Consider the following 243,975-nt stretch of genomic DNA (forward strand, 5'->3'; position numbering starts at 1 on the left):
AACCATTTTTAATTCGTGTTAATTTAAGAAGTAAATTGTTGCCAAAAAATATGAACTTGGTAAAGATAAATATGAAATAATGTTATGACACTTTGAGTACGTTTGAAAATAAGAAATTGGGAAGCTTTACATTCAATTTCGTATAATCCAATGCAATCCTAGAATGCAAAAGTCTATTCTCTTCTAATTTGTTTAATTATAGAGCATTTTAACCAACTTGGCCATTCGTCCTCTCAACAAGAGTCTGTTCTTTGAAATAGATTAGATAGAATTGAAGTTTTAAAAGGCCGAATGAACTATTTGATTTTTTGCAAACGTAAAGTGAAGTTATCAATCAAATAATCTACTTTTTAATAACAAAAAGTGAGGATATGCATTTTCCGGAAGAATTTCTAACTATCAACTATCAAACTAATTAAGCAAACTATCGACTTTTACAAAAAATGTATACATAATTTCTTCATCTAAAAATTGTTGGGCCCAAAAAAAATTTCGATTAAATGAACTTAACTTTTTTTTTTAAATCATTCACCAAAACTGTGTACACGTTTACTGTTTGTTTACACACAATTCAAGTACAAACTTAACATGAAAAGTGTGTTTTTGTTTTACATATTTTGACTATTTAGAAGAGACTTTTGATTCACTTTTTTGTTGAAAAGTTTTTTTTTGATTGATATTCCAGGGGCAGCAGATTTTTATGATGAACTTTTAATATGACCTGATAGTGTTAAAAATAATATTATTTCTTGTAATTTCTTAGGTGGAATAAGTGAAAACGCGCAATTTAGCTATGAAACATCTTCAATTTAAGAATTTTATCTTCAAAATGGCCAGAAAGGATATCCTGAGTGTTGAATCTGAAGCTGATATTCAAAATTATTATAAAGGTCTTTGTAAATCAAGGTCTTTTGGTTGAACAGCATTCAGTGAAATTGAAGTACCAAGCATTAATTTATCCCGGAAAAAAAACTTAGGTTATAGCAATGAAATTTGATAAAACAGACAAACAAGAACAAGTGTTAAATTAATTTTAAAGTCTTTTCACTGACGCATCTAAAAAGACCTATGTGTTTTCCCTTGCCACAATAAATGGGACAAATATATACTTCGATATTTCTGTTTGTCAACATAACTTACATTTTTTTTTTTAAATATTACTTTTTCCAAAGCATATGAAAGTTGAACTGTGGTGATATTCGTTAGGATTTGACCGGTGTTTCATTTTTGGAAATTAAAATTTTAAGTTAAAAATGACACATAATTTTTATTAATGTTTTGTTTATATGATAATTTCCAGAAAATAAAATGAACTCATGAAACCATCGTAGGCTGAAAAGATTATTTATTTTCAGATTATTCAGATTATCTTTTAAATTTAAAAAAAAAAATCTGCTTATCAATTTAATGTTATTAAATCTTAAAAATATAACGTAATTCTAAATGAAATCGCAGACCAACAATGTTCAGGAAATTTAGAAATCAGATCTGCTTGAATTAAAATCTTTAAAATAATGGATGAATATATCTAAACATATGTTTTCCTCTTTTCAAAATAATTCGTTTCTTTGATTCACCAAATCACCAGATTTAAAGCCATGACAAGTGCTGTTGGGAACACTTTGAGTTGAAATGTGTAAAGTCTATAACTTAAGTATCAGGCGAAACTTTTTGGAAATGATTTGGGGAAAATATGGATTTTAATTCAAACTGTTTCGAAGCATGAGGATGGTGAATAATAAGCTGTTTGAAAATGGTTAGTAAAAAATCTTTTCTAATGTGTTTAATTTCTACAGCTCTAAAAAATACACCATCCAAAGCTTATTGGGAGCTGAAAGCGCTGCGTTAGACAAAATATTCGGCAAATACTCCAAAAATTGTCCCGATATTAAAAACAATATAACAAAACGAAATAAATCTACTGAATGGTATACAGCAATTGAATATATATATATATATATATATATATATATATATATATATATATATATATATATATATATATATATATATATATATATATATATATATATATATGTTGTTGCCGCGAGAAAATACACCACCGTTCCGTCAGCGAAAATGGTTTATTTAGGCTACAAAACTGTAGATAATATTTAGTTTTTGGATTATGACACATTTTAGGTTTTGAAAGAAAAAATACTCACAATTATCAGTGGCGAGAATATAAATTCTTGGCGCACAACAATCAAACTCGAAACTTCAACGTGGTTGAATTTATGCTTTGGCAAACCTGGAGGCAAGAATATTCTATCAAATGGGTGATACATTTTTCATAAAGTTGTGACTTACAATTGCTTTAGCGATTACAATTCTGCAAATTTTAAGTAATTTCACAATGCGATATTGCCAACGAAATCTAACCTAGAATCGGAAAATATTTAGGCGAATTTCCCAACGAAACCGAGTTTTGTTACTTACGATTTTTTCCAGTTGCTGTAACTGTTGAAAACAAATCGTTTTTAAAGGCAATTCACCACTTCAAACTTAACTAAAAATTATAATTCTCGAGGAATATAAAACTCCGGCTGAACCACGTTGATTTTTAATAAAGCAGTTTTCTTCTCAACTCTTCTGACTATCTACTTCCTTCTTCTATATCTGACAATCTACTTTACATTTTCCTTTCTATCTTTTACTTCCTCTTCTTAATCATTTCACCTCCTACACGCTCAGCTTCTAAAACCAACCGATGGTTTAATCCGTGGCAACATCCTCCGCCCCGTAAAGATGCTCCGGATCTGCAGCTTTACCCGATTCTCTCACGTCCACGATTGCCAGCTTCGCCACCGGTCTTTTCAGGATTCCCATGTTTCCAGTTTGAACATATGCCTGACGCGTCCTTCCATCTTTCCCTGGAACTGTACGTACGACCTTGCCACGGATCCAACGGTTACGAATACCATCATCAGCTATGAACACAAGGTCACCGGGTACTATAGGCTTCACGTCATCGTACCATTTTGTCCTTCGATTGAGTGTTGGGAGATATTCTTTCACCCATCTTTGCCAGAATGTATCCAGCAACTTCTGACACTGATTCCAACCGCTGGTCAATGCTTCTCGTTCGCTGGTTGGACGCTTTTCGGATTGTTTGGCACCATGGGAATCAAGCAGCAAAAAATGGTTGGGTGTCAAAGATTCCTGGTCAGCTGTTTCCAAGGGGAGGTGTGTCAAAGGCCTGGAGTTGACTATGGATTCTGCTTCACAAAGAACAGTGACAAAGACTTCGTCGGTCGGAGAACGTGATTCATGTAGTGCATTCATTGCCACCTTCACCGTGCGCACCATCCTCTCCCACGCACCGCCCATGTGCGGAGAGGAGGGGGGATTGAAGAACCATTCGGTTTCCGCGTTCGTGAACGTCGAAGCTAACCCTTCATTCAGCATCTTAATTTCGTTCCGGAGCTCGCGACTCGCGCCGACAAAGTTCGTGCCATTGTCACTGAATACCTTCAGTGGGGGTCCACGGCGTGCGATGAATCGGCGTATAGCAAGTTTACAGGCCTCAGTTGACAAAGATGTGACCGCTTCTAGGTGCACCGCTCTCACCACCAGACAGGTGAATAAGGCCACCCACCTCTTGACGTTGGATCGCCCAATCTTGATCGAATACGGACCGAAGTAATCGATGCCTACTATGGAAAACGGCCTTCCTCCCGGTGTCACTCGTTCTTCCGGAAGAGGCGCCATTCGTGGTGCTTCCTGTTTCGCCTTGTACACCTTACACCAACAGCATCCTTTCGCCACCCGACGTACAACGGCTCTGAGTTCGGAAATGTAGAACTTTTGCCGCAACTCGTTCACAACGGTCTCACCGTAACTATGCGCATATTTCCTGTGGTACCAATCTACTAGCAACTCCGTTACACGATGACCTTTGGGCAAAATGATGGGGTACTTGGCGTCAAACGCGGCAAACGGCGAATACTCGGTTCTGCTCTGCATTCTAACTATTCCCGTTTCGTCTACAAACGGCGACAGCTTACGAAGAGGACTGGTTTTCCCTAGCTTGCAGCTTAAGTTTTTGGGATCCGACTTGAGTTTTTTCAATATGATGATTTCATCCGGGTACGCCTCACTTTGAGCAAGACGCCATAGAGCTCTTTCAGCGCACTGGAAGTCAATCTGACTCAGTTCGCCCACCGTAGTTGATTTTTCCACCTGGCCAGTTTTTCTAACGTGATTCCTCCAACTGAACATAAACGATACGGTCCGCAAAAGACGTTCCCACTTGGAAAACTTTCCTAGATCGTACAACTGGTCCTCCACTTCTCGATGCGCATGTACTGGTCGCAGTTCCTCGACGATCTCAACTGGCTTAACCACCTTCTGTGGCCATTCCGCTTCGGCAAGGTACAGAAACTCTGGCCCGATGAACCACCTACTATCCGATTTCAAACAGGGACCTTTTCCCCATTTTGTCGCCTCGTCCGCTACGTTTTCTTTGGTAGGGACCCAGCGCCACTCATCAACGTTGGTCAGTTCTTGGATTTCACCCACTCGAAACGCCACGTACGGCCGATACTTCATGGCATCCGACTTGATCCATGACAATACTGTGCTGGAATCGCTCCAAAAGAACTTTTGCTTGATTGGAATAGAGTGTCCTTGGGCAATTGATTTAGACAATCGGCTACCGATTACTGCTGCTTCCAGCTCCAAGCGGGGCATTGATAACGGCTTCAATGGAGCCACTCTAGCCTTGGAAGATACTAAAACACATCGAGGCTGTCCACAGTCAACTATCCGGAAGTATGCCACCGCAGAATACGCGTTCTCTCCTGCATCAACAAATACGTGCATCTGCAACGTTTGATAACTATCTTTCGCATAATTAGGAAAGTAGCAACGAGGGATTCTAACTACATCCATCTCTCGGAACACATCTAACCATCTCGTCCATAGTGATTCGATCTCCGGTGGGACTGGATCATCCCAGCCCACAGAGTTTCTCCACAACGCTTGGATCAACACCTTGGCCTGTATCAAAAAATGCGCAAGTAAGCCTAAAGGGTCAAACAGACTCATGACGAATTTCAATATCATTCTTTTCGAGAGAACTACTTTTCCGGCAATTAATTGTTGTAAGTCATCCCGTAGCAGAACTCTGTAGCCGAACTGATCGCTGTCTGGATACCAAGTCATACCAAGTACGCGTTCGCTTTGGTACACTGTGTTGTCGCTAAATTGCTTCGGTTCCGTAACACATTCTTGTCCAAGTTGGGAAAGAACTTGACTCGAATTCGATAGAAAATTCCTTAACTCCATACCTGCTGACGAGTGTATCATACGAACCGTTTGGGTAAGTTCAACGACTTCTTCCAGGGTGTCCCTGCTATCCGCGTAGTCGTCCACATAGTGGCCCTCGATTATGGCCTCGACTGCATCCGGATACTGCTCCTCCCATCGTTTAGCGTTAGAATTCTTCACGTGCTGCGCCGAGCAGGGTGAGCACGTAGCACCGAACGTGGCCACGTCCATCACGTACACTTCCGGTAGCGAATTCGGTTCCTCGGACCACAAAAATCTTTGCGCTTGCTGATCCTCCCGTCGAATTTTCACCTGGTGGTACATTTCTCGAATGTCCCCAGTAACACACACTTGTCTTTGCCGGAAACGGTACAAAACAGTCGGCAACGCAGTTAACATGTCCGGACCTTTCAGGAGCATATCATTCAAACAAACGTTTCCGGATTTCGCTGCCGCATCCCAGACGATGCGTAGTTTCCCAGGCTTCTTAGGGTTGGTGACCACACTAATCGGGAGGTACCATGTTCTGTAGGGGTCTGACTCATTTAGCTCCTGATCGCTAGCTTTATGAGCGTACCCTTTGGCCAAGTAGTCTTGTATCTGCTTATTCACCTTCAGACGTAGCTCGGGATCCTTACTCAATTTTCGCTGCAGACATTGATTCCGCCTTTCAGCCATACCACGGCTTGGAGGAAAGTTAAACTTTTCGTAGCGCCAAAGTAGGCCCGTTTCGTAATGCCCGTCTTCACGAAGACGAGTGGTTCTGTTCAAAATATCCACCGCCCGTCGATCGTTTCCTGATTGCGCGACTGGGGTCGCCGAGATGCCCAGGCGTTCAACAGCGAAAAATCCTTTCACGAGATCGTGCAAAATGGGCTCATTTTTATTCTCTGGACACTCAGCGATGTGCAAAGACGGAGAAACCTTCAGTTCTTGCGAGCACTTACTGGAACCACTAACGTTGCCACAAATCGTCCACCCTATTCTGGATTTCAACGCCACCGGCTCGTGTGCTTGACCTTCACGTCTGTTTACTGGTACTGCAGCCTTGAAATTGTCCAGTCCAATCAATATTTTCGGGATTGCGTCCTGGTAACTATCCACTGGTAGTTTTTCCAAATAAGGATACCGTCGAACCAAATAATCATAACAAAGCGATTGCACCGGCAGATCGAGTTTTTCAACCGTGCGTACGCCTTGAAGTGGTACACGTTTTTCACTGCGCAATCCAGAAATCTCCAGATTCACTTTTCTTGAGCTTTTTTCACTCCGAGTCACGTTCGCTGTCCAGATCATACAGAGCGGAAGATGAACACCATCAATACCTAACTGATCCGCCACGGATTGTTCCAAAAGCGTCGTCGACGAGCCATCGTCGAGGAAGGCGAATGTATGCAGTTTGATGGCTCCGTTGTACAAAATAACCGGCACAATTCGAAATAATGTGGATGATTTCATCTGCTGATGAAATGCAATCGTCGCTGAAGAGCTCTCCTTCGGTTGGCCTGGGTGTAGTAGGGTATGGTGTTCCAGATCGCAATCAGCGATCTCACACCTGCGCTTCGATTTGCAAATCCACTTCCCATGTGGAATCAGGCACTTGTGACACAACTTGTGCTCAGACACTAGCTTCCAACGATCGGGGACTGTTAACGCTTTATAGTCCAGGCAGTCTCGAATTCGATGCGTAGTACTACGGCAGACAAAACACGGTTTTGATTCGTTCTGCGGCCGAGGTTGTTCCTTTTTGGTGAAACGATCACTACGTACCTCCTGCGGTTGAACATGAGTGTGGATGAAGGCCGTGTCTCGATCTTTCTTTTCCGGTTTCGTTGGTCTATTCGATGGAGCTTCATACGTGAACGTAACATCGTTGGCAGCTGAGACAAGAACCGAGATGTAGTCGCAAAAAACTTCCAAATCCACTTTGTCCATTCTTCTCATGTGCAAAGACCAGTCAAGACGATAATTAGCTGGAAGCTTTTGCACAAGCTCGTGCATCAGGCTGGGGTTGGTTAGATGTGACCGTAGATTCGCAGACCTCATATGGCCCACCAGGTTCTGAACCGCTACACCAAAATTGATGAGTGTTTCCAGCCGATCGGGTTTAGGCGCGGGCGTGCTCCTGACTTTCTGCAGCAAGACTTGTACTAGTCGTTCCGGGTTTCCAAATAAATTCTCCAACATCGACATCACCAGTGGAACCGATGCAGGTTCGTATAAATTACTCCGAACCGCGTCGAGTGCGCTTCCCTTGAGCGACTTCTGCAACCGCAGCAGATTCTCCGAATCCGAAAAGCCACAAACACTGGTTGAATTCCTATAGCTGGAAATAAACTGCGACCAATCTTCGGGATTGCCATTGAAAACTGGTAACTCCTTATAACCCACTTGCCTGGCCGCTAGCTGACGTTGAAATCGATTCCAGTTCCCGTCATGTTCTCCTGCTGGTTGGTCGTTGTTCGTCGGATGCTCATATCTCGGTTGATATTCCATCGGTTGATTGTGAGCCATCGACGTGATCGGATGGGCAACAGGGAATGGCACGGCATTCAATGGCGGGGGCACTGGTTCCCATCGTTGATTGTAGCCGGCGGGAATGTTCGGTTGTTTGACTTTGGTCCCAATGGTTGGCAAACTCGATACTATCGGAGCTCCCGTACAATATGACACCATGGGAAAAGCCGGGTAATTGTTTCCCGTTACAACTGGTTGGTGGAGTGTGGATGTCATTTGTGGGACAAAGGAATTTGGTGGCAAAAACTGTGAATATGCAGGGAACTGCAAAGCTTCGGCACTAGCGGGGTTCACTTGCGTCGTTGGCAACATACCTGGCCTATTCTTCTTCACTGTTCCAGTGTAAACGGCGTTGTTCGTTGAAGTGACTGCTGGCAGCTGGGTCCCAGCTTGTGTACCAATACCTGCATGGATGCCAGATGGTGCTTGAGTTGTTTCTGCCACCGCCGTACCCATCTGCAGAACCGGGTTTTGGTATAACCACTGCTGTACCTTACTGTCGGTGCTCTTCAAGCTTCTCCTACTCCGAACACTCACATCACCGTCTTCAGCTGCAGCTTCTTGTGCCAGCAAGGCATATTTTTTGGCGACGTTGTTTAGCTGCACTTTTTCTTTCTCCTCCAGTATTTGCATTTGCACGATCTTCTCCTCGTCCAACTTTCTCATTCGAAGAGTGAGTCGTGAAGCTGATGACATTCCGGACTTGCTCGAACGAGATGACGTTCCCTTTTTAGCTGCAGCGCTACAATCCGCGCACGTCCATGGATGATCTTTAATGGACGAATCCACTCCGACGCACGAAAAATGTCCCCACCTGGAACACACGTCACAGGCCACCATGGTCTGCTCTTCGTCAGGTTTCGAGCACATCATGCAGTTATGATGCGTCTCATCGTTTCCATCAACGTTTGCGATTCGGTTGCAGGACATTTTGCTCCTCCCGAATCCGGAATGTTGATAATTTTTTGTAATTTGTTGTTGCCGCGAGAAAATACACCACCGTTCCGTCAGCGAAAATGGTTTATTTAGGCTACAAAACTGTAGATAATATTTAGTTTTTGGATTATGACACATTTTAGGTTTTGAAAGAAAAAATACTCACAATTATCAGTGGCGAGAATATAAATTCTTGGCGCACAACAATCAAACTCGAAACTTCAACGTGGTTGAATTTATGCTTTGGCAAACCTGGAGGCAAGAATATTCTATCAAATGGGTGATACATTTTTCATAAAGTTGTGACTTACAATTGCTTTAGCGATTACAATTCTGCAAATTTTAAGTAATTTCACAATGCGATATTGCCAACGAAATCTAACCTAGAATCGGAAAATATTTAGGCGAATTTCCCAACGAAACCGAGTTTTGTTACTTACGATTTTTTCCAGTTGCTGTAACTGTTGAAAACAAATCGTTTTTAAAGGCAATTCACCACTTCAAACTTAACTAAAAATTATAATTCTCGAGGAATATAAAACTCCGGCTGAACCACGTTGATTTTTAATAAAGCAGTTTTCTTCTCAACTCTTCTGACTATCTACTTCCTTCTTCTATATCTGACAATCTACTTTACATTTTCCTTTCTATCTTTTACTTCCTCTTCTTAATCATTTCACCTCCTACACGCTCAGCTTCTAAAACCAACCGATGGTTTAATCCGTGGCAACAATATATGTATGTATATATATATATATATATATATATATATATATATATATATATATATATATATATATATATATATATATATATATATATATATATATATATATATATATATATATATATATATATATATATATATATATATATATATATATATATATATATATATATATATATATATATATATATATATATATATATATATATATATATATATATATATATATATATATATATATATATATATATATATATATATATATATATATATATATATATATATATATATAAATGGAGGCGTTTTCTTTGTAACAACATCACTTATGAATGGTCGGTCAGAATGAAGTTAAATTTGGTATCCGAGGGTTTTTTGGGTCAGAGATGATTTGTATAATAGTTTCAAGAATCTCACTTTTTATGAAAGGGAAGTCCCAATACAAATTCAGCTTTTTTTTACGATTTCCATAAGAATCGATTCGCGAGCATTAGGACGTGTAGATGAAATCAAACATTTATTACGATTACATAAGAAGGTAAAACGAAGTTTACCGGGTTAGCTAGTTAAATAATAAATATCCTAATTTTTAATTTTTATTAATGATTAAACCGTAAATAGGGAAGATGGGGGCATAATGGCCACCTTAAGGAAAACGCTTATTTAACCATAGAGAACAGCTGTAATATGTGAATTACACCACTGTTTCATGTTCAGACACTTAAATAGTCTATTTCCTAATTGGGTGAAACTTGAAAAAGTAGATAAAAACGTTTAAAAATGCTTTTTAAAATTTTTTGCCGAAAGCTGAAAACCAGTCACTGTAGAGGCATAATAAGAAACCCCCCGAGGCAGTATGAGCACCATTAATGAAGGCATAATGAGCGTTTTCTGCCGGGGAATCTAGCAGCAAATTCGACTCGATGATGTCAACTAAGTAATAGAGCTACAGCTTGACTTGTATCGCCTCACGATTTGGCCTATTGGTAAGATGTCGGAGAGGTAATCAGTAGGCTCGAGTTCGATTCCTGGTCTAGCTGATTTTTTTTCATTAATCATTCATGATCATGATTGCACTAAATGGTGAGGCGTAGATTTATCAAACAAAGCAATAACAAAATAATCTTGGTCTGTTTGTAGAATTCAAATTATTAACACATGCTCATACATTATGATTCTGGTGTTTTGTTTGACGGATGATGCTTTGATGCTATTAGCCGTATAATGTAACAAAAATCAATCATGAATGGTATGTGCAACAAAAAAAAAATCCCCTCCACCAGGAATTGAACTCGAACCTACTGATTACCTCTCCGACACCTCACCAATAGGCCAAATCGACAGACGAAACAAGTCAAGCTGTAGCTCTATTATTCAGTTGACTTCATCGAGTTGAATTCGCTGCTAGATTCCCCGGCAGAAAACGCTCATTATGCCTTCATTACTAGTGCTCTGTTCGCCTCCAGTGAACAAATTTAAGAGAAAACGTGTTTTAAAATTGATTAAAGTGAAAAATCAAAAATTTTATGATGCTGAAAATTTAGAAACAATGTGTAGATCATGTTGCAGTGCGTACATTTCAGATCAAGATGATTCAAAGGTCATAAAAGCTTATTTGCTCAAAAATTATAATATTTTCGTCACTTTAGAACCTAGCTGGTTATTATTTCATATTTCTGTAAAGATGAAAAGGATATTTCTTTTTTGATGAAAAATTAATACTATAGGTAGTGCGAAACAAGTCCTTATGAAAATTTGTTTAAGATAATACGTACTTATGTAGAAAAAGGGAGTGCTTATTATGCCCTGGGAGCTCGTTATGCCCTCATCCTCCCGTAGAATGTTATCCAGACTAATTTAAAAAAAAAAATACATATATATATATATATATATATATATATATATATATATATATATATATATATATATATATATATATATATATATATATATATATATATATATATATATATATATATATATATATATATATATATATATATATATATATATATATATATATATATATATATATATATATATATATATATATATATATATATATATATGTATATATATATATATATATATATATATATATATATATATATATATATATATATATATATATATATATATATATATATATATATATATATAAATTTAGTGAGAATTTTTGGTCCCAGAATTTATTTAAATTAAAATTTTTGAAAGTGGACTTTTTTCAATGATCGCGTTTGCGGAACCTCTAAACATGATTTTTTAGTCAGCCCCATTCAAAAGTTTGTTCTCCACATTCTTATCTGCCATTTGGAGGGTGAGCTCCCAGATTCGCAGACAGTATGCAATTTTTGGTCACCCTAGTACCTATTCATATACTACAATCTACCGATGTACTCAAATGGTTTTCCATGTTAAATTTTGCCCATTCATTAGATAAATTCTCGGATTATACAAAAAATGTAAGGAAGCCTTTCTCTTCTCTTCCTATATTCCCAATCCTATCCTCCTGTTGCAAGAAAGGAGTAGTAGCAAATAGAAACATTTTAAGTATTGAAATACCATCCCATCAAGGCAAAATATAATATTGATCATTCCAAAGAAGAACGACTATTTTAAAAATTTATGTACGCTAGCTGAAGAAGCAGCAGAGCGCCAACATAAACTACTAAAAAAATATCGTACCCATCATGCTAGGAAAAGGTCACGAGTTGATAATCTACATGACGTCTTTATACGAGCTTTGAATTCATCTGATCCTTTTATAAGTTCAATAATTCTAGGGAGTAGAATGCGAAAGAATGTATCACTTGAATATCCAGATGTTGTAAAATCACTTTTAGTATTCGAAGATATCGACATCTCTGAAAATTTCAACACTGGAAGCAATGCACTAGATGAATTAATGGATGATGTTGAACAACTGGATGATGATTTTGATCTTGATGAAGATGTAGAAAATGAATAGAATTGGTGGGGGGGGGGGTCCGATCTGGGCTTGTGGGGGGGGGGGGGGGATTGGTCAGATAGAATTCGACATCCCGAACAACTTTGCCCAAGACAGTAACCCTCTAGGACTTCAATTGGCGGAGATATATTTTTGGCTACCAGTTTGCATGGAGATGCCCCATAGTGGATGCGGCGATATAAGGGTGATAATGGATTTATGGGAAAAATTTCATGATCATATTTTAAAAACCAGCCATACAAATTTTGTGGATTGACCCAATTTAGGGGTGCCTCAGAGTGCTCAAAATTATGATTTTCTACCCTAAAAAATCACTTTTGGGGGCCAAAATAAACCGGAAAATCGAAATTTTAATTATGATGTTAAATGACTCAAAATGCATAAAATGATGTGATCTGGTGTTGGTGGTTTAATTTTCGCAAGTCAGTTTTTGGACCAATTTACAAAATGTATATGTATGTTTTTAAAATTCGACATGACTCATTTGGTTGCCACCCTGGTGTATATCTTATGTTAAATTTGATAAATAAAATTCCGCCAAACCAAATATTCTCATACTTTCTCTGTACTTTAAGTGCTCGTCCAACTTTAATGTTTCCTACCGAAAACTACCGAATACAGCTGACAGACATCTGGAAATGAACAGTTTGGCCAACAGAAGCTGAGTAAAGGAATTTTCCTACGAACCGTGCCCTGCGCATCGCCGAAAGCGCAGGTCAAAACAAACAACGGAAACTGGAGCCGAGTTCGGGAAGCCTTTGCTAGCGTCCCCACCCGAAGTGATACAGCGAGCAACAAGTGGAAACCGGAAGTCCGTGCTAGCGGGCGGGTGATGCCGGAAAATATTCCGATGGGTGGTTAGTCGTTGGGAAATCTTTGGCTCAGTAGCATCGAAACTTCCGTCCGCGTCGGTTGAAAATTTCTTCGCTCTGATTTTCCGCCATCTGCAGTACGGCTGATTGACCGGTCTTGAAAGTTGATGAGTTTTGGCCTCTCTCGTGGGTGTGTGCGTATTTATTGGGTTTGTGGGGGTGGAGTTGCTTTAAGGATTTCCTTTTCCGGCTGCTTTGGCGGCAAGTACACTTGAATGGGAGTGTGATTTTTCTAGACCCAGCACGTGTTTCCGGTACGGTAGGCGAAGTATTGTTGATTCAGTTCGGATATCAATAATTTCCCTGCGGGGTTCTGGCCGAAATCAGACCTTGGAGCGAGAAGAAATAACACCAATCATCTTAGTCGGACCAGTTGAAGGATAACGAATGACATTTTTCTATGTCAGCTGGATACAGCCAGACGGTGCCCGTTTGAGAGTGTGAAATTCGTGTGCTTTTTTTTTATTTATTTTAGTGAGATTAAGTCCCAAAGGAATCAATTGTGTAAGGTAAGCAAAACTGATGATGAAAATATACAGACGTCATATTTCACCAATTTCCACCCTTTTTTATACGGTGTAAGGTAAAGTATAAATTTAAGAAGCTAAATACATAAATTTCTACACTGCTTCTGATTTATTTAACGACATAAAATTTATTGTAAACCTATTCCTATTAATACAAATCATTCTCTTAATTTTTAATTTAATAAAAGATGTAAGATTTCAATTCCTGAAATTAATTTAGTTTGAATTTGTTCCCTACTTTAATCAATCGTGTTTGTCACACGCTTTAAAAATGAATTGACAAAGTCGAACAAACACCAGTGATTCATTTTATGTAATAAGTGATTGTGAAGAAGAATTTAAAGCGAAACAAAATATTGGCAGGAAAAATTGACAAAACATTGCTGCCTCCCACTCATGGGAAACCAAGTTATTACAATGGTGCATTATTTTTTCCACATCCTGTTGCCATGTCATGAATACAGACGAAAGTACCCGTAAATATGTCATGAGCTGGCAGTCGTTTGATCTTAAATTAAATAAGCTATTAAGAATCCTCGTTTGTTGTTTATGAATGATGTGGTTGATATTTATATGAATGAAAACAAATTACGAGATTAAATTCATGAATCGATTCTTTCAAAAGATTTTTTTTCATGTTAATGTATGTACACTCGCACTAGTTTGCATAATAACTTTTTTCTAATCTAATTTTGTTTCGTGAAAAACTTTCTCAAGCAATATTCAGTGCAAATGATGTAAGCTTGAAAAGTTTAAGTTGGTTGCAGACTGGTAAAAAAAAATTTATGCGTGATTTATTATCTAAGCATCATGTATATGTAAATATTCGATTTTTATTCTGTTACCTATGAAAGATGGGACGTTACAAAAATTACTTTTTCAAACAAAATCATCAATTGTCAAATTCGATGAAATTCAATGTACTTGAGAACTGCAACTAAATACTCTGGAAAAGCTAAATTTTTATTTCTGATTCCACTTCGAAGTTGTCGACGGTCACCCCATTTTTTCTTAAATGGTCTTTACTTCAGTTTTTCTTAATGAAAGGCGAGGCGGGCCAAATTTAGAAATGAGGTTTGTCTGCGAACCAAAAAATATTTTTAATCATGTTTTTTTTCTTTTGATTTTTAATAAATATTTTTTTAGACTCTACTCCCCCTTTAAAAAAATGTCATGCATTTAAGTAGTTGGTATCGATTTATGGTTTTCTACATGCTTATAGTTTTCCAAGTGTTTATTAGTGATTTATGAAATGAAGGATACTTTTTTTTACTTATTTGTTTTATTTAACTCTGCGTGAAAAAATAATGACATTTTTCGTACTGGTTTTCGCAGCACTTCTTCCATTTGTAATGAGATTGGCAATAAGCTTACGTTAACGGAAAATGGCGTTGTATTGTAATGACATAAAAAATAAACTCGATAGATTCCAAAATCTTGAAAGGTACGATATTACTTTATCGTGATTATCAATTTGGTGATGTTTGGGTTTTTTGAGCTGTTTAATAAATTTATACGTTAAATAGTTCCCGCGTAGTTTTCAAGTCCAATGAAGCGACTTTTAACTGCCTCCAAAATAATGATTTATTATTTGATTCAAATTTCAAAGAGCAAAAATTTATAGAATCGTTTATAATATTGACATTTTTTTTTATAAGGAGTTTTCAAATATTATAACCTTGCTCTGTTATATAAGATTACATTTTTCTTCTTTCATGACATTGATCTAATAAAAACTTCGCGGGCCACAAATAATCTTTTGCGGGCCAAATGTGGCATGTTTTAGATGGTTGTAAAAATGTTTGGAATATAGTTTTTTAAAAAAATTGCATTTTCATGAATCGGACAGTTCGAAGCATTACACGGCTTTGGGTGTTAGTTCTAGGTTATAAAGCTTTGAGGTCAAACGTCAAACAAACAGATGTTAAAATTTCCCGCAAGATTTCTTTCAAGTAGAAAAGGGCTCTGGGTTGAAGTTTAATTGGACGTTATCGATACCTTAAGCATATCAACACTGAAATATGAACGAAAAAAAAATCAAAGATTGCCAGATTTTTTCCCGCTCGTACCGTTTATGCGAATTCGAGCTTTTTTTTTATCTAAAAACCTAGCAAGATCCAGACAGTTCATTTCAATATGTTCAAATCAAAATTTGGAAAAACCCAAGAATAATCCAATTGAAATTTAGAAGAAAACACATGAATCTTTTTTTTATCGATTCAATTTGGCGGATTTTGAATCTTAATTTTTGCTTTCAAAACATTGTCCATGTTTATTTTGATAAAACTTGAATAAGTTTTCTTTTCAAAACATGGATAAAAAGTTCGTCTAGGTTAGGGATACCATAAGTACTCTTTTTCAATCGAGAAAAGAGCGTACTATTCTTTTTGTGAAATTTTACGAATTGTACTCTTTTTTATTAGGGCCTTTTTTATCATAAACATTAAACTTGTTTATTTCAGTTTAGGAAGCATGATTTCCGCATCTTATACAAGAAATACGAAAGAAATACAACTTACGAGAACCTTCAATACCTTACCCTTATATCCCGTATTCGTGAAGGAATCTTTAAATCGTTATTTATGCGCCTTTGAGTATGCAATATACCCCCGATCAGCTATCAAAGAGCACAAAACCAATATGTATATCAAATGCTTCGTAGTGTATAAATCTCACATATTGTTTGTTAAAGGAAATGTACGCGCCGAAAATCTCTTTTTGAAATCAAGTATTTTATCGTGTTTGTGGGGTTTGTCAGCATAACATCAATACTACTTTTGCTTCGAACACACCAAATAGGAATATTTAGCTCCTGACTATTCCCTTTTCATTATTTGAATAATATTTGAGGAAAAAATTTATAATTGTCATGTACGTCATACCTAAGCTTGCTAGATTACTTTTTTCCTAAAAAAGCTGGCTCAATCCGGGCATAAGATTTTAAAAATTTCAATAAAAAAAACGGGCGATATCCGGGTAAAACTAAACAAAACCTAGACTTTTCTTATGAAAATTCAAGTGAAAATGAACATAAGAAAAAATATTTTTCATTGAGTAACATCAGCGGTGCTCAATGCAAATTTTACATTTTCGTGTATTTCGATGAACAAGTTCAAAAAATCGTACATTATTTAAAAATTTAGCTTTGGTTTGCATTTTGTTCAGATTTTGGATAAATCCGATCATTTTTCTTCGATATCTGGGAAACCACACCGGACCGGGCTTTTTCTTTTTTTTTCCATGAAATATCGGACAAGCCAAGATAAAACCAGGCAGTCTGGAATGCTTACTACTTCCAAGAAATTGGTAGTATTTGAATGACTTTAAATTACTTCTTTCGTTTTCTTTTGAAATTATTAATTTTTCCTTACTCTTTTGATTTTTTTTACAACTGTACATTTTTTGCATAGCGGGATATGGTAACCCTAGTCTAGGGGGCTTAGCGGTTAGCGTGCTAAAACAATAATCGCTATTCCAATGGTGGCATGGGTTCGATTCCCACTTCGATACTGGGTGATTAATGTTAATTTTAAGTTGTCCGTGTTTATTTAGTCTGTAAAGCCTCAATTGACTAAGACGGTGTATGTCATTTTTTTGTCTTTTTTCACTATAGAAGAGTTTTTTTTTGGCTTCGACAAATGAAGTAACAAATAAAGGTCTAAAATTTTGTTTAAAATATCCGGGCAAGTCTGGATAAAACCGGATAATCTGTCAAGCTACTTTTATTAGTTAAGACTAACTGAGCCCGTAGACTTCTGTTTTTCCATAAATTCAGTTAGAAGGTTCAAATTTGAGTTGGTAATTTACCTGCAATTATATTTTGTTAGACCATTCTTAAGCAGCGTTACATGAATAATTCCGGAGGATTTCCCAAAACAGTAGAGAGCAAGATTTGAAAACCTTGTCAATTTCGTCAAAGGTGGTCTTCCTAGATATTTTAACTTCATTTAATTCTGTAGAAAAGGTCCACCCTTGTCCACAGCGAGGGGGTAGGGGTTTGGGTGGTCCACGTGGACATATTTCCAAAAAAATTTCTAAAAGGGAATAAATGTTAAGATGTTTAATACCGTATTTGTTTATGCCGAATGTTGCACTAGTTTTGCACTGGTGCACTACTAGGTGCTGTCAAACTGTTTGTTTATTCAGACAGTGTTGCACTGCAGTTTTGACCTGGTGTTGCACTGCCATCGGGCGGTGTTGCCCCGAAAATTTTGTCAGTGTTGCGAGAGAGCGTGTGAGTGAGTGAGGTAGCAATACACTGGCGACGATTTGTGTTTGTTTTTATCGGGTACGGTGGAACACTGAACGAGGGGAGAAAACAAAAACGGTATAAATCAAAACCTTAAAATTGCAAAGCTTTCCAGTTTAAGTTTAAACAATTAGAAGCCACCTGAAAGCAAGTGATAAATATGATAGGTAATAAAAAAATTTAAAATTTTTAAATTATTTTATAACAGAAAATGGTTATTCGTTTTTATTCAAAATTAGCCACTTCAATAACAAAAAGGCAAAAGGTAGTGTGACAAATTGGATTAAAAAAAAAAAATCAATTTTAAAGCTGTGCACGTGGACATCCGAGGAGGGTGGCAGGGGTTTGCCAAATGTCCACGCTTGTCAAAGGAGGGGCAGGAGGAAGTCAAATCTCATTTTTCTGTCCACGTGGTATCTGAACGGCCCCAAAACAGAACACATTGTTGTCGTTTTTGCTTCTCAAATAATAATGTTCTTAAAATCGTCTCGTTGCAACCCACTATTGAAAAAATTGTAACAGCCTCTGCACCTCTTCGTTATCATAACAAATTTAGAAAATAACCACATAATACTTCGACCTGCATTGATTTCTTCGTTACCGTTAAAAACTTATTATTAGGTTGATAGAGTTGTGTCTAAATTCATTTCTCGAGTTTTGTGTGTAATTTATAGTGATTTCGTATGAAACCTCTTACATGCCTTCCCCTCCTAATAATGAAATATATCATCATTTTTATAATTTGATGAAAATATTTCGAAAACTGTTCAAATTTTTTCGAACTTAACGGTAGTTTTATAAGGGACCCCCATTGTTTTGAAAATGGGCTCAGTAAAATACTTGAAGCGACTGGAAAACATGAGAAGCATTAAGATGAAAGAAATTGAAGACAAATAAAATTTTCGCTTTTGTATATCTATCAAAAACTTTAAAAATACTACTTTTCGACACAATTCTACTATTATAGTTACAAACCATCCTTGGCCCAAAAAACCTTTGGGTACCAAATTTCAGGTTAGTTTTATCATCCGTTTCGAATTGATGGGTTATATTTTGATATATAGGGAATAAAATAAGTACGAAGTCGAGAGTCAGTCTTAATATCTTTCATAAGTTTGGAAAAAATGGTTAAAGGGCATAAAAACAAAAACCGAAATAGTAGGAGAGATAAGGGCATAATGGCCACCTTAAGGCAGACGCTTGTTTAATGTATGTGTTGTTTATCCACCATGGGTGCACGGATTCACCGCAGTTTCTGCCTAAGTATGGGCTCACATGCATTTTTAGATTATTAGGTTCGACAGATCTCCAATGCAACGCGTACACCATACCCGGACCCCATGGCTTTGTATGAACTGTTATGGAGTGAATGTATTGTGTTGGTGTAAGTTTATTTTGGAAGAACGAGTCAATCAGGTGGGCTAGTTTACTTACAGGTATTCCGGCATCCGTTTATATACCTGGCCAGCTGGCAACTGATTGAACATTCTTATTATATAGTCAGTTATATGAGAAAACACATCTTACCTGTCGGCCACTTACGGGATTCGAACCCAAAAGTTTTCTTGCCGATATCGGGGATCGAACCCAGTACGCCTGGCATACCAAAACCAGACTCGCGCCAGTCTATCCACTAGACCACATCGGCGCTCACCTTAAGGCAGACGCTTATTTAACTATAGAAAACAGCTATAATATGTGACTTAAATCGTTGTTTCGTGTTCAGACACTAAAAAAGTCTATTTCTTAACTGGACTATACTTGAAAAGGTAGATGAAAACGGTGTAAAATGCATTTTAATTTTTTTTTCCGAAAGCTGAAAATCAGTCACTGTAGTGGCATAATGAGAACCCCCACTGGGGCAGTATAAGCATCATAAATCGGGGCACTATCAGCGTTTTCTGCCGTGGAATGTAGCAACGAATTTCACTCGATGAAGTCAACTGAATAACAGAGCTACAGCTTAACTTGTTTCGACTGACGATTTGGCCTATTGGTTAGATGCCGGAGAGGTAATCAGTAGGCTCGAGTTCAATACCTGTTCGAGGTGATTTTTTTTTTCATTCACCATTCATGATCGATGCATTTTACAGTAAACGATGATGCGTAGATCCATCAAACAAAGCAATACTAAAATAATGTATGACTTTTTGTAGAACACAAGCAATTCACACACACTAATACATTATGTTTTTGGTGCTTTGCATCACCCGCTAAGATGCTACTAGTCATGCAATGCAACAATCAAAATAATCGATCATGAATGGTAAATGATAAAAAATTCTCCTCGAACAGGAATCGTTTTCGAGCCTACTGGTTACCTCACCGACATTTAACCAATAGGCCAAATCGACAGATGTAAACGAGGCAAGCTGTAGCTTTATCATTCAGTTGACTACATCGGGTTGAAATCGCTGCTAGATGCTACGGCAGAAAACGTTCATCGTGCCCCGAATAATAGTGCTCTGTTTACCCCGAGTCAACAAGTTAAAGTAAAAACGTGTTTTAAAATTGATTATAGTGAAAAACCAAAAATTTAATGATGGTGAAAATTGAGAAACAATATGTTCATCATGTTGCAGTGCGCACATTATAGATTAAGATCATTTAACGATCATAATTTCTTATTTTCCAGTGCTCAAAAATTATAATATTTTCGTCACTTGAGAACCGAGTTGGTTTTTCTAAAATATTTCTGTAAACATGATAAGGAGTTTTCTTTTTTGCTGAAAAATTGATAGGAATTCGGAACTAATCCTCATGAAAATTTATTTAAGAAAATACGTACTTGTGTAGAAAAGTGGAATGCTTACTATGCCCCGGGTGCTCTTTTTGCCCTAATCTCCCCTACCGTCAACTGGGGCAAAATGCAACACTTTTCAATTTCAATGGCTTCTGAAAAACATATGTTCACAGTTAATCATACCCCTCATGCATAAAAAGTTAGGTTGATGGGACATTAAATTGGCGTAAGCAGAAAAATTATTGGTTTCTTTAGTTATTTTTATTTTTTTTAAACATGTGATTTTCACCGTTCTCAGAAAATGAGGTAACTTGCAAAAAAACTTTTTTTTATGTAAAATATTATGGAAACGTATGAAAATTTTAAGTTTTGATAAATTTGCGATGCTTTAAAGACCATTATGCATGCTAACACCACTTGCAGCGTTTTTTTACTGTCAAAACAAGTTTTCACTTTTTTTCTGAAAATAAGGATGCTGAACACATTCAGGAGTAAAACAATGCTACAAAAAAAATCTACCAGCTGAAATCATAAAAATAAATGATTGGATGGGGTAAATTTCAATGGTGACAATCGCGAGATGCAAAACAATAATATTTCAGCATATGTAAACGAGATTTACAAGGTGTTTCTCTGATTTGCATTTTGTCGAATTTTACCTCAGACAGGTAACTGAATTATAAAAATATTTATTCAAACAAAAAAAAATGAGTGATGGTTTGAGAAATATTTTTACACCAACAGTGTTGGTATTAATTGAGGAAACCTATAAAAAGTTTGTAGGTTATATTATTAAACCAATCCGTCAAACTGGGTAAAGTTTTTTACGGCATCGAAAAATGTTTAAAATTGTATATTTTTTGCTCGATTCTTTAACCTCTATATGATAATCAAAATCTTTAAAAAACTAGCATAAGATGCGAGAAATTTTGTCATCATCATTTTGTAATGATTAAATGATAACTTTATCACATAACATTAAATTTAAAATTGAATCAGTGTGGTGTTATATAAATGTCGTATCTAACATCGCTGTTGCATGATGCCCCATTTGACGGTACTGATAATAAAGTTCTCTAACCCCTCTGTGGTTATGCAATTTTGTTTTAAAAAAATCTGGAACGATAAAGTTTTTCATAGAACTTCTACGAATTTTTCATCGAAAAAATTGGGGTTTAGAGAGTTAACTACTAGCACGATTTATTTGATTAACCAATCAATATAATAGAGAAATTTAGGTAGGTATTTGCCACAAATTGTTTCCTCTTACGTACTCATCGAGAATTTCTAGATTTATTTGGTCAGCTCGTTTTGGTTTACTCTGATGATGCTTCTGAATTTCCATGAAATTTATCTCAAATTGATATGTTGGCTGAACAAATTTTTGGAAATAGTAGGTTTGCGTGGGCGTAATATTGTTTAACAACACCCCATAATGGCGCCGTTCATGAAACGAAACCACTCAAATGTCACCGCTGAAGCCCAATTTAATCAAATATAAACCGAAAAATTAATATACGATTACTTCTCTTCTCGGCAGCCATTCAGCCAGCCATCGGCCAGGGCAGCTCGACAAATGCGGCGCGGTCGTCGATGCCTGGCGCCATCCTCCCAATCGCATATGCTAATGCGGGGGCGTCACTCGTCGGAATGCTTCAACTGACTCGACTGCCAGCAGCAACGATAAATATTCGGCGAAAACATAAGGTCGCCACGAAATAAACTTCCCGGGAAAGGCTTCCATCAGCCTGGAGAGGAACAAAGTGGTTCCGGGGCAAATATCGTAATCAGTTTGGCTAAACCACCACCGACATGACGACTTCAACAGTGAATAAGTAAACGAATCCGGAATCCGGAGAGTGGTATAAAATTACGATTCTTTTTTCTTCATCTCGTCGGTTGTGGATTGATCTCTGCGTTTCTGCGCTAACGCAGCGAAATTCGCAGCTGTCTTTGTTGTTCTCGAGTATGTTATGAGATATTTCAAAGATCAAACGGCTTTTCGAATATGTGAAAAAGTTCTTTAATCAACCCATATCTGGGAACGTACGTTATTAATGCTGGATATGTCTGAGTCTGTTCGTGTCTGTGTGTTGGTGTTGAACTTGAATAAAGTTCGGGAAAGCGAAGAACCAGCAGTAACCAAAATAAATCTCGAGTGAGGAAATTACTTGCCCTGAGGTATAAGCCCAACGAAAATGGATGGAAAGTGATCTTTTTTGCTTCTGGTTTTCTCCGGCGCGAAGTGTTAGGGGAGGAGCGGGCTATATGCGCCTATTAAGCAGAACACTGATTTAATCAAATATCACATCGAATATGTGTACAAAAACTATATACACGTGTGCAAGCATCTGTTTTCTATACAATGGAGTAATTTTAATTTTAACATTTTCATCTGTTTCCAAGAAAACGATTTTATTGTAAGTGTTGTCTAAAATGCCGAACCTCAAACCGTGCGGGCTAAATGCGCCTATTTATGTGTTGAACAAAATTTCTGTTTTTTGGGAAATATTTCTGTATAATTTCATTGAAACTGCTAGAAGGTAATAATTTATGTACGACAAAGCTGAAGTTTTATAAAAATCTATGTATATTATAATTTTAAAGAATAAAACGAAAGTTAGGGTTGCCATACTATGGAGGCAGTTCTTCCATGAGAAAAACTTTATCAAATCTGTTTTTAGATCTTCAATTCTCTCTTAAGATGTTATTCAGAGCTTAGATTTGAAGGTTCAGTGATAAAAATCATTTATTTATTCTATTTAACCTGTTATTTTAAGATGGAGGCATTTTACAAACATGATGGGGGCATACAAAAACACTCTATTATTCCACTATATAATCATTTTTAAACGTCCACAAAAGCTCAAATATGTTTAATTTCTTAAGTTCATTTGAGTAAGAAACTAAAACCATTCTAGTTTTTGTTTTAAACTTCTTCACGTATAATTTTTAAAAGTCGAAATATTACATCAAAATTTATCAAAACCTTGTATGATTTTTTAAATTTTTATGAGTTTGTATATTCATAAAATTCTTTCTTGCCTTATGTTCTAAGCGTTTCGCCCTCAAAATGCATTGGTCAGATAAGCTGTCTAGTCAGCCATTTCATCAAACAGCCGTAGGGTCATTTAACCCGATAGGCCCATTTAGGAAACCTTTCCCCTACAGTGAATTCAACCCAAGAAGATTAATGGACGCGGTGGTTCCATTCAACGGATGGTGTTGTGACTTTCCTGCACGTGGATGGAAAGAAGATGGAAAGATAAATTTCCTGCAGTGTTTGGTTCCAACTGTTGAATTTCCCTAATACGTTATTCTTGAAGTTTGAGAGAGTCCCGAATGAACTATCGTCGATCTAAGGCAGTGAAAAGATAGCACTGAAAACAAATAAACAGAAGAGGTGAGACTGCGTGGAAAACTTGGGAAATTTACTCAGGTGATTGAAGGAAATTGAAGAGAAAAGCGTTTCGTTAAATGGATTTGTTGTTCGCGCTTGATAGATATCATTGAAACCGCTTCAAACCTGCAGATGGAGAACGCGTTTACCGAATGTGTTTCAACAGGTTATTTTAAATATTCTAGCTGTGACCTACTTTTTTCAAGACAAGGATTGAATTCATTGCTGGTAGATTAACAAATTGATACCACTCTACTATAGTTATGAGTTTCTGGGATCTCAAAATGATATAAGGCGGCATCCATAAATAACGTTAAGCCAGAAACTGTGTTTCTTTGTTTTTCTATTCCATTTCTTATCATTATAAAACTTTCTAAAGAGTTTTGATGTTTTCAGGTTAACGGTTTATTATGAACTAACTTTTAAAGTACAACTTGTTCCTATTTATAGGCCAGACCCTGTTTACAGTAGTAACAAGTTACTATGGTTGTTATGATGAACATACTTGAAACATCTAATCAACTGTTTACTAAGAGCAAGTTCACTGGTGTTGGGAAAAAGTGGTAGAAATTTTGACATTTTGAAAATTTTACCATGCAATTTCATCTATTTCAGCCGTATGTGGTAGAAATATTGCTATTTTTGCATCACAGCATGCGAAAATACAACACGTGTCGTAAAAAAACTAGAAGGCCACAGATCTTGAAAATGTTTTTGCATGGCAAAATTTTCAAAATGTGCCGTAATGGTCGAAATTTCTACCACTTTTTTCAAACACCAGTGAACTTGCTCTAAAACTTTAACTTTAACACCCCGTCTCAGTTGATGCCTTCTGATCCAATCTTCGATCTTAATGTAATGTAACTTCAGCAGGAAGTGATTTATTGAGAAGATCAGCTTGTTGTTCTTGAGTGGATACGTAAATCAGTTGTACTCGTCCTTCAGCTACAGCGTCTCGAACAAAATGAAACTTTCCGTCTATATGCTTCACTCGTTTGGATTCCTCTTTTTGAGCCACAGCTATTGCGCCCTTATTGTCTTCGAAAATAGGAACAGTCCGCTCAACCATATAGATTCGCTTACACAGCTGCTCATGGCAACGTATTCTGCTTCTGTAGATGACATCGCAACCGTACCTTGCTTCTTGGACGACCATGCCACAGTGCAGTTGAAAACCTTTAGCAGGAATCTAGAGACACACTTTCGGTCCACTTCGTCACTGGTATAATCAGAGTCCACGTATCCGACCAATGCATGGGGGCATATGAGCTTCTCTTTTGTATACCAGTTTGAGATTCTTTGTGCCTTGTAGGTACCTTAAGACACGTTTGGCACACCTCCAGTGTTCAGGTCCTGCTACATCTTGGAACCGTGAAAGATACCCAACGATGAAACAAATATCAGGTCTCGTTCCCAACATGATGTACATCAAGCTTCCGATAAGCTCACGATAAGGATACTCGCACCTCTCCTCCGTTCTCGAAAGCTGTAGTTTCACTCCGGCTGGCGTCTTTGCAGTTTTGCAGTCGTCTATCCCAAAACGCGCAATCGTCTTGTCGATGAGATTCGTTTGGGAAAGCTCCATTGACCCCGTTGCTCGATTTCTTTCGATCTTTATTCCCAGAGAATGTCGGTCATTTCAAATTCCTCTGCAAACATTCGCTTAACGGCTTCTATCACATTGGAACTTCTAGCCGCAATCAACATGTCATCCACGTAAACGATAACGTAGACGATTTCTTCCCCTCTCGTTCGGACATAGAGACAGACTCAGAGATGCCATTCTCTACCGAGAAAGACGGAGTACGGAGAATAAACCACCCCCGTGCGATAGCTGCAAATCACCCGGGTGAGATTTTTTGTTTCTCTCCACACATTATTCGCACCCCGGTTTCGAAAGCCACACACACCAAATTTCAATAGCACCGGCGTGCGACAATTTGTCACCGTAGAGGTAAACTCAACAAGCCAAGCCAGCTGCCGTCGCTGTCGCTCTCCGTGGTGAAAACATTTTTTCACTGTAGTGTGTGTTCGCTCTGTCGTGTTGTTTTTCAGATTCTCTACAGAGGTTCGGTTAAAAATATCTGCGGTGCGTTTCAGAGAATCTCTACCGAGAATCGAAAACCGCCCAACAAACATTTTTGCTGATTAAAAACGCCAATTCTCTGATCGTATGCTGTTTTGAGGTGCTGATTGCTGTTTCAGCTTTCTTGCTGAAGAAAGAAATATTTCAGCGCTATTTCAGCGTATAAGGAAGTTTTATTTCAGCCAATAGAAAGTAGGGGAAAATTGGCTGAAGAATAACTCGTTCAGCCTTTGTCCAACCATTTTTGACACCTTCAAATTTGACAACCGTCAGCTGTACAAGGGTAGCTTCGAAAGCGTCTTTCAGCAATATCAAACTTTTTGTTATTCATGACGAATCAACATAATTATCTTGTGAATCGTCTAATGATTCGAAATTTCTCATTTTGCATGATAAAATGGTATTGCCGGAAAATTTACATTTTAATTCTCGTAGTCATTTCAATTTCTTCATATGAAATTGACTTTGGTTGAGAAATATTTTGGTCGCTTAAGAGCGACACTTTTCTGTTCCTTCGCAGAATGCATGGTTGGTTCTGCCTTCTGCAGCATGAGACCAACAAGTCGTAGGTTCAAAGTTCGAGACAAGTTCAAATGAAGAAAAAATAACACGGGAGGGGAAAATTAGCTGGCAAACATCGGGCATACATCGGTCAGCATTCTTTTTGTTTTTTTTTTTGTTGCTCCGTCAATTGACGTTTCATGTGGTTTCATGTCATCTTCGCTGATTAATTTCTCCAGATCTCGATGTTTAAGGGCTGAACAGCAGCTTCTCTCTGAATTTGGGTTGCCTTCTTTCAGCAAGATAGCTGATTTAAAATTAGAACTAAACAATGTTTCAGCGGTTGTTCAGCAAAAAATGTTTGTTGGGCGAGATCTTCGGTGATTCTCTGTAGAGAAATTGCCAGCCTGGAGACAGTAGTCGTAACGTGACCACACAAAACCTTGCTTCTGCATAAATGAGTTGAAACGACTGTTCCAACAACGTGGAGACTGCTTCAGGCCATAAAGGGAACGGGATAGTTCGCAGACTTCATGGGGCTTTGAGGGAACCCCTTCCGGTACCTCCATGTACACCTTTTCTGCAAGCACACCATTAAGGAACGCGGTTCGGACATTCATTTGGTGTATTTCGAAATTTCGCATGTTTGCCACAGCCAAAATCATCCGTATCGTAGTTAGCCTCGCCACCGGAGCAAATGTTTCTTCAAAGTCGATGTGCTTTCGCTGCATGTACCCTTTCGCCACCAATCTTGCTTTATAGCGAACCGGACTTCCATCCGCATCGGTCTTCAACGTAAACACCCATTTGCTCGGAACAGGAATCGAAGTAACCGGCCTTTTTACGATTTTCCAAGTCTGGTTACGCTCCAACGACCTCAGTTCGTCCCGAACCGCTTCAAGCCATTTGTCTTTATCCGGGTTTTTCTGGATGTCAGCATATGACGTGGGAAGAACCGGAGGGAGATTTTCTACAGCAGAAACGGTACCATATGATGTCCGATATGATGATCCGAATCGTGTCCACCTGGTTCACCTGTCGTTTCGTACAACGGTTCTTCGGGAGCCACGACAACCTCAGTCCTAGGAGCAAATTCTCTCGATTCAACCGATACTTCCCCCTCTTGCTCTAGTGACTGGGGAATTACTATCGGAATAGTCAGTTCTTGGAAATTTACCTCGTGCAGCTTATCTTTAAAGGGGAATGCCATCTCGTTGAACCTTACATCCCGTGCGACGAATGTCTTCCTGTTTCTATGATCCCATAGGCGGTATCCATTAGGAGCATACCCAAGCATAGTGCATCGGTGTCCAGTTGGGTCCAATTTGCCTCGCTTCTGCTTAGGAATCGATGAATACGTCGCACAGCCAAAAATTCGTAATTTCTCAACGTCAGGCTTTTCACCGTGCCACATTTCAGCAGGAACCTTCCCGTTCTGGTGGGGCTTCTATTGATTACGTAAAGCGCATTGAACATTGCCTCGCCCCACAAGTACTTCGATGCTCCAGATGTAGTCAGCATTGCTCGTATCTTTTCGATTATCGTTCGATTTAATCTTTCGGCTACCCCGTTATGCTGCGGTGTGTATCCAGCCGTGGGCTCCACCATAATACCACGCTGCTCGTAGTACTCCAGTTGTTGCTTACTGAAGTACTCCCATCCAAGATCGCACCTTAAGCTCGCAATTCGGACTCCAAACTTTGCCGTCGCCATCGATTCGGAAATCTTGAAATAATCAAAAACCTGATCTTTTCGTTTTATTAGATAAACCACAGCAAAATGAGTGTAGTCATCTATTAAAGAGACAAAATACTGGAACCCATCGTAAGTTGCTGGCGTGATCCTTCCACAGACATCCGTATGGATTCTCTCTAGTGGTCTTATCGTAGCTGGTCTGGAACCTTTGAATGGCATTCGGCTCAAATTACTTTCTACACATTCATCACAAAAGGTTTCGTCGCCTTTCAAATCGCTAATTCCGCTGACCATCGTCGACTGCTGCAGCTTCTTCACATTTCTGTAGCTCAAATGACCAAAATGTTTATACCACAGAACCAGTTTACCGTCACTTCCATCTCGAGTTGCCAATGCCGTTCCAGTTTTCACTTCCTTCATGTGGACGTAGAATAGATTCCCTTCCATAATAGCCTCGGCTATGACTCGGCCATCTTTCCGAATGACAGCCCGATCTGGTTGGAATTCGACTTTCACTCCGACTTGAAGCAACGCAGCCAAAGAAAGCTAGTTGAATTGCAAACTTGGCACATATAACACGTTGCACAGCTTCAATGGAACCTTCCGGGTTGATGTTTCGACTGTTCCTCTGATGACCCCTTCTTTCGTGACCACCATATGTCCCTGATTCTTTGCGCTTTCAATACCAAGTGGGATCTCAAAATCGACCAAGCTTGAGAAATCTTTGCAAGCCATGTGCCTGCTGGCACCGGAATCGAGGATCCAAATCAGTCCTTTTCCGTTTGATTTTCTTAGGATTTTTGGACTGACCGAAAACTCCACATCCAAAACACTTCCCAGCGAACTTCCTTTTCCTCTCCATTGACTTGTGGGCCTTCGTTGCCAGAACCGTATTTTCAATATTAGTTCCAGATCCTGGTTCACCGTCACGACCACTTCGCTTCTGTTCTTCCGCCAATATACGCGCCTTCACATTTTCGAGTTGGATCTCACCATCCGGAAGATTCTCCAACGCCGTTGTGACCACATCGTATGACGCCGGGAGCGAAATGAATAACTGGCTCACCTGGTCCAGTTCCGTCAGGGTGGCCCCAGCGTCCTTGAGCTGCCGAACCAATGCGTCGAAATTTCGGAAGTGGTCCTTAAGAGCGGTTCCTTCATCCATCCGTAGAAGAGCCAGGGATCGTCGAATGTAGGTTTGAGCGGCAAACTTTTTCTTCGAAAACGTATTGGCCAACGAGGTCCACATCGCTTTGGCGGTCGGCTTATCTCTGACGTATTCCAAGTAGCTATCGGCGATGAAAGCCACCAATAATGCCTTGGCCTTTTCGTCCATCTGTTTGAACGCCATTCTCTCAGCCGTCGCCACTGTCTCCACTGGAGGGTCCTCCTCGATGGCATCTCGTACGCCATTGGCCGGAAGCTGGGTCTCGACACGGAACTTCCACGTGTCGTACCCTTCTCCAGCAAATTGTACAATGCCCGCTTTCTTGGCGCTAGTAGCCATCTGAACCGTTCTTTTGCTTCAAGAATTTAACTATTCTTCATGAACTTACTTTTCCTTTCATCTGGACCAATAACCTAAAGAGTTTTGATGTCTTCAGGTTAACGGTTTATTATGAACTAACTTATAAAGTACAACTCGTTCCTATTTATAGGCCAGACCCTGTTTACAGTAGTAACAAGTTACTATGGTTGTTATGATGAACATACTAGAAACATCTAATCAACTGTTTACTAAGACTCTAACTTTAACACTTTCATAAACGCTTAAATTTGTTTTATTTGAGTTCATTTGTAAAAGAAACCAAAATCACCGAAGTGTTTGTTTCGAGCTTCTTTACGTATAATGATTGAAGGTCAAAATATGACATCTAAAGGTATCAAAACCTTGTATGAATTTTTAAATTTTTTGAGTTGGGAAATTAATAAAAAATCTAACCCGCTAGGCGCGTTTAGAACACTTTCTTCTACAAGCTTTCTTTTCTCATATAATGACTTCTTATATTTTTGAAGGTCTCGCGTACCGATGTTTGCCAAATATCTTCAAATATTTGTTTCTCGTGTTCAGTTTGCAGTTATTTAAATAATGAACAAATGCCTTCTATTTGTTGTCATTTGAAGAGAAAAAAAACTGTGCACAACTGTTATAAAAATAAAATTGTTGTTCCTGAATTTGTATAAAACGTCTTAATATTTTGAATAATTTCATTGATCACAGTCTTCTCCTAAGATGAAGTTCTTTCTGACAGGTGTGTTACATTGATTTTAATTGATTAAAATTTTGAAGGCTATCGCCAATTGGATTCTTCCAGTTTGCCTCCTGGCATTAGTGGTGCCTTCTTCATTTCAGGCAACGGATTATTGTGATCCTAAACTTTGTAAGAAGGATGCAACCCACGTAGCATGTAATGCCGATCCTGGGTTTGGAAACTTTCGCATATACTGGGGGCGTTTACGACGTCGATGAAATTATCAAAAATTTGACTAATGGTTGGTACAGCGAGTTTAAGCGGGCCAATCCACAATTCATTAAGGAATTTCCTAAGGACCCAAAGGGTTAGTTTCAGTATAGCCTTTGAAGACAGTGGCTCACTAAAACTATTTTTAATCACTTAATACATATTTTTTCCTTAGACCAACCTTTGGACACTTCACTCAAATTGTGGCTGATCGTTCGGACCGTGTGGGATGTGCTGTTGTTCAGTGGATCGATAAAAAGAAGACTAAGATCTACTTGGTGTCAGAGGTGCAAATGAACGTTCAGCGCAAACGTCGTCGAGAAAAAGTCGCAAGCTGATTATTTCTTGAAAAGGTTAAGATCAGCTACGACGCCTAACTTGTGGTTGGAAAAAATGAACGCATCGCAACGACGCTGTGGCACGATTGATTCAAATGACTGCATCTCTTAAGTTCATTCCGATGCTTTGCGAACAGTTCGCCTACTGATTTTAAGGCGACGTCAACCGAAGGATCCGTTCGTTTGAATTCATCGGGGATAAGTTCAAACAACCTTATCGAGATAGGGTCGTTTGAACGTTCAATTGAATGTTCACTTTTGAACGTTCAATTGAATGTTCGTCTGATGCGTTCGGCAGCCTAAGGCAAGACGCCGAGCCGTGTTTGGATGGGATGGATTATTGATATGGTGCATTGCTTGCGTGTGATGTTCGGTCGTCGCTCGACGATAGAGGGTGTCGGGTGTCTTGTAGCGCGCGGACGACTTGGTAAAGAGAATGAGGCGCAGCTACAGTTTCATTTAACGGTGCAATTTTACTGAATAAAATGCAAACCGCCCAACTACGGTTGGGCGCTTGTAAGGCTTGTAAGAGATTTTTTATTCTTTTTCATTCCATGTTAGGTTCAGAACTGAAGCAAACCGTCAAGACCCGCGAAATTTAATTCAAATTTTCAGATATCAGATTCAGATTTCAGATTTTAGATTTAGATTCCAGATTCAGATTTCAGATTCAGATTTCAGATTCAGATTTCAGATTCAGATTTCAGATTCAGATTTCAGATTCAGATTTCAGATTCAGATTTCAGATTCAGATTTCAGATTCAGATTTTCAGATTCAGATTCAGATTCAGATTTCAGATTCAGATTTCAGATTCAGATTTTAGATTCAGATTTCAGATTCAGATTTCAGATTTTAGATTTAGATTCAGATTCAGATTTCAGATTCAGATTTCAGATTCAGATTTCAGATTCAGATTTCAGATTCAGATTTCAGATTCAGATTTCAGATTCAGATTTCAGATTCAGATTTCAGATTCAGATTTCAGATTCAGATTTCAGATTCAGATTTCAGATTTTAGATTTAGATTCAGATTCAGATTTCAGATTCAGATTTCAGATTCAGATTTCAGATTCAGATTTCAGATTCAGATTTCAGATTCAGATTTCAGATTCAGATTTCAGATTCAGATTTCAGATTCAGATTTCAGATTCAGATTTCAGATTCAGATTTCAGATTCAGATTTCAGATTCAGATTTCAGATTCAGATTTCAGATTCAGATTTCAGATTCAGATTTCAGATTCAGATTCAGATTTCAGATTCAGATTTCAGATTTCAGATTTCAGATTCAGATTTCAGATGTCAGATTTCAGATTCAGATTTCAGATTCAGATTTCAGATTCAGATTTCAGATTCAGATTTCAGATTCAGATTTCAGATTCAGATTTCAGATTCAGATTTCAGATTCAGATTTCAGATTCAGATTTCAGATTCAGATTTCAGATTCAGATTTCAGATTCAGATTTCAGATTCAGATTTCAGATTCAGATTTCAGATTCAGATTTCAGATTCAGATTTCAGATTCAGATTTCAGATTCAGATTTCAGATTCAGATTTCAGATTCAGATTTCAGATTTCAGATTATTTCAGATTCAGATTTCAGATTTCAGATTGGAAATGGACTTCCCGCTCATTATGAGTTGATGTTTTACATATATGAGTTTATGTTTAACATATATGAGTTAATGAGTTGATGATTAAATATATTGAGTCCCAAATTCATGGCGTACACCATTTGATTAAGACCCGAAATCAGAAATTTGGAATTCATTTATTGGGGTTAGAATAGAAAAAATGAAAAATTTGGTAATATTTTGTTCACCAGAACTATCACTAAATGTAATGAAATGATTAACTGTTGGTGGTAGATTTTCTAACATGATTTACTTTTCAAATGCCCATTAATTTCCATATTTTTTTTCATCCCGATGGAATGAACACTTTAAATGGAAATGACGTTAGGGTTGGTGGCAAAGGGGTATAACTTATACCGTATAAGTAAATTACTTGGTAGCAAATGGGTCTGCACTTATACCCCTTTGGCTCCAAACAAAAAGTAATTTTCAGTAAGCAGGATTTTTTCAACAATATCAAAACATGAGAAAATAGCGAAATAAAATTGTGATTAAAACAGCATATGATGTTTGACAGTCGAAGATTTGTTCTAGATGGTTAACTCAATTTTTTCCATTTTGCACTTATACCCCTTTTGGCTCCAAGGGCCTCAAATATGAATCTAAAATCTTAACCCAAAATCTTAACCTTAATCCTAAAACTGAATGCTTAATATGAAACCTGAATCTGATATCTGAATCAGGATCTGAAATCTGAAATCTGAATCAAAATATGAATCTGAAATCTGAATCTGAAATCTGAATCTGAAATCTGAATCTGAAATCTGAATCTGAAATCTGAATCTGAAATCTGAATCTGAAATCTGAATCTGAAATCTGAATCTGAAATCTGAATCTGAAATCTGAATCTGAAATCTGAATCTGAAATCTGAATCTGAAATCTGAATCTGAAATCTGAATCTGAAATCTGAATCTGAAATCTGAATCTGAAATCTGAATCTGAAATCTGAATCTGAAATCTGAATCTGAAATCTGAATCTGAATCTGAAATCTGAATCTGAAATCTGAATCTGAAATCTGAATCTGAAATCTGAATCTGAAATCTGAATCTGAAATCTGAATCTGAAATCTGAATCTGAAATCTGAATCTGAAATGTGAATCTGAAATCTGAATCTGAAATCTGAATCTGAAATCTGAATCTGAAATCTGAATCTGAAATCTGAATCTGAAATCTGAATCTGAAATCTGAATCTGAAATCTGAATCTGAAATCTGAATCTGAAATCTGAATCTGAAATCTGAATCTGAAATCTGAATCTGAAATCTGAATCTGAAATCTGAATCTGAAATCTGAATCTGAAATCTGAATCTGAAATCTGAATCTGAAATCTGAATCTGAAATCTGAATCTGAAATCTGAATCTGAAATCTGAATCTGAAATCTGAATCTGAAATCTGAATCTGAAATCTGAATCTGAAATCTGAATCTGAAATCTGAATCTGAAATCTGAATCTGAAATCTGAATCTGAAATCTGAATCTGAAATCTGAATCTGGAATCTAAATCTAAAATCTGAAATCTGAATCTGAAATCTGAATCTAAAATCTGAATCTGAAATCTGAATCTGAAATCTGAATCTGAAATCTGAATCTGAAATCTGAATCTGAAATCTGAATCTGAAATCTGAATCTGAAATCTGAATCTGAAATCTGAATCTGAAATCTGAATCTGAAATCTGAATCTGAAATCTGAATCTGAAATCTGAATCTGAAATCTGAATCTGAAATCTGAATCTGAAATCTGAATCTGAAATCTGAATCTGGAATCTAAAACTAAAATCTGAAATCTGAATCTGAAATCTGAATCTAAAATCTGAATCTGAAATCTGAATCTGAAATCTGAATCTGAAATCTGAATCTGAAATCTGAATCTGAAATCTGAATCTGAAATCTGAATCTGAAATCTGAATCTGAAATCTGAATCTGAAATCTGAATCTGGAATCTAAATCTAAAATCTGAAATCTGAATCTGAAATCTGAATCTAAAATCTGAATCTGAAATCTGAATCTGAAATCTGAATCTGAAATCTGAATCTGAAATCTGAATCTGAAATCTGAATCTGAAATCTGAATCTGAAATCTGAATCTGAAATCTGAATCTGAAATCTGAATCTGAAATCTGAATCTGGAATCTAAATCTAAAATCTGAAATCTGAATCTGAAATCTGAATCTAAAATCTGAATCTGAAATCTGAATCTGAAATCTGAATCTGAAATCTGAATCTGAAATCTGAATCTGAAATCTGAATCTGAAATCTGAATCTGAAATCTGAATCTGAAATCTGAATCTGAAATCTGAATCTGAAATCTGAATCTGAAATCTGAATCTGAAATCTGAATCTGAAATCTGAATCTGGAATCTAAATCTAAAATCTGAAATCTGAATCTGATATCTGAAAATTTGAATTAAATTTCGCGGGTCTTGACGGTTTGCTTCAGTTCTGAACCTAACATGGAATGAAAAAGAATAAAAAATCTCTTACAAGCCTTACAAGCCCAACCGTAGTTGGGCGGTTTGCATTTTATTCAGTAAAATTGCACCGTTAAATGAAACTGTAGCTGCGCCTCATTCTCTTTACCAAGTCGTCCGCGCGCTACAAGACACCCGACACCCTCTATCGTCGAGCGACGACCGAACATCACACGCAAGCAATGCACCATATCAATAATCCATCCCATCCAAACACGGCTCGGCGTCTTGCCTTAGGCTGCCGAACGCATCAGACGAACATTCAATTGAACGTTCAAAAGTGAACATTCAATTGAACGTTCAAACGACCCTATCTCGATAAGGTTGTTTGAACTTATCCCCGATGAATTCAAACGAACGGATCCTTCGGTTGACGTCGCCTTAAAATCAGTAGGCGAACTTTTCGCAAAGCATCGGAATGAACTTAAGAGATGCAGTCATTTGAACCAATCGTGCCACAGCGTCGTTGCGATGCGTTCATTTGCAATCAAAAGTCGGCGTGCTATGTTCGCAAGCCGACGCTTCCGAAGATAAAGTTAGTTTGATCTGGTCGGGAAAAAGTCGAACGCTGCATGCAAAATGATGCGATGCTTTGCACCTCTGCTTGGTGTGCAACTACGCAAGAACCAACATTGTTACAAGGACCGTCTACACTTCAGGAAAGGTTGCCTCCTTATGTAAAACTGGTACCAACAAGGAATTTCCAGGCTTGTGTAGCTCCCAGGAATCGATGGATTATTCAAAGTTTGATGTAAAAGTTTAAGCTTAAACGGAAACAATTTAGACAAGAAAAAAACTTTATGAGGTCTAGAAAATATACCACGAGAAAAAAAAAGTTATAACACAAAGAAGTTGTTTTCAGTATAAAATTAGTACAAGATTTGGAAATCAGTCAAAATTAACATTTTTGCCACTCTTTTCTTCGAAATAACGCAACTTGTTCAATCCATAACTTTTTTTTCTTCCACGGTAGATTTTCTGGAAACCAAAGTAACTTTTTCTTGTCTCGTCAAGATCTTTCAAACCATACACCCACAAATAAGATTCTACTCCAGTAATGAACTTCCTAGAAGGTGAAATTATCGATAAAAAAAACTATGCCATACCGGCACTAACAATTTTTCTAATAACTGGCATTGTCCTCCTAGCGCAACCCCATTGCATATGTCTGAAGAAAAAAAAAACATATCCCATATCCCATAAAATGTTTTTCATGTTCCTCTTGAATGTAGTGGTCATACATCATGTTGCTTGGGAGCTAGAGTCTTTGTGCCAGTAGTGATTATCCAATTATGTATATCATTATGTATATCATTCAGTACAATTTTCAGCGCATTTTCGGCACAAAAATTAGCAAAATGGGCATTGGAAGATAATTTCAAGATTTAAATTAGAACATAGTAACATTAATTGAACTATCGAAAATATTTTTAATTTAAGTAAGTTCACAAGGACAATTATAAAACCCAATGTAATGTTTCGTGGATTTTTCTCAGTGTATAGGGATCAATCGAATCCAAATCGAAAATTCAAGAAAACTTTTAATAGAAAAGTTGAGAGTATATCATTTTTTTAATATGGCTTTATAAAGTTCGTTGTATATTCTAATTTTTAAACCCCTCCCCCCGTATGTCAAAATTCGTTACGCTGTATCGTACCTCCTATAAAAATTACGTTACGCCGAATAATCCCCCGACCATATTTTTCCAGTTCTTGATTTTAAATTTAGCAGTTAAAAAAAGATTTGAACATAATACTGAATCAAAACAATCGAAAGATTCCCTTTAATTCAACCAAAAACTTTAAATCCACAGATCTTGAAAATGCTTTTGCATGGTAATGTTTTCAAAATGAGCTAAAAGTGTCAAAATTTTAACCACTTTTTCCAAACACGACTGAACTTGCTCTTAAAGTGAATTTAAAGTGTGATACGGTCAAAATTTGGTCAAGGGAAAACGCGTGTAAATCGGTGAAATAGTTTATCTAAAAAATCAAATTAAATTACTATTTTAAGTTTAATTAGTATAAAATTCAGGAAAAATATTCAGTTAGACTTGGGCTTGTGATATAGCTCAGTTGGTAAGTCTGTTGCTTCCTGAGCGGATGTCCGTGAGTTCGAGCCCAAGAGTAAATATCGAACACAGTTGTATCGGATGAGTTTTTCAATAACTGTCCGCCAACTGGAACGTTGATAAAGTCGCGAATGCCACAAAGATGGTAAAACGACTATAATCGAAACAAAAAAAAATTCAGTTAGACTTCCGCTTTTCCACATCCGAATTGCCGGGCATTACGCTTAATCCCTGCCATCAGATTTCGTACAGCCACCTTGTCCACCTTCTTCGCCGCAGAAAGTCAGTTTGCCTTGAACTGCTGCTCGTCATTAGCAGTTTTTTTGGTCTTCTTTAGGTTCCGCTTGACAATAGCCCAGTATTTCTCAATTGGGCGGAGCTCTGGCGTGTTGGGAGGGTTCTTGTCCTTGGGAACCACCTGCACGTTGTTGGCGGCGTACCACTCCATGGCCTTTTTACCGTAATTGCAAGATGCCAAATCCGGCCAAAACAGTACGGAACAACCGTGTTTGTTCAGGAAAGGCAGCAGACGTTTCAAACACACTTTCACGTAAATTTCTTTGTTGACAGTCCCGGAAGCTATGAAAATGCTGCTTTCCAAGCCACAGGTTCAGATGGCTTGCCAAACCAGATATTTCTTCGCGAACTTTGACAGTTTCATGAGCTTGAAAATATCTGCTACCTTTCCCCTTCCTTTTGTCGTATAAAACTCCTGTCCCGGAAGCTGCTTGTAGTTGGCTTTGACGTAGGTTTCGTCGTCCATTACCACGCAGTCAAACTTCGTCAGCATCGTCGTATACAGCCTCTGGGATCGCGCTTTGGCTGTCGTATTTTGTTTATCATCGCAATTTGGAGTCACTTCCTTCTTGTAAGTCGATAGTCCGGCTCGTTTTTTTGGTCGATGCACGGTTGCAGACAATACACCCTGCTTATTTGCGGCATCTCGGAGAGAGAGGTTAGGGTTTCACCTGAAACTTCCGGCAACTCTCTTTGTCGTCTCAGCGGCTTCCGGTTTTCGATTTCCCCGCGAACCAGACTTCCTGGCTGTGTTAAGGTGGGTTAAGGTTTTTTAAATGCAAAATTGAAAGAAATACGTCAAGTTGATATTGACAAAATTTTTGAGCGTATCACTCTTTAATAGTTTTTTCTTCAAAATAAATTTGAACATTTCATCGGTTTGTGGCATACAAATCTATCCAAAAATGTACAAATATTTTTTTGGTAGAGATTTTGTCCGCACAGAAAACATATTTTTAAGGATTCAGTTCAGATAAGTGCCGATTTCAACTTTGAAAAAAAAAAAAACCACAAAAAACGTTTGGAAAGGGGAATTTATTTTATTTACATAGTATACCGTCTCAAGAAATAACCTGACGAACATAATTTCTATAATTCACTCGGTCCATGGCAACCGTTCTCCAATTTCTCGGACACCCCACGTTCGCCACATCACGCTCCACTTGGTCTAACCACCTCGCTCGTTGGAAAGGGGAAATAGATTCCAAATCGAATGAACATTTTGTTAAGATAAAGACAAAACTCAGGTTTATGTGGAGCTCGTCAATTTTGAGAAATAATATCGCAGTTGATTCCTGATTTAGATCTCCTTCAAGGTAATAAATAAATTTTGACCAGAAATATGTTATTTGAATTATTGAGAGCACATAAATAGTATCAACAGTCAAATAAAAATTAGAAAAAAAAATTTTCTAATATTTTAAACTGATGATCTTTTTTCATTGGTACACATTTCGGTGCAGATTTTTAACTTAATCTTTTTTTTTTTCAAATGAGTCTAAGGATTTGAATGTTGCAACGATGACAGCGAGGATGAAATTGTTTTATTTGTTGTACGTTGTGTAAATAGTGGAGTCCAAATAATATTTACCCTCCATTTAAACTTAGGTGTATGACTGAAACACTAGTGCGTGCATGGTTAAAACTATCTTTCTCTTACTCAGATGCGAGAGCTCTCACACTTGCTGTCCGAGTCACTTATAGCTCCTGTGAAATCGGATAACGCATGGAGAGAAAGAGGATTGCACTCGGAACCTGACTTAAAAACAGTGCTTTTTCCCGGCTCTTTGTTATTTTGGGGGATACGACTTACCATGCTGAGCGCTTCAAACAGATGAAAAATTTTGACTTTGAGGTGTCCGGCTTAACCGACCTAGCAACATTTTTTTCAAAACGTTTGTTGCTCAAACACATCGTCTAAAGTTCTATGGTTTTACTGCTGATAGACAATTAGAGGTCTAATAAACATTCGACCGATGAATCGCCGATGATGTAAATCAACATGACGTAAATCAACAAAGATTCTCAAAAGTATTGATACACAAGGCAAACATATAACCATCATCTTAGATTTGTGCCAATCGTTGTAGTATTAAAAGTATTCGTTTTACCCGCTGTATTCGTCTTATTCGACTTTCTTTATGCAAATTTGCCTTTTTTTTTTCTTTGGAGAATGCTTTTTGTGATATCCTACGTTTGATTTGGATTTCATCCTTAATTATTTTTTTTCGTTTCTTTCACCTTTTATGCATCTCTATTGATTCCACTATAAAGTTGAACTGAAATCATTCATTCATTTTATTGCCTGCAAAACTTCAGTCGAAAGCTCAATAAGTAGGTGAGAATTTGATCATTCAAGGATCTGATAGGTTATTCTAAGTTTATGAATTGAGAGTGAAAACTCTTGTGGATAACAACGAAAAAAAAAATAATGCGAATTCCAGCGAAATGACGAAAATCAAACCCAAAAGTCATAAGATCAAATTTGTGGCAATTCGTACGAAAACTTCGATGAATGTGCTGAATGGCCTAGCAAAAAGCACAAGCAAGCACACACTGCTCAAGGATTAAAATTTCTTTTTTTGTGAGAAGACAGCCTGAAAGCTTTTTAGTTAGTTTTAAAGAGAATGGTTGTTCAACGTGAGTGTAGAATGGTTTCCAACAAAGCAACGGGCACAAAAATGGAAACTTCAATAGAAACTTTCCTGAAGAAGTGGATAGGTCTGCATTTTGACATTCTTCTCTTCGGAAGCACGCGACATTTTATATAGAAACTTTTCACATTCCGTAGTTTAGTTGGTTCTCACTTGTTGAATATTTTTCAGTAACCTTTTTGATAAATGGTCAATGAAGGAAGGAAATTTTCAGCGTAAACACCAAGTTAAATTAATCGAATTTTTATTTATTTTAAAGGTTGTTATTTCAACAATCACATAACCGACGGACCAAATACGAGATCAAACGGTTCTACTCGGTGGTTTTCAAAAGTTGACGAGCGCTAAGTAATCGGAGATCAAACAGGAAGTGTTCAATGTCTTGAAAATGTTCAGTTTTGCTTTCCCCTTTCGGTGGTTTTTGGTTTTGAATTTCCTCCTCTGTTGAATGCCCCATGATTTTCATTGAAACGAAAATTGAATGAAACAAAGATTTAAATTTCGCCCCAGAAGAAGGTACTGATTTAGAAAAAAAAAACAGTTTCTATTAAGCATAAACATGAGCAATGTCTTCACTGGGAAGCAGGAACAGAAAAGTTTATAATGTTGTGGAAGGGAACCATTCATTAAACTTCTGCAAACCTTTAATCTTCTTTCAAACTGCGAATTTTCCGCTCAAGAGGAATGACAACGAAGAAGTGCTTCATAAAAGTTTTCAGATTTATAGCAGTTTTAAATTGAAAACTCGGGTCATCCGGCTTGGGGCTATTGCAGATTCTGTCAACCAATTGAGCGCACAAAAATCGGAAGCACTCTCTTGGGTTGTTCTTTTCTCCATAACAGACGGATAGGAGATGACGTAAATTTTGCAATGCAAAAGTTGTGAACTCGTTCTTACGGGACATTTTAGTCTTCGAGATAAAATCTGTATTATTTCATAAATGCCTAGTCTTACCCAATACATTTTTTTAAGTGAATACAAATTATTCTAAATCTCAGTTGATGGAATCAGATGATGGACTGGAAGTCTCTCTGAGAAATAGAATACAACACATATCGTAACTCGAACATACGAAATTTGTGGCATTTGATCCAGTAACCAAATAAGAAATTGGGATCAAGTTACTCCATTCTCACCTACCTATTCTTCCTTTTTGGCTCAGATAGCCCTAAATCTGAGCTATTACACTCCGATTAAACAACAAGAAACCATAACATTTCTATAGTTTTAAGAGAAACGTAATTTATTCGGGATAAGCTAGTTTTTTAAATAAAATTTCAAACCTTTATCTAATGTTTCTTTCGAATTTGAGACTACTGAATGATATTACCCACTCTTAACTCTGGAAAAATATAAATCAACTTTTAGAGAAATCTAGAACCTCTTCACCGCTCTCACAGATGGCGTAGATCTCATTACAGGTCAAAAACGTGTTGGTTATAGGTTTAACAAATATTTTTCGTCGATTGGATCAGATCTTGCAAAGGAAATACCCATTGAAACAGAATTTGATGTATCGTCTAATATTAATAGTCCAGAGCGTATTTTTTTGCAATCTACTGATGAACCGAAGTAATTTATGCCATTACTACCCTAAAAAATCTATAAAAAAAAGTATGAGCCAGTTAGTTTTCTTATGAGTGTGTTAAATTGTCACATATTTTGAAATCGTTTTTCAATTCAAAAATTAAATCTGGAACGTACACAGATTGCCATAAATTGCGTGGGTGACTTCTTTATTCAAATCGGGTAATCCTGGAAGATGTGAGTAATTATTGATTAATTTCAAGTTTCAGCGCTTTTAGCTAAGTCTTCGAAATTCTCTTAATTGCAACCTTGTTCTACATAGTATGCAATATGGACTCAGAGCAGGCTCAAACACTCTAATTTAAATCTCTGAACCCGTGAATTCCATAATCAAAGAAGTCGATTCCAAAAATATAGTTGGTGCTTCGTTCTTGAACCTAAAGAAAGCGTTTGATACGCTTAATCATTGCATTCTTCTGGAAAAAACAAGATAAATATGGGATAAGGGGCATAGCAAATGATATAATTCAGTTCAAAGTTATCTTTCGATAGGAAACAATTTATAGTTATGCAAGAATGATTGTGATTTTAAGAAACATTAGCATAGGCGTCGCACAAGGCAGCAATGTGAACCTCTGTTTTATCTTTTGTATATAGGGTGATTTGCTAATCGTTGCACAGCTAAGCACATGATTTTGGTTTTTGTGCTATATTTTTGTCATTTCAGCCGAATGCACTCAATTTTTTTGTCAATTGTACTCATACAAGATTGGTCAACAAAATCCAAAAGTTCAAGTGTTCGAAAAAAGTGACGTAAATATGTAAAAAAATATTTAAAACAGCTTGTCTGCGCCCAATAGTTGCACAGGCACATTTTATTTCGTGCCTAATGTTGCCGATTTTTTTTCCAATAGTTGCACATTTTAAAAACCTTCATAAGGCTCAGCCACCATGTGATCAAAGAGGCTGATATTTGTTACGGAAGCTTATTATGAGATCATCAAGTTCAAATGAAATTCAATTTGTGGACGGCCCCTTTTGAGGGGGGTCTTCCATATAAACCGTCTAATGCACAATTGGAAAATTCGGATCCAAAATCGAAAAAAAACACGAAGCCGCCGGTTTGAGAGTCTGGAATAGCATTTATCATACGCGAAATTTTCTCAGAAACTCAAATCTGCTGCTTAATTTAACTGGGACTATTTGAGTAAAGTGTTATTTGACCCTTTTTGCCCAGTATTGAGTTTTTTCTTTATATGTCCTACCAACATGCAATTTTTTGTCATTGAAATTCCACAGTAGGAACTGAAAGGTATTGAACTTTTTTTTTAAAGGACGCAGTTTGATTTGCCCTCCTTTACCCCTTTGAAGAAAAATGATTTTATAAAATAATTGCTTAAGAACTCACTAGGAAGTCGATCGATTTTTACATAATGGATATCAATTTAAAGCTCAAAATAGATTCAACCACGCTCAAAGTTTCAGGACTTTCGTCTGATACATTGAATATATCTTTTAAAAAAGGTAATTTATTTTGAATATCTTTTTCATGAACGAGGGATTATTTGTAATGAATGTAACCTCTGTAGCATATCATCAATCTTCAAGAAACACTCCTTTCGCATTGAAATCTTTCTCAACAATTTCTCGGCTGAAAAACTTTTTTGATCAGATCAAGTTTCACGAAGTTATGTCGAAGATTTCCTACAGTACAATATTTTGACAGTACTATTATCAAAATCGGGGGGTTTGCTGTTGACATGAAATACAGTTTTTTAAGATTTGTCATCTCGAAATTTAAGAAACAGGGATTTTTAGAACAATGTTTAGATTCTTTGCATAAACTGTTGAGTGGATGGTCGGGAGGAACGATTTCAAAAAAAATCTGATAAAAAAAGTAGTCCCTCAAAGTCAAAGCAGTTTAAGTTACTTTTACACTTTTCACACATTGCAAAGTGCCCGACTTTTAAATACATAGATATATTTTTCAACGAGTTTAATAATCTCAGAATTTCAATTTTAAAATTTGATGATAAAAAAAATATATTTATGGAAATGTGAAGTGTCTTTGAATAAAGGTTGAATTATGAAAAATCAACTTTGGTTGCATAAAATATGAAAATTCTGAGTGGAAAAAAGTTTATTAGAGCACAGAAATTAATAAAATTAATAGTCAAACGTAAATATCCACATATTTAACAAAAAATCATGTCATATTCATAGACAATCCAAGTTGTATGTAATCAATGAACATGTTCAATTTTATATGGAATTTGTAAGGAAGAAGGCATTTTTGCAAATGAAATCATCCAGAAAATTCAAATATGCTTGAAAAGTAGTTTGTCTTTGATAAGATATTGATTTTAACTATTTTTATGCTTCATTTTTCGCCAATGTGAGTGGAAGCAAAGTATTTCACGAAAAAAGTTATGACAATTTCAAAATAGAAAAAAATGGATTCCATTGAAAAGTATTTTAAAATTGCAGCTTTTAATAATTTCATGACATGTTTTTGCGAAGCTTTCATAAATCAACAAGCGCATTGGCTATGCAAAGCAGTTAATTGTGATTTGTTTGATTTTCATCCTACGGTTAAACAGTTTTCAAATTAGCAATCAAAAACACTGAAATTTAAATTTTCGCTTTGAATTTTTTGTATGACATCGAATATCATTTCTGGGATATAAGTTAGGATTGTTTTTTGTTCACATGAAATGTATTGCAAAAACCAAAAAATATTTCAAAAAACAAAAAAATAAGTTTTTCAAACATTTAATACATCTCTGGTGATTTTTGAATGAAAATTTTCATTTCCCGTACAAAATCAAAACGCGTTGCGCGAATTCAGGAATAATTAAGTGAGTACTGATTTTTTCAAAAATTTTGATTATATTTTTGGCAGTAAATTCAACCAAAAAATGTTTATAGTAGTATGAATATTTATAAGTTTTAAATTTCCATACAAAGTTTGTAGCGGACTTATGTACAACAATGGGGCAGAAGGAGATTGAGCCGACCAATTGTTGCCCGATCCGATATTTTCCCTGGTTATGTATAGATAGTAATTTTTTTCAAAATCATGATGTTAAAATTGTCCAACAAACGTTTCGTAAAGAAAACCGATACGAAAAATGTTTTATTCGAACGTTAAACCTTATTTACCGTAGAAGGAATCCTAAAGTTTTGTTTAACAATTAGCAGAAAAATTGCGCGAAAAAAACAAGAAAAATTGAAACTGTCGTTAGATGCATATTTTACAACAGAAAATCTTGTAAAATGCCTCAATTCATCAGTAAACATTCCAATTAACATGATTCAGTAGAGGTTTTGGGAAAAATAGAAAAACAGCTCAAATATTGACAATTTTAGACGTTCTGTGCAACAATGGGTAAGGGGACAACGATTGGCAAATCACCCTAAGTGACATATGTAAACTTTCACTATTTGGTACATCAATGCTTTTTGCTGACGGCACAGCACTTTTCTTTACTGGGAAATCTCGGAACATTAATATCGATAACCTAGAATAAGATTTAAAATAACAATCTGCATATTTCAACAATTTTACTATTTAAACTAACCAAAAGCAAAATATATGATATTTCGCTCTTCCAAAAAAGTTTACCACCACATGGAGACCTAAATATGAACCAGTTAGTTATAGAAGAAGTGAAAACCTTCAAATTCAAGGGTATTCATCTGGATAATACCCCAGCAAACATGAAATCGTATCAGAAATGATAACTCAAGTCGTTTACCATGGTGTTGCGAATCGCAATTCCAACGGCAAAATGTCGTTTGAAGTCAGTTTTAATCGGATATGAACGAAAGTCCACAATGTTTGTAAATTTTGAAATGATTTTGCTCCCGCGCGGGCTTCAAGTGAGAAAAACATCGTTTTGTTCTCTCTGTAACCAGCAGTCCCAAGTAACAATTTTAGCTTTATTATGGTCAGCAAAATATCGTTTGGACTATCGCATTAATCTTCATAAAAAGCTAAAGCGCATTCTATAACATCACCTGGACTCTAATAAAGCCAAAATCTATTTGGCCATACCCTAGAAACGTCATCAAGACATATAATTGTTGGTCATCAATGTTGGTCACCAAAGCTTTTAAAAAGCTATTATAAAACATGTTAGAAATTTTTGTTTTTTTCGGTTCTGTCAGTTCTCGGAGTTTTTTTTTTTATTTTTTCCAGCAACCATAATGGTTGATGAATGATGATTGCATTATTCAGATATGATCTGGTAAAATTAATAGCTAAAAAAAACCAATGTTTTAACCATATATTGAGCTTCTTTTCTACTGCCAGTCAAGATTTTAGGTAAAATGTATATGAAATAGTATCTTAAAATAAATGCGCCTCGTCAAATCTGATGGTCAATCATGATGGAATTGATGGAAAAAGGCCTGAATTTTTTTTTCCAATGCTTGCATTGTGAATCCATCAACATGGCGTCATTTTGTGCCCTTCGATTTTGCAACCAACATGGCGTGAGTCAATTCATAGTTTTATTATGGTTTAATGATGACCCCAAAAAAAGCTACGATTTGACGTTTCTCTCGCAAGCCAACCAATTACACGCTAAGGTTGAGTTCCTCATTTCTGAGTTGTTAATCATTAGTACAGTAAATGAGGACAGACTTTTTGAATGAAAAGGGATTGGTTTCGAATGACCCATGGAATAAATCATGAGTTTTAGTCGAATTTCGTTGTCTGACGCCATCTTGAAATCCAAGATGGCGGCTTCCGCTGAACTTTAAAATGGTGTAAATGACTTGAAATCGCATGAAACCCCAACAAAATGGGTATCGGGTGAAAGGGCTAAACGAGTAGAAGTTGAATTTCGCTATCAGACGCCATCTTGAAATCCAAGATGGCGGCATCCGCTCAACTTTTAATGCTTAATCCTGACAAAAAGTCGCATTAAACCACCACTATACGGGTATTGGGTGAAAAGGCTAAACTAGAAGTCGATTTTTTTTCCGACGCCATCTTGAAATCCAAGATGGCAGCTTCCACTGAATTTAAAATACTGTTAATCAATGAAAATCGCTTGAACACAACTTTTTTCACGTAATACTACATTAAAACTACTATTTTAAGACAATTTAGATCATTTTAAATCCCTTTTATTATTTTTTCATTATGTTTCTAATGCATTTAGCACTTTTCTTGTTTTGTTTATAGTTTTTGTTTTTTTTTGCCATTTATGTAATTCTATTATTCCTTTCATGCTATTATGTTTAAATAGTATTGGTCTTATTCTTGCAAAAACTATAAGGTTATGTTGTTTCTGTTAACCGTCTGATTTAGGCACATGTGCCAAATTCGATGTTGCCAAAATCGAATGTTGCCAAAAACGAACGGGGTCTGTATTGTGGTGGTTTTTGTGGGATTTTCAGTCACTTACAGATTTTCAGAGAAACGCGAAAACAGATATTTGACTTCTATCATTTAGCCTTAGCACCCAATACAATATATTTGGGAGTTTCATGCTATTTTCATTCATTTACAGTATTTTTAAGTTCAGCTGAAGCCACCATCTTGGATTTCAAGATAGCGTCAGAATGCAAAAATAAACTTTTTATAGCTTATCCCAATTGACAAACACCCATATTTTGGAGGTTTCATGCGATATTCAATGATTTAGAGCATTTTTAAAGTTAATAGAAAGCTGCCATCTTGGATTTCAAGATGGCGTAAGATAGCAATATTCGACTTCTACTCGTTAAGCCCTTCCACCCACTACCACCTGGGTTTCATGTCATTTTAAGTCATTTACTACATTTTAAAGTTTAGCGGAAGCCGCCATCTTGGATTTCAAGATGGCGTCAGATAGCGAAATTCAACTTCTACCGGTTGATTTCTTTCAACTTATACCCCTATAATATAGGTTTTATGCGATTTTCAGTCATTTACAGTATTTTCAAGTTGAGTGGTAGCCGCCATCTTGGATTTAAGATGGCGACGGGCAACGAAATTTGACTTCTACTCGTTTATTACTTTCACCTCATAACAATATTGTGAAGGTTTCACGATATTTTCAGTAATTAACAGCTTTGAAAATAAAAGCGGAAGCCGCCATCTTGAATTAATGATGGCGTCAAGCAACAATTTTTTTCCTACTATTTGGGCCCTTTCACTCAATACTCATATTGTAAAGATATTCATATCACTTTCGGTGATTTCAAGTTTTCAAAGATGTCTTTTTTTAATTTTAACTCAAAACCAACACGCATAACTTACCAAAAATGTGTAAAAATGGGAGTTCCAATTCAAATATGTGCTATCTAATCTGAGCGTGTCCTGTTTTGACATCTTGATCGAGAACTGTCACTAAGTTTTATGGCGGTTTAATAATCATGCACTGAGTGCTATTATAGAACATGCAAAAGAAAGCTTGGAGCAAACTTCTAGGTTTGTGTTTTATTATGGTTTAAAAAGAGCATTCATAACTCTTTCAAAATAACTAAAACAGCATGTTTAATAAAAGTTTTATTAGCGTTTTCAAAACCATCTGAAAACATATGGTCGAAAAAAAATTATAAGCATTCTGCATGACCATAATAAAACCGTCATAAAACGAGCTGCACAAAAAAATGCCATAATTAAACCATAATAAAACTTCCTAATGCTAGTTGGCATAATCTGTGTTACTTGGGATAGATCATAAATTCGACATCATTCCGATTTAAAATTTTGAATCCGATCATATATTTTTATTTTCGTCGAAGATTGATTTCAGAAGCTATTATCGCGCCAGCACTAAAGTTTACTTCGGAAGTTCGGACTTTCGTCAAAGTAAAATGAAGTATTAGATTGTCGGAATTCTGTGATCTGCTGTGAGTCGATGTTTTTTTCAATAATATTTGAAACAGCTCATATGTTTAGGTGAGTCGACGTTTATAAACGTATATTTTAAATACACAATATTTGGTCACTATTTTGACTGGAATCATAAAAATAAGCGTCTTTACGATTTTTCTTCACCTGAATTTATGCCTGAAGTATTAGCCTTTTTTGAGTATGAAAGAGTTGAAAAAGTTGTGGAAAATTAAAATTTCCAGAACAAAATGGGGGTTAATTAATCAATCTATCTTTTGAGTATCAATGTCAAAAAAACAGAACTGTTTCAAACAAAAAATTTAAATTAAAAAAATAAAAACAAAACATCTGCCAAAAAAATCTTTGCATTAACTTATGTAAAAAAATTAATAAATTGGTGAGTATTTTGAAAAATTTGTTTCAAATGTTTTTTTTTTACTTTCCACCAAATACGCAAACTAAAACTAAACATGGACTGATGGAACTGACATAATGGACACAAATATTACAAAATAAGTTCAAAAACTGACCCTTTTGATATCATTTTAAAACTTCTAATAAATGCTATGCATATTTAAAGATGGCTACAAAATTTGTGTTTTGCTTATCTTTTTCTAAACTTTCTATTATCGATTAGCGATTAGCGCTTTTTTAAAGATCGTTAACTTTTACGCAACATTTAGCGGTTTTAATTAGCGATCGCTTATTTTTAGCGAGTTAGCGATGCCGAACACTGGAATTGAGTAATATTGAGCAATGGAATAACTGGAAAATATTGAAGCTAGCAACGATTTGAAGGCTATGAGAGTAAAATCTTTTGTTCTGTTGCATTCTTCCGATAAGTACGAATAAAATGTCGGGTAACGCCCAATTGGTGCTTTTTTCGTCGCTTTTGAAAAATTTCAAATTTATTTTTGTATATTCCCTTCACTTTGGAAGGTAAATGCTGTTTTTTCAACTTTCATTTGATCATTCTACAGGGTCCGGCAATTGAACTGCTACATAACTTCAGGAGTGATTATTACGAAGAATACTAAACCGAGTTAGATGACACCTTGTCACCTTGTTAACATTATGTCTAAGATGTCAGAGTATATTTTTGTTAATTTTGTAATCAAGTGTTTTTTTATGTAAAAATAGTCCTCGAACCTTAACGTAGTGCTTTGATTGCCTAGTTCCGGGCTGTGAAACGGTAGAAAGACATATTTCGTGAGTTGTCCAATGAGTGCCTATGTTTTATTTTATTTTGGCTCTCACTTGGAAGATACCTGGAGATCAGAAGTACCCAAGTATAGTATGGTGGGGACCGTCAAGCTACTGTGGCGACACCTACCATGGTGAAGATCATCAAGATGCATCCCGAGAGAATTTCTTGGCGTAGTAACACTAAATTGCCGATAGATTTGAATACACCGGCTCGAAATCGCCATCGGATCTTGGGAGATGATCTTTAGGCCCAGCATTACAAGATCCTTCGGTTTTAAACCCTCTCGTTTGAACAGAAGCAAGAGTGGGTAGAAAGGGCGAAGGCGCAGCTTACGCGGTCCGCGCATGAAAAATTTGGAGAATATCGTGTTGGTTCGTGAAAAAACAGAACTACAGATTTTGGTTGCCAGAAAGATCACAATCCTATGCAAACGTATTAAAGGCCACAAGACGACAGAAATCTGTCTTATTAAAGGTCTGGTCGGAATCCCCGTACTTTCCTGGTGAAGATCAACCGGACACCCTGAAGAGGTGTAGATCAATAAATTTACGTATCGAAAATAGTTCTACGGCATGTTCTCGAACTGTAGACCCGTCCCAATTTTGGTTTTGATTGGATTGAAGTTTTTCAGCAGAACTTCGCATTGGCTTACGAAGAAAAGAGGTCCCAATTTTTGTGTGCGAATTTTTTTCGAGGGTTATTTTCGAGTACGGAGTGGTCGAGGAGTACCACAAAATCCACCTGCGGGCTTTTTAGAATATGTGCCTTGAGCTTCTGCAGCGGCAAGGATAAAAAATCGAAAGGCGCCAATGAATTTTGAAAATATGATCTGTTTTGATGTAAATCGTATTAAATTTAAAAGAAAAAGTTTTTGTTTTGATCAAATTATTTGTAAGTTCAAATGTCGGAACCTGTATAATTGTATATGGAACGTACATACATATATTAAAACAGCATAAGAATATAGCTACAAAAATGTTTGCTGGGACTCTTTCAAGGAATTGTCATACATAAAATCTTGAAAAACGAATTTCCCCTCTTTGCGGTGTTCTCTGGAGGTTACGACATTTTGTGCTTCAACATGTCTTATTGAAACTCTATTATGCTTACATCCACTCAGTTTTAAATTACCTTATTTATGTTTGGAGTCGAGCATCTCAATCACACCTACAAAAGTTTCAATCATTGTAAAGATGATGTTTAATGATCATTTACAATCTCCCTGTGCTATTAGACTGAGTCGATTTGGGGTTATTTTTGAATTTCTCAAACCCTGGGGTCTAAAAAGCTTCGTCTTGGTCGAAAAGTCATCCTTGATTTTTTGTAGAATTTCGAAGTTACGTTTACATGAGTAAATTTGAACTTTTAGGTTTGTATGGGAAAATAAGATATTTTGTACTGAAAAATCAACCTCTTGTTTTTTTCTTCTGTGGAGCAGAGCCAGCTGATAGTTTTTGTGCCAATTTATTCCTAAAAGGAAATTTTTCGCTGAACAACAACAAGAGCCAATAACTTTTTTTTTCCTAATAAGATACGAAGTTACGGTCTTTGACGAAGTTGACGGTCTTTGACAAAGACAGCGGAGAATTTCCTTTTAGGAATAAATTTGCACAAAAACTGTCAGCTGGTTCTGCTCCACAGAAGAAACACAAAAGATGTTGATTTTTCAGTACAAAATATCCTATTTTCCCATACAAACCTAAAAGTTCAAATTTACTCATATAAACATTACTTAAAAATTCTACAAAAATCAAGGATGACTTTTGGACCAAGACGAAGCTTTTAAGACCCCAGGAGGAAGGACTGGCAACATTGCCAAGTTCAAGTGGTTGTTTCGAGACGCGGTGTCGTAATTTTAGTTTTTTCTGGTGTAATCTATCGAATTAATGTTTTTTGGCTGGTTGTTCGGTAGCGCGGTGATTAGTTTTCGTCGTAACAGTAAAATTACAAAAAAAAATTAGTGCTTTAGTCTGTTTTTGAGTGATTTTGTGATGTTGGGTTGGAAGAAATTGTTGTTGCAATAATGGCGACGCTAAGAAGATCTGATTTGAAGATAGTGAGCTTGTGTTTTAAAAGCTTGCGTCATACGTGTGAAAAGCTCTGACGGTTTGTAACGGGAGTAACGGGCGTTACTTCAACGAAGTTGGTTATTATTATGCAATGCAATATTGCATGCAAAATGTGATTCCCCTGGTGGCAGGTTCTGAAATGATTTTTTGAAGAAGAAAATGTGTTTAGTGGTGGACACCGTGGATTGAAAAGCTAAGTATGTACATATTTAATTAATTTACTAACAAAGTTCATTCAAGATCATAAGTGTGTGTGTGTGTGCGTGTTTTTTTTTGCTCGTTGTTTTTCTTTAGTAAAAAAACAGAAACAAATAATAGTCTTTTGACGTTCATCGATGAATATGAAAAATCGTAAAAAATTTCTAAATCAAAGGATTTTGTAAATTCAGAAGAAGAAAAATCAATGTAATGTTAGTGTTCTTGCTCTTCTTCTCGTTTTAAACTTTAAACGCGTGATAAAATTCGGTGAGTTGCATCGTTACCAAGTGCATTGTACGTGTATGAAAGTGCCACGTTAGGACGCTTTGCTCTTCTCGTCTTAAGCGCACGGTTAAATTCGGTTTGTTACGCCGGTGCTAAGTACATTGTTAGTTAGGACATATAAAAACGCGATGTACTCGATAGTGTGCGACGCGACGATTTTTAACTTTGCTTTGATCACATCCCTTCCCAAAGGGAATCCAGATCTTATTTACCTTCCCCACTAACAAACCACCCTTCCTGTGACGACCGTGGAGATTTAGAGGTGTATTCGGTCTCTAGTAGCAACGGAAGTCGAACTAACAATCCTTCCCTTCCCCGATGAACCGTAAGGACGTGGCCGGCGCCGTTATTGACCATATAAGAAAAGGAACCTTCGAAACGTGCACACAGAAAATGGTAAGCTAATCCCAAGCCCCATTTATTTGGATCTATGTGCAATTTTGATGGTTCTTGTCAATCACGGAGTAGCAACTACTGAAATGTACGGTTTATCTAAGCTCAAGCTCAAGCTCAAGACGAAGCTTTTAAGACCCCAGGGTTTGAGAAATTCAAAAATGACCCAAAATCGACTCAGTCTACTATGTTATACACAACCAAACTTATTTACTCATCCGATTCTCATAACGTTTTACAATTAGTAGATCTTTGTGATTTCCAAACCATAATGTACTTCTTCGAGAATATTCACTCATCAAATATCATCCAAAACATCAATTTTCAACTGCTATAGTAACACACAATACCCGTCTATTGAATTATCTACAACCCTGTCGGTCGTTTACAATGATTAGGCAGAAACGAATTTCTTTCATCGGTAGAACCAAAAATAATAATTTACTCAATGATCTGAAAGCAATGAATTTTAGATATATATTCAAAATAAAACTGGTTCAACAATTTAACGGGAAAATTAGTCGTTAAATAAATCGAACAAAGCTCGTTTTATTATATAACAGTTTATAATTATGTAGCGTTAATTTTATGTAATCTTAATCCTCAAATGAAAAATATCTTTTTGATTCTAGAACAATCTTATTTGTTTGAATTGTTTGAATTTTGTTTTTCCCAAACATGAATCTTTCCCATTGACGTTCGTAGTGTAAGTTAGTTTGTATAGTATCTGTCGCATTTCCTCGCAATTAATTAAAAAATTTGAGTTCTCAAGTTGATTGTCTCAAATCTCAAGTTGATTGATTGGTTAACTGTCATTTTTTTGCTGAGTGACCCTGATAGCCCTAATAAAAATCTAAAAATGAGAAATTGTAGAGCTCGTTTCAGAAAAAGTCCGAAAATTTTATGTACCGTTCCTCAGATATCGCATCGGGAAAGTAAAGTTCGGGTCATATGGACCCTAACCGCAAAGGAAGGATATCCTTACTAAGCAAGGCGTGATAATTATTATTTTATTTTAACCATTTAATTTTTTTTTGTCAATTATAAGCTTATTTACTCAATAAAAAGTTTTTTTTGTGGATGTTCTAAATGTCCTTTTATTTTAATAAAAAATACATACATTCTCTTAGCCGATTTAGACATTTTCATATGTGATGAAAGAAATTAGAGAAACATGAACTATCAAAGAACGAAAGAACATAAGCCGTAAATATCGTGAAAATTTCGAAAAAGATACAACGGCTCACCGACAGGACTTGAACCTGCAATCTCCGCTTCGGTACAACGGCGCGTTAGCCAATTCCACCACGGTGAACGTGATGGAACCGGCGAACACGAGCAATCGAGCTCTGCCGATCAACTGCTGGACCTTCTATCGAAACACCATGTATATCCCGCATGTGATCTTTCCCTCTATTGATCTCTCTTGTTTCTCTAACCCCACCCATCGACTCGGGATTTTAGCCGAGCGAGCACATGGTCGATTACTTCGGGTTTGCCGCAACTTACGGTCAGATGAAGAAGCAATCAGTGCCGCTCAAGGTTCCGAGCAGACCAGTTACACAGGGAGGTGTTGCTCTGTTGAAATCAATACTGATGTTATGAAATCGCTTGGTACATCTTTGTACCTGAAAATGATCACATTTTCATATGTGATGAAAGAAATTAGAGAAACATGAACTATCAAAGAACGAAAGAACATAAACCGTAAATATCGTGAAAATTTCGAAAAAGATACAACGGCTCACCGAAAGGACTTGAACCTGCAATCTCCGCTTCGGTACAACGGCGCGTTAGCCAATTCCACCACGGTGAACGTGATGGAACCGGCGAACACGAGCAATCGAGCTCTGCCGATCAACTGCTGGACCTTCTATCGAAACACCATGTATATCCCGCATGTGATCTTTCCCTCTATTGATCTCTCTTGTTTCTCTAACCCCACCCATCGACTCGGGATTTTAGCCGAGCGAGCACATGGCACGTGGCCTCCCTGTGTAACTGGTCTGCTCGGAACCTTGAGCGGCACTGATTGCTTCTTCATCTGACCGTAAGTTGCGGCAAACCCGAAGCAATCGACCATGTGCTCGCTCGGCTAAAATCCCGAGTCGATGGGTGGGGTTAGAGAAACAAGAGAGATCAATAGAGGGAAAGATCACATGCGGGATATTGGGATTGGGCCTGCTAAAAAGAATAAAGCCTGCTCTTTACTCCTACACAGATTTCCATAAGAATGACAGCTAATCGGAGTGAAATTGGAGTGAAGGCTATTTCTCTCTCTGTTTAACACACGAGAATTCGTATACCGGGACTGCGAGCGCGCCCATCGCCCATACATGGTGTTTCGATAGAAGGTCCAGCAGTTGATCTGCAGAGCTCGATTGCTCGTGTTCGCCGGTTCCATCACGTTCACCGTGGTGGAATTGGCTAACGCGCCGTTGTACCGAAGCGGAGATTGCAGGTTCAAGTCCTGTCGGTGAGCCGTTGTATCTTTTTCGAAATTTTCACGATATTTACGGCTTATGTTCTTTCGTTCTTTGATAGTTCATGTTTCTCTAATTTCTTTCATCACATATGAAAATGTGATCATTTTCAGGTACAAAGATGTACCAAGCGATTTCATAACATCAGTATTGATAGCCGATTTAGGCTTTACAGACTGAAAAACTGACATGGACAACCTATCATTAACATTTAGCACCCAGTACCGAGATGGGAAGAGAACCCATGCCATCAGTGCACCAGCGATTACCGTCTTACCACGCTAACAATTCGACCACCTGGAAGCACAGCCGAAACATTGTATTTCCAGGGGCTTAAAAAAATCTGTGAAATCGAAGTGATACTTACTAAGTTTTTCATATATTGTAGCTGGATTTAAAAGAAATTCATCGGCTACCTTTTAAAAACTCTAAATACCTTATTTCCCTCGTAACATCATATCTAAAGTCACTTCCACCCAAGTAACAATTTTAGTTTTATACTTATCTGCAAGCCCGCTTGAAAACTTCGTTATAAAACATCGTCAAACTTTATAAACTGCATTAAAACATCTATAAAACACTTATCAGTGTAAAAAGGCCCACCTACAGGAGGTTCTGAAGAACACATTTGAAGTACCTAATAAAACCTCGCCAAGAGCATATTCAAGATGTCAATTTTTTTTTTGAGTGAACAATTGTTTGCGTGTATGTTTATTTTTCGATCAGTGGTTTTAAAATGGAATTGATTCAGAAAAAATATTCTTACCGAGTGACATATAAAAGAAAATGGTTACATCTGGCCAAGAATAAAAATGTACACAAGAACCAATCATACAATCAAACCAAAGAAAAAATCATGATCTTATATGTTTTTACTACTTTTACTTGCAGAAATTTTATGCGCTTCGAAAATTATCGGTTGATTTTTCGGGAAACTCGTATAAAATACGTGGGCCAGTCTAGTTTTGCAAAATAAAAGACCTTAATTCTGAAATTTATATTCATAATCATCCAAAATATATTTCAATTACTTTGTAGAAGCTCATGTTGTACATTTATGTTTATTTTAAACAATGTTTGTGCGCGTAGAATGTTAATTCTAATTTTTCATGAAAAATAATGCTTCATGCATATAAATTTCAAGCGATTTTTTTTTAAATTACAATAAAAAATGGCGTTTTATACCGAACACCTATAAGACTTTCAGAATTTATTTAAACACTTTCAGCTTGTCTCGAAACAATGAACGAGACAATTTTTCTTTTAAAAATTCAGATTCCATCAAATAATAAAAAAAAACTATATTTGATTCACTATTTATTGGCAATCAATTCATATGGCTCACTTATTGACACACAATGTAATTCGGATTACCTCGTAGAAATCAGTAGCAGATTCTCTTTGGGGGATTGTGTGTAGGTGGAAAATTTCGGTTTCCATCTTCACACCTATGCAGCAGCTCCCACACCTAATTCGATGTTTCCTCCGGGTATTTTGATCGACAAAGGAACCATCTTCCGGTACATAAACCATCTTCCGGTGCCCAACCACAGCTGTGACACCCCATAAGACGGCACCAGCGGTTTTCCGGTTGGTTTCACGGTTTTCGGGTTGGTTACACAGTTTTCCGGTGGGATGCACGTCTGCATATTTCCGAAAATGATCTACTGAAAGTTAAAAAAGTATATATATTAACTACAAGATACGGATTTTCAAGACATGAAAAATTTACCTTTTGATAGTAGAAATCGAACGAAAAATTCTATGCTGTTTTTATTTGTTTTTCTTTCTTCTTCTTATTCTTCTTCTTCAAATCAGCTATTTGACATTTGACGTTTTATGGCAATCTGACAGGGTTTTATAGCGAGGTTTTAAAATTGCTTTATAGCGGATTTCAAAACCGCTATATACACGGAAGATAAAATTTTCATTAAATCGGTTTTGATTTTTTAAACAGGTTTTATAATTGTCGTGTAGATACTGAAATACTGTTCACGGCTATTAATTCTTGAGCAATTTCGTTATAAAACTTCCAAATTTTCCTATAAAACCAAAAGGAGTTTAAAATGTTGCTTGGGCAGGACTTCGTACATCTTTCATGATCATTCCCTTCATTGCGCCGAAAATGGTACTTATCAGGCAGTTGTGTGCTTTGGATGATTTGTCCAAATTCACTGAAATAGCAAATGCATTGACGTCATTATTGGTGTCTCCAAGAGCAGTCATCAATTAATCATTAACACCCGATTCATACGTGAACTCATAAAGTGCTTCCAAATAGATATAGTAAATAGACCATTTCACCAGCCTCCATTAACATGCTCGATGACAGATGCAGATGAGGAGGACTGAATCCAAAATTAGTCGGATCGATTACCACTTATGAATAATATATTTAGAAGTGGAGTAAAATCCCTATGCCTGCCTTTGGTATCAGTCTCGATAGAGAGAAACTCACTAGGAGTATCAACAATTAACGAATTTAATTGATCGCTTTTTAGGTGAGGAATAGAAAGTGACATTTTATGATATAATTTTAGAATGGCTTTTTCTTGTAAAAATACCAATTTGATTTCAATGAAAAAAGTAATGTAAGCACAATTCAGCCTCTAGAATACTTTCTCATGAACCATTCCGTAGACTTAGTTTTTCTTACCTTTTCGGAAAATCTTTGGAGAGTTAAGCAATTTTCAAAGTATCTTTTCCTTCTTCCATTCGTCATGCAAAACTTCCGAAATATGCCCCTGCCCTTCTACGAGGTCGAACATATTTTTTCAAGCGTTACATGAACAGTAAACTACCATTATGTAACCGTCCATCGTGGTTCAGAACAAATCCATCGATCCAACATGAATATGCAGGATTTATGACCACCAAACGCTTCTGTTGGAAAACAAATCCAGACCAGGGTGGTAGATTCCATCGGAAAAGCTTTTGCTACACCAGAGCTGCAGAGCGTTAACGGACCACGTACTTCCAAGTCACTAGCGAGTCTGTCTGTCAAAAGCACAATAATCCACATCATCGACGTCATCATCGATTGGCCATTGAACACGATCCAACAATAAATGGCATCGTTTTCGCCCCGGAGGTAAATCGAAGATTCCAATGTTTTAATTTTTTTTTCTGTCGTCTGCAGCACGTTTTTCGTCTCGTCTCCTTGCTTTTCAAAGGCAGATACTTATTTGATCGATTTGTTCGACTAAATCGGGCAGGACCGTGATTTGGTTTATGGAATGTTTTCGCTGTTCTCTGAAGAATAAGAAAATCGGAATAGATTCTTAGCTTCCAGAGGGCAAACACGAAACTATTGCGACACCGAAAATGTCCTCATAATTTGCTCACCGAAAATTTTCTCATAATGCTTAGAATCAACCAAAAATTTGAGGGTAATTTCATACATATAGTAGTAAATACTTCAAAAATAAAAAAAAGTTAATCGATGGAGCTTTGAGTACAAAATTGAACGCATTTTCACTTGATGCCCTCCATCAAAGTCTTTACAGTGTCATCCGACATCAGTTTTTCAGTTTGTTTTTTTATTTTCTTAACATGTCCTTCTCGTCTTTGACTGTTTTCTTGCTCTTCCGAAGTTTCCGCTTCATTATTGCCCAGTACTGCTCCACCGGGAGCAGCTCCGGAGGATTTGGTGGATTCATGTCCTTTGGAACAAAATGGACCGAATAGGCCTCATACCACTCTGGGACACTTTTAGAATGCTGGCATGATGCCAAATCTGGCCAAAATAGCGGAGCTTCGTCGTGCTGCTGAAAAGCGGCAAAAGGTGCTTCTCGAGGCACTCAGATTTGTAGATCTCGACATTTACAGAGCCCTTTGTCACAAAAGGTTCAGTCTGCAAAAGTACTTGGATGGATGGAAGGATTGTTGCTATGGTTAAACGAGATAGTCCGTCACCTAAGATACGCCACAGGAAGGAAATGCTGAGCTACACACGTCGTCGCTGGAAGACGCCTCTAAAAAGTGCTAAGGTACTTTATACTTTTTTTCTCCTGAAGATTCCGACATTTGGTCTAATAGATGACATGTACATCTATGTATACTCATACTTACACATTCGTTCCGTAACTCAATTAACTGGAAAATCTAGAAGTCTTTTGAAATGATTAGTATAAATCGTATTAAGTTGATTGTCGTTCCAAAAATGTTTGATTCAAGTAACTTCTTATTAAGTTTTGATTTCTTAGCTTTGCTTCTGCCCAATGGATAATTTTTCTCATCATAATGCCTCGACGGAAATTGCTAATGCTGTGATTAACAGTGTTCTATGCGACGAAATGCTTAATATCTGCCACATAAACGTTCAAAGTCTTTGCGCTCGTCAATTCACTAAATTTATCGAATTCAAAAATGTATTCATCAAAAGCAAGTTAGACATAATTTTTATGACTGAGACGTGGCTTAGTGAAATAGTGAGTGATGCAGTAATAACAATCGAAGGCTACAATTTAATTAGAAATGATCGAAGCAGGCATGGTGGTGGTGTTTGCATTTACATAAAAAACAACATCAAATGTAGAATCCTAGTGAAATCAGACAACAGCGAAAATCACTGTACTGAGTTTATCCTTACAGAACTACTTATGAATGGAAACAAACTCTTATTCGGACTTTATTACAACCCTCCTGAAAACGATTGCTCTGAATTACTTTTAAATCATGCTCAACAATTTGCTTTAAATTGTAACAATTCTTTTTTCATCGGTGGTTTTAATGTCGATCTCTTCAAGCATTCTAGGAGAATACAAAAGTTTAAGGATTTTTTGAGCAGCTCTAATTTTAGCTGTTTTAATAACGAGCCAACGTTTTTCCACAACACCGGAAGTTCCTTACTGGATCTGTTATTATCTGATTCAGTTCATGTTATACCCCAATTTAGTCAAATATCTCTACCAGGAATATCTCATCATGATTTGATTTTTTCATCACTGAATTTTGTCAAAGTTGTTCAACCGGAAGGCTTTTGGTTTCGTGACTACAAGAACTTTGACACAAATGCACTTATAGTTTTTCTCACCGAAGTAGATTGGACCCGTTTTCAAAGTATTGAAGATTCTGATATTCTTGTTGGTATTTTCAATTCATTACTGTTAGAAATTCACGAGACCTTTTTCCCCCTAAAATATAGATAGAAGCTATCGCAAGAATGAATGGTTTAACCATGAAATAAATCATGCAATAATCAACAGGAACTTGGCCTACAATTCATGGAAGCGTTCGAAATCTGTCGTAGATAAAAATCATTATAAAACCCTGAGAAATAAAGTTAATTTGTTGATCGCTAAAGCAAAAACTGAGCGTGACAAAAAACGTATCAATCTTGATTTACCTGCTAAACTATTTTGGAATAATTTGAAAAAGTTCGTTCTGAGCAAATCAGAAGGTAATTTGGCTGTGTCTAATTTTTCTGCTGAAGAAATAAATAATTATTTTACTTCGAACTTTACTAGTTGCTCAGTTGAACAGCTTCATTGTCCTCATAGATTGCATGGATTTAATTTTAAATATTTAGAGGAATATGAAATTATTAATGCTCTCAGTTCGATAAAATCTAATGCTGTGGGAGTTGATGAAGTTCCAATAAAATTACTAAAAATTATTCTACCATACATTTTACCCACACTCAGACATATTTTCAACACTATAATCAAAACTTCAAAATATCCCTATCCATGGAAGAAAACCAAAGTTATTCCAATTCCAAAAAAAAAAAACAAAATCTCTTGAATTGTCAAACTTGAGACCTATTAGCACAGAGAACAGAGTTCGGGCTGGAGCTCAAGACGTGTGTGAGATTACCAACCTAAGATTCAAACCAATTCGTAAGTGGACTAACATCCATGAGATGTCGCTACCAGTACACTTATTTATTTCCTTTTTTCGACACGCTTATAAATTAATAGTCATATTATGTGTATAGCGCCAAACCGAATAGCGACAGTAGGACTAGCGACGCTTTTTTACTAGCGAGATTTCTGTCATTCGTAAGTTTGTTTTTTCTTTTTTCAGTCCAGTAGGCGATTTCGATGTAGTACTCGAACATTGTTTATGTTAATAACTGTACATTTCCTTAGGCCATCAATCGCATGCTTCAAGTCTCCTAGGAAACTTGCTATGCGTCGTTATTATTTTCAACGTCGCGACGTATGCGACGTGTCGCTAGTAGGCAAAGCTGCTATGATTATCAGCGCTCATATTTTGGATTTTTTCTGCATGCATAATAGCTTATCTTAAAGGAGGCCAGTGCAATATATGACAGTAACACATGTTTTATGTAAAAAAATTTAAAAACATCACGATTTAAAAAAAATGCAAATCATATTCCAATCACACTTAAATCGCTGTCATATGCCTTCTTGTATCAATATTGGCGCTGAATTGAAAGTTGAATTCCAAGTTTTGGAGTATGGACTGGGATTTTACTATGGGTAACATCAACCGGGATATCGACCCATAATTTACAATTATAACATTTATGTTCACAATTTCTGTTTTAGAAAGTTTAGGAGTGTTTAGAAGTTTAGGTTTCCAGTCCATACTCCAAAACTTGGAATTCAACTTTCAATTCAGCGCCAATATTGATACAACAAGGCATATGACAGCGATTTAAGTGTGATTGGAATATGATTTGAATTCTTTTAAATCATGATGTTTTTAAATTTATTACACAAAAAGATGTGTTACTGTCATATATTGCACTGGCCCCCTTGAAGATAAGCGATGAGTATTCATTTCTAAGCGTGTCGAAAAAATGAAAAAAAATTGTTGTACTAGTAGCGACATCTTATGGATGTTAGTCCACTTACGAATTGGTTTGAAACTTAGGTTGGTATTCTCACACACGTTTTCAACACATTTTTGTTCGGGGCTCGCTATCTGTTATCTGTGCTATTAGTATACTGAGTGCAACTTCAAAAGTATTTGAAAAGTTACTTAAGAACCAAATTACAGAATATTTAAACCAACACAATATATTACACGAATTCCAATCTGGATTTCGTTCTTCACATAGCACTGAAACTGCTCTTATGAAGGTGCATAACGATATTGCATATACGTTGGATAAAAAGGGAATCGCAATACTTTTAATGATTGATTTTGCAAAAGCTTTTGATCGTGTTTCCCATTCTAAACTTATTAATAAGCTGATTTCTAAATATAAATTTTCTAGATCAGCTGTTGAAATGGTACAGTCTTATCTGCAAGGTCGATCACAATCGGTTTTTTTCAATGAATGCTTTTCTAATTTCGCTTCCATTGAATCAGGGGTTCCTCAAGGATCAATTTTAGGACCTTTATTTTTCTCGCTTTTTATTAATGATTTACCTTCTGTTTTGGGACACTGTTCTGTTCATCTTTTTGCAGATGATGTCCAAATATATCATTGTGCAAAAAGAACTTCTGATTTAAATGTTTTTTATGCTCAAATTAATCAAAATCTAGCTAAACTGATTGAATGGTCCAATGAAAACCTCTTACCAATCAATCCTGCAAAAACTAAAGCCTTGTATTTCGGAAGACAGCTTACCTCTTCGGTTTACCCTCCACTTATACTAAATGATTCTACTGTTCAGTTTGTTGATTACGCTGAAAACCTTGGATTTTTGACAAAGATCTTTCCTGGAACAGACATGTTAACGCTCAATGCTGTAAAATTTATGGTGCGATGAAAAGATTAAACCTTATAACAAGTCATTTAGATGTAGCCACAAAACTGAAACTTTTCAAGACATATGTCTATCCCCTGTTTATCTACAATGATTTTATTTATTCTAATGCTCTAGAAAGATCTGTAAATAGATTGCGCATAGCCCTTAACTCCTGCGTACGCTATGTCTTCAACTTATCACGTTTCTCTCAAGTTTCTCACCTTCAAAAGCTGCTCATTGGCTGTTCATTCGATAACTTTTACAAGTATAGATCCTGCATGATAATGCACCGAATTATCAACTCTGGAAAGCCACAGTATTTGAAAAGTTTGTTCGTACCTCTTCGAAATTCGCGCACTGGAAATATAATAATCCCGCCACATAGTTCTTCCTATTACAGTAGATCTTTTTTCGTCCGAGGTATTGTAAATTGGAATAATCTTCCCACCTCTTTAAAACTAATTCAAAAGAAATCAGATTTTAAAAGGAGTTTGCTAGAAAATAATATTGAGTAAGAACGACATCAATTAAGTTTAGAATTTGGAAAATGGAACGAATAGTTATTAAGTTAATAAATAGAAACAACACACATCCAACATATTGTAACAACTTATAAGGTTAAAATCTTACGTTACATGAATAAAGAATGAAATAAAAATAATAATAAAAAGCAGATGGCCTGCCAAACGAGATATTAGGAGGTGAACTTCGACATTTTCTTCTTCTTAAAATTTGTCGTTCACATCGATCTTGCTCTTGCCGCTGAAAACTCCAACCCCGGAATTTGCTTAAAATCGGCTTTTAAATACGTTTTGTCGTCCATCACACAGCAGCCATATATTGACAGCATCTTCTGGTAGAGCTTCCGTGCCCGAGTTTTAGCCGTCAATTGTTGCCACTCATCGTGGTTTGGGAAGTTCTGTACCTTGTTTGTATAAAGCCCAGCTCTCTTCTTTGCATACTGGACGTAGCTCTGTGAACATGCCGATCTTTTTAACCTCCTGGAACCGCTTCTCTGGAGATGGTTGAATGGTGAATGTTCAACATTTTTCCCAATTGCCAACTGAATTTGACAGTATGTAAACAATGCACATCATTGAGAAAGTGTGCAAAATTTGGTTCATTTTTACCTAATAAAGGTGAAAATGTTATGCCCTGTTGAATGTTTCGTGTTCGCCCTTTAATATTAAAAATTGGCCGTTTTTCAAGCAAATTCGAAATTAAGTCAAACTGTTCAAAGTATGTCTCATTTTTTCTTCCAGATTCATCTATTTACCGTTGAAGAACCATTTTTTTTAACTTATCTGAAACATTTCTCAAAATGATTAAAAAAATACAAATCAATAGGTATCTATGCAAAAGCTAAATCTTCTCTGAATTTTTTCTAGAGCTTCTTATAGGTTTATAAGAAGAAGTGTTTGTTTGTAGGCCTTCTAGAAAAAGGATATGTTTTCGGAACTCAAAATTCAAAAATTGAGTTTTGCTTATTTTGGGCTTAATACATAAGCTATAAAAGTTAAATAAATTCATTAAAGACATGAACTTAAGATAAACTTACAGATTATTTTTATCTTGTTGATCATGTTATTTCAGTAAACAAAGTACACCATTTAGCGGCATAAAATTAGAGCTGATCATTATGAGGATGCAAAGTCAATAAGAAATATACAAAAAGTTTCAGTGTTGAAGGTTTTTTTTCCTGAAAAGTTTTACTTTCTATTATCGCAAGCCACAGTCCTGCAGCTAATAAAACATAAACAAATTGGACAAGACAATCGTCAAGCAAATATTAATAAAATATATGTCAAAAGTGCAAGAAAGTCACATTTTGTTTGCAATCTTTGGATCTAAAAGTCCTTCGCAACACAGCAACAATTTGAAAGTTTCTCATCATGACGTTCGGTTTCGAAGATAACGTATGCATTAAAAAAATTGTCTGTTTTCGAATGATGATACCATACAAACTTAGACAGATAATTAAGTAGGGCCACCAAATCCAAATTAACAAGGTAACGTGCAAAGTTCATGAGTTTACCCAAAACTGAAATTCCATAATTAATTTTGTTATTTTAAAACAATTTCAGATGAGGAAATAAAAAAGAGAGTTGTGTATGATCGAATAGTTCCCAATTCCTGGCTCACGATCGTTTCGGAAAAATTCCTTATATAGGATTTTTTATTGGAAAAAATTGACAACATATTTTTCATAACTCTTCATTTGGTATAAGAAAAATTTGCAGATAGGAAAAACGTATTTTAAATTCATAATAATTAAAAACATCAAAATATAGGTGGCCCAAGATACCCCACAAAATGTGGCCACGATTCCCCAAAATTTATGATTTGCAAATCGGTTGCGTTTGTGTGACTTATTGATGTTTCATCAAAAATTCCGTTGCTACGTGAAAGAACATGACAAAACTAAAATCACAAGCATCCTTTTATAAAGTACTTTAAGTCTCCCATGGATGCAATTTGCGGGTGCTTATTTAATTATGTACATTTTTTTTAAATAGGATTGGTACATAAAAGAAGCATATGATACGTACATAAGTCAAAAACGTATAGAAAAACATGCTTTCGCAAAGCGACGGCAATGACATTTGGATTGGTTTTATCTCAACATACAGCTGAGATATTTAGAGTGGCCCACGTTTCCCCATGGCCCACGTTACCCCACTCTCCCGTACTGTAAATCTACCATGGAAGATAAAATTATAAGTTTATTTGCAAAAAAAATGCGACCCTGCGAATTTGGTTTTACAGAATTTGTTTATTTGTTATAGTTTCTTTCACAGCAACACTTAATAAAAGTCCTCTTTTATGCATACGTTATGTCTGTGGGTGTGTTTTAAATTGAATTGTTTTGAAACGTCGCCCTGTCAAAGCACAAATAACATACCAAAATGGTACCAGATGTTTTCTGAAGCTATTTATGCGCTGCCTTACCTCAAACCATGCTGAAAAGTTTATTCCAATATCAACAAACAAAAGACAGCAAACGCTCTCTCTCTGCTGTAAGCATCCTTCAAAGCTGAACGACGAGTTTCTTCGAAATTCGGAAACGGATCCCAAATTTCAGCCTAGTTCCATTGCGTTGACAACCCGGAGGATGAAGGAAACACGTCGAGTTCGACGTAAACGAGATGAAGTTTCATATTTCCGATCCAATTTTGCCCTCGTTGATGTCATCGTCCTTTTTTTGGTCCTTGCCTTATTTTCCGATTGGAGCGCTAATATAAGGGGGGATGGGCATTGAAAAAGACCCGAAATAAACGGGTGCAACCCCTTGGCCGACTGAGGGTGAATCAATTCAAGCAGAAGAAAATTTTATGATAATCCATCAAGCAGATGATTTTTTTTACTTTCAGTTCTGGCTTAGATTCGTTGTTCGACTCGTAGAGAGTTTCATACAGGCGGATTATCATATAATATATCACCTTCAGTAAATGGAGGAGGGGAAACGTTGGATCATTTTTCAGGATTTTCGAAAATGATATCCGTCTTGTGAATAAGCGTGTTATCACGAGCACACATGGTTCTATTCAAGCCACGAGTAATCGTTGATTGATTGTTGAATATCGTTTTTGTTGTGGCGCTAGAGCCAATCGGAGATTCTGGGTGATACCTGTGAAGAAAATTTGAAAGAAAAACATTTTTGTGTGCAACTTTATATTACATATTCATTTTATGAAGAAATTTCTTATCGTAAGTTATGTTTGTTAATAAGTTTATCGGCCAAATCGGTGAAAAGTGATGTCCTTTTAAGTAAGAACATTTAAAGGTTCACACTGCAAGTTTCCGCTTGTGGAACAAACGACGCTTGGCCATATTAGTAAATGTGTGGTGGTAGATTCAACTTTATCCAATGGTGAGAAAATTCTTTTTAAAATTAAAACTTCGGCTTAAAAGTCAAACACAGTGGTAGTCAATCATCAGACTATCGACCAAAATGATTCGCAACCAAATCACGGTTTGATCGAACGCGATGATAATAAACCATATCATCCTAAGAAACATTAAGTTTAGTTGAATTAAGCTAATACTTAGAACACAAGAAGTTAAAAAAGATATCTGGTAGAATACCTAGCTTAACTCTTTCAAACATTCGGCCGGGCAAAAAAAAAATCTAAAAGCAAAGTACAGAAAGTTGCAGTTAAAACGTCTAGAGCCCAAGAGTATATCATGGAACTGTGTTCAAATTCTTACAAAACTAAGCTTTCCAGATTTTTTCGGACCTGTCCAATTTTCCCGGCTTTTTAACTAAAATCATGGCAAAATCCTGATATTGGATTTTAAAATTTCCAACTCAAAAGTTGGTCAAAATCTAGGTATTTCTTATAAAAAGCCATGAAAATAGGAGAAAGAAAAACACGTGGTAAATAATTTTATAATGAGGCACATAAGCTGCGCTGAAATTTAATTTTAAAATTCCTATGAATTTTTGCAAGTTTATCTCGATGAATACAACTTAAAAATCAACATATTTTTACGGTCAAAGCACAAATCATGTTAACTTAATTTCAGATATTTTATTTGGATTTCGAGAATATAACGAATATTCGGAGTCCGGGTCGTACAGGACTTTTCCCATTATTTTTCTTTGATAATGCTTACACTAAACACTCGTGGGAAGGTATACCCAAGCAACCAAAAGTCCCATAAAACAGGTACAAAAACGCTTACTCAGCCCCATCAATGATATGGAGTACGTTCTTTTCAGCTCCAAATTTAAGTTTTTATTGATACTATCAAGTTCCAAAACATGTCTTAATGATCTTCTATTCAGCTTCCAGCGGCCTCTTAATTAAGCTTCCAAAAATTTTAAATTGAGCAAAAAATCGCTCTCTATTTCAACTGATCCCTTGGCTTCGGTTATAATCACCTTCTCTTGATTATTCACTGTGCTCTGTACCGGTGCCGACATGATGCCACGCGCCGGATTCCAAACTCGACAAATTGTTCAATTGCTTCTGTCCTACATTTCTTACATATTTCGCATCAGAATGGTCACTCAATTACTAAATTATTTATTGAAAAAAAACTTTCCTGGCTTGGAGATCGAACCCCAACCTTTGTGATGAGAATCAAACACACTACCACAAGACCACGCCTAGTTGTTGATCTAACTGAAACTAAAACTCGGAGTTGTGATTTGATTTTGAAAGCACATCAATGCTCTTTTTGTGACTTACCAAATCCCGTTTTGGGCACTTTTGTGCCCTTTATGTGACTTACCAAATCCTGTTTTGAGCACTTCTGTCCCCTTTATGTGACTTAAGTCCCGTATAACGTACGTATAGATCACTTTTGCAACTTTCAAGTTCGTTAATGAGTACATATAGTTCCTCATGGGTATTGGGAAAATCAAGTCACAAACAATGTACATATAAATCACTTTTGCAACTTTCAAGTTCATTAATGAGTACCTAAAGTTCACTAAAGGGAATTGGGCAGTTGATTCTCTTTGTCCGCCAATATGTAACTTACAATTCCTTCATTCAAGAAAATATGTCACTTTTGGTTGCTTGGGTACTTACTTATTGGTGGTTCGAACTGTTTGAAGATGTCCCTAGCCAATTTTAACAGCCTAAACCCTTTAATTTTATTAAAATCTTTAGAAAATGAAGAAAATAGGAAAACCTTTAAATATTTTGAAGTTTGAAAATACATTTATCAGTGTAAAAAACGTGAAAAAATATTTGCATTTTAAATCATTGAAATTTCAGAAAAAAAAACTTAAAAGAACTTTCTGAACAAAAAAATACATTAAAAAAATCTTTATCATGAAGAATTAAACATAATTTACAATGTTGCAAAAATCTATAATTGACTACGATAATAAATTTCACCTGTATTTAATAATTAAAAATATATTTGGGTCACTTAAAACGAGGTCCTCCAAACTAAAGGTGTATATTCAAGTGTATTAAAGAATTAAAGAAAACATCCTTTTATGTTAAATTAATATTACTTACACTTTTTAATACATTTTCCCGAAAATTTGTATTTGTTGCATGGTCCGTTTATGTTGCATTGTCGGATTATGTTGCACGATCCGATTATACCACATGGTCCGATTATGTTGCATGATTGGATTATGTTGCATGGTCGGATTATATCACACGGTCCGATTATGTTGGATGGTTTGATTATTTTTTTTTTTCTTATTATAGAGACTTTCAGCCTTGGGCTGGTTCGAAAAGGTTTGATTATGTCACATGGCCGATTTATATTGCATGATCAGATTATGTCATATGGTCGATTATGTCGCATGGTCGAATTATGTTGCATGGTCCGATTATGTCTCATGGTCGATTATGTTGCATGATCGATATTGTTGCATGGTCGGATTATGTCACATGGTTGATAATGTTGCATGATCGGATTATGTCACACGGTCGATTATCTTGAATGGTCGGATTATGATGCATGATCCGATTATATCACATGGTCGATAATGTTGCAAGATGGAATTGTCACATGGTCAACTATGTAACGTGGTCCGATTATGTCACATGGTCGATAATGTTGCATGATCGGATTATGTCGCATGGTCGGATTTTGTCACATTGTCCGATTTGATCACACGGTCGATTATGTTGCATGGTCGGATTATGTTGCATGTTCGGATTATGTTGCCCGATCCGATTATGTCACATGGTAAGATTATTCCACATGGTCGATTATGTTGTATGAACTGATTATGTCACATGGTCGATTATGTTGCATGATCGGATTATGTTACATAGTCGTTCATGTTGCATGGTCTGCTTATGATTATATTGCATGGTCTTATTATGTCACATGATCGGATTAAGTTGCATGGTCGGATTATGTCACATGATCGATTTGTATTGCATGGTCGGATTATGTCACATGGTCGAATTTGTTGCGTGATTGGATTATGTCACATGGTTCTATTATGTTGCATGGTCGGATTTTGTCACATGGGCTGATTTTTTTGCATGATCGGATCATGTCACATGATCCGACTATGTTATATGGTCAGATTATGTCACATGGTCGATAATGTTACATGATCTGATTATGTCACATCTTCGATTTAGTTGCATTATCGGATTTTGTCACATGGTCGATTATGTTTCATATTCAGATTGTGTCACATGGTCGATTATGTTGTATGGTCGGATAATGTCAGATGGTCGATTTTATTGCATGGTTGAATTATGTCACATGGTCGGATTATGTTACATGGTCTGATTGTGTTGCATGGTCTGATTTTGTCACATGGACTGATCATAATGCTTGCTCAGTTTATTTCTCGTGATAAGTTTATGTCACATGGTCAAATTCTGTTATATGGTTGAAATTTGTCAGTCATAAATTGCCATTTTGACACTGTCATATGTTGATCATTACGAAAATACACCATAAGTTCTATTATTCTATACATTGACCAAAAAAATTGCGTAATTCTACGTTTAGCGGTCGAAACTAAATTACTACCTCCTCCACTTTTTCCTCAGATTTAAGCTTTTTTTGCCTTGAGAGCATAGGAGATGAAAGCTTAAATCTGAGGAAAAAAGCTTGAATCTGAAGAAAAAAAAAGCTTTAAAACGAGATTCACCAACACTTATTTGAAAGATGTTGGACGATACATAGACAAATACTGTATCGTTGTCGGGGCCTGGGGTAAACAAGTTAGGGTTCAACCTTTAGTTTGAACACTTTTCACGCACACTCGTGCATCAGTGCCGTAAACAATCAGGTCCCGGCAACGATATAGGATTTGTCTATGTATCGTGTAACCAACATCTTTTAAATAAGTGCTGGTGAATCTCGTTTATAATAAGGTTGCCAGAATTTTTTCCACTCCCATCCGGGCCTAGCAATTCCGGGCATTTTTTCAAAAAAACCTAGCAAAATCCGGGCATGGATTTCAATTTTTCAAATCCAAAAACCGGGCAAAAACCGGGCAAAATTTAGGTGTTATTATACATAAAAGCAAAGAAAAAATGCAAAAAGAATGAAATTAATATTTTATTCATGTAATTGCAGGCTTCCAAAAACTTTTTGGAACACTTAAATATTTTAAAGGTTTATAAAAGTAAATCAGTGAAATTATTTTAAACAACCGTTGAAAATTTCCATACCGTCACTCGATTTTGCTGAAACTTACTCAAAAACTTTGATTTTTTTGGTTTCTTTGTGAAAATTGTGAAACAATCCGGGCAATATCCGGACTTTTTTCACGATATCCGGGCAACCGGGCCGGACCGGACTTTCTCGAAATTTTGCATCAAATATCCGGGCAAACCCGGATAAAACCGGGCAATCTGGCAAGCTTAGTTTATAAGCCTTTTTTCCTCAGATTCAAGCTTTTTTTGCCTTGAGAGTATAGAAGATGAAAGCTTGAACCTGAGGAAAAAAGCTTAAATCTGACAAAAAAGCTTGAATCTGAGAGATGTGCTTCACACGGATTGTATATCGTTGCTGGGACCTGTAAACAATATAAACCCAATCATGGTGTGAGTGAAGTGCACTTCGATATTCAATGTGTGAGTGCGATGATGTGCTTTTACTCAAAGCTTGAATGCAAAGCTGCAATGCTTGAGAAGAAAGCTGCAAATTGGATTGCATTTGAACAAGAAGTTCTCAAAATAAGCTTCTGTGTCAAATGTCAGCTCCATAGATCACTTAGGCACAGTGTTTAGAAAGGCATATAAGATTTGAAACCATTAAAAACAAATCGAACATTAGGCACGACATCAAACTAACCTGTGCGAATATTGAGCAGCCACTCACAAACTGTTTTTAATGATTTTGGAAATTTTGATGATATTTTTTACCGATCACTTGAATTTTAGGATCGTGTAAACCAATCCTTTCTGAGTACAATGAAAAAATTGAGCGAATTCGGTTGAATAGACTAAAATTATCCATAAAAACCAACATTATGTGCTAAGCTGTGTAACGATTGGCAAATCACCCAACGTCATTTCCTTTCTGGTATTTTTACATTATACAATTCCCAATATAAGCTCTTCATAACTATTCAGATCGCAATTGCTTAACCGCAATTGCTATAACCCCAATTATTTTACAATATTTTACTATACATTATGTTTTAGCGAAGCCGCTAGATTGCCAGAATAAACCCAATCGATTAGTGAAAACTAAATTTCTTCCGATACATGATGTCTTCGCGAGCCATGGCTTGATGAAGATTGCTTATCAGTCAAAGTAGAAGGAACAAGTTTTGAAAAGTTTTTTCGATGGAATGAGAAAATAGAGTACTGAAGTGGCTATTAGTAGGGTTAGCTATTTCAAGCAAGTTGTTTTCAAACATTACTGATGGAATAACAAGCGAGCATTTCAATTGCCACGTGTAAAGTGGCTTAGTGTAACGATGAAACTTTGTCGAAAATGTTTGAATAGCTGCTGGTTTCACGATTAGGGTGGGTGTATTTTCGTAACCAAAGTCGCTTAAAACAAAACAATATTTTCATAATTTTCATTCTTACATCCGTTAAAATGCGTTTTGAAAATGTTTTCGTCTATATGTAACATAGAAGAAGTAAAACAATATATTTTTAATACCAAATTTCAAATTTGATACTGCCCAATGTGCCAAGTGAATGGCAACTACACTAAATAGTTTCGTATAGTAGGTTTAGGTATCAAAGGGGAATGCTCACATTAACATAATTTGCCTATTTATCACCATGCGCCTGGGTTCGTTTTGGCTGCCCTGCCACTCCAGACCGCGGATATCGATTGGGTTAACCTGCTTTATGAGAAGTCGTTAAATTTAGTCGCACTTATGAAGTCGCGCCACAACCTAGCGGCCCGAAAATATGGGGAAATTGGGGGAAAAGTCGAAAACCCTGTGCTGTGCGTCATTTGTGTGCATGGTTTAGAGATACATTCAAGTGTGCCCTATAGTTTGTAACGCTTTCTGATCTGTTTTTTTTACTTTGTGCCAGAAAAATAACGGTAGAATTAGATTTTACTGGTTCCGAAAACCTAAAAAATGTTTGACCAAGAAAAAGACATATTCTATATTAAACACAAGTATCTTATTATTTTTTCTTTTACAAATTCCACCTTTAACCTTCCAAAACCGTTCGCTAAATATCCGTTTCGGGGAAATTTGAGTTGTGGTTTGATTTCGCTCTCCTGGCTGTAAATGTTAACCGATTTTGATGATATTATATTCATTTTGTAGGTAATTTATTCTTATTACTCAAAATTTCAAAATAAGGTTGAAATGTATTACCAGGTTATCAGAAACTGGGTAAGAAAGTAAAAAGTCCGCAAAATTCATTTTATTTTTGAAATACTCATAACTTTTGACAGCTTTTCTGCATTTAAGTGTTTCATTGATGTTTGAAATCGTCTAGATTCCATCTATCCGACAATATATAGATATGTTGGGGTGCAATGAAAGTTTTTACCGCTATCTCAGATCTTCCGGCACAAAAAAATCTTACCTAAAAAAACGACATTCAATTTTGGCTTTGCTTAGCTGTATTTCATTTCCCAATGAACCGATTTACAAATCTCAAATTTTAGTTTTTTGTCGTTAATTTGATCATTATTTTCATAGAACATACTTGGTCTGTCAAAATTCCCAGTTCTTCAGTATATTGGAATGATGATAAAGATGTTTGAAATGTGCGCTTTGGGTCATATTGACCCGAACAGCTTTGGATGGTTAAGTTAGATCCTCAAACATATTTCAATCAAGCTGGAGACAACACCCATTTCAACAATTTTATCGAAGCGTAGAATTTGGTTCTCCGGAAAAAAAGATGAGTAAGATAACGAGATGATGAATGTATCTGTGACCGTTTTCAATTTAAAATACATTGATATTTATGTAAAACCGTAGGATATTTAGTCTTCTCGGAAGTAAGTAACTCAACAAAAATAAACATAAAAAACAGGAGACACCTTCAACGTTTCTATACCTGCTCACCCATCTAACCCTTGTCAGTTCGGTTGAAATGGGAAAGTTACGCTGGAAGTTTTTGTCAAGATCAAAGCTGCGTATTTTGCCGATTGGTAGAATCATGCCTTGTTGGTTGCACATCATCATGAGAGAAGCTCTTCTACAGTTGAAGAAAAGTCTATTGAGGAAATCGGGCAACACATTCCGACATGATGTTTTACATCTTTGTACCGGAGATGACGTAAACAATATGTGTCTGATAAAAACCTATAGGACCATCTGGGGACAGACGACATTTGAAAGGATTTTCCTCGAAGTGGAAGGTAGAAATCGTCACATTCACATGATTTGATCGAATGGATTCAAATTTTTCTTGCATTTCAGTCACTCAGTCGTAGCATATTTTTATGGACTAAAATAGACACTATTGACAAAATCCTTTCAAGAAATCTTTTTATTTTTCCAAAGATTGTCATTGAAACTCTTTTAGAGCTTTACTCTCTCAAGGATAACAAAGATGGATCTGTCTCGGGTGAATCCATAAATTACGTTACTCTCTTATGGGACGAGGAAGTAAGCTTGAGCGTTACGAATTGTGCCATAGGAAAGGAAAGAGAGCTTTGTTAATCGTTACGAAACGGTTTTTTTCTTCGTTTACACAAAATTTTAACGCAGCTATTTCGATGTTATTCAGTTTTTGCAGAGGAATGATAAGCAAATCAAAGTCTGCTGAAAATTGTAAGCTTGAACATGATTATTGCGGGTGTGCGCTCTTTTCCTTATAACGATTTAAAGAGAGATATATATATATATTAAAAAGCCATGAAATAACCGTTGGAAAATCTAATTTTAGGTACATTTACCCAATACTTTCATTCTTAACATTAGTTTTGATTTCAACAGAGCAACACCTCCTTGTGTAACTGGTCTGCTCGGAACCTTGAGCAGCACTGATCCGCGATGCCAGGTAAATGTTTGACGTTTTGTAGTTAGGAAAAATGTAAACAAAAAGGTGTAAATTTTTGCTGAATTAAAAACTCATTTTACTACTGCTTTTAACTTCAGAGATCACTTAAGAAGTAAGTAGAATCAACTTTTAGGTCTTCTTCTTGTGATTTAAATATTTTTTGAAAAAAATATTAATAGCTACTATCGATAAATTGAGTTTCAAAAACTGGTGTTTTCTTGCGATTGAAAACACCTTTAAGTATTTTAAAAGTTTTTGGATGAAAAGGTGATATTTTCACAAAAACTTTCGTTAAAAAAATGTTGGAGATATCTGTAAGCTTAATTAACGAAATTTCGGTTTTGGAAAGCATTCTAACAAGGAAAAGCCCTGGTAAAAACTGGAATTTTATCCCGTTTTCTGTTAACCAAAGAAAATAAAATTGATGTATTTTTTTCTGGAATCATCGGAGTGTTTGAGTTGTTTATAGTACTGGAAGAAGATTTAAAATGATTTAGATTTTTTAAAGATTTATTTAAGGGTTGTATTTCATTTACGAAAAATGCACTTCTGAAGTGTCTGCTCTTATGTGAGAGTTGTGTCTTTCAAGTACCTTTTCATGACAAAATTTTGCCCAATAATTATCAAAAAATAACATTACGAGCTAATTTCCTTTAAATTATATGTCTGTTTCATGAAGCTTCCCCAATTCTCTAAATTCTTCTATAGAGGACTTTGTGGCGCTACTGATTGGTTAATATCTCCCATTGCTTCTTCATCTGCTGACCGTAAGTTGCGGCAAACCCGAAGCAATCGACCATGAGCTCGCTCGGCAAAAATCACGAGTCGATGGGTGGTGATCAGGGATGCTAACCATTTTTTTTTTTTCAAAAATCAGGGAACTGGTGAAATAAAAATCAGGCTTCGTTAAAATAACGGAAATTTCGCTCAAAGTGACGACCTTTTTTTAGTCATCGCTCCACATTTTCACTCTAATATGTGTTGTTAGCCTACTTGGTTGAATAATTCTACTGAAGCAAAGCAATCGAAAGATTCCCATTAATTCTCTTTTTAAATAAGGATTAAAGGGAATCTTTCGATTGCTTTGATTCAGCTACATTTGCACATTTTACTTCAGCAATGGTACCTAATCCAGTTCCTTATTACCCATTTTCATCAAATTCGCAAAAATCAGGCAAAATCAGACATATTTAAAAAAATCGGGGAAATTCTATGTCTTATCAGATTGTCAGGCAGAGCTTCGAAAAATCAGGCGGATCCTGAAAAATCAAGCACATTGCCATCACTGGTGGTGATAGAGAAACCAGAGAGATCAATAGTGGGAAAGATCACATGCGGGCAGAGATGTCAATGTGCCTTTGCCTTTTCAGGATTTGCCTGATTTTTCAAGGATCTGCCTGACAACCTGATAAATCATTGAATTTCTCTGATTTTTTAAAATATTGCCTAATTTTCCAGGAATTGCCTGATTATTCGAGGCTCAGCCTGACAACCTGATAAGCTATTGCATTTTCCTGATTTTTTTTTTTAAATATGTCTGATTTCGCCCAATTTTTGCTAATGTGATGAAAAATGGGTAGTAAGGAACTGGATTAGGTACCATAGCTGAAGTGCAAAAGTGAAAATGTGGCTGAATCAAAGCGATCGAAAGATTCCCTTTAATTCTTATTTAAAAAAAGGAAGTTAAAGGGAATCTCGGTAAAGTTACTTTGAAAATGAACATTTTTGTGAATCAAATTTTTAATCCACCTCCAGGGCGTAAAACTTGTCAAATAAATTTTATTTAATTGCGGATTAATTGTTTACTAGGTGTAAAAAAAGGTTGCAAAATAATGTACAATTCTGGAAATTAGAAAGTAAACAGAAATGAATAGCGCAGTAAATTAAACTCTCAAACATATCTAGCTTATATTTGTATTGTTTTTATACGAATTTATAAAACTAAATTAAAAATCATGGGTTTGGGTCGACTTTGGAGATAATTTTATCATTCATTCCATGAAAATCTATGTTTACTTCGATTATTTGCAATTTGACATTGGAAATATAAAAGTAAACAGTCTAGATCCACTACAACTTTGCTCTGACAAACTTTTCAGAGGATTCTTATCCTGCCTCTGAACATGCTCAATGGAGTTGAAACTTGTCAATTTGGAGGTACGACCTTCACGAAAAGTTGCAGGTTGTATTATAGAATGGTATGTTTGGAATGTTAGTTTTGTAGAATTTCTGCATCTCTACAAAAATTAGTAAAAGAGTTGTGCAATTGAATGGAATAAAAACTCCTGGAATAGAAAGGCGAGAAGGAATACGATGTTCAGGTATCAGAATGGGGGTAGGCTTAATAGCGGCACGTTATCCAAACATACGGGAAAATTGTGCCTAGCCTTTTTTTATCCAAGATTTCATCATTTACCTGAGAAACCTGAAAAACTTATAAAAGGAAGAAATAAATTCAATCTATTTAAGATGGCATAAAGCCTTTCCACTAGGGATTATTAGCATTAAAGCTTTTTTCTACATTCGGTAAGGAATGATAGAATGTTTTTTAAGTTTAATTTCTTAAACTCAGATTCGCTTAAAGCGTAAGATCCCAGAGTACGAAAACGTAGTCTGGCAAATGAGGGACATTTACATATAAGATGGAAGGGATCTTCCACATCTGATTCACAACTACCACATACTGGAGATTCAGCACGCTGAATGTTGTGCATGTGATAGTTGAGTTTACAATGACCGGAGAGTGCTCTGATCAAGATGCTGCAATGAGATTTATTTAAAGTTAATAAGTAACTCGATATGATTGGAGATGGTTTTTCTAAAAATAATTTAGTTTGACGACAAGTGTCCAACTCTTCCCAGTATCGTTTATGCTGGTTAGAGGACCAAGTTTGAATTTGGTTTCTGAACCAACATGGTGATATTGGGACAGCCGGCTCTGGTCCGTAAAATTCCTTTTCCGACCCAGCTCTAGCGAGTTCGTCGGCGCATTCGTTTCCAAAAATTCCCTTATGTCCGGGTACCCATAGAAGGTTTAATCCATTGGCTTCAGCAAGTTCTTCGATTGCTTTCCGGCATGCGATTACCAGTTTTGATCTAGAACTGGAAGCACTGAGTGATTTGATAGCTGCTTGGCTATCTGAACAAAAATAAATTGTTCTGAACATAATCTTCTTTTGAAGTGCAATTTGCATTCCATACATAATAGCATATAGCTCAGCCTGAAAGACTGTACAATATTTTCCTAGAGGTTGAGCATGTTCTATGTTCAACTCGTGACAGTAAATTCCTGCACCTGCACGGCCGTTTGATAATGAACCGTCAGTATAGAACACAATATGAGAGGACATTTGGTCCTCTACGAAACCTGATAACCATTCTTGAGGAGAAGGAAATTTGACTTTAAACCCCATGTAGGGAAAACTACTCGAGAGTGTTAAATCGTTTGGCGCTAAATTAAACTTGTTTAATCTAACTAATTCAGGCCACACATTTGTATGACTCGATGATCTTTCGATATTTCCTGACAGCCAGAGACCAACTGCCTGTAGACGAAAAGCACATGAGAAGGCTTCCTGTTTTAGGAACAAGTGTAGAGGTTTGATAGAAAACAGAGCCTCTAGTGCTGCAGTAGGAGTTGTAGTGAACGATCCGGACAAAAGACACATTCTTTGAAGGTGATTTAGTTTAGTCCGAACTGTTGCAACTTCTCCTTTCTGCCACCACACTAGACACCCATAAGCCAGAATTGGTCTTACTATTGTGGAGTAAATCCAGTGAATATGTTTGGGTTTGAGTCCCCAGTTTTTTCCGATTGCACGTCGGCATTGTCCGAAGGCCATGCATGCTTTTTTGATTCTGAATTCGATGTGATCAGACCAGTTTAATTTGGAGTCAAGAATGACACCCAAATATTTAACTTGATTAGACACGGTGATTTCGGAACCATAAAACAGCAGAGGGCGCACCCCGCGGGTGATACGTTTTTTAGTAAATAAAACAATATTAGTTTTTAGAGGATTAACTGAAAGTTCTACATGAGAACACCATCGTTCAACAGAGCGCAGAGCTTGTTGCATTATATCAAATAATGTGCTTATGCACAAACCTCTTACCAGCAGAAGATAATCATCTGCGAATCCATAGGTTGGTATTCCACGGTCATTGAGTTTTCTCAACAAGCCGTCTGCAACTAGGTTCCACAAAAGAGGTGATAGTACACCTCCCTGTGGGCAACCACGTGTGCTAACTTTTGTTATTGAAGCCTGTCTTAAAGACGAATGAAGATTCCTGTTACTTAGCATTGCTCTAATCCAGTTAGTTATAACACTAGGCACTCCATGAAGTAGTGCCGCATCCATTATTGATGTAAACGAGACATTATCAAATGCTCCTTCTATGTCTAGAAATGCTCCTAGACATGATTCTTTCTGTGAAAAATTATTTTCAATATTATGTACTACGTTGTGCAGAAGAGTTAATGTTGATTTTCCTGTTTGGTATGCATGTTGTGTCGCATTAAGCGGATGTTGGACAAGGCATTCTTGCCTGATATGATGATCAATTAAACGTTCAAGTGCTTTTAATAGAAATGAACTTAGACTAATAGGACGAAAACTTTTGGCTTCGTCGTATGATGATCGTCCCCCTTTAGGGATGAATTTCACGGCTATCTGCCGCCAAAGTTTAGGAATATATCCATGAGCAAAACTGCTTATCATTATTTTTCTTAATATGTGTTTGAAATGATCGAAACCTTTTTGAAGCAAAACTGAAAATAAACCGTCACTTCCAGGAGATTTGTATTGAGCAAAACCATCGATTGCCCATTTGATCGATTCTGTAGTAACTATTTTCCGAGCAAAATGCAAGGAATCTAGACTTCCAGAAAAGAACTCAGGCTCTATCGATGAATCTTGATCAACACATCCTGGAAAGTGAGTATTGAATAGACAACTTAATGTTTCTTCGTCGTTTGATGTATAATCACCACTAGGGGTTTTAAGGTATGAAACCTGATAATCTTTTGATTTGGCTAAGACTTTATTTAACCTACTTGCTTCGTGCAAGCCTGAAATGTTTGTGCAGTAGCTCTGCCAACTTGAGCGTTCAGCAGCTCTTGTTGCTTTCCGGTAAGCTCTGCGAGCCAACTTGAACGCATCAAAACCTTCCGTGCGCCTTCGGTTCCAAGAGCGTCTGCAGTTTTTTCGTAATTTACTGAGATTTGAGTTCCACCATGGTGTACTGTTTTTGTTGAATTTCAACGTTCTTACGGGACACGCTTCTTCATAAGAATTTAAAATAATTTCGGTGGTTTTTGCAACCACTTCATCCAACTCGGAAGGAGTAGTAATTTCAGGTGTATATCCATGAAATTTAATAGCAATATGCTCCAAATATAGGTCCCAATTAGTTGTTCTTGGGTTTCTGAATGTAATTGTTTCTAAAAACTCACCTGAGTGTTCAAAATAGATAAACCTGTGGTCAGAAATCGATTCTTCGTTAGGCACATGCCAATTTGAAATTTCCTGAGAAATTGTTCTAGAACAAAGTGTGATGTCAATCACCTCTTCTCTGTCACACCTAACAAAAGTTGGTTTATTTCCTACATTTAGAATTTCTAAATCAGTGCTGCTTAAATATTCCATTAAATTTAAGCCTCTCAGATTGATATCTGAGCAACCCCATACAAAATGATGGGCATTGGCATCACAGCCAATTACAAGAGGTATATTTTGTGATTCACAGAATGAAATGACATTTTTTAAATCATCCGTAGGGGATGATTGTTCATATGGTGAGTATGCTGAACAGTAGATGTATTTTCTATCAGGCAGCGAAACCTGAACGACGCAAATGTCTCTTTTTGTTAGATTGGGTATAAGTGTTGCATTTAAAGAATTGTTTATCAATATACATGCACGAGGCATTATTCGGGCATTAGTCATTCCAATTACACTGAACACAGTAAAGTTTGGTTTGAGCAAATTCCCTAAGTAAAAAGTTCCATTTCGGAAATAGGGTTCTTGGACCAAGGCGATTGATGCAGTTCCATTAAGGATTAAACGACATGAGTTAAGTGTAGCGGTTCTTTTGTGCTGCAGATTTATCTGTGCAACCTTAATAGAAAGCATTTCTATCAAAGAATTCCACACATATTTCCATCACACACAAGAACCACTGCACCTTCATATCAACGCATGAAGCGGGGTATCCCATACAGGATGAAAATTTAAAAATCGTGTGTATAATCTGAATCCCACGAGTTGCCAGGAAAAATACGGCCCTTTGCACCAGTGCCTGGCTATAGTGCAGACCTTAACAACGTTCTGCTTAAGATAGGATTATTATACACCCTCCTACCCCCACTTTGGGGCCCGCAGGCACAGAACCACCTTGAAGCGGGTGTTTACAAAATTTAGGAGAATACAACTCGTGCATGCGCATTAATAGCAATAAGCACAATTGGTGAATCCTCCCTGAAGAAACTTGGCTTGGAACCAAGCCAAGGTCCCCCCCACGAAAAGTTGCAGGTTGTATTATAGAATGGTATGTTTGGAATGTTAGTTTTGTAGAATTTCTGCATCTCTACAAAAATTAGTAAAAGAGTTGTGCAATTGAATGGAATAAAAACTCCTGGAATAGAAAGGCGAGAAGGAATACGATGTTTGTTTTTAGGTCAAATTAATCTTCATTAAAATAATAGCTTATTCATGTGATAAAGAATGAAACGATCAAAAAGTGCCTAACGATCGAATAAACCTTCTAAACAAACGCCGAAAACTCGTCAAGTTACTTGAAAAATTTCTTAATTCGTTGATTTCAGATATTTTTGAAAAAAAAAACTATTAAAGTTCTTTCCTTAGTGAGCTGGATTTTAAAATTTTCATCAAAATTTTGAAAGAGTACCGAAATTGTATCGTTGATTTCTGAATATCAGGAAATCTCGTTCAAAGCTATTTTTGACAATTGCAAAATTGTTTTTCGAAATTCAAATAACGCAATTCACAGACCTTAATTTCTTTCCAAGAAAATTACTGAAGATTCCATGTAAATTTCGAATTTATATGTTTTTGGGAAAAAATTACAACTTTTTCAGTATGTCGAAATTTGTGCCATGCTTTGAATTGCTACTGCAACATTGCTTTTACCAAAATATCTTCAACAAAGGTTTATAAGGAACTATTATGCCTGTACTTTATACATTACAGGATTTCTTCTACAAGTAACCGGGACGGGCAATTTCGAGTAAATTTTGAAAAACCTAAAAAACTCAGGACATTTGATTACAAATTTTTTACCCACGAACTGAGCAATAGACAAGTAAATTTTAACTGAATTCAGGCATTCATTCTAAACAAATACATACGTGCGAAAGGAAAGTGAAAGAAAACTAATTTAAACTACATCGGATCGGAGCTCATCAGCAGCGTTTAAATCGACGAACGAATAGTAGAACTAAAAGTGATCATCCAGAGCATCTCATTATTCGAGCTTAAGTTATTTTAAATTATTTATTAATGGCTGACCGGCGTGCTTTTCCTACTTACACCAAATAAATGAAATTCAGATTCATTGTTGTCATTCAGATTGAATTGTTTTGCGTGAATTATTTATTACCAGATTACAACAGAAATCAAATAAATCGCTATAGAATGAAACATGCAGCGCGAGCGATACAAATAAGACTTAAACATATTTTCTGAAACTTGATATTTTAATTTGATTCCAGGATTTGAAATTTTAAAGCTTTTTCAATAAGCTTCACAAATTCTTAAATTAATTTATTAATTAATTGATATAAATTCCCCACACTCTCCCCCTTTCAATTCGGGAAGAGCTCAAGAACTATGCCATAGATACGAAATATCTTGAGTATCTGAAGAATGTCACATGCCACATTTGGCTCCATTTGTTTGATAAGAGTTTTCGAGTTATGTCAAATTAAATAGGAATAAAGTCTGCCTCTTTCTTCCTGACATCGCCCAGAAGAAGGAGGTTCTCAAATTATCCATACGCAAACAATCTATCTTGTAGAATATGGACCCATTGCTTGTTTTGATCTCGATATATGCAAAAAAACTGGTAATGGAGCCCTCCTGTCCTTCACATCCTCCACTACTGGAATAAAGTCTCTAATAATCATACCCATTTTTTTTCGTTTCCAAAACCCTCTCATATCAAATTTAATCACATTATTTAGTTGATAAATTTGATAAGATTCACAACAAAACAACCCTTCCTTTCCTACCCTCTCCACACTGCAAGTTGTAAGGATTTCTAACAATCGTAGTTAGAGTTAGATAGTATCCTATGGATCTGTTTATATAGCAGTGGTTTTAACCTGGTTTTTTGTTTTGTTTTGGGCAATTTTGAAATTTAATAATTAATTAATTAATCCAAATCTGATTCCTGCATTTGACCCAACATAAAATTATGGATTTCTATTATTAAATCGATTTCTGAATCTAAATTTCAAACAAAAATTACCATTATTATGGACAGATCGAGTTTTTTTCGCATTTTGAGATTGCGACATTATTTTTGAGATGTTTTCTTTATGAAAATTAATTAAACTGAATTATTATTCTCCTCAGAGGTTACGTGCGTCGTGAATATCATAAGATCACTTCTCTCGCTCTTAATGTTATTTTTGCCTAACCAACGACGGAAGTCGAGACTTGTTCATGCGGAAAGAGAATAATTTTTGCCAATAAATGTCCTCTTTACACAATTCAGGATAGTATCATAAAACTAAATTCATGTTTGCTGCTTTCCTTTACTTCCAGATTAATCCGTTCTACGACCCACCACAACCGTACTCCATCATGGGCTTCCATATTTTTTTTCCGAGGTTCATTACCCACACTTCCATCGGCGGTCCTTGGAGTGTGATTAATTTGGAGCATGGCAATGTCCTTATGCTGAAGTAGGTACGAACAACGTGAACGCAAATTCGGATAAAACGACCTCCAGACCCAGCCGAAAAAGTTCGGAGTATCCGTCCATAGCAAGAGTTTACTTTTTGCGGTGCGTTTTTTTAATCTGTCCCTCATTTGAAAACCAAAAATCCACAAACTCAAGTTGTAGTGAGCTGAGTCACTAATGCTAATGCTCTGAAAATGGATATCGTTCTGTCCCGGTTTAACCTTTCGCTGGACAATGAGACAATCATGGGCACCAGCACAATCCGGCAGGGGCTCATCGAGCAGTACAGCACAAACCGGAAGGTAGACGATCCTGCCTATCACATCCTGATTGTGATGTACGGCATCCTGATTGTTTTCGGAGCCACGGGAAACAGTCTGGTGGTGATGGCCGTGGCCCGGAAGCCACAGATGCGAACGGCACGGAACATGTTCATCGTGAATCTGGCAGTTTCCGGTGAGTAGGAAAAGAAATGTAGCAAAAAAGCATAAATGCTTGAGGCTAGTACGTATCTAAGACTTACCTATATACTAATCTCAGTTATCTGTAGGGGAGAAGCGGGCAATATGCGTCTTTTAAGTAGAATACTTAATCAAATATTACATCGAATATGTGTACAAAACTATATACACATAAACAGACGTCTGTTTTCTAAACATTGAAGTAATTTTTATGTTGAAATCTTCTTCAGTTTTCGAGAAAATGATTTTATTTTAACTGTTGTCTAAAACGCCGAACCTCAAACTGTGCGGGCTAAATGGCAAAAATTTCTATTTTTAGGAAATATTTCCGTATAATTTCACTGGAAAAGTTAGACACTGATAACTTTCATACGACAAAGCTGAAGTATTATGAAAACAATGTTTTTTATAATTTTATGGAATAAATCTAAAGACAGGGTTTCCATATTATAGAGGCAGTTCAACCATAAGAAAAATCGAATATGTTTTGAGATCTTCAATTTTCTCTTGAAGTGTTAATTAGAACTTTTATTTGAAACTTTAATGTTAAAAATCACACATTTATTTAATTTAACCTGATATTTAGGGATAGAGGCATTTTACAAACATGATAGAGGGATACTTAAATACTCTTTTATTTTACTATCTAATCATTATTAAAGCTTCAAAAAACCCAAATTTATTTAACTTTTTAAGTACATTTATATAAGAGTCAAAAACCATCCAAGTTTTTGTTTTGACCTTCTTAACGAATCATTTTTAAAAGTCAAAATATTACATTAAATTTAATATGTGGTAGCAATAAAGCTATATATTTAAGTCATGTGTCTTATTGTTTTTTCCAGACCTGAATGTAAAATAACGGGTCTTTAAATAAACGAAAAAAATAATATCAAATAGGTATCAAAACCTTGTATGAATTTTGATTTTTTTTCAAGTTGGTAAATTCATAAAATTCTTTCTTGCCTTATGTTCAAAGCGTATGCATTGATGTGATATGCTGTCTAGTCAGCTATTTCCTCAAATAGCCGTAGGCGTATTTACCCCGATAGGCCCATTTAGGAACACTTTCCCCTATAGCTCCCTTTGTGTACAGGTACAAAGATACATGTAGGGTGGGTGTTCCTAATTCGGCATGTGTGCCTAATGTTAACATACCGTTTGATAAAGACTGTTTGTGACGTTATTTTCGACTTATCAAAACTAAAAAACAATTGATAATGTTACGGATCATCTGAACTTAAAGCATACATATGATTTGTTTCAAATTATTTTTAAGTTGGACGGGATTCTAAGCAAGTTTCTTGAAAAACTATCTTAGAAATAAAAAAATTAAGCTAAATTTTTCAACCAATTTTTTTTTGTCAGATGTTAATAACCATGATTTTTGTTATAGTAATGTTAAAACCATCTCTTTATACGGTAAAAACTAAAACAAATGCTATGGCTATTATAAGGAACATTTTTTTCAGTGTTTTCCTAATGTTGGACATAGTCTTGAGCACTTTGACTATATCGAAGTCCTAGCATGTTTTTGAAATGAATATTGTGGTGATGTTATAAACTTGCACCACACTGTTTGCATTATCTTATAACATTGCACCAATGTATGAATAGCGGTGCAAGTCACTTCGGAAACCACACTTGTGCTGCTGACGAGCGCTGACTCGGACATTCTCGTGTAGACCACCAAGCGTGGTACATCGGCTCGCTGTCACAAGTGGCGACGAAAAAAAAAAATGGTTACGCGTGCGAGTAGTTAGTTTCGTACTTTTGTGGGGATTAAGATTTCTCGAGAAGATAATTTATGCCGAGTGTTTTTATTAAAAGACTAGCTGATCCCATACGAACTTCGTTTCGCTTTAAATCATTGGTACGTCAAAATGAGTTTAGAAAATGAATTCGAAACATTTTTTCGACAATTTTGGGGAAAAAATTCAACAGTGTTTAAAGTCGCTACTATTACTATTACTTGAAATTCAAATTAAAATTTATGTGAGAGTGTTTTCTTCTCGATCGGTTGCAAAATCTAGACATTTTGGCAGAAACATGTACTATTTGTTTGTGTGCACGACTCTTTTGCTTGACCTTCACACTTAAATTGGTATCAATTAATCGCCTCCAACAAAATTATTGCACAAAACACTGAACTTTCAATAAAACCCTCTTTTTCTGTCCCATGGCCCGAAATTCGATAATTGAAACCAATTTTACGTTCATCAAAACTCCCTTGTGCCATTTTTTCTTTTAAAATTATATGTAAAATAACGTCAGGAACTTGAAAACAGTGATCAGTGAATATAGACGCCCCTTTCGCCGACCCTTGACAAAGAACATGCTACCTGGAGTCAATTGCTCATAGTTTATAACCCTCATCTGAACATTTTCATCTCAATCCGATGCATAATCAAGACAATATCGTGAAAACAGTGAGCAACTAACATGGACGGCCTTTTTTTTTTGACCACAATTCAAAACTTGAATCCTGAAATCAATTATCTTTTCTGTTAAACTCCTATGTGCCAATTTTCATTACAATTTTATGTTCAATCAAGAGAATATCATTAAAACAGTGAACAGATAATAACCCCTTTTGCCGACCCCTGAGTCAAGATTTGAAACCTGAAAGCAAAAGAGCGTCCCTCCAAACTCCTATGCGGAAATTTTCATCACAATCCAATGTAAAATAAAGCCAATATCGCAAAAACATTAATCAGTGGATATGGACGACCCCTTTTGCCGACCCCTATTCCTAAATTTGATAACTGTAATCGATTGCTTTTCTCTCAAAACACCCATGTGCAAATTTTCATTACAATCCGATGTAAAATAACGCCAATATCGCAAAAACATAAATCAGTGGATATGGACGACCCCTTTGCCCAACCCCTGACCCTAAATTTGATAACTGTAATCGATTGTTCGTCTCTCAAAACACTCATGTGCAAATTTTCATCACAATCCGATGTAAAATAACGCCAATATCGCAAAAACATAAATCAGTGGATATGGACGACCCCTTTTGCCGACCCCTATCCCTAAATTTGATAACTGTAATCGATTGCTCGTCTCTCAAAACACTCATGTGCAAATTTTCATCACAATCCGACGGAAAATAACGTCAATAACGTGAAAACAATATTTGTCTTGTATGGACGACCCCCTTCAGAAGGGGTCGTCCAAAAATCTAAAAACATTTTTCATCATTCCTGGTCCTAATGAGCATCCATGCCAAATTTCAGATCTCTAGCTCTTAAGACGGCTGAGTCTATAGAGGACAAACAAACAAACAAACAAACAAACAAACAAACATACAGATAATTGCTTTTTATATATATAGATTATAAGTAATCTAAGTGTCTGTCAGTGAAATAAAAAAAAAATGTGTAGATTGAAGATGAAAGAAAACAAATCATTTAGAAGGGTATTTTAATAGTTGATGCTGTTGTACATTCAAGAGAAATTGAGTGATTTTAATAGTGAATTCCAAGATCGTAGTTTGGAATTAAGTTGAAAGTTTTCAAGGAATGTTTTATTTTGATGTTTCCCTAAATTTTCTTATGATTGAGGTAATTGAAGTCAGAATTAAATTCCTTGTATTGGATAAAGCTTAAATACTTGCTGGTGCTCTGGATACAAGGTAAGCCAATTGCTAACTTATGCCATATTCGTTTTCATCTGGTGGAAAGATGGTTGTGCACCAACTGCTGTCATCTTCATATAAAAAAACGCTTTGACAGCACTTGGTGCACTACCGGTGCACCACCAGGATGAAAACGAATATGGCATTAGATATACCCGCTAGCGCATCCCAATGAGCTGTGCTGTGCGCTCATATGGAAGAACGACAACAAAAGCAACTGTGAAAGCATGCATCCCTTTAGCGAGCAAGGTCAGTGCCCGCCAAATAACTGTACTAATTCGCTGGGCAGCGTGCAGAGATAGGAGAGATTAGTGGGTGCATCTACAGTGCTTGAGCGGCACGATACAGTCCTTCAATTTAAAGCGTGAGTGGGTGCGGGTGATTCTGAGCGCTTTACTTGGAAATCATTTGTATGTGACTATATTGAGACTTGTGCTTGAAGGGAGGAACCTGATCATTTTTTTGAAAGTGTTTCACATATATTGAACGACCTTGATAATCAAAATAAATATCTTAGGTACACATGTAAAACTTTTGTAAATAGTCACAAAGTGGAGTTGGTTGGCAGTTTTCAACATGTTTAACTTTCAGTTTTTTCTTCCATATCATGTGTGTAATGTGATTGAAGGGTTCACAAGAAAATGTCGGGAATTATGAAGCGAAGAAAATGAAAGGTCAGCTTTTCATGGTTTTACATACGCATATTGATTTAGATTACGGTCGCGCGATTTCTTGTTGATTAGATTGGTAATAATTATATGAAAGAGGGGGATTGGTTTTCGGTTATTGAAGTCTAGGTTGAAATGATGTAAAATTTACACATTTTATCACGAGTTAGTGAAAGTGAGGCTTTCTACTAATCTGCTTAAGATCAATCAAATTTGGAAAGTGTTTGCTCAGAAATGGTTTTGAGTGAAGTGACGATTTGATGGAAAATAAGGTCTGCTCAAAAAGGGTTTTGAGCAAATAACGAATGTGACGTTTTCACAGAAAGTGTTTTAAGCTATACTTAATTAAAAGTTTGCTGAAATGGATAAAGGTAAATCTGATTGATAAATTTTCTCAGTCACCAGAGTATATTAATTCTTTTTGAAACGTTTTAATTATTCATTTGTGTGTGAATGAATGAATGAATGAAAAGAAATATTACGTTTTTCCCAAAAATATGTTTCCTACGTACGTCTTGTTTATTGATAAATTACAAGTTAAGTACCAGTACGGTACCTCTAAAAAAACAAACGAGTTGATAACAAGAGCTGGATTGGATACAGGAAGACCAAAAAAAACTCGTAACGGTATAAGACGAAATTTCAAGTTTATTAGTTTACTATTGGTGATCAAGTTAAGCATAACCTTAATAGTATGAAACTGATATTTATAATAAAGAAAAATCAGCTGAAAATAGTTGTTTGTTTGTTGATTAGTTTTGAAAATCTAAAAAGACTAACTACGTAAAAATGTGGCGAATCGGTGATTTTGAAAAAGAATAATCTTTGATTATGTCTTGTTAAAATGTTAAGTTGCCTAATTTCCTGAGATACTTTGACACTGATTTGTTATCTGCAGATTATTTTTTATTTAACTATCATCATAAATAATGCTATTATAATTAATCTTACCGATAAAAATCACAGATTCGCTTTTAAGAACTCAATTGGGAGGAACAAAAGAACATTTCAACATCGGTGTAAACTTCAAAAATCCTGGTTAATACAATTACATTTGCAGCGTAGCAAAAGCCGTCAGCAAACGAATGAATACAGCAATGCAAGTGTGCAGAAGATCTTCTATAATCATGCATAATAGAATACTGTCGAAGCTATAGATGCTGCAGAGTAACGGAAGAAAGTAAAACGCAATGGGTTTTCATTGAGGACATGAAGGAGTAAAGAAAGCTGCTTTTTAAATACGACAATCATATTAAGTTTACTCGGAACTAGCTTCGAGTGAAAGTTTGCTCAGAAATTGGTTTTGGGTGAATATAAGTGAGAACAGTTGTTTGAAAATTATCTTTGGTTTAATAACTAAGAAATGGTTCTTGGCAAAATTAAGAGATTGTGTTCTGTATATGTTTTGAGTCTATTATTATGGTGAAACATACTCAGAGTGGGTTTTGAGTGGCTACTTTAAATTAGGAGACTAATTGAAAAAAGACTCTGTTGGAAAATTTATAACCTAAAGAACGAAAGTAAAAAAAAAAGGTTTTTTTTTTATTTCAATCAATTTCGATTGCTATTAATCGCGACGGCGACCATCACCGAGAAGTGTGCAGTTGAAAGAAAAAAAAATAACGTTTCAAAGGTTCCGGTAACAAAATGGTAAACATTTGGTTTTGGCTGTCAACTTATTTGATCAATTTTCGTTCTTTATAACTTCAATTTTGAATGGTAAATTGAGGCGAGTAAGATTTTATTCATATTTAATTCTTTTAATTTCACAATCAAATCAATTTTGGAATTTGCTTCTGCGATTTCAACCACATGATTTCAAAGTGTACATATTTCTGCAATGCATTTTAACGTGTGTATAATATAGTATATTGAAAAGAAAATTTGAAGGTTTTAGTTTTCTTTCTCAGGATGTGGACTTCATAATGTTGGCAATAAGAGAAAAAGGAGAAGAAGATGGTAAAAAAAGATGAAAAAAAGATTATTTGAAAAAAAGTACAAATTATATTCGAAAAAGATTTGGCTGTTATTATTATTTGGCTGGAACATTTGCCCTCATAAAATAAAGTTTTGAATGAGCTTGTGAAACATCGGGAAGGTACGATGATGGGTGCTCTGTACCAAAAACTTGTTTCAGTTGGGCGGAAAATCTTAGAATCAGTTAAAATTTAAAAAAAAAATATAATAAGGGCATAAATGTGAATTTTGGAATTCGAAAAGGATATAAAACCGAAGAAATAAGAACGAAATAAAGCTTCCCGATAAATTTGACAACGTGAATGAACAAGGTTTTGTTTGTAAAGATCAATTATGATACGGCGGAAAAAAACTTTATAAAAATATATGTTCTAAAGAAAATAAAAATAGAAAAAGGAAAACTTATCCCAAAGAGGAGTAATCTGCTAAGTTGTTGTGCCACATAGGTTCATTGTTTAAACTGTCAACATATTCTTAGTAAACAATTTAAAATCCTAGAACTAATAGTTGACTTAATAAATGAAAAAAAAAGATTGTATTGTATGAGGTTTATGTTTGCTATGCATGTATTTCTAGCAAGGCAGCAGCGGCATCAAGAAACTCTTGCTTTGTAAAGTGTTTAAGATTATTATCAGCAAGAGAGCTTACCGCTTTAAGAGGAAAGGATCAAATTTTCCTCATCAAAAGAACATAATAAACAAACTGTGTGAGGTTTACTTTGTCCACAAAATGAATATATAGAGATATTTGTTAATAAATATTGTCAATTTTGCATTAATGGAATATATGCCTTTGAGAAAGTGAAGTGGAATGGTTGCTTTAAATGAATTGCAGACGTCACGAAATGTGTAAGAAATCGTCACTATGTTCTGAATGAAAGTTTCGTGTATAATTTATTATGTATGGATATAGTTCAACTGGAGATTTTGAGTGAAATATCAAAAGCAAATAAAACTTTTTAGAAGCAGCTTCCAGAAAAAATAAATGAGTAGTCGATGTTTACTCAGAATAAGCTTTGAGTGAAGCTACTAAATAAGTTTGCTCAGAAACAGTTTTGGGTGAAATAAAATGGCGTGTTTACTCAGAATCAGTTTTGAGTGAAGAAATCGAATGAGTTCACTAAGAAAAAGTTTTTAGTGAAATAAGTGTAAAGTTGACTTAGAATCAGTTTATTATAAAATTATTTAACTGGGCGACGCTCTGTCTTGTTATAAAGATGTTGGAGATGTGCAGAAAAAGAAATCGGTTTAAGAAAAGAAGAAGAAAAGAGTTTGGTGCGGAAAATTCTACATCATCAAGATTTATCGAATACATTAGACAAGCAACAGGAAAATGTATATTGTCAATAGTGCTGACATGATTCTTCAAAAATTGAAAAAGAGAGGAGAAGAGATAGAGGTTCTCATGATTGAGTAAGTGTGTCATTAAAATACTGAATATAATAATATTACAGAAAAACTACATAATGACATAATAAGTATTTATTTGCAATCGGATGCAAACCAGAGTGATCGATCTCCCAGAAAGGGTGTAAATAAAGAATTTAAAGAATAAGTTTCATTATGTAAGACGATTCCAAATATGGTTTGGGATTTAAGGGAAATACCAAATTATCAAGGTTCAATAAGAGGTTATGATTGTGGTTTAATCATCATAAGGAACAATGAATATATGTCAATTCATTGAGATATGTGCGATATTATAAATGAAAGATCCTTAAAAATATTATACATTATATCTACAAACTTCTAAGTTTATTGAAAGAAAATAAATTGGAAAAAATGGGAGATGTGGTGATGTTATAAACTTGCACCACACTGTTTGCATTATCTTATAACATTGCACCAATGTATGCCTGCGGTGCAAGTCACTTCGGAAACCACACTTGTGCTGCTGACGAGCGCTGACTCGGACATTCTCGTGTAGACCACCAAGCGTGGTACATCGGCTCGCTGTCACAAATATGATTGACGTTAAGTTGTTAAAACTAATCCTGGATGCCAATCGAGCCAAATGCGCCTACAGTCGTTCCACGAAATCGCTGACAAAACAACAAATCTAATCAAAGCATTAAACATATGCAAACTCAAAATTAGAAAAAAAAAAGATTTAGACAACTATTGATGTAATATTTTGACCTTGAAAATTATACGTACTGAAGCTCGAAACAAAAAGTTGGGTTTCTTATTCAGTTGAACATTAAAAGTACAACAAATTTAAGGTCTTCATGAAGAATTTACAATGATTAGAAAGCAGAAAAAAAGAATGTTTTTAAATACCCAATCATGTTTGTAAAATGACCATATCCAATAAACAGGTAAAACGGAATAAATTTATGATTTTTATCATTTAAACTTTAAATCAAGGCTCAAATCAACATCCCAAATAGAGTGTCCGTCCCGGGATTTCCCGGTCGGGAATTCCAGGGAATTTGTAAAATTCGGGAATTCCCGATTCCCGGGAATCATAGTTTCATTCCCAGGAATTCCCGACATGTATGAAATTATTTCTCTGGAAAAGCCTGATAGCCTTCGGAACCATCTTTGATCTTTGATCTTTTTGAAAATCTAGTCATACAAAACTCATTGAGAATATTCCGATTCCTGTGGCAGTAGACATTTTGCAGCCTTGGTGCATTTTTTCTTAAATAGATAAATTTAAAAAAGGTCATATGGATTTCCAAACCGTTTTCATTGAACGAAAACCCACAACACTTCGAACAATATTTGAAATGTGTTATGTGTTTTCTCGAAAGTAACATTCATGCACTTGTTTCCTTTTGGCTTTGAAAGCCAGGTGAATTTAAAAACTTAAGAACACATCGCTTTTTTCATATGAAGAGCAAATTCAAGACACGAATGCCGCAGAGATGGTAAAGTGTCTCAAATAAAACAAAAAAAAATATGAAGAGCAAATATGCAAAGTGTTCAGAAAAACGAAAAAAAGGTTAGAAAATTCAAACAAATAAAAAGATTTTTTATTAACCGACAATTACATCAATGAATTCTTAATTTCACTTATAAAGGCTATTTAATAGTTCGTTTGACTGTATTCAATTTATCGTTGTTGAAAAAAGTTTGATTTATTTGATTACAAATAAGTTTAAAAACATTTTGTACAAATGTACTCTTCATGTTGAACAAATTATGGGCTTGTATGCACTACAGGTTTGAATCAAAGTGCATATATTTTACATGTATTTGAATATTTCCCGGGATCCCGGGAATTCCCGGGAAACAGGCCATCAGATTTCCCGATTCCCGGGAATGGAAAAATGGCCGGGAAATGGACACTCTAATCCCAAAAGAGATCTGAAGATCTCAAAACAGATTTGTTAAAGTTTTTAAAATGGTTGAACTGATTGAAAAAAAATGGCAACGCCAACTTTTGCTTTATTATATAAAATTATAAAAAAAACGTAGATTTTTATAAATTACAGCTTTGTGATATAAAAGTTATCAGTTTCTTGGATTTCAATTAAATTTCTCGAAAATATTGCCAAAGAAAATGTTTTTTTTTCTAACAACATCAATAGGCGTTTGGCAATTTAGACAACAATTAAATTAAATCGTTTTCTCGAAAATTAAAGGTGATTTTAACATAAAAAGTAACTGTAATGTATAGAAAACAGATGTCTGCTCATGCGTATTTAGTTTTTTTTATTCAAATTTTAGTTAATATATTCGATTACATCTGTATTCTGCTTGATAGGGGCATAAAGCCTGTTACTCGTCTATCAGATTAAACGACAAGAGTTTTAGTTGAAAAAAATGCTCGAAGTAGAGCATATTTACATTATCGATCTTCCAGAAATGATTGGAGAACAACGGGAAAACTTTTTGAAGTCTGCTAAAAACCAGTAAAATCGAAATTCGTTACATGTAAAGGTGATACGGTCAAAATTTGGTCAATATCAACTTGACGTATTTCTTTCAATTTTGCATTTAAAAAACGTGAACACCCCTAATTTTGAAGGTGTGTGTGTGTAGAATGTTGCTTCTATTTTGATTTTGGAATTCAATCTTCAGTTGTCAGAATGCCGTCCAAGGAAGAAGAGCAGCGTATCAAAATTTTGCTCGCGCATCGCGAAAATCCGAGCTACTCGCACGCAAAGCTGGCAAAATCGCTAAAAGTTGCCAAATCAACCGTTACAAATGTAATTAAAGTGTTTGGGGAACGTTTGTCGACAGCCAGGAAGTCTGGATCGGGGGGGAAATCGAAAACCGGAAGCCGCTGAGACGAAAAAGAGAGTTGCTGGTAGTTTCAAGCGAAACCCTAACCTCTTTCTCCGAGATGCCGCAAATAATCTGGGTGTATCGTCTACAACCGTGCATCGAGTAAAAAACGAACCGGACTATCGACTTACAAGAAGGTAGTGACTCCAAATCGGGATGATAAACAAAATACGACGGCCAAAGCGCGATCCCGGAGGCTGTACACGACGATGCTGACGAAGTTTGACTGCGTGGTGGACGACGAAACCTACATCAAAGCAGACTACAAGCAGCTTCCGAGACAGGAGTTTTATACGGCAAAAGGAAGGGGACAGGTAGCAGATATTTTCAAGCACATGAAACTGTCAAAGTTCGCGAAGAAATATCTGGTTTTTCAAGCCATCTGTACCTGTGGCTTGAAAAGCAGCATTTCCATAGCTTCCGGGACTGTCAACCAAGAAACTTACGTGAAAGAGTGTTTGAATAAACGTCTGCTGTCTTTCCTGAAGAAACACGGTTGTTCCGTACTGTTTTGGACGGATTTGGCATCTTGCCATTACGGTAAAAAGGCCATGGAGTGGTACGCCGCCAACAACATGCAGGTGATTCCCAAGGACAAGAACCCTTCAACACGCCAGAGCTCCGCCCAATTGAGAAATACTGGGCTTTTGTCTAGCGGAACCTAAAGAAGACCAAAAAATTGCTAAGGACGAGCAGCAGTTCAAGGCAAACTGGCTTTCTGCGGCGAAGAAGGTGGACAAGGTGGCTGTACAAAATCTAATTGCAGCCTAACTGAATATTTTTCCTGAATTTTATACTTATTAAACTTGAAATAGAAATTTAATTTCATTTTTTAAATAAACGATTTCACCGATTTACACGCGTATTCCCTTGACCAAATTTTGACCGTATCACCCTTTAATTGGTTATGATATACTGGCTAGGAGAGGATCTGAAGGGACGGAACCTTTCTGTGGAGTATCAACTTGTGCACTTAACAGTGAACTTAAAACTTGGGATAATTCAAAAATAAAATTCAAATGACTTGTGGCTATTGGTGCTAGGCAATCAAAAAGATTTATTGATTCAAAGAAAACTCGCGACATTTTAAGCCTGTCGAAAAGTGATCTGAAAACAGTTACAGACCTTTTAACAGGGCATTGTCCATAAGATTAGTTTGCTTTTCGGCTTTTTCGCAGATGAAATCGGGACACATATGGGTTGTTCCTCAGGCCTTTTCAAGTGTTTCTGTCAAATTTGAGATCTATTGTACTGATTTCTGTTCTGCTTAATGAGTTTTTGTGAAAAAAGCAAGAAAATCTAAAAAAAAATTTAATTTTTTTCGGATATAAACTCATTGCGCAGAACAGAAACCAGTTCTTTAGATCTCAAATTTGGCAGAAATATTTGAAAATGCATGAGGAACAATCCATATGAGTCCGGCTTTGATCTGCGAAAAAACCCGAAAAGTTAACTTGCCCAGCAAACATAACATCGCATTAGAAATGTCAGCTCAACTCGTTAACAATGTTAATGCGAATCGTAATTCTTACCAAACCAAGTAAATGATCGTAAAAATGGTTAGTTAAAGTCTACCGACTCGTATATGACAAAATTGCGCCATGTTTGCAAATTTGTCTCCCGCGTGTGGGATTCAAGTGAGAAAACAACCTTGTTGTTCTCTCTGCGATTAGCAGTGCAACCAGATTTCTAAAAATCAGAGGGTCCGTTTGGTTAAACTGTCCAATGAGAGAAGCAGCAAATATTGTCGCTGGCAACGGTTTGCATGCATTGAGAGCAAAACTTGCGCTCTCTCGCATGCTGTCAGGATGTACGGTAAAAGGTGTTGTATATCGTCCAATTTTTGCAACACTTATCGCATAAGCCAGAAGTTAAAAATATTTATGTATATTGCCTCCACTTTAGTACGTAAATGCTGTTTTTTCGAGTTATATAAGATGATTTTATAATGTATATGAAGCGTATAGCAAAGTTGGTTGAGAAATGTACCTACAAAAATGTTTGCTGGGTGTCTATTGTCAATGCAATTACCACCTTAAAAAATTGCCAAACTCAGTAATGATATGTGCCGGTTTTGTAAAACTGAAGTAGAAACAACAGAGCACTTAATGTGCGACTATGGATATCTTATGTTACGACACATCGACTAAAAGTTTTTGGTAAGCGAATCCTAACGTCCGATGGTCAAGGTTGCCGAAAAAAAATTCAGTGTTTTTGAGAAAAATGATTCTGACTTTCTGTGCTTTTACCCAAAAATTCTGTGATAGTTTTTTGTGATGCATCAAATTTTTCAAATTTTCGCAAATCAGCCAATAAAAAGGAACGGACATATCTGGTGAATTTTTTTTTTTTCATTTTTAAGAGAGAAAAAGGGGTGGGAGCTGTTGCAAACAAGTCTACAATAATTGCTGTACCTCCTCTTACACTTGAATTTCATTGAAAAAAATCAGAGGTCTTTTGAAAAATACGTAAATTAGGTATGAATAGAAAAAATGTTAACCTTATTTTACAAATGTACTTATTTTGATAATCTTTAATAAAGGGTGGCCATCCGTCCCGCAAAAGCGAGACATGTCCCGCTTTTTTGTTGAATTTCCCGCCGTCCTGCTTTTTTCTCAAAATGTCCCGCTTTTTTTTTCGCGGAAAACTTTTACAAAGTTCACTCGCTTATACTAGAAAACATCAAACTTAATCCTCAATTTGATTTTTTTTAAATTCAATTAAACAAATATGTCCGATAAATATATGTAACAGTAATAATAATAATAATTCATTGGTTCAACAGAAAAAAACCTTCATAAGAAAAAAACGTTTTTTTATTTCAAAATATTTAGGCAGCATTTTTCATTGGGTTTATAAAAAAAATACTGGATAACTCGCATTACAGTAAGATTCTGATTCAGATAACAGTTCTTGAAGCACGTTCAATCAATATGCTATGTGAACGTTTTGGTCTAGAAAAAATATTGTATAAGTTGCTACTGAATGATTAAAGATCTTAATTTTTAGCCGGAATCTTAATAAAATTGCCTTATATTATACAACACTTTTTTGGATTTAATTGTCAAAAGTAAACAATGATGGAAGTTTTCAAATAAAAAAAAACTGTGGAAAATAAACGTGCTTACGGCAGAAACCCGTATAAATAGAAGTCATGTAAGAAAAACTAAGCAAAATCAATTCGCGTGAAAAAACCTTAGTGTACTTTCTCCGAACAAGTTTGGCAGATGGTAAACCACGTATAAGTTTTGCAATACAATTAAGCTTTTTCAAAGAGTTTCTCAAATGTCCCGCTGGTTTCAGCTGTGTCCCGCTTTTTTTTTGAAATGTCCCGCATTTTTTCTTAAAGAATCTGGCAAGCCTACTTTAATACAACTGAAATTTGTGAACCTATAATATTTGATGCGAGAAAATGTTGAAAAAAAAGAAGATTTTCATAATTTGTGTAAGCTGCAGTGATTGAAATCCTCACCAATTTTCTCATCAGAGGCACCCAGCAAACATTTTTGTAGGTATATTTCTCAACAAACTTTGCTATACGTTCCATATACATTATAAAATCATCTTATATAACTCGAAAAAACAGCATTTACGTACTAAAGTGGAGGCAATATACATACATATTTTCAACTTCTGGCTTCTGCGATAAGAGTTGTTAAAATTGGACGATATACAACACCTTTTACCGTACACCCTGACAGTATGCGAGAGAGCGCAAGTTTTGCTCTCAATGCATGCAATCCGTTGCCAAGGACAATATTTGCTGCTTCTCTCATTGGCCAGTTTATCCAAATGGACCCTCTGATTTTTAGAAATCTGGTTGCACTGCTTATCGCAAAGAGAACAACAAGGTTGTTTTCTCATTTGAATCCCGCACGCGGGAGACAAATTTGCCAACATGGCGGACTTTTGTCATATACGAGTCGGTAGACTTTAACTAACCATTTTTACGATCATTTACTTGGTTTGGTAGGAATTACGATTCGCATTAACATTGTTACCGAGTTGAGCTGACATTGCTTATGCGATGTTATGTTTGCTGGGCATTCAAAATACACACTTTGAGGCCTCGCATAGCTATACAGGAGACGATACATATACATTCATTCAAACCTCCCCCCATGAGGAGGATCTGCTCTGAGAGACACTATTCGTTTGCTGCCCCGAACGAACTCTCTCAACGTTCGGTTGCTACATGATGCTTGAAGAAGACGAGGCACACATACTCATTTACGTTCTTGAATTTGAATAACTCCAGCCGATAGCTGTCGTTGAGGAGAACATCTTCAACCTCGCCGCAAAGGTTGAGGCAACAACAAAAACAACCGAGCTTATTGCGTTGCACGGCCCGCACGCAACGTATTGTGCAGAGGGGGGAGGAAAAAGAAACGAAAAAACTAGCTGCCTGCGTGCGGTTGCTGTGCAATAATAGCAATAGCAGAAAAACCTCACGCATTCGATCCAGGCACAAACGAGGAGACTCGGGTTCGCTCTGTCTTTTGAATTCGGTTCCCTCAAGGTTGTAACAGGAGATGAGTGAGAGCCATTCGTTTGGTTTTTTGGATTCGCTGCCTCGAATGTATACCGCTTCTTGAAGGCGGGCCATATTGAGAGCGTATGCATCATCGGTTTTGTCGTTTTCGCTGCATCAAAGCAACCTTTGCTTCCGAGTAAAGCAGTGAGCGAGAGAAGGTTGATCAATTCATGCTCAGCAAAATTCAATCACTGGTAAGCTGGAAGTTTTAAAATTATCAGCAGGAATTTTTGGTAAGAAATGTCATTTTTAATGAAAATAATATAAATGTTGCTAAAGAAGAAAATGAATAAAGTAAAACTATCAGGTATTTATTTTTTCTAGGCTTCTTCAAATCAGCGCAAGGCTCACAACCGAATTTTAATTATTCTAACAACTGAGAAAGGTGTATGAAAATAGTTGTAATGAATATAAAAGTGAATGCAAAACTCTGATGTTTTAATATTATTCTGAATAATTTATTCGGAAATATTGTGTTATAGTCATCAATTATTAAATACCATATCCATTGTCAATTTATTTTATATCTATCTACCTCTCTGGTAATATAAAAATATCAATTTATTTCTGAAATGAAAATCCGATTCCAATGCTTTTGGAACTTTGTATTCATCAATTTGATTTAGAATTCAAAGTATACATTCGAGATTTTTATTTTTATTCGAACTTAAACGAATGAAAAACTAACCAATTTGAATTGGATTTCAAAATGTTCAACTAAAATATCGGAGAACATCCGGAAATCCGTCAAAAATTCTGGGATTTTTTTTCATAATATTCAAAAGCAAGGAAGAAAAATAAACATATGTAAAAAAAATTATTTATCAGGTCACTTCAGTGAGGTTTAAATCTAATTTTAAAATTCCGAAAAATGTAACACTTAAAAAACGCATTCGTCTAAAAATAATGAATTTTGTTAACTAAATTTGAAACTTTGGTTTGGTTTTGCTTATATTGTGGATGAATCCGGGCTAAATCTGGCATTTTTGAATAACAATCAATAAACAAACTTCTATAAGCTACTTAGAAGTCAAAATTACTCATAGTCTTCGAGAAAATTGAAAATTTAATATTTTTTTTTCTAGATCTGTGTTATATACAAAAGTTTTGAAAAAAAAGCACATGAATTTAAACCTGTTTCCAATTGAATCTTTAATTTCTCAACAAACTACCTTCAATTTAGAAATCTGAATAACAATTATTGAATTTAAACTCTCACACCGTAAAATTTAATGTTTGATCTATGTTACCTTTAGATCTATTTTGTCTACGCTACCTGAACTTTTTAAAGGTGTAAGATCTGAAAAGGAATAAATGTCCTCGGATCCAAAATTTTAATTCTGTTTTTTTTTTTAATTTCATTATGTCATTTATTTAAAATTCAAAAGTAAATGATGCTAAATTGAGGACTAGAGCAATTAATTTTTCATTTTGCAATCTAATTTATCCGAAATTAAAATTTTTTTCTATTCAATTATATTTAAAAGCTTTTTATTCTAAATTCGAAGATCTGTAAAGACATTTTAACTTTGATTTTGGAATCATCGATTTTGAGAATAAATGAAAAAATATTCCTGATAGGGAAGCTTCCGTTCCCCGAAAGATGAATTAAAAAATGGATTTCGATCCAACACCAACATTTGTGTTCTATAAGGTAACTGGTTCTATTATATGATCAATATACGACAGTGAGTTTTTTTCCTTATTTTTTCATTAAATGAATGCTTGCGATCTACTGATTCAGTTAATTTATGATTTTTTATTTTCTTATGAATGTTGTTGATGGGATATGACGACATACACAAATAACTTAAAACATCTGTTGAATTTTTAATTTTTTTATTGTTATTGAAATTCACGGAATGAATTTCAAATCATTTCAGTTATAAAATTTTGTTTTTGCTCTGTCTTAAACTTTCTAAATCCAGCTTTTTTACATCAATTAACATTTATATGTAAAAATTTAACAAGTTTTCAAATGTATTCTACACAATATTTCCATACAATACCAGTTTGTTACCAATTCGTCATTGAAATCATCTTCTTTACAAGTAAGTTATTCCATAGCAAATGAAATAAGAAATTTCTAAAAATAGGTTATTATTGTAAAATGTTCTTTCAAAAGCGAACAATTTTATTTTTCTTCGTATTTTAAGAAAATCACAGTTTTGTGCACTTTCAGAAGAAGCTTTAAATATATGAGGTATGTATAAAGGATTACAAATAACGGTAAAATTGTTATAAAACACTGATTAAATATTGTTCTCTTCTTCCCGAGCATTTTAACTTTCTTTCCATCTTGTTTTTATCATGAAAAACTTTTCATGGTTGTTTGCTGTAGATTAACGTTTGAAGCTAATTGATTTTTATTTAAAGGTATCGAAATGCCATAAGTCTACAATCATAAATTAAATGGAAGTATGTAATCGCTCGGAGATGAATTATAACCACATTTTTGTCGGTAACAAGCCAGAACAAACCATCGCATGTAATTGCTATAAACTTTGTACGGCTTACAAATCAACAAATGTCGAAGAATGAAAAGCACAAAGCGTCCAACAAACGCGGTGCTGCCATAATGCTAGACCTGTCTTTTGCACGAACTCAACCTGCCATCGTGGAAATTTTGTAGTTAATTAAGGTCCCTCGTTAATTGTTATTTACGACACAGCAAAACGATTCCCGGACTCCAGTGATCATTTCCTTTAACCCGGTCCATTTCGAGCAACGTCGATGGAACTTTTCCCAGATGTACCTGAACCTTCCTCAACGACAGCAAATGACGATGAAGGCCAATATCATCGAGGGTTTGGCATAGCTATGTAGGTGGAAACGGAAAAGTGATGAAACTAACAAACCAGCTAAGCAATAAATTAGAAAAAACTCCCCAACTCAACCCCAATTTCGCCTGGATTTGTTTGGGAAAGTTCTTTCGAAGCAAATTGCAGATAGTGGGTACCGTAATCCGGGGTAATATTGATAACTTTTTTCAATATTTTTCGATTATTTTTTCTGTTAAGGGAAATGTGACATGTTTTATATTTTTAAAACCAGTACTGGACTCCTATGAACGTAAAACATGGATGCAGAAATTTATTGGACCTCTTTAAATATGATTTAAAAATCGTTTTCGTCGCTGTTCATAATTTGATGCTTTGGGGTAACATTGATCAGTCTTTATTCTGACGGTTTTAACGCGTTTTCTTGATCATAAAGGATATTTCAAAAAAAAATATTATCGAAAAAAGAACTAATATGCTGCCTACATTTAGGGGCAAAAATAATTATAATTGCAAAATAGTTAGAGCTTCACATGACAAATGAAATTTTACTTTCACACATTCCCCTAGGCCCTCCCACTATTTCCATTTTCATTTTTTTCTTCAAAGTTAACGATTTGATAGGGTTCCTATCCATTTTTCCAATACGGGCTTACTCTTGGAAAATGTCCTTATTTTTTTAATATCAAAAATATATCATTAAATGACTATAAAAATAGCACTATAACTGTTCATATACAAAGAAAAGAAGTTGTTCTTTCACCTTAAACAACCCGTTTGCTTCTAAAAGCTTGTTGGAATCATCAGGAAAGCTGTTTGTTTGCGAGCCTTGAAAAAATAGATATTTTAAGATTTTGAAATTAGATTTTTTACTAACAGAAAAAAATTTCAAATACAAACCAAATTTTGCCTATTTGATACTCAATTAAAAGGCTTTCAAATGTAGAAAACAGTTTTCAAGAATTAAAACTATAGACTGAGCTATTGATGATGATGTGGAAAAGTTTCATGTTGGTCAAAGTTACCCCGGTGATCAATGTTACCCCGTTTTACGGTACCTAAATTTTTCATGGGGGAAACACTTCCGTAGATCAATATTCATGCCGTATTGGTCGTTACTCTTCTTAATTTATCAATGAAAAATCTAAAATGTATCAACTAGAGATGTAACAAATATTCGGCGCTGAGCACCACCACATAAGTCCAGTCTGAATAAAATGCCAATATATTGCTAAAAAAACCTCCCGGATTTGCCCGAATTTTCACACATTATTTTCTGAACAAATAAACAATTTCAAATTCCTTTTTGAAAAGTTTTGATTTGAGCGCTTAAAAACAATTATTGTTAGTTTTGATGAAAAATTAATTTTTTTAATCCATAGATACGATTTGATCGCTGTTGAAGTAAAACGATGAAAAATTTCAATTTCTAGTAATATTTTTTCACTTTCCTCTTTTTTTTACAATTTCATTGATTTGAAACGGCTCGTACCGTAGGTTTAACCCTTTCCTTCTCACGAGGTTTTTCACGTTTTAAAAATAGAAATATTGATTTTCAGCTAGATTTCTAGAACAAAAGATGCATAATTTAAGCCTACTTTAATGATCCATTTGATAAATTTGGGTTTTGAGGTGGATCATATGTGCTCCATTGGGAAGATAACAACACATAGGGTGCAAATGAAAAACAGGAAATAATTGCAAAAAATATGGAATTTCATCACTTCATTGATCACAAACTAAAACGATTCTATTTGATGAAAAACTTCTTTGGTATACACATCCCTCGAAAGTCTATTTATTGAAATATCTGAAATTTTCATTTTGCCTTGAACAATTGGTCGCCATGACACTTTGCGCAAGGCAAACAAAACATGCCGTTTTTCGAGAAAATCTCGAACTTTTACAAATATTTTGAGACATGTGGTCATTTAAGCAGATGAAACAACTATCCTGAAGCGATTTTTTTGTTGACGAAATGATTTTCTTGAGTATTGATAAGATGCTTCACAAGAAGAAAAGTACGTTTTGTTCCCAGTGTATCACCAGTGATCCACTTAACTTACTCAAAAATTTATATGTTTTAGTTGAAATCTAAGTAAACCATCATTTGATCCTGCTTGCATAAGCAACCTTCTGCACGTCAGTATTTTTATTTGAAGGAAATTATAAAAACTTGTCAAGTTATTGAGCAACAAATGACGACTTGATTTAAATTCGAAAAAAATCCGACTTTTTGCAGCTTTTGATCTGCCAAGCAAAACCTAGCGAACCGATTTTCTTCAAATTTTGTGCAATGTTTCTTCACTCATATCTACACGTTTGGTGAAAAAATGGTGTTGATCCAAAGCGTCCAGCTCAAATGCGAGCTGAGCAAAGTTGTGGATCACCTGTGCTACCATGGGAAGGAAAGGGTTAAAGGAGCCAAACTCTTGTTTTTGTATTTACAATTCATTATTTAAAACTAGTATAGTTGAAGAAAGGAGAAGAAAAGGGAAGAGAAATTTATACACGAAGATCAATAGATTTTAGGTAAAGATATAATTCAAACATGTAGTCTAGGTCTATCGCAGCCAACACTTCCTCACTGGCACGTTAGGAGGTTTCCTTCGGGCCCGAAGGAAGTCTATTAAATTCGCTCTGGCGATAAGATGGTCCTCACAAGACCAAACAAGATGTTCGATGTCATGGTAACCCTGGCCACAACGACACAAATTGCTGCCAGCGAGATTTACACGAGAGAGTAACGCGTCTAAGGAACCATGGTTGGACATGAGACGGGAAAATGTTCGAATAAAATCCCGACTCAGGTCCAATCTATTGAACCAGGGTTTAAGGCTTACCTTTGGGATAATCGAGTGAAGCCACCAACCCAACTCATCCTCATCCCATTTGCGCTGCCAGTTGACAAGAGAATTTGTCCTAACCAAAAAGTAAAACTCGTTGAAGACGATCTCACGCTGATACGTGTCGCTTTCCGTCGCCCCCACTTTTGTCAGAGAGCCTGCCTTCTCATTACCTACTATCGAGCAATGAGAGGGAACCCAAACAAAGGTGATGGAAAAGCGACGTCTTGTTAAAGCACTCCAAATATTCCGTATCTTCTCAAGGAAGTACTGCGAGTGCTTTCCCGGTCTTTTTGAGCGGATTGCTTCAACAGAGCTGAGACTATCCGTTACGATGTAGTAGTGTCCTACAGGCTGTGAAGCGATGCTGTCCAAAGCCCAAAAAATTGCTGCTAACTCTGCTATATACACAGAGCTTATAAGATGCGCTCGTTGAACACTCCAAATCCTGTTGATTCCTCTATAAGTGGCCCATCGGTAAAGTACATTTTATCAGTACGACGTATCTATATTAAGCATCGAAAACTCTGGGAATCAAAAGTGGACGGTGAGAGTCCGGATCCCACGAATTTCTTGCTGCATAGACAAATCAAACTGGACAGAAGAGTTGTCGTAGTCTGGGATGAAAACACGAGTTGGAGTATACGAAGAAGGATTTACCTGCATGAACATGAAGACATGGTTTGAAAATTTTGCTCAAGTAGTCTTTCGAAATTTACAATCGCCAATGGGCTCAAGACCTCACACCTGATGAGGAATCGGAGTGATAATAAATTGAATCGATCTTTTAGTGGGAGTATACCTACTTTCCTCTTGTTTGGTTTGTAATAATGCCTAGATTTTGTACAGATTTGCCCTAATTTTTGCCAAATTTTTCAAAACAAAATATTCCAGACTTACTCAGTCGTCTAGAACTTACATGTTCAAAAATCGAACAATAAAATGGATACAGGTGTAGATACAGTGTGTAGCCCCTTTTCTTTCATTACGATCTCATAGAACTTAGATTAAGATATTATGAAAAATTTCAAAATTGGAGAATTAATTTTAACTTTTTTAACCAATTTTCTTTTTTTTTTCGATATTCTCTGATACTACTTCAATCAGCGAATCTTTAATTTTCCGTGTGAGAGAGTATTTATAAAAACTGATTTTTGAATTTTGTATACCAAAAAGACTTTATCTAAGAAATCTCTTGTTATAAATATCACTTTAGAAATGAAAAAAATTCACCTGTTGTTGAATAGAAGAAATTTTTAGGAAACTTTTCAATTCAATCAATCACTAAGGCCGGAACAAATTTCAAAACCTTCTTTTGTCACTCTGAGTTGAAACATTGCAAGGGCGGGGGGGGGGGGGGAGTGGCAATAAAAAGTGATGCGAAAAACAAATAATTGGAATAAATTGCACAAAAGCTTGTATGCAACAAAATTGCATACTATATCATTGCACAATCCTATAAATCAAGTAATTTTTTATCGATAAAATCAATAAAATCAAGAATACACATGGTGGAATAACTTTCATCTTCCATTCATGTTCGGATACTTGAGTTTTTATCTAAATTTCCATGAAATACTTAAAACTTTATTTATTTCCCCCTTCGGGTTTTTTGGAAATCTCGACGGGGACGGGAAGGGGGGGGTTGGCAAACGAAGAAATTGATATTTGTTCCAGTCCAATCAATAATATAATTATTTATTTAGCATGAGCTTCTTCATATCAACGCAAGTTAATCGAAATGAAATTTAAATGCTTTTCATTTCGCAACAAAACGTTCGAGAAACAAATATTTCAGCTTATATTTTGATTATTATTGTAATAAACTTAAAACTGATTTTAACACACTTATTAAGTCTGTTATATTTTTCAGAATAATGATTCGAAAATATTAAGTTGTTTTTAGCCAGTTCTTAAATTCATTTCTCATTGTGAATTGTGGTTCAAGAATTTCATTTCTAAATATAAATTTAATTCTATTCTATCTTTATTTCAGAACTTCATTAAATCTGAATTGAATGAATTTAAATTTAAATCATATGTTTGGAATAGTAACAATCTTCCAACAAAGTGATTAAATAAAATGAATGAAATGATAAATTAAGTTAAAAAATTTTAAAAAAATTCCTTTTGATGTTTTAGAAATAATAAAAAAAAAGTTGCTATCATTTTAACTGATTTGGGAGTGTTAAAAAATCGCGCATTTTTTTTTCAGAAAAAACTGTTAAATATTACAAAAACATTGAAAACAAAGGTTTTGATAAAATGATCAGTTTTCTCGATGACTACAAATAAAATGAGAGAATAATTTTGACTTCTCAGAAAAAGTTACATAAGTGTTCTCTTTTGATGTTTTGTTATTACATTTCTACTAAAAAAATTCAAGAATTTAAAATACTATGAATGAAAATTCATAGTAATTTTCAATCAAAATGAATCTCAGATTTTATTGAAAACAAAAGGTTTTTTAGCCTTCTTTGTGTTTAATTAATTAAAAACATAAATAAAAAAAAAATCAATGATGAATTCAAAATCTGAGGTATGATACTTATATCAGAATTATATTTTTTTTTTTCAAATTTATCTACTCGCTTCTGAGATCAAAATTTTGATACAATATTTTCATTTTGATTTTGGATTGATGATTTTCCTTCGTTCTTAAAAATATTTAGAACTAAATAAAACCTAATAGGTTTCTTTTGATAAAAATAAACAACAATGATAATTTTTCATTGTTAAATTTGATTGGCTCAAAATATATGTAAGGTACACCAGAGTAATTGTTTGGAATTTTTCAATATAATGAGTACCTACCTAAATTTATGCGTTTATATGTATGCATTTATTTCAACCAAAGATAGAAGTTCAACGCATCTTTGAAACTTGGTGTTCTTTTTTATCCTTATTATAACAAAATGTTCTCTTTCTTGTTAAAAATGGATAAGATCGATCTAGTAGAGATCGATCCTCAAGCTTCGATTTTAAGGTGAATCGATCCTACGACCGCCCATCTGAATCAATCTTGGAGATCGATCTTTTTCTAAAGATCTAATAATTCTAGTTAGGTTCCATTTCAGATGACCACTCAGCTTTTTAGCCGTTTTTATTTTTCAGGATTTTCTAAAAAAAAATACAATTTTTTAAATAAATTTCGATTATCAATAGGAAATGTGAAACTTTCAGAAAATCTAAAATGGGCAAGTTGTGGCGTACGTGTAACGACTTCATCATCTATTTATCGAGTACTTTTATTATCAAAATTTAATGCTTTGAATTCTGAATGTATATACATATATCATTTAGATTGGCACGTTATTCAGATTACCGTTTATACACGATTTACTAGAACATTGCTCATACAAATTTGTGACGTCACCGTGGAATGGGTCTTAGATAGAGATGAAAATGAAAGAAGGAGAGCAATCGAAGAGTTAGTGTAAAATGTGAGCTAAAACTTTTGTGTTGTGGATAACTTTAAACTTCTTGAGTGATTCTAAAATTGAAATGCATCTTCCTAATTGAAATAATCTACCCTGTTTAATTATCTTAATTATGCTTTCTGTCAAAATCGGGACTTCCTATTAAAAGTGTTTTTTAATGATTTTGATGAAATTTATTAAAAGGTAAAGAAAATAGAAATTAGAAAATAGAAATTAAATTGATTAAAAATAAATTAAAAGTTATATTTGGCGACACTGAAGATGAATAAAATAAAAGTAACGTTTGTGATTTTGGAGGCAAAACGAACAAAACAAAGTCAGTCATTGATCTATTCTTGTGAGGGACAGACGTGTCTGCGTGAATCTCTAAATTGAGATTTTTAAAATCACGACACCAATGAAGCTATGCAATTTTTGGAGAAAAATTTAAAAATTGTTTCTTAAACGATAAAGTTATTCGTAGAATTAAAGTGGAACGTACCTAATCATAACTAAACTTCTTTGATTTGTTCTGCAAAAAAAAAGATGTTTATAGAAAGTTATAAAAGTAAGGCTGCCAGTAGAAGTCCTACGCATCTGAATTGCCCATTGGAAAATTGATCACCCCTATGAAAAATTTGACTGCAATATGTTTGAGAAACGCTCTCACGGAGTGAAAATTTTGGAATATTCAAGGGTTTACCAACTAGGAAAAGTTATGAATTTTTATGAAGTTCGAGCATTTTCGTATATTTCTAACGGGGTTTTCCCGCTAAGGGGGATCCACCCCCTCTAATTTTTAAGTTTTATTATTAAATTTTGAAACAGTTATTTTATAACATTATCTTTATTTTTTCCGATGAAAGCAAGACAAAATACATACTGAACGGCGCACGAACCGGTTGAGAATCCATTGATGATATAAATTCAAATTTAGTTTTTTAGATTCATGATGAAAACGAATAAATAAAGAATAATTTATAATGAAATCCTTGCCTAAAATTTCCTTACAACTTTTGCTAACCTTACTTCCAGATCTTCTGCTATGCCTGGTGACGATGCCCCTGACGTTGGTGGAAATTCTCACCAAGTACTGGCCCATGGGAAGGTTGCCATTTCTGTGCAAATCGATTGGCACCCTGCAGGCAACGAGTATTTTCGTCTCAACCATTTCCATCACAGCCATCGCTCTAGATCGGTATCAGGTAAGTTGAAATGGGGCGGAAACGAAAGCGACATGCTATTAACATGGCGCTGCTTGAAATTATTACTGACTGTCACCGTTTGCCGGTTAGTTATCGTGAAGTGAGTTTTGGAACTGGGAACTTCTAGAGATAGCCATTGGAATCAAGGAGTGAAAATGATTGATCGCGTCAACCCGACCAAGCAATTGGATCTCAATAAAATATTGTGGGTATGCCGTTCTTGTCTCATTAATCAACTTTTTAAACTTTATTTCAACGAAACCGATGAGGAATGGAAACTAGATTTAGACAGAAAAATCAAATAATTGTAAACGCTTTAATATAGTCCCCTGGAAAAGTTAGCACGAAAACTATTTTATCATACATCACTTCTGAATGAACAAGCAACATAATGTTTAGAATCAAATAAAAATTTTAGGGTAGTTTTATACATATATTTACTTCAAAAATCAAAAGAAAAGTTAATCGATGGAACCTTGAATGCAAAATTGAACGCATTTTCGCTCGATGCCCTCCATTAAAGTCTTTACAGTGTCATCCGGTATCAGTTTCTCAGTTTTTACATTTTTTAACATGTCCTTCTCGTCTGTGACTGTCTTCTTGCTCTTCCGAAGTTCCCGCTTTATTATTGCCCAGTACCAAGGCCGGATTAAGGGGGGGACAAAAGGGGCAATTGCGCCGGGCCCCCCGGCTCAGGGGGGGCCCCCGAGGGAAAAAAGTTTTAACATTTCTTTAATCATACTACTTCAATTTCTAGAAATCTATGAAAAGAAATCAAAAATAGAAAATCGGAATGAAAGCTTGAAATATAACAACTAAAAGGACCTCCGGGAAATAATCTCTCTTGCATAAGTTTTTGCTCTTGTTTTTCTCTTGCATAAGTTAAGGGGCCCCCCTAGAGTTAACAGTGAAGAAGTTCTCGTGCATTTTGCGAGCTAAGAATATCAAAATCATGGTATTGAATTTCAAACATTTCAACCCAAAATCTGGACAAAAATAATGTGAACCGAATTCGAAACAAAAACTAAGAAGAATATGAGGCAAAACACCTCAATTTTTAATTTTTTTTATCGAAACATGTCAGTATACTGAACAAAACTGGAAATATTAAGAAAAACATCTCCTCATTTTCATTGCAAATAAACGTCTCGCACAATAATAATGTTTATTATTATGTTAACCTTCCAAGTAATGCTTACTGCGCTAAAATAGCAGCTAATTTCGCCAAAACTGGCTCACAGTGCTAAGAGAGAACAGAGAAACTTTATGATCAACATTTCAGAATTTTATCCGGACAGTATCTGGGTTAATACTGGGTATTGTTACTACTTTTCACTTTTCGATCATAATTTTTGAAATTTCCGTTGGTTTATAAAATTTCAACCCTTTAGTTGCCTAATTTGAACCAATCAACAGTACAGAGTTTCTTTACTGAATTTTCATCCTAATTTCTGTCTTAGACTTCAAATTCGTATTGAAATATTTTCAACTGATTTAACAAAAAAATTTATCATCTACTGAAGTTAATATCTTGAAATCAGCATATCATTTTCCATATGAACATTCTCAAATTATTTAACAAATGATTTCATAGTTAAGTTGCAAATATCATTGAGTGATTCTCTTAACATGAATGTTTCCATGTTTTTGATCTTTTTTTCAAGATTCAATTTATTGACATTTTCAAGACTTGTGTTGATTTTCAGTTACTGAAGTTCAGCTTAGTGATTTTTCTGAATATCAGTGTTTCAAATAAAACGAGTACGAATTGAAGATCCTTGCCTCGTTCAACGCTACACTCGCGAGTGAACGATGCTTTGAAGAGGGGAAAATACACAAAAACACGAAGGACACTCACTCAACTTGGCTGGTGTTCATGAAGTAATATGCATTCGAGGAAGCAAAATCGAAAAAGCAAACGAATGGAACTCACTCATCACGACCTCCAAGCTTGAGGCAACCGAATTCGAAGGCAAGCACAATGTCGAATTGCCTTGTTTGCGCCTGGTTCGAATGCTTAAGGATAATTCTGCTATTGCTCAGCTACCACAGGCGGGCAGCTCGTTTTTTCGTTTTTTTTCCTCTTTGCACCGTATGTTGGGCGCTTTCCTTTCGCTTCAAACAACGTGTGCGATTCGTTTAGTTGTCGTTGTTGTTGCTTCAACCTTTTCGCTGAGCTTGAAGATGCTCGCCTCAACACAAGCTGTCGGCATGAGGCATTCAAATTCAATTTCAATATAGTTTTGATTACTGGAAAAACTATTTGAAATTGGACATATTTCCATATTTTCAAACGAAATTTGAAATTCATTCTTCAATTGGAATTTTTCAAACCAGGGGTGAGCAAATCGCAGCCTGCCGAGAGTTTCTTAAAAATATTTTTTCAAAAAATTCTCGTATAAGAATATTTAAGACAGATTGTATTAATAATACATAAACCAGAAATGAACAAAACGTGTCCTGCGGGCCGGTTGCGACCTGGTTGCGGCCTGCGAATATATTCTCAAATTATATTATATTTTTTAATAAATCGGGGATGAATAATATGTTTATAGTTTGTTCAAATATGCACTTAACGTGTTTTATTTTGCATTTACCTCACAATCATTTGGTTGAACTTTTTTTTTTATAGAAATTTAAATTCTAGTAAAATGATCGGAGCACCATTTAAAAGCACATGATTATGATTATTATTTCACTTCATCCATCACAATGTTGTTTGATAAAAATACTTTACTGATAATAATTTTGACGAATCGAACAAAAACACAAGTTACGTTACCATTCAAATCTGGCAAAAAATGTAATCATTGAAAAATGAAATAGAAGCGGATTTGTATTTCATCATCAATTGGAATTATCTAAAAACTAACCACAAAAACAGATTTTTATCTAATAGCTATCAGCTGGCATTGCCAGCTTACACAAACATGTTCAACATCTAATTTGTTTGATTATACTTTTAAATTTTCTTTTTCATGAATTTGTTGTTGTTTAAAAATTTACGTTCTTGTGCTATTAAGTTCTGCAAATTATTGAAGACTGCTGAAAAAATTTTGAGTTCAAACTGACCTTTTGGTTCAAAAAGCTGCTCAACACTTACATAGGCCAATATAAAAAAAAGTTCATAATTTATGTTTCTAACCCTAATTTTGTATTTCAAGTTTATGGCATATCGGCAAATTATAATTCTTTGTTTTTATAAATTTGTATTTGTATTCTATGTATGTATGTATTTGTAATCGAAAAGTTACTAGATTCAATTTTTTATTCTTATTCAAAAGCATCATTCGTTATTTAAAAGCTATATTTTATTACAATATTGAATTTGTTTTTTTTTTGTTCAGAGCAATGATTTTCTAATAAACTTCAGAATTTTATCTTCAAATTGGGAACTCTTATGTTGTATTACAATTCTAAATTTCTATTTCTCATTTCTTCCAATTACAAGTTGTTATATTCTGATGATTATTAAGAACAAAAATATTTCAATGGGAATTTCTATCCATGATTGATCATCATTATTATTGCTGAATTTTTATTTTCATTCTATTGTTCATTCTGATGAAATTCTATTATTTAAAATTGGGTTCTAGAGGGTTAAATCACTTTAGAAAATACGTTCTGAAATATTTAAAATGGTGGGCAATATTTTTATAATACAAATTTAAGTAATAAAATATGGAACTCACTTTCATCGATGGTTAAAATCTTTCAATTTGTTCAAGAGTCTGTTAGATTAGGCTTATTTGATTTAAGTCTAAAATAAGTCTTTAAGGGGGGAGTAACGGGTAAAAAAACACAATTTTTACGATTTTTTTAGAGCTATCGTTCAAACAAATGTATTCAAATTTTTTGCATTATTCAAAGCATTGTTAAAAAAAAAATTTAGTAATTTTTTCGTAGAGAAATATTGAAAAATGAGCTGGTGACGGAGCACTTTCGAGGATGCCTTTTAGAAAACAGGATTTGCGGTGGACACTGTATCTCAGCACAGAATCATCTGAAGTCAAAAAATCAGAGCAAAATATTTTTAATAGATGATTGTCTGGATCTCAACGATTTTATTTAACTTAAAAAATTTTTTAAGAAATTTTTGTGGCTGTTTGAAGTAAAAACTACGATATTTCACGAAAAAATCCACCATTTTTTATCTGTAAAATCTCCCCAAAGTAAAAAAAATAAAAAGAAAATCGTTGGGGTTGGGTATTTTATATGTAGAAAATATGTTCCAAATTTGAAAAGAATCGGTGAAGTAGTTTTCAAATGACGATGTCCACTGACATTAAAAATGTGCTTTCGAGAAAAACGCGTTTGAAGTTTCTGCTCTTGCTTTCTTGCAGTATTAGATAGGAGGAGATAAAGGCCTATAATTTCTACAGTTTTGCTCCAATTGACTTGAAAATTTGACACAACATTCTTGAAATGTTTTACAATTAGAAAATAAAAAAATAAAAAAAACGATTTTTTGAAAGTGTTTGACCCTACTCCCCCCTTAAGAAATATTTTCAATTTCTTTAAAAAAAACTTAAGATATGCTCAAATATAATAAAATTAATGGGCTTGTGATATAGCTCGGTTGGCAAGTTAGTTGCTTCCTGAGCCGATGTCCGTGAGTTCGAGCCCAAAAGTAAACATCGATCACAGTTGTACCGGATAAGTTTTTTAATGACTGTTCGCCAACTGCCATTGTCATGTCATTGTTATGTCATTGTCATGTCATTATCATGTCATTGTCATGTCATTGTCATGTCATTGTCATGTCATTGTCATGTCATTGTCATGTCATTGTCATGTCATTGTCATGTCATTGTCATGTCATTGTCATGTCATTGTCATGTCATTGTCATGTCATTGTCATGTCATTGTCATGTCATTGTCATGTCATTGTCATGTCATTGTCATGTCATTGTCATGTCATTGTCATGTCATTGTCATGTCATTGTCATGTCATTGTCATGTCATTGTCATGTCATTGTCATGTCATTGTCATGTCATTGTCATGTCATTGTCATGTCATTGTCATGTCATTGTCATGTCATTGTCATGTCATTGTCATGTCATTGTCATGTCATTGTCATGTCATTGTCATGTCATTGTCATGTCATTGTCATGTCATTGTCATGTCATTGTCATGTCATTGTCATGTCATTGTCATGTCATTGTCATGTCATTGTCATGTCATTGTCATGTCATTGTCATGTCATTGTCATGTCATTGTCATGTCATTGTCATGTCATTGTCATGTCATTGTCATGTCATTGTCATGTCATTGTCATGTCATTGTCATGTCATTGTCATGTCATTGTCATGTCATTGTCATGTCATTGTCATGTCATTGTCATGTCATTGTCATGTCATTGTCATGTCATTGTCATGTCATTGTCATGTCATTGTCATGTCATTGTCATGTCATTGTCATGTCATTGTCATGTCATTGTCATGTCATTGTCATGTCATTGTCATGTCATTGTCATGTCATTGTCATGTCATTGTCATGTCATTGTCATGTCATTGTCATGTCATTGTCATGTCATTGTCATGTCATTGTCATGTCATTGTCATGTCATTGTCATGTCATTGTCATGTCATTGTCATGTCATTGTCATGTCATTGTCATGTCATTGTCATGTCATTGTCATGTCATTGTCATGTCATTGTCATGTCATTGTCATGTCATTGTCATGTCATTGTCATGTCATTGTCATGTCATTGTCATGTCATTGTCATGTCATTGTCATGTCATTGTCATGTCATTGTCATTGTCATTGTCATTGTCATTGTCATTGTCATTGTCATTGTCATTGTCATTGTCATTGTCATTGTCATTGTCATTGTCATTGTCATTGTCATTGTCATTGTCATTGTCATTGTCATTGTCATTGTCATTGTCATTGTCATTGTCATTGTCATTGTCATTGTCATTGTCATTGTCATTGTCATTGTCATTGTCATTGTCATTGTCATTGTCATTGTCATTGTCATTGTCATTGTCATTGTCATTGTCATTGTCATTGTCATTGTCATTGTCATTGTCATTGTCATTGTCATTGTCATTGTCATTGTCATTGTCATTGTCATTGTCATTGTCAGTGACCATCTGTTCCACACACAGCACCTTGGATTTCACTATTCACCACGCATTGAAGTTCCTTCCAGATAGCTGATTCTCCCAGCGCATCGTGTGCATTTGTTGTTGCCTCATCCTTAGCGCCGAGCTTGAAGATGCTAGCCTCAACACAAAATGCTAGCTTGAGGCATTCATATTCAGTAGGGTAATCGAGTATCGATCGTTCGGCCTCTTAAGGCATCAGGAAGCAAGGAACTCTTGAGGGATATACATTCCCTACAGCAAATGAATCGCGTCACTCAGAACGAATTCTGCTTATAAAGGGGAGGTTTGCATGAACGTGTAGGAATCGTCTCCGGTAGCACAGGGCGAGCGCTCAAATTGTGTTATTTGAGTGCTTCAGGGGAAAAAAAGCATGAGCGATGGAAACACTGGTTGAGGCTAGCATCTTCAAGCTCGGCGCTAAGGATGAGGCAACAACAAATGCACACGATGCGCTGGGAGAATCAGCTATCTGGAAGGAACTTCAATGCGTGGTGAATAGTGAAATCCAAGGTGCTGTGTGTGGAACAGATGGTCACTGACAATGACAATGACAATGACAATGACAATGACAATGACAATGACAATGACAATGACAATGACAATGACAATGACAATGACAATGACAATGACAATGACAATGACAATGACAATGACAATGACAATGACAATGACAATGACAATGACAATGACAATGACAATGACAATGACAATGACAATGACAATGACAATGACAATGACAATGACAATGACAATGACAATGACAATGACAATGACAATGACAATGACAATGACAATGACAATGACAATGACAATGACAATGACAATGACAATGACAATGACAATGACAATGACAATGACAATGACAATGACAATGACAATGACAATGACAATGACAATGACAATGACAATGACAATGACAATGACAATGACAATGACAATGACAATGACAATGACAATGACAATGACAATGACAATGACAATGACAATGACAATGACAATGACAATGACAATGACAATGACAATGACAATGACAATGACAATGACAATGACAATGACAATGACAATGACAATGACAATGACAATGACAATGACAATGACAATGACAATGACAATGACAATGACAATGACAATGACAATGACAATGACAATGACAATGACAATGACAATGACAATGACAATGACAATGACAATGACAATGACAATGACAATGACAATGACAATGACAATGACAATGACAATGACAATGACAATGACAATGACAATGACAATGACAATGACAATGACAATGACAATGACAATGACAATGACAATGACAATGACAATGACAATGACAATGACAATGACAATGACAATGACAATGACAATGACAATGACAATGACAATGACAATGACAATGACAATGACAATGACAATGACAATGACAATGACAATGACAATGACAATGACAATGACAATGACAATGACAATGACAATGACAATGACAATGACAATGACAATGACAATGACAATGACAATGACAATGACATGACAATGACATGACAATGACATGACAATGACATGACAATGACATGACAATGACAATGACATGACAATGACATGACAATGACATGACAATGACATGACAATGACATGACAATGACATGACAATGACATGACAATGACATGACAATGACATGACAATGACATGACAATGACATGACAATGACATGACAATGACATGACAATGACATGACAATGACATGACAATGACATGACAATGACATGACAATGACATGACAATGACATGACAATGACATGACAATGACATGACAATGACATGACAATGACATGACAATGACATGACAATGACATGACAATGACATGACAATGACATGACAATGACATGACAATGACATGACAATGACATGACAATGACATGACAATGACATGACAATGACATGACAATGACATGACAATGACATGACAATGACATGACAATGACATGACAATGACATGACAATGACATGACAATGACATGACAATGACATGACAATGACATGACAATGACATGACAATGACATGACAATGACATGACAATGACATGACAATGACATGACAATGACATGACAATGACATGACAATGACATGACAATGACATGACAATGACATGACAATGACATGACAATGACATGACAATGACATGACAATGACATGACAATGACATGACAATGACATGACAATGACATGACAATGACATGACAATGACATGACAATGACATGACAATGACATGACAATGACATGACAATGACATGACAATGACATGACAATGACATGACAATGACATGACAATGACATGACAATGACATGACAATGACATGACAATGACATGACAATGACATGACAATGACATGACAATGACATGACAATGACATGACAATGACATGACAATGACATGACAATGACATGACAATGACATGACAATGACATGACAATGACATGACAATGACATGACAATGACATGACAATGACATGACAATGACATGACAATGACATGACAATGACATGACAATGACATGACAATGACATGACAATGACATGACAATGACATGACAATGACATGACAATGACATGACAATGACATGACAATGACATGACAATGACATGACAATGACATGACAATGACATGACAATGACATGACAATGACATGACAATGACATGACAATGACATGACAATGACATGACAATGACATGACAATGACATGACAATGACATGACAATGACATGACAATGACATGACAATGACATGACAATGACATGACAATGACATGACAATGACATGACAATGACATGACAATGACATGACAATGACATGACAATGACATGACAATGACATGACAATGACATGACAATGACATGACAATGACATGACAATGACATGACAATGACATGACAATGACATGACAATGACATGACAATGACATGACAATGACATGACAATGACATGACAATGACATGACAATGACATGACAATGACATGACAATGACATGACAATGACATGACAATGACATGACAATGACATGACAATGACATGACAATGACATGACAATGACATGACAATGACATGACAATGACATGACAATGACATGACAATGACATGACAATGACATGACAATGACATGACAATGACATGACAATGACATGACAATGACATGACAATGACATGACAATGACATGACAATGACATGACAATGACATGACAATGACATGACAATGACATGACAATGACATGACAATGACATGACAATGACATGACAATGACATGACAATGACATGACAATGACATGACAATGACATGACAATGACATGACAATGACATGACAATGACATGACAATGACATGACAATGACATGACAATGACATGACAATGACATGACAATGACATGACAATGACATGACAATGACATGACAATGACATGACAATGACATGATAATGACATGACAATGACATAACAATGACATGACAATGGCAGTTGGCGAACAGTCATTAAAAAACTTATCCGGTACAACTGTGATCGATGTTTACTTTTGGGCTCGAACTCACGGACATCGGCTCAGGAAGCAACTAACTTGCCAACCGAGCTATATCACAAGCCCATTAATTTTATTATATTTGAGCATATCTTAAGTTTTTTTTAAAGAAATTGAAAATATTTCTTAAGGGGGGAGTAGGGTCAAACACTTTCAAAAAATCGTTTTTTTATTTTTTTATTTTCTAATTGTAAAACATTTCAAGAATGTTGTGTCAAATTTTCAAGTCAATTGGAGCAAAACTGTAGAAATTATAGGCCTTTATCTCCTCCTATCTAATACTGCAAGAAAGCAAGAGCAGAAACTTCAAACGCGTTTTTCTCGAAAGCACATTTTTAATGTCAGTGGACATCGTCATTTGAAAACTACTTCACCGATTCTTTTCAAATTTGGAACATATTTTCTACATATAAAATACCCAACCCCAACGATTTTCTTTTTATTTTTTTTACTTTGGGGAGATTTTACAGATAAAAAATGGTGGATTTTTTCGTGAAATATCGTAGTTTTTACTTCAAACAGCCACAAAAATTTCTTAAAAAATTTTTTAAGTTAAATAAAATCGTTGAGATCCAGACAATCATCTATTAAAAATATTTTGCTCTGATTTTTTGACTTCAGATGATTCTGTGCTGAGATACAGTGTCCACCGCAAATCCTGTTTTCTAAAAGGCATCCTCGAAAGTGCTCCGTCACCAGCTCATTTTTCAATATTTCTCTACGAAAAAATTACTAAATTTTTTTTTTAACAATGCTTTGAATAATGCAAAAAATTTGAATACATTTGTTTGAACGATAGCTCTAAAAAAATCGTAAAAATTGTGTTTTTTTACCCGTTACTCCCCCCTTAAAGACTTATTTTAGACTTAAATCAAATAAGCCTAATCTAACAGACTCTTGAACAAATTGAAAGATTTTAACCATCGATGAAAGTGAGTTCCATATTTTATTACTTAAATTTGTATTATAAAAATATTGCCCACCATTTTAAATATTTCAGAACGTATTTTCTAAAGTGATTTAACCCTCTAGAACCCAATTTTAAATAATAGAATTTCATCAGAATGAACAATAGAATGAAAATAAAAATTCAGCAATAATAATGATGATCAATCATGGATAGAAATTCCCATTGAAATATTTTTGTTCTTAATAATCATCAGAATATAACAACTTGTAATTGGAAGAAATGAGAAATAGAAATTTAGAATTGTAATACAACATAAGAGTTCCCAATTTGAAGATAAAATTCTGAAGTTTATTAGAAAATCATTGCTCTGAACAAAAAAAAAACAAATTCAATATTGTAATAAAATATAGCTTTTAAATAACGAATGATGCTTTTGAATAAGAATAAAAAATTGAATCTAGTAACTTTTCGATTACAAATACATACATACATAGAATACAAATACAAATTTATAAAAACAAAGAATAATAATTTGCCGATATGCCATAAACTTGAAATACAAAATTAGGGTTAGAAACATAAATTATGAACTTTTTTTTATATTGGCCTATGTAAGTGTTGAGCAGCTTTTTGAACCAAAAGGTCAGTTTGAACTCAAAATTTTTTCAGCAGTCTTCAATAATTTGCAGAACTTAATAGCACAAGAACGTAAATTTTTAAACAACAACAAATTCATGAAAAAGAAAATTTAAAAGTATAATTAAACAAATTAGATGTTGAACATGTTTGTGTAAGCTGGCAATGCCAGCTGATAGCTATTAGATAAAAATCTGTTTTTGTGGTTAGTTTTTAGATAATTCCAATTGATGATGAAATACAAATCCGCTTCTATTTCATTTTTCAATGATTACATTTTTTGCCAGATTTGAATGGTAACGTAACTTGTGTTTTTGTTCGATTCGTCAAAATTATTATCAGTAAAGTATTTTTATCAAACAACATTGTGATGGATGAAGTGAAATAATAATCATAATCATGTGCTTTTAAATGGTGCTCCGATCATTTTACTAGAATTTAAATTTCTATAAAAAAAAAAGTTCAACCAAATGATTGTGAGGTAAATGCAAAATAAAACACGTTAAGTGCATATTTGAACAAACTATAAACATATTATTCATCCCCGATTTATTAAAAAATATAATATAATTTGAGAATATATTCGCAGGCCGCAACCAGGTCGCAACCGGCCCGCAGGACACGTTTTGTTCATTTCTGGTTTATGTATTATTAATACAATCTGTCTTAAATATTCTTATACGAGAATTTTTTGAAAAAATATTTTTAAGAAACTCTCGGCAGGCTGCGATTTGCTCACCCCTGGTTTGAAAAATTCCAATTGAAGAATGAATTTCAAATTTCGTTTGAAAATATGGAAATATGTCCAATTTCAAATAGTTTTTCCAGTAATCAAAACTATATTGAAATTGAATTTGAATGCCTCATGCCGACAGCTTGTGTTGAGGCGAGCATCTTCAAGCTCAGCGAAAAGGTTGAAGCAACAACAACGACAACTAAACGAATCGCACACGTTGTTTGAAGCGAAAGGAAAGCGCCCAACATACGGTGCAAAGAGGAAAAAAAACGAAAAAACGAGCTGCCCGCCTGTGGTAGCTGAGCAATAGCAGAATTATCCTTAAGCATTCGAACCAGGCGCAAACAAGGCAATTCGACATTGTGCTTGCCTTCGAATTCGGTTGCCTCAAGCTTGGAGGTCGTGATGAGTGAGTTCCATTCGTTTGCTTTTTCGATTTTGCTTCCTCGAATGCATATTACTTCATGAACACCAGCCAAGTTGAGTGAGTGTCCTTCGTGTTTTTGTGTATTTTCCCCTCTTCAAAGCATCGTTCACTCGCGAGTGTAGCGTTGAACGAGGCAAGGATCTTCAATTCGTACTCGTTTTATTTGAAACACTGGCCTCAACACAAAATGCTAGCTTGAGGCATTCATATTCAGTAGGGTAATCGAGTATCGATCGTTCGGCCTCTTAAGGCATCAGGAAGCAAGGAACTCTTGAGGGATATACATTCCCTACAGCAAATGAATCGCGTCACTCAGAACGAATTCTGCTTATAAAGGGGAGGTTTGCATGAACGTGTAGGAATCGTCTCCGGTAGCACAGGGCGAGCGCTCAAATTGTGTTATTTGAGTGCTTCAGGGGAAAAAAAGCATGAGCGATGGAAACACTGCTGAATATTGAGAACTCAGGATCTACGTTTAAGGTACTAAACTCATTTGGATTCCTTATCTGACTTTTTCCATGATAACTGAACGTTTAAACGTTTAAGCTCTAATCTGATTTTTTTCAAATGATTTTTTTTTGCACTTATACCACCTTTGTCACATTTAGAATAACAATTTGATAACAATTTTTTTTTATCTGATGAGAATCATATTCGTAAACGTTTCATGAAAACGTTTCTCTTGTGTTTCAAAGTTATAAAATTGAAATTCACATTTGGTGCAATCTCTGCTTTGGCTCTGATTGTAACTTTGAATCTCTTTTTTTTTCAATTCAATTCATATTTTGTTTCTCAAAACTTTATTTAAAATTATGATTACAGATTTGATACACTGAATTGTGGTTCAGAATCTAACCTGATGTTTAGTCTTGAATTCTTAAACTCTTATATCTGCATCGCTATAGAATTTTTATATTCAATGTTTCAAATCTTCATGATACTTTCCAATTGCCATGAGGTAAATATCTCTCGATGAATCACAAACCAGACGATCAATGATGAAATGAAAATCATTCAAAATATCTATCCGTCATTTTTCTAAATCAGAGAATTTTAGTTAATGATAAGGGTATTAAAAAAAATTGAGAATAGAATTTAGCATTTTGCAGCTTAAATCAGAGTTTTCTCTTCCGCAATATTTGCACCTGATTAATTAATAGGGTGATTTGCCAATCGTTGCACCTGATTAATTAATAGGGTGATTTGCCAATCGTTGCACAGCTAAGCACATGATTTTTGTTTTTATGCTGCATTTTAGTCATTTCAACCAAATTCACTCGATTATTTTGTCGATTCCACTCATTCAGGATTGGTCAACATGGTCCAAAAGTTCAAGTGTTTGAAAAAAGTGCCATAAAAATTTAAAAAATCATTTAAAACAGCTTGTCTGTGCCCAATAGTTGCACAGGCAAATTTTATGTAGTGCTTAATGTTGTCCGATTTTTTCCAATGGTTGCACATTTTAAAAATCTTCTTAAGGCTCAGCCACCATGTGATTGAGCAGGCCTATATTTGTTACGGAAGCTTATTATGAGAACTTCTAGTTCAAATGCAATCTTATTTGGAGACAGCCCCTTTAAAGGGGGGGGGGGGGGGGGGTCATCCACAATTGGAAAGTTCGGACCCAAAATCTAAAAACAAAACACAAAGCCGCCGGGTTGAGTGTCTGGAATAGCATTTATCACACGTGAAGTTTTCTCAGATACTTAAACCTACCTCTGAATTTACCCGAAATCATCTGAGTGGAGTGTTATTTGACCTCATTTGCTCTGTGTTGAGCTTTTTTCTTTATCTGTCCTACCATTATGAAATTTTATGTATTTGAAATCCCATGCCTATTTACAGTCGAAACGATTGAAGTACGTGATCTGTTTTGCCCTACTTTACCCCTATGAAGAAGATGTGATTTTATAAAACTATTGCTTTAGGACTCACTTGGAAGTCGATTGATTTTTTCATAATGAATATCAATTTTAAACTTGAAAATGGACACAACCACGCCCAAAGTTTCAGATCGTTTGACTGATTAATGCTCATGATATACAATTTTGTATAAGAATTTGTCTTTTCAAAAGGTTTATTGATTTAAATATCTTTTTCATGTAAGTGGATTTAACTGAAATGAATGTAACCTCTGTAGCATTTCATCAATCTTCAGGAAACTATCACATCACATAGAAATGTTTCCCAAGAGTTTTCCGGCTGGAAAAATGCTTTGGATCAAATTAAGTTTAACAAAGCTATGACTGTTTGTTTTTCTGGATGATAAGGGCCAAATATAGATCCACTTAGATGTCTCCAGTGACGGCAGCTCGACGGCAGATTAAAATTTCGGAGAAAATTGCATATCAGATAATTAATATTACGTGTCTTCCAACCTTTGAGTTTAATTTTTTGGGATTAAGGTTCGTAGTTTTCCTACTGTACAATATTTTGACAATATTATTAACAAAATCAAGGGGATCGCTGTTGATATTGAATAAAATTCTTTAAGATTTGTCGTCTTAAAATTTGAGAAACATTTCAAAATTTCATTGTTAAGATTTGACGGTAGAAAAAATAAACTTATGGAAATCTGAAGTGTCTTTGAATTATTGAATTTATTATCGAAAATCAACATTGCGTGCAAAAAATATTGAAATTCTGAGTGGAAAATAATTAATTAGAGCACAGAAATTACTAAAATTACTAGTTTAACATAAATATCCACTTATTAAGATAAAAATATGTCATATCAAAAGACAATCCAAGTTTTTTAAGTTGCATGTAGTCAATGAACGTGTTCAATTTTGTATGACAATTTGTATGGAAGAAGAAATTTTTGCATATCCAAAAAATTCAAATAAGTTTGAAATTTAGTTGGTCTTTAATTATTGATTTTGCCTATTCTTAAGCTTCATTTTTTCCCATGAGAACATCATGAGAAGAAGCAAAGCATTTCATGAAAAAAGTTATAACCATTTCAAAATACAAAATCGGAATCCATTGAAAAGTATTGTGAAATTGCGAGATTTGCTTTCAATAATTTCATGACATGATTTTGCTAGAGTTTTAAGTCAACACACTTATTGGCTATGCAAAGCAGTATAATGCAATTCTTATTTTCATCTTACGGTTAACAAGCTTTCAAATTAGCTGCCAAAACACTTAAATAAAAAAAAATACTTATTTTGAATTTTTTTATGACAACGAATTTCATTTCTGGGGTACAAGTTAGGTTTAGTTTTTATTCACATGTTTTTAAACTTTCAGTACATCAGTTTTTGAATGAAAATTTGGATTTTTCCGTACAATCCTCTTTACTAATTCAAAACACGTTGTAAAAATTCAGGACTTAATCAATCGCTCCCAAAATTTTTGTTGCTATTTTTGGCTGTAAGAACAATCAAACAATGTTATTGGAGGTATACGAACTTTTAAATTTGAAATTTCCAAACAAATTTTGTAGTGGACTTATGTACAACAATGGGGCAGAAGGAGATTGAGCGGACCAATTGTTGCACGATTTGACAGTTTTTCTGGTTAATTATGGATCATAATTTTTTTTCAAAATCATGGTGTTAAAATTGTCCAACAAACGTTTCGTAAAGAGAACTGATACGAAAAATGATTTATTCTGACGTAAAATCTTATTTGCCGTAGTAGGAATGTTAAGGTTTTTGTTAACAATTAGCACATAAACCGCGCGAAAAAAACAAGAAAAATTAAAACAGTCCTAAGATACACACACAGCAGAAAGTTTCTCAAAAGCCGCATTTCATTAGAAAACATTCCGAATTACATGATTCAGTATTATTTTTGAGGAAAACTTGGAAATCAACTGAAATACTGTCAATTTAAGTCAGTCTGTGCAACGATGGGTTAGGGGACAACGATTGGCAAATCACCCTAATTTTCATTTGAAGGTAACAAAAACAATCTTCTACGCAGTCAACATGGCTATTTGAAGACAGTAAACTGAATCCATATTCAGTTCTTTTACACGTTTAAAATGTTTTGTATTCTCTGGTATAACATTTGAAAAAAAAATCGAATCATAGGTGCCCCCCGAGAAAAATTGCCCCGGGCCCCCCGATGGCTTAATCCGGCCCTGCCCAGTACTGCTCCAACGGGCGCAGCTCCGCACACAGGAGTATTTCACCCAAAAACCTGGCCAAAACTCAAAATTTAAATTTCATTGGTTTCTTTTATGTCAATGTTTATTTGATTCTTGAATAAATTTTGCACCATGTACCGGTCAGTTTTTTTTACATCTGATTTGTTTATAAGCTGTTGCAGCTGTCGAAACTCTAGTATTTTTATGAGATAGAATTTTTCTACAAATCGTTGAATCAGCGCGACTACGTCATATCAATGAATAAAACTTTCTTTAGTGACTTAAAATGAAAATTTGAAATGGAAAACTTCAATGCAGGTATGTTTAATAATTTTAAGTATAATAGACTAAATTTGATGACTATAGAGACAGTACGCAGTGCTTTGAAAATTCTTTTTTTTTTTTTTGTTTTAAACGATGATTTTTTCTACAAATTAGTGTTTTTGTTTATGTTCCCAGCAAGTCCCGGCAAAATGTTTGATATCATTAGAAAATTGATAACTTCAATAATCATGTGCAAAAGAAAAAACTCGCGCAAACTCGCGCATTTTTTATATTTTTAACCTTCCCATGCCGTTCGCAAAATATCCGTTTCCAGGAAATTTGAGTTGTAGTTTGATTTCGTTCTCCTGACTGTAAATGTTAACCGATTTTGATGATATTATATTCATTGTGTAGCTAATTTGTTCTTATTACTCAAAATTTTAAAATAAAGTCGATATGTATTACCAAGATATCAGAAACTGGTTCAGAAAGTGAAAAGTCCGAAAAATCAATTTTATTTTTAAAATGCTCATAACTTTTGACAGCTTTTCTGTATTTAAGTGTTTCATTGATGTTTGAAATCGTCAAGAATCCATCTATCCGACAGTGTATAGATATGTTGGGGCCCAATGAAAGTTTTGACCGCTATCTCAGATTTTCCGGTAGAAAAAAATCTAACTTTAAAAAAACGATATCCAATTTTTGCTTTGCTTAGCTGTATTTCATTTCCCAATGAACCGATTTTCAAAACTCAAATTTCAATTTTTTGACGTTAATTTGATCATTATTTTCATAGAACATACTTGGTCTGTCAAAATTCCAAGTTCTTCAGTATATTGGAATGATGATAAAGAGATTTTAAATGTGCGCTTCGGGTCATATTGACCCGAACGGCATGGGAAGGTTAAGTTTCAAGTTTAAAAATATTGATAGATTTTTTCCACAAAAAAGTCACCTAGGGCTTCGTTTATTTTAAACTAGCTGATCCCATACGAACTCCGTTTCGCTTTCAACTTGGAATACGTCATGAACAGTTTGTATGAAAGCCAATTGCCAAGCATTTTCCAGATGCACTTCTGAATTTATTGTTTAGTAATAATTGCACAAATATTGGACGATCACTTTGTCTGTTGTCTGCTACTAAATTGGAAATCAAGAATCTTTTGACCGTGCCAAAAAACCACGTGTATAAATTTCGACTGGATCATTGCATAACAACGCAATTATTGCCAAAAAGCTAAACTCCTTTCGGGGGCTCTTATACAATCTTTGATGACTGAAATCGATTGCCCTTCCCTCAAAACTCCCGTGTGCAAATTTTCGAAGCAATCCATTGCATAATAACGTCAATATTGTTAAAAACAGTTTTAAATTTATATGGACGACCCCTTTCGTCGACCCCTGGCAAAACATTTGACATCTGAAATCGATTGCCCGTCCCTGAAAACTACCGTGTACAAATTTTCATCCCAATCCGATGTAAAATAACGACGATATTGCAAAAATATTGAAAGGTTTATATGGACGACCCCCTTTGCCGGCCCCTTACACTGAATTTAATACCTGGAATCCATTGCTCGTCTCTCAAAACTCTCGTGTACCAATTTTCGTCTGAATCTGATGTATAATAACGACAATATCGCATCAACAGTGAATAGTTGATATGGACGACCCCTTTGGCCGACCCCTGATTATAGTTTAGATAAATGAAATCAGTTGTTTATCCCTAATAACTCCTATGTGAAAATTTTTACCCCAATCCGATGTATAAAAACGTCAATATCACTAAGATACTGAAAATTTAATATGGACGACCCCTTCTGCCGGCCCCTTACACTGAATTTGATACCTCAAATCGATTGCACGTCACTTAAAACTATCGTGTACCAATTTTCATCTGAAGACGATGTATAATAACGTCAATATCGCAAAAACAGCGAACAGTCAATATGGACGACCCCTTTGGCTGAGCCCTTACACAAAACTTGACACCTGAAATCGATTGCTCGTCTTTCAAAACACTCATGTGCAAATTTTCAACACGATCCGACGAAAAGTAACGTCAATATCGCGAAAACAATATTTGTCTTGTATGGACGACCCCCTTCAGAAGGGGTCATCCGAAAATATAAAAACATTTTTCATCCTTCCTGGTCCTAATGAGCATGCATGCCAAATTTCAGCTCTCTAGCCCTTAAGACGGCTGAGTCTATAGAGGACAAACAAACAAACAAACAAACAAACAAACAAACAAACAAACAAACAAACAAACAAACAAACAAACAAACATACAGAAATTGCTTTTTATATATATAGATTAAAGCTCAGTAAAATTAATGTTCTTTTTCGAATATTTTCAAATGTTATTTACCTTTCAAAAACAAATAAAAAAATTGAAATTTTTTTGAATTTTTCAACTTTTCTAACCTGGATTATCTATCATGTCATATAAATGTGAAAATTTCCAATAGAATATTATGAAAAAATACGAAAACGGTAAAAAATATTTTAAATGATCTTAACACTAAACATACCGACTTTTTGTGTATACCTATTCATACCGCGAGCGGTCAAATGACGGTTTACACTGTTTTCGCTAAAACTTTCTTGTTTCTCAACCGATTTCTTTAAAATTTATAGTTTTGAAAAGCCTATAATGTGACTCAAATGTGTTTTCCAGACAGTTTTCAGCTACAGTTAATTATTTCAAAGTTATTTTAAGTCCAAAATTTTTTTTTTATGAAAAAACATGCTTCAGGAAAATTGCTATAAATCAGTTATTTAGTGCTCAAAAAAAATTTCACTTGGTGCCTGAGAAAGCTGAAGTTAGAAGCTATGTATATGCTGCACATACGGAAATTTTTATCGAATTTTTTTTTAAGGTCATCCCTACAAAAAATGTAAAAAAGTTGTGTAAACCCCGTACTTTTCAATCAATCAACCGCCAAAGCTGTTCCTGTTACAGTAGAAAATTTTCAAAAAATGAATTGGAAAGTTGACGTAATTTGTCACATTTTAGCATCTTTAGATTTTGTCAAATACGTAACACATAATTTATGACGAATTTCAAAAGGTAGCTGATTTTCGAACATTTCATCAATTCGGATTTTTGATACAATTCTTACACCTAAATTCAGCTTTGCACTGGATTTTGAGTATGTTATCGTAAGGTTTAGGCAAAAAAAATACATGCAAAAGAAAGCTGATTTCATACCGATTCTAGTGACGTAGCTACATTGGCCGGGCGATGCTTGACAAAAATATAATAAATATATATCTGAAAGTAGAACCAGAAAATTTGAGCGAATGCTCGTTTGTTTTTTCGTTTCCTTTCACCCGTCTTCGTGTGCAAAATAGCTTTGAGATATTAGGGGAAAGGTTTCCTTAATGGGCCTATCGGGTTAAATGACCCTACGGCTGTTTGATGAAATGGCTGACGAGACAGCTTATTTGACCAATGCATTTTGAGGGTGATTCGCTTAGAACATAAGGCAAAAAAGAATTTCATGAATTTACAAACTCAAAAAAATTTAAAAAATCATACAAGGTTTTGATACATTTTGATGTAATATTTCGACTTTTAAATAAAAGTTACTTTTAAATAAATAAATGATTTTTATCATTGAACCTCCAAATCTAAGCTATGAATAACATCTTAAGAGAGAATTGAAGATCTAAAAACAGATTTGATAAAGTTTTTCTCATGGATGAACTGCCCCCATAGTATAGCAATCCTAACTTTTGTTTTATTCCATAAAATTATAATATACATAGATTTTTATGAAACTTCAGCTTTGTCGTACGGAAATTATTACTTTCTAGCAGTTTCAATGAAATTATACGGAAATATTGCCCAAAAAACAGAAATTTTGTTCAAAACATAAATAGGCGCATTGACCCCGCACGGTTTGAGGTTCGGCATTTTAGACAACACTCATAATAAAATCCATTTCTTGGAAACAGAAGAAAATTTTAACATATAAATTACTCCAATGTATAGAAAACAGATGCCCGCAGACGTGTATATAGTTTTTGTACACATAATCTATGACATATTTGATTAAATCAGTGTTCTGCTTAATAGGCGCATATAGCCCGCTCCTCCCCTACCACCCACTGCGCCCATCTGCCAAGTAAGAATTTGTGCTGACTTCTCAAAATTCAGAAACTACTTCACTGTTTTATTTATCATATTTATGCTAAGCTGTTACGGCATAACTGACCGACCTCGGAGAATATCAACAATATCTGGGAGCACGCAACACTGCGGTAGCAGTAATGACATTTCTTAGTGGGGATTAGGCAAAGAAAAAGAGAAGAAGAACGGTTGTTAGAATTTTGGATTATCATCGTTGTCACAGTTGAGAGCAAACGTTGTGCTTTAGGATCGTTTGAGGATTTAAGCGAGTTTCGGCGTCTTAATTCAGACTTATTTCCAAGATAGTAAGTGAATCATTAAAATTACTCTTGTGGCTAGATTCATAACACTCCTTTTCCTGATTAGGTGGATATCGATCCATATAATTCTTATGCGACATTTATGCACACGTGTGCTTAAGGACTGTTGGAGGTTTTAAGCGAGTTTCTACGCATAAAACCAAATTGTACCCTCATATAAGTAAGTCACTTATAAAAATCACTCTTATAGTTAAATACAAACCAGTTCTACTCCTCTTTAGGCGGATATCGATCCATATATTTACGCTATAAGAGATTTTTTTTTTTTTTATCTTTATTATAGAGACTTTCAGCCTCGGGCTGGTTCGTCTCTTTCTATAAGAGATTTGTATTTGCGAGGTTAGGACACCATCAATTGTAAGTAGATGATAGTCTCTTCTCTTTACAACAAAATATTAAATAAAGTTATAGTTTTAGCTACTTCTTCCACCACAAATACGGTGCAGATTCGCTTAAAAAAGGTGCCAAAAAACCAACCCAACACTAAGCATTGCACCGCCAATGCAATTACACCACTAGAACCGGTATGAAATCAGCTTTCTTTTGCATATAGATTTATTGCCTAAACCTTACGTTAACGTACTCAAAATCCAGTGCAAAGCTGAGCTTAGGTGTAGGAATTGTCTCAGAAAATCCAAATTGATAAAAAGTTCGAAAAACAGCTACCTCTGAAAATTCGTCATAAATTATGTTTTTCGTATTTTACAAAATCTAAAGATGCCAAAATGTGACAAATTACGTCAACTTTCCAATTCATTTTTTGAAAATTTTCTACTTTACATTTTTTGTGGGCATGACCTTTAAAAAAGTTTGATAAAAATTTCCGTATGTGCAGCATATAGCTTCTAACTTCAGCTTTTTCAGGCACCAAGTGAAATTTTTTTCGAGCACTAAATAACTGATTTATATCAATTTTCCTGAAGCATGTTTTTTCATAAAAAATTTCTTGGACTTAAGGGGGGGGGGGGGGGGGGTAGGGTCTAACGGGTATAAAAAAAACACCATTTTCACGATTTTTTTCTAGAGCTATCGTTCAAACAAATGTATTCAAATTTTTTGCATTATACAAAGCATTGTTAAAAGAACATTTAGTAATTTTTTCGTAGAAAAATATTGAAAAGTGAGCCGGTGACGGAGCACTTTCGAGGATGCCTTTTAGAAAACAGGATTTGCGGTGGACACTGTATTTCAGCACAGAATCATCTGAAATCAAAAAATCAGAGCAAAATATTTTTAATAGATGTTTTTCTGGACCCCAACGTTTTTATTTAACTTAAAAATATTTTTATGAAATTTTTGAGGCTGTTTAAAGTAAAAACTACGATTTTTCACTTAAAAATCCGCTATTTTTTATCTGTAAAATCTCCCCAAAGTAAAAAAATCAAAAAAGAAAAACGTTGGGGTCTGGTATTTTATATGTAGCAAATATGTTCCAAATTTGAAAAGAATCGGATAAGTAGTTTTCAAATGACGATGTCCACGGACTTTAAAAATGTGCTTTCGAGAAAAACGCGTTTGAAGTTTCTGCTCTTGCTTTCTTGCAGTATTAGATAGCAGGAGATAAATACCTATAACTTCCACAGTTTTGCTTCAATTGACTTGAAAATTTGACACAACATTCTTGAAATGTTTTACAATAAGAAAATAAAAAAATAAAAAAAATCGATTTTTGAAAGTGTTAGACCCTACCCCCCTCCCCTTAACCCTCATCCGCATTAGAGTGTCATTTTGATACTATTGCAAGTTTGAATGCTTGTAACTTTTTTCAGAAGCTTCAAAAAAGAAAAATTTCTTCGGGGACCCTAAATGAATTCAAAAGTTCTTTAATATTGCATCTTTACTTTATTTATGGACGAACCCTGGAAGCCTGGACAAAAAAACTCCCTTTTCCGACTTAGAATGTCATTTTGACACTCCAAAAGTAAAATCTATTTAATTCGTTTGAATTATTATGAACTTGATATAAAACTTATATCACTAGAAACCTTGTAATGTCAGTAAAATATGTTTAGAACATTATATACAGCTTAAGTTACTAGTTTTCTCGTTTTTCAGCATGAAAGAAAAAAAATCCGAAAAAACATGCCTTACGAAAACTGCTGTAGTTCATATGTTACACGTCCAAAAAAATATTTACCTTATGCATATGAAAGCTGAAGTTAATGCCTATATCATGAAGACAAGAAATATTTTTTTAAAATTTTTTCAATGAAATGGTCACAAAAAGTTTAAAAAAGTGGTCTAAAAAACCTACTTTTCATTCGATTGCTAGTAAATACTGTTTGAGCGATAGTAGAGTTTTGAAAAAAATATAAGACTACAAAATCTATTAAAATTCCAACATTTTGCTGTCTTTAGATTTTTTATGCAACAAAAATTGAATTTACTGGAATTTTTCAAAGTTCACTACTTTGCGCGATTTTTTTACAAATTGAAATTTCATCTGTTTTTGTGGTCCACTGTCAGGTTGTACCCGGATTATCAGTGCTTTTACTTTGTTTGGACCAATCAAGAGTATATTCATTGGAAAGCACATTTAATCTACATTTTAGTGAGGTGCTACAATTCACGCTGTGAGATTTTACAAAAATATGAAAATAATAAACGTAAAATCATTCCTGAATTTCTAGAACTACAAGCAGCGGTCCAGCAAAACGTGTTTGTTTGCCCTCCGAGTAGGTACGGTGGGTGGTTATTCGGGCAGAGAGCGAAGCCAAGAGACGAAATAACGATGCGTGTCGTGCATTTCTTGGTCTGTCGGCTTCGCTCTCTGCCCGAATCACCACCCACCGTACCTACTCGGAGGGCAAACAAACACGTTTTGCTGGACCGCTGCTTGTAGTTCTATAAATTCAGGAATGATTTTACGTTTATTATTTTCATATTTTTGTAAAATCTCACAGCGTGAACTGTAGCACCTCACTAAAATGTAGATTAAATGTGCTTTCCAATGAATATACTCTTGATTGGTCCAAACAAAGTAAAAGCACTGATAATCCGGGTACAACCTGACGGAGGACCACAAAAACAGATGAAATTTCAATTTGTAAAAAAATCGCGCAAAGTAGTGAACTTTGAAAAATTCCAGTAAATTCAATTTTTGTTGCATAAAAAATCTAAAGACAGCAAAATGTTGGAATTTAAATAGATTTTGTAGTCATTTTTTTTTCAAAACTCTACCATTGCTCAAACAGTATTTACTAGCAATCGAATGAAAAGTAGGTTTTTTAGACCACTTTTTTAAACTTTATGTGACCATTTCATTGAAAAAAATTTTAAAAAATATTTCTTGTCTTCATGATATAGGCATTAACTTCAGCTTTCATATGCATAAGGCAAATATTTTTTTGGACGTGTAACAGCAGTTTTCGTAAGGCATGTTTTTTCGGATTTTTTTCTTTCGTGCTGAATAACGGGAAAACTATAAGCTTTAGCTATATATAATATTCAAAACATATTTTACTGACATTACAAGGTTTCTAGAGATATAAGTTTCATTGTAATCGGTTATATATAAAAAGAGTTATGACGATTTTAGCTTGGAGTGTCAAATTGACACTCCTAGTGCTGATTAGGATAATAAAATCTAATGCGGATGAGGGTTAAAATAACTTTGAAATAATTGACTGTAGCTAAAAACTGTTTGAGAAACATATTTGAGTCACATTATAGGCTTTTCAAAACTATAAATTTTAAAGAAATCGGTGGAGAAACAAGAAAGTTTTAGCGAAAACAGTGTAAACCGTCATTTGACCGCTCGTGGTATGAATAGGTATTCCACATGTGTTATTCGAAAACCACAACACTTAGAAAAATTTAAAAACGCAAAAATACTTGCATTTTGAAAATAAAAATAGTCCTATCGTTAATTCGGCGAAAAAAAAAATATATAAGGCGTAATCATCCTTCAAAGTTTCAAAACCGTCATTTGACCGCCTCCGGTACGTTTAGTGTTAAAAACGTTTGATAAGTAAAAATAAACTTTTTTATTGATTTCAAAACTAAAAAATACTTTTGGCCAACTTTTTCTTCTACGTACTCCTGTGTGCTCCGGACAGTTTGGCAGGTTCATGTCCTTTGGAACAAAATGGACAGAATTGGCCTCATACCACTCCAGACACTTTTAGAATAGTGACATGATGCCAAATCTAGAAAAACTAGCGAAGCTCCATCGTGCTGCTGCAAGAACGGGAAATCAGCGCTTCTCAAGGCACTCAGATTTGTAGATCTCGTCATTTAATGTGCCCTTTGTCACGAAACGCTCACTCCTCAGTCCGCAAGAGCAGATGCCAAACTAGATATTTGGAGGCGAACTTCGACATTTGCTTTCTCTTAAATTTGTCGTTCACACCGAACTTGCCCTTTCCGGTGAAAAACTCCAACCCCGGAATTTGGTTAGAATCGGCTTTTATATACGTTTCGTCGTCCAGCACACAGAGGCCAGCATTTAGCCGTCGATTGTTCCCGCTTATTGCGGTTTGGGAAGTTCTGTACCTTGTATGTATGTAGTCCAGCTCTCTTCTTTGCATTCTGGACGTAGCTCTGCGACATGCCGATCATTTTACGAATACGTATTTAGTCCTATTTTACAGATGATTACTGAATAAACATAATTACTAATATTTGAATTTCGTGATAATCAATAATCACGATACATTCAGAAGAAAAATATATCTTTTTGGACTCTAGGGATTACGGTCCCACAGGCTTATTTGGTCCTTCCTCTACCCCATACGCCTCTTTAGGAATGGGAGGGACAGGTTATCCTTTGGATAATTGTGTTAACATATTTATGTCTTTTCTGTACATCTTGGTTGTCTTTCAACTCCCACGTATATCCATCACTGTACAGATTCTCTGTCTGATATCACATGGCATTTCCATCACATTTTTATAATTCGAACATATTTTTAATGTTGTGTTTTAGGTAGTGTACTGTCATTTTCTTAAAGCTAATTATGTTTGTGCAGTCCTTGATGTATTGTGGTAAGCTGTTGTACATTTTCAAGCCATTGTAGAAAATAGATCTTTTTGTCATTTCTTTTCTTGCAGTTGGTAATCTAAAATCTCGTGCTATTCTTGTATTATGGCTATGTATGGCATTCCCGTACTGTAAATCCTGAGATAAATATGACGGTGACATTCCATTTTTGGTTTTATGCACAAACATTAAGTTATTGTAGGTAATCCTTTGCTTGACTGATAGCCATATTAGCATGTCCAGCATTACAGTACTAGGAGTGTAGCGATTACAACGTATTACAATTCTCATTATTTTGTTCTGGATCCTCTGTAGTCGCTTGATTGTGGAGCAGTAATCAAAATGCGGCATAACAACTGACTTCACATAAAAAATTTTGACCAGAAACTCAAAAATCTGTTTATTCGGCAAAGAACACCATATTTCATTGCTATTTTCTTGATAGTGTAGCCTACATGATCAATGAAGTTTAGCTTTTCATCGACTTGAATTTTAAGATATTTTGTCTGACGCACTCTTTCAATTACACATCCATCAATCAGTAAGCTTGGACAATCAACAATTTTGCGATTTCCAATTATCATCCAGTTGGTTTTGTCGAGATTCAGGCACAATTATCTTTGTTTCAAAAATTCAGTAATGTTTTCTAAATCAGCATTTGGTTTTTGCATCACAAGGTCCAAGTTATCACCAGTCAATCAGTGTATCATCTGCAAACAATTTAAGGTGACCGCCTCGCAAACACATTTTCAAGTCGTTGATGTATAGAATAAACCAAATTGGTTCCAAGAAGACACTGCCTTGAGGAACTCCCAAATTCTCTCTGTACTGCGAGTAGGCAGAACCAAACTTAGTCCTTTGCATCCTTTTACCTAAATAACTTTGAAACCACTTTATGGCTGTGTCGTTTATCCCAATTCATACTAAAACTTCCAATAGCTTCATTCGATCAATTGTTTCGAACGCTCTTTTAAAATCAAGGAATTCAGCGACTGTGTATTTGCCTTTTTCAATGTTACTTTTCCAGTTACGTAACAACAAATTTACTGCAGTCTCCGTCGAATGTTTCTTCCTGAATTCAGACTGTTCGTCGATCAAAATATCTCCTGACTCAATAAAAGCTGCCAATTGACGTTTCACCGCTAATTCTAGCAATTTTTCTTGCAACTCTAACATGTTTATCGATCGGTATAATGTTGCTTCTCTCGTATTCTTCTGTTTTTGCACAGGGATAACAGTCGAAAACTTCCATGTATCTGGCATGATACCTTATTGCTGAATCGTGTTTATATATTTCGATCAACTGGCTAGCTTTAATACTGTGAGCGAATCTTTGAAAACGGGAAATCGGGAATGAAGAATATTTGGATAAATCGAGGCTCAGGAACTGTATAATAAAAACAGATTTAAAAAAAACAACTAGTTGACAACTGCAAGACAGGAGAGGGAAAACAATATTTTTGCTGACGTTGGACAAACATCGGTCATTTTTTATCATTAATCTCCAGAACGATCTTTCAATTGACGTTTCACGTTTACATTGAGGTAGTTCGAAACACATATATAAAGCTGATCACAGGAACTATCAGCTTACAAGGAAACAATTTTTCGCTGATCAATTTTTCCAGATCAAGATGTTCAAAGGCTGAACAGCAGCTTCTCCGAACTTTTTGGTTGCTTTTTTTCTGCCAGATAGCTGAATAAAAATGATAACTAGGTAATGCAGTTTTTAATAAAAAAAAGTTTGTTGGGCTGTTCGGGTAGCGCTCATTACCATTAAATTTCACATTCTCGATACCTTTAAAACCTTTCATTTAAAAAAAACGTTGTTGTATGCAGTAATCCTGTGTTTCTGCTTGTTTCTATTTCAGGTGATTGTGTACCCAACGAGGGACAGTCTGCAGCTTATGGGTGCGATACTGATTCTAACAGGCATCTGGATCTTCTCGCTGATCCTCGCATCGCCAATGTTTATCACGAGGCGACTGATCCACTACGATATCAACATGCCCAGCCTGGGGATCGAGTATATCTCGTACTGCATCGAAGACTGGCCAATGGCGTACGGCCGATTGTACTATTCGGTCTTCACGCTCTGTGTACAGTACGTGCTGCCTATTCTGATAGTTTCGATAGCATATCTACGAATTTACTTCAAGTTGAAGCACCGCCTCGTGGTGACAACGACAAGCACCAGTGCCAACTCTAAAGACGCCGTGCCTATGCGAGAACGAGAAAGAGGCCGACGCATGCAGAGAACCAACTATCTGCTAATAAGTATAGCCTTAATCTTCGGAATATCGTGGCTTCCGTTGAATTTGTTCAATTTGTTTGCCGACCTGTACCTGGACGGAATCACCCAGGAAATCATGGTGGCGTACGCCATCTGCCACATGATGGGCATGAGTTCGGCCTGCTCGAATCCGCTCCTCTACGGCTGGCTGAATGACAACTTTCGCAAAGAATTTAACGAACTTCTCTGCCGGAAGGACACCAGCAGCGTCTCGGCAAACGCAAACGGCAAGAGCACCTCGCGAAAAGGTCGAACTACGGCTGCTGCACCGGAAGTAACGCAGGTGGGCGACCAATACCGCACGACGACTGTAGTAGATTCTGGTGATCAAACCGAACTTACCGAGCTTATGTCTTAGACTCGTTGAGGCTGAGGGCGTTGCGTTTCTAGTGCCATACCATCTAAAAAACTTCATCAATTTCAACAACTTCTACTTGTTCTACAACAGCTACTACACCAGGGCGACATTTCAGGCGACAAGGTGTGCACGATTGCATACACTCATTCACAAGTATTGTCACTTATCACACCCACATACATACACACAAATACAGCAACACCCTAGCACTGTCTGTTTAACATCTTCCGGAGTATATCATCTCTCTGGAGTGCTTGTGTATCCATGACCGTTTTTATGTAACGCAGTGTGTTGTCCTGTTTGATCACTGTCATGTGATGGGCCCGTGAGCTTATATATACCTGTTGTAATTACCGTGTTTTGCTTTCCAAAGTTCCTGAAGTGATTTAACACGTTTGTCGCCACGCTCATTTTGGTAGTTTTACTAGCCGGGCCCAAAGAAATTTTCAGAGAGAGAAAGCAAAGAGAGAGAACTCCCATATTTGAAACGTGTGGCGAAGCTGAGCGGTAAACTCAAGTAAGAGAGCGTCACACGCTTTCTGATGTGACGGGGCCCCCCAGGAAACACACCCGTCACCCGAATATGGGTGCCGTGGCGACGAACGTGTAAACATGTTTAGGCTCTTGAGGTCAACTTTGTATTGGTATCAAAGAATTTCGTCACGAACTATGTTAAGTTTGAGATGCATCCTTCAGAACTTTATCACATTCCGCCGCGAGACAAGGTTGCCGAAAAAAAAATTGTGTTTTTGACAACAAAAAACTTGATATCTGTGATTCGAACCTGGAGTTGGGGGAAATCATGTAAAACATCAACAAATCGGGATTTTTTGAAATTTACAAAGAAAAAAAAATGAACTTACATTTTCTTGAATAAGAGTCAGAAATAAAAAGTTAAAAGAGACATAAAAATTTTAAACTTTGATTTTTGTACAAGATTTTTAAAAAATCTGTGAGTGCTGGGAAAATTTCAAAAATTCTGTAACAAAACTGTCGCAAATTGAGTTTCCTTTGAAACGAATATGGTTTGGTCATCGAAAAAACTAAATAAATAATTTTGGAGTGAATTCACGCTAGAATTGATCGTTTCTTATTTCAACGAATATCACCGTAATTTTTTGTTCCCTCTGCGGACATAAAATTGTGGGTTATTGTGTTGACTAAATTTGTTAGACAGCACCGATATTCTAGGTGATGTCCAACAAACTTAGTCAAAACTATTACCCACAATTTAATGTAAATAGCTTTCTGATTAAACAAAACCAAGAAAAATAATGACGCTTAAAAGTTGTGACGTGAATTCACTGAGTTTTAACAAAACAGGGTTGTGGACTGAACTCACGTCACGAAATTTTCAATTATTCTTAACCATTATTTAAAGTCTACGAAAGTTTGTAGACACCTTTAAAAGAGATATTTTGAAATTTCGGCTTGTTCAATCATAAATTTTGTATCTTTTTTAACTTTTTCATTATTTTTACATGCACTTACATAACAACATGATAAGGAATCGTTATTTAAAATTACTTCTGTTTCTCACAATCTAAATATAAATACTCAGCCAATTTTTTTAAGTTCATTTGATTTTGATTTAAAAATTCAAATAAAAAAAAATCAAATAAAGTTCTGTTTTTTTTAACTTGACCATCTGGGGGGTCAAAATAGCTTTCAAAGCATATTTTCCTTTTAAGTTTATACAAAAAATCTAATTTTGAGACGTTAATTCACTCATTTACGTTGTTTTAACTCAGCTGGATTCCAAACGGTTCCAATAAAATTCAGTGTTCAAGAATGCTTTCGTCATTTTCAAAGAAGATTCATAATCCATTTGTTAGAAAATGCATGGTTTCCTCGAAAAATTCAAAAGTTTCCTTTTTATGGCGTGAATTTAATCATTTGCGACTGTTTTTAATAGTTTTTTTTTATGTCCATAGGATATAAACAATTTTTTTTGCACAATGAAGCGGTATTTGTTAACTTCAAAACATATCATGCAAATTGAGAAAAATTCTATACAGTTGTTTTTCGATTTTATTACTATTCGATTTTTTTTCAATACTCGCCAAATCCACGCTCGATTTTATCACGATTGTGGTTTCGATTTTATCACGCTTTTTTTATAAATCGTTCAGAAACCATTTCCAGGACCTCAATTATCTTTCAAAAGTATAGAGCATCTTTGTTCATGATATTTTTTATGGTTTATGTTATGGTACCTATATAGGTATTCAAAAATATAAAAAAGACATTGAACTGCTCACTATAGCTGTATCTATAGTGTGAAAAAATCGTCGTTTGGATTTTAAAAACAATTGTAATCATCGACATACATAAGTATTTCAACGTCACGCTAATGCTAATGTTGTTATTTGCGCTTGATTAGCCGCTCTAATAAAGTAAACTTGTTTTAGTTATGCGAATCATATAAAGTTGTGGATAAATTTAAGCGTTTTTGAAAAAGAGATAAGTGTCTCTGGTTTCTTTTTTTTTTAAATTGGTTTATTTGAATGGATGGCGTGCGCAATCCTGATTGGACAGCCTGAATTGTCTGAATAAATAAATTGGATGATCAAAATGAAGTTCTGCTAGCTTTGCCTTAAAATATGTAAGAAGTACTAAGATTTTTGTTTTTTTCTACATATGAAAAAGAAAGGATTGTCCTCCCATAGGGCAAATTTCGAGGAACACACTTTAAATGTCTAAGTTGAGCAAATTTCAAAATATTTTTTGAAAAGATAAACTAATCAAAAGTGTGAAAATTAAAATATTGAAATTTTAAATTTGCAGAAGAAAACTTGTTTGATGCAATTTTCTTTGAATTCTTTCTAAAATCGACATGAGAAATAATGACTGTGGAATATCCATAACAACTAAATTCACTTTAATTAGATGTAGACTATCGAATTTATTTTCTACATGGTTTTTGGTTTGGATTGCAAAATCTTAAAATTGCTATGGGATCCTTAGTAAACTTTGATAATTAGGTCTTGTGATCAAATTTTATTGATATTTACAAAACGTTTCCACTACTGAAAACATTATAAATTATTGATTAAATATAAAAATCCTTTTTCCACTTCAATTTTTATTTTCGCCATATTCACGGTTTCGTCATATTCACGGTGAAATTTTTTTTGACAGTGATAAAATTGAAAAATTACTGTACATATATTTTTGATAAATTATTTTGTTTCAGTTTCCTAGATTTGCTCATTCGCATTCGCGTTCGCATGAACAAGCGCCTAAATCTTCGGTTGGCGCTACTCATCAACTCTCCGTTTTATGGAATTACAGCTTATCGGAGTTGCAACAACTTCACATTCGAGATTGTGATACACTTCCTGACTTATAAAAGTTTTTAAGATTTGCACATTTTCGATAAACTAAAATTGATATTCAAAATCATATTAAGATGTTAAAAAAATGTTAACCTCTTTTAAAAATGATTTTCATCCGTTCCAAATAAAAAAAAATATGGTTCAGTAATTACAATACCAAAAATACACAATTAATAAGGAAATGGATTTCTAACATCAATTTCTTATTCATAACCATCACACAAACTTAACAAAAATTGAGTATTTCTCGTACAATAAATCATAACTTCCAGAACAAATCACAATGAAATTTTAAAATCAACGATATATTCATTCAGTCATTGAACAACTTTTAAAAATGATGTTTCTTATTCTGAACTAGAAACTTGCTTCAAAATAGTTTCTACGCAGTCTACTTTTTAAATTTGAAATAAAAATTTCCCAAAACACATATTTAGGAAAATAAATTCAATAATTAATGATCTGGGTAAAAATTTACCATCATTAATTGTTAGGAGAATTTTATTAAATGCTATTTATTATTCATCCCAATATATATTGTTTTCTTCTTTTTCAACTGAAAGGTTGATTGAAAAATTCCACTGCAGTGTTTTGAATTAAAAAAAGTTAATAATGATTTGAAATGTGTATTTTTGATAAGGAAAAAAAGGTTTTTGTTTTAAGAACACCAAAAATTCAAAATAGAAAAACATAGACAAAGTTATTAAAAATATTCCAAAAATGGTTTGCTATAAAATTGGGTAAACTTATTCAAAAATTAAAAAAAAAACTGTAGTATAGTGTTTGGAAAATTCATTTGATAATTTAAATAAAATAAGATGAATAAAAAACATTTTTTTTTACCATTGAAGAAGGATTTTTTTCACTAAACACGTTTTACCATTATAGTAACTTATTCATAGAATTTAATTGATAACTCAAGAGAGAAGAATTTTGGTGCATTTGTTTTAATTATTAATTCTTTTCTGTTTCAAATCCAATCGAGTTACAGTCTTCGGGTGAAATATTTGTCTTGACTTAGGCTTTAAGAAAATCATCCATAAAAAACAATCAGCTAGTGATGAAAAAAGTTATTGATGAAAAACCAGTATTTTTCGTTCCTTCCGGGCAAAATACCTCAAAATTTTATTCACGTTTGAGACTTTAGCAACCCCTCCCTATGGTCAGATCTTCCTGAAACTTGGCATGTGACCTTCTAGTAAGCTTATCAATAATTTTGACTTAGAGCGAGTGAGATTTATCATGTTTCATTCTTCCTATACTATGATAAGTGTACTGCGGTTCGTTAAATTATTAAAAACTACAAAAAATACTGTTATGGTAAAGTAGCCATAACTTCTTCAATTTTCAACCGATTTTGATAAATAATTACTTGAAATCTTTGTTTTTAATTGACATTTAAGCGCAAAAGAATTCAGATTTTTTAAATGTTACCATTGAGTCTAAAGCTTCCGTTGAAACAAAATTTTTTCTAAAAAATTGCGTTTTTTAGAATTTTTTCTACCATTAAGTCAATAATATCGACAATACTGTCGATCATACGCAAAAACGGTATTCAGGTGATCGATAGAAAATTTATTCACCTTCAATATGCAAAAGACGGATTTTAAATTACTGTTGTGCCGTCCGAGATATGTCAATCTAAGTACAAGAACTTTTTTATTTTTTCCGAAATTTCAAATTTGAAGCATAACTCAAAAACGGTTCTACTGAGATTTTTTTGAATTTCATTTTCGTATTCAGCGCCCGATTTCACATTGGAAATGACCTCCAGTTTACTGAGTTCAAAAATGCTGTAAACTAGTGCTATCAGACCTAAATTTAAGCAAAAATCTGATTCTAATTTTGTTTATAGCATATATTCTTCAGTTAACTTAGGAATATTATTTTGATGATGATGATGCATGATCTTAAAATGTTAAATTCAATAGTTTTAGAAAACAAAATGGGAAAAACATGATTAGGCACAAGTATTTTTGACATAACTGCAGAAAGTTAAAAAAATTGATTTCAATTACCAAATTTGTTGAAACCTACACTGCCGTTCTAAGCAAGAACGTCCTATGTGACTTTTGGATCATTTTCACTTTTTTGCTGGAAACGGTCTCTTTTAGTGTTAACTTTCGAATAAAAACATAAACAAGTACCTATACTTTGTTCTGAACTTATACGAAATTTTCATCAAGGTGGTCTCTATGTTGATAGTTCTACGCAAGAATGTCACACTAGAGAAAATTCTATGAAAAATGCAAATTTTATCAAAAAATTGTCTTAAGATGAGTTCAAACTGTTGAATTTAATGTTATTCACTGAAAAGAACACTAAAATAGAGGGCAGAGGAGGAGCGAGAAGACTTGAGTGTTTTATTCAGAGAAATTTTCACTAAACACTTTTCGGTAGGCACTTCTTACAGGATCCATACTCAAATATACATTTATATAAACAAAGAGAAGCGTATTTCTCAAATTACGGATTAGCAAGAGTTTTTAGGAAAAAAATTAACTACGCAAGCTTTTAAAATGATAGAAAAATTGTAGCCGTGTGACAGTTTTTCGTAGAACTAGCATCGGCATGCGTTCTGATTCTACGCAAAAGTGTCACACGGAGCATTTTTGGCTCTAATTTGCTGTTTTTTTTGTAGGAATTGTAATTTTTTTGGCAGAAAACATTGTAAAATGATTAACTTGAACTGTTCACTGCGAAAAAACTGTCGGAGAATTTTTAGTTTGAGAGAAAAATTGGAAATATAGCTGATATTTCAATCTCGTTTTTCTCGTTTGCACGTTTTTTCCACATGGGACAATCTTGCTTAGAACGGCAGTGCAAAACAGTTTAATTTTCGTTTCAAAAATAATCTAAAGTTTGGATTAAAATATCTTTAAAATTCGTTTAAAGAGGAAAAGTAAACAAATAGAAAACCACTATAAGTTTTTTCGCAGAATTTAATATTAATTGAAGGAAAATTGATAATTGATTCAAAACTTTCATTTTAAAATTTTTTGTTTTTGTTTCAAAGTTTTGTCAAAAAGTGCTTAACTTTTTGAAATAATTCGATCATATTTTCGAAAGTTATTCAATTGAAACTGAATTTGGTTTCTGGAAGAATATTTCGTATCAGCATAATTTTTTAATGACATAAACGATTTTTAGAAATCAAATATTTTAAAGCAGGGGATATTAGATTTTACATTTGTTTTGCTAAATCTGTTAACCATCGTTAGAGGTGAACATTTTTTACATGGTGTCTAACTTAAAATGTACATATAAAACTAGTATTCGATTAATTAATGTTGAAGATAAAATGGTTCGTTCCAAACTCAGTTCTCGTCTAGTTACACTGATTAATAAAAACCTATTCTAAAGACGAGGTAGGGTTTTTGTATGTCAAGTTTAGTGGTTTAGTTTAGAGGTTGATTGAATTGCAAATCGAAATTAGTATCAGTTCGTGAATGTCATAAAGTGTCATAAAATGAAATGTCTCAAGCCTAGGGTGATTTATGACCAAATTCCGCCGGATGCGAGTCAAATTTCTGACGTGCTTGTAAACACTTTTTTTTCAAACATCTTAAAGGATGAAGCAATTTCTCGATACTACGGTAAAAATTTTACTTGGGAAAAATCTCTATGGGGGGTGGGGGTTAAACCAGGGGGCTTAGGTCTAGGTTCAATAATTTTTACCATCCTTTGGACTCCAATTTGGACTTCCAACCAACATGTTCTTGGAGGGCGAAACTGCAAGTTCGGATCTCGGTATATGTAATCTGCTCGCTAAAAAATTCTCTAGTGTTTTTACCACCGATTTAATCTCTGCCGATCAAATAGCTAACGCTGTTCGAAACGTTCCTTCCCTAAACGCATCTTTAAACATGATTGCAATTGAAGAGGAAACTATTTTAAAGGCAACCGCAAAAATGAAAAACTCTCTCTCCTCGGGACCGGACGGAATACCTGCCACATTTCTGATACGCTTTATGCCCCATTTATTGTTTCCAATTAAACGAATATTTCAAGCTTCGCTGGACAGAGCAGTTTACCCTTCGCTGTGGAAGGATGCTTATATGTTTCCTGTTCACAAAAAAGGTGACAAAAGGGATATAAATAACTACAGAGGAATATCTGCCTTATGCGCAATTGCAAAATTATTCGAACTGGTAATTCTGGACCCCATTTTCTCATTCTGCAAGGAGTATTTTTCCAATGACCAACATGGGTTTATGCCCAAGCGTTCAACTAGTACGAACTTAATGAACTTTACATCCTATGTGCAAGAAAGTTTTACAGCGGGTATCCAAACCGACGCAATCTACACAGATTTGTCTGCCGCGTTTGACAAAGTTAATCATGAACTTGCTATTGCAAAACTCGAACGTCTTGGAATCTGTGGTTGCCTATTGAATTGGTTCCGTAGCTACCTGATCGGAAGAAAACTGACCGTTCGAACTAAGGATTCGTATTCCAGACAATTCCCTGCTACTTCCGGGGTTCCACAAGGGAGCCATCTAGGACCGATTGTGTTCCTTATTTATTTTAATGACGCACTTCTACTGCTCGACGGACCAAAACTCGCCTATGCTGATGATCTGAAATTGTTCAACGTAATCAAAGGCCCCGAAGACACTGCTGCACTACAAAGGCAATTCGACCTTTTCGCTACCTGGTGCAACAACAATTGCCTGGCGTTGAACCGCAATAAATGTCCCGTCATAACATTTTCGCGCAAAAGGCATCCCATTTCCGCCGATTATTTCCTTTCGGATCACTTAATTGCCCGTGTGAACCACATCAAAGATTTAGGTGTGATTCTTGATCAAAAACTTGACTTCAAGACACATACAAACTATATAGTGGATAAAGCTTCTCGATGTTTAGGCTTTATTTTCCGCGTGACGAAGGACTTCAGAGACGTATACTGCTTGAAAAGCCTCTACTGCAGCCTCGTTCGCTCCATCCTGGAATATGCATCGGCAGTTTGGAGCCCTTTCTACCAGAATGGCGCTGATCGGATCGAAGCTCTACAACGACGGTTTATGCGATATGCTCTACGCCATTTGAACTGGTCTGACCCGTTCCACCTTCCAAGCTACGAGAACCGCTGCAACCTCATTAGCCTAGACACGCTACAAGCCCGTCGAGCTGTCACACGGGCCTTGTTTGTCTCCGATATCCTGACAACGAAAATTGACTGCCCTTCGCTATTGGAATCAATCAACATTAGTGTCAGACCTCAAGGACTACGGAACAGGAATTTACAGCTCTACACTCCCCTTCGTCAAAACAACTACGGGGCAAATAGTGCATTGATCGGTGTGATCAAGACTTTCAACCGTTACTCTGAACATTTTGATTTCGGTACATCGAGGGATTCCTTTAGAAGAAAAATTTTAATAGCGTTTAGGTCAAGGTAGTTTGTGTAAACTTTTTTTGTAATTTTAATTATTTTGTTTTGTATCCATTTAATCATTGGGATCAACATGTGATCCGTTGATTTGTTACCAAATAAACAATAAACAATAAAAGAATTCATCCAGTAACAAAACAGGAACAGTAGGTACATAATAAGGAACAATAAGTGCTAAATTAGGAACTGCGACATACCTTAAAAACATGTTATTTTTCGAAAAGTAAATTGATTATTTCAAACTTTAACGGAGTTAAGCAATGAATTTGAAATTTAGTAACCAACAAATTTAAATCTAAGTATCGAAGATTTTGCCTACTCTTATCAAATCTTAAAACCCCTGACAAAATATTGCGAAATTAGGCATAGGGGAGATGGGGGCATAATGGCCACCTTAAGGAAAACGGTTATTTAACCATAGAAAATAGCTATAATATGGAGGTTACATTATTGTTTCGTGTTCAGACACTTGAAAAGCCTATTCCCTAACGGGCTGAAACGTGAAAAACTAGATGAAAACGTTAAAAAATGCATTTTAAAAAATTTTGCCAAAAGCTGAAAACCAGCCACTGTGGAGGCATAATGAGAACCCCCCCTGAGGCAGTATGAGCACCATTAATCAGAGCAAGATGTGCGTTTTTGCCGGGGAATCTAGCAGCGAATTCAATTCGATGAAGTCAGGTGAGTCGTAGATTCATCAAACAAAGCAATAACAAAATAATCTAGGTCTGTTTGTAGAATACAAACAATTCACGCACGCTCATACATTAAGTGCTTTGTTCGGAGGATGATGCTGCTAGCCGTATAATGTAACAATAAAAAAATCGATCATGAATTGTGAATGGAAAAAAAATCACCTCGAACAGAAATCTAACTCTAGTCTTTTGATTACCTCTCCGACACCTTACCAATAGGCTGAATTGTCGGATGAAAACTAGTCAAGGTGTGGCGCTATAAATCAATTTTAATTCGCTGCTAGATTCTACGGCAGAAAATGCTCATTATGCCTCGATAATATGGTGCTCTATATGCCCCTAGTCAACAAATTTTAGTAAAAACGTGTTTTAAAATTGATAAAAGTGAAAAATCAAAAATTTTATGATGGTGAAAATTGAGAAACAATGTGTACATCATGTTGCAGTGCGTACATTATAGATCAAGGTTATTTTAAGATCATAAGAGCTTATTTCGTGGTGCTCAAAAATTATAATATTTTCGTAACTTGAGAACCAAGCTAGTTTTTTTTAAATATCTCTGTAAAAATGATAAGGAGATTCCTTTTTTTGTGAAAAATTAATACTATAGGAAGTACGAAACAAATCCTCATGAAAATTTATTTAAGAAAATACGCACTTTCGTAGAAAAGCGTAGTTCTCATTATGCCTCGGGTGCTCGTTATGCCCTCATCTCCCCTACCCACCTTATTTTGAAAGACTGAAAAAACAAATATGTAGGTTTGAAAAAATAAACAGTGTTTCCAGATCTATTCTTCAAGAATTATAACCCAAGTTCTTTCGAAAAATCATTCCAATTTAAATAATTCAGGTGATTGGTTATCAATGCTGGATATTGCAAGGTCTCGTAAAGGTTTTTTTCCCACAAATTTTAGCGTTACCATGAAATCTAGTATCTAGCGTTTCTGTTTACCTTGGTCCCTTCGGTTGAAAACCAAAAGTTCATTAAAACTAATGAATTCTGTAATCTATATTTTCAAGCTGAGGTGTAGTTATCCTAACATATTGCTTCGGGTTTTTGTGGGCGTAGAGGTGGGAACAAAATAAACCAACTACCATCATTCATGTTTAGGCAATAACGCTCGCCTTTGTTCCACTAGCTTTTTTCCATCTAACCGTAGCAAAAGCCTATTGTTGTTTATCCAACCAAATAAAAACACCCGTCTGCCACACTTGTCACTAACAGCATTTCCGCTTTCTGTTGTCTTTTTCCGCTCTCTTTACTTTTTTACTTCACCAACCAAAAAACCAAAACCAAATCGCCATCAACGACTGCCACTTGCAGGATCCACACTGGGAGAGACGCCTGGATCGGCAGGACCAGCAGGATAGGATGAAGCTTTGCGACAGCGAGGACAGCGTTTGAAACTTTTGTGAACTGACAATTTCGGTCCAATAATTTAGTAGCACACAGCGAACACGAATTTAATTTTCTACAAACCCACATCAACGCGGAACGAAAATTGTGTCTATGCATTCATATCGAGAGCGAGCTGAATGAACTGTGTACCTAGAACTGATAAGTTAATGGCAATTTGATCGTTGCTGTTGAGGAGGAATGGCGAGATGGATGCGAGGTTGAGGTTAGGCCTCAAAAATAAATACTGCAGCGACCACACGAGCTTCCGAATCCGGTGAGCTTGGAAAATAGCTGCAAAATTCAACGAACCGATGTAAAACAGGCATGCAGAATTTGGAGTAGATTTCATTGCGCCTGCAGGTATGCAGCAGCAAAATGTGAGTTTAGTACAAAAAGCACACGATCGACATGGGGAAAAGCGTAATGATGAGTGAGAAGAAATGATTTCCTTTTCAGGCTGGGCAAATTTGAATAATCCATTACCAAATTCAGCTGAACAAGGCAAAAGAGTTATCAAATTTCAATTTAACTTTTTTTTTATCTAGAAAAATATGAATAAAAACAAGAAATATTTAAATACGTGATTCCGTTTACAATTTTTTTTTTTGCAAATTTAACTATTTAAATTTATTGCTTACTCTAAACTTTGTATTTTAATTTGAATTCTTATTTTCATTCCCAATACTGATTTATATTCTGATTCTGAGTTCTGATTTTAAACTCTGATTTGCAAGTTATGATTCTGATATTGTATTCTTGTTCCGAAATCTGAGTTCTGATTCTGAATTCTGATTCTAAATTCTTATTCTGAATTCAAAATTTGCGTTACGTTATTTTCGAACGCCAACTTATGAGTTTAAAAATAACATTAAACTTTTTTCAAACTGTCTTTAATAAGCCTTAAGATTTTTTAAAGTGTAAAGATTTTTATTTTCTATAATACGGAATGTTAACGGATTCTACAGATCAGTTAAATGAGATAACATCACTATCGAGTAAACAGGAATTGATTTAAGGTCGAATATTGATTGTTAACAGTTTCGAGTTCGCAATTACTCCTATCACGAGAATTGTATGTTTTTTTATGGATGTTTAAAACAGGTGAATACTTATAAACTATTTTACATCGGACTGGATCAAACACAATTTGAACTATGTTTGTGAAGTATTTGAATTTTAGGAATGGGATACAGAATACATTTATTACATATTTGTTCATAGAATAGGTGGAGTAATTGAGGCTTTTTTTAATTCTTGTGATAAAAAATTGTTCAATTTTAGGTTTTTAAAAATTTTCTTACTGTGATAACTGTGATTTTTTACGATTGTTGTATTCTATTCCGCTTGTTTTGTTGCTTTTGTTGTTGGAACATTTGGAACATTTGTTATTAAAATTTTTCAAATTGATAATAGTTTAAATCAAGCTTCCGATAGTTGCTCTCTGAACCGTTTTGTTTTCTGTGTAAGCTTTAAATATTTAAATTTGTCCAAATATCGGTGGATTGTTGTGGTTAAATTTTCACAGTTTTTTTATTCCTTTTATTGACTTTCTTATTCCCTAAAATTTTAAATACTTTTATGTTTCATGTATCAGCTTTGTAATCACAATACCCTAGTAAACAAAAAAAAATTGACATTGTGGTGAAGCGTACATTACATTTAGTTTATTCTAATGAACAACTTTGCCCAGCCTGAATAGCTTTTGATAGCAGTTTAGCCAAGTGAAAAAGTATTACCGCTGTTTCTAATCGTAAATCTGCAAAACCCCCAGAGCCCAGCAACAACTTTTTTTCCAATCTAACTTTCTCACAGTCACAGAGTAGCTACATATTGGGGAAAAAGATGGTGTTCCTTCCTGTAGATTAAAACAAACCGATGAACAAACCGGAAATGGCGGACTTTTTTCACTTGAATGCACAGGGATGGAATTCGAACTAGCTTTAATTTCGTAAGTTGAAATGTTAGTTCCAAATCATAAAAATGACTCTTGACGTCAGATTTAACGAAAAACTTTGAGTGATCTGTTCTTCATATTTAGTAATAGTAAAGTTATAGATAAGGCTTTAGAAATCAGAAATTAAATAACACTCGATTCTACTGATAACCTTTGTAAATTAGACCAACCAGCCCTGAAAGAAATAAGTGGGATCACTACGAAAGATAGAGTGGGTGTCGGAATAATGTTAAAATTAAAAGGTCGATGAGAACTAACAGCGTATCTATTTTTTATCAACAAAGTCGTTGTAAAACATTTGTGCTTGTTAAAAGAGTACTTTAAATAAATAATGCAAACTTTTTTTTAGTAATTTCCGTGTTGTTTCGATATTCTGGCTATATCACAAATCCTATTATTCGTTTTGGCAAGTCTAGTGATCAACAGCTAGGGATCCACGAAGAATGCCACAAAAAGATCAAAATAGTGGCGATATGAAAAATTCATCAAGAATCGTAATGAAATCTAAATAAAAGTCTGAGACGGCGAAAAAAGCTGGTCGCAATCTAAGAGTAATTATTTGCTTGAAGCATTTTTGAAATTTTTGTCATTTTTTGACATTTTTTGTCATTTTTTGACATTTTTTGTCATTTTTGCCATTTTTGTAATTTTTGTCATTTTTGTCATTTTTGTTATTTTTTCAGTTTTGTCATTTTTGCCATTTTTGTCATTTTTGTCATTTTTGTCATTTTTGTCATTTTTGTCATTTTTGTCATTTTTGTCATTTTTGTCATTTTTGTCATTTTTGTCATTTTTGTCATTTTTGTCATTTTTGTCATTTTTGTCATTTTTGACATTTTTGGCATTTTTGTCATTTTTGTCATTTTTGTCATTTTTGTCAATTTTGTCATTTTTGTCATTTTTGTCATTTTTGTCATTTTTGTCATTTTTGTCATTTTTGTCATTTTTGTCATTTTTGTCATTTTTGTCATTTTTGTCATTTTTGTCATTTTTGTCATTTTTGTCATTTTTGTCATTTTTGTCATTTTTGTCATTTTTGTCATTTTTGTCATTTCTGTCATTTTTGTCATTTTTGTCATTTTTGTCATTTTTGTCATTTTTGTCATTTTTGTCATTTTTGTCATTTTTGTCATTTTTGTCATTTTTGTCATTTTTGTCATTTTTGTCATTTTTGTCATTTTTGTCATTTTTGTCATTTTTGTCATTTTTGTCATTTTTGTCATTTTTGTCATTTTTGTCATTTTTGTCATTTTCGTCATTTTTGTCATTTTTGTCATTTTTGTCATTTTTGTCATTTTTGTCATTTTTGTCATTTTTGTCATTTTTGTCATTTTTGTCATTTTTGTCATTTTTGTCATTTTTGTCATTTTTGTCATTTTTGTCATTTTTGTCATTTTTGTCATTTTTGTCATTTTTGTCATTTTTGTCATTTTTGTCATTTTTGTCATTTTTGTCATTTTTGTCATTTTTGTCATTTTTGTCATTTTTGTCATTTTTGTCATTTTTGTCATTTTTGTCATTTTTGTCATTTTTGTCATTTTTGTCATTTTTGTCATTTTTGTCATTTTTGTCATTTTTGTCATTTTTGTCATTTTTGTCATTTTTGTCATTTTTGTCATTTTTGTCATTTTTGTCATTTTTGTCATTTTTGTCATTTTTGTCATTTTTGTCATTTTGGCCATTTTTGTCATTTTTGTAATTTTTGTCATTTTGTCATTTTTGTCATTTTTACAAACGCTTAATTCTCCACATGTACATTTACTTATCTTCTCAATTCAAACGATATTTTGTACCCTTTTCGAGTTGCTTTTTATGTGAACAAAATGGTTGAAATAAAAATCAAATTCTTCTCTTGTCACCTCCTTCTCCAATATTTTCGAAAACCCTGAAAGGGATAAATGAAGTTTTGAATATTTCATGATCATTTCGATAAATTTATAGAACATTTCTCGCTTGAGCTTTCATTACGTCGTATGAAACAAAATGTAAACAAACAGTTTTATTTCGAAAAATACAAAATCTGACGTAAACTCTTCGCAACTTCTTTCCATTCAGAATATTTGTAGCCTGAACAACATATCGTTCATGTGAAATACAAATTTCAAAGTTTTTTTTTAATAACTTTTGCTGCAGTTTACTGTAAGTTCTAAAGATGTTTCATACGACATAATGAAAGCTCGAGATTTAAAAAAAATCAAAGGAAAATGCAAGCCGTCAAAACTGGATTTTTTTCGTCTTGCTTTTTTAATTTATATTTTTCAAGTTTTTGAAGTCGACTTTTCGTTTCGTTCATTTGCGATTTTATTGCATACAGGTTTTGTTAAGTGGGGGGGTAAGGTCTAACGGGTATAAAAAAAACACCATTTTCACGATTTTTTTCTAGAGCTATCGTTCAAACAAATGTAATCAAATTTTTTGCATTATACAAAGCATTGTTAAAAGAAGATTTAGTAATTTTTTCGTAGAAAAATATTGAAAAATGAGCCGGTGACGGAGCACTTTCGAGGATGCCTTTTAGAAAACAGGATTTGCGGTGGACACTGTATCTCAGCACAGAATCATCTGAAGTCAAAAAATCAGAGCAAAATATTTTTAATAGATGTTTTTCTAGACCCCAACGTTTTTATTTAACTTAAAAATATTTTTATGAAATTTTTGTGGCTGTTTGAAGTAAAAACTACGATTTTTCACTTAAAAATCCGCCATTTTTCACCTCTAAAATCTCCCCAAAGTAAAAAAATCAAAAAAGAAAAACGTTGGGGTCTGGTATTTTATATATAGAAAATATGTTCCAAATTTGAAAAGAATTGGATAAGTAGTTTTCAAATGACGATGTCCACGGACTTCAAAAATGTGCTTTCGAGAAAAACGCTTTTGAAATTTCTGCTCTTGCTTTCTTGCAGTATTAGATAGGAGGAGATAAAGGCCTAGGGGGCATCCATAAATTACGTAACGCTCCTAGGGGGGGAGGGAGTAAGCTCGAGCGTTACGAATTGTGACATAGGGGAGGGGGGGAGGTATGCTCATCGTTACGTAACGATTTTTTGTCATGGCATTTTCGCAGAATGATAAACATACCAAAATTTGCTTAAAATTTGTAGGTTTCAACATGATTGAAACTGGTTTGTAACCTTTCCCCTTTAAAGATTTTGAATTAGACTCCGACAAATGCGGATTGAATATCCGTTAAATAACCGGTGGAAAACCGAATATTTGGTTCAACCTTAAGACGGAAATTTTACTATTTCTATTTCAATTGAATTAAAAAATGCAATTTTGATTACTCCGACGAACAGTACTAAGTTGAGTATATTTAGCATAACAAGTTAAACTGCTAATGCCAACAAGTTATACTCCTTAAACAAACTAAAGTAAACACTCGGACTAACAAACTAAAGAGCAACTCGGATTAAGACAATCAATTTATTTTATCAAAGAGTTATCATCAATGTTAGTACTCAAGCGATTTGGATAGATATAAATTCCGTTTTGTAAAACGTTAAAAAAATATGTTAAATTTTTTTTTGATCTTCGAAAATCTGTATTTAAAAACATGAGAAGATGGGGGGGGGGGGGGGGTAATTATCAGCGTTACGTAATTTTCGAAAGGGGGTACGTCGAAGCGTTACGATTTGTGACATACGGGGGGGAGGGGGTCAAAAAAGTGCATTTTTTGCGTTACGTAATTAATGGATGCCGCCCTATAACTTCTACAGTTTTGCTTCAATTGACTTGAAAATTTGACACAACATTCTTGAAATGTTTTACAATAAGAAAATAAAAAAATAAAATAATCGATTGTTTGAAAATGTTAGACCCCCCCCCCCTTAAGTATATTTCAATTTAGCGTTTTCAAAGCAGTTTTTTTACTATCCCCCCTCGTGATTTCTCAACTCCAAGTCACAATGGATAGATTTTTTCCGGCCTTAATAGAGCAAAAAGAATACATTTGACATACTAGTAAATTATAGCTTTGAGATGATTGAAATATTATTTTCAATTGGGTGTCTTAGAACTGTCAATTTTACGTTGCACAAACAAAATATAACCTGTTGCTACTTCTTCAACAACGAAAACAAACATTTCATTAAATTTTTTTCATATCGGACAGTAACACGATTTTAATGAAATGTTTCCCACTGAAAGGTAAAAGATGATACCATTCGGCATTCAATTGTAGCCCGAGCTGAATTGGGCTAATGACAAGAGACATTCGGAAAATTTAGCCATCTGGAGTATCCGTAAAATCGAAGCGAGTGCAGTCGCATCGGTTTAATTTGCATAATCAAATTTCCCTATCCACAAATGAACTGCATTTGCTGACGACGACGACGACGATCAGGTAGGTCATCGCCAACAATTTCAGTGATTATGCTCGATATACCATTAGTCATGAAATCAGAAACGGTGCCGTGATTTTCTAGCCCTAACATAGTTAGTTACTTTTGGGCTAGATAAGGTAGAAATAACATTTCATAAATTGATGCTTGCACTCCCTAGTTAAAAATCGGAAAGTGAATACAGATCGATGATTGAACAAGAAAATTATGTTTAATAAACTTTAGCATTTCCCAAAAAATCTAATCTATTTCATGTGTAGACCCAAATTTATAGAATGTTATTCCTTTCATGTACTGTGTCATTTGAAAAGAATCGAATGTCGTTATTAGATTTCAAGTGTTACAACACCATGAAGTTTGTTCAACAAGACAATTTCTTGTAAGTTTGTTCTACAATAAGGATTTTAAATAATCTAAATTGCGTTCCTATTCTAAATCATTTTTGCAGTCTGTTAAGAACAAGCTCTGTTTAATCATGTTCGGTTTTGATTTGCTGGCAGTAAAAAATAATAGGTAAACTTTGCGGTGTACTTCTGAATTCTGTCGATCGAAACGTCTCTTTATTGGTTGGCCGACAACCGAATTTGATTTGGATAATGATTTATGGGTGATCAATTTGGACCCTCGCATTCATTACAGCTTTCGAGCCCACTCACGAGCAGCAGTGGAATTTACTCCATTTACTATTTGGGATATCCTACGCAGCCTACAGTATTCATCGCTGTGTATATGTGGATCGTCCAAATGTAGACCGGTCGTATTTCGGTAATATGAATTATGTTAGATAAGTACCTATTTATTTTTAGGCTTTCTATGTCAAAAATGCGCTGAAACATACGTTATACCTAAGATGATTTGATTGAAAAGGCACTACTGCCATAAAGACTAGAGCTCCCAAGCAAAATGATACATGATCACTTCATTCAAGCGAATCAAGAAAAATATTTTATAAGATCTTCATCCTATTGCATAATTCATCCCTGAACTTGCCAATCCAGCAACTTAATGCAGTTCTGAATTCAACCCGTGTGAAGCACATCTTTCAGATTTAAGCTTTCATCTCCAATGCTCTTAAGGCAGAAAGAGCTTTTTTTTGCTCAGATTTAAGCTTTTTGGGGGATGAATATACAAATTGGTTTAAAATCCCAAAAAGGAATTTAAGCTTTTTTGCCTTGAGAGCATAGGAGATGAAAGCTTAAATTTGAAGCTGAAATCTGAGGAAAAAAGCTTAAATCTGAGAGATGTGCTCCACACGGATTGTATATCGTTGCAGGAATCTGTTTGAAACAAGAAGATTTGCGGGCTGCCTAAAATCGAATCATCGCCACTGGCCTTCACATGTGCCAAAATTGAACGGTTTTTAGAAACAACATCACCTTTTAGTTTTCTCTACAACAGCACCATTTTAATTTAGACAAACACCGAAAATACGTTTTTACGTTCTGAAATGGTGATAATATAAAAAAAAATTAAAAGTTTTTTTTATTTTAAAGTACTAAAAAATGTCAAAAGAATAAGAAGGGAAAAGTGGGTAATCATGGAACAGTTTTTTTTCTTTGCTCCATATCTTCTTCATTATAAAGATAAAATGAAAAAGATAAATGGTATGTTTTTTTTTCATTTCTAACGTTTCTTTAGGACTTTTTTTTTTAAATTTTTAAGTATATTATTTTACTTGAGTTCAGACTGTTTTAAAGAAAGGTTGGGGGGAATCATATGCCAAAAAAAACTGACCAAATATGAAAAATTTATGAGTTGACCCGAAACTGTAAATTTTATAATTAATTTAGTAAGCAATTTTAGGTAAGAGATAAAATGAGTTGTGTATGATTGAATAGATTCAAAAACAGGGCTCATAAACGTTTTGGCAGAATTTCTTAGATAAGATTTATATTCGTCTCTATTGCATTGATTAAAATGGACAGAATATTTTTCATAACTCTTAATTCGGCATAGGAAATTTGTACAGATAGAATACATATATTTTAAGTTATTAATGTGTATAAAATAAATGTGGCCCACTATATCTCCCCCCCCCCCCCCCTTACTGGTTTCGTTTGATTGACTAATTGAAGTGCAACACAAAACTAAGATAATAAGCATATGAACATATTTTTGATATGAACTTTAGATTCCCCACAGCAATATGCGGGTGCTTGTTTAGTTATGGAAGTTTTTTTTTGTTCTAGCCAAATGAAAGAAGCATATTAATGTATACATAAGTCAACAACCAAGGTTGCGAAATCTCATGAGATTGAGATTTTTTTGAGTGAGATTTTCCCTTTTTGAATCTCAGTGTGATGTTAGGTTATCTCATCGTGAGTATCACAAACGGTTCTTGTCTTGAATGTCAGCGCTTTCTCAGACTGAGTATCACGAGCAGAAAAACTACTTTTAGGAAGGCAGAGATGCCATGGAATAATATTTGTGCAAGCTCTTGAACATTGAAACAATGAAACAAGTTTTATAGTTTAGAAAAAGCTGAACATACCACGACTTTTTCAAAACTGTCAGTCATACTTGATGAATGTTAAAGGCCAGTTATACTGTTTTTAAACATTTTTATAGAGAACATACTGTTAAAAGCTGAGTACAATCAGGTTGATGATAAGAATTCGTTTTTTTTATTTCTGTCTTAAGCAAAGTTGCGAAATCTCGTTCAGTTAAGATTTTATCGTGTGGGGTTCTTCGTTTTTGAATCTCAGTGTGAAACGTTTACGTTGATTGTGAATGAAAGTTTTGATTTTCAAACATCTTTCTGAAGAATGTATTATCATGACTTGTAAGAATCTGATTATAATATTTATGTCTTAGTTTAATGAAAGTTTTACAGGATGAACAAAAAGTTTTTATGACCAAATATGTTGATGAGTCTCGCTCGTATTCAGAGGATTAAAGACATGCAAGTTATGAAATTGTATTTCCTACAGTAATGTACTTTTAAATCTTTTAGAAAACGTTGATGCCAAGTTTTGCAATCATGGAAAAGAACCGCAAACATTGAAATGCCCAAGCTCAAAATTCTTCAAAAAACCCCCAATGGCTTAATGTGCTTGCCAGAAAAAAAGATCTCAAATCTTCTGGACATTACAAGAAACTATAAAAAAATAAGCAAAATCTAAATAGCTAAATATTTGATTATTATAAATATTAACACAAAAAGTACCGCAAAGACAACTAAGCTGGGAAACACTAAAATTCAGAATTAAAATTATAAGGATCCACCGGGCCTAATTTTACAAATTTAGTATCTTTGAATTACCGAAAGTTTTTTCGTCAATTTTGCAGAAAAAAGTTTTATGATTTTATTTATAGCATTCGAGCTATGCTTTGCTTTTACTTGTAGCGGCAACCTTAAAAACGAAGTTGAAATTTATAGGTAGCTATGAAGGGTTTTAATATGAATGAAGGAAAAAGTTTCTTAACCTTCCAAACAAATTGTATTTTAAAATATAGAAATTAAAAAAAGATTGTTACCAACGAAAAACCATTCCAATAAAAACGCATGGCATCCCAGCTTATACAACCGGCTGGAATCGACCACATATGAAAAGCATTTATGAACCAAATAAAAAGTAATAAAGAAATATCAAAATTTTTGCTTTCAAATGAAAGCGGGGGTTTGTAGCTTCTATCCTAACGGTTAATCTATTTTATTTCAATTTAAAAAAGACATTTTAATGATTTTTGACGCATTTTAAAGATTTTCTTTTTCAAGAGAAGGAACCTACCTCCCGCATGGAGCAGTATTATACAAGAACGATTCCCATTATCTTCTTCCCAAGACACACGAAAGATTAGCTTTATAGTTTTGGATTATTAAAGTACGATTAAACTTGTCTTTTTTTCATGGAATGGAATCGTTTGGACGCACTTTACGATACAGCGAACGGGTCGTTAAGTAGAGTAACCATTCATTTTTTTTTGCTTTTTTCTGAAGAAATTTTTCTAGAAAATGTAGCAAAACGATAGATGTAATCGTCGTCTAATCTTTTTTTTTTATTACTGCGGACGCTACAGCTTATCTTCAAAATATCTTTTTTCCATCAAAAATAACAAAAAGAAAAGGTTTCATTTATGATCTCTTAGAGATAATATTATTTATTCAACTATTATATCCAACTGTTTTATTTTAATTAATGATTGCATGGTTCACAAAAAAAAATCGTTCAAACTAAAAAAATTATCAACATTATCATCGGTTAGGTTTTGGAATGCTTAATGCTTAGAGTCGTGACCACAGATTTTCTATAATGTGAAACGAACGCTGGATTCTTAGTGCCCCGCAGAATGATTACTTCCAGAACCGGACTGGCGTTTCAGGTTGATTAGGATTACTGGGAAGATGGCCATTGGACTTAGCATCTTACTTGGACTGGATTGAGCTGACGATTATGGAAGACTTCTTGATGAAGGTGTTTAGGTAGAGGCTGGGAGAACAGTTGGAAGTCTTCACTCGAGGGATTTACGCCGTGTGCCATCCTGTATGGTGTACGTTGCTGGATTATCTTCTTCGTCGTCTGCGTAATTGGGAGCTCCGTTTCCAGATGTTTGTCCAATTCTGGTCTGTCTATAAATTCATTTAAAAAACATTTAAAATTTAAAAAAAAATTATCAATTGCAACTAATTACCTTACGACCTGCAGTTTGAAGACAACCAGACAAGAGAAGGAAATGAAATAAAATAAAACTAATAAAAGTTTTGACACACAAGATTTCATTTGAGGAAGTCTGGTTAATCTATATACAGAAAATTTCTCAATGGGTAATTTAAATTGAAAAAACTCAAAAACCAAGAATTAATTTTGTTATGGGATTTAGATGAAAGACAAAAAACATTTGGTTGCAGATTTCACAAACAAGAACTGCCACCTGATTTTTAACGGAGCATACATGACTTGACAAAACCACTTGTTAATTCGGAATGGAGGTGATTTCTTTCTGATGGTTTTTACACCAAACTTTACCCAGACACCAAACACCACAAAAATAAAAATTCAACCCAATCAACACAAACTTAGAATAAATTTAAGAACAAATTAAACGCTTAGCTTGTTTTATCGAGAAATGTTTCGTCTATTTCTCCTCAGTTATTTTTTTAATTGTTAGTTCTAGAGTTTCATTAATATGGTCAACCTTGTTTGCACTCCTCAACGTTTCCAAACAAAACCGAGACCAAACCCGGAACCGGTAGCAGTAGTAGTATGTAGTTATCATTAAGGGGGAAAGGGACATCACCAAACACACTCAAAATGCGTGCGCCCACTGCGGCAATCATTTAGCTCATGAGAAATTTTTGAACCAGGACTTACCGCTCACTTTGAGGCTTTTCGATTTGGTGGACTTTTTGCGGGGATCCGGATTCCCGACCGACATCTCCCGGCCCGACTCGATGGCCATCGCCTCGTCCGAATCGTTTCCGGCCTGGACCTTGATCAGCTTTTTGAGGTTGGCGATCTGTAAAAGTACAAATAATTAGTAGTTTGGGTAGACTCGGTAAGAAATTTATCAATTAACCTCAGTGTCGATTGCATCTTTATGTTTCAGGCGTTTTTGTTTTTCCGAATTTGCCCGGTCGATTTGGTTCTCCAGGCATGCCAGAACCGTCTCGCAAGAGTCGCACCATTCCTGTAGGGTTCCCACGATTTCTGCAATATTGCCGGTGCGAATGTCCCGCCCAATCGCATAATCAACCTCCAACTGTTTGTTCTTTTGGTCCAGCTTGCCATGGATAATGTCCCCGTAGATGGCCTCAATAATCAGATCCTCGAGATCCCGAACATTTTTAATGTCAAACTCCTCTAGCAGTTCTTTATACGGGATGCATTTAGTTTTGATGGCCAACGAAACGATGGTAAAATAAACGATGGATGGAGCTTTTTGCGCATAACCGGAGTCAGCGGAATCAGCTGGCCTTCGTTGGCTAGATACTCTCGGTACGTTCCGTAGGCAAAAAGTTTCAAAGTATTGTAATAACTGGCATTTGGACCGGTCTCCAGCTATGGATGAAAAACAAACATTGAATTATCTTGAAAGTAACCGGAAGTCGAGAAAATCTCACCTCAGCGATCCGTGGCAAAACCAACAGCTCCCCGAAAACGTACACTCCGGGCGCTTCCAGAACCTGTTTGATCAGCTCCAGACAGGCTGCTCCTCGGGCCGTTTTCGAAAGAAGCACGTACTGTTCGATGGGGTTCTGGGCCGAATATTGCTGCTGGTGCGGCGAGTTCTCGAACTCGAGATTCAAATCGGGCGTCATCGCGGCGAATGCTTCTGGCTTATTCCTTTACCGGTGTTCCGGAGATTGAATTTTTCTCCGTACAGAAATAAGCAGCTGATTTTCTGGCCTGTTACGCTCGATTTTCACTTGGCCTTTCACTTTCCAACACTTTCAAGCAACCAAAACACGCCATTTGTTTTTTGGTTTGTTGGCAGCGGAGACACACGTCACACTCGGATGTATTCGGAGTTTATTTTTACGGATTATTGCTCTTATCTTTCAAAAATATTTTTCAATCATTCCAAGCGAAGACACATAAAAGATGAAAAAGTTGTTAAAAATTAAAAGATTTAAGAACGATTACTGGAATAGTCACTATTCATGTAATCAGAACAGAATAATATTCACGATTCAGGGTATGATATTTGATTATGCGGGCTACCTAACCTACCTAAGGGTCCAGCGCCGATTGACCGGCGCATAGGGCTGAGATAAAAGATCTCCACTGCTGGCGATCCGGAGCCAGCGTCTTCACTTGCTGCCAGCCGAGGTTCTCGTCAACTGTGCGGATTTCAGCGGCTAGACTTCGCCGCCACGAGCTTTCGGGCCTGCCTCTTCTTCGATGCCCATCTGGATTCCAGTCAAGCGCCTCTCTGCAAATCTCGTTTTCATCTCTTCGCAGCGTGTGCCCAATCCATCTCCACTTACGTTCCCGAATCTCGATTTCTAGCGCCTTTTGATGACACCGGCGATGAAGTTCAATGTTTGAGATCCAGTTGCCAGGCCACCAAGCGCGGATGATATTCCGCAGGCATTGATTCACAAAAACTTGCAGTTTTCGCGTCGTCACCGCATACGTGCACCAAGTTTCACACCCGTACAGCAATACGGATTTGACGTTTGAGTTGAAGATTCGGATCTTAGTTCGTAGAGAGATCTGGCGTGACCGCCAGATGTTTCGGAGACTCGCAAACGCAAATCGGCAAGAGAAGGAAAGCCGGTTTTATTTGCACCGGCTCACAGATCTTTTTCAAATATTATCTCGACTCGCGTGATGTTTGAAATTCCCTGTGGGAAATTTCTGAATTAGAAAACATGATTGTGCACCAAAAAGTAGGATATGATTCATACACTGCAAAAAATCGACATATTGGGGATGTGTGTTTGCCTTATAGATTTTTTTTGATTTTGTAGCGGCCCACCACACTCCCCCACACCAAAAAGCTCATTAGAGCCCCCTGGTAATGGACGCTACTGTTCTCAGCATGTCTGGCAGCAACAAAAATTAATAAAAAACGCGGGCAAAATTTTACTCATGCTGAGAACTGAAATGTTTAAATTTAGTGCGAGGAAATGTAATGATAATACTAAATTAAATACTACATGGATCTCAATGGAAAACAGATTTCCTTTAAAGAGATCCACTATTTGATATTAATACTACTAAGCAAACATTTAATCAAATAAGACATTATAATTTAAATAATTAATAAAAAAAAAAGAACACACAAAGAAACTAAATTGCTACAAAAATTAATTACAAAAGAAGAAAACTGGTCACTGATCGATCGGTTTTTAACGACTCAATTTTTCTTTTAATAGCTGTATTACTTTGATTTTGAACGTAGAACGGTTGTTTATGGTTTTTATTTCATTAGGCAAGGCATTGTACTTAGTTGGACCAATAAATGATATTCTTTTTTGACCTAAGGATGTCACGGATCGGCTTCGTTGCAAAAAATCTGACTGGCGAGTGTTATGAGTACGCAATCCCGTTGTAAAATGGATGTTTTGATTACTGAAACTTGTGTGTAAATTGTCGTAGACATATATTACAGTTTGTAAATCGCAAAGATCTTTTAATGGAAGAATGTTATGGGCTCTTAAGGTGTAGAGCTGTTGGGTAGGAAAGAGCAACGGTAGTCTATAAATATTTTTTAAGCATCTATTCTGGAGAGTTTGAAGTTTTTGTAAATTTGACAAGGAAGCTCTTCCCCATATCATAATAAGATAGTTAATATGAGAGTGAATAAACGCAAAGTAAAATTTCAATAAAACATGTTGAGGCACAAAATTTCTCAATATCCATAGGATACCACAAAGAGGAGAAACTTTTTTCTCTAGATATTCTGTGTGACGACTCCAACAAAGAGTTTCATCTAGGTAGATTCCTAAATATTTAAAGCATTTTACCCTCTCAATAACATTTCCATTTATCGTTGGGTCAATATTCGGAGGTAATCTTTTATGTGAAGAATGAAATAACATGTATTTGGTTTTCGTATAGTTGAGTGAGAGCAAGTTGGTATTAAAATATTTAGATAACAATTTCAAGTCATTTTCAATTTGTTGAATGATAATATCAGTAGATGCTGCTGAGTAGAAAATTGCTGTATCATCAGCGAATAGGCGTGCTGTGCCTTTTAATGGTAAGTTACAGAGATCATTAACATACAACAAAAAAAGTAACGGACCTATATTGCTACCTTGTGGTACACCTATATCAATATTTCTTACCACGCTTTTGGTATTTTCAATCACTACAAATTGCTTCCGCCCCTCTAAGTAACTGCGAAGGATATTATTAGCTGTTCCTCTTATTCCATATTTGTCTAGTTTGGATAGTAATATTTCGTGATTCAATGTATCGAAAGCTTTTTTAAGGTCCAAAAACAATGCTCCCACAATGTTTTTGGAATCAATTTTAGAAATAATGGAGTCGACTAGTTCTGAGATGGCAATTAGTGTGCTCGAGCCGGATCTGAAACCATATTGCAGCTTATAAAGTATGTCATGCTGGTTCAGGAAATTTACAATTCTGGTCACAAGAAGTTTTTCAAACACTTTACTAAAAACACTTAAGGTAGATATTGGACGGTAGTTGTTTATATCATGGGAATCTGTAGCCGTAAACTGTCCGATCCGGTGCAAGCGTGTCGCTTATGCGCCACCCTGAGAAGGGACGACACACCAAGATTAATTTGTCCGGCTGAGACTCTCCACAAGGCGAGTCCTTATAGCTCTTCCAAAAGGTAAGAAGGATCGAGACAGTTCGACTGGCCAAAATCAGCGGCCGATGAACTCGAGTTTAACTCGGCCAACTCACAAAAATATTCAAATTCTAGAAAGTTTTCCAAAAATCTCCCAGTAGAAATCCCTCATACCTGAAAAATAATCATCATAGGTCCACGAAACTACTCGGCACCAGATGGCGACTGTGAGTGGAAGTTGCTAGAGCTAAAATTCTCAACATCAAAATTTAAATTCTACTCCGTTTCGCGTAGTGATGGAATTTCAAAATCTCCAATTAAAACTCTCAGATAGGCTTAGTAGATAATTGTATTCAAACATCATAAATTGGGAGTTCATAGAAATATATTACTACTTTCATTGATAAGTAACGTGTAATTCCTTTCGCTAGCATTTAATCGATAAGTATGTACAGTATCATGATTCTTGGATCCTATTTCAGTTACTCCTTCTTATTCATTCTCTCTTTCTAGCCTACCTAACAGTGCGTGCGATTTCTAACTTTCTCTACTACTCCGTGCAGTGTATGCGTTCGGCTGTTCGGGCTCCGCGCCGATCAGCTACTCTCGTTCCAAATTCAGGGTCGTCCAATAGTTGTGGTACGAATGCATTCGATTTAATATTAACGTTTAGATCATGATCAAATTAAAGGGGTTTATTCAAGGCCGCGGCCGGTGCAAATTTGCATGTCGATACAGATGGTAATTTAGCAGTGGAATATTTTCATAGTTCAGTCAGCAAAACAATTTCGGATGATGTTTTCAAAACAACATTTGCGACGAATGTCGCAGTAATATGGGCATCGGATGTGGACGCGTACTCTCTCGGTGAACTTCTCCCGCTCGGCTCAACCTGCTGTAGGGAGGCAATGACGTCACTGCTGTTGGTTCGGATGCTGCTGATTGTCGGGTGGTTGTACTGCTGACGAGGCTTCGCTCCTGGTGTAGCAAACCGAAGGCGTCGTGGTGACGGGGTTTCCCGGGTGGTTACTTCCGGGCCTTTTCCTACCAAATGGGGTGGAGGGGGGCTTTCTGGCGTAGTGGTTCCGTGTGGTGGGTTCGTACTGGAAATCACGCCGTCGGCCCTCGAGGGAAACTTCCGATGGTTAGCGGTTGGAGTCTCAAGCAATTGAGCAGGTGATGACGGTGTGCTCGATTCCGGCGGTTGCCGGGCAATCTGGTCGTGCTTAGTAAAGCTTAGCGGGTGCTGGAAACTGCTCTTTTTGTAAATCTTGCACGCACTTCGACCCTACTCTGAACTGTTACTGTGTAGCTTAATTGGATAGCTTCTTAACAGCAAAGGTTTAACTCGGTCGCGGTTAAATAAAAAGCCACTTCCATGCACAATCACAACCCAGATTGAAGTGATCTGTGGAGTGCAGCCTCAGATCAGGGCAAGAGATCTCGGTCGTTGACCTAAGCAGGAAATACGTTTTTCCCGAGCGACCTTTAGAAAACCTTCGGGATTCTGAATAATTAAGATCGTCGCTCGCTCATCAGCTGGACTTTGGATCTTGCCCTCTCAATCCAGACCTTATGAAACATTGTAAGGAAACGGCTTAAGGTGAATAAGCCACGGAAATCAATCTTCGAACATACGTTCGATAAAGACATCGAATCGAGCAGTTCCAATAGACTACTGTAAGGCGCCAAACCGATACCTTGAATCGGTTTGTGGAGATCGAAATTTTCAAATGGTGCAACTGCTACATAACACCAGACTTGTTTCACGAAAATTTGGTTTCAGAAGGAAACCAAATTTTCGTGAGGGGAAACCAATTGAAAATTTTACTAGCTTATCAAATACTACGTACAATTAAAAAAACTAGAACTATCCTAAATATTTACAAAATTCCTTCATTCAAAAGGGTTCACCATAAAAGGAAGTAAACATTCACATCTTGATTTTCCTCGCAGGCTATCAGGCTTTCTTGGCTTCACAATTAATTCACATTACACCTAAATCTCACGTACTGAGATTTCGAACCCAAACTAGTTCTTTACAATGGTCGATTGGTCCTGAAAACTTCAAACGAATTTGAAACAAATAATTTCACACCAATCTCCCATCCCGCGTAATGAAACTTCTTCATAAACTTAACCCCCAAAACAGGTAATTCCGTAAATCAACCCCAATCAATTGTTTGGGAAAAAAAATTCTTTACAGAATATACCGCAGTTCACTTTCCTAAGTGACTAACTAAATACTCCTCCTAAAACCGGAAATCTCCCTGGTCTTGACTATACCCCAGTTCTTAAACTGGTCAAATAAGTCGAATCTGGTAGAAGAAATCCCACATGAACATCATATCGTTCAATGTTTAAACCCCGAAATCACATTTCGGATAACAAACACTTCCGCAGTAACGTTCTTGAAAACCTCAATCTTTTAGTTGCGAAATTTGCATCGAAAAACTTTCGATTAATATCATACGCAACCGATTATGCGTACCGCATACCCTTAATCTCAACAGCTAAAAACTCCAATACACCGAAACCAAGTTGGCCGCACGGCCGCGAGCAACGTCAAGTAGTGAATGTAAACAAACGAAACATGTTAGAAATTTTTGTGCCTTCATCAATTTTCCCAACATTTTCGGTTCAAATCATCAACTTTGTGTCGAAAATGTGTTTAAATGTTCTTTGAGGTAAGCGATTATATTCTGACGGTGAAAATAGTGGTGAGTAAATCTTATTTTATTGCTTTTCCAGTGCAGGAGGATCTCCGAAGTTGGCGCTTTAGAGGTGCGATGGGCGAAGAGTTTCTACGCTGGCGCACCCATAACCGAGGGCCTGATGGGTTGAACATCGACTTCAAGGCGACCTTTTTGAAGGAGGCTCCATCATCGACGATAAGGAAACTGCTATCGGTCCATCGGTAAGTTTTGAAAACAAATTCTAATTCCTCTTTTTTTTAGGTGCGGCTGGGAGTAGTGCCTTCGCTAGCGTCCGCTAGAGGGCAGTTTCGAGCCGCGTTATCGACCGGCTTGTTCCGAGATGTGCCGTTTCTCGTGATTTAGTCTGTCCTCTCGATGAATGGATTCTGGTGCCGTCGCTTCATTGCTATGTTTCCGGAGAAAATCAAAATTTCTTCAAATTCTGGACCGTTCTTGTTGCCTTCAAACTGACGAGTCCGATGATCATCCAACCGAAGAATTGTTGTTGGACTCCAACACTCAAGGAACTTATTTTATCCTGGAATGGCCTCCTCGAAGACGGATCCTGATTTGATCCAAGGATGCTGCTATCGATCCAAAGATAAGGCTAGTGAACTGATTTTAATTTTTTTTTCTTTTTTTTTTTTTTTTTAGGTGCAACCAGTCGACCGGGTGACAATGATGCTGGATGAATCCACGACGTTTCCGGTTCCGATTCTGATCTGACGACGTCTGCTAATAGGTTTGACTGGCGATGACTTGGGAACGATTTTACATGGAATCAACCACACTGGCAAAACGGAACCAGAATAAATTCCGAAAAAATGTTCCTCCATAGGAACCTAAGCCACATTCGTCCCACTCAAGGGAAAATTGTTCAACCTGTCTCATTTGGTAACGTTCTTGAAGGCAGATTGTGATGGATTGTGTTGGAACTTGCAACACGACGAGGCGATGGCATCTTGCAGGTCACCAAATACCGAAATAAAAAAAAATTGGACTCATGCTGCCTAATATAGCGCAGGGAAAAAACGCTGTGCTTTTTTATGTGGCAAGCACGGTTGTTTTCTGACGAAATCCGCAAAGGCATAAATCTCCGATCAACGGTACGATGCAATCTTGCCGGATCCAGACTGTCGAACACTGGACCCCAGACTGGCTGTCAGAAAGCCGTATAAGTGCTATGCACTTTCACGTGGCAACTCATATCGACTCCACGTTAATTCTATTCTATAATACCGAAATACTAATATTCATATACTAAAAAAAAACAACAAAATTCAAATAATACTGAAAAACTAAAAACTACAAAATAATATTTCCAATTTAACTCTTCCACCTAGCTACTTAAGGACTTGATGTTAGAATTAAGGACCCATTGTAACTATAGTAAGTAAGGGAAGAAAACTCTATGTAAGTGGGAAAACAAAACCACATTAATTTTAATACTAACACTAGGTTAAGTTTGTGAATTACTGCTAACATTATTAAAAATAGAAAATATTGAGAAAAAATGAGAAAGGTGATGAATATTAGGTTCAGGTTAGGGAAAATTTGCGTAATGCCAGCTTTGCCACCTATTTCTCATTTCCAACCTTTTTTTTCATGTACAGGGCCGTCGCGACCGGTTTTTTTTTTCTCGCGAGTGTAGGCGTGAAATCTTTTTTTTTTTTTTTTTTGTTAGGCGCGTATTTTTTTTTAACCCACTTTGACGGAGGTTCAACGATTTCCTACACTTCTCAACCAAATTTCCAAAAAGTTGCAGCCAGCTCGATTGACTAGGGTTGCTCAACATTGTCCTTACGGACTTCTGAGTCTGAATGCGATCAGCGTCCGGGTTTCCCCACCGCCGGACTCACGCTTTAACTTCCGACGAATCGTACTCCTCATCAACGTCATCGACTCCGAGTTTCTGGTTGGGTAGGTCATCGTTCTAACGGTGTACCGAAGAACTCGCTATAATATTCTGGTCGAGGGGAAGGCAATTGGCTGAAACTTAGTGGAAAATGTTTAAGTTGTTTAAGAAATTTAGAAGAAACACTCGTACTAAATCGATCGCAAGATCTCCCCCAGTAATGAAACTTTTCTTGCAAGATCGTAACGATATTTTCAGTCGCCAGTGCTATCGCCGCTGGTGTAATTGTCCATTCTCTATTTAAGATCTTCATAGCTATAACAACGTCTTCCGAACTCTAGATAGTTCAAGAAGCTCCTGCAAACTTTTTCAGAAACTTGCAGTGAAAAATCCCCAATCTTTTTCCCTCTGGGGTCTCCAGATCGTAGCAGTGACTTCCGACTACGCGTTTCACGATAGCTAGAATATATTTTGGGGCCAGTTTCCCACAATACCCTTTCCCCTTATCTGACTGTTCAGTATTCTTTTTGAGGACCCTCTCCCCTTCCTTATACGTCGCACAGTTCGCGTTCGACCTCAAGTTATAGTACGACGAATGTTTCTCGTAGGCGCGTTTCAGATTTTTGCGGACGTCCTCAAACAACTTCTCTCTCTCTTCCGGCTGTAATAGGCTATTACTCGCGTTCGTGTCCCTCAGGTGCCGATAATCTTTTCCGTCCTCTACTTTGTTCCTGCCGAACATCAGGAAATACGGAGAATAGCGCGTGGCTTCGTGGATCGAATTTCGAACAGCGTTCGCGATCGTTTGGACGTTATTCGCCCACTCCTTATGGTCGGCCTTAATTGAAGCACGAATGGCGGTCGTGATAACGCGATTAACTCTCTCTGAGTCATTTACCTGTGGATGGTAATTAGGTGTTCTCCAATGAGTAACGCCGTACTTTTTTAACAAACTCTGGAACATATTAGAAGCGAATTGAACCCCGTTGTCCGACAGCACCACTTCCGGTACCCCGAACAGTAAGAATAGGTTGTTCTCTACGAATTGTACAAGCGACTCCGCGGTTGCTTGTCGAAATGGTTGAACCATTACGAACTTGCTAAAGAGATCGGTGACTACAAGCAAACACGTACTTCTACTTTTCCCCGATGCCGGTAATGGTCCAACATAGTCCATGGTCAAGAATTGCCATGGGTATTCGGCAATTTTTTTCTGAGTAGACATAGGCGGTGTAGTGTTCTTGTTGGTAGCTTTGCTGGTCTGACAGACCAGGCAGGACTTGCAAAGTTTTTGAACTTCGGAGCTCATGAGAGGCCAGAAATATTTCTGTCTTACAGCTGCGAGGGTCTTTTCCGCTCCGAGGTGAGCTTGATTGTGGATTTCCTCAACGATTTCCTTGCGCGACGGTTTCGGCGGGTACTTCTTCCACAAAAATCGCGCGTCTTCCAACCTTCCCTCAGTCTTCACGTATTTTATAATCCCTCCATCGACAACGCGGAAATCGGGATATTTTTCCGGCTCTTTGCTGATGTTATCCAACAGATTTTGGTATTCGCTATCGATCGGCATGGTAGAAATGGCATCCACAGACCTCGACAGACAATCGGCTAGGACATTGCTTTTTCCCTTGCGGTACTCAAGTTCAATGTCGTAGGACTGTATCTTAAGAGCCCACCTTAGGAGTTTAGAGTTCCCTGTTTCGACGCCCATTGTGAAGAGCCACAGCAAACTACGCGCGTCGGTCACGATTTTGAATCTCGTCCCCTCCACGTAGTGCCGGAAATGCTCGATGGCTAAGAGAACTCCTAGGCACTCTTTCTCCACTGCTGCATACCTCCGCTGTGTGCTGCTGAGCTTCTTGCTGAAGTATGCCACGACCCTAGTATTTCCTTCGACTACTTGGACAAGAGCCGCTCCTACCGCGTTGTCCGAAGCATCCGACTCGATCACGAAAGGCTGACTAAAATCAGGATTACCCAGGATAGGTGCCGAAACCAGAGCTCCTTTTAGCTCGGTGAACGCCTGCTCCGCTTGTTCGGTCCAGGAGAACTTAGCTTTGACCTTTTTCAGTAAGTCTGAAATCGGCGCGACAATCCTACTATAGTCCTTGATGAACCGCTGATAAAAACCCGCCAATCCTAACAAGCGGCGAATATCCTTGACGGATTTCGGACGTGCGTAGTCCAGAATAGGTCCAATCCGCGAATTATCGATTGATACTCCCTCATCCGTTAATAAGTAACCTAAGTAGGTCACCTGCTTCCTACAAAAACGGCTTTTATCTAGCGAGATGGTCAAATTAGCTCCAGACAGTCTCCCAGCAACAATTTTTAATAGTTTGATGTGCTCGCTGAACGTGTTCGTTGCGATGACGATGTCGTCGAGATATACGAACACGTGTGGCTCCAAATCAAATCCAATAACCCGTGACATAAGTCGGCACATGCTGAAAGGTGCGTTGGTCAGTCCGAAAGCGCAGACCTTAAACCTCCAGAGACCCTGATTAGTCCGGAATGCCGTGTAATCCCTGGACTCCTCCTTCAAGGGAATCTGGAAGTAGGCGTCTTTCAGATCTACCACAGAAAAATATTTTGCCCTTCCCAATTTATGAAAGATGTCGCTCATGGAACGCATAGGGTATGAATCTTTCTTCGTGAGCGCGTTTATCTTTCTGGAATCCAAACATATTCGCAGCTTACCATTAGATTTCCTTACCGGTACTAGGGAACTTGCCCACTCGCTCGTGCATTCTTCGATCGCATCCATCTTCTTATATCTTTCCAGTTCGGCATCCATTTCCGTTTGGATTGCTGGAGAGCATCGGTATAATGGTTGCCGAACCGGTTTCGCGTCCTCTTTCAGGATTATTTCGTGCTGAAGAATATGTGTCCTGCCTAAGCGGTGCTCGGTGGTAACCGGAAACTCACGGACGGTGTTCACCAACAGAGCTCGTTCCCTCGGAGTCAGATCGTGTTCCGTTTCAATGGTTTCCGGCGTAGTTTTTGACGGCTCTGGTAGTTCAAGGGCTGGGATATCTAAGGAGTCGTCAGGTTCTGATTGATGTAGTGCTGGCAACGTCCCAATAGGACACAGCGTGATGTCGACCGTTTCTATCTCCACGTGCTTCCCTTCTTCGCTCTGCAGTACCGCTACCTGCTCGTAACCGTCTCTTCCTTCTATCATAGGCTGGATCCCGAATGATTTCCAGAAGTCATACCCTAGTATCAACTTCCGGCAAACCTGTGGTACCACCAGCGTTGGAATCACCCTCGTAGTTCCTCGGAATTCTATCGGCAATTGGACGAATCCCAAACACTCGTGAACAGTCTTATCTGCCGTGACGATCTTGAGTGGGCTCTGGTGAAGTCTCAACCCGTTTTTCTCCGCAATGTCCGTGATGCTAGTCACGCTTACGCTCGCCCCGGAATCTAGAAGTGCGTCGTAATCATTCTCGAAGATTCTCACCGTCACGTGTGGGCAAGTTTCGGTCTGCACTCTTACCTCACACACGCGCGTGAAAGGGTCCTCGAACAACTCTTGGTTGGGAACTGGTTCTTTAGTCGGAATGCTATTGTTCCCTTTGATGCATCCCTCCTCTAGTTTCCCGTTCGAGACTTCCGAGGATGGCTGTCGCAGAAGGTCGACGTCTTACCCGGATTCCCGCAGATATAACAGAATATCCGTTTCTCCTCCTTGCAGTTCCTCCACAGATGACCAGGTTTTCTGCAATTCCAGCAGTAGGCTTCTGGCCTGTCCGTGGTCCTTGCTGGAGCCTGAGCAACTTCCTTGCCCACCGTCTTCTTATCGTACGAGTTTGGTCCTCTGTGCCTATCATGGAATCTCCCAGTAACCTCGTTGACTTCCTCCGTTCCTGAGTACTCCGAATAAGTGTGGTCAGAATTCTCGGCAGTCTCGATGTGGTGTAGATTTGGTTTTACTATGCCTCCCCGACAGCTTTGCAAAGCAGGATCGTTTGCATCGATTCGGTAGGCATAGTATTCCAATTTTCCCAAGCTATCTATATTCCTCAAGGATAACCTCGACCTGTAGTGCGGCCGCATGTTTTCAAAAATCACCTGGAATAAGCTACGCTGGCTCATCGGCTCCGAAAGAGTCATGTTCAACCTCTCGATCTCCATTTTAAAGGAGAGAAAGGTTTCGTTTCTTTGCTGCTTCCTTTCATGTATCTTCTGCCGGTTTCCCCAGTCTTTCCCAGGATTCCCATACATGTACCGAATACTCTCTTCAAACTCCTGCCAGCTCGTGAACTCGTCTGCGTAACACAGGTACCAGTCATACGGTTCTCGCCTTAGGATTGTATGTACCCTTTGAAGCAAAACGTCCTCGGCGATCCTGTCCATCTTTGCTAATCTACGGACCTTAAGAAGAAAGTCCTCCAACGATCTGTTGCGTGAATCGCCATCAAAGGTCAGATGCCATTTCTCCATCCGTCTATCAGCGTTTTGGATTTCCGCATCACTGATTACCCGCTGTTGTCTGCTGCGCCTAACCTCAACAAACGCGTCTTCCTCTGAAGAACTGCCATCTAGTTCGTTTATTTGACGTCGATTTCTCGTCCTTCGGTCCTCCGACCAAGGGCCACGCTGAGCTCTGGGAGTTCTAAAATCTGATCTCCTCGGATTAATATTCATGAAACGATTTGGGAATTCCTCTTCACTGTCGTCTGGTGCTTGTCGGAATTGACTCTCAGAGTACCCACGTTGCTTCACCGGTTTCTGTTCTTCCCATCTGTCATACTTTGGCTGGGGCCACTGGTTCTGCTGCGCTTGTGGATCTGACCTAGTCTGCTCTGATCCAATTTGTGGTAATTTTACCGACTGTCGTTTTGGGTTTTCGCTCTTATCACGCCACGTGTCTAACAGCTGCTGCTCTAGGTCCGCTATTCGTCTCAACAACGCCGCCGTATCCTGCTCGTTTCCGCTTTCCTGATGCCCCTTTGGCTGCTTCGGAATAGCTCCTGTGCTGGGTCTAGCCTGTGACCACACTGTGTTCACGACAGGAGATGCTGTGTACTGACCAACGGGCCAAACCGACGGTGCTGTGTAGTAGTTCAGGGTGGGCACCGAAAACGGCAACACCGGAGATGCATGGATAGGCTGAGGTACCGAGACATTCCCAAGTGAATGCTGTGTACCTGCAACCCCCATTACACCCCCACATGTTGGCGTTCCTGGTGCGAGAGGAGAAGTTGTCATAACAGGAGCGCTAATCTGAGGGGTGTTTCCCTGTGCCGTGTACTGATGACCTCGCGGTGATGTTTGACCCGTAGGTCTCTGCCTCGGATCTCGTTTAGACCTTTGAGGATCCCTATCCGACTCAGTCTCCGAAACGCCTTTCTTCGACGATCTGATCGGACGAAATTTCCCCAAAACCAACCGAATATCGTTCGCCAATTCCCTGACCATCTCCTTGGCCGCTGAATCCGGAGCATGACATCTAAGAGTCCGTTGGAGGTAATGTTTAAGTCGAGAGTAACTAATCTCATCATGTTTCTCCTCAAGCTTCTGTCTCAAATCGTTCACAATCCCTGCAATCCGGTCGAACTCTTGTTCGATTGTATACGGAGACGCATATTCACGATTCTCTTTCATATCGTCCTGGAAAAGCCTGCGCAGCAACCGACATTTTTCATCCAGATCACTCTCCATCGCTTTTACCTCGCCACGAATCAATAACTCGTAATTTACTTCATCGTTATTCAAATGGTCAACACGCGGGAAATTTTCCATTTTGAATTCAAATTTTTGGAAAAATTTGACCGTTTTACACTTTACAGATATATATATTTAAAAAAAAAATTAAAACAATGAATAAAATGAATAACGAAATAAAAATAAATAAGTAAATAAGAAAAAAAATTAAATGGAAATAACAAAGTAAAAATGAAATAATTTAACTAGAAAAATAAAAATTAAATTGAATAAGAAAAACACAAGAAATTCAACAAATTTCTTTTCCTTATATTTGAGAAAATTCTCTGACAAACTTCAGCAGTTTTTTCAAAAACAACAGAAACTACTTCGTTTCTTGCTCGAAAATGGTGCACTTCAGCACACGAGGTTGTAAAGTTTTCCACTCTACGTAGACTTTAATGTCTTATCCGAAGATTACGGGTCTTGATCACGAAATACTGTATAGTTTTGACTATACGCAGAATTAAACGATAGGCTTTAATTAAGCAGTGAGCATTTGCACACGCAACTGTATAGTAATTTACTATACGCAGAATCCTAAAAAAAATCTCAACGGTGAACCAAATAATGTATCCATATAACCTAATAGGAAGTTCAAAATTGAAAATGAAACCTAAGCGTACATAGTATATTTCGAAATTCTTTCTACAACAAAAACAAGTCTATTCAAACTACTGTAATTCTCCCAAATACCCGTAAATGCAGCCTTAGAAACCTGCAGTTGGGCGCCAAATCTGTAGCCGTAAACTGTCCGATCCGGTGCAAGCGTGTCGCTTATGCGCCACCCTGAGAAGGGACGACACACCAAGATTAATTTGTCCGGCTGAGACTCTCCACAAGGCGAGTCCTTATAGCTCTTCCAAAAGGTAAGAAGGATCGAGACAGTTCGACTGGCCAAAATCAGCGGCCGATGAACTCGAGTTTAACTCGGCCAACTCACAAAAATATTCAAATTCTAGAAAGTTTTCCAAAAATCTCCCAGTAGAAATCCCTCATACCTGAAAAATAATCATCATAGGTCCACGAAACTACTCGGCACCAGATGGCGACTGTGAGTGGAAGTTGCTAGAGCTAAAATTCTCAACATCAAAATTTAAATTCTACTCCGTTTCGCGTAGTGATGGAATTTCAAAATCTCCAATTAAAACTCTCAGATAGGCTTAGTAGATAATTGTATTCAAACATCATAAATTGGGAGTTCATAGAAATATATTACTACTTTCATTGATAAGTAACGTGTAATTCCTTTCGCTAGCATTTAATCGATAAGTATGTACAGTATCATGATTCTTGGATCCTATTTCAGTTACTCCTTCTTATTCATTCTCTCTTTCTAGCCTACCTAACAGTGCGTGCGATTTCTAACTTTCTCTACTACTCCGTGCAGTGTATGCGTTCGGCTGTTCGGGCTCCGCGCCGATCAGCTACTCTCGTTCCAAATTCAGGGTCGTCCAATAGTTGTGGTACGAATGCATTCGATTTAATATTAACGTTTAGATCATGATCAAATTAAAGGGGTTTATTCAAGGCCGCGGCCGGTGCAAATTTGCATGTCGATACAGATGGTAATTTAGCAGTGGAATATTTTCATAGTTCAGTCAGCAAAACAATTTCGGATGATGTTTTCAAAACAACATTTGCGACGAATGTCGCAGTAATATGGGCATCGGATGTGGACGCGTACTCTCTCGGTGAACTTCTCCCGCTCGGCTCAACCTGCTGTAGGGAGGCAATGACGTCACTGCTGTTGGTTCGGATGCTGCTGATTGTCGGGTGGTTGTACTGCTGACGAGGCTTCGCTCCTGGTGTAGCAAACCGAAGGCGTCGTGGTGACGGGGTTTCCCGGGTGGTTACTTCCGGGCCTTTTCCTACCAAATGGGGTGGAGGGGGGCTTTCTGGCGTAGTGGTTCCGTGTGGTGGGTTCGTACTGGAAATCACGCCGTCGGCCCTCGAGGGAAACTTCCGATGGTTAGCGGTTGGAGTCTCAAGCAATTGAGCAGGTGATGACGGTGTGCTCGATTCCGGCGGTTGCCGGGCAATCTGGTCGTGCTTAGTAAAGCTTAGCGGGTGCTGGAAACTGCTCTTTGTGTAAATCTTGCACGCACTTCGACCCTACTCTGAACTGTTACTGTGTAGCTTAATTGGATAGCTTCTTAACAGCAAAGGTTTAACTCGGTCGCGGTTAAATAAAAAGCCACTTCCATGCACAATCACAACCCAGATTGAAGTGATCTGTGGAGTGCAGCCTCAGATCAGGGCAAGAGATCTCGGTCGTTGACCTAAGCAGGAAATACGTTTTTCCCGAGCGACCTTTAGAAAACCTTCGGGATTCTGAATAATTAAGATCGTCGCTCGCTCATCAGCTGGACTTTGGATCTTGCCCTCTCAATCCAGACCTTATGAAACATTGTAAGGAAACGGCTTAAGGTGAATAAGCCACGGAAATCAATCTTCGAACATACGTTCGATAAAGACATCGAATCGAGCAGTTCCAATAGACTACTGTAAGGCGCCAAACCGATACCTTGAATCGGTTTGTGGAGATCGAAATTTTCAAATGGTGCAACTGCTACAAATCGCCAGCCTTAAAAACAGGAATAACTTTTGCGATTTTGAGGCATTCAGGATAAATTCCAGTCTCTAAAATGTAATTAAAATATTCCTTAAGTATGATAGAGAATTTGTCATGGTAATTTTTTAAGACCCTTACTGGGAAATTATCAGGTCCACAGCCCTTCTTATTTTTAAGGGATAGAATGACTACCCTTACCTCATTCACAGTAGCTGGATGTAGAAATATTGTATTTTGTACATGTTCAATACGGGATAAATGGTCAGAGCCAGGGTCAATTGGAATTTCCTCAGCTAACCTTTTGCCAATTGTGGAAAAGTGCCTGTTTAATTTTTCACAAACTTCTAAATTGTTGGTAGTGCTGCCTTCTTCATCAGACAGGTTGATTGATGTGGTTGGTTTGTTTTTACCCATGAGGGTGTTTATATTTCTCCAAAGCTTCGAATGTGGTGTGTTGTTCAGTAAACGTTCATAATATAACTTTTTGCATTCCTGTTTTTTTAAATACAATTTTTTATTTATATGACTCAACATTTGTTTTAGTTGGACATCATCGGGGTGCCTTTTAGAACGTTTTAAATAGTTGTTTTTAATTTTTATGAGTGTCCAAAGATCTAGTGACATCCATGGACAGTAGTTGCCTTTCAATTTTACATTTTTTTTTATTGTCCTAGTAGACATTGATCGAAAATGGCTGTAAGATGTTGTGATATCTTGCAAACCAACATTCACGTTATCTGGTAGTTGAACATTATTCAAATAATTCAAAAATAAATTGTTCAGTTTACAATGATCAGTAATTTCTTTCGTTAAAGTTGCCATTTGTTTATTACTTGATAATTTAAAGGATGTAATAACCTGTAAATGGTCGCTCACATCAGTAAAAATAGTGTCATTTTTCAGTCGGCCTAGATCAATCTGCTTAGAAATGACGTGGTCTAAAATATTATTAGTTTTTGGTCTAGTGGGGAAGGAGTTTGTGCAAACATAACCAAAGGATTCCAAAATCGACTTATATTTCGTAACTGTATTTAAATTGGTTAAATTTATGGGGACATTAAAATCACCTACAATAAGACAAGAATGGTTATCGGCAACAGACGCTAACAAGGATTCAATTTGATCGCAAAATGAGTTAAATGGAAATGCGGGTGGTCTATAGATGCCATGAACACTAAAAACTTGACCACTCAAAGATATTTGAATGCTTATCCTATGGAAACCTTCAATGACCTTATTTTCAGTAATTTTGAACTTTAAATTTGTTTTAATATACATAGCTAGACCTCCATAGGACTGGTCACGGCAAGAAAAGATCGAGGTGTATCCTGGAATGTTATAAATATTACAATTATGCTTCGCAACCCAAGTTTCACAAATAACAATTACATCAATACAGACATTTAAATGTTCAATAGTCTGCAACACACAGTCAAACTTATTTAAACTATTCATACTACATATATTCCATTGCAAAACTCTTAAATTTCCTAAATTGTTATCACAAGTTCTTAAATTAAAATCATCGACATTGTCATGGTATACATTAATTAGATTATCCATTAAATTATTTATATAAAAGGTAATCACAAGACCTTTTACAAATAAAATTTATTTTAATTCTGAATCATTATTCCTTTTGCGTTTAGGAGATGGGGTTTCCTTGGGAATTGATGAAACGCTTTTTCCTTGAGTGATGTGCTTGCTCATAAAATGGTTCATTTCAAGTTTTGTTTTAATAACATCTGGTTTAGAAGTATCTGTTTGTTTTACAAGGATAGCACCGCCTCTACCAGGCCAGACGTATTTTACTCCTAGTAAGTCCTGATATTCACGTAACTCGTTCAGAATTTCCATTGATAAAGGTGTAAGCTCGTCCCTAATTGTGATATTGAATGGTTTTCCGTTTAACACAAATGTCGGGTCAACTAAAGAGGAAGCGAGTTTCCCAAAGCTTCGTTTTTTATTGAATATCTCTTCTTTAACAAAAGTGTCTTTAAGAAATACTTTAATTGGTGGTAACTTTTCGTTGGGTTTATTCGAAGAAAGTAGTCTTACTGCATTTTCTATGTATTCAAGTTTTAAATCGTAACTAAAAGTCCCACATATTTTACGAACAAGTTCTAGAGTATTCTCGCCACTTTGAAACGGTACTCCAAAAATCATTAAATTTTTAGAAATAGCCTCTCTATTGAATCTATCAAGGTTCGTTTTTAGCTTTTGTACTTGATTTGAAAGTTTGGAATGTTTGGATTTGAGACCAGATACTTCTTCTTCAAGAGCATCATTCCGGGATTTTAAATCTTTGAAATCCGTCTGAATTTCTTCAAATTTCGAAGATAAAAATTCCTGTGACGCCTCTATCGCAGAAGTAACTGATCTCATATCCGTTTTTACCGAAGTCAACTCTTTAGAAACAACGTTATAAACTGTTTCCTCAATTTTCATGTTGATATTTTCTATAATTGTCTCATGATCTTTACGTAGAGTTATAATTTTAGAATAAATAGATGCACAATTTGGGTCACAAAAATATTGCTGTGCTTTCATTTTGCGTGCAGCACTGCCAATTAGATTTTTACAACGTAGATGGACACTTTTAAAACAATACGCACAAGTAATAACTTTCTCAAGGTTGTTTTCCACGTTTTTACATTCAGTACACATTACTTCATTATCACATTCCATGTTCAGATCAAAATAAGATACAACTAAAAAGATTAAAAAAGAATCAAACTTGTTAAAAATACTCACAATAAAAATTAAACAAAAGGGGACTAAATGAGATATGAGGTAAATGTAAATTATGATGAGTACGGAGATGAAACTATGAGCTAAGACTGTGATGATATTAATAAGCAGCGTAATAATAATAATAATGTGCAAGTGCTCCGAGGTTCGCCAAATACTACACCGCTCAGCGACGAGATTGACTAACAGCTGAGCAAGTGATAGAACCACAATCGTTTGCCCACGGGGCCGTTTTTTTTTTCTTTCTTTGGTTGACCGACAAGCGATGATCGTAGTAGATGCGGTCGGAGTATCAACTTCGTCAACGACTTGTTTCAGTTGCAAATTAATATCGAAAGAGTTAGTTGTGAAGAGAAATGGAGAAATCTCACTTACTCACCAACCGAAGGAAGTGACACTCGATCAACAGCTCACCTTACAATGAATGATGGGTTGTTTTTTGGCACAAAAGAAAACTCTATTCAAACACATAAATACGGTCAAAAACACAAAAATTTAGTGCGGCCGAGCAAATTGAACACTTAGTAACGCCACTTTGGTTGATCACAGAATTTAGAGTAAATATTTCCGAAACAAAATCAAACTTAATTGCGAGCTACACCACAAGACGATCGATCAAGAAACCAGCGCTGCCAGAAGATGACAAAAATGTGATTCCCATTTGGAAAATACGTGCCCCATATATAGAACTGAAGTTAATATTTTTTATATGCGACACATAAAGGTCATAATCACACATATAAATATTATAAGCCTACTTTGCATTGCATTCAAATATCTGTCTACTTCAAGGCGTTTTTTTTTGCTCGAACTAGTTTTTCGGACGTAAATAGAATATTGGCTATTGAGACTATTCTAAGTTCTTTATTGGTTATTAAATTGAAATGTCCTTGCCGTGCATAATGCGTACATTTCTAGGGTTCCTATCCCACTGGAAGGGAAATAGAAAATCTTGTCAGGATAATCAACCAAATAAACGACGATACCTTGGGGCCCGTTTATCCAACATATTCGCAGGCCAGGAACACCATATCAACGCCAAGCTCCTGAATCTACAAAATAAAATCCCGTTTTCAAACCTGCTAGAAAAATCATAAGACTTATTAACTTACCTTCTTCTCATCCACTTTTCACCGGAATTCCTCATGCTACGGCGGAACCTATTTTGCTCTAGCATGATATGGCGGTAGTCAGAAGCCAGCTTCCTGCGGGGGAGAGTAGAACAGATCAATGAAGGATTTATGCTGTATTTTTTATTGGGTAATACTAATAATAATAATAATAATTGTGTTTTAATTGAAATTTAAAACGGGTACGCCGACTTTTCTTCAGTTCGGCCATTTTGAAAAAGAATATTCCGAAGATGAAAATCATAGAATTTATGTGTCAATATCTTATAAACTTCATATGTTGAACATAAATTTTATGTGTGATACATGAAATCTAAGCGTTGAGCAATTTTGAAGACTTATGTGTGGGAAACCATACATACTAAGTGTGGATTTTGTTGAGTGTACCAGTCTATCTCATGTCCGATAAATTCACTTATTCTATTGAGAGCGTTTCCAGAAGATTTATAGAATTCTAAATAGAAAAATGCATATGACAGAAATAATAATGTGCCATTGAATATTAAGGTTATATTTTTTTGATTATTATCTTATGAGCTTTAAGACACATGCATCAGAAATGAATTGTTCTTTAATTATCATACCTGGATTTTTTAACGATTTTTAAGTATGTTTAAAAATGTCCTTTCAAAGAAATTCGTGAAACCCTTGGAAAAAACACTGTTCAATTTTAGTAAAATGGCTAGTTTAGACTGTTAATTTATCATTCACAGCCTAGTACATCATTTTGAAGTGGTTTTTTGTGAATTTGGGAATGTTAAGATTGGTTTCGAAAATTGGTTTCTCTACGGTTGTTCCGGATCTTTTACAGTCTCTAAGTGACTATTACTGTCAAAAATTCTGCAGAAAATTGCACCACCAATGAGTAGTTTGGAACAGAGAAGACATGTCAAGGACCAAGGACGTCTAAAAAAAGATCGTTTGAAAAGAGATTTAAATAAAAGTTGAAACAAAGGACAGCTTATCACTGACATCACGGCTTTTATAATTAAATTTTTCATTTAGTTGATATAAAAAAGTAGGTTTTAATTCTGAATATATAGATGCATTTTTGTTAGAATACATGATCTTTATTAATATTTCCAAATTTAGATATCCTTCACTCGTACAAAACACGCTCTGAAGGAGGGACCGCATGAAATTTGATGACTGTGATCATATTACAGTTCAACATATGTTATTTTTTTGTATGTCAACAGCCGAGAAAATTCAAAAAAAAACCTAAAAATATCTGAGTTTTGATCTTTTTTTTTTGTAAAAATTTCAGCCCTTGAGAGTTAAAACAAATATCGATTTTTCTATTAATGTATTCTGTGCTTAGCTAACTAAGCATATTTTACTGATTTCAAATAGCCAGAAAATCGATTAGAAATGTTGCTTTTAATCCCATATTATATTGTTGCTTTTAATTTTGAAAACCAACAAAGCGTCAACGACTGAATTTTAATTTTTTTTTTATTTAAGTCGTCTTGACTATGAAATTATGTTATAAATTGTTTAGTACCAAAGCGCCGTATTTGCAAATAATATTATTAAATTAAAGTGTTGTTCTTAACATTTATAAGGTAGTGTGTTGTGTACATAGACACTTTTTAAAACATAGGTACCACGAGCTTTAACACTTTCGTTATTAAAAAGTTTCAATAAACTCCAATCATTAAAGCATTCTTATTTTTTTTTATATCAAAGCGTTTGGAGTCGTTCAACTTGGCGTGTCGCTAGTGTGAAAAGCTGATCACTTTATATGATACATTCAAATATTCCATAGATTCGTTACAAATTTAACTGCCGTCAAAAAATAGTAGGGGAAAAAGTGGGGAATATAGCTGAAGATTTCTCTAATGGGATTCTGGATTCGTGATTTTTTTCTAGATGTGATGCTCAGCGAATTTCGTTTGACATCGAAAGCTTTGAGCATCACAACGAAATTCATTGTGCTGCTTAGTTGATACTCATCACGGTGAGTATCAATTTCAAATGATTATCTGAAATCTTGCAACTCTGTCAACAACATAAAGAAACAAATGCTCACGCGACGACGATGACAATTGGATTGAGATTTTTCTCTTAACACACAGCTGAGATATTTAGAGTTCTCCACGTTTCCTCATGACCCACATAACAGCACAGATTGATATTAAATATTTTTCCTCTTGACTTCATGCAGAATTGTGGAATTTTGAATGATCGTACTTTTTCCCCACATCATTCGAACTTTTACCTCAGAGGTGGGGTAAGAGTACGTTTCGATAGCAGTTAGGCGTTTTCTCTACTGCTATCAAATGCGTCGATCGATTAGCTTCGTAGTTTTTTTAAAAGAGAGATAAAAGTCTAAGTAGTCAAACGCTGTTCTTGGTTTTTTGGAAAAACAACCGGCAAAATTTTTAAAAATAGGATAGCATTAAGGTCGTACTTTTACCCCACTATACTCTAAGTGCCAAGCTCTTTTATTCTCACTTTTAAAAAATTATATGAGCTTAGATTTGAATCTGTTTTTTTTTCATTGATTAGAGGCATTTCAACAACTCGAAACCCTGATACATGATACCTTAAACCATTGGAAAGCGCTTTATTATTCCAGTAAAATATCATTTATTCCTTTGCTAAGAGCTTCAGTTTGTTGAGATTTTTATTTTCAACTGAATTATATAGAAAACAAATAAAACAAATTTGGAATATGACAGTTTTTGGGTTAACTCCCATAAAAAATTAACTTGAAATATGGAACAACCCTTACCATTTTTATTCAATTTCCATATAATTCTCTACAATAATTTTTTTACATCTTGAGATTTTTTATTGTTTTGGTTAAGTTTTGACATATTCAGATGTTTTTTGCATTGAAAAACCCAATGCCATTGCTTAAAGCTCTTCCACCCCTTATATATCAAATCCATTAGATATGAGGCAGAACAAGAACAATTTTTGATTTAATTTGATCAAATTTGACACGCATCTAAGTTCAAAGTAATGATACGATCTAAAATATTATAAATCGTTTTCTTTTTTGTTGAGAGGAGCTACCACACTTCTTTGCTTGCATGCCCTGGTTGAACAGCAAAGCTATTTTTATTTGACTATAGTGTAGAGATGACACAGGAAGGCAAAATCAAAACAATCAGTTGCAGCAGCCTTAAAAATCTGCGATATTAAAGCCAATCCATCTTCTTCCACCGGAAGGCCAATTCAAAACAATCGGCAAGCAGCAGTAGAGCGTCCACCGGAAAGTCAAATCATAACAAACAATCAGCAGCCTTAAAAATCTGCTTCTTATTCCAATTCCATCTTATTCCACCGGAAGGCCAAATCTAAACAATTAGCAGCAGCCTTGAATTCTGCGCTTCTTATGCTAATCCGTCTTATTCTCACTTGCCAAATTTCAATCTGTATTTTCGAGGGAAAAAATCTTTTAATCTGTGTAAAATCTAAAAAATCTGTATTGAAATTTGTATCTTAAATTTTCATCCCGGATAATAACGCTGCCCTACGATTACCTTTTTATAATGCGTAGTACACTAAATTAAACTGCACCCTGATAACAGCGGACTATGAAATCAGTGTTAATCATGTAATTGCGAATCGCTTTTTGGTTCAACTTTGTTTGAATTACTACGACTGTAATTTTTTTTTAAGAAATCACACATTCACACAACGGATACCTTTCGTTGATTATAAAATAGAACTGTGTCCTTCCTCCATTTTACAATCAATTCTGATTTTAAAAATTATTTTTGAAAAAATCACTGTTGTAAGCCATTTTCTGGACTCAGTTGTGTCCACAGTATATTGCGAGAAAAATGGTGACAGCCTTAGCGGCTTAAATGGTATTTAAACAATCAACAGCAGCAGCCTTCAAAATCTGCGCTTCTAAAGCCACACTGTCTTATTCCTCCGGAAGGCCTAATTATATAAGTTGACCCAAAACTGTAATTTCATAAGTCATTCCGTTATATTAAAGCAATTTCAGATGATAGATGATAGAGAAATAAAAAAAAAGTTCTGTATGATCGAATAGATTCAAAACTGGCTCTGGAAATATTCCTTACAAAAGATTAATGTTCGTCTATATCGCATTAAATAACATGGACAGAATATTTTTCATAACTTTTCATATGGCGTAAGACATCTTAGAAGATAGGAAAAATGTTTGTATCTACAAACTGTTCCGAAACTTATTCGAATTTTGGATTTTTTTAGGACTTGGTAAATATTTCATGAACCTTTTATGTAGTATCACTGCTCCCAATGATATACAGTTGCGTTCAAAAAAGAATGAAATCGCATGAAGGTGCGCTCCCACTTCCAACTTTGACAAGCTGCCATTTCTCTCTCGGTTTATATTTTTTCATGAAAATTTCACACAATCTAGTACAACTATCCAACTAACACTCCACAAAATTTGAAGTCTATATAATGTCGAGAAACAAAGATATAGCTTCTCGCGTAAAAAAGGGAAATTTGGAATTGCTTCACTAAATTTGCTGTATCTTTGACAATTTTCATTGAAAAATCTTGAAATTTGGTCCAAAGATGTAAAAATGTTTGATCTAATATCAGGCCAAGTTTCGTCAAAATCGATGAACGTGATCAAAAATGATGTCGGATTGAAAATGAGGTTCATTATCGCCCAACAGACGATTTCATTCTTTTTTGGACGGATGTTTGTATGGAAAACATCTTAATCCATGTATTCTTGATTTTTTCTTTCACAAAACCAAAAGTTATCACAAATAATGTTGTAAATTGATATCTTCATTTTGGCTTTGTTCAGAAATAGAAATTGTTCCAACAAAGCTGGTATTTAAACAAAAGAACGAATAGAATATTCGCTTTAACTGTGGATCCAATTTGTTTATCCGTATAATTAGCAAGTAATTTCTGAAACTCTGTTTTTTTAATTCGAACCCTGTTGAAACATTTTCTCTTTCGGAACAAAGTTCGAATGAAGTTTTTAGCAATTTACAACATTATTTGTGATAACTTTTGGTTTTGTGAAAGAAAAAACCAAGAATACATGGATTAAGATGTTTTCCATACAAACATCCGTCCAAAAAAGAATGAAATCGTCTGCTGGGCGATAATGAACCTCATTTTCAATCCGGCATCATTTTTGATCACGTTCATCGATTTTGACGAAACTTGGCCTGATATTAGATCAAACATTTTTACATCTTTGGACCAAATTTCAAGATTTTTCAATGAAAATTGTCAAAGATACAGTAAATTTAGTGAAGCAAGTCAAAATTTCCCTTTTTTACGGGAAACGCTGTTTCTTTGTTTCTCGACATTATATAGACTTCAAGTTTTGTGGAGTGTTAGTTGGATAGTTGAACTAGATTGCGTGAAATTTTCATGAAAAAATATAAACCGAGAGAGAAATGGCAGCTTGTCAAAGTTGGAAGTGGGAGCGCAGCTTCACGCGATTTCATTCTTTTTTGAACGCAACTGTATGAGACCCTCGAAGCTAATGGGGTATAAGTGCAAAAAAGATGATTTCGAAATAAAACGCTTAAAATTTTCCGGGTTGGGCATTTTCCCATACATTTTTTGAAAAGTTTTCGTACAACCAAAAAAGTATAAATATGAAAATTGCACCACATATAGTTTAGAATATGGAGAATCTTTTGGCAATTTATTATTTTTAAATTGACTCTTTACCCCTTGGCTGCAACTTTGATTAGAAAAAAAAAAGGCAATATTTGTATCAAAGAATAAGTTCAACCATTAGTGGAGCAAAAGGAGTCGTTACTAATCGTTGAAGGTAGATGAAATTACCCTGTGAGCAAGTCAATATCACTTACATTCCTGTTCCTTATTGCAATGTTGTTTGTTTCCTCGAAAAAAAAAATCTAATATCTATATATTCGGTTTTGCTATACATTGCCAATCAGAGGAAAGCAACGGTTAGTAGTTTTTTCCCTGTGACTTAAAGGACCTGAGATAATAAAGTTGATCTTTAAGTAGCCGAACTTCACGGCCCTCTTAATGTTATCTATAAATGTAGCTCTGTGACCAGCAGTTACAGCATCCTTTTCGTATGGAAGCTCCTTTATGAAAAGCGATTTTCCTCGGCTAAGAAAATACAGGACAAGGACAACATCCCGCTATATTGGGAAACCGGTTATACTTTCGGCTGCAAAAGCTGCTCGCCCCAAAATTGTCAATCGATATAGGCAATAACCGTTAGACAGAAAGTGCTGACCATCCGGACAGTCGAGCGAAACAAAAAAATGGCATACAATCGGGTGTCGAGGAAATGTGAATGGGTGGCGCACCAAAAGTGATTGAACGTGTGAATGGCAGCCTTTTGGTTTTGGTTATTGGTTATTGGTTTTTTGGATAGACACTTCTAGTCTTCTGTGAAATGCTTCGCATTAAGCTCCATCCAGTTGATGGGCTTCAGAATAGGTGAAATAGACCCAGAATGTAAAAAGTGTAGGTACATATTTGTGTTTCCACGGTTTGCTGTTTCCTGATTAAAACTTATCACAAAACATTGAGCATTATTTATTTCAAACTGTCGCTGATATTAAAAAAAAAATCAAACGTAAACTATCTTTCATCAATTGCACAATAAACCCAAATATTTTGATTTCATTTAAATATGCAACATGCAAATATGCAAACTTGCCATCACAAATTAAACGATTGCGGTGGAAAGTGTAATTGCAATTACCGATACCATAAGCCCTAAATTAGTACAAGCTACAAAAAAGATTATTCCTGCGGATTAAATCAATCACACACGAAGTGAAAAAAAATTAACTACAAACGAGCTCTACGAAAAAGCTCTATAAATGTTTCCTAGTCTTTGAAAAAAAAAAAATGGTAATCAGGCAATCCAAAGTCCAAATAAGGTCACTAATTCCATGGGATCATTGAACTCAATCTTTTGATTGGTTATATCGTACATCAATTAAACTGGATCAATATGAGTACAACATCACTATGAATGTGATCGGCTTTATTCATCAGCATCGATGATTCAAATGTTTTATAGAAGAATCTAAGATATGCATTTGAATTGATCCTGTCATAACATGGAAAGAAAGATTCGTGCCAAGAAAGCCGTTAGATATATTAATCAATTTCTTCTGGTATTTAATCTGTACTTATTCTTTCTTATCAAAATGATACAAAATAAAGTACTTTTGTAGGTACCGTAATGCGGGGTAAGATTGATCACTTCTTTTTTTTATTATTATTATTATTATATTTCGATTATTTTTCCTTTTAAGGGGAATGTGGCATGTTTTATATTTTTAAAACTAGTACTGGACTCCTACGAACGTAAAACATGGATGCAAAAATTTATTAGATTACTTTAAATTGGATTTAAAAATCCTTTTCGTCTCTGTTCAGTATTTGATGCTTTGGGGTGACATTGATCAGTTTCTATTTTGACGTTTATAACGAGTTTTCTTGATCTTAAAGGATTCAAAACAACTTTATAATATTAACATGTGCTAGTTTATCAATTTATCCTTGATTTTTAACGTTTTATTTTAAAAATATTTACAATCGAAAAAATAACTATGATGCTGCCTACATTTAGGGGCAAAAATTATAATAATTGCTAAATAGTTAGAGCTTCAAAAATACAAATGAAATTTTATCTTCACACATTTCCCTACCCAAGTAACACAGATTATGCCAACTAGCATTAGGAAGTTTTATTATGGTTTAATTATGGCATTTTTTGTGCAGCTCGTTATTATTATGGTCATGCAGAATGCTTATAATTTTTTTTCGACCATATGTTTTCAGATGGTTTTGAAAACGCTAATAAAACTTTTATTAAACATGCTGTTTTAGTTATTTTAAAAGAGTTATGAATGCTCTTTTTGAACTATAATAAAACACAAACCTAGAAGTTTGCTCCAAGCTTTCTTTTGCATGTTCTATAATAGCACTCAGTGCATGATTTTTAAACCGCCATAAAACTTAGTGACAGTTCTCGATCAAGATGTCAAAACAGGACACGCTCAGATTAGATAGCACATATTTGAATTGGAACTCCCATTTTTACACATTTTCGGTAAGTTATGCGTGTTGGTTTTGAGTTAAAATTAAAAAATACATCTTTGAAAACTTGAAATCACCGAAAGTGGTATGAATATCTTTACAATATGAGTATTGAGTGAAAGGGCCCAAATAGTAGGAAAAAAATTGTTGCTTGACGCCATCATTAATTCAAGATGGCGGCTTCCGCTTTTATTTTCAAAGCTGTAAATTACTGAAAATATCGTGAAACCTTCACAATATGGTTATTAGGTGAAAGTAATGAACGAGTAGAAGTCAAATTTCGTTGCCCTTCGCCAACTTAATTCCAAGATGGCGGCTACCACTCAACTTGAAAATACTGTAAATGACTGAAAATCGCATAAAACCTATATTATAGGGGTATAATTTGAAAGAAATCAACCGGTAGAAGTTGAATTTCGCTATCTGACGCCATCTTGAAATCCAAGATGGCGGCTTCCGCTAAACTTTAAAATGCAGTGAATGACTTAAAATGACATGAAACCCAGGTGGTAGTGGGTGGAAGGGCTTAACGAGTTGAAGTCGAATATTGCTATTTTGAAATCCAAGATGGCAGCTTTCTATAAACTTTAAAAATGCTCTTAATCATTGAATATCGCATGACACCTCCAAAATATGGGTGTTTGTCAATTGGGATAAGCTATAAAAAGTTTATTTTTGCATTCTGACGCTATCTTGAAATCCAAGATGGTGGCTCAGCTGAACTTAAAAATACTGTAAATGAATGAAAATAGCATGAAACTCCCAAATATATTGTATTGGGTGCTAAGGCTAAATGATAGAAGTCAAATATCTCTTTTCGCGTTTCTCTGAAAATCTGTAAGGGACTGAAAATCCCACAAAAACCACCACAATACAGACCCCGTTCGTTTTTGGCAACATTCGATTTTGGCAACATCGAATTTGGCACATGTGCCTAAATCAGACGGTTAACAGAAACAACATAACCTTATAGTTTTGGCTAGAATAAGACCAATACAATTTAAACATAATATCATGATAGGAATAATAGAATTACATAAATGGCAAAAAAAAACTATAAACAAAACAAGAAAAGTGCTAAATGATTAGAAACATAATGAAAAAATAATAAAAGTGATTTAAAATGATCTAATTTGTCTTAAAATAGTAGTTTTAATGTAGTATTACGTGAAAAAAAGTTGTGTTCAAGCGATTTTCATTGATTAACAGTTTTTTAAATTCAGTGGAAGCTGCCATCTTGGATTTAAAGATGGCGTCGGAAAGAAAAAAATCGAATTCAAGTTTAGCCCTTTCACCCAATACCCGTATAGTGGTGGTTTAATGCGACTTTTTGTCAGCATTAAGCATTAAAAGTTGAGCGGATGCCGCCATCTTGGATTTCAAGATGGCGTCTGATTGCGAAATTCAACTTCTACTCGTTTAGCCCTTTCACCCGATACCTATTTTGTTGGGGTTTCATGCGATTTCAAGTCATTTACACCATTTTAAAGTTCAGCGGAAGCCGCCATCTTGGATTTCAAGATGGCGTCAGACAACGAAATTTGACTTCAACTCATGATTTATTCTACGGGTCATTCAAAACCAATCCCTTTTCATTCAAAAAGTCTGTCCTCATTTACTGTACTAATGATTAAGAACTCAGAAATGAGGAACTCAACCTTAGCGTGTAATTGGTTGGCTTGCGAGAGAAACGTCAAATCGTAGCTTTTTTTGGGGTCATCATTAAACCATAATAAAACTATGAATTGACTCACGCCATGTTGGTTGCAAAATCAAAGGGCACAAAATGACGCCATGTTGATGGATTCACAATGCAAGCATTGGAAAATATTTTTTCAGGCCTTTTTCCATCAATTCCATCATGATTGACCATCAGATTTGACGAGGCGCATTTATTTTAAGATACTATTTCATATACATTTTACCTAAAATCTTGACTGGCAGTAGAAAAGACGCTCAATATATGGTTAAAACATTAGTTTTTTTAGCTATTAATTTTACCAGATCATATCTGAATAATGCAATCATCATTCATCAACCATTATGGTTGCTGGAAAAAATGAAAAAAAAAAAACTCCGAGAACTGACAGAACCGAAAAAAAACAAAAATTTCTAACATGTTTAATAACAGCTTTTTAAAAGCTTTGGTGACCAACATTGATGACCAACAATTATATGTCTTGATGACGTTTCTAGGGTAGGGCCAAATAGCCTGATTTTGGCTTTATTAGAGTCCAGGTGATGTTATAGAATGCGCTTTAGCTTTTTATGAAGATTAATGCGATAATCCAAACGATATTTTGCTGACCATAATAAAGCTTAAATTGTTACTTGGGTAGGCTCTCCCAATATTTCCATTTACATTTTTTCTACAAAGTTAACAATTTGATAGGGTTCTTATCAATTTGTCAAACACGGGCTAACTCTTGGAAAATGTTAAAAATTTATCATTAAATGACTATAAATATAGCACTATTAACTGTTCATATACAAAGAAAAAAAGTTGTTCTCTCATAATATACAACCCGTTTGCTTCTAAATGGTTTTTGATATCATCAGAACAGCTGTTTTTTGCGAGCCTTGAAGTAATAGATATTTTAAGGTTTTGAAATTAAATTTTTACGAACAGAAAAAAATTTCAAATACAAACCAAATTTTGCATATTTGAAACTCAATTGGTAGGCTTTCAAACGCAAAAAAAAAAGTTTTCAAAAATTCAAACTATGGACAGAGTTATTAATGATAATGCGGAAAAGTTCATTGTTCGTCAAATTTACCCCGGTGATCAAAGTTACCCCGTTTTACGGTATACAAAAGAGCAACATACATAAAAATTCAACGCTTAAATTTTGTTTCTATTTCATAATGACTGCATCATCGCACTGGATGGTATTATAAAGCATCGGAAAATGTTATGAGCATTCAACCTTCACACGGCCAGCTGGATTTCTTCTTTGAAAGACAAAAATTCCATCGAAATAGAGCAAAATAATTTCCGAAATGGGACATGCTCTAGCTATGTGCTTGACACGAAAACATTGCAACTAATTGAATGGCAACCGTTTCTTGGAAACCAGATCATCACATGCGTAGGGGAAAACTGTACAAGACGCACCAGCGGGGTAAGATGGCCCATGTCATTTTTTCTCAAATATACACGAACCTACGGCTTCGAATGATGTTTTTCTTTATTTTTATTGTAGCAAACAAGCTTTTTCATCATTCAATAGATGAAAAGTTCACAAAATCTACTTGAGTTCTTAGAAACAGAGGAATTAATGGAAGCAGCGTGAAACTTATAATTTTTCATAAGTCACATATAAGGTTTTATGGTAAAATAGCCTGCGCAATCTGATCAAACTACAGCTTATCGTTTCACCACTCATGTGTACTTTCGGAAGACTATAAATATTTTGTTGTATTTTATTAACTTTCTTCAAATTTTTATCAAAAATCAATCATATGAAAATTGGGGCAGAATGCTCACAAGACCACGTGTTTACGCTCAAATTTTGAATGCTGTTAACTTTTGAGAAAACCCGAATATCAAAACAAAATGCCATACTTTATATTTGCTGACTCCCAAATTACGATAATAATGCATAGTTATAACATACTTTGTCCTTGTTCGAGTTAAAACGGTGCACCAATATTCGACTCGAAAATATTATCGGCCGCCATGTTTGCCGCGATATCACTATATCAGTCCAAAAAATTGAATTTCGTTGCCTACTTGAAGGCGTTTTATCAATAAGGATATAAAAAAGTGTGTTTTGAAAAGCGAAATTTTCGGTGAGTTTAGCAATATTAAATGATTTTTAGCCAAAGAATGGTAGTTTACAAAAATACGATGAACATGTAATTAAACACTTGGTGTTTCAATAATTACATTCCGTATAATCATTGTTCTATTTCTTACCACTCTTCCTGTTTGGTGCGTTCTGTCCACTAGTTTTGGCGTTCTACCCCGCGGTTTGTTTCCTGGCAGTTTTAGTTTTTTACAAAAAATATAGTCAAAATCGTGTTTTTATCATAATTTTTTTTTTTCGATAATACGAAAAATTCATCCTTGAATTGTCGTCAACTTTCAATTTGGTTCTTAAATGATTGGTATCGCTAAAAATAGCAATTTTGCTTAGCTGGTGCGTCTTGTACAGTTTTACCCTACCAAATCAAAAAAAAAAATAATGCGGAGCGCATTGAACCTCATCGATGATGGCAAATAAAGATAATGAGGGAAGTCTTTGGCTAGGCCAATATTATTTGTGTTTCTGCTGTCGGAATCATTAATAAAGCATTTCTGGGAACACATGATTTATTTCGGGTTCTCTCGAAAATCGTTCAAAACTTTAAACCAGTTGCCTGTTTGTGGTTTTCGAAGAGGGTAGTCAGAATTTTTGAATGGACGAATACGATTCCAAACACATTTGAAAGGAAGTAATAAGCTAAATACCAAAACTATCTCCCCCGACTACAGCGCAATTTGAAGACCAACCTGAGATCTTACTGGAAGTACGACAAAAACTGCAGTAAGAATCCGGGCTTGTCCCCAGTTTACAAAAAATGAGATAAAAGAGATGTAGAAAACTACCGTTGAATTTCAGCTCTGTGTTCGATAGCCAGACTGTTCGGATTGGATGTTCTGGATCCGATTTTGTCGTCCTCAAAGCAATACTTTTCTAATGATCAGTACGGATTTTTTTCCAAAGCGATCCACGACAACATATTCCCTGACTTTCACATTATTCGTGCAAGATAGCTTTGCTATGAAGACCCAAATATGACGCCATCTATACTGATCTGTCTGCTGCTTTCGAACAAGTAAATCACAATATTACAATCGCTAAACTTGAACTTAGGATTCTGTGGATCCCTATTGGACTGGTTTCAATGCTTCTTAACGGGATGAAGGTTATCAATTCAAACTGGAAATACCTTGACAAGGCAGTTCTTCGCATTTTCAGGTGTGCCTCAGGGAAGCCACTAGGGACCGATATTATTTGTCATCTTTTTGGCTTTCTTACAGAAAGGCATAGCGAGTGGTCAGTTAGGGATATTATTAATTAGGGGTCCAAGACCCCACTTTATATAAACCAATCGACTCAGCTCGACGAGTTACGAAAATGTCCGTTAATTTGTATGTTCCAATTGAAATGGTCTTACCCACCTTTCTCCTATTCTGGGTTTTACAATTTTGATGAATTAAGTTTAAAAAAATTGGATTTTTTTTCTTGCAGGTAATAGAACGAAAAAAAAACAAAATTGTTTACAATTTTTCTATTCCATAGAACATCCCAAGTAGCACGTATTAAGCCAACTAGTATTAGGAAGTTTTATTCTGGTTTATTTGTGGCATTTTTTTGTGCAGCTCGTTTTATAACGGTTTAATTATGGTCATGCAAAATGCTTATATTTTTGCAGTGTTCGGCATCGCTAACTGTAAAGTTAGCGGCGCTAACTAGATCATTAAGTCGGTCAAAGTTAGCGATCGCTAATTAAAACCGCTAAATATTGCGTAAAAGCTATCGATCTGCAATAAAGCGCTAATCGCTAATCAATAGTAGAAAGTTTAGAAAAAGATAAGCAAAACACAAATTTTGAAGCCATCTTTAATTATAATATTTACTAGAAAAGATGTTAAATGATAGGGGCAGTGTTCGAACTAATTTAGTAATATTTCGGTCCATATCAGTTGCGTCAGTCTTGTTTTAGTTTTAGTTTTAGCGTATTTGGTGAAAAGTAAAAGGAAAAACTTTTGAATCAATTTTTTAAAAATATTCATCCGTTTATAATTTTTTCTACATAGTTTAATGCAAAGATTCTCTTTAGGTAAATGTTTTGTTTTGTCCGAAATAGTTTTTCATCTTTTTTGACATTACTACTCAAAAGATTGATTTATTTATTGACTTATTTTGTTCTGGAAATTTCAATTTTTAACAACTTTTTCATCTCTTTTATATTCAAAGAAGGCTTATGCTTCAGACATAAATTCAAGTGAAGACAATTCAAAAAACGCTTATTCCAATGATAACAGTCAAAATCGAGATCGAATAGCTTCTGAAATCAACCTTTAACGAAAATTTAAATACCTGATCGAACTCAAAATTTTAAATCTGAATGATACCGAATTTATGATCTAGAAGGATGGCCAAATTAACACTTCAAAGAGGTAGCGTTCTTCAGATAGCGGAACTAAAAATAAGCGGAACTTTCTTATCCGCTAGCTGAAGAAAAAATTATCGTGGATATAAATTCGCTAACCGAAAGTTAGCGGACTAATTAGCGATAAGCGGATTCTCGTTTTTGTGCCGGACACTGTATTTTTGTTTATGTTTACAGATTGTTTTGAAAACGCTAATAAACTTTTATTAAAAATACTGTTTTACTTTACTTAGAAGTTTGCTCTAAGGTTTCTTTACGTGTTCTATAATAGCACTCAGTGCAGGATTATTAAACCGCCATAAAACTTAGTGACAGTTCTCGATCAAGATGTCAAAACAGGACACGCTCAGGTTAGATAGCACATGTTTGAATTGGAACTTCCATTTTTACACATTTTTGATAAATTATGTTTGTTGGTTTTGAGTTGAAATTAAAAAAATATATAAAAATCTTTGAGAACTTGAAATCAACGGAAGTGTTATGAACTTCTTTACAATATGAGTATTGAGTGGAAGGGCCCAAATAGTAGGAAGAAAATTTGTTGCTTGGCGCCATCATTAATCCAAGATGGCGGCTTCCGCTTTTATTTGCAAATCTGTAAATTACTGAAAATATCATGAAACCTTCACAATATGGTTATTAGGTGAAAATGATAAAGAGTGGAAGTCGAGTTTTGTTGTCCGTCGCCATCTTAAATTCCAAGATGGCGGCTATCACTCAACTTGAAAATACTGTATGTGAATGAAAATCGCATAAAACCCTTACAATATGATATAAGGGAACATCCATAAATGACGTAGCATTTGAGGGGGAGGGGGGAAGTTTGACTTTGTGTGACGATGTGTGACGAGAGGGGGGGTAGGGGTTCAAGTAAAGCTACGTAGCTTTAATTAAATATCGAAAAAAAACCAAAATTGAGCAAAATTATGCCTAATTCAATCCAGTCTGAACATGTAGCTTTTGACTCCTACTGAACGACTGTTTTCAAGCGTATCAAGGAGCGTACATACAAGAAATGCAATTTATATTTTGCTTTAAATGTTCTCCAAAAGGAGCATAGCAAAATCCACAGAGGACACTTTCCCTTTTTTTTGTTATTTTTTGTATTATTCTTGCAAAATGCTGATAATAAAAGTAAAAATTAAATACCGATTTTTAAAAATGGGGGGGGGGGGGGGTTTATTAAAGCTACGTTATTATCTAGGGGGGTCTATGACTTTGTGACGAAATGCTACGAGGGGAGAGGGGGGTGTATAAAAACTCAAAAAAAAGCTACGTCATTTATGGATGTTCCCTAAGTTAAATGAGATCAACCGGTAAAAGTCGAATTTCGTTATCTGACGCCATCTTAGAACCCAAGATGACGGCTTCCACTGTACTTTGAAATGTAGTAAATGACTTAAAATGCCATGAAACCAAAACAATATTGGTATTAGGTAAAAGGGCTAAACGAGTAGAAGTCGAATTGAAATCCAAGATGGCGGCTTTCGATAAGCTTTAAAAATGCTTTAAATCATTGAATATCGCATGAAACCTCCAAAATATGAGTATTTGATAATTGGGACTATAGGAAGTTGATTTTTGCATTCTGGCACTATCTTGGAACCCAAGATGGAGGCTTCAGCAGAACTTAAAAATACTGTAAATGAATGAAAATGGCATGAAACCCCCAAAATATATTGGATTGGGTAAAAAGGCTAAACGACAGAAGTCGAATATCTCTTTTCGCATTTATCTGAAATACTGGAAGTGACTGAAAATCCCATAAAACAACCACAATACAGACCCCGTTCGTTTTTGGCAACATTCGATTTTGGCATCATTCAATTTGGCACATGTGGCATAATAGAATGACATAAATAGCAAATATGACAAAAAAAATCAAAAACTTTAAACAAAACAAGGAAAGTGCTAAATGCATCAGAAACATAATTAAAAAATGATATAATACCCATATTGTGGGGGTTTTATGCGATTATCAGTCATTCATAGTATTTTCAAGCTGAGCGGCAGCCGCCATCTTGGCTTTCAAGATGGCGTCGGATAACGAAATTCGACTTATAATCGTGTAGCCCTTCCACTCAATACCCCATTGTGGATGTATCATCAGATTTTCAGTTAATTACAGCTGAATAGCGAAAGCCACCATCTTGGATTGATGATGGCGTCAGATAGCAAAATCCGACTTCTTCTAGTTTAGTTCTTTCACTCAATACCCATAATATGGTGATTTCATGCGGTTTTCAGTGATTAAAATCATTTTCAAGTTCAGTGGATGCCGCCATATTGGATTTCAAGATGGCGTTTGATAGCAAACTTTGACTTCTACTCCTTTGGTCCTTTCACCCAATACCCATATTATGGGAGTTTCATGCGATTTTTAGTGATTAACAGTACTTTCAAGTTCAGTGGAAGCCGCAATCTTGGTTTTAGAGATGCACCTGATAGCGAAATTTGACTTTTTCTAGTTTAGCCCTTTAGCCAATACCCATACTTTGGGGGTTTCATGCGATTTTCAGTTATTTACAGCATTTACAGCGTCTGATAGAGAAATTCCTCTTAAATTGATTAAGTCATTTTACCCAATATTGTGGGAATTTCAAGTGACTTTCAGTGATTTCAATCATTTTAATGTTCAGTGGAAGCTGCCATGTTGGATTTCAAGATGACGCCTGATATCAAAATTTATATTCTACTCGTTGATCCTTTTCAACTTATACTCATATTGTGGGGCTTTCATGCGATTTTCAGTGATTAACAGCATTTTAAAATTCAGTGGAAGCCGCCTTCTTTATATTTCAAGATGACGACTTCTTCTAGTTTAGCCCTTTCACCAAATACCAATATTGTGGGCCTTCATGCGATTTTCAGAGATTAACAGCATTTCAAAGTTCAGTGGAAACCGCCATCTTGGATTTCAAGATGGCGTCGGAAAGAAAAAAAATCGACTTCTTCTAGTTTAGCCCTTTCACCCAATACCCGTATAGTGGTGGTTTAATGCGACTTTTTGTCATTTACAGCATTAAAAGTTGAGCGGATGCCGCCATCTTGGATTTCAAGATTGCGTCTGAAAGCGAAATTCGACTTCTACTAGTTTAACCCTTTCACCCAATACTTATATTGTTGGGGTTTCATGCGATTTTTAGTCATTTACAACATTTTAAAGTTAAGCGGAAGCCGCCATCTTGGATTTCAAGATGGCGTGTGGCAACGAAATTTGACTTCAGCTTATGATTTATTCCACGGGTCATTCACAACCAATCCCTTTTTATTCAAAAAGTCTGTCCTCATTTACTGTACTAATGATTTACAACTCAGAAATGAGGAACTCATCTTAAGCGTGTAATTGGTTGACTTGCGAGAGAAACGTCAAATCGTATCTATTTTTGGGGTCATCATTAAACCATAATAAAACTAATTAGCCATTTTGCTTACCATAAAAAGGCTATTAAGCATTGAATTGACTAACGCCATGTTGGTTGCAAAATCGAAGGGCACAAAATGACGGCATGTTGATGGATTCACAATGCAAGCATTGGAAAACATTGTTTCAGGCCTATTTTCCATCAATTCCATCATGATTGACCATCAGATTTGACGAGGTGCATTTATTTTAAGATACTATTACATACACATTTTACCTAAAATCTTGACTGGCAATACAAAACGAGGCTTATAATATTGTTGAAAAATTAGTTTTTTGGCTATTAATTTTGCCAGATCATATCTCAATAAAGCAATCATCATTCATCAAACATTATGCATTATGGTTACTGAAAAAAATAAAAAATAAAGCTCCGAGAACTCACAGAGTCGAATTAAAAAACAAAAATTGCTAACATGTTTAATAATAGCCTTCTAACAGCTTTGATGACTAACATTGATGACCAACAATGATTGGTCATGATGACGTTTCTAGGATAGGGCCAAATAGCCTGATTTTGGCTTACTAGAATCCAGGTGATGTTATAGAATAATAAACAAATGCTGATGAAGAGATGTTGAAAATTAGTTTTATATTGTTTAACACCTTTTATTGTTATTTTCTTCTGTAAAAGTTGCTTAAAAAATGCTTAAAGAGAGAAAAATGACACTAAATACATCTTTTCTCTAACTCTAGTACGCATTCCTCCAATGAATGCAATTAAGCAATCAGAATGATGCACAATGTCAATTTGACTTGGTTAGTGAAAAAAAGTTTATTCTATCACTAAGAATTCGAGAGATTGATACAAATATATGGGTGTTAGCGATCTTCGATAAGCGGAACCAAAAAATAGCGGAACTTTTCAATTCGCTAAATCAATCCAAACTTTGATCATTGGCGATGATTCTCCTTTTATCTCAGTCCCCTGACATCAACGATTTGGGCGTTATCCTAGAATATCGGCTAGAGTTTAAGACTCATACAAATTACATCGTTGATAAAGCTTCTTGAGTTCTTAGCTTCTGATTTCGCGTAACAAAGGAGTTAGATGTTTACTGCCTTAAAAGCTAGTATTACAACATAGTTCGCTCAACTCTCTAATATGCATCTGCAGTTTGGTCCCCATTTTACGAGAACGAAGCTGAACGAATAGAGGCTACCAAAGCAACCAAAAGTCACATATTTACTTGAATGAAGGCATTGAAAGTTACATATTGGCTGACAAAGAGAATCAACTGACCAATCCCCTTTAGTGAAATTTATGTACTCATTAATGAACTTGAAAGTTGCAAAAGTGATTAATATGTACGTTGTATGTGACTTGTTTCACCCAATTCCCATTAGTGAACTATATGTGCTCATTAACGAACTTGAAAGCTGCAAAAGTGATTTATAGGTACGTTATACGGGACTTAAGTCACATAAAGGGCACAAAAGTGCTCAATACGGGATTTAGTAAGTCACATAAAGGGCACAAAAGTGCTCAAACGGGATTTGATAAGTCACAAAAAGTGCACCGATGTGCTCTCAAAATCAAATCACCTCTTCGAGTTTTAGTTTCAGTTAGAACAACATCTAGGCGTGGTCTCGTGGTAGCGTATTCGATTCTCACCACGAAGGTCGGGGTTCGATCCCCAAGCCTGGCAAGTTTTTTTCAATAACCCGACCATTCGACCATTCTGATGCGATATATGTAGGAAATGTAGGACAGAAGCAATTGAGCAATTAGTTGAATTTGAAATCCGGCGCGTGGCATCATGGCGGCACCGGTACAGAACACAGTAAATAATCAAGAGAAGGTGATATGAACCGAAGCCAACGGTTCAGTTGAGATAGAAACAATTTTTTTTGCTCATTTTGCGATTTTTTGGAAGCTGAATTAGGAGGCCGCTGGAAGCTGAATAGAAGATCATTAAGACTTTTTTGGAACTTGAAAGTATCAATAAGTACTTAAATTTTGAGCTGCATAGAACATACTTCATATCAATGATGGGGCTGAGTAAGCGTTTTTGTACCTGTTTTATGGGACTTTTGGTTGCTTGGGTATCCAGCGGCGCCTCATGCAGTATGCCCTGCAGGTTGCGACACTTTAACAGGCTAGATCCGTTTAGATGTAGATTAATGTATTTAACAGGATTTACGTCCGCCGGAACACTGCACGTTTTTCAGTCTTAACGGATCTCCTTGCGTCGCGGATTGACTCTCCCATACTGCTGGAGGATTAGAGGGGGATTAAGAAACCAAAATCTGCTGCTCAAAGTCCCCATCCGGCTGAACAAGTATGGAGCCAACGGCGCTCTAATTGGAATTTTAAGAACTTTCAACCGCTTTGCCTAGAACTTCGAATTCGACGTTTAAAGGGCTACTTTTCGAAGAAAAATTTTACCGGTGTCTAGAACTGTGTAGATTGAAGTAGTTTTTAAAACATTATTTTGTAAAGTTGTCATTAGGATCAACATGTGATCCGTTGATGTTTTACACAAATAAACAAATATGATAAACCATTATTGAGTTATCTAAAGCTCATCTTCCCTGTCTCATTCAATTGGTTTGATCGAAGTTGCATTAAAGTTACAAAACTTCAGTATTCAGTATTTTCTAAAATCTCTGTACAAATTTCCATTGAAAACTTCCCAGCTCGTTCGCATTCTGCCATGCGTTCTAATAAGGATCCACATTTAATTCAGAATAGAAACAGAACAGCTCTGTTTAGAGCATGAAAGCAGTTTTTGATGTTATTTGTGGAACTAATGATTCATGTAGCAAAATCGACAGTGGCATTTATGATAGATGCATTCATGGAGATAAACAAAGCAATATGTTTTCAATCGGAATAATTATTGCAAATTCTCATTCATGTTCCTAGCTACAGAGAAAACCTTCAAGAGCTTTTGTTTGATTTTTAAGTTTGTGTTTATAGATTCTTATTTTCGAGTTACTTTGCCTTTCTCTGAGGATAACCATTGCTGCACTATGTGCTGGCCCAATAACTGACTTCAAATCACCGATATTAAAAAAATAGAAATTCAAATTTAATAATTCATTAGCACGAGGCGCTGACCATATTAGAAAGTTTTCCTATAACTTTTTGATCAAATCACGAAATATTTGAATTTATTCATTCAATTCCAAAAAGCATCTAGGTATAGCACAGTAATCGCAAGAAAGGAAAAAAAACACATTGCTTCCCCTTTGATTGGGACAGCTGAAGCGACGAGGGTAAGTCAATTAGCTAAAACAAACAAAGATGGCACACTAATTTTACGAGTCGTATCGACTACGACGTACGGAAGAAAGTGACGATAATCGATTTCACTTTCCGTCACCCTTAAGCGTTGTCCATCATTGCAAGTCATCGTCAACGCGGAGCAGAGTCGAAATGATCGTAATCGCGTCCAGGTATGTATGAAGGTCTGAGTAGGTAAAGGCCTTGAATGAGAAGACCGCCGTGCAAGGTGTTTGCCTACTGCTCAGGGTGTTTTTCGAACATTTTAATCGAACTAGATCGAGTTAAGTCACCTGGAAGGCTCGCCCTACACTTCTTATTGAACAATGTTTATTTTATAAATTAATTAGCAATTATGAGTTTTTTTCACATCTCACTTCTCAACTCTCACGTTTTTTTTAATGGCCCACCACACTCCCCCACACCAAAAAGCTCGAATGAGCCCCCTGGTAATGGACACTTCAGTTCTCAGCACGTCTGGCAGCAATCAGGTTAAATTTGATTTAAAAACGCCAGCAAAAACATTAAATTTACGCATGCTGAGAATACTGTAATAACAAGTAACGAAATACAGTGAATCTCAGTGCAATAAAGTTTTCCTTTTAAGAGATCCACTTATCGATGAAAGAAATTCAAGAGTATTTACAATTAAAAAAATTTAAAATAAATAAAACTAAAATAAACTAAATAAAAATAAGATGAAATTAAACTTAGTAACAGACAAACAGGTTAACATCAATATTTCTATACAAATTAAAAAAAGGCTAGTTTGATGATTCATTGTTTATTGGTTTAATAAGTTCTTAAAGTGTTGCATCAGTTTTTCTTGAAAATATTCGTGTTAATAATTAATTGTCTTTCACTCTTCGGGTATATGATTGTACTTCATCGGTCCGACAAAGGAAATCCTATGTTGACCTAGGCTAAGTTAAAATAAGGTGAACACTAGGCTTGCTGAAGAACTACTTCTTAAAAGGTGTTGAGACTGCCTTATGTTATGCCTTATGTTATGAGATATATGAGAGGAATGCAAATTATCAAAGACATAAGTACAAGTTTGGAAATTACAAAGTTCAGCCAATGGTAGAACATTGTGAGAGCGGTTAGAGTACAACAGATTGGATAGATTACGAAAGTGAAGGTTTAATATAGTTTTCAGACAACGGTTTTGTAAAATATGTAGACGAGATAGATGAGATAAAGAAGCTCTACCCCACGCCGCAATCAAATAATTCAAGTTTGAATGAAAAAACGCGAATTAAAAACGCAACATTACATGGAGTGGTTAAAAATGTTTCACTCTCCATAAAACGTCACTAAACGACGATATTTTTTCGTGCAAGTTATTAACTAAATGCCGCCTTAGTGGTGCAAAGCCTAATGCAAGAATGCCGCTGAAAGACCGAGCAGGTCAGCTGCTGACAGATCGAACAGATCAGCTCAAGCGTTGGACTGAGCATTTTGAAAAACTTTTCCGAGTCACAAATAGCGATGACCAACAGAACCCGCAGCTCGAAGCGCCAACAGTAAGTCGCAATGAATAAGAGCGGCAATCGAAGACATGAAGTCCAACAAAGCACCTGGGATTGATTGCATGCCTGCTGAAATGCTGGAAGCCGACCCTGCCCTATCAGCGCAAATGTTGCACCGTCTTTTCGCTGACATCTGGGATACTGCAACATTCCTGGCCGACTGTATGCATTATATCCTCGTAAAGGTTTCGAAGAAAGGAGACCTGACAGAGTGCGGTAACTGGCGAGGCATAACGTTGATCTGTACAATCCTGAAAGTACTCTGCGAAGTGATCCTGAACAAGATCCAGGAGAAAATCGACGCTAAAGGGTGATACGGTCAAAATTTGGTCAAGGGAAAACGCGTGTAAATCGGTGAAATCGTTTATTTAAAAAATCAAATTAAATTTCTTTTTCAAGTTTAATTAGTGTAAAATTCAGGAAAAATATTCAGTTAGGCTTCCGATTTTCCAAATCCGAATTCCTTTTGCCGTATAAAACTCCTGTCCCGTAAGCTGCTTTGATGTAGGTTTCGTCGTCCATTACCACGCAGTCAAACATCGTCAGCATCGTCGTGTACAGCCTCCCGGATCGCGCTTTGGCCGTCGTATTTTGTTTATCATCACGATTTGGAGTGACTACCTTCTTGTGAGTCGATAGTCCGCCTCGTTTAAGGCTCGGTTGAAGGTGCCTCGTTTTTTGGCTCGGCCTCGGTTTTTTGGCTCGGTTGAAGACGATACACCCAGCTTATTTGCGGCATCTCGGAGAGAGAGGTTAGGGTTTCGCTTGAAACTACCGGCAACTCTCTTTGTCGTCTCAACGGCTTCCGGTTTTCGATTTCCCCCCGATCCAGAATTCTCGGATGTCGACAAACGTTCCCCAAACACTTTAATTACATTTGTAACGGTTGATTTGGCAACTTTGAGCGATTTTGCCAGCTTTGCGTGCGAGTAGCTCGGATTCTTGCGAAGCGCGAGCAAAATTTCGATACGCTGCTCTTCTTCCTTGGACGGCATTTTGACAACTGAAGAGTGAATTCCAAAATCAGAATAGGAGCAATATTCTACACACACACACCTTCAAAATGAGGGGTGTTTAAGTTTTTTAAATCCAAAATTGAAAGAAATACGTCAAGTTGATATTGGCCAAATTTTGACCGTATCACCCTTTAAACTCCGACGGCAACAAGCTGGATTCCGATCCGGACGATCATGTGTGGACCACTTCACAACGCTACGAATCATACTGGAACAAATCAACGATTTTTTGGACTCTCTTCTGCTGGTGTTTGTTGATTTCGAAAAAGCATTCGACCGACTTAACCATGAAAACATCTGGGGGGCTCTAAGGCAAAGAGGAGTACCAGAGAAACTAGTCCATCTCATCGAAGTACAATACGAGGCATTTTCGTGCCAGTTCTTGCACGACGGTGTCTTGTCCGAACCAATCCTGGTAACTGCTGGAGTGAGACAAGGATGTATCTTATCACTGCTACTTTTTCTAATCGTAATGGATGAGATTCTGACTAGATCGATCGACTGTTCACTGAACCGAGGATTGCCGTGGAATCAATCAACAATGGAGCAACTGAACGACCTTGACCTCGCCCAAACACAACCGGATATGTAGAGCAAACTCGACGACCTCACCGAAAGTTCCAAGGCAGCAGGTCTCAAAGTCAATGTCGGAAAGACCAAGTCTATGGAGATCAACACAAGAAATCCCTCCAGTTTCATGGTAGCTGGGTAACAAGTTGAGAAAGTGAAGTGCTTCCAGTATCTTGGTAGCCAGATAACGCCTGATGGTGGTACCAGGAAACCCGGATCAAAAAGGCCCAATTCGCGTTTGCGAGTCTCCGAAACATCTGGCGGTCACGCCAGATCTCTCTACGTAACTTGGTGCACATATGCGGTAACGACACGAAAACTGCAAGTATTTACAAACCGCTGCCTGCGGAATATCACCCGCGCTTGGTGGCCTGGCAACTGGATCTCGAATGAGGATCTACATCGCCGGTGTTATCAAAGAGCACTAGAAATCGAGATGAGGGAACGTAAGTGGAGATGGATTGGGCACACGCTGCGAAAAGATGAAAACGAGATTTGCAGAGAGGCACAAGATTGGAATCCAGAAGGACATCGAAAAAGAGGCAGACCCAGAAACTCGAGGCGGCGAAGCATAGCCGCTAAAATACGAACTGGCGACGAGAATCTTGACTGGAACCAGGTGAAGACGTTGGCTCCGGATCGTCAACAGTGAAGATATTTTTCCACCCAGCAAACATTTAAGAGGGTATATCGCAAGAACAACAGAATTATTCAAACAAATACACCAGATGAAAAGATTATATTAAACTTACCAAAATAGCATATATCTACAAAAGTGGAGGCGGTATATCTACAGTGACAAGATTTTAACGATTTGATTTCGCCACAAAAAGCAAAATATACGATTCTGAGACATACTTAAGAATTTACTAAAGGGCTATCAGATTCAAATTTTTTTGGGCAAAGCTTGTCGTAAATGAATGATAGAAAATCACTGAATACCAATTTGTTTACGATGGTTATTGAAAATGTCTTAATATACGATTTGGATTATCATTTCTCTTACGAATTCATGTTAGCTCGGCACGGCCCTATGCACCGGAGGATCGGCGCGGGATCATTAAGTAAGTAAGTAGGTTTATACGTACGAGAAAAACACTTATTAAAGTATATTCACAACCCTTTTATCATAGCAAACTTTCAGGCGAAATTTCCAATGGACAAAATCCATCGTTCGAATCCTTTTCATCAGGCAATTAGCTCGAGTACTCCGAACATGCGCAGGTCTTCCTCGAGGAATATCCACGTCTCGTTTCCGTAGAGGCCAACCGGTCTTATAAGCGTCGTGTACAGATTACACTTTGCGCGAGGGCTAAGTCTTCTCAACCGCAGTTGCTTGTGGAGTCCATAGTAGGCACAACTTCCGCTGATCATTCGCCGCCGGATCTCATGGCTGGTGTCATTGTCTGCTGTCACCAGTGAACCGAGATAGATAAAGTCTTCGACTACCTCCAGTTCGTGGTCGTCGATCGTGACTTTGTTACTACTGGACGAGCGGGTTCGGTCGGTCTCGGATCCGTAGACCAGCATATACTTTGCCTTGGACGTACTAATCATGACCCACCGCCTAGATCTCCTCCACCGCCGCAGATGATCTGTCGACTATATCAATGTCGTTGGCAAGGCAGATGAGTTGACTGAATCTGTTGGAAATCGTGTCTCGTATTTCGGGCAATTTGAATGAACTTGACAATTCACCCGAAATCCGCACCCAGCACTGCGTTTGATTAATTTTAATTATCTACAACCCTGTCAGTCGTTTACAACTTTAGGGCAGAAACAAATTTCTTTCATCGGACCAACCAAATATAACATCTTACCCAATGATCTTAAAGACATAAATAGGAGATCCATATTCAAAAACAAACTGCTTCAAATATTTAAGGAAAAAAATAGTCGTTAAATAAATCGAACAAAGCAAGCTTTTATGATATTTTTAATTATGTAGCTTAAATTTAGTGTAACCTTAATTTTAAAATGTAAAATATCTTGTAACTTCAAGTATAATCTATTTTGTTTAAATTTTGTTTGTCTCAAACATGAACCTCTTCAAAGGAAATCTTTTTCCATTGAGATTCATAGTGTAAATTAGTTTAAATAGTATTCGTCACATTTCCTCGCAATTAATTAAAATTTTGAGTTCTCAGCATGAGTAAAATTTGCTCGCGTATTGCATTTTTATTCTCTTTTCGTTTGCTGCCAGACGTGCTAAGAAGAGTAGCGTCCATTACCAGGGGGCTCATACGAGCTTTTTGGTGTGGGGGAGTGTGGTGGGCCGCTACATATAAAAAAAAATCATTGCTTTAATCAGTCGATGAATAGATGGTGTATTGGGACTGGGTGTTCACAGCATTTTTGTCCCCTCCATGAAGCTGGCCTGATGATTTCCCATGAATCTGTTTGCTTGTGGCAAACACTTTGTAGGCAGCATTGAGGACAGTGATCGGTAGTTCTCACGGTCCAATTCGTCACCCTTCTTGTATATGGGGCATACTACCCCCTCCTTCCACCCTTCTGGTTGCTCTTGGCTTGTAGTTCCACCTCCTCGTGGTCCAGCACGGAAACGTGTCTGCAAGTCTGGCGTATTGCAGATGTACGGCCAAGAGAACTATCACTAAACCCACTAGAGGCCGTCGACGGGTCTGCCAAACCCGCGCGGAAGAAGTGGTGCACCCGGGTACTTAGGTACCAGGTCTAACATGCGTGTGGGGGGTCATGGTCCTGAAATGCGGACGTGACCGGAGGGAGAGCGATCGCCAACTCGTTGAGCGTTTCGATGGGCCGACCCGACTCAAAAAACGAGTAGATGCGCAAAGTCGTGGCCAATGGTAGGCCGATCACTTAGAGACGTGTTTTACACATCAGTGTCAGTGAGGCACAGTTTTATGCCGGAGGTGTCAGGGTTGGACACGCGTTTCGGGAATTGATGCGCCCGAACCGCGAGTGCGACCTGATGAGGGCGATGAGAGCTCAATTTGCGCTTTGGGGAGTAAAGCACCCGACTTTGTGATTCCGGACTTCCTGGACTAGATACACAAAGTTAGTAGTTGCACTAATGGGGACCTCTTTCACGCGATGAGATGTCGGGTCCTAACTCGTTAGAGGAGGGATTGCGCATCGAGTTGTGCGCATCATCCTCGTCGTCCTGCTCAGTTAGTACACTGGTTAAGATGTGAGATTGACAAAACGATGTAAAAATGATGCTTTGAGTTCGGTTCTCACTTCCCTATGGCACTGTAATTTTTTTATAGTCCTGTTTCTGGGATATTATATCCAATATTATGAAAATACCATAAAATGTTTTTCTTGTTTCGCTTGACCTATATTGGTCATGCTTCATTTTGGTTGGGAGCTCGAGTCCTTATGCCAGTAGTGCTTTTTAAACATAGTATCTTCGGCACAGTACACTTTTCAGCGGATTTTCGGCACAGAGATTTGTTAAATAGGCATTGAATAAATTTTTTTTTTAAATTTATTCTTATTGTAAACGTTTTAAGTGATTAAAAAGATCACCAAAGCACATTTTGTAAAGTTATCAAAAAGTTTAATAAATCACTAAATAGAAAAAAGTACAGCATGCTGAAGGAGACTGGAAACTTTTATTTTGGTTCCTTTTCAGAATTTTAGATGTTAGTATTGATTACTCAGAGAGTTAATAATTTACCCCAATTATGAAAAGAAACAGTGAATTTGAAATGAACTTTCGGAAGGCCCTGAGTTTTGGAATTAATAAATTCATGATAAAATGAACTTATTTTACAATTTTATCGGATTTGGTCCTAAAATTATAATGCAGAGCATGTTTTATCCACTAGCAGTCGAAGAAAAGTAACCGAATGGCGCTAACAAGATTGATTACAATTAGATCCGAGCCTGACTCGTCTCAGTCAATCTTGCAATATCAGCCTCGTATCGACAGTTTTGAATCGATACGTGTGGTGAGGTCCGTTCGATTTACTCATTTGGATGATGACATTTCAGTTTGGTATTCACTGGCAGATTTTTTTTACTTTTTGCTCTCCATCTCCCGAACCGGACATTCGTCGGAATGTGTAATCCGATCGTTGGACAGCGTGCTGGAAAAGAAAGACCGGTCAATGGTTGGAAGCCGGGACCTCCGAGATGAGATGAATGTACTCGCACCATTGTTGCTTAATGAAATTTTGTAGCCTCCGGTCCAAACCGATGAAAGTTGATCATGCACAATGGAAGAGAGCATACAAGACATTGACGTTACAGATTTCTCAATCAATTTCACAAATGCGTTATGATTGAGTGTACCTACTAGATGGAGGAATTGCAAAGAAAGAGCTCCAATTCAACTTCTTTGAGCTAATTTTAGAAAAGGCTAATTGCTTGATTATATTTTTCAAGACTTTTTTTTATTAAAATTGTGTGCGATTTTCAAAAAACGCGAAATTTAAATTAAATTTTCGTTGTTGAACAACTGGCAAGAATATTGAACTATGTATTTTTACCTCTTGGCATTGCACTGGTGAGTGGAGGAAAAGCTATCGTTTCAAGTATCAGCCAGAAATAATCTTCAAAGACTGTACCAGAGGTAAGAAAATCATAGGTAGGTATAATATTTTTGTCTTCTGTTTAAGAGTATCATCAAATTTCAATGATGGATAAGAGCATTCCTTCCACCTTGAATTAAAAACTTCTTAAGGTCTTGTCGAGAATAGAAACAAATATATTTCAATCGATTTTGAAAATTTCACCGTGAATCAAATCATCCAATTCCTCAAAACGTAATGTATTGATCAGGGATATAAATCAAGTTCATGTGCTATATCTTGTTCACAAACCAATCATTTATGAGAGCAGGGGGCGATCATCTCAGCACTAATTTTTCAACCGTTAGTAATTGGTTTCTGTCATTACCACCCGGGTTTTGAGATCTTGATAGTTTCTTAAACTTCACCTCTCAGCAACAACTCGCTTTGTTCCTGGTTTGAAAAACCATTCGCTGGTGAGATGAAGGAAAAATAATCAAATTGATACGGAATTAGGGAGGGAAAACAGCTTAGCTGTTTGACTGATGTTGATTCAACACGTTTTTTATTCAGAGAAAGTGTTAATTGCGCAACACAATGGTCACTGGTTTTTGCTTAAATATTTTAATTATCGATTTTATAATTTGTTTGGTTTTCTGATCCCCCCCCCCCCCCCCCCCCTAAAAAATAAACCCAGAATGGTGGTAACTCATAGACCAAACTGCCAATCATTTCCAGTTTTCTAATGTGTTATGCTTCTTTTTACTGTAGTTCTTTACAACTGATGGTCAAACAGGTTTTCATTAAAATAGGTTGTTAGATTAACATATTTTGAAACAATCTGCGAAACATATGTTAATATGAATTATAATTAGCTTTGGTTTTATGCCGATTTTAATGCACCTCGTCTGAAGGCGGGATTAGAGGGTCAAGCTAGTAATTTTTTTTTTAATAAAATTGGAACAAATATCAAATATTCCGTAGGTCACGTCCCGCTTCCTTTTTTTCAAAACCTTTCTAGGCAAATAAGTAAAATTTTACATTTTTATAGAAAAACGTTAAGTTGGTCTAATATACAAACAATTACTAGAGCATAAAGCAAACAGTGGAAGATGGGAGTTATATCACCTTTTGTATTCCATTTTTTTTTATCTTTAATGTAAAATGTCACTTTTATTAATGTCTTTTGTTCAATTCATTCCAATTTATTGTAATTGTTATTGTTATTAATTTGAGATATTTTTATCTTTGCATCTCTACTATTTTAATTTGTTTCCCACTGATAGACATTTTTTTTTCTGGTCAAATTATTTCCAAAGTTTAAAAAAACCAGTAAAATAGAACGTAAATATTTGCCGATAAAAAAAGTTCATTTTGAGAAGGAAGGGGGGGGGGAGAGGGGTGGTTTAGAATATAAATTTTGCTAAAAAAATAACAATAACAAAGCCAAACCACAATAAATAAGGAAATTATTTTCTCAAACCATATTCAAACTCATAATCATCACACAAACTCGAAACAATAATAAATTTTACTGATACGAATAAAAAAAATCAGAATCAAAGTTTCAAATCAATTTTATTTCCTGCAAGCTACTGATAAACAATTCAAAATGATGATTCTTATACTGAACTTAAAAGTTTCAAGTAAGTATTTCCGAAATGAAATTGGAAACTAAAAAGCCAATTAGAAAATTATTTTGAAAAACAGGTATTTCTAACATTACTGTAGAAAGTTTTTAAAAACAAAGGATTTATATTATTTTGCAAATTTGTTAAAGTCTGAAAAATGGTTTCTGCTTAAAGAAATATCTTAAATTCAATGCAGTTAATAATTCATTAAACATACGTTATAAGTCTATTATTTTGCAGAATTGGGAACAATCAACAAATAGAAAACATATATTTTTTTCGCAGAAGTCGAAATGTCTTGCATTTTTGGGGAAAGAAAGCTACTAGGAACTCTTATTTCAAATTATTATTGTAGTGTTAAAAAGTTTTATCAGAAAAGTGGAGGGTTTTCTTAAATAATTTTAAACTAATCTTTATTTAAAAAGTTCAAGCACCAACAGAAATCAAAATTTGCTCATGAATTCTTTTCACCTTAAAAAATGTTAGTAGCTGAAATTGGGTTCTTGAAAAATATTTCATATCAGCATAAAATGTGTAATGATATAAACGTTTTGCTCCTTAGTCACGGTGTGTTTCTAGAAGATGTTTATAATAAAAAACAACAGTAACTCTATTTTTTCAGAAATTGCAAATTTAGCCTTTCCTGAGTCATTTCCGGGCAAAATTAAAATATTTGGTCGGTGAGTCCCCATACGATTCGTATTTTTTTTTGAAGATTTATAGTCTATATTTATAAATATTCAAACTGAAAAATTATTCCAGTGCAAAAAAACTGCAATGATTTTCTTTAAAAATTTATTATTTTCATTTTTATTCGAACTTTTGTCATTCTGAAACATAAAAAAAAATTAACGCCTAGAAAGATTAGTGATTTGGACTGAAAAACTATTTTATATGTGAATTTTATTTGAAATTTATTATTTGGAATATCCTCGTTATAACTGGTGTTGGCCAAATGTAACTTAAATTTACATTCATATGTGTAAATCTTGGGAAACTAATTCAATTTTAATGAAATTTTAAGATACATGAATAACAACAGTCTAACATCCGTTGATTGGTTTCCAACAAAAAATAAAAAAAAACATTCCTTGTTTTCAAACTTGTTCTTTGAATTGATTCCACAATATTTTTTTGCTCAGATGCATATAAATAAGCATTCCGAAAAAAAAATCGTTTATGGTATTTTTCCATTATTTTTACCTCAGATAAAAATTTTAACAAATCTCAGAAGACCAGTTTTCAATAGAAGTATATAAGAATATAAAATTAAGTTTAAAGTAAAAGTAATTGCACTGAAATCCGTACATCATCGGCTTCATAATATTAATTTCAAATAACTTTTTCTCATATTGAAGTAGGATAGATTTTTTCTCAATCATCTGAACTTCTTTTTTGCCTAAGAATTTGACTGTTGATATTTTTGAATTCATGAATAAGAGATGAAAAACTACTTTTTCAGGAGAAGTTTTAATTTCACCGACCAGATTTTTGCATCTTAACTTTTTTTAGTTTTTTTTTATTTCTATGGCTAATACAAACTAATGATTTCTAGAGGTTTTTACCACAACAGGTATAAAATAGTAGAAATTATGAATTTTTTACTGTAACATTAATGCTTTTTTAATGTTCTAATAAATAATAAAGAAGAACTGCAGTGTTCAGCAGAATAATTAGAACAAGTATATGGGAGGAACAAAACATGATGAATCGAACACGATTCAGGTTAGTTTGCTATCGATCATTTGCAATTCACTTTTGCCAACAATACCGTTGATTTTTGTAAATTTAAGATCGACAAAAAGATAGACATGCATTTTTTTATAATTTCAAATTTATCATTGTTTTAGACTAGATTCACCCATTTTTTAAAAAAAAAAGCTTCTAAGAAACTTTAAAATTCAATTTAAAACAAAGAATTCAAGAGATTATTATAATAATGGTGGGTTGAAAACTGTAAAAGCTAGGTTTATTTAACCTTGAAAGTAATGCTTGCCCTTTGAATAAAATTTAAGAATCACAGTGTACAGGTGGGTGACTAAAATTGGGCTTAAAAATAGAAATAAAACATTTTATAAAACACTCCAGGCTTATCAAACGAAAGTAACATGCAAAATTTAAGCGAGATTAAACTGCTGTTGTGACTTGCATTGAGTCTGAAGTGCAAATGAGATTTTAAAACATTTGACTCAGGAAAAGTATAAAAACTGCATTCTCATCAAAAGTTGTTTTTAACGAATCGTTTTCTTTTGAATATTGATTTTCTTAATTTTATAAAATTTTAAATAAAGACAAATGTTTCAACTCCAGATCGCATTACGATAAGCGTTATCAAAATAAAGCTATTGCGGTTCCTAGTATTAACTGATTTTCTTTATCATTGAGCTTTTTTAATAAAATTACCTCCAGTGTTTCTACACTCAGAATATCTAAAGATGATGAATTCAAATGGATATAAATTATTCCAGATAATTCAAATAATAACAGATAATTTTACCCACTCAGACTGCAGACAAGATTCACCAACTGATTTTTAAATTTTAGGATTAGAAGATATTTTTAGGCAATTTACTTTGTTTTAATAGCTCTGTAACTAGTTTGAGATAATTTTGAAAGTTTCTCAAAGTTTTAGATATGATTGTTGAGCTACCAGTTCAATTTAAAAATATTGAAAGTAAGAACTGAGAGAATTAGCACCTCTGAAATTAAAAAAACACTTAAAATATATGTTTTTTAAAGATTTTGAATAGAAAATTTAAATAAAAATTGTATGAGGGGTCACCGACCAAATATTTTAATTTTTGGTGGAAATGAACCGGGAAAAACTCTACTTTCTGCTAATGCAAAAATTAGCGTTACTGTATTTTTTTTAAGTCCTCCTACGAAACACGCCGTGAAGTGATAAATCATCAAAGTAATGGATGATCTAGTTAAGATACACTTGTTAAAAAAAAAAAAACAATATAAAAAACGAGGTAGGATTTCTGTGCGTCAAGATTTGAGTTTAAACTCAAAAGGTTTATTCAATTGTAAAATTGAAAATCAAAATTTAGTTTCAATTCGTGAACATCGGAGTGTGTCGTAGAATGAAATGTCTCAGGCCTAGAGTGATAACAGACTAAAATCCGGCGGAGGCGAGCCAATTTTCTGGCATGTTTGCTATCTTATATTTTCAAAACACCTTTTTCAACCAAGTAATCTCACGATTGTCGTATTTTTTTCGGATTTGCTCGGATATTTAAAATGAAATTTGGAAAAAAGTTCATAATAATCATAACCAAATATTGAAAGCCTATAATACATTTAAAAATCTGCTGACAAATTTTGATGAAAACAAATTTTAAAAGTTTTTTTTTCTCTTAATGTTTAATGAGTAATTTCTAAGTGTTAACCAAATTAGACCGGATATTGCGCGGGTTTTTTTTCGACAATTTTAAAATGAAATGCCTGAATCTTCCCTTGTTTTTGGAAAAAATAGCCCGGATTTTTAAGACCCGGATATGGACTGATCAAATTCTGGCAATCTTACACTCAGGAAAATTCTTATTATAATTTTCATAAGATGCATCTCATGAACCGCTTTTTAGAGTGTAAAATAATGTTTCATAAGAATCTTATGAAATTCTTTCAATTTTCATACTATGTTCTTATAAAAAAATAGAGGAAACAGCATTGTGAAAAAATGATGAACACATTCATTCATAGCATCAGTTTTTTTTTCATCATCTAACAGTACGAAACAATCGCCAGTTCATAGCTATTATAGTTTTACTTCAATGTTAAATGTTATTGTTATCTCCGGAATGGTAAGTTCGATTTGATGTTTTTTGTGTGAACGTTTCATATATTAGTAAACTAAAATACATTATTTGTTTACTTTTAAGCAAGCTGATCGGCAAAAAATGAAAGGTCGAAGATTAAGATGCGGCGAAGAGGTTGCTGTTTCCATAAGAATCTCTTATGAAAAGCAACAACCTCTCATTGAAGTAGGCGTTTATCTTCAGAATTTATTCGCGTCATAAGAAAATCTTATAAATTTCATTAATTTTTCTTATGGCGCCACTTCATAAGTGAATCTTATGGCATACATAATAGTATTTTTCTGAGTGTACAATAAATTCATTTTAAGAACTGAAAATTTGACTTAATGAAGAGAAAAGAGGGGGGGGGGGGGGGGGTTAAAACCCCTACCCTCGCACGACCTTGCTGCGCACTGCTCCATCTTTTCCTTTTAAATTTGATTTATCTAAATTATAGGTTTGTATTTTGAAAAATTAAATTTTAAGAATAGCGAAAACTTAAATCAAATTGTCTCAAAATATTTATTTTAATATCCTTTTATACAACTTATCCATCCAGTTATTCAACAATCTGCGAATCTTCAATATTCACAGCTTAAAAATATTAATAAAAAGATTATTTTCGTAATTTGTTTATTAGGCAGTTTAAAAAATATTACTCTTTGAAGAATTTTCCGATATAATTTTAATTTTACAAATGCAAAAAACACACACATCTTTGTAGAACAAAATTTTAAAAAAAATATCTTCACGTTATCTACAATATTTTTCCTGAGCATCTTCATATCAGTGCAAAACTCTCAACAAAATTTGAATGATTCTCAATTTGAAACAATAGGGGAGAATGAGGATACTTGATCCCTGGGGATACTTGATTCCTTAGCTATATCTCGAAACTGGAATGTCTTACAAAGATCAAATGTTCTAGAAAAATGTGCCAAAATGAGCAAAATAACAATGCTTGTAGATTAAAATTTTTTAACAAAATAGTTGTTTGAGTAATTGAACTTTGTTTGAAAAATTTCACAAAATGTAACTTGAAGATGTTTTTTCATCACTTTAAAATGTTCCTTACATGGAAAAATTATGAAAAAAATATTTGCTCCTATGTATCAATCATTCGAGCGTAAAATGAACTTCATAATGCCATATTCTCAAAGTAATGGGAAACTCTCAACTTTTTTCAGAAAAAGTTTTCTAAAATGTTGATTATGGGTACAATTGATCCCCTAGAGTTGTGTACAATTGATCCTCCTTTCCAAACGGCATATTCTTCTTCTGAATTGATCGTTATGGTTGCTGATTACGAAATTACTAATATTTATCCAGAAACTAATATTCATCAAACAATTGTCTGAAGAAAAGAGCAAAAATAATTAATTTTCTCCCAATTATAAAAAATAGCGCCTTTAAGTATGCAATGTTATTAGCGTTGAGACAAAGTTTTAGAATTTTCTTCTTATGTCTGCTATAAACTGTTTAATGAGAACAAACATGACCAAAATAGTCAATTAACATTCTATCTTGGGGTTTTGTTTGATTTTTATACGAGGATTAGGGCTTCCTGAATAAAAGATCAAGTCTCCTACAATAGGGGATCAAGTCTCCCCTAACTTCAGAAAAATCGCAATTTTTTTACTCCCACGAAAATACTTCTAGTTCATTAACGGGTTCAAGTATCGTTCTAATTTTTGGAGCATAGAAACTTGAAGTTACAAGCTGTCAGAAAATGTCAAAGACGGCGAGTTGCTAAATTTTTCCAAAAAGATATGGTGAAAATAAGAAAAGGGGATCAAGTATCCCCACTCTCTCCTACGTTTTGAAATCTAAACGTATATTTGAGAGAAGTGTTTGTTTGAAGCGCTTTGAATTTAAAACTAATTATTTGATTATTTTTCTGAAGAATTCCGCTGAACCGTAATTCGGAAATATCGAATGATTGTCAATTCTTGTTTCGACTCTCTAATTTCTTAATGTAAATTAAATTCATAAACAAGATTTATCAAGATTTATTCAAATATTATAAAAATATCTTAATTCCGAATGTTCAACATACGCAATTGCTTTGTTTCCGAAAAAATACTGGTTTTAACTCTCCTGGGAAAAATGAAAAGATAGACAAGTTTTTGGATCCTATGTTTTAAAAACTGATTTTGGAAGATTTTATTAGCAGTATTTTTAGAAAATTTAAATTCAACACTGTTCGCGCCTCAACAAAAATTATTCAGTGAAAATCGGTCTAAGAAATTGCAAGTTATAGTTGTGTTATTTCGGCGCACCGACTTTTTTTAATGTTAAGCTTCTAAGGAATTACTAAATTCTATTACTTGACAATCACCCAAAATTTTGAAAATTCAAAAGTTTTTATAGAAACTCCAGCATTTGCTAGTGTTTTGTAACGGTTTATGCAGCTTGTGGGGGGAGGGGGGCGGTGGCGAAGAACTTATCAAATTTTTCCATAAAATTCAACAAGCAACCCCTTTTGGGGATTTTCGGTCGAGTTACGAAAGGAGAATTTAATATTTTTTCCGACCTTATTAAGTCATGATATCTGACTATACAAATGTTTTTTACAGCTATGGTTGGACCAGCGTGAAAACAGCTACGGGTGGTTGCATATTGAGGAAAAGCAGGCAAGGGTACCAAAAGTTTCTCTTTGGTGGGGGTGGAGACGAAGCGCTTTTTGACAGCGATTTGTTCGCCTACCATGCCTACACACTAAGATTGCATTTATCCTGCTCGGGACCATGATTCTCTGTATCACAGGAAAGCTGCTCAATTCATACGAAACTCGAGTGGGAACTCACCCGAATCTCGGGACGCTTCATATCTCCTGAAATTCGCGATGAAATGTCTACGAACGCCCAGGAACTCGAACAAGTGTCCTGTATTACGTAGGATCGTATCAGCTGTCAATCGTTTTCTGTCGCGCTTTTTATTTTTTATCCTTTTTCATCTTGTGCTGTTGAGTAAGATACCGCGTGTGCGGTGACGACAATGTCCAGAAGAAAACTTCAAGGAACGGTCATGTTCGTTTTTGTCAATCTTCCATCATCGAATCCAGCATCGAAAGCTCAGTAAGTTATCTACATATGTATGTTATCAGTATCGAAATAATAATTTTCATTTTCGTAGAAGAAATGCATATAAAGTGCGGCCACAAAAACAGCGGGAGTTGCCGAAGGGTTTTTTGTTCCAGAGGATCCACTGGTGGTGTTCGAAGTCGAACAAAAAGGACATAATTGGCCTTTGCTGCATTCGTTGTTCCAGTACTTTATCAGGTTGCTTTTCCAGAAACCCCAAATGACCTGCAAGAACTGAATCAAAAGGCTGAAGGAGGTAATTTTTTAAATAATTCATATGTGCATGAAACTAAATTGACTAACGAAATTGTTTTGATTTTTCAGACAAAATGCTTAAACGAACACCCAGGCTCAATTGATATTACTATTATTATTAATCAATATTACAATTAATCCATTTCTCTTCGAACTATGAATAAAGATGGAAAGGAGAAAATGTTATAATTCGATAAAAAATGTGTTTTTAATTTTCTGCATCAGAGGTGAACCAGCCTGTGGCTGAAAACCTCGTAAATAAAGACAAAAAAAAATTTCCGCATAACAAATACCTAAGTTCTATGTAAATCTCGTGAGGGAGCATTCTCGAGGCTACAGGAGAATTTTGAAACTTCCTGTAAACCACAGGAGGAAACTGTTTCGAACCCACAGGTGATTTTGACAGTTGTTTTCCTGTAGTGTTTTTCTGTCCTGAGATCGTCCTGTAATTTTCAGCTGTTGAAAATACAGGAGGAAATCGTCCCGACCACAGGAGAAAAGATTAAGTGTGTACACACTAAGAATGCAATTTTTCTGCTCGGGATAATGACTCTCCGAACCACTGGGGAAAAGCTGAATTTACACGAAATTCGAATGAAAACTCCCTCGAATCTCAGGACACTTCGTTTCTCCTGAAACCCTGGATGAATTTCCTACGAGTACACAGGTACTCGAACAATCGTCCTGTATCACGGGGAACTTCAGCTGTCAAACGATTTTTGTCGCGCTTTTATTGTTTATCCTTTTTTATCTTGTGCGCGTATAGTTTCTGCTTGTGTGATAGAGACATATTGGAGATTCGAGCGGTAACGACGAAGATCAAAGGAAGACTTTTAGGGAAATGACCTGCTATTGTTGCTTATAACGGTTCCGAAGTCACTGAAGTGTCATAATTCAACAGTTTCGCTAAGAAAGTAGTGAGTTGAGTTGTCTTTAAAAAAAACCTCCATAGCCTGCATCCTGCATCATAAATTTTTATTTTTTCTCTTTCATAGAAATCATAAAACCAAGAGCCGGCGGGAGGCTGTTGGTTGCAACAGCCAAAGTTGCTGAAAGTCTTGTGGTAAAAAAAATTTCAAAGGATAAACAGGTGGAGTTTGGATTAAAATTTAAAAGGATCCAACCGCTGAAGTCAGCACCATTGGAGCAGGTAAATGTAATTGAATTATTGATTACTGACTGGAAAATAACAATACATCGTTTTTTTTCAGACAAAGTATTGGACAATCGCTAACAATCATCAAACCAGCAGTGAAGTTAAAATTGTTAAAGTTCATCTGATAAAATAATAAATGTGCTTTTGATAATAAAAATGTTATTTATTGCAAAACAAGTCCTTAATATTCATGTATACATCGAAAGGAAACAGTCTCGAGCGTACAGGAAAATTTCGCAACTTACTGCAAACTACGGGAGAATCCCGTTTCGAACATACAAGAGAGTTTGACAGTTGTTTTCCTGTGCGGGTTTGCTGTCCCGAGATCGTCCTGTAATTTCAGCTGTTGAAAATACAGGACGAAATCGTCTCGACCACAGGAGAAAAGATTAAGTGTGTACATTTACGATTGCCTGTCACAAGATGGACGATGCCGTGTATTGGTATAAGAACACACCCGAAGCTGTACACGCCCTGTGGTTGGACTGGGATAGGGGAGATAAGGGCATAACGAGCATCCGGGGCATAATAAGCACTTCTCTTTGCTACAAAAGTACTTATTTTCTTAAATAAATTTTAATGACGATTTGTTTCGTTTTTCCAATAGTATTAATTTTTCACAAAAAAGGAGTATCCTTATTATCTTTACAGAGTTATTTAAAAAAAACCAGCTATTTTCTCAAGTGGCGAAAATATTGTTATTTTTGAGCACCACTAAATAAGCTCTTATGATCTTCGAATCACTTTAATGAATTTTAAAACACTTTTTAACTTAAATTTGTTGGCTCGGGGAGCACTATTAGAACACTAATAATCGGGGCACGATGAGCGTTTTCTGCCGTATAATCTAGCAACAAATTCAACTCGATGTAGGCAACTGAATTACAGAGCTACAGCTTGACTAATTTACATCAGACTATTTGGCCTATTGGTAAGGTGTCGGAGAGGTAATCAAAAGACTAAAGTTCGATTTCTGATCGAGGTGATTTTTTTCCATTTACCATTCATGATCGATTTTTGTTATTGTTATAGTAGTATCATCCGCTAAACAAAGCACCAGAAACATAATGAGCGTGTGTGAATTATAAGTAAGTAAGTCGTAACGTGTGTGAATTGTTTGTATTCTACAAACAGACCTGGATTATTTTGTTATTGCTTTGTATGATGAATTTACGACTCACCTGGCTTCATCGAGTTGAATTCGCTGCTAAATTCACCGGCAGAAATGCTCATCGTGCCCCGATTAATGATGCTTATACTGCCCTAGGGGGTTCTCGTTATGCCCCTACAGTGACTGGTTTTCAGCTTTTGGCATTTTTTAAAAATGCATTTTTAAACGTTTTTATCTAGTTTTTCAAGTTTCAGCCAACTAGGAAATAGACTAGTTTAGTGGTCTCCCCTACCCATTATTATTTTAAATTCTTTGGAAAGTTCCTCTGGTGAGTGACTTTTTATCCAGTCAAAGGAGACAAAATTCATTAGCCGGGCCATAATAAGTGTTGCTCGTTAGCAGCCAACATCGCTCAGTCCACCAGCAGTTGTCACCAGATCATTTTGACAATTTTTAATAACGTGATATCCGAGTAAGGGTAGAAAAATATCACCAGCATTTGATAATCGTCACGTTTCCTTCAACTTTTGCTAAAGTGCTTTTTCGAACGGTTGATTTCTTTGTCTTTTGCGCGATTCGTTACGTGTTTTTTTTCATCTGCATCCCGATGGGTGGGTCATTTAACAAAGTATTTTTTTCCTCTATTTTGCTCCACCGACAGGACGTTTGAAGAGTTTTTTCATCTCACTTTTTACAGCATTCAAAGTGTAAATAAGAGAGCATCCATTAGTAAATATTCAGACGCGTTTTTTTTTCTTCCTCCCGCTATTTTCTACTCGTGGTGGTGCGTCATTATTCGTTTCGTCACTTTTCATTGGCGGTCTCTTTCTTCGAGCAGCATCTAATTAGCGATTTTGCACAACGACCGGACCCTGTGTTTGAAGCTCATAAAGCTATTCGAGAAACTTGGGGGTCATGGTTGGAGATTTTTGGGCACCTTCTGACCGTTTGGGGTACATATTGTACCAAATTGCTTTGATGGGCCACTCAATTAAAGTGTGGAACATCGAGATGATTTCTTTTGTTTTGATGTGCCGGAAAGTTGAACATGTCCGGTCAATGTTTGTTTCACTTTCGCGTTAGAAAGCGTTATTTATTGATTGTGATCTTTAACGGAATTGATATTGAGACAGAGAAAAATGATAAATCAAGCTTTGATTTGGATTTGTCTCAAACACCTCGAGAAAATGGTTGATACGAAAGCAAAGAAGAAAGGTGCAAAGATGAGCTCATTGAACAGTCAGAAAGTGTGTTGATAAGTTGATCAAAATACCGACTTTTATTTTCTTAAATTTAGTGAAACATTTCAATCGAGAGAAACTTGCAAACGCGAATAAATCAAGTTAACAACCATTCTATTTACACTCAGAAAAATACTATTATACATGCCATAAGATTCTCTTATGAAGTGGCGCCAAAAGAAAAATCATTGAAATTCAAAAAAGATTTTCTTATGACGCGAATGAATTCTGAGATGAACACTATCTTCAATGAGCGGTGTTTGCTTTTCATAAGAGGATCTTATGGAAACAGGAAATGTCACGCATTATAATAAAAATTCAAATTATTTGATGTTAACTTTTTATTTTTCGTCAAATTCGTTTGAAATAACATCATGCATGCACTATGGTCACCATCAGCAGCGAATCGACACCCGGTTCCAATAATTTTTTTGCCGCATCCGGTTCTTTTGCCTTGCGCTTTTTAATGGTCAGTATGCTGAAAATTTAATCAAAAATGTATTTTAAGAATATTTAACGTTAGCAAAAATAGAAACTTCAAATCAAACTTACCATTTAAAAATCCACATTCACATTTAACTACGCATTTAGGAACACATATAATTTAACAATGAGTTCTTCGGCTGACGTTGAAAAAAAAACTGAATGAATGAATGTGTTCATTTTATTTTCAATATATTGTTTCAGCTATTTTTCATAAGATGTTCCTATGAAAATTGAAAGAATTCCATAAGACTCTTATGAAAACCAATTTTGCACTCTAAAAAGTGGGTCATAAGACGCATCTTATGAAAATTATAATAAGAATTGCCTGAGTGTTCATGAACGCGGTTGCAGTTTGCTCATTAAACATTGTTTCCTATTTAAATCGCTTCAAAACGGGGTTACTTTTCTATTCGTGAAGGACCAACAGACATAACGGAGTTGATCGTGTGTTGCAAAACATTTTTTTCTAATGTTTTTTAACTTTCTTTTGCAATACATATTTTCTGGCTAAATTATGGATTATGGTCCGATTGTTTCTTCTCTTGCAAACACTTTTGTTGATTGTTCGGAATTAGAACATTCATAATGGGAATATTTTTTTCATTCTGTGTTAGAATTTTCAATTTCAATTGAATAAAACAGTGAACAACGATTCCTGGACGTTCCCTAGTTCCCGTTTGCGTAATCAGCCTTAAATTGAAAATCAGAATCAGCAGAATTAATAATGTTTTAACACTAAACATACCGACACTTTGTATATACCTATTCATACCGCGAGCGGTCAAATAACGGTTTACACTGTTTTCGCTAAAACTTTCTTGTTTCTCAACCGAGTTCTTTAAAATTTATAGTTTTGAAAAGCCTATAATGTGACTCAAATATGTTTCTCAGACAATTTTCAGCTAAATTGGGAATTGTATCAAAAATCCGAATTGATGAAATGTTTGAAAAACAGCTACCTTTGAAAATTCGTCATAAATTGTGTATTTCGTATTTTTAAAAATCTAAAGATGCCAAAATGTGACCAATTACGTCAACTTTCCAATTCATTTTTTGAAATTTTTCTACTGTAACAGGCTGATTGATTTCAAAATACGGGTTTTACACAAGTTTTTTACATTTTTTGTGGCCATACAGCTTCTAACTTAAGCTTTCTCATGCACTTAGTGAAAAATTTTTCGAGCACTGATGAACAGATTTATAGCAATTTTCCTGAAGCATGTTTTTTCATAAAAAAAATTCTTGGACTTAATATAACTTTAAAATACTTGATTGTAGCTGAAAATTATCTGAGAAACATATTTGAGTCACATTATAGGCTTTTCAAAACTATAAATTTTAAAGAAATCGGTTGAGGAATAAGAAAGTTTTAGCGAAAACAGTGTAAACCATCATTTGACCGCTCGCGGTATGAATAGGTGTACCACGTGCGTTATTCGAAAACCACAACACTTAGAAAAATTTTAAAAACGCAAAAATACTTGCATTTTGAAAATAAAAATAGTCCTGTCGTAAAATTTGCGAAAAAAAAATTATATATGACCGCCTCCGGTACGTTTAGTGTTAAATTAGTGAAATGTACGTGTAGGGGCCCTGATAAAAATTGCCTGGGAATATGCAGTGTTTGACAAAGCTAAAGTCTGTTTCACATAGAATCTGGTCGCATCTTTTCTTTTACTGCAGCGCCCCTTGTTAACACATCGTGGATCTTTTGACAGTGTTTTGATACGGATGGTATGTTTACTTAGTGGTGAAAATTTCATTAAGATTGAAGCAGTCAGTCAAAAGTTATCGATGATGGAACGTGAAAGGCGGGAGAAAATTCTGCACACTCACGTGGTCAGGGGTAAAGTTCGCGAAATTCCTGAAATATACAAAATCGACTGTAAATTCGGTGCTGCAACGTTACCGGGAGACCCTTACGGTAGATCGAACAAAACAAACCAGGCGTAAAAGTGGAACATATGACCGGAAGCTGCGAGCAAAGGTAATTCGATCAGTTCACAATAATCCTGGAATCTCCTTGCGTGATTTGTCGAAAAAGTTCAAGACGAACCACAGTACAGCTCGACGAATTTGTTTGCGAGAAGGCTTGCGGTCGTATCATGCAAGCAAACACCCCAACAGGACGCTGAAACAAAACCTGGTTGCCAAAACCAGGGCAAGGAAGTTGTACGAGAAAGTGTTCACCAAGTACAACGGATGCATTTTGATGGATTTTGGACAAATACCTGATTACAAATTTTACCTTGCGAAGCGTAAAGGGAATGATGCGGCTAGATTCAAGTTTGTTTTCGCAGATAAATTTGCTCGTAAGTTGATGATTTGGCAAGGGATCTGTAGTTGTGGGTAGAAGACTAAGATTTTCATCACTTGAGACACAATGAATCTTCAGAAGAGGGTTTTGCCATTTATTCGGTCCCACAAAGGTCCGGTGAAGTTCTGGCCGGACCTGGCAAGCTGCCACTACAGCCGGGATGTCGTTAAGTGGTATACGGAGAACAAGATCGATTTTGTTGAAAAAAGTATCAATCCACCAAACTGTTAAGATTTTCGTCCCATCGAGAAATATTGGGCAATAGTTAAGGGCAAACTGAAGAAATGTGGTAGAACCATGAAAAACCCCGCTCAAATCGAAAAGTGGTAGAACAAGATGGCGAATGAGTTTACCAGCAGTACTGTGCAGAAAATGATGGATGGTATCACAAAAAAAGTTCGAAAATTCATCCGAAAAGCAGACGAATGATTTTTATGTATTTGTTTCCTTAAAATTCAATGAAAACCCTACAAAATGACATTTTTACTTTTGTTGTACGTTATTTCTTTGCGGAGAAATTATCTATTTTATCCGATCAAATTCTATGTGAAACATACTTTAACTAAAAGAATAGCGCCCCTAATTAAATAGCTAACATATTCAAAGTTGGCAATCGCTAATAGAACACGCTACATGTACTGAAATAGTATAAAGATAACTGTTTACCAACAATGACGTGTAAAGAAAAAGTATTTATCTATTTTTGTTGTTTAGATTTACAGTTTATAATTTTGTGTGTATGAAATATGATTAGTTTTTGCTTCGATAACAGTACTTTTACAATCTTTATGGCATTCGCATTCAGGTATATCAACGTTTCAGTTGGTAAAAATTTATTGAAAATCTTATCCAGTACAACTGTGCTCGATGTTTACTCTTGGGTTCACTGCCATCGGCTCAGGAAGCAACTGACGCTGAAGCCAGTGATTTTTTAGATTTGTTCGTAAAAACCGTTTTGACTCTATACACTGGAAAATTAAAATACAGTTAACCGAAAATTTTGAAAGCTAAACAAAAACCTTTTTTATTTAGCATGGATTATGATTGTATCTCAATTCTTTTAACTCAAATACTTTACAAAAATATCTAAAGCCAAATTTTTTATAAACAAGGACCTTAATTCAATTGTTCAATTCTGTGTTCAATTATTGAACAGTGAAAAGGGCGAACACGAAATTATTGCGACACCGAAAATGTCAGAATAATTTTCTTATAATGTTTAGAATCAAACCAAAATTCTAGGGTAGTTTTATACTTATAAAGGGTGATACGGTCAAAATTTGGTCAAGGGAAAACGCGTGTAAATCGGGGAAATCGTTTATTTAAAAAATGAAATTAAATTTCTTTTTCAAGTTTAATTAGCCGCCGACCGTGGCCTAGAGGAAAGCGTTCAAGTCTTCCAAGCCAGAGGTCATGAGATCGAATTCCGGTCACGGCATACATAGTGCACTTCCTGTGGGTCGGTGGTTTTAGCATTTGTAAGATGCTAGCCATCTTATCTTTGAAAGATGTACGCCTTAGAGTTAAGTAAATAAGATCTCTTCAAAGAAACATGAAGTTTCACTGAGATCCTATGATGTATGTGTTCGTTTTCGTTTTCAAAAAATTAGTATAAAATTCAGGAAAAATTTTCAGTTAGGCTTCCGCTTTTCCATATCCGAATTGCCGGGCCTTACACTTAACCCCTGCCATCAGATTTTGTACAGCCACCTTGTCCACCTTCTTCGCCGCAGAAAGCCAGTTTGCCTTGAGCTGCTGCTCGTTCTTAGCAGTTGTTTTGGTTTTCTTTAGGTTCCGCTTGTCAATAGCCCAGTATTTCTCAATTGGGCGGAGCTCTGGCGTGTTGGGAGGATTCTTGTCCTTGGAAACCACCTGCACGTTGTTGGCGGCGTACCACTCCATGGCCTTTTTACCGTAATGGCAAGATGTCAAATCCGGCCAAAACAGTATGTGTTTCTTTAGGAAAGGCAGCAGACGTTTATTCAAACACTCTTTCATGTAAATTTCTTGGTTGACAGTCCCGGAAGCTATGAAAATGCTGCTTTTCAAGCCACAGGTACAGATGGCTTGCCAAACCAGATATTTCTTCGCGAACTTTGACAGTTTCATGTGCTTGAAAATATTTGCTACTTTCCCCCCTTCCTTTTGCCGTATAAAACTCCTGTCCCGGAAGCTGCTTGTAGTCGGCTTTGAAATAGGTTTCGTCGTCCATTACCACGCAGTCGAACTTCGTCAGCATCGTCGTATACAGCCTCCGGGATCGCGCTTTGGCCGTCGTATTTTGTTTATCATCGCGATTTGGAGTCACTACCTTCTTGTAAGTCGATAGTCCGGCTCGTTGTTTTGCTCGATGTACGATTGTAGACGATACACCCAGCTTATTTGCGGCATCTCGGAGAGAGAGGTTAGGGTTTCGCTTGAAACTACCGGCAATTCTCTTTGTCGTCTCAGTGGCTTCCGGTTTTCGATTTTCCCCGATTCAGACTTCCTGGCTGTCGACAAACGTTCCCCAAACACTTAAATGACATTTGTAACGGTTGATTTGGCAACGATTAACGATTTTGCCAGCTTTGCGTGCGAGTATCTCGGATTTTCGCGATGCGCGAGCAAAATTTGGATACGTTGCTCTTCTCCCTTGGACGGCATTTTGACAGAGTGAATTCCAAATGAAAATAGGAGCAACATTCTACACACACACACACCTTCAGTGTTCAGGTTTCTTTTAAATGCACAATTGAAAGAAATACGTCAAGTTGATATTGACCAAATTTTGACCGTATCACCCTTTATTTACTTCAAAAAATAAAAAAAAAAAAAGTCAATCGATGGAGCTTTGAGTGTAAAATTTAACGCATTTTCACTTTTTGTCCTCCATCAAAGTCTTTACAGTGTCATCCGGTACCAGTTTCCCGGGTTTTTTTCTTCATTTTCTTGACATGTCATTCTCGTCTTTGACTATTTTCTTGCTCTTCCGAAGTTCCCGCTTCATTATTGTCCAGTACTGCTCCACAGGCTCCATCCAGTTTGGCTGGTTCATGTCCTTTGGAACAAAATAGACAGTACTGGCCTCATACAACTCCAGGATACTTTAGGGATAGTGGCATGATGCCAAATCTGGCCAAAATAGCAGAACTTCGTCGTGCTGCTGCAAGAACGGCAAAAGACGCTTCTCGAGGCACTCAGATATGTAGATCTCGCTATTTACTGTGCACTGTGTCACGAAGGCTCACTCCTCAGTCCGCAAGAGTACATGGCGAGATATTTGGAGGCGAACTTAGACATTTTCTTCTTCTTCCACATCGAACTTGCTCTTGCCGTTGAAAACTCCAACCCCGGAATTTGCTTAAAATCGGCTTCTATATATGTTTCGTTTGCATCACACAGCAGCCGTATTTTGTCAGCATCTACTCGTAGAGCTTCCTGCCCGAGTTTTATCCGTCGATTGTTGCCGCTCATCGCGGTTTGGGAAGTTCTGAATCTTGTATGTATGTAGTCCAGCTCTCTTCTTTGCATTCTCTGCATTGCAAATCACGGCTTGAGACGTTGGGATTTGCTTTTATCATCCGCTAGACCTTTCCCTACATCTTTTTGTTCTCCGGTCCAGGTTTTCTTCCAGCACCTTTGCCGTGGTCTAACGTCAACCGCTCCTGGAATCGCTTCAACACTCTGGAGACGGTTGAATGGTGAATGTTCAACATTTTTCCCAACTGTCGGTGCGGCATGCAGTAAATTTCAGGAGTTTGGGAAGAATTTGTTCTCTCGACTCGTGTGTGTTCCCCTCCATTTTCGTTGAATCGAAAAACAAGACTTTGAGTTAGGAAGCATGTAAACAATACATGGAATAAGAAAGGCAGTTTGGTTTTTACCCCGTTTCGGTTTTCTCTGCTTTTTATACGTTTTTAGACCCAATCTTACCCTGGCACGATTTACGGTGCTGAGAGTTGATCCCACTTTTTTGGCCACATCCCGAACTGAGGCAGTCTTCTTACAGGCGTTAGCTAGCATGTCTTTTCGGTCCTAAGTTTTGTCCATCGGATCCGGTTTTAGGTGCCTATTTCTTCTCATTTTTCTGACCCATCGAAATGTTGGGGATAGTACACCTTTTGTACACGATATTTTGCATGAAAACTATGAATTGTTGAGATCACTAGTGGCTATAAATTTCGGCCATCCATGGGTAGAACACAGCAGAAAATCTTTTTAATTCTGGGAACCGGCTAAGGACAGTTTTTGTAAACTGGATTCTCTTTTAGAAAGTTTCAATGATTGAAAATAGTTTTTAAAAAATTCGACAAAACCTAATATGTTAAAAATATATTATCCAATGAACCGCAACGGTGAATGAATTGGATAGAAGTGCTTTAAAATAATATTGAAATTCGCACATGCAAATATTCATTGCATGCGAATTCGAAGTAATAACACTTTTCAATCAAATACGATTTCATTCCATATGAGCGCTCCTTAAAATCATTATTGCATATGCACAGAGCCAACAAATCCGGTATAATTGGATCAGGTTCGAAAATGTTACAAATTAATCAAATAGTACAGTTACACAACCGTTCAGTTGAACCTTATCGAACAATGTTTTACGGTCATCGATAACTTATCGCAAATCTCAAACACATAACAAAATTAGCCCTGAGAAAGTTAGGCGGCAAAGTACCTATACTCCATCAATGTACCCTCTCACATCGTCTCAGTTCAAATGTTTAGTTGCCTTCGTCTTTGTTTGGCACAATCTTCCTTCATTCAAAAAGCACATTATCTCTTAATCTGCTGGCGTGAGCTTCCTCAGCATTCAGAGCTCGTGCAAAAGCTCTTCCGGAGGTCGATTGGAGTAACAATCTGTAGCAATAAAAAAAAACCTCGTAATACTGCGAAGCGATGCCCCAAAAAGTTTTTCGGCACGCCGCCACCGATTTGTATCTACCGAAAACCTAACCCGGATAGCTGGAGCTCATCAAAATACCATTAAATTCTCTCTACCACGAGGTGGTTTGCACAAGTTCCCCCCTGCTAGTGTACGGAATGTTCCGAATCATGTTCCATCAACCTCTGTACGGCAAATTGCCAACATATCAGTAACTATGGGATCGATATGTTACGTTACAGGGCTTCAGCTTCAAAAAGATTAGGAGAAAATTCCATGCACGCGCTGCCTGTATGGAAAAAAAACTATCAGACGCACCTGCGGGGGAAGGTGACACATGCCATTATTTCTCAAAAAATACGCTGACGTATGTCTTCGAATGACGTTTTTCTTAATTTTCATTGAGGTTAACAAACTTTTCCAGCAATTTAAATTGCTGGAATTAAAGCAAACTTTAATGCTGGTTTCCAGCAATTCTAATTGCTGGAAATCAGCAATCTAGATTGCTGGAAACCAGCTATTTCTTTCAAAATAATTTTATTCGGTATCCAATTTATATTAAAATTCAAAATTAAATATTGAATACTGGCTGTGCATATAATAAGCAAAAGAAACAATTGTTTTATCCCATTTTTTCAATAAGAGATGTATTTATTTTAAGAAAAAAAATTATTTCCAATATTTCAACTACGGTTCTGGAGTGGAAACTTTGTGCCAAAGTGTTGATCATCCGACACCTGAAAAAGAGTTTTGATTATTATCTTTCCTGGAATATCTACCTGTCTAATAAAAACTCACCTTTTTCTTGATCTCTGGTAATTTGTAATTTTATTGAGTAGCTTTCTGGTTGCTAGAATATAAACGAAAAAAGAAATAATTATAATAATTTAACCAAAATTCGTAAAAAAGAGTCCCACCTTGCTTCAGCGTGTGAAACTAACAGACTCCAATTTGACAACTCGACTACTGATTTTCCAGCAAACTAGACTTATTGCTGAAAAGTTCAGCAATTTGAAAATCGATAGCTGATTTTTCAACAAAAATGACAAGAACACAACCGAATGCTGAATAATCCAGAAATAAGAAAACCGATTGCTGGTTTCCAGCATTTTTTTCCTGGAAATCGAGGCAAAAATTTACTGGGTAGGTTAGGTGAAAAGTGCACTAGGTAGGGCCGGATCAAGCCATCAAGACATCCGAAATTAAACGAATAAAATAAAAGAATATGATAAATTCGAATTTCTAGAATAAACAAATATAAGAGTCCGAGAGTTAAATTCCAAATTTGAGATCAAATATTTTTTTAAATTAAATTTATTTGTTAACATAACAAATTTGTGCACAATTTCCAAGTTACATAATTCGATTGACGTTTCCTACCCTATCTTTCTTCACAAATATTTAAATGTACATCGAATACCTACTACATCACTTCTTATTATTCCATCTGAACTCACGTATAATTTTCTGAAACATAAATAAATCTACATTGGGGAAATATTTAAGACAGAATGCAATGTAGTGCGTTGCTAATCGTATTATTGTTTTTTATTTGTAAAGCTTACATCGGATCATTGAACAAAAAATCTTTAGTATTAACGTTAGCTACAAGAAAGCGTTTTTGTAGAATTTAACCCTCTTCAGTAACGCCGGAACAAATATAAAATTCTTATTTTGACACCCTCCCTTCGAAATTTCCAAAAAACCCGAAGGGGGGAACAAATAAAGTTTGAAGAATATTATGAAAAATTCGATGAATTATTATAATATTCAATCAATTCGTAGAGCCAAAAACAAACAAACTACGGTCAAGCCCCCAGATTGTCAGAATATCAAAAACGTCCGTTTAAATTCAAGTTGAGTTCATTTTTTTAAAGGTTATTGATGTACCTCCATAAATTTTTCGAAGAAAAAAAATATTTTTCTAGCATATTTTCAACTTTTTCGAGTCACGAATAGCGATGGCCAACAGAATCCGCAGCTCGAAGCGCCAACGGTAAGTCGCATAAATGGCGTCAACTCGGAAGCGCCCTCGCTGGCTGAAATAGAAGCGGCAATCAAAAACATGAAATCCAACAAAGCACCTGGGATCTGGGATACTGGGATCCCGGCCGATTGGATGCAGGATATCCTCGTAAAGGTCCCGAAGAAAGAAGACCTGACATAGTGCGGTAACCGGCGAGGCATAACGTTGATCTGTACAACCCTCAAAGTACTCTGCAAAGTGATCCTGAACAGGATCCAGGAGAAAATCGACGCTACACTCCCACGGCAACAAGCTGGATTCCGATCCGGACGATCATGTGTGGACCACATCACAACGCTACGATTCATACTGGAACAAATCAACGAATTCCAGGACTCTCTTCTGCTGGTGTTTGTTGATTTGGAAAAAGCATTCGACCGACCTAACCATGAAAACATCTGGGCGGCTCTAAGGCGACGGTCCCACAGAAACTAGTCCATCTCATCAAAGCACAATACGAGGCATTTTCGTGCAAGGTCTTGCACGACGGTGTCTTGTCCGAACCAATCCCGGTAACTGCTGGAGTGAGACAAGGATGTATCTTATCACCGCTACTTTTTCTAATCGTAATGGATGAGATTCTGACTGGATCGATCGACTGTGCACCGAATCGAGGATTGCCGTGGAATCCTTTAACAATGGAGCAACTGAACGACCTTGACCTGGCTGATGATATTGTATTGCTCGCCCAAACACAACCGGACATGCAGAGCAAACTCGGCGACCTCACCGAAAGCTCCAAGGCAGCAGGTCTCGATGGAGATCAACACAGGAAATCCCTCCAGTTTCATGGTAGCTGGGCTATAAGTTGAGAAAGTGGAGTGCTTCCAGTATCTTGGTAGCCAGATAACGCCTGATGGTGGTACCAGGAAAGACATCGAAACCCGGATCAGAAAGGCCCGTTTTGCATTTGCGAGTCTCCGAAACATCTCTCTACGAATGAAAATTCGAATCTTCAACTCAAACGTCAAATCCGTATTGCTGTTGAAACGTTTCAATTAGTGAGGGCTAGAAAAGCTACTTTAATAACGTTTTTGATTGCCCGGCTGGGCGTTCACTAATGGTCTCCAGGAGTTATCGATTTATGCGGGACTTTCTTCCCAAACTCTGCTGCACGAGTGGAACTATTGCGACTAGTGAATTATGAACTGTGTGATTGAAATTTACTTATTTGATCTGAAAACTGAATTTTACTTTCGGGGAACATCAATTATTAAATTAATAGAACACAACAACTGGATTTTGATGATGGACCATACATATTTCAAGTTTTATTGAAAGGTTTTATTTTTGGTTTTCAAGGGAAATTCTTTTCCCATCATTTTTGGTTTTAGGATTTTAGGTATCGATTGGGTGGACAAACTATGATTGAAAAGGTAAGTACTTGCGCTTTTGTTGGTTTTATTGTTCGTACACTCGTTGCGGCCGTGATGCTCGGTGGTCGACTCGTTGGGGGACTTGCAGTTGGCGGGTGCTGGCAGGTAAGGCTTCGGCGACGGTTGGTGACCAGGATGGTTATTCAATGGTAAGTTGACGTTTCGGGAAACTTCTTGAGGAACTAGGTAGGTCTTTGTTGACGGAGACCTGGGATGCTTTTCTGGCGAATATCGGGTGCCAGTAAGGTCTATGGTGATGGTGACCTGTGATGTTTTCTTGGCCGATCAGCACGAGGTCTATGTTGACGGAGACCCGTGATGATCGTTTTCGAAGGCTAAACGGGTCTATGTTGGCGGAGACCAGCGTTGCCCAGTAATGTCCGGAGAGCGGAACCCGGGTGAACTTGGAACACGTGTGTGCGAACTGTCACAGTAACTGGTGTGGTCGTAATTCACTCCGATTATGGATTGGTGAATTTCACTGAAGCAATTTGCACTTCAAAATAAAACTTCGACCATTTACACATTCGCGGTTCGTTGTAAAGGTTCACGGGAATTATAAGTGCTAGAGTCACAATTATGTGGTGTGACAACTCTAAACGCGACGTCGCTTAAAATTCACGCTCCCGAACTGTTTGATCGAATACCCAGAAGAGACCTCATGTACCGTCGGGGGTCATATATATATTCTTCGGCCCATCTTCCATCTCCTTCATATCCGCCCAAATCCTGTCCCCATCGTTGACACGCCTTCTCGGTGACAGGAGCAATACAATTTTGGTTTTATGGTTGGTGTCAATATGATTTTCAATTCTATGTTTTTATTTTTAATTTTTTATAGCACATTCAAATTTGAAAATTTGAATTGCGATGTTCCCTTCATGCAACAGTAATTATATTTTACTTTTAAATTTTCATTTGACAAATAATTAAATATTTTTTTCATGAGCCTAAGTAATACTTCTTTTCAAATAAATAAACATTTAAAAATGAACAAAACTAACGATAAATAAATAACGGAAAAACAAACTAACTAATGGTGACACCAACCCAAGACTACTAAACACAAAATACGACATAACTCAAACACTTTACAGTGAAGTTTAATGTTGTAATCTGGGTTTAGGAATTTAAGGACAATTTTACAAAAAAAAAAATTACAATAGTTTTTTGACATCAATCCAGTTGACCCAAGCAGCAGAGTTTTAATTGTAAACAGCAGAAGGCTGGTTACACTGTACGGGTGCGAAACTTGGTACTGCCTGCGGAATATCATCCGCGCTTGGTGGCCTGGCAACTGGATCTCGAATGAGGAACTACATCGCCGGTGTCATCAAAGGGCGCTAGAAATCGAGATTCGGAACGTAAATGGAGATGGATTGGGCACACGCTGCGAAAAGATGAAAACGAGATTTGCAGAGAGGCGCTAGATTGGAATCCAGAAGGACATCGAAGAAGAGGCAGACCCAGAAACTCGTGGCGGCGAAGCCTAGCCGCTGAAATCCGAACTGTCGACGAGAGTCTTGACTGGGACCAGGTGAAGACGCTGGCTCCGGATCGTCAACAGTCAACATTAAGTAAGTAAGTAAGTATATTTTCAACGCGACATCCTGAAATCGAACAGTCTATTCAATGGGATAATTGTACAGTTCTTAAACTCTACAACTATTGAGGTTCGTTCAACCTCAATTAACCCTCATCCGCACTAGATTCCGTTATCCTTATCAGCACTAGGAGTGTCAATTTGACACTCCAAGCTGAAATCGATATAACTCTTTTTATGTCTAACCGATTTCAATGCAACTTATATTACTAGAAAACTTGTAATGTGAGTAAAATTTGTATAGAACATTATATATAGCGAAAACTTCTAGTTTTCTCGTTATTCAGCATGAAAGAAAAAAAATCCGAAAAACATGCCTCAGGAAAACTGCTGTAGTTCATATAAATTAAATTAAATTTGCTTTCCAATGAATATACTCTTGATTGGTCCAAAAAAAGTAAAACCACTGAAAATCCGGATACAACCTGACTGTGGACTGCAAATACAGATGAAATTTCAATTTGTAAAAAAATCGCGAAAAGTAAACTTTGAAAAATTCCAGAAAATTCAATTTTGGTTGCATCGAAAATCTAAAAACAGCAAAATGTTAGAATTGGAATAAATTTTGTAGTCATATTTTTTAAAATCTTTATCATCGCTCAAACAGTATTTACTAGCATTCGAATGAAAAGTAGGTTTTTCAGACCACCGCTGTGACCATTTCATCAAGAAATAAAATCTAAAAAATATTTCTTGGCTTCAAGATGTAGGCATTAACTTCAGCTTTCATATTCATAAGACAAATTTTTTTTTGGACGTGTAATATATGAACTACAGCAGTTTTCCTGAGGCATGTTTTCGATTTTTTTTTCTCTCACGCTGAATAACGAGAAAACTAGTAGCTTTAGCTATATATAATTGCAATGACACTCTCATGCGGACGAAGGTTAAGACATTTTCCAGCACGATCCACGGTGAAAGATACACGGATACATCTGAGAATCTAAGATTTTTCACGAAAATCTTGGTTTTTGGTTAATGTTGCAAAATCACTTTTCTATTTTTTTTATTCCTTTGAAAAATTTGATACTTATTTCAACTAATCGGTGAGCCGAATATTCGGCTTATCGGGTTTTTGGTGGTATTCGGTACCGAATATTCGGCCGGCCGAATTTTCGGTACATCTCTAATTTCTAGTCATTTGAATGGAAAGGCAGGCAGTTGACTTTTGTTTTCATTTCCATACAAAAGAATTAGGTTAGTGTAGAAGATAATTGTGCATCATTTAGTATTGCAATCAAAATTTGCACTTTTAAATTCCCAGCTCATGATTTTGGGCGAAACAAAAATTTAACAGAGATAGGCGGGAAACCGGAGCCAAAAATTTGATAGCCAAAATGAAATAATTCCTCTTACAGCTGACCGTTAATTGGGCGCATTCCTATTTGCAATTCAAATATGGGCTAATTTGATTCAGCGTCTCCCACGTTATAATTATTCATACTGGGTTGGTACGCATGGCTCGGGTCACGAGGAAAACCTGCACAGCAACATGAAAAAGACCACAGCGCGGGACCACAAAACAAACCACGGTTGGAGACCAAACAATTCAATGCTCCGCTGTTGTGTTGTGTTGTGTGCTTCTCATTTATCATTCGGAAAACATTTCTCTCGGGCGGTGATTGAGCAATGCTGAAAGGGCTGGAGGCGCATCTTTTGGCAGCGTACCTATCTATACCTTTTTACATTGGGTTCACGACGAACGGCGAATCCGATATTGATACAGGTCTTCTTACCGAAGAGAAAATAAAAACATCCAAACAAACAAATAAGACCATGACGATGATGGTGATGGAGGTGATCATCATCATCATTAGCAACATAAGCAACCGGTACTGCTGATTTGAAGAAAAACCGGTCTTGTTCTCTTTTTGTCTACTTCATAATTTCACTGATTACACGGCTATAATTTTATACGTTTGGAATAAAGATGGTGGAAAAAAAAGTTAAGAGATAAGGAAGAGTTTATTGGCTTGAAACTATCGAAAGTGTACACCTACCTGTGATGATGTGATAAAAAGTTTGAAGAATATTTTAAAAATTAATTCGGAGCAAGTAGAAAGTAAGTTATTGATCTACAATATGAATAACAAGGGTCCTACAACGCTACTTTGAGGTACGCCTCAATAATTTTATACGAACAATTCTTTTCTTTGCCATCCGTTATTAAATTTTTTTTTAAAATTTGAGCACCGTTCAATTCTTACTTACAAATCTATCACAAGTAACCAATCATCCGTTACAAACGCTTTCTTCAAGTCCAAGAACACAGCAATTGTATGCATAGGTACCATTTTCACTTGGCAACAATATTTAAACTTGTTTTGAATGCTTGTAAAGTAAAAAAAAATCAAAACAGGTTTTTAACAGTTTTGTTAAAATATATTGAATTTAAATAATCGTGCGTACAAAATCTGTGAACAACAAAGTTAATGATTTTTCTATCTAAAACATCTGAAAAATCAGAAAATCGACAAATTGAAGCTTTTAGCAAGTTAAAAGTGATAAACTATCGGAATAGGAGACAGTTTGCGATTGCCCATATTGGAAAGGTTAAATGCCTCTATCAAGAAAAATAGATAAGCCATATAATATTTTTACTTTTTATTATTGAAACATTTAATCTATGCTCTAATTGCAATCTTAAGAGAAAATGGAAGATCTTAATACTGCCTCAATAAATTTTAGATTTTCATGACTGCTTCGATGTATTATTTCTTCCCTGTTAAAACATCCAGTACCCTTCTAACTTGAATGGTAGTCGCAGGAGGCGTTTCGGTCGTGCTGGAACCTCTTCCGGAACTTTGGTTTCACCTTCATCCGACTTGAGCGATTCATTGTCTGTTAGGAGAGATGAATTGGAGTGGGGTTCTGCACCATCTTCCGGTTCCAGCACTGCTTCATCGGCTTGAGATATAAGTCGTGGAGGTTGCGGAATTTCAAGACTAAATCCATCCAGGAAAATCGCTAACGAAAATGACCCCCGGAGTAGTCCCACAGTACCAGTGCTCAGTCGCAATAAGGAGGGGTCGTCACCAAGTGTTCGAGCGGTTGTTGGTCGACGACGACACGAGGAGAGGTGAGTTGTTTTCGTCTCGAATTGTGTCAAGAGGGATGAGCGTAAGAGGGTCTCGAGTCACAAAGAGAGGCGCCGGTCCTTAAGACTCAAATGGTTAGGATCAAAAAATGAAGGAGAAAAACAAGTATTTGAATTTCGGGGATTTTCCCAAGCCTTCGCATGAACGTTGAGACTTGGTTTTTCCCATTTTTATTAGTTATGCCTGAAGAGGGCAGCCCATTTTCAACCACCTCTGAGAACGTTAATCAACAAGTCTGTGGCGCAGAATCAGCACAGGTAACATCAAAATCACTTCGAGCATTATCAAGTCGTGATTCCAATGTAGGCCGAGGCTGACCGCGAACAGGCAGATTGTTTGCCGGTCTGACGTGTGAAGACGAAAAAGAGGAAGGAGGAGAAGAAACTTTTCTGGAAACTTTGGTATTTTTCCTAGAAGCAATTTTTGCCCTAACGGGACAGTCTTTAGAATTCGATGATTGATTACCTGCGCAATTCGCACACTTGAAAAATTCTGTTTGTGGTTTGTCACCACCAAAAAGGCATTTAGATTTTTCATGATCGAATGAGCCACAAAGCATGCATCTGGCAATCATTCTACAATTTTTAGTGCCATGACATAAAGCTTGACATCGACGACATCGCGTAATAGTTTGTAGAAAATTGGTAAAGATTTCCGAAAAGGTACAAATTTGACTCGACAATGAAACATAAGACGAGCCTTTTCAAGAATTCGCCAATTATTGACCTGATCATTTTTAAAATGGATCAAATAAAGCTCAGGAGCAAAACCAACACTACTGGTATTATTCGTGTTGGTTCTTTTCCTTATTTGAATTAGATACTTGAATCGGAGAAAAACCTAACAAATAATTTATTTCAGTTGTGATCTCATTCGGTGTCTGATCGTCGGTGAGACCACGAAGTACAAGTTTTAATGGACGATCACTTCTAGTGTCGTACGTAAAAAATTGGTGTTTTTTATTATTCAAATAATTCAAAAAAATTTGAAAATCATTCAAAGATTCCGCCAATATACGAGCAGTTCCCCTTCGACCGATTTGAAAAGAAATCTTCACATCCTTGACGGAAGTGACGATTTCTTTCCGAAAGACATTGAAGTCCGGAATCGTGACTGTAATTGGTGGAAACTTTTCGTTTTTAAGAGTATAAGAAGAAGAAGGTTTCTTGGTACTCTTATCAGAATGAAATATGAATTAATATTAATCTATATATATAAAAATGAATTTCTGTCTGTCTGTCTGTCTGTCTGTCTGTCTGTCTGTCTGTCTGTCTGTCTGTCTGTCTGTCTGTCTTGCTGTCTGTTCCCTATAGACTCGGAAACTACTGAACCTATTTACGTGAAACTTGGCAGGTGGGGGTATTGGAGGCCGGGGAAGGTTCCTATTCTGGTTTGGGACCCCTCTCCCTTACAGGAAGGGGGGGGGGAGGGGCCTCCCAAATAAAAGACACTTTTTTGCATAACTTCTTTAAATGTTTAAGTCACCGTTGTTGTTATCTTCTCGTTTTTGGATTGATTTTTTTCGGTGATTCAATGAATTAACTGCCGTGTAGTTTACGTTTCCCTTTTTTTTGCATAACTCGAGAACCCATCAAGCAAATGGTATCAAATTTGGCATGAGGTGGTATTTGGGAACGGGGAATATTTCAATGAATATAAGGTACCTCTCCCTCCTCTCAGTTGGGTGATAGGAAAGGGGGAGGGGGGCTACCTTACAATTTTTCATAGAACTCGAAAACTAATCAAGATATTGGAACCAAATTTGGCATGGGAAGGTATTTTGATATGAAAAATATTTCAATGATTATTTGAGGCCCCTCCCTTCCTGCAGTTGAAAGGGGGAGGGGCTTCTTTCATATTTTTTTTACATAACTCTAAAACTAATAAAGCAAATGGAACCAAATTTGGCATGGGAAGGTATTTGGATACGAATAATATTTCAATAATTATTTGAGACCCCTCCCTCTTTCCAGTAGGGAGATATAAAGGGGGGAGGGGCCCTCTTTTTAATTTTCTACATAACTCAAAAACTAATCAAGCAAACGGAACCAAATTTGGCATGGGCGGATGTTTGGGAACGCGACATGTTCTAATGATTGTTTGAGACCCCTTGCTTCTTCCAGCGGGGAGAAAGGAAAGAGGGAGGGAAGTTTCATAAAATTTTTATTGCATAACATAAGAACTATAACAACAAACGGAATTAAATTTGGCATTGAATGATATTTGGGTACGAGAAATGCTTCTATGAATATTTCGTATCCCTCACACGCACACCTTCAAAAAGGTGGATGAAAACGGGGAGAAGAGGTCTCCCTTACAATTTTCAGTATAACTGGAGAGCTGATCGAGCAAATTGAACCATATTTGGCATGTGAGGGTATTTGGATACGAGAAATGTTTCTATTATAAATTGAAGCCACCTTTTTTCAATGGAAAGATAAAAAGGGGGAAAAGGGGGCTTCCATACAATTTTTTTGTATAACTCGAGAATTAATAGAGCAAATGAAATAAAATTTGGTATCAAAAAGTATTTGAGAACAAAAAATACTTTTATGAATTTTATGTTCTCACCCCTCCATTCAATGAGGAGAACGGAAGGGGGATGGTACTTCCTTTCAAGTTTATGCATAACTCAAGAATTTACAACGCAAATAAATCCAAATTTGGCATGGGATAATATTTTAATACGAGAAATTTTTTTACGTCAAACAATTCGTTTCTTGCAGTGGGATGATAGAATTGGGAATAAAGGAAGGGAAGAGGAGAGAAATGGACAAAACTTAACATGGAAAATCATTTGATATGATTCTATGATTATCTGACATACCATGCTCTATTCTGTGAGTAGGTACATGGGAGGAGGGAGGTTAGTCCAATACAATTTTGTTAGCATTAGTTCTCAATTTATGCTAATGAAGCCAACAGATGGAAACAAATATGGCATGGAAAGGTACTTGGTTACGAGATATGTTTCTACGATTCTTATAGACCCTTTCGCTTTACAGTGTAGAGAGGAGAAAAAAGGAGGGGGTTCCACATAAATTTTGTTGTAAAGCTTAAAAACTTATCAACCAATTTAACAATATTTGATACAAAAAAATTTTTGGGAATGAATAAAATGGGTATGATTATCAAAGATTACCCCTCATTCAGCAGGGGGGGGGGGGGGGAGGTAAGCACAGGGGAGGGGGGGCTCTCTTATCAGTTTTCTAGCATAAATCCAGAATATATCAAGCAAAAACAACCATATTTTATCAGTTGGATTATTTGCGTACGATTTATTTGAGACCCTCCTTTTTAGGGCGAAGCTTAAAGAAACAGATTAAAATTATCAGATCTTTAACACAAATTTATCGATCAAGATTCAGAATATAAGTTTACGTTATTTTTGGATTGCCATCCGAAACTCCAGCTGCAGCTCTCATTTTATAGCGGTTGCTTATGAATTATGTTATAATTTGATTTAAAATAATGCCAACAAAACAGTAAAAATTTGAATAAATTCTGAAATATCATTCGATTTTGAAAGGTGTAGCAAAGCACACCGGGTCAGCTAGTTAAATATAAAATATCTTCATCACCGATGTTATGAAGGACATCGAATGAATTGGAAATTTCAACTTTTCTGGGCGATGGACCTGAATTAGGTTCGGCATTCCTTATACTTCCTTATTCATGCTGGAAAGAAAAGAGAAAAATATGAATCAAAGAAAAAGGAAACAATTTTTGCACTGAAAAGTGATGATTGAAAAACAGGTAAGGATAAAATAAATAATGTAAAATGTTCCTGTAGGTACACAGCAACAATACGATGTTCCGGCGTACGTGTGGACGGCTCAACGGTACAGATGGAAGTGAACACTGAAGCTTGGAGACCCAAAAGGCAAGGCATTGACAAAACATATCGGAACAAAAAGTCATTTTTTGCAGCGGTTTAGTACCTATATCTGTATTAAGAAGAATTACAACTTTGTGATACCCTAAATTGGATGTCCTTTGTAGTGGGCTTGGTTTTTGAGGCAATTTTTTTTCGTGATAGAAGACACTGTTGTAGGTATTACGGCATATAATAAATCATACACATGAATTTATTCCAAACCTAATAAGATTGATTTAATATCAACTTGAAACTTTACTTTTTCTCCTGGAACAAGCCCAAGAGTAGCTGCCCAGCAACACCCAGTCTCTGGTCTAACCCACGAAGTCTACGAAGGTGGTCGGCTGCAAATGACCAAACCCTGCGTAGTGCAATGTCACGCACACAAGGCTGATCTGGTTCGGCACGTAGGCGTTGCTGGCTAATCCACCCAACAAACACGCTGCTTGGGATTGTACGCACGGGTTTATCGGATTGATTTTGGATTCGTTGCCCAAACAAGGCTTGTCTGGGCTCTCCTCCGTTTTTTTAAACGAACACGAACACATATAGGATTTCAATGAAACTTGATGTTGCCTCGAATAGATTCCCTTTTTCTTAACCCTAAGCGTACATCATTCGAGGATATGATGGCTAGCATCTTACAAATGCTAAAACCACCAACCCACAGAAAGTGTACTATGTATGCTGTGACCGGGATTCGATCTCATGTCCGCTGGCTTAGAAGACTTGAAGGCTATCCTCTAGGCCACGGGCTGCGGCTTTTCGGTTTCGTCTCACCACGGAGCGTCTCGGACTACCACCGGCTCGGATTTGCGGTTCGCTTTGAGTTGAGTTGCTGATTTGGAAGCCTTTATTGGGCACGTCTGAACTCGTTCGACGCCGAAAACCAAGAGACCTTGTTCAGCTGCTTGACTCGCCGAGTTGAATCGGCGTCTTGACGCTGCGCTTCTGCTTGCGTTCTTCCAGAACACGTGATAGTCGCAACGCTTCATGCCATGTGCTTTTTCGGTCTCGTCTTACTTTCCAGTTTCGAATTCGAATCCGTTGTCTTAAGCTAGCTGCCAATAAAAGTTAAAACTAACTACAACCCATCTGTTACTTTAAATAAAAAAAATCAAAACAATGTTACCGTATTCGTAACAAACTCTACCTTTGGCTTCTACTATCTTTCATTAAACCCACTATCCCAAAATACACATTTATTTTGAACTTTCTTCGCTGCCAACAACCGGGCCATGATCGTCCAGCTGGTTGATGACGATGGTTGGTTGCTAATGATGATCGTCATCGAAAAGCAAACCAGCGCTCACTGAAACTCTCTTAGGCCTTTCGTTCTTCGAGGGTTTCTCACGCGATCTCTTAGCGCGTCGACAGTGGCTTTACGTCTCGATTGAAGCGCTTCCACGTTCCACGGATTACATTTGGCTTTCGAAACCGATCGGAGCAACACACGTTGGGACCCCCGTTCAGTTAGTAATCGCGACCGTTTTGTTGGCGTGTTTCCTTCTGGAATTTATCGATAGAAGCATTGGACTGAATAAAGGAGTTAGCTCACGGCTTATCGGAAAACTTGGAACATTCGCTTCAACATCGTGTTTTAAGAATATTTGTTACTCAATTACTCACGGGAATCCGGAAGTGACTACGTGACTCAACACAACGTAACACAGCTTTATCAATCAAGTGAAAAGTGTGAAAAGGTGAAACTTGAATCTCTTACGAAATCAAGTGCTTCAGTCGAGTCATTCGAGGGAGAAAGAAACCAAGTTGCCAATGACCTAATTATGATCTGAATTGACATCCGCCTCCAGTGCAAGAAATCGAAGGGATACTCCGTTCAGGTGTTGTTCGAGTGAAAGGATTCCACGTCTGACGGTTTTGCTGGAAGTGAAGCATTTTCGGGTGACGACCGAAGGAGAAATTTCGTCCGAAACTGTGTGTGCTCCCAAAGAGCAGCCGATTTAACGTTTTGCCAATATTGGTATAACTAAGTAGAGTCGAGTCGGCTGATGGGGAAGTGCGATTG

General features: G+C 35.9%; 2 protein-coding genes, 1 long non-coding RNA gene and 1 pseudogene across 10 annotated transcripts; 1 reads left to right on the top strand and 3 right to left on the bottom strand.

Moving 5' to 3' along the window:
• Positions 1 to 2,715: 2,715 nt before the first annotated feature.
• Positions 2,716 to 8,718, bottom strand: LOC129737945 (uncharacterized). The gene has a single exon (XM_055729117.1). The coding sequence runs from the start codon at positions 8,716 to 8,718 to the stop codon at positions 2,716 to 2,718; it is 6,003 nt and encodes a 2,000-aa protein (XP_055585092.1).
• A 4,552-nt stretch (positions 8,719 to 13,270) lies between these two features.
• LOC129740098 (neuropeptide F receptor) lies at positions 13,271 to 151,636 on the top strand. Of its 8 annotated transcripts, XM_055731707.1 has the most exons (6): positions 13,271 to 13,797; positions 22,348 to 22,669; positions 83,750 to 84,344; positions 109,487 to 109,656; positions 137,721 to 138,425; positions 149,256 to 151,636. In XM_055731707.1, exons 3-6 carry the CDS (start codon positions 84,083 to 84,085, stop codon positions 149,334 to 149,336), a joined length of 1,218 nt encoding a protein of 405 aa, XP_055587682.1. In that variant the 5' UTR covers positions 13,271 to 13,797; positions 22,348 to 22,669; positions 83,750 to 84,082; the 3' UTR covers positions 149,337 to 151,636. The 8 variants fall into 8 exon arrangements, 7 of the variants coding, with proteins under 7 accessions (XP_055587682.1, XP_055587681.1, XP_055587684.1 ...); XM_055731706.1 differs by lacking the exon at positions 22,348 to 22,669; XM_055731709.1 differs by lacking the exon at positions 22,348 to 22,669 and having other exon boundaries at positions 13,271 to 13,792.
• LOC129740100 (uncharacterized) lies at positions 56,713 to 57,207 on the bottom strand. The gene is made up of 2 exons (XR_008736105.1): positions 57,141 to 57,207; positions 56,713 to 57,075 (listed from the first exon to the last, which is right to left on the bottom strand). It is a non-coding gene; the product is annotated as an uncharacterized LOC129740100 (long non-coding RNA).
• Positions 151,637 to 160,671: 9,035 nt separating the features above from the next.
• On the bottom strand, positions 160,672 to 162,134 carry LOC129738451 (COP9 signalosome complex subunit 7a-like; annotated as a pseudogene).
• Positions 162,135 to 243,975: the final 81,841 nt, after the last annotated feature.

Source organism: Uranotaenia lowii, chromosome 1 (assembly GCF_029784155.1).
Source record: "Uranotaenia lowii strain MFRU-FL chromosome 1, ASM2978415v1, whole genome shotgun sequence".
Lineage (NCBI taxonomy): Eukaryota > Metazoa > Arthropoda > Insecta > Diptera > Culicidae > Uranotaenia > Uranotaenia lowii.

What these genes read in the sequence shown, in the direction of transcription:
- LOC129737945 (XM_055729117.1), bottom strand. Translation starts at nt 8,718, where the DNA reads ATGTCCTGCAACCGAATCGCAAACGTTGATGGAAACGATGAGACGCAT.
- LOC129740098 (XM_055731703.1), top strand. Translation starts at nt 145,552, where the DNA reads ATGTTCTTGGAGGGCGAAACTGCAAGTTCGGATCTCGGTATATGTAAT. An exon ending in TTAATAGCGTTTAGGTCAAG is followed by an intron (nt 147,240 to 149,255) that starts GTAGTTTGTGTA and finishes TGCCACTTGCAG; the next exon opens with GATCCACACTGGGAGAGACG.